General features: G+C 36.2%; 3 protein-coding genes across 5 annotated transcripts in view; 2 read left to right on the top strand and 1 right to left on the bottom strand.

Annotated features, from left to right (window-relative positions):
- Positions 1 to 85,825: 85,825 nt before the first annotated feature.
- MCU (mitochondrial calcium uniporter) lies at positions 85,826 to 213,944 on the top strand (the record flags this gene model as incomplete). The annotated part of the gene is made up of 8 exons (XM_084245275.1): positions 85,826 to 85,960; positions 188,677 to 188,746; positions 197,544 to 197,714; positions 198,836 to 198,940; positions 202,989 to 203,149; positions 203,953 to 204,156; positions 212,750 to 212,866; positions 213,867 to 213,944. 8 exons carry the CDS (start codon positions 85,826 to 85,828, stop codon positions 213,942 to 213,944), a joined length of 1,041 nt encoding a protein of 346 aa, XP_084101401.1.
- Positions 213,945 to 220,485: 6,541 nt separating this feature from the next.
- OIT3 (oncoprotein induced transcript 3) lies at positions 220,486 to 245,446 on the top strand (the record flags this gene model as incomplete). Its single annotated transcript, XM_084244675.1, has 9 exons — positions 220,486 to 220,546; positions 225,228 to 225,602; positions 226,381 to 226,488; positions 231,315 to 231,437; positions 235,676 to 235,798; positions 237,475 to 237,635; positions 239,691 to 240,106; positions 243,681 to 243,780; positions 245,211 to 245,446. 9 exons carry the CDS (start codon positions 220,486 to 220,488, stop codon positions 245,382 to 245,384), a joined length of 1,641 nt encoding a protein of 546 aa, XP_084100801.1. The 3' UTR covers positions 245,385 to 245,446.
- Positions 245,447 to 247,420: 1,974 nt separating this feature from the next.
- The window catches only part of PLA2G12B (phospholipase A2 group XIIB), a gene marked incomplete at both ends in the record, with an annotated part of 20,170 nt that continues 11,638 nt past the window's right edge, over positions 247,421 to 255,952 (bottom strand). For 2 of the 3 annotated variants that reach the window (XM_084244423.1, XM_084244425.1), the window contains 2 exons: positions 247,421 to 247,542; positions 253,382 to 253,547. In XM_084244423.1, the coding sequence (XP_084100549.1) occupies positions 247,421 to 247,542; positions 253,382 to 253,547 (288 nt within the window). The remainder of the gene's footprint in view (positions 247,543 to 253,381; positions 253,548 to 255,952) is intronic. The other variant, XM_084244424.1, reaches the window with a different exon arrangement.

The raw sequence follows: 255,952 nt of genomic DNA, 5'->3' as shown, positions 1-255,952 counted from the left end.
CTGTTAGTCTTTTTTTGTTCCTGTACTTTCCCAGGAGAAGATCATTTCATTATCCTACGAGTATCTCTCTACTAAATAGTTGAGCTCATCCTCCCCTCATTGAGTAAAATAAGAGAATTGCCTAAATGAGCTTTAGAGTTTCTTATATCACTTTAATGCTCTCATATCTCTGTTGAAAAATAATATGGCAAAATTTTAACTATTACTTGGGAGGAGGAACTATGGTCACATTGCATATATGAGATTTACTAGTTTTAAAATCCATTTTTGCATACCATAGCTCTAGAAGATTTTAAACTTTAGAAGTTGTTTTACTAATACTCTCCTTACATTTTGATGTTGTAATTCAAATGTTACTGTCTGTTTCTCATTTCATCACTAGTTTGAATCTCATTTCCTACAGTACACATCAAAAGCTTCAACTATTCCTCTTTAGTGCAATTTTTATAGATACCAAGTAAACACAAATAAAAAAAACTGAGAACAGGCTCTATTATAATTTAATATTTAGTTTTTTAAAAGATTTATTTATTTATGCTTACAAGAGCTGGGGTACAGGCCAGAGGTGTGTGTGTGGGGGGGGGTGAGAGGATTCACCAGAGACAGAGTATGCAACAGATCAGGCAGATTAACTGAAATACACTGCTGAGGGGAGTAGAGAGTGAGACAGAAAAGGTCTGCTGCACCACTGGGTCACCTCTCTGGCCAGGGATTGAACTTGTGCTGCAGTAACTGCAGATTGCTTCATAATGCTGACATTTAACCCCTTGCACCACCAGGGAGGCCCCCAAATAGAACAAATATTGATGAAATTCATGTGGAGCCACAAAAAACCCTTGAATAGCCAAAGCTCTCCTTACTAAAAAGAAGGGGAATGGAGGTATCACACGCCTAGATTTCAAACTATACTAGAAAGCCATAATAATTAAAACAGTATGGTACTGTAACAAAAACAGACACACAGACCAATGGGATTGAATAGAAAACCCAGAAATAAAGCCGCACATACATGGACAACTAATCTTTGACAAAGGAGCAAAGAATATACAATAGGACAAGGACAGTTTGTTCAATAAATGGTGCTGAGAAAATTGGACTGCTACATGCAAAAAAATGAAGCTAGACTACTACCTCATACCATGCATAAAACCAACTCAAATGGATTAAAGAATAAGACATAAAAAACATAGAAGAAACTATAGGCAAAACACTACATGACATACATCTCAGTAGCATCTTTAAAGACATAACACCTAAAGCAAAGATAGTGATGGAAAAGATGAACAGCTGGGACTACATCAAATTAAAGAGCTTCTGCACAGCAAAGGAGACATTAACCAAAACAAAGAGACACCCTACCAACTGGGAGAAAATTTTTGCACTCCATACAAGTGATGAGGTTGATCACAAAGATACACAAAGAGCTGATGAAATGCAATAAAAACAAAGTAAACAATCCAGTCAAAAAATGGGCGGAAGAGCTAAAAAGACACTTCTCCACAGAGGAAATGCAAATGGCAAACAGGCATAGGGAAAAATGTAAAACATCACTTGTAATCAGGGAAATGCAAATCAAAATCACAATGAGATACCACCTTACACCAGTGAGAATGGCACATATTAAAAAAACTAGCAACAACAAATGTTGGCGCGGATGCGGAGAAGAAGGAACTCTCCTACAGTGCTGGTGGGAATGCAAACTGGTCCAACTACTATGGAGAGCCGTGTGGAGGTTCCTCAAACTACTAAAGATGGAGCTTGCATATAATCCAGAAATTCCACACCTAGGTATCTACCCAAAGGAAACAAAAATATGAATTCAAAAGGACACCTGCACTGCTATGTTTATTGCAGCACTATATACAATAGGTAAGCTATGGAAACAACACAAATGCCCCAAAATATATGACTGGATCAAGAAGAAGTAGCATATATACACAATGGAATATTACTCAACAATAAAAAAGATAAACTCATACCATTCACAGCAACATGGATGGAGCTGGAAGGGATTATGCTCAGTGAAATAAGCCAGAAAGAAAAAGAAAAATATCGGATGGTTTCACTTTTAGAAGGAATGTATAGGAAATAAATAAGGGATGGGGGGAAGTAATTATAATAAATTAAAATCAAAATCAACAGGCAACTATAAATTAGAGACATTCTGCAGGGGAGGAGGAAGGAGAAGGAACAAAATAGAGGTGGGAAGAGCACAAGGGACTATGGTAATGGGACACAGGTGACTTGGTGGTGGGAATTTCATGGGGACTACATCTGAAAGGAGAAAGAATGCATTATACAAAAATGAAGAATGATGTGAAATATATATAAAACAGAAATACATATAAATAAATAAATGAAAATAAGCCTTTAAAAAATAAACCATTTTAAAAAAAAGTTTGGCTGAATGCATTATTTTAGAAGACTGTCATTTTATTACTTTGTGTTTTAATCTAAAGAATAGGATAAGTTATTGGAAAGAATTACTGCAAAACCATGGTACTTGTAAAAATGCAACAATGCCAATCATGCCAAGTACATTTTAAAGTGTCTCCATATATCTTTTATATGAAAACTAATCAGACTGAAAGTTTTGCACTGAAAACAGGATGACTGCCAAAATACAGCAGAAATTAACATTCACATCTAGAAAAAAATGCATTTCCATAGCTCAAAAGTGGCATAACAGACATTATGACAGAATAAATACAGAAGAGCTTACACTTCGGCTAACTCTCTTCTAAGAAGTATTCTCCAACAGATGAGAGCAAGTTATTTTAAATTATCTGGGTGAGAATGTGAAGTTAATTTAAGTGATGCAAGTGTCTAACAGTATAAAATTGTAACTGTAAGACCAAGAATCATCTTACAGAAATGTTAGGCTTGATACACAGTTTTTTTTGATACACGATTTTTGTGCATATTCCTGCCAAAGGGAGATGCTACTGAAAAGCAAATCAATATCTGATTAGCATTCAACTTTCTGTCAAACATTCCTTCATCTATCAAGAACCTCATGGCTACCTTTCTTAACACACACACACCCCATAAATCCTTTACTACAATAATAAAATCTAAAATTTTATCTATGGTGATGGAAGGAGAAGAGAATGGTGGCAATTTTCCTTCCCACATAAGTGCGTATACACATACACAAGTGTGGAAAAGGAAAAGAAAAATCAACCAAAGGAACAGTTTGCTTAAAACAAAATTAATCACCTTACAGAACTTACAGAAATAATGACAAATTTTCTAAAACCTCTAGCGTATGTTAATGTGTTGAGATCATGAGTAAGCTTTTAATATTTTAAATTTCCAGAAAACATGTCCAACTTAATTTTCAATTCAAATCTTGGAAATTAGTGTAAAGGTTTAATCGTTAATAAATACTTTTAATGGACTTAAGACTCATTAGAAAACCACAGGATGAAAAATAACAGCTATCAGTAGGTAACATTTAATGAACACTGCCCCATAAAGAATATATATAGTGTTTTTTATCTATATAAAATTTAAAAAAAAGGTAAAACTGATGTGTCTAGTGAAACACATAATTATGCTTATCACCAAAATTCTGGATAGTTCATCTGCTGAGAAGAGGTCTGTGATCAGGAAGAGGAAAACTGGGGACTTCTCCCCTAGGTGATGGTTACCTACATGGCACACTTTTCTAATTATTTTTAAAAGCATATAATGTGGCATTTAGTCATCTCTGTATGTATTACATTTATATATGATCTATTATATATATATATATATATGATGTACACACACACACTATAACTCTTTAATGACACCAAACCATTAAAAAAACTGTTATTAGGCTGAGTTAATCTAGACACTAAAAAAAAAACCCTAAATGCCTTATGTGTAAAACAAACTTGTAATTTGTTAATCAAGTAATTCATTGCCATGGCTATTTGCTTTTTCCATAAAGCTCTAGCACTGGGATATACAGCAAAAGTTTTGGTTGACTAAGCATAACTATAAAAGTCTGAGAAGACCCTAGGAAAAGTATTTTTTTAATAGGGAAAATATAAAATATTACTCCACAATAGTACATTATATATACCATAGAACACAGAATATTTTATGGGCTTCCATTTTAAATTAAAAGCTTCAAATCCTACTATGATACAGAAATGATATATGAAGACAGAATGAAGGAATCAATATTTAATAAGAATGTCACCTTGCATTGTAGAATACTCTGTATTTTATAAATGCGCCAATGAACACTTTCATTTACATTATATTCAATTCCCAGACATGGAAAATAGAAAACCTGTGTGAAAATGCAATAACAGTTCCATGCAGAACTCAAATGTGAGTCCATGACATGTTTACTCAGTCTCATTCAACAGGAAAAATTGATTAGCACTCTGGGCCAATCTGTAAGAATAATACAAATTTCTGCCAACAGAAGTTTCTTTCTATATAAATAACAGTATCAGTGGAATTATTTTTAGCATTCACAACAGACATCTTTATAGATACTTTTATAACAATCTGTCTATATTTATGTTCTCTCTAGAAACAAACCTGTTAGGTTGATAGTAATATTACATATTTCACAGGGTATTTTTCCTGCTTCTTCTACCTCTATTTCATCTCCTTTTTACCCAGGTGCTGAAATATTTTTTCCCCTTGTTTAGTTTAAGATATTATGTTAAACTTTAGGATTTAAAGAAAGGTTCAAATATCTCAGTTTTACTAAACATGCAGATAATTTTGTACTGTTATTGTATATTTTGTTTTGTTCTTTTTTTTTAAAAAAAAGATTTATTTATTTATTTATACAAGCACTGGGTACAGTCAGAAGGGCGGGAGGGTGAGAGAATCCACCAGAGCCAGAGCAAGGAGCAGAGCAGGCAGAAGGACCAAAGTACACTGGTGAGGGGAGCAGTGGGCGGCAGGAGAGGTCTGTGCGCCATGTGGGACCCTCCTCCGGTAGCCGGGGAGCAGTGGGGGATCGAACCGGTGCCGCTGAGGCTGCGGGCAGCTTCGCAACCCAGCACTCAACCGCTGTGACACCGGGGAGGCCCTGTTCTGTTTGTTTTTAGTAACCTGGTAACCAAAAAGTTAACTGTCATATTCAAGGTAAGGTAATAATCCTAATTAATTAATTCTAGATACAAGACTAACTTGACTTCCTACTGGCCATTAAATTTATTTATTTATTTTATTTTTATATTCCCCATGCAATTGCAACCCCCTTATTTTGACTCCAATCCCTTCTTTCCATGCCCCCCACCCCCATAGTGTGTCTCTGGTTCATAGTTGTTTGTTGATTTTGATTTTTTCCTTTTTATAGTTATTCTTTTTCCTGGTCCCTTTTTTAGGTTTTCTAGATTCCTGCTATGAGTGACACCATCCGGTATTTTTCTTTTTCTTTCTGGCTTATTTCGCTGAGCATGATCCCTTCCAGCTCCATCCATGTTGCTGCAAATTGCATGTGTTTATCTTTTTGATTACTGAGTAATATTCCATGGTGTATATGGACCACATCTTCTTGATCCAGTCATCTATTTTTGGGCATTTGGGTTGTTTCCAAAGCTTAGCTATTGTAAATAGTGCTGCTATAAACATAGGTGTGCAGGTGCTCTTTGAAATTAATGTTTCTGTGTCCTTTGGGTAAATACCTAGGAGTGGAATTGCTGGATCATATGGAAGCTCTATCTTTAGTAGGTTGAGGAATCTCCACACAGCTTTCCATAGTGGTTGGACCAGTTTGCACTCCCACCAGCAGTGCAGGAGAGTTCCTTTTTCTCCACATCCTTGCCAACATTTGTTGTTGCTAGTTTTTTTAATATGTACCACTCTCACTGGTGTAAGATGGTATCTCATTGTAATTTTGATTTGCATTTCCCTGATTGCAAGTAATGTTGAACATTTTTTCACATGCCTGTTGGCCATTTGTATTTCCTCTTTGGGGAAGTTTCTTTTTAGCTCTTCTGCCCATTTTTTGACTGGATTATTTTCTTTGTTTTTTGTTGAGTCTCATCAGCTCTTTGTAGATTTTTGTGATCAGTTCTTTATCATTAGTGTTGTGTGCAAAAATTTTCTCCCAGTCTTTGGGGTTTCTCTTTGTTTTGGTTATTGTCTCTTTTGCTATGCAGAAGCTCTTTAATTTGATGTAGTCCCAACTGTTTATCTTTGGCCGGCCACTAATTTTAAAGTCAGTCAGACTTGTGTTTAATTTCTGACTTGAAAACTTTGTGTGTCCATAAAACAGAGATAATAATACTTACTACAAATAACAGAGATAATAATACTTACTACAAATAACTATTAGTAGAATCAAGTGAGAAAAATGCTTGTAAAAACCTAAGCACAATGCCTAATGCAGTAAACTGCAAATAAATGTTTGCTATATGGGTAATATAGGAGGATGCTAGTGATAATTCAAACTATATAAATTTTACTAAAATGTTACATAAATATATGACATCAAAATACCTTCTTTTTAAAGCTCACATTTAATTTAAATGTAAAGACTAATAATAGATTTATCTATTATCTATCCTCACTATTCTAATCAAGAAAGTAGACATTTTTTGTTGATTTTCTTCTAATATATGATTTCAAATCCATGGAATAACTTTGCTATCTCTAAAAAACCTTGTATTTTGACTCAAAAAATATTTAGTACAACAAGGAAAAAAGCAAACAACCCGATTCAAAAATGGCAAAGAACTTGAATAGGCATTTTTCTCCAAGGATGATACACAAATGACCCATAAACACATGAAAAGATGGTGAAAATTTTTAGCCACTATTAGACATTAGCCTTGAGGTCAATGCAAATGAAAGTTCCAATGAGATATCATTTCACACCCATTAGATTAGCTATTTTAACAGAAAACAATTGTTGGAGAAAACGTGGAGAAATTGGAACCCTGTTTGTGGCTAATGGAAATGTAAGATAGTGCAGTAGTTGCTATGGAAAAAGAGTTCAGCAATTCATCAAAAAGTAAAACACATAATTACCACATGACCTAGCAATTCCACTCCAAGGTATATATCCAAAAAAAATCAAAAGCAGGCACTCAAAGAGATACTTGTACACCAATATTCATAGCAGCATTCTTCACAGCAGCCAAAAGGTAAAAACAGTCCAAATATCATCAACAGGAAAATGGATAAACAAAATCTAGTGTGTACATACAATGGAATATTATTCAGTCTTTACAAGAAGGAAGTGAAATGCTAAAAAAAATAAGTCAGTCACAAAAAAGGGAGAGTATATGATTTGTTCAGTATGAACTGCATAGAATTAGTCAAAATCACAGACAGAAAGTTGACTGCAGTTGCCGGGAGCTGGGAAAAGTAGGTAATTATTATTTAATAGATGTACAGTTTCACTTTACAAGATAAAAATAGTTGGTGAAGCTTTCACAAGAATCTGAAAGTACATAACACCACTGGTTATGATGGCAAATCTTATGTATATTATGCCACAATTGAAAAATAAATTGGTGGGGAAAAAAGGAAATTTTGATACATCCCACAACATAGATGAACCTTAAAGAAAGTATGTTAATATCAAAGACATCTTTACAGACACATCACCCAAAGCAGTGATAGTGAAGGCAAAGATAAACAGCTGGGACTACATCAAATTAAAGAGCTTCTGCACAGCAAAAGAGACAAAAACAAAAACAAAGAGAAACCCCACCAACTGGGAGAACATTTTTGCACACAACACTAATGATAAAGGACTGATCACAAAAATCTGCAAAGAGCTGATGAGACTCAGCAACAACAAAGAAAATAATCCAGTCAAAAAATGGGCAGAAGAGCTAAAAAGAAACTTCTCTGAAGAGGAAATGCAAATGGCCAACAGGCATATGAAAAAATGTTCAACATCACTTGTCATCAGGGAAATGCAAATCAAAACTACCATGAGATACCATCTTACACCAGTGAGAATGGTACATATTAAAAAAAACTAGCAACAGCAAATGTTGGCGAGGTTGTGGAGAAAAAGGAACTCTTCTACACTGTTGGTGGGAGTGCAAACTGGTCCAACCACTATGGAGAGCTGTGTGGAGATTTCTGGACCTACTAAACATAGAGCTTCCATATGATCCAGCAATTCCACTCCTAGGTATTTACCCAAAGGACACAGAAACATCAATTCCAAAGAGCACCTGCACCCCTATGTTTATAGCAGCACTATTTACAATAGCTAAGCTTTGGAAACAACCCAAATGCCCAAAAACAGATGACTGGATCAAGAAGATGTGATACATATATACCATGGAATATTACTCAGCCTTCAAAAAAGATAAACACATGCAATTTGCAGCAACATGGATGGCACTGGAAGGGATCAGGCTCAGCGAAATAAGCCAAAAAGAAAAAGAAAAATACCGGATGGTCTCACTCATAGCAGGAATCTAGAAAACTTAAATAAGGGACCAGGAAAATGAATAGCTATAAGAAAGTGAAAATCAAAATCAACAAAAAACTATGAACCAGAGACACTTTTTGGGGGGTGGGGGGCGGGAGGGGAGGGATTGGGGTCAGAAGGGGGGTTTGCAATTGTATGGGGGAATATAAAAATAAAATTTATTATTTAAAAAAAAAAAGAGGGCCTCCCCGGTGGCGCAGCGGTTGAGCGCTGGGTTGCGAAGCTGTCCGCAGCCTCCGCAGCACTGGTTCGATCCCCGGCTGCTCCCCGGCTACCGGAGGAGGGTCCCACATGGCGCGCAGACCTCTCCTGCAGCCCCCTGCTCCCCTCAGCAGTGTACTTCGGTCCTTCTGCCTGCTCTGCTCCCCACTCTGGCTCTGGTGAATTCTCTCACCCTCCCGCGCTTCTGGCTGTACCCAGTGCTTGTGTAAATAAATAAATAAATCTTTAAAAAAAAAAAAAGAAATTCTAAAAAAAAAAAAAGAAAGTATGTTAAGTGAAATAAGACACAAATTTGGTGGAAATTCCCCTTGATCTAACAGCAATATCAATGCTTAAGTGTCTCTTATTCTACCATACAAATGATTATTTCAGAGCCAGCTGGTAGATTCACTGGCTTCTTCAGGCAAATGTGGCTTTAATGTACCAAGTGTTCTTGGAATTTAATCATCTGGAAGGAATGCTAATGAAGAAAAATGTCGCATTTTTAATTGAAGTTTTCATCGTTGCTATATTTTGTGGCCAATCCACTCATCTGAATATTCTGCCAAATGTATCAGGCTGTGGAAAAAGCAAACAATTGCTAACACCTTGAAATTCACTTTTAGAGCCTTGACTGCACCCAATTCCTAATCTTTCACTATGGCTGGAGATTCAATTGAAATCCATTTTCTTATGCAAAGTCCACCAAATCTTCAAATAAAAATTTATAAAGCATTAAAATGTGCTGTTCTGTTTTTAGTAATTAATGCATAAGCAGATAAATTCTAGAATTTTAGGGTCCAATAAGGGTATAAATTACACATAGTTGACAAAAAAAAATTGCGAGAATTTTGAAAGTACCATCCATTACCCACAATGAAGCATGTATTAGGTTTTTCTGTTAGATTTAATGGTGAATATTAGTTTATCTTCATCAACAAAGTCCTAATCAAGAACAGTTCACTATTTGATGTGTTTTGTAACACTGGAGGAACCCCAATATCAAGTGTCTTTGGTGAAGAAGCATTTTTTTTTTGGTTGAGTTTATTGAATTCTTTTTATTCTCTGATGAGAGGCATTTTTTGAAGGTAAGCATGGTGCTATGTAATGAAGATAGAAGTTGTGAGCAATTTAATAATTTCCCTGGGGAAGATTATTGTATTTTTCACCTGTATTTTCACTTTTTTCATCTTTCAGAATTCAACATTTGGGATTCTGATCTTTTGTAGATTGCTATTTCCAGGTTTTAGACTTTAGGGATTTAGAATTTAGACTTTAGGGATGTTCATGTTTTCAACATTCATGATGATGGCATTTGTGATTGTGTCTTCTGGGACTGTGATTGGCACTGCTTTACATGAAGAGCTGTTAACATGTTTTCCACTTCTTTTAGTATGGGGGAAAAAGCTATTTTTATCTCTGCAACAACCCTGAATATTATTCTAATTTTTCAGGTAGCTTTTCTTCTGGTCTCAGGTAGTTTTCCCACACATAGGCACTAATTAGTTTTCAGCTGAATCCTTGTGAAAGATGCTCTGCGGATCTCTGAAATTCTTCTTCCCTCCTCTGTAGATGGGAAACTCTCCAAAGCAGCAAGCCAGAGCATCATACAGGTCCCCTCATTTGTCTCCCACATCCCAGGGATCATTCTCCTTTGCTGCACAGTATCCAAAATCTAGAAAACCATTGTTCTTTTTTTTTTTTTAAGCTATTTTGGATACGAGGCTAAATTTGGTCCCTGTTATTACTTCTTCACCAGAAATGGAAGTTTAAACCAATCTGTCTGTCCCCTTTATTCCTCCTGGAGAATTATCATACAGCAGCTTTTAGAAATCCCATTATTTCATTTCTATATATTTTAGTATGCCATTCCAAAAATATGGATTTTATTTCTACATAATCATTTCACCACTATACTTAAATTTAACAATAACTCCTTTGTATGATCCCATTCCATATTCCAATTTCCCCAACTTCTTCGAAAATTTTTTTTCATTGAACCAACTGGTTGTTCAAATTCTCTTTATTGCTAGCATTTAATGAACACTACTCTGTTCAGGCTAGTGGATATCAGGTTAATCCATTATCTTATTTTATCCTCAACAACCCTAAAAGGACTATTATTACTTCTATCTTACTGAGGACACCAAAGATCAAAGATTTTAAGAAAGTTGCAGAAGCTCATAACCAGAAGATGATTTTTCTGATCCCAAAATCATTGCTTGTAACCATTATGTTTCATTATTGTCTCAGGAATTATTAGGATAGAAAGTTAGAAGTCGATGCTTTAGTTGAAAATAAAATTCTGAAACTAATTTACCTGCTATCATAGGTTAAAGACTTTTGAGAAAATTGGCAGTGGTGCTTTATTTGAGGTTATAATAGAACACACTTGGTATGGGAGGTTTGGTAGAAGTGAGTGAAATATGTACACATATGGAGGAGCAAAAATGTAATCCCCAAATTATATAGACACGCTAACAACTGACAAATTAAAAAAAATCCATTTGATAACTTAAAATGTATGTAATTTCCAAATCCAGAAACAAGTTTTACTTGAACAAGGAAGTTACATGGCAGTAGGGTAAGGTAAAAGTATCAGGCTTTTCTGCCCTCCTGCCATTAGGATAGATGATGAAACCCTGTGGTCCTGCATGCATGCCTGATGGCGGCCACCTGGAATAAGGGGTGGGCATATGTAGATGAGATTCACCTGATCTGAGACTGGGCTTTTAAGGGCAGCGTCACAGGGACGCCAGCAGAAGCAGAAGCAGATACCCTAGCCCGGGTTTGATGGCTTGAAACTGCTCCGGGGCAGCATGTTGCGCAGTGGCTGCACAGACACTTGCTCCACGCAGGGCAAAAGACAATGTGGGCCACTGTGCGTGCCTGGGGTCTACCTGTAACTTTAGAGGAGTTTCAGACTGTTTGTGAACAATGTGTAGTGTGTTCCAGGACTTACCCCCAGAGACCCTTTGCATCTACAGTCCAGGTGTTGCGGGGACAGGTACCTCTGACACGCTGGCAGATTGATATCATCGGACCACTACCTCATTCCGATGGACAACAGTATGCGGTCACCTGTGTGGACACTGCTACCGGGTTATTGACAGGATACCCTGTTCCACACGCGGACCAAAAGGCAGTTTTGGTGGCACTGGCATGCTTATGTGCTGCATATGGACGTTCGCTGGTAGTGGAGAGCGACCGAGGGACTCATTTTACATAAGCCCGGGTGCAGCAGTGGGCCAAGAGCATGGGTGTTGAATGGAAGTGTCACACTCTCTATAATCCCAAAGCTGCAGGGATTATAGAACGCTATAATGGATTGCTAAAGCAAGGACTGAGAGCTACTGTACCCACTCAGACGCTGGTCGGGTGGAGCTGACGTCTGTGGGACGTGCTAAGAACATTAAATGAGAGGAGCAGGAAAGGCGGCCTGGCTCCAGTGGAGGTGCTGCTGCATCGTGCCGCTGCTCCCATCCAATTACAGATAGAAACTTCAGACATTTTGTTAAAGCCTGGATCTGGACAGCAGGGCAACATTTTGTTGCCAGCCCCAAATGGAGTGGACCCACGGCAAACTATGGACGGGGAATGGCCCTGGACTGTGATGGCTCCCTACATGCGCTTGGTGGCCCTGACAGTCCCTTGGGGTCGTGGCCTGGAGGCCGATTTACAAATAACACCATGGTGACTGCAGTGGCCACCACGGGTGCGTTACCCACCTGGGGGTGGCAGATCAGCAGGCAATCCTAAAGGGGACATTTGTAATGACTCTGGCCTATTATGAGTTCTCCACTCTTGCTGCATGTAGAGCCCTCTGATGTCTCTTCGCTGGCAAAGCGAGTGTGGTATTCATGACCTGGAAGGCCACTGATGCCAGCGACAATATTGTCTTCAGATGCAAAATTAGCGTGTATATTGCCAGATGGGAGGGATCTCCCATTGCTGGTACCAATAACCTCTATCTTTCCACCCCCTAGGAAAATTGAATTTATTTTGTTATGTATTTCATTTGCTTTTGTGGGCCATGGCTGCACTGTTCATATTCACCAAGAGAAACGTGTGTATAACTTGTACAGATTGTCTGGCAGGAAACCCTGAGGGGGTGGATTGTAGGGTAAGGTAAAAGTATCAGGCTTTTCTGCCCTCCCACCATTAGGATAGATGAAGGAACCCTGTGGTCCCGAATGCGTGCCTGATGGCGGACACCTGGAGTAAGGTGTGGGGCATGCGTAGGTGGGTACACCTGGGCTGAGAGACTGGGTTTATAAGGGTGGCGCAGCAGAGTGCAGTGTGGTGGTGCGGTGTCGAGGATGGAGGAGTGCAGTGGAGCATACGGGGGAGAGAGGTGGCGACTACAGAAGGTGGAGAGCATGAAGACAACAGGCCTGCTAGAACCGTTAATTAACCTACCCGGTATGGGTTGGTTGCATTACAAAACCTAAAATAAAAATTAATTATCTAAAACTAGAAAATGTAGATTTCGAGTATATTTATAATGTTCTACAACAGTTCTGTCAAATAGACAGCATTGCAATGATAGCCAACACTTTATGTCTACAATGCTCAATACAATAATCACCAGTCATATGTGGCCATTTAGCATTTGTAATGTGGTTAGTGAAACTGATAAACTGAATTTTAAATTTTAACTAGTTTAAATTTAAGTTGTAATCACCATTCATCTGTATCCACCACTGGACTATGAGCTCCCTGACAAATGGAATGTTTTTTGGGAATTTCTCCAGTGCCTTGGTATTCGATGTTTGGTAGAATGTGTCATGGAATTTTCCAGATGTGTCCAGGTAAGTGTTCTAAATGTAGCAACTAATAAGTATAACAGAGTGCAGGTTTAATCTATTGATTACATCTTATTTTTGATTTTTCAAGCACATGAAATTATTCACCAAATATGTGCTAGGTTCATATATATGACAGGCACTCTTGGGTGCTGAAGATATGATGATGAATAAGACTTGTTTTGGGGATCAAGACTGATTCAGGGCCTCCTGGGTGGCGCAAGGGGTTAAGACACAACCTATGAAGCTATCCGCAGCCACTGCAGCATGCGTTGGATCCCTGGCCAGGGAGCAACCCACATGGCACAGCAGACCTCTCCTGTCTCCCCGCTGCTCCCCTCAGCAGTGTATTTCAGTAGATCCGCCTGTTCTGCTCCCCACTCTTATCTCTGGTGAATCCTCTCACCCCCCTACACCTCTGGCCTGTACCCAGTTCTTGTATGCATAAAGACTGATTCAGCCTCAGAAAATTCATACAAATTTCCACAAAATAAGAATATTTTAAAAGGTAAAAATAATTATAGAAATCACAAAGGAAAAGAACCATCTGGGGGTGGGAAGAAGTTTTACAAATTGAAGAACAAAATAATCTAATTTAAAGATGACTAGTTGCTCACCAATAGGAAGATGACAGGATGGTGGAGAGGCATTTCAAGCATAACAGTCAATATAAAGGCATAAAGACACAAAAAGGCATGGTTTGTAGAGGGGAGCAAAAAGTAGTTCACTGTGAGTAGAGCATGGGGGAAGGAATAGAAAGGAAGGTGGAGATGTATGAACTAAAATAGGAAGATACATTAAAGTTAGACTCTAATGCCCATTATGTACAGTGTTACAGAAGGTTCACTTAACCCTACTAAAATAGTAGACAAATTACTGATATTTGTTGTTTAAAAAGGAGAAACATCATAATGATTTAATTGTAATCCTCAATAAACAAATTTTAAAAAACAAAAATTAGAAGTGTTTATAAATAGATACCAAGTAACTATCCAACTCTGAACAAGTAAGGTTATTAGAATAGGAACTTCAAGTTTTAAATGACCAACATTAAATTACTTAGAAGAGAAATGGAAATATTATTTTTATACCTCACATGAATAATGAGGATATAGTTCTCAAAGTTTACACTGTTGTTTCAATTTTGTCCTAGTTAGTAAAACTCACCTTGAACTCAATATTAGCTAGTCTAGGAAATATCTACAATTTGCATAAAAATGATCACTGTTAGTTTTTGGGGGGGAGAAGTCTAATTCATTAATCACTATTTCTCTTCTCAGAAACAGGACTAATATACCTCTCCTCCCAATGCAGCAATATAGAACTTCCCAATTCCAAGTCATTAATTATATTTAATATTAATTACTTCTCACAGTTGTTCAATTCCATTGTTGCATTTTTGGGTTTTTCAAGTAACATTCTAAAATGTTATTTCTTCCACCTGCAGGTGTCGAGCATATCATGTTCTCAAAGAATTATTTCTTCACAGAAGTATTACCCTGAATTTATCCTTAAAAATAAAAACAAATCCATTTTTATCACTTCTGCCTATTATCAAAATTCGTCATAAATTCTGAATTTCCAAGGTATTCAATGCCTTGTATAGTAAAGGAACATGCTATCTTCCATTTAACATTAAACTTTACTGATCTACTGTTTGTATAAAACTCTCTCAATACTGTCCCCTAGGTTGATAATCATAGTTGATTTAGGCAATCCTTAAATACACGGACACTTCACTAATAATTATGTAGTTCAAACAAAGTGTTCTAGTTTAGGGCCTCCCGGGTGGCGCAGCGGTTGTGCACTGGGTTGCAAAGCTGCCCGCGGCCTCTGCAGCGCCGGTTCGTTCGTTCCCCGGTTGCTCCCCGGCCACCGGAGGAGGGTCCCACATGGTGCGCAGACCTCTCCTGCCGCCCACTGCTCCCCTCAGCAGTGTACTTCGGTCCTTCTGCCTGCTCTGCTCCCTGCTCTGGCTCTGGTGAATTCTCTCACCCTCCCGCGATTCTGACCCAGTGCATGTATAAACAAACAAACAAACAAATAAATAAAAAACATGACTATTAAAAAAAATCTTTAAAAAAATTTTTTTTCTAGTTTATTGTCATATATACAACAGGGAATTTTAAAACCTGCAAAAATCAAGACAAACTGAACAATCTAGTTAATCCTTCACAAGACCCTATGAGGTAGGAATTATCATTTCTATTTTGCAAATGGAATAAACTCAGTTTCAGAGATTAAACAATTTGCTCAACATCAAGAAATGATGGAATGGTGGTTTTTAGAATATAAATATCTGTTTTAACTAAAGCCTATGCCACCAATGTTAGCAATTAAAGTTCAAATGCCCACTGAATTGAGTCACTAACATTCTTTCTAATTGAAAACAAAAGAGTGCAATAAACCATATGTTGCTTCAATTACATTTTCTCTGAATATGTAATGATCAGAATGGTCTATAAAGATACAAAACCAGACATTAATGCTAATTACATTTTTTAAATTAACACCCAGTGACATCAATTAATGACAATTATACTTACTTTTCATATAAAGCTCAAAATGAAGAGATTTCTACACAGATTTTTAAATATGGAACTTAAAGATTCAAACATGTAATCATTTTGAATACATATATCTAAATATTTTTTTTAAAGATTTATTTATTTTTATATAAGAATTGGAGTACAGGCCAGAGATGCAGGGGGTGAGAGGACCCACCAGAGACAGAGTGGGGAACAGAACAGGCAGATGGACCAAAGTACATTGCTGAGGGGAGCAGCGGGCAAGACAGGAGAGGTCTGTCCTGCCATGTGGGTTTCTCCCTGGATGGCCGGGAATCGAACTCGTGCTGCAATGGGCTGCGGATTTCTTCATAGGTTGTGTCTTAACCCCTGCGCCACCAGGGAGGCCCCCATATATCTAAATATTTAAAACATTTTTATTTAGGCCTTCCCAGTGGCGCAGCGGGTTGAGCGCAATGCTGTGACGCTGTCCATAGCCTCTGCAGCAAGGGTTCGATTCCCGGCCGGCCAGGGAGATTCCCAAATGGCGCGGCAGACCTCTCCTGTTGCGCTTGCTGCTCCCGTCAGCAGTGCTTTCATCCATCTGCCTGTTCAGCTCCCCACTCTATCTCTGGTGTATCCTCTCACCCTCCCGCACCTCTGGCCTGTACCCCAGCTATTATATAAATAAAAAACAAATCTTAAAAAAAATTTTATATACTATTTGTAAGCTGGATTTTGTCAATCAAGTCTTCAGTTATAGCAATATTTATCAACAATCAATTTTAACAAATATGTATTTGTAGTTAGAAAATCTGAATACCTACTCCAGAAGTGTATGATACATATAATAAAAAGACAAGAAACATGTTTTGAAAGAGATTAAATTTCAGTAACATTAGTTAATAAGATAGCCATAAAAAGGAAAAAGACTGTAAAATACCATTAATTTATACTGAGGAAAGCAAGTTCTTAATTAAAAAAATTAACACATGTAAAATTATTTTAATAAAAAGCTATTTTTCCTCCTGTCCATCAACCTTCCCCCTTCTCCAGGAAATGACAGCTTAATTTTCTTTTAAGAGCTATACATCGCCTGCTCTTGATTCACATGACTTGAAACCATATTCCTCTCTGCCCATTCCAGGATGGTAACATGACCCAATCCTGGCCACACAAAATATTCCATCACTCTAGCCAGAGATGCGTCTACAATGGACAATGACTTAAGTCTGACTACTGATACTCACATAAAGTAATTTGCTGGAATACCAGAGAAAGGAAAGTTTTTTCTCTTCTGCTAGTACCATCTTTCCCAAAGATGGTCTGACTCCAGACTCCTAACTACCTTTCCACACCCACACTGATCCTCAGATATGCAATGGGAGCCAGTAGTTACCTGGTGGTAGGGGACAAGATACATTAGGACTTTGTTTTTTAATGTTATATTTTCTGTGTCCATTTTCCAAAAATAAGAACAATTTACTTTTATAGTAGGAAATACAAAACATTTAAAAAATACTATCCCTGTATTTTTTTGTACTCAAAATGCTGTTTTTCACTTTCTGACTTATTTCACTTAGCATGATCACCTTGATAATTAATATGGTCTCAAAAGTTACTATGCCATCTTTTCTAATAACTAAGTAGTATTCCATTAAGAATATATATTCCACAATTTCTTTTTTAAAGTAAACAGCATTTTTTATAATTACTTTTAATGGAGATAATTTTGGGGTACCCCCATCAGATATTACCATCATAGTGCATCCACCACCATCTACAACATCTTAATGTAGCAATCTATCAACAGACATTTAGGTTAATACCATGCCTTGGGCACCGTGGATAATAATGCTAATAAACATAGGAAGTACATAAATCTTTTCCTGTTACTGTTTTCATATTCTCTGGATAAATACCTAGGAGTGGTAGAGCTGGATCATATACCACTGCTTTATTCTTAAATACAGTATAGGAAATTCAATCTAAGAGGAACCCCTTGGGGATGTACAAAGTCTACTGCATATAGCAAATGTTCTATAGATTATAAAGGAAGATAACAAATCATGATTTTGTTCACTTGCTTTTACTAGCTGCTGTAAGTCTCTCACTTTTTCTTTTTCCCTAAGCAAAGATCACACTTCTGAATCTTCTTTTTTGTTAGTATCCCACTGTATTTTATAACTCTCAGTAAGAACACTTTGAGGTGTCAATGACACTTTCTTGACACAATTAGATAGTCAGAATGATATCCTTAAATGCAAGGCATAATTAGGGACCTATCAAGTGGCCGTAGACCAGAGCTACCTTCTAACCGACAAGTGACGCTAGGTTCTAAGACATTTTGAGGATAAGGTGGTATTCAACAAGTTAATATCTTGTTCGCACCAGAAAGACAGCAGGTTGGTAATCCTGGCAAACTCCCAACTATATTTCAAATGTTGACATTAATTTGTTAAGTGGTTCAATGTAACCTGAACTCTTCTCCAGCTATCCCCCTATTTTACCTTATCTGGAAACTCATGTATTGCTACATTATTTTCACAATGGTTCCAACATGATGCTTTAAAATAAACACAGGTATATTCCAACCTCCCCCCCCCCCAAAAAAAAAAAAACCCGAAAGAGATACATCTATTTACAAAATAAAAAGAAAATGGATCTTTCTGGCTAGACAGGGAGTATACAATACTTTGCTCTAGTCTCTTAGCAATAAAACGGTTATTTACTTATATTAACAAACACCTAAACTATCTTTTAGGCATCTAAAAGAGAAGGTAAAGAAACCATAAATCATAAGACTACAAAGACAGCAACTTTTTTTTTAAGCTTTTTTTTTTTTAAAGATTTTATTTATTTATTTATGCAAGCACTGGGTACAGTCAGAAGCGCGGGAGGGCGAGAGAATTCACCAGAGCCAGAGCAGGTACCAGAACAGGCAGACTGACGAAGTACAGTGCTGAGGGGAGCAGCGGGCAGCAGGAGATGTCTGCGCGCTATGTGGGACCCACACCCGGCGGCCGGGGATCGAACCGGCGCTGCAGAGGCTGCGAGCAGCCTCACAGCCCAGCGCTCAACCGCTGCGCCACCAGGGAGGCCCAAGACAGCAACTTATTTAAAAAAAAAAAAAAAAAAAAAAAAAAAAAAGGCCTTTTTAAACTCTTCTCCTAACATTCACTTGGAGTTAACTCCCGGCATTCGCGAAACATGGTCCAGTGGGACAGAGGGGGGCGGTAAGAAGAAAATCTGAGCGCTCCTAAGAACCCGACCGTACTGAAAAAGATAAAAGCCGAACAGTCCAAGAAGTGTGCACTCTGTTTTTGCTCTTTCGGCTCTCCACTGATTTTCCGCTTCTTTTCGTCGTTTCAACTATTAATTCTCTTCCCCGTTAGAGATCCAACGCTAAACCCTCCCACCCGGCTCCCCAAATCCCAGCGAAGACGGCTCTACCTGTGCCCCTACCGCCCGCGAGGAGCCCGCCCAAGTGGACCCCGCGGTTGGGAACCCAGTGCTGGGAAAAGTTCTCCCGGGACGGCCGCGGGGAGCCAGCGGGGCCGGGGCTCGTCTCAGGCCCCTGGGCTGGGCGCGCCAGCCACGCAGAGATGCGCCGAGCCGGAGAAGTCGCCGGATCCCGGGGCGGACAAACAGAGGGCCCGGCGGCCAGATCCTAAAGCCGTTTCGCCCTCACCTCCCTTTCCCGTTCCCTAGCTGTCCGTGTCTGCACACCCGTCAGAGCTCAGAACTCACCCGTTCGCGATCAAGCTCCTGCGCCCCGTTCAAAACCGCCCACTTCTGACAACCATCGAGACGGATTACACAGCCGAGACAAACCTCCACCTCCACCGCCCACCCTCACGTGACTCTCCTAGCCGCTGGGCCTGTCGGGATCGTGGCGAAATGTATGTGGGAGGGGCAGAGAGTGGGGCTGGGCCACCCGCCCAGGAAGCAACCCGCCCAGGCCTCGGGCCACGCCCAGGCTCCAGGCCACGCCCCCTGGTGTTTAGGCGGGAAAGCTGCTGTTCCCAGAAGCTCCCGCGTTTTCCGCTGGTGTTTTACACACACACAGACACGCATGTACACGCGCAGGCGCACGCGCACACACGGAGGGGCTTAGGAGTCTGTGAGAGATTTATTGTGCCATCTCGTTGATGCCTGCTTACCTTGTTGGCTAGGTAAAAAGTCAGTGAAAAGAAAACTGAACCAGTGAGTTGTGAATTGTTTCTTTCGAACTGCGTTTAGCTTCTGGCTTCTGGTAAATTTTACCTATTTCCTCACTTTGAAGCGTCTCTGAATTTAGAAAACTCACCACTTCCTCCACTTTTGGGTTTTTAGGTTTATCTTTGCAAGCTAGTGGTATTGGGGAAATTAAGCTACTGATAATACGTTCCCTGAATGTTGATTTCTGAAGGGATGATTAGGACAAATTCTCTCTCCCGCTCTGAATATAGAATGAAAATGTTTTGATTATGACACTAGAGCACATTCAAATAAATATTTCCTCTTCAAGAATTTTCTTACTGAAGCTGTAGAAAGGCTAGGATCATGGAAACATTAAAAGGCCGACAGAACTATTTCTGGGTTAAATTGTGAAGTAAGGAAAACAGTTGTTTTCGCCTCAGACGACCCACTCTCTTCAATAACCTAAGGACAACAAATTGTTGTGTTTGTGGCACTGTGCTAGCACTTTCCATAGGACCCAGTGCTTGTTTACAAACACCCTGTGGGATGGATACTGATTTTATTCCACCTCTTCTGAGGAAGCAGGCTAGGCCTCCTAGGGAATGTAGGAAATGCTGTAGCAGGGACACAGACCTGACCTAAAGGACACCAACTTCGCTCTGGATCTACCTGCAGAAGCGTGAGGGATCGTTGCTGATTTGCTTCTCAAGTGTCAAAATGTGCTCTTTTTCTGTCTCTTTTTCCCTTTAGTACCTGTTCTCTGTTAAATGAAAAATCTGATTAAAAAAAAAATTCCTTCCTATTTATTAGTAGGCCCTTGGCATGGTATTCTTTCTAGACAATAATATATGTCCCTTAACTCTGATGACTAGAATTTCAAGTTGTATCACAGATTGCTATGTGCAAAGCTTTTTTTATTGGGGGGGAGGGGCACATGTAACCTGAAGTAGTAGTTAAGTGAACTTTCTCAGAACAAAGTAAAAAAAAAAAAAAAAAGTTAAATCATCAATACATATATATGGAACAAATACCGTATTTTTAAGATTTGGTGAATTAAGCCCCAGTTTTAATCATTATTTGTTTATAAAAAAATAACCAGCTGAGCTAATTATTAAATAAGGTACAAAAACACAAATCACTGGTTCTCAAACTTTTTGGTCTTAGGACCATTAACACTCTTAAAATTTTTTCTTCTCTTAAAAAAATTTTTTTTATGTAAGTACTTTTTTTCCTTACATCGTTGTTAAATTTTGGACAGTAGTTAATTTCTCTCCTGTAGTTTTCCCACCACAACAGCACCCTGATCCATCACTGTCCCATAGCTCTTCCTTCCTCTGTTTTTACCCCTCTCCCAAAAACCTCCATCCCTTGTCTGCCTCAGATCTACGGTTAGCTTGCAAGCTTGTTTTTTTCCTGACCCTTTGTTTGGTTTTACCTATATTCGTATATAATGGAAATCATCTGTTTTTTATCTTTTTTTCTTCTGACTTATTTCATTTAGCATTACCCCTTCCAGCTCCATCCATGTTGCCATAAATGGCATGAGTTTATCTTCTTTGATAACTGAGTAGTATTCCGCTGTGTATATATTCCACATCTTTTTGATCCACTCATCTGTTTGGGGGCATTTAGATTGTTTCCATATCTTAGCTATTGTAAATTGTGCTGCATTAAACCTAGAAGTGTAGTTTTCCTTTCAAATTAGTGTTTTTGTGTCCTTTGAGTAGATTTGTACGAATGGTAGATCCACTTTTAGTGTTTTGAGGAACCTCCAAACAGTTTTCCATAGTGGCTAGACCATTTTACATTCCCACCTGCATACACTCTTAAAAACTAATGAGGAGTCCAAACAACTTTTGTTCATGTGTGTTATCCCTATCAATACTTGCATTAGAAAAAAAATTTAATATTTAGTCATTAAAAATAAGAAACCCATTATATGTTGACATAAATAACATTTTATGAATAATAGCTATCTATTTTCCCATGAAAATAGAAGAGCAGTGTGGTTTTATATTCTTATAAATTTTTTTACTGTCTATCTTAATAGGAGGCAGCTCAGTCTCATCATTTTCCTTCCTTAATCTGTCTCAAAATCACCCATCAAGTAATCTCAAAACTCAGCTGTCCACTCACAAGAGAATCAGAGTGATAAAGGCAAATAATGACATTAGTAGGAGTAGTAGTAGTATTAAGGGAAAAAAATCTTATGAATCAACACGAAGTATTTCAGAAGCCCCAGGAGTCCTTGGACCATACTTTGAAAATCACTGTGTTAAACTCTACAAATATTAGCTACCGTTGTATTTTTGTGTAAGTATTTTGACTTCAACAGAATGTTAAGTGGAAACAGGAACAAGACAGAGACAGTTTATAGAATTGACCAGTCTTGCAATTGTGAGTATTTCCTCATTTTTTAGGAGCAAAGTAGAATTGAACGCTACTGCATTCTGTATTAGAAATCTGTCCTCCAATTCAATAGTCATTCAAACTATTGTGCAAAGTGGTTCCCCTTACGTGAGAATATATTATCACTACAATAGGTTTATATCCACCAAACTAATATTAAGATTCTTCTGGTGACCAATAAAATTTAAAGTCAAAATTATTTTTCAGTAGTATGTATTGAATGCCTCCTACGATATGCACAGCTCTTAACGGGTGCTGGTATTACAAAATTTTATGAGCACAGTTCCTGACCTTGGGCAACTTATATCTAGAGAGAGAGAATGACAAAACTAATACAACAAAGTTAAAAATTGTGAAATTATATAAATGACATTGAAAAGTTCTCTGTACATAGTTTAATAATTTTTCTGTAAGTTTAAATTGTTTTTAGAAGGAAAAAAGTTAAGACCTGTCCAATATATTTTTCTTGGACTTCATTCCAAAATGGGCTAGAATATCCAACAGGAACTTCTAAATTATATTTAGTCATTTTATATCCAATATTATTATTATTCAGGAAATATTTATCTTGTGTAATTTTACTGGATGATATACTGCTGATTAGAAGAAAAACTGCTGAGTTTGCAAAAGACAGAAAGTTTCTTAATTCCTACAGCAGGAACTTTATTTATTTGCAACTAAAATTCTATTCTAGATATTTTTAGAAATTGACTAATTGGGCCAATTATTCAGATAAGTCAAGGTTAAGCAAGGAGAAAAAAATAAAATTATATATACACTTGTTGTGGTTCCCTTAAATTATTTTAGTTTCTAACTTCCTGTGGTATTAAGCAAAAGGAGAAGTTATTCAACCTTTCAACCTTTCAACAGATATATCACTATATGCTATCAATGTCTCTCGTATTATTGACACAATCTTTATAAGGCCGTCCAATTCCTTCCCAGTATTTTTTGTTTCCTTGTTTTTTCCCTGTTCCACCCGTATTTACCAAGTCCACTCTCACATGGCCCTCAGAGTGATGCTTTTAAAATGTCAACCAATCATTTAACTCCTACAGTGGATCTCCATTTCCCTCCAAGAAAAGCTAGCTATTGCAGTGATCTATAAGATCTTATATATATATATATTTTAATTAATTAATTTATTTATACAAGCACTGGGTATAGTCAGAAGCGCTGAAGGGTGAGAGACTTCACCAGAGCCAGAGCCGGAAACAGAAAAGGCAGACTGACGAAATACACTGCTGAGGGGAGGAGCGAACGCGGCAGGACCCTCGCAGGTCTGCGGGGGATGGAACCGCCGGCACTGCAGAGGCTGCAAGCAGCTTCGCAGCCCAGCGCTCAACCGCTGCACCATCGAGGAGGCCCAGACCTTATATTTTTTTCAAATTAGGTAACATTGGTTTACAACACTGTATATGATTCAGCGGTATAGAATCACACCTCTTCAGACGTATGTCACCATACTATAGCCACTGCCAAAGCACCCATAGTTCTCCACCATAATTCACTGGGCCCCCTCCATAGTTTGCTCTCTACCCTTCCCCTGCCTTTCTGTATTAATTCTGTTCCCCTTATGGACAGATTTGGGTTTGTTAATTGGTTTGGTTTTATTATTATTTAATATATTTTATATAATTCTTACATAATTTTTCATTTTTTGCACAATGTATGCATTTTCATTTTGGTTATATTCCCAACACAATTGCACCCCCCTTATTTTGACCCTAATCCCTCCTCTCCTCCCCTCTCACCCCCGTAGTGTGTCTCTGGTTTATAGTTGCTTGTTGATTTTGATTTTTTCTTTATTATAATTAGTCTTTTTCCTGGTCCCTTATTTAGGTTTTCTAAATTCCTGCTATGAGTGAGACCATCCGGTATTTTTCTTTTTCTTTCTGTCTTATGTCGCTGAGCATGATCCCTTCCAGCTCCATCCATGATGCTGAAAATTGCATGAGTTTATTTTTTTTGATTGCTGAGTAATATTCCATTGTGTATATGTACCACATCTTCTTGATCCAGTCATCTCTTTTTGGGCATTTGGGTTGTTTCCATAGTTTAGCTATTGTAAATAGTGCTGCTATAAACATAGGAGTGCAGGTGCCTTTTTGAATTACTGTTTCTGTGTCCTTTGGGTAAATACCTAGGAGTGGAATTGCTGGATCATATGGAAGCTCTATCTTTAGTAGCTTGAGGAATCTCCATACAGGTTGCCATAGTAGTTGGACCATTTTGCACTCCTACCAGCAGTGCAGGAGGGTTCCTTTTTCTCCACATTCTTGCCTACATTTGTTGTTGCTAGTTTTTTTAATATGTGCCATTCTCACTCGTATAAGGTGGTATCGCATTGTAGTTTTGATTTGCATTTCCCTGATTACAAGTGATATTGAACATTTTTTCACATGCCTGTTGGCCATTTGCATTTCCTCTTCAGAGAAGTTTCTTTTTAGTTCTTCTGCCCATTTTTTGACTGGATTATTTTCTTTGTTTTTGTTGAGTTTCATCAGCTCTTTGTAGATTTTTGTCATCAGTCCTTTATCATTAGTGTTGTGTGCAAAATTTTTCTCCCAATTAGTGGGGTTTCTCTTTGTTTTTGTTATTGTCTCTTTTGCTGTGCAGAAGCTCTTTAATTTGATGTAGTCCCAGCTGTTTATCTTTGCCTTCACTATCATTGCTTTGGGTGATGTGTCTGTAAAGACGTTTTTGAGGTGCATGTCATTTAGTGTTTTGCCTATATTTCCTTCTACGTATTTTATGGTTTCAGGTCTTATGTCTAGTTCTTTAATCCGTTTTGAGTTGGTTTTGTGCATGGTGTGAGGTAGTAGTCAAGCTTCATTCTTTTGCATGTAGCGACCCAGTTTTCCCAGCACCATTTACTGAACAAACTTTCTTTGCTCCATTGCATATTCTTTTTTTTTTTTAATTTTTTTTATAGAGGCATTTATTTATTTATTTGTTTGTTTGTTTGTTTGTTTGTTTGTTTATGCATGCACTGGGTACAGTCAGAAGCGAGGGAGGGTGAGAGAATTCACCAGAGCCAGAGTGGGGAGCAGAGCAGGCAGAAGGACCGAGGTACACTGCTGAGGGGAGCAGCGGGTGGCAGGAGAGGTCTGCGCGCCATGTGGGACCCTCCTCCGGTGGCTGGGGATCGAACCGGCGCCGCAGAGGCCGCGGGCAGCTTTGCAACCCAGCACTCAACCGATGCGCCACCGGGGAGGCCCTCCATTGCATATTCTTTGCTCCTTTGTCAAAGATTAGTTGACTGTAAATCTGTGGGTTTATTTCTGGGTTTTTCTATTCAGTTCCATTGGTCCGTGTGTCTGTTCTGATTCCAATACCATGCAGTTTTGATTATTATGGCTTTGTAGTATAGTTTGAAATCTGGGAGTGTGATGCCTCCGTTCCCTTCTTTTTTTTTCAGGGGAGCTTTGGCTATTGGGGGTTTTGGGTGGCTCCTATGAATTTCATCAATATTTGTTCTATTTCTTTGAAGAATGTCATTGAAATTTTTATTGGAATAGTATTGAATCTGTAAATTGCTTTTGGTAGGATGGCCATTTTAATAATGTTAATTCTTCCAATCCATTAGCAGGGGATGTCTTTCCATTTCTTTGTGTCTTCTATTTCTTTTAACAGTGTTTTATAGTTTTGTTTGCGTAGGTCCTTTACCTCTTTTGTTAGGTTTATTCCCAAGTATTTGATTTTTTTTGTTTCAATAATAAAAGGGATGGTTTTCTTGATTTCTTCTTCAGATTTATTGTTTGCGTATAGGAAGGCTACTGATTTTTGTGTGTTGATTTTGTATCCTGCCACTTTACTAAAATGATTGATTAGTTGAATTAGTTTTTCTGTGGAGTTTTTGGGGTTCTCTATGTATATTATCATATCGTCTGCAAATAGTGATAGTTTGACTTCTTCCTTGCCTATTTGGATTCCTTGTATGTCTTTCTTTTGTCTTATTGCTCTGGTTAGGACTTCCAGTATTATATTGAAAAGCAGTGGTGAGAGTGGACATCCTTGTCTTGTTCCAGATCTTAATGGAATTGCTTTCAGCTTTTCACCATTGAGAATGATACTGGCTGTTGGCTTGTCATAGATGGCCTTTATGATGTTGAGGTATGTTCCTTGTATCCCAAGAATTTCGAGGGCTTTTATCATGAATGGTGTTGTACTTTGTCGCAAGCTTTCTCAGCATCTATTGATATTATCATATGGTTTTTATATTTCTTTTTGTTGGTTTGTTGGATTACATTGATTGATTTTCGGATGTTGAACCATCCTTGTGTCCCTGGAATAAATCCTACCTGACCGTGGTGAATTATCTTATGGATACATGTTGGATTCTAATAGCTAAAATTTTATTGAGGATTTTTGCATCAGTGTTCATTAGAGAGATTGGCCTGTAGTTTTCTTTTTTTGTGTTTTCCTTGTTTGGTTTTGGTATTGGTGTAATGTTGGCTTCATAGTACATGTTCGGTATTATCCCTTCCTTCTCAATTTTTGAAAGAGTTTGTGAAGGATAGGCACTAATTTGTTTCTCAATGTTTGGTAGAATTCATTTGTAAATCCATCTGGTCCTGGGCTTTTGTTTTGGGGAGATTTTTGATTACCAGTTGAATTTCACTGCTTGTAATTGGTCTGTTTAGGTGTTCTTGTTCTTCTTTATCTAGCTTTGGGTGATTGTAGGAATTTGTCCATCTCTTCTAGATTGTTGAGCTTGTTTGCATATAACTGTTCATAGTAGTTTCTGATTATTCTTTTGATTTCTTCTGTGTCTTTTGTGATTTCTCCTCTTTCATTTGTGACCCTATTTATTTGTGCTTTCTCCTGTTTTTCCTTTGTGAGCCTGGCTAGGGGGTTGTCTATTTTATTTTATTTTTTGAAGAACCAACTTTTGGTTTCATTGATCTTTTGGATTTTTTTAGCTTCAATTTCATTTATTTCTGCTTTGATTTTTATTATTTCTTTTCTTCTACTGGTTTTAAGGTTTTTTTGTTGTTCTTTTTCTAGTTCTTTGAGCTGTGAGATAAGGTTGTTCTTTGAGTTCTCTCTTATTTCTTGATGTGAGCCTGTATTATTACTGCTTCTGCTGCATCCAATACATTTAGGAAATTGGTGTCCTCCTTGTCATTCAACTCAAAGTATTTTTTAATTTCTTCTTTGAAATCATTAGTCCAGTGGTCTTCCAGTAGTGTGGGTTTCAATCTCCATGAGTTAGGAGAGTTCCTTGCCTTCTTTTTATGGTTTATTTCTAGTTTGATGCCTTCATGGTCAGAGAAGATGGTTGGTATGATTTCAATCTTGGTGTATCTGTTGATGTTTGTCTTGTGTTCCAGTATGTTATCGATCCTGGAGAATGATCCATGTGTGCTTGAGAAAAATGTGTACTCAGATTTTTTTGGGTTTAGTGTTCTATAGATATCTGTTAAGCCCATGAGCTTTAGATCCTTATTTAGAGCTTTAGTGTCCTTACTTATTTTTTGTCTCATTGATCTATCCATTGTTGATAATGGTGTGTTGAAGTCTCCTACTACATATGTGTTTTCTCTGATGTCTGTTTTCAGAGATGATAATAATTAACTTATATATTTTGGTGCTCCTTCATTTGGTGAGTATATGTTAATGAGTGTTATTTCTTCTTGAAGTATTGACCCCTTGATCATAATGTAGTGACTGTTGGGGGTCTCTTTTTATCTTTTTGAGTTTGAAATCTGTTTTATCGGATATAAGTATAGCTGTTCCTGCCTTCTTTTTTGGTCCATTTACTTGTAGGATTGTTTTCCATCCTTTAACTTTGAGTCTATTTTTATCTTTTGTAGTTAAATGTGTTTCCTGGAGACAGCAAAAGGTTGGGTTTTGTTTCTTAATCCAGCCTGCAGCTCTTTGTCTTTTTATTGAAGAGTTTAGTCCATTTACATTTAGAGTTAATATTGATATGTTAGTGTCTGTATTTGCCATTATGTTTGTCTTTCCTCTGATTTTATTTATTTATTCTTTTAATAACTTTTTTTTGGCCTTGTTTCGTTGTTATTCATCCCTTGGTTGGTTCTGGCTTTAGGACTCCTTGTAGTATTTTTTGGAGTGGGGGTTTAGTCATAATGAAATTCCAGGGTTTCTGTTTGTCTGGGAAGGTCCTTATTCTTTCTTCATAGAGGAAGGAAAGCTGTGCCGGGTAGAGTATTTTTTTTTTTTAAGATTTGTTTATTTATTTATACAAGCACTGGGTACAGTCAGAAGTGCGGGAGGGTGAGAGAATTCACCAGAGCCAGAGCAGGGAGCAGAACAGGCAGAAGGACTGAAGTACGCTGCTGAGGGGAACAGCGGGCAGCAGGAGAGGTCTGCGTGCCATGTGGGACCCTCCTCTGGTGTCCGGGGAGCAGCCGGGGATCGAACCGGAGCTGCAGAGGCTGCAACCCAGCGCTCAACTGTTGCGCCACCGGGGAGGCCCCATGGGATAGAGTATTCTTGGTTGGCATTTGTTGTCATGGAGTCTGTTGACTATGTCCCTCCATTCTCTCCTTGCCCATAGTGTTTCTTCGGAGAAGTGTAATGTCAGCCTGATTGGTTTTCCTTTGTATGTTATCTGTTTCTTCCCTCTTGTCATCTTCATTTTTTCCTTGTCTTGGATTTTTGGGAGCTTTACTATTGTGTGACTTGCTGTATTTTTCCTTTCATCTTGGAAATTTGGTGTTCTTGCTTCTTGTATGTCTATTTTCAGTTCTTCCTTCATGTTTGGGAAGTTCTCTTCAATTATTTCCTTGAAAATTTTCTCTGTTCCTAGGTCTCTGTCCTTTCCTTCTGGTATTCCTATAACTTATATTTCCTTTCCTCATGGAGTCAGATAGTTCCCGAAGTCTTTCTTCATTCTTTTTCATTCATACTTCTCTTTCCTTTTCTGTTTTGGTTCTTTTTATTTCTGTGTCTTCGAGAGTACTTATTCATTCTTCCATTTCATTTATTCTGCTATCACTGCTTTTCCCAGAGTTCTTTAGCTCCTCCATTAATCCTTTGATCTCCTGCATATCTTTCACTACCCTCTTTAAGGACTCAATTTCATTCTTCTGATCGTTGACTATTTTTCCTTACCATTGTTTTCCTTTATGATTTTTGTCAGTTTTTTTATTTAAATTTTATTTTTATATTCCCCATACAATTACAACCCCCTAATTTTGATCCCAAGCCCTCCTTTCCCCACCCCCCTCCCACATAGAGTGTCTCTGGTTCATAGTTGTTTGTTGATTTTGATTTTTTCCTTCTTATAGTTATTCTTATTTCCTGGTCCCTTTTTTAGGTTTTCTAGATTCCTGCTATGAGTGACACCATCCGGTATTTTTCTCTATCTTTCTGTCTTATTTCGCTGAGCATGATCCCTTTCAGCTCGATCCATGTTGCTGCAAATTGCATGTTTATCTTTTTTGAATGCTGAGTAGTATTCCATTGTGCATATGTACCACATCTTCTTGATCCAGTCATCTATTTTTGGGCATTTGGGTTGTTTCCAAAGCTTAGCTATTGTAAATAGTGCTGCTGTAAATATAGGCATGCAGATGCCCTTTGGAATTACTGTTTCTGTGTCATTTGGGTAAATACCTAGGAGTGGAATTGCTGGATCATATGGAAGCTCTATGTTTGGTAGGTCAAGAAATCTCCACACAGCTCTCCATAGTGGTTGGACCAGTTTTCACTCCACCAGCAGTGCAGGAGAGTTCCTTTTTCTCCACAACCTCACCAACTTTTGTTTGTAGTTGTGATTTGCATTTCCCTGATTACAAGTGATGTTGAACATTTTTTCATATGCCTTTGGCCATTTGCATTTCCTCTTCAGAGAAGTTTCTTTTTAGCTCTTCTGCCCATTTTTTTTTTTTTTTTTATAGAGGCATGCTTTATTTATTTGTTTGCTGGTTTGTTTGTTTGTTTTGTTTATACATGCACTGGGTACAGTCAGAAGCGCGGGAGGGTGAGAGAATTCACCAGAGCCAGAGCGGGGAGCAGAGCAGGCAGAAGGACCGAAGTACACTGCTGAGGGGAGCAGCGGGCGGCAGGAGAGGTCTGCACGCCATGTGGGACCCTCCTCTGGTGGCCGGGGAGCAGCCGCGGATCGAACCGGCGCCGCAGAGGCCACGCGCAGTTTCGCAACCCAGCGCTCAACCGCTGCGCCACCGGGGAGGCCCCCTCTTCTGCCCATTTTTTGAGTGGGTTATTTTCTTTGTTGTTGTTGAGTCTCATCAGCTCTTTGTAGATTTTTGTCATCGGTCCTTTATCATTAGTGTTGTGCGCAAAAATTTTCTCCCAGTCGTTGGGGTTTCTCTTTGTTTTGGTTATTGTCTCTTTTGCTGTACAGAAGCTCTTTAATTTGATGTAGTCCCAGCTGTTCATCTTTGTCTTCACTATCACTGCTTTGGGTGATGTGTCTGTAAAGATGTCTTTGATGTGCATATCACGTAGTGTTTCGCCTAAATTTCCTTCTATGTATTTTATGGTTTCAGGTCTTATAGCTAGTTCTTCAATCCATTTTGAGTTGGTTTTTGTGCGTGGTGATTTTTGTCAGTTTTTTAATCATGGCAATTTTAAATTCTCTTTCTGGAAGGCTCAGAAGTTCTTCCAAGTCACTGATGTTGCAATCTCGTGGGTGATTTTCATTTTGTGGTGTGTCTTTTCCCTGAGGACTTGCTTGGTTGTATGTAGTTCTTCTTCTCCCTGCTGCTTGTTTTCTAATTTGTCCTATACGTTGGGACACTGTGTCTCTGGTACTGGCCGACATCTTTTTGGTGCGCTCTTTCTGGGTTGTCGGAAACTGGTGGTCCAATCGAGTCAAATACTGTTATGCCAGAAGTCCAGTAGGGTAGTGGTACTATGAATATGTTAATGGTCACTGTCACAGAATATCTCCTCCTTCTGTATTTGTTTAATTCCAAAGGTGTGTCTTTAAGTCCCACAGATTGCCATGGAGGTGGGGTGGCTATATTGCTCGCTGGACTCCAAATCACTGGATCCCCCTCTGGGCTTCAACTCCCTGCCAAGCAGGGTCTGGCTTGAGGGGGCTTCCCAGTTCACCTCTGGCTACGGGGGCAGCCCTCTCCCAGTTCTAAGCAGTCTTGGTTGAAGCAAAGGTCCCTAGTCTCTGGTTTGGTTTTAACTGACACTTTCTTCTGGTTCTTTGTATTCCACATGGAAGTGAAACCATGTGATATTTGTCTTCTATTTCTGACTTACTGTACTTACCATGACCCCCTCCAGTTCCATCCATGTTGTCACAAATGTCGAGTTCATCTTTTTTTTTTTATTACTCAAAAGTGTTCCATTGTGTATATACACAACATCATCTTAATCCACTCATCTATACCTGGACACTTAGATTTTTTCTATAACTTGGATACTGTAAATAGTGCTGCAATGGTTTTTCCCTTTGAATTAGTGCTTTTTCATTCCGTGGGCAGATACCTAGGCGTGGAATTGCTCAATCATAAGGTAGAACTATTTTTAATATTTTGACAACCTTCCATACTGTTTTCCATAAGAACTGGACCAGTCTACATTCTCACCAGCAGTTTTAGAGGGTTCCTTTTTTCTCCACATGCTTGTACAAGGCTCTATTTAACACATCCTCCACCCTGTACCTCTGTGACCTCATTTTGTACTGCTTTTGCAACAATCCCTCTCACATTTCTCCCCCAGTGCCAGGTCCCTCTGCCTGGAAAGTTTTTTTTTTGCCAGATAGGCATGTGACTAATTCCAAAACTAATTCTTACTTTGGCAGGAGTGGTTATAACTATTACATTAAATTCCTCTTCAGATATAACTCTGCACTTTTAATGGATTGAGACTTCTCTTGGAGTTTTTTGTTTCTGCATTTATGATGTTTTTCTGTCTCTTCATTTTTAGTTTTTATTAGTTGTAATAGGGAGTTTCCTTCTCTTATCTTAGTAAATTGGCTTTCTATCCCTCTTACAGGAAGCTGGTTATAATCTTAGATTTTTTTACCTAGGATGTCTAAGTGTTTTTTTATTTCACACACTAATGTCCTGTATCTATTCAGGTGGCAAGAGAGCTGGTGCTGGCAAGGGGTAATATGTAGAAAGGACCAGGGGAATAGGGGACATACAGGTTGCCTCTAGTGAGCATCAAGGATTTAAGATTCCTGCAGTACTCTGGGTTTCAGGTTTGTGTGGTGGGGACACAAAGAGATTCCCCCTCCCTTAAATTCCTATTTATTAGACATAAGTTGTGCAATAATACAGAAAAAACATATTAAGGATTAACTCATATCAATAGAATCCTTCATCAAAAGGTAAGATTATGGCCAATAGATACACGAAAACATGCTCAGTATCACTAAGCATGAGGGAAATGCAAATCAAAGCGAAAATGAGATAATCTCACACTTGTTAGGATGACTATTATCAAAAAGTCAAGAAATAACAAATTTGGCAAGGATGCAGAGAAAAGGAAATGTTCGTGCACTCGTAGGAATGTTAAATTGATGTTCCCACTATAGAAAACAGTATGGAGTTTCCTCAAAAAAATTAAAAATAAAACTACCACATGATCCGAAGTGGAACTGCTTGAATTGAAGAAAACATGTTCTTTGCATTTAAATATATTCACTAAATAATAGAAAATTAACACTATACACACACACTAACCAGCATTATCTCCGGAAAATCCCTAATTTTCTACCTTAAAAACATTTTAAATAATTTAGATCAAATATTTACATTTTTGGGTCACATTTACTTTTCTGTCAACCTGGAGTCAATTCACAATTAGTCTGGAGAAAATGGAGCTATTTTGCTACATTACAAAAGTATCATTTTTGAAATTTTAGCATGTTAATATCATTTTGATATTGTTGGCAATTTAATGTAGATAGATTTTATTTTAAGTGCTGGATATTTTCCCAAGTAAGGGACTTAAAAGTAAGCCATGAAAATATAATGATACCACTTCTCTCCCCCCCCAAATCAAAATCCTTTAATTGTTGTTGATGAGCATCATGTGATTTTGCCCAAAGTCAAGTGACTTTTATTTTATTTTGTCTTTTAGGAAATCAGAACAAAAGCATACAAGAATCTACAGCTTTCTCAGCCTGGTATAGAATGACATTTAAGACACAAGGTAGGTAAATTAGGTCTAGTATCAGTTGGCTTTGGGGATGCCCAGGGTTTTTTTTTTTTTTTTTTCTGTTAAATCTTTATTTTGCACTAGAAAGAAAGCACACCTAATTTACACTAGAAAGAAAGTACACCAAATTTAGTATTGAAGTTGGTAGGTGAAAATATTGCTTCCTTCTTTTACATTCTGTTTCTTCTTCTTCTGATATGTTTTACTTAATAGCACCTATAAACTTTGGTTCTTAATATCTCATAGCCACACTTAACTGGAAAAGTAGAATTAGAATTTTGAATTGCTTTTACTAAAAAGTTCATAAGGAGTTTTAAAAGACAATTTTTCCTGTATATAATTACACAATACCAAAACTAGAGAATGGCACTTTCTTTTTTTTTTTTTAAGATTTATTTTTATTTATTCAAGAACTGGGATACAGGTCAGAGGTGTGGGAGGGTGAAACAATTCACCAGACACAGAGCGGGGAGCAGAACAGGCAGATAGACAGAAGATGCTGCTGAGGGGAGCAGCGGGCGAGGTAGGCGAGGTCTGCCGTGCCATGGGGGCATCTCCCTGGCCACCGGGAATTGATCCTGCGCTGCAGAGGCTGCGGACAGCTTCACAGTGCTGTGCTCAACCTGCTGCGAGAATGGCACTTTCTTAGTGGAGAAATAGTCTTTCTATAATCAAAACCTGTAGGAATATTCTAATTGCTGATTAAGATAGTAAAACCATTCAGTAACTTTACATGTAAAATTGTATTTATATTATTTTAAAATTAAAATATATATTCTAATCTTAAGCATCTATTGCTCCTATATAATTTTCCAAGAACGTGTTTATGTTTGTAAAAAAAAAACAGTTGAGAATTTAACTTAGTAGTCTAAACTCTTACCAGGTTGAATCTGTCAAGCAGCAGACACCAAGATGAGACTAGGTATACAAAGGATTTATTGTAACGAAAGCATATGAAAGATAAAGGGAAAAAGAACAGTAGTAAACAGGGAGAGTGATGCAGGTCTAATACCTGTGACAGGGGAGAAGGAAGGGAGGATTGGGTGGGAGTCTCAGACCATGGACCAATTCTGAGAAAATCTTACCCAGTCAATGCAAAGTGCCTGAATTTAAGTTGCCAATTAAAGGACTCCTGCTTTGTGCAGAAATGAACAGGTTCTTGTACCCTGTGGTGCCTAATCATTGACAAGGAACAAGCCATTGAGGGGAAATGTGAACTGACATGAATGCATTAGAGTCAAACATTTGTCAGCTGTCAGTCAGCTATGCTCCCTGCAGCACAATCTTCTGAAGGTAAATCTCAACGAGGTACCTCCACAGCTACCACAACTCACCCTTTGTTCTGATGGGATAAGTTCTTCCTTGTATGTTTGGGAAGCAGATTTGCCATGATTCCTCTGGACTTCTTTTCCTAGGGGAAACTTAAGAAAAGAGGAAGATTAATAGGATGGACTACAACTACTGTCTCCCTTAACTGCAGTTAGTTTCAAGTCACAATTGTTACTCACTATTCCCTTCTTTCTCTGTTCATTCTAAGTTTTCTCCCTCTCAGCTTCCACTTCCACAAGACATTAACATTAATCAGGTAAGTCTAGCATATTCAATTGCATTTATGCTCCAAGTTTAGGGATGTACTTTATGGTAATATGTTCATGAGATGGACAATGTGAAAAGTTCCTTCAGGACTAGCCAAGGACCCCATACATGTCTGTTTAAAAAAAAAAAAAATGAATCACCGCCCCTTAATTTAATTTTATTTTTTTAACTTTTTTTAATTATTTTTATTATTAAGGCTACATTCATTTACAACACTATATGATTTAGAGGTATAAAATCACACCCCTCAGTTATATGTTACCACCCCCACCACCTCCAAGGTACCAATATTCCTCCACCATAGCCCACTGAACATACTGCCCACTTTGCTCTTTCCTCTTTTGTTCCCCCTCTGGTAGCCTCAAATCTATAGTCAGAATTCTAAGATTTGTTATTGGTTTGGTTTTATTTGAGCTTTATGTTTGTTCATTTTTCTAAAAATATATAAAATGAAAAAAAAAAACCAATACAAAAAAATATATATCAAAATAGATCTACCATATGGTCCAGCAATTCCACTCTTAGGTATCTACCCCAAAAAATGCAAAACCTCCCCTTAATTTTAAACAGTTGTTGTTGTGTTGATATTTGTGAGCAAAAGAAACAAAGTAGGTAGTGAATCATGGGGAATATTTTTAGTAGATCCCAGAAACCACTGTTTTATAAGAAACAGTTTTTGACAGGTTACTACATATTTGTATGGTTTCTCTTTGGTTCTAATAGTGTTATTTTTTATTATTAGAAAATTAACTTTTTTTTCTATACAAGTAGATTTTATCTGGGAGGAGGAAAAAAATCTGACATGCCAAACCTTTGTATACCTTTGAGAGTTTATATTCTTTTATATTTTTATTACTAATTCTCTTTAATAAGCCTGTGTATAAAATTACTGAATTCCCTCAGGCCGATTCCTTTAATTTTTTGAGTCTCAGTTCCTTGTAAACTATCATGATACTTATTACTACATCATGCAAATACTATTTAACTAAATTTCAAAAAATCTATGAGGACTAATTGTTACCAACAGTTAAGTACCTGGCATTTTTTAGCTTAAAGCAACTAGACTCTTCTTTTTAAGCAACGTAACAATTAACATTTCAACATGTTTTTAAGCAGTCTGCTTAAGTGGCAGAAATTATTTAGCAGAAGATCAAAGCCACAGCTTTTGATCAGCATCATAAACATTTTCATTGTACATTTGTATAAATAAAAATTAAAAGTAATTGGAATTTCTCACACGTATAAGTATTATAATCATTAACATTTAGAACCATTAAAGTCTATGCAAACTAAATTGTACAGTTATTTCAAAGTAACCAAGTAGTTGAAAGTTCTTTTTTATAGGGGGATTCTGGTTAATAATTGCAGAAGAAATCATCAAAATCTTTTAAATCACAATTTTGCAACTTCTAAGGACAGGGTGGGCCATTAAGAGAAATGGGGAATAGAAACCTTTAAAATGGATTGATCTGCTACTTAAAAACACTTGAACCCACTGGTCACAACATCATTCAAAGTGAGACAGTCTTGGTATTCTAGTTGGGATCCTAGAACAGAAAAAGAACACTAGGAGAAAGCTAAGGAAATCTGAATAAGCTATGAACTTCAGTTAATAATAAGGGGTCAATATTGGTTCATTAATTGTAATAAAAGTATTGCAATAATGTAAGATGTTAGCAATAGGAGAAGCTGTGGTGTTGAAGGTGGGATAAATACAGGAATTCTGTGCTATCTGCTCAACTTTTCTGTAAATCTAAAACAGTTCTAAAAACAATGTCTATTAAAAAAAAGTGAAGAAACAGCTATTCTGTTCTTTCTGAAATAATTAAATAGGAAGTACACAGAACCACCTACAAAGTATTCCTGCCAAAAAGATTGAACCTGGAATCTAATCAAGCATCTAGATCAAATTAGTAACTTATAGGAAATGTGGTGGATAGATGACTATGTCAGGGATACAAGCAACCAAATCTGTAATATAGGATCTTTATAAATGGTTCTGTTTCTTAAAGAAATAAATGGAATACAAAAATTGGGAAAGGAAGAATTTTACTTGACTAAAGACAAGTGTCGACCAAATACAATGTGCTAAACTTGTTTGAATCCCGATTTGAAGACATCAGCTGTAAAAGATGTTTGGAAAAATTTGAACATGGATGAGAGATAAAATAATATTAAGGAATTATTGTTAATTTGTTAGGTATGATAATAGCATTGTGGCTATTTTTTAAAGTCTATTAGATACATATCTGAAATATTTCAGTTTAATGTGAAAAGAATGGAAATGTTTCATATTTTTCTACATGGAAAAAGATAAAATTGGATCCCTACCTTACAGCATTAATAAAAATAAGTTCCAACTGGATTAAAGAGCTAAAAGTAAAAACTTCATCCTGCAAAAGTCATTATAAACTACATGAAAAGTCAAGCCATTTCTATGTAGATTCCCTAGAGAAAACTGAGTACATATGCATTGTAGCATTTTTTGTAACAGAAAGAACTGGAAACAGCGAGTATCCACCAGTAGGAGAATATAGTCACTATGATTTATTCATACAATAGAAATCCAACACTAAATATAACAAAATAAATAAATCTCTAAAATTTAATGTGTTTTTAAAAGTAAATTTCAAAAGACATAAAATATGCCAGTTGTATAAAAATCTAAAAACAAAAACTACTATTTTTCATTCCTATTAATGGATACACCTAATTCATAGCTCCATTCTGAAAGCTGGTAGGAAATTTAGGTTGTAGTCTATTTGTGCCCTCCCATGTTAGGCCCTTATTAGCTGCCTTTATTGATCGCCTTACTTTCCTGTTATACTTCCTCATTTCCCTACTAGCCCAAATAAACTACATATATTTCAGTTTTCCTGGGTGTGCTTTACAGGGAATCCAAATGAAGGCAATAAAACACTAGGGCATCCTCAACTCAACTCAACCCCTTTATTTGTAAATGAAAGAGTTGTTTCATCATGATGTATTCAAATGCCATACTTGCGGCATGTAAACTTCTTTAACCTCCTTCCATGCAGTTCTTTACTCTATTTTTTTTAAGATTGATTTATTTATGCATACAAGAACTGGCCAGAGGTGCAGGGGGTGAGAGGATTCACCAGATACAGAGTGGGAGCAGAACATGCAGATCTACTAAAATACACTGCTCATGGGAACTGTGGGTGAGACAGAAGAGGTCTGCTGCACCATGTGGGTCACCTCCCTGGCTGGGATCAAACTTGTGCTGCAGTGACTGTGGATAGCTTCATAGTGCTGCGTCTTAACCCCTTGCACCACCAGGGAGGCCCCAGTTCTTTACTCTAAAATAAGACTGGTTTAACTTCTTTAACAGTAATTCATTTAATAGCACTAAAATTTTGATAACATGTTTTCAAGAATGTAAATAGTACAAATGCATGTAAGAATATACATCAACAAGATATTATAATAATGACTCATGGGTTAAATGTGATCCTAGATCCGTGATACATCTTATGAGTGTGTTATACTTCACTAGGCTTAATCTTCTATCCAGATGCTTGGGATATCTACTTAACTGGAGAGCTGTGTGCTAGCCAGAATATTTCAGAAAGAAGATTCATGAAAATGAAAGAAATAACAAACATTAGGCCCTCTGAGACCTTCTAGTTAGATAGAGGGTTCTCCTTCCAATCCAGCAAGTGGTTTGGCTCCCTTCACCACACCTTTTATTTCTAGGTTGCTCTCTCAATTCAAATGAATTTGGATTCATGGGGATGGGCTAGTATTAGTATCACTATATATCATTATGTGTTCTTTTTGAACTCAATAGAAAACTATTAAATACTAAGTATAAGATTCTGTAGTAGAATTCTAGTCTCTCCAAAATCTAATTTCTTACTACGCTAAAGCATTTAGTTTATACTGTGTACTTGCATGTCATTCCTCCATAAGTGCATTAACTATTCCTCTTTCAAAGGACTATTTATTACCTTGGTGATTTCCAAGGGCTGGCAAATCACCACCTTTAAGAGTATCATGCTCTAGCAGCTGAGCTAGTTGGACCAAATCACCTCCTTTAATTTCCATCCCTATCCTCCTCCACTTCTTACCATTATCCTTGAGGTAGGAAGTGTCCAGTTACTTTAGTTTCTCAGTTAGTAATAATGAACACAACTCTGAAGCCCAGATAAGGCTTTATTCTAGTAGCAATTAAAGTACAGCCACATTCCCTGAGAAGCTGCCTTCCTATTTACTGAATCAGTTTAAGAATAGAGAATTGGAGTTCAACATACTTGCTTTTAGCTGAGTCACATGTAAAAAAGAGTACTATGATATGTTTTACTTTTTTAATTATAAGACTAATTTTGCACATGAATGAAAATTTTTGAACAATACTGCAAGGTATGAAATAAAAAGTAAAGATATCTCAATTCTTTCAATAATGTATATTGATTACTAATTATGAAAGATAAAATTTAATATTCTTACTTCTCACTTTTCTTTGCCTCCTCTTCCTTTCAGTTTTGTTGTTATACCCTTTTCACTGTAAATTATATACTTAGGTCTTTCTTAATCTATCAGTGTTAAATTTTACAAAATTAAAGTGCAGTTATCAATCTCTAGAATAAGACAGCTGCATTATCTACTGCATTTAAAAATAACCAATAATTTTTATGGCGTTGAAAACTATTAGGATTCTTTAATTTATGGGGCATTTAGTATTGAACTAATAAAAAGTTAACATTAGATTTATATAGCATTTCTAGATTTTAAGGAAATTATATTTTGAATCTTTTTATAAACTCAGACTGTGAAATATGAAATCTCATTTATATGAAATGAATAGAAAAATATTTATCTAAGACTTTATGACCTTTCTCATCTCTCTTTAACAACTCACTTTTATTAGAGAAGGACTAAAATTTTTGTGGTCAATCTAGAAGATTATGTCCTTCTATAAATAGTTCTTATATGTTCAAAATAAGAACTTACAGTGAAAATATCAACAACCTTAATCATGAAGCATACACAGTCTAGCTTATTGCATATTAGAGTACATTTGCTAAGCCTTTATCATGTGCTAACCATAGTAAGTACCAATTTAGATCCTATGAAATAACATTTAATTTAAGACTAAGCAATGGAAATACAAAGTTATTATATAAGAAAGGTCCCCAACCATTTCTTTTTCTATTATCTACAGGAGGAAAAAAAAATCTTCCAAGAGAGTTAGAACAGGAAGATTATCCCAAAAGAAAATGAAAATACTGAACTTACTACATAGATAAAAATGCAAAACAGATGTACTATGTGTTGTCAATTATTACACCTTTGCTATAGGTAAAAAAAAACTTTTTAAGTGAGATTAGATTAAAGGAGAAAAATGTGGAAAATAACTACCAGGCAATATTTAGTATATTTGTTAGAAATAATATTCTAGAAAGAAATTATTTTTAACTGATATGGAGTACTTAGTATAACTTTAAATTTATGTTTGCTTAGACCTGTATTTAGGAGAAAAGAGAATAACCATATCTCAAATTTTATAAATATATACAGTCCTAAGACTATATCCTGAAAATTTCAGATCTCCTGTGGTTCCTCATAAAAGCTATATAATGCCACCAACTGTTAGTTTTCCAAAAATAAAGTTTGACCTTTCATCCTGCAAGGATTTTATATATTAGTGTTAGCTGGAGACTGAAGAGCCCACCTGAATCCTGCCAAAATTGTTGGTAGGCAGTGTGCCAATGTGAAAGGCATTCTCAGTTGGGATTTGAAGAGCTAGATTATTATTTCAGCTAGTTTTTAACCTCTCTGAGCCTTAGTTTCCTCATCTGTTAATGGAGATATGTTTTCTTTACCCCTACTTCCCTGAGCAATTTTTAGTGTCCAAATGAGATAATGTATCTGAAAATGTTTTTTAATCTACAAAACACTTCACACATACTTATTATTATTTCAACATATATTCATGGAGAACCTGACACACGAACAACATACTAAGTAATATGAAAGCAGATGACAAGAAATGGATTCTACCTTTAAGAACAAAGGGATATCCTGCTGCAACAATAAACAGCTAGGAGCACAGGGATAAGGAGGGAGAAAGGAAGTTTAAGACAGAGGAGAGACATTAACCAACATAATTCATCCATTTGCTTAGAGCTATGATATTTGACAACATCTTTTGGTCTTCAATATACCATTCCACAGAGTGAGCTAGGAAAATAAAAGAGTTACTTCTCAACTTTTCAATATTCCACTTATCATGGTAATAAATTCCATCTACTTATCATGGTAATAAAAGTTAATTTTTTAGATTAAGTGTATAGGTATCTTTTTAAGTTCTCATAAAACCTTGGGAGGCAGGTATTATTAATCTTTTACAGATGAAAATGAATAGAAAAATATTTATCTAAGTTTTTATGACCTTTCTCATAAGTTCAGGAAATTTAGAGTTACTCACCCCAAGACTCAGACACTAAATGTCTGACCCAGATTTCTGACTCCAGATCTAGTGCTTAGAATTTCCATTTACTAAAGCAGTTGCTTCTACCATCTCTTGGTCAGCCAGAAAAATATTATTCCTACTCCTATCTTGAAATTGACAGCTGTGTAATAGCCAAAACTGAAACACAACCCGAGTGTCCATCAGTACAGAATAGACAAATTGAGGTGTAATCATATGAGAAAAAGTATTTAGCAATAAAAAAGAAAGAACAACATAGGTGAATCTCAGAATAGTTATCCGGAGTGGAAAAAATGCAGGCAAGAGAGAATATATACTGTTTGATTCAATTATATATAAAATTCTGAAAAATGCAAACTGATCTCTAGTGACAGAAGGTAGATTAGTGGTTGCCTGGAGATATGAGTAGAGGGAGGAAAGAATTACAAAGAAGTAAAAAAGGAACTTTTTGGAGTGGATAGAAATTTTTTTTTTTTAAGATTTATTTATGCATACAGGAACTGGGATACAGGCCAGAAGCTCAGGAGGTGAGAGGATTCACCAGAGACAGAGTGGGGAGCAGAACAGGCAGACAGACTGAAAACACTGCTGAGGGGAGCAGCAGGCGAGACAGGAGAGGTCTGCCGCGCCATGTGGCTGTCTCCCTCAACGACTGGGATTTGAACCCGCATTGCAGAGGTTGTGGACAGCTTCACAGTGCTGCACTCAACCCACTGCGCCACCGGGGAAGCCCTGGAAAAGTTATTTTGACTGTGGTGATGCGTATATATGTTAAAATTGATCCAATTGTACACTTTAAATATTTGCAGTTTAGTATACCAATAAAGCGATAAAATAGGGGGTTAGCAATGAAAGAAAAAAATATTGTTCTAATATCCTGTAGAATAGTCTGATTCTTTAAAAGAGTAGCCTATGTTTTCCATAATTCAAGAGAGTTCATTTAATTAGGTCAGTTTTATAATTTCTCAATTTTGACAGTAAGTGGTTTTCACAACACTGACACCTTTATTTTTAAATCTGGACATGTTTTGAAAAGTTGAAGAGTGTTAGGATTCTTTCTCAGTAAGTGGCATATCTGTCTCAAATGTCTTTGTTTGCAAGAATTTCTAAGAGGAATAAACTACTCTCATTGCACCCAGGATTTTATGTGGTTTTGGAATTGTAAAAAAAAAAAAAAAAAAAAAAAACAAAGAATTACTCCTAGATTACTTTATTTTGGTGGTTTTTTTTTTTTTTTTTTTTTTACAGATTTATTTATTTATGCATACAAGAGCTGGAGTGCAAGCCAGAGATGCGGGGAAAGAGGAGGTGCGGGGGTGTGCATGTGTGAGAGGATTCACCAGAGACAGAGTGGGGAGCAGAACAGGCAGATCAATACACTGCTAAGGGAAGCAGCAGGCAAGACAGGAGAGGTCAGCTGCAACATGTGGTTTCACTCCCTGGCTGGGGATTGAACTCATGCTGCAGTGGCTGTGGATAGCTTCATAATCCTGCATCTTAACCCCTTGCGCTACCAGGGAGGCCCCAACTCTTAGATTACTTTAAAGGGAGAGAATCTATTGCAAAGCTACACTGACAAAATTTGAAACTGCATTTTAAACTGGAATGTCCATTAGGATTAGAGACATCTCTAAGAATTAGCTACCTTTCAATCTTTCTTCTGGGTCCATTTTTTCTCTTTTAGATCACCCTTTTCTTATATATGTCTCTTCTGTTTTACTTCCTCTACTCATTGTTTTATTCTTTCTTTTTATCTTGTTATACCTAAAATGTCTTCAGTTTGTCCCTACAGATCCACTCTTATCCTTCTCCACAGTGTTCTTTCCTGTGTAAATTATACCAACAAAATGAGGTCAATGTGTTTATTCTCATCTCCTTGCAAGATCACTGTAGGCAGACTATATCCCTAAATATTACTGCCCCTGTCATTGTGATTTGCTCTACACAACTTTCCCTTCTTCTTTCCCTTGTCCCTTCAGGTCTAGGGGTGATAATAGCTCTCTTGTTATCTCAATTGGGCTCCTCCATTCCCTGGTTATCTTACACCCAGACATTTGTAATTACTTCCTTTGTACATAAAATCTTCGATTTATCCTTATTTGTACATGCCATCTGTTTCTTGTTAGGGCCCTGAATTTCATACCTTTTCATCTTTTACCTCAGTTTCTGCTTCAGTTCACCATAATCCAGTATGACTCCAATTCTTATCTGACATTCTCTGTATTTGCCAATTTTAGTATCTGAGTAGAGAATCTCAGGCAATTGGCTCAATTTGTTTTTTCATGCCAGGCTATGTAGGAGGTCACAGACTAGCTTATGGACTGGAAACTCTTAGAACAGGTGCTTCTCCCTGGGCCACACACCCTGAAAGGTGAAATTGGAAAGATGAAACAAACGGTAGATTGCCCTGTCTTCAGCAACTGTGAGTGAGAGGATTTCTCTTAGAAAGAAATTTAAGTATGGAAGGTACAATAATTGACATGAAAAAATTTTTGAATGAATAAAATATTTTAATTTATATTAACCATGCTAATAATTGGGAATGTACTACTATCTAACCTCCTATGACCTTCCCACTAATCTTCTTCGTCTTTATCACCTATCATGACCCAGAATAATCCAAGACTTGAGAATGACTAAAATCGTGTTCTCTACAGGGTAGCATAAACAGCTGAAGTGTCAGAAGTAACACAGATAAACACCCTAAAACTGTAACTTATTTGCTTTATTACTCAAACTTCCAATTCCTCATATGTAAATATATTTACACTAACCTTATAGAGTTGTTATACAGCTTAATAAGAATATTATCCAAAGCATAAAACATAGTAATACTCAGTAAATGCTAGTTGTTATGATGACATAGGCTTATTTTAAGTAAGCATTCACAGCAAACACTTTTTGGCTTAATTTAGAAAAATTAAAAGGGAGGGTTAAAAAAGGAAAGCAGGTTATTACTCCTTCTCCTATTTACCCTACTTAGCTGCAGGGACCTAAAATCTTATGCTGTGAGTGCAATCATACCAAATTTCTGCATCAGTCCACACCATACCTAGTAATATATTAGAAATACAACTTCTCTCAGCAGATGAGTTTGAAATCACTTCAAATAAACATATCCTACAAACCTACTATATGCCTACCCCTCAAGTCTCATTATTTTGAGCAGACTGTGGAATTTTTATTTTGATTGCTGATTTGCATTATTTTTCTGCCTCAGTACCAGAATCATAACTTGAACCCTATCTTGGCTGCCTTGGACCCAAAAACATTCTGCTTAGTCTAGCACTTGGCATTTTCTTCTCCCTGGAACTCATCCAAACTCTGTGTATCCAGCTGATGGCTAGGCACCTACTTCAAACTGGAAAAACCCTATTAGCCCTACTCTCATCCTTATTTGACTAGAGACAGTTTGGTAAATAGATTTCACTTCAGGTAACAATTTACTGGTAGTTGCTGTTTGGAACACTGTGTTGAGAATTGTAGGACCTTTTCTGGGTGAAGTAGAAAAGAGATCCATAAATGATAATGAAAGTCTACTTTGCAAGCCAGATTGGGGGATGTGGAAGGGAATGGTGATGGAATGTGTGCCCCACATTCAGCAACACTGACTCGCAAATTCCTACTGCCTGATACCCATACTAGATTAGATTCCTTGTACATTAATGCCAGCAATTTAAGTTTGAGTTTTTCCACATGCTTTTGAACATTGTGATTTAGACTGAGGTTACTCTCATGGGGTTGGTCATTCCATCAGTCAATGGCTAATGATCATTGTTCTTCTCAAGGCAGGCGGGCTGTTCTACATAACCTTTCCCTCTAGACCTAGATTGGTGATAACAGTTTCTTACTGTAATAAGCCCCTGGTTACTTCTTTATCATTTGTGGTTCCCCTACACTCCACCTACACCTTTATAAATTGTCTCTTCTCAAATTATCCTATTTTGAGTGTGCCATCTGTTTCCTTTTGGTACCCTGACTAATACAAGTACTATGTACCAGGCACTGATAATACAACAGTAAACAAAAGATATAAATTCCTTCTTTCTGGAGATTACATTTTAGCAAGTTTCAAAATGCCTTACAGTCAGGTCTTCATAAGTTATAGTCTTGTCCGTCTGAAATTTATATGCCTGTTTTGTCATAGTCACAATTAAAGAAATGACACATGTTCCTGCAAGTATATTTTTGGATAAATCCCTGTAATTAGGACTTCAGAAAATCCTAAGGGCATAAACTCAGATTTCCTCAAACCTATTGTGTGTTGCCTTTATTTATTAAACAAATATTATTAAAAGTTTCAGTGCTCAATACATGTTAGAACAGGGTAAACTAGCCTGTTACTACATCTAGGTATCAGGTAAGGGAAGTAGGAAAAGGAAAATTCAAAGATGAATAGGACAAGTTTTGTGAGAAATAGACTCATAAGCAATCACCATATATTATAAAAAGTCTATAATAAAGGCTTGTGAGAAGTACTATGAGAATACAAAGGAGAGAATGACTAATTTATATGAGGGGTTGAGAAAAGCTTCTCGAAAGAGATGTTTGAGCTGAACTTGGGTGGATGAGTATTACTTTGCCAGAAAGAGAAAAAGAGGAGGATATTTAGGAAGAGGAAAGAAGTTACATCAGAAAAAAACAATAGTTTGTTTTGTAATATAGGACACTTCTTTGGGAATAGTGGCAAGGAATGAGCCTGGAGAAGTATGCAAGATTCAGATTTTGAAGGGGATTGTACATGAAGAGTCCAGAAATTACCCTAGTAACAGGGAACATTTCAATAAATTTTAAATAGAGAAGTGGAAAAATCAGACTTACGTTTTAGAAAGAAAATTTGGGGAACAGTGGAAAATGAAAAGATCAAAAACTCAGAACACATAGACTTTATTGCATCCATGTAGAAATTCTCAGCACCTAAATTAAAACAATGACAGTGGAAATGAAGATGGGGCTGAATTACACTGATATCTAGGAGGTGAAATCAATAGGTTCTGAAGACTTCTTTTTCTCTGATTCCATGCTCACCTAGCAACCTTACAATTATAATTTGTCTTCCCATATAAAGTTCTTAAAGGAAAAGAAAGGACACAATCTTGAAGGCACAAGTATTAATCCTCTTGGCAGTTATACTTTTCATTGTAAAATAAACAATCCAACATTCTTATTTTATATATTAGTCAACACTTTGAGAGTTCTGGCACTACTTTTTGGTTGACATACCAGGCTTCTGAGTGTACAAGACAGTATGGCCTGATCTTAACCTGTGAATTCACCCAGGTGGTACCCATCTCATAGGGATCAGTTAGACAACTTTGCCTTGGCAATACCCTGACTTCTATATATACTCTCTTCTTTGAAATTCTTCACCAACGTGTGAAGAGATATTAATCACGTGACACAGGACACAGTAGTCGTCTTAGAACAAAAATATTCTAGTCTCTTATTTTTCCAATTCTGCTATTAAATCAGGGAGATGATAAAAAATAAAAATCTGTTGTGTTCTCATAAATGTAATAATCTGACATGTTGAGAATCAATGTCTACTTACATCCATGTAGGTTGAGATTTTGAACTCCATAAATATTGGCAATGGTGCTAGGGACAATTCACTGTCCATTACATCTGGGCAGGATAAATCACTAATAGAATTGCAATTTCTTCTAAAGATCACTAACACAAAGAGAGATAGGTTCATGAGATAGGAAGAGGCAAGAAAATTGCTATTACCTGCTTGCCTTCTTTAGATTCCAGGCCTTGTCATTTAGGAGTGTAATATATGGGTTAATAGCATTAGCAACACTTGGAAACGTATTAGGAATGTGGAATCTCAAGCCCCATACCAGTCTCACTGAATTTGACTTTGATAACATCTGTGGGTGATTCAAATGTACTGTAAAGTTTGAGAAGCACTGATCCAGGATATGATTTACAAGCTGCAGTTACAGCCTAATAGTGGGTCATGAAATCACTTTATTGGCTTTGCGAGCATTAAAAAAAAAGTGGAACAGAAAAGTCACAGTATATTGCATGTAAAGAGTAAATATTTGTTTTCTGAAACTCTTGTTTTAGTTTTAAATATGTTTCTGTTTACTGAGTCTTGATGGAAAATGTGGGTCCAAGTTTTAAATGTTTCCAAATTTCTGATTAGGGCACTATTTCTCAAAACGTTGTCTGCATTGGAATCCAAAAAGTATTTAAAAATCAGGCCCATCCAATCTCCCTAATGAACACTGATGCAAAAATCCTCAATAAAATCCTAGCCAACAGAATCCAGCAGTGCATCAAAAAGATAATACACCATGATCAAGTGGGATTTATTCCAGGTGCACAAGGATGGTTCAGTGTTCAAAAATAAATTAATGTAATCCAACACATCAACAGAAAGAAAAATAAAAACCATGTGATCGTATCAATAGAGGCTAAGAAAGCATTTGACAAAGTTGAGCATCCATTTATGATGAAGGCCCTTGAAATTTTCGGGATAGAAGGAACATACCTTAACGTGATAAAAGCCATATATAACAAACCCACAGGCAATATTATTCTCAATGGTGACAAGCTGAAAGCCTTTCCTTTAAGATCAGGAACAAGAGGAGGATGTCCTCTCTCATCACTACTCTTCAATATAATATTGGAAATCCTAGCCAGAGCAATAAAACAAGAGAAAGACATACAAGGAATCCAAATAGGGAAAGAAGAAGTAAAATTGTCACTATTTGCAGATGATATGATAATATACATAGAGAACCCTAAAAACTCCACAGAAAAACTAATCAAAACAATCAACCAGTTTAGTAGCAAGATAAAAAATCAACACACAAAAATCAGTAGCCTTCCTGTATACAAATAACCAATCTGAAGAAGTCAAGAAATCCATCCCATTTACAACTGAAACAAACAAAAAAAAATATCAAATACTTGGGAATACACCTAACAAAAGAGGTGAAGAACCTTTGCAAAGAAAACTATAAAACATTGTCAGAAGACACAAAAAAATGGAAAGACATCCCCTGTTCATGGATGGGAAGACTCAATATCATCAAAATGGCCATCCTACAAAAAGCAATTTACAGATTCAATGCTATTCCAATAAAATTTCAATGACATTCTTCAAATAGAACAAATACTGATGAAATTCATATGGAGCTACAAAAAAAAAAAAAAACTCAAATAGCCAAACCTCTCCTGACTAAAACAAAAGAGAATGGAGGTACCACACACCCAGACTTCAAACTATACTACCAAGCCATAATAATTAAAACAAAAACAGACACAGACCAATGGAACTGAATAGAAAGCCCAGAAATAAATTCAAACATATACAGACAACTAATTTTTGACAAAGGGGCAAAGAATAAGCAATAGAACAAGGACTGCTTGTTCAATAAATGGTGCTGGGAAAACTGGACCACCATAAATAAAAGAATGAAACTAGACCACTACCTCACACCATACACAAAAATCAACTCAAAATGGGTAAAAGAACTGAACATAAGCTCTGAAACCATAAAAATATATATATGTATATGAAAATATAGGTAAAATGCTACATGATATACATCTCAGCAACATCTTTAAAGATTCATTCCTGATAGCAAAGAAAGTGAAGGAAAAAATAAACAGCTGGCATTACATCAAACTAAAAAGCTCTGTACAGCAAAAAAGACATTAACCAAACCAAAGAGATACCCTGCCAATTGGGAGAAAATTTTTGCACTCCATAGAACTGATAAGGGACTGATCACAAAGATACCCAAAGAACTAGCAACAACAAATGTTGGTGAGGATGTGGTGAAAAAGAAACTCTCCTACACTGCTGGTGGGAATGCAAACTGGTCCAACCACTTGGAAAGCTGTGTGGAGGACCCACAGACTACTAAAAATGGAGCTACCATATGACCCAGCAATTTCACTTCTAGGGATCTACTCAAAGGACACAAAAAATTCATTCAAAAGGATACTTGCACCCCTATGTTTATTGCAGCATCATTTATAATAGGTAAGACGTAGAAACAACCCAAATGCCCAAAAATAGATGACTGGATCAAGGAGATGTGGTATATATACAGAATGGAATACTATACAGCAATCAAAAGAGATAAACTAATGCCATTCACAGCAACATGGATGGAGCTAGAAGGGATTATGCTCAGTGAAATAAGTCAGAAGGAAAAAGAAAAATATCTGATGGTTTCACTTATAGGAGGAATATAGGGGGACCAAATAAGGGACCAAGGGAAAAAATAATAACAATAATAAATACAATAAAATAAAACAACCATAAGAGAAAACTATAAATCAGAGACATTCTGCAGGGGAGGGAGAGAGATCAAAGCGAGGGCGGGAAGAACACAAGTGGATATGACCTCAGAGTATCTATTCCAGTAAGGATTTCATTTCCAACAAATTCCTAGGTGATGTTGCTGATCTAGCGAACACTGGTCCAGGACCATCAAATTATAACTGCAAAGGAATTAGGATATTTGCTTCAAGCTGTTTTATTTTTCAACACAACAAACACTTCCATTATTTCTGTACACATAACCCCAGCATCATCATGTAGAAGAGGGGCCTTTTTAAATTGTTTCAGGGAGAACCTTTATTGACTACTGATAGCTTTTTATTCTTCTAAGAATCGTGTTAACATACAGTCAAAAGATATACAACTTTTACCACTTTCTACTTTTTAGAGTTTGTGAATATTTTTCTTTTCAGATACTTTTAGATCAGTGCTACTGAACATATGCCTTAGATAGGCAGCTTTTCTCTCACCTAAGTGATTATCTGCTTTAAGAAACACTCCAGGTAGTTCTTATGCACATAAAGTATGAGAAGCACTGCACTAGATCATTTGTAGTTGCTAGGGATCTCAAACTGTAATAGCCCTGTGTTATCACACTTAGATTCATCTGTGCTGCTGGGGGACCTAGCAGCAATATCAACATTGGGGGAGTTACCCAGGATTTTCTGACACCACTGCCCACACATGATATACAGGCTGTAACTATTAGTCCAAACTTTCTTATATTAATTGGAAATGTTCATGTATGCGTACTTCAACAGGTTGGCAAAGCAAGTTATAAATCTGCATATTTCTGTTTCCTGAAGTTTATTACCAGAATTTCTCTTCCTCCTTTCCTGATAAAGTGATTTTTTTTTAACTTGCAATATATGGGAGTTAAATGTCATGGAAATATGTTGAATTAAAGGTTTTGGGTGGTAAATCTTAAAATAGAAATAGGTATTAAAATTCAGAGATTGACTGGAGACTTTTATTAGATGTATGTAGGCTGTTCAAAGCATATGGAATTGTTTATATCATGGGCCAAAAAGCTATCCTCAGCAACTCTTGATCCATAACCAATGAAGTCAGTTCATTCCATTTGGTGCAATATAAAGGAATTGGATTTCATTTAAAAAAAAATTACTTCCCTATCACATTGGCTGAAGCTGCAACTTCAATACAGCATATTACTATCTACATTAAGTTAATGTCCAAGATGGGGCCTCCCTGGTGGCGCAAGGGGTTAAGCACAACACTATGAAGCAATCCACAGCCACTGCAGCATGAGTTCAATCTCCGGCTGGCCTGAGAGAAACCCACATGGAGAGGCAGACCTCTCCTGTCTAGCCCCCTGCTCCCCTCAGCAATGTATTTCGGTCAGTCTGCCTGTTCTGTTCCCCATTCTGTCTCTGGTGAGTCCTTTCACCCCCCCGCCTCTCTGGCCTGTACCCCAGCTCTTGTGTGTGTACTTACTACTTTTCTATACAAAGGGAAAACAAACCTTTTTTAAGCCTATATGATTCTTCTTTTTTTTTTTTTTTTCATTTTAAAGAGCAGCAATTAGTCCTAGCAGTGTTCTTTCTTATAATTAGGTACCACAAAATATATTTTGGGCCTTGTTTTCTGCTTCATATTTGTACACAACTAGAGCTGGAATCTCTAACTTTGTACAGCAGTTGCAGATTACTTACAGTATATCTGTAACAGATATATTGCAAAAGGCTCAAAGTAGTTGAAAGGGGTAGCGGTCTCAAAAAATACTGTAAACTCCTCTAAGCCAATGGTTGTAGCTATATAATCTTTATTTGTAAATTAGGACAGTGAATTGTGTTAAGAACATGAAGTCAGACTTGTCTAAGTTTCAAATCAAAGCCTGATAAGCTGATAAGGTAAGCTGTATTACCTTAAGCAAGTTACATATAAATTCTCAGAACTTTATTATTCTCATCTGGAAGATGGGAATAATATTAAATGGGGTTCTTGCAAGACTTAAATGAGAAAATGCATCTAACAGTAATAGTGTCTGGCATAAAATAAGTGGGCAGTAATTGTTAACTATTATTGCCTTTATAAGTAATTATATTATTATTTTGCAAGCCACAGTGATTTATTCATGGAGTGAACTGGACTAGATGATTATATATCTCAAAGTGAAAATATGTCTGCCCCTAATTATAGAATTACTTTATTCTGGGTGATTCTCCTTTTTCTCTTTAGATTGTATTTTTCTTCTTGTGAGCAAATTCACACTTCATAATATTTACAATTATATGGTAATATTTGGTATATTATAATTGACCAATATCAGATTCCTTGTTTAAAGGAAACTTGTGCTATGGATGGCTTGCTCTCTTAGAACCTGTTAACTCTGAGCCTTCATACCCTGCTGTCATTTTCCTATTGATGTTGATTTTAATTAAAAGTATTTCTCTTTTGTCTTTTGGTGTTAAGTGGTGTACTACTGATTAGAAATTATTATGGTGCTTCTGTAAGAGAGGTAAATGTACATGTTTTTTAACTTTAAATGTGTGTAACTAGTTCAATAGTATTGTAATGTTCAACTTCCCAGGAAGGATCTAGCAATGGCTAGTCTCAGAGTTGGCCACCAACATGGGTTTTAACTAGGTACTATGCTACTATGCTTAAAAATGGGGGAAATGGCAGGAATTGTCCAGAGGAAAGTATCTGCTTGTCTTTAATTGATATGTTGTCTTTCCTTTATCTACAAAATACCTGATTTGGAAATTGTATAGTAGCTTAAGATCAAGCTACGCTGCTGGACTCTGGGTGGAATTTAATATACCAAAAGTAACAGAACTTAACAAAATATTCCAAAGACATATAAAGAGTCTTAAATTAGAATGTCATAATTAAAGTTATAGTGCCTCTGAATCATTCTTATCTAGGACCTAATGAACTAGAGGCATTATATCCTTTCATTCAATATAGAGAAGATTGAAAATTATACTGTGGCAGATGGATAGCTTACTACATGACTCATTGAAAGCACAATAGGTCAGGAATGTTGATGTTTGACTAATAACAACTTAAGCTTCAACACAATTTTTTTTTTTACAAAGTGAATTAAGTGAAGGACAGATTGGTGTGTATTTTTGTAGCTATTTTTAAAAGATTGAACTTTACTTAAGAATCTTAGGATGAGTGCTCGCTTCGGCAGCACATATACTAAAAAAAGAATCTTAGGATGACTAATTTATATGTGCTACCCTTATTAATACTGCAATACTTGAATGAAAGTATGAATTCTATTTCTGTATCCTTAGTACCACACAGTATCATTAAATCCTTGTTTAATAAATGAATGAATCCTTGTTTAACTGAATGAATGGAAGGGAAAGAATAATAGGGAAATAAAAGGAAGGAAGATAGATGGATGAATGGATGTGGATCAATCATTTATCTCTTTTTTAAAGGTAGATAAGTGATAAGAGTGAAAGAAATTCACTGTCTACAGCATTAAAATTACTAGTAAAAAAATAACCAAATGTTCTAAACGAAAAAAAAAAAAACCTTTCCCCCCTCTAATGGATATGTCTTATTCGCTAGGTAATTCTCAACCCTAGCTGCATATTAAAGTCACCTACAGTGTTTTTTGCAGGATATCAATGCCCATCCTCATCTTCTATCCTGATATGAGTTTTTAAAGATAATTTTACTGTATAATCAAAAGGAGAATCATTGCATTAAGGAATTATAATTGCTATGCTTTTCAAGGTTTTTTTTTTTAAGGAGAAATGTAAAGATACATTTTTCAAAAGTTGCATTTATTCTTCCTCCAGAACTAGTGTTTTTGCTAAACCAAGGATATTATTTTAGTCCACTTGGTCTGCTATAGTAGAACTCCATACACAGGGTGGTTTAAACAACAGAAAATTTTTTCTCACAGTTCTAGAGGTTGATAGTCAAAGATGAAGACACCAACAAACTCAGTATCTGGTGAGAGCCACTTCCTACTTCATTGACAGTCATCTTTTCTCTGTGTACTCATATGGCAGAAGGGGTCAGAGGTTTCTATAGGGTCTCTTTTATAAGGACATTAATCTCACTCACAGGAGCTCCACCCTCATGACCTAATCACCTTCCAAAGGCCCCACCTTGAAATACCATCACAGTGGGGATTAGATTTCAATGTGTGAAGGTGGGGCATAAACATTCAGTCTATAAAACACACAAAATGAGTGCCTTGATCTAAGTACTGTAACATGTTGACCTACAAAAGGAAGATTAGTCATTGCTATTTGGAGTCAACTGTAAAAACATTTTTTAACTTGAAATTACATATGTACCACAAGATTGGTTTGCCTGGTGTCCCTGTAAGGTCAGGTTAGAGAACACAGAAGTTAAACCTCACAGATGCTATAGAACAAGTTGGATTATGTCTGGGAAATGCAATTTTCCACTAATACCAAGGCATGAAAGCCAGTACTATTCTTACTTGTAAATCTCATGACTCATCTCAGTTTGGTTTCTTTCAAGAATGAAATCTTCCTGTAGTGTTCATAGACAGGGTAAAGAGAATAATTACATGAAAGTCAAATAGTATTTTCTTTTATCTCAACTACTATAATAAAATTTTCAGCCAGAAGTTAATTCATACTCATTTTTTAGAATTGTTGGTGATGTCTGAAAATGTAAATTGCATATTTTACTAGTTTGGTTTATAATTGCTCATTCCAGTAGGTTATAGGCTACTGAGCACATAATAGATATTTGATGATTATTGAATGAACAAGTATTGTGCCGTAGGTATTGTTTTTTTTTTTTTTTACATTTGTTTTATTTATTTATTTAAGTTTATACAAGCACTGGGTACAGTCAGAAACGCAGGAGGGTGAGAGAATTCACCAGAGCCAGAGCGGGGAGCAGAGCAGGCAGAAGGACCGAGGTACACTGCTGAGGGAAGCAGCGGGCAGCAGGAGAGGTCTCCGTGCCATGTGGGACTCTCCTCTGGTGGCCGGGGAGCAGCCGGGGATCGAACCGATGCTGCAGAGGCTGCAGGCAGCTTCGCAACCCAGCGCTCAACCGCTGTACCACCGGGGAGGCCCCTGTGCCGTAGGTATTGAATGGTGATTTCTAGTTACCAAAACCAGAAAATCTCTGAATTAATTTCTTTAAGAATTTTTAAGTTATATTGAGAATCTAACATGAATAGTATAAGAACGTCTGTAACTTTAGTCTCTTCAGCATCCCATCATCTTCTTTCCTATTGGGACCAACTCAATATAGATTTCCTTTTCCCCCTGGTCAAATGTGGTGCAATGTGAACAAAACCTTTCTCATAGGAAAATTACATCCCCTATCTGCCCTCACTTACTCCCCTGTACATTTTGGTTCCTAACCCAAGTGAAAACTGTCAGTCTGTCCTTTGACTTTTCTGCATTGATTCTATCTGCTGGAGTTGATTGTGGATACAGTTTTGGAATCTGGAGTCAGTAGCAATAATCTTTCCTGCTTAGGTACTAGATTTTGTATGTAGCAGTAAGCCAATTAAAAGCAAGCAGAATTGAAAGATGGGGAGAAAGAGAGAGAGAGCATGCACCAGTTTTCTTGTTACAAATAGCTCATATATACTCTTAAAATTAGAGAAATCCTTTTTTTCTGAATATGAAAGTAATCCCTATAAGGGGGTTGCAATTGTATGGGGAATATAAAAATAAAATTTATTTAAAAAAAGAAAAAAAAAAGAAAGTAATCCCCATTTTAAGAAATTAATAAAATATAAAATGTATGAAGAAAATTAGTTATATTTTAAAAACTTTTTTAAAGATTTATTTATTTATGCATACAAGAACTGGGGTACAGGCCAGAGTTGCAGGGATTTACCAGAGACAGAGTGGGGAGCAAAACAGGCAGATTGACAGAAATACACTGCTGAGAGGAGCAGTGGGTGAGTCAGGAGAGATCTACTGCACCATGTGGGTAGCTCCTGGCCGGCTGGAGGGTTGAATTCATGCTGCAGAGGTTACGGATAGCTTCATAGTGCTGTGCTTAACCCTTTGTGCCACAAAAAATCAGAGTTATATTGAGTTTAATACCCAAAACTATCTTTTTGACATGTTTTCCTCTGCATACATATATGCATATATTTTTCTTTAAACAAAAGTGAAATTATGCTTTCATCATTTTATGTATCATAAAACCTCTCCATGTCAATAAAATTTTAGCTATCAGAATCCAACAATGTATTCATAAGGTAATTCACCACAACCAAGTAGGATTCATTCCAGGAACACAAGGATGGTTCAACATCCGAAAATCAATCAACATCATCCAACACATCAACAAAAAGAAATATAAAAACCATATGATAATATCAATAGATGCTGAGAAAGCTTTTGACAAATTACAACACCCATTCATGATAAAAGCCCTCAAAATTCTTGGGATACAAGGAACATACCTCAACATCATAAAGGCCATATATGACAAGCCAACAACCAATATCATTCTCAATGGCAAAAAGCTGAAAGCATTTCCATTAAGATCTGGAACAAGACAAGGATGTCCACTCCTACCACTGCTTTTCAATATAATAATAGAAGTCCTAGCCAAAGCAATAAGACAAGAAAAAGACATACAAGGAATCCAAATAGGAAAAGAAGAAGTTAAACTATCACTATTTGCAGATATGATAATATACAAAGAGAACCCCAAGAACTCCACAGAAAAACTAATTCAACTAATCAATCAGTTTAGTAAAGTGGCAGGATACAAAATCAACATACAAAAATTAGTAGCCTTCCTAAACACAATCAATCTGAAGAAGAAGAAATTAAAAAAAAATCCCTTTTATTATTGAAACAAAAAAAAATCAAATACTTGGGAATAAATCTAACAAAAAGAGGAAAAGGACCTATACAAAGAAAACTATAAAACACTGTTAAAAGAAACAGAAGAAGACACAAAGAAATGGAAAGACATCCCCTGCTCATGGATTGGAAGAATTAACATTATTAAAATGGCCATCCTACCAAAAGCAATATACAGATTCAATGCTATGCCAATCAGAATTTCAATGACATTCTTCAAAGAAATAGATCAATTACTGATGAAATTCATATGGAATCACCAAAAACCCTGAATAGCCAAAGCTCTTCTGAAAAAAAGGAAGGGAACTGAGGCATCACACTCCCAGACTTCAAACTAAACTACAAAGCCATAATCATCAAAACTTCATGGTATTGGAACAAGAACAGACACAGACCAATGGAATCAAATAGAAAATCCAGAAATAAACCCACAGATTTATGGTCAACTAATATTTGGCAAAGGAGCAAAGAATATGCACTGGAGCAAAGAAAGTTTGTTCAATAAATGGTGCTGGGAAAACTGGGTCGCTACATACAAAAGAATGAAGCTTGACCACTACCTCACACCATACAGAAAAACCAACTCAAAATGGATTAAAGAACTAGACATAACCATAAAATACATAGAAGAAAATATAGGCAAAACACTACATGACATGCACATCAAAGACATCTTTACAGACACATCACCCAAAGCAATGATAGTGAAGGCAAAGATAAACAGCTGGGACTACATCAAATTAAAGAGCTTCTGCACAGCAAAAGAGACAATAACCAAAACAAAGAGAAACCCCAAACTGGGAGAAAATTTTTGCACACAACACTAATGATAAAGGACTGATGACAAAAATCTACAAAGAGCTGATGAGACTCAACAAAAACAAAGAAAATAACCCACTGAAAAAATGGGCAGAAGAGCTAAAAAGAAACTTCTCTGAAGAGGAAATGCAAATGGCCAACAGGCATATGAAAAAATGTTCAACATCACTTGTCATCAGGGAAATGCAAATCAAAACTACCATGAGATACCATCTTACACCAGTGAGAATGGCACATATTAAAAAAACTAGCCACAATAAATGTTGCGAGGATGTGGAGAAAAAGGAACTCTCCTGCACTGTTGGTGGGAGTGCAAACTGGTCCAACCACTATGGAGAGCTGTGTGGAGATTTCTGGACCTACTAAACATAGAGCTTCCATATGATCCAGCAATTCCACTCCTAGGTATTTACCCAAGTGACACAGAAACAGTAATTCCAAAGGGCACCTGCATGCCTATGTTTATAGCAGCACTATTTACAATAGCTAAGCTATGGAATCAACCCAAATGCCCAAAAATAGATGACTGGATCAAGAAGATGTGGTACATATGCACAATGGAATACTACTCAGCAATCAAAAAAGATAAACACATGCAGTTTGCAGCAACATGGATGGAGCTGGAAGGGATCATGCTCAGCGAAATAAGCCAGAAAGAAAAAGAAAAATACTGGATGGTCTCACTCATAGCAGGAATTTAGAAAACCTAAATAAGAGACCAGGAAAAAGACTAATCAAAATCAACAAGCAACTATAAACCAGAGACACACTATGGGTGGGGGGAGAAGGAAGGGCAGGGAAAGGAAGAGTCAAAATAAGGGGGGGGTGCAATTGTATGGGGAATATAACCAAAATGAAAATGCATACATTGTGCAAAGATGAAAAAAAGATGTAAGAATTATATAAAATAAGATATTTAAATTAAAAAAACCTCTCCATGGCAATAAAGACAATGACATCATTTTAACTTTTATATAATATCCTACTCTGTAAATTACTTATAGTTTACTTAATCACTCTGTTGCCTGTAGTTCTTCAAAACTTCTTTTTATGAATATTTTATTTACTAATTTTTTTTAAAATGACATGCCATTATTTTACATCCTTCCTGTTTTTTCACAGTATTGGATTTCTTTCCTCAGGTGTGGTCACTACAGTTACCCCACCACCAAAGTACCCATAAATCTCCACTATAGTCCATTGTGCTCTCCATTCCCCCTGCTTTCTGCTCTCCTCCTCTCGGTTCTCTTCCCCTCTTGGATGCCTCAGGTTTGTGGTGAGCTTTCAACTCTTGATTGTTTTGTAAAAATCTCTAATTCTTACATTAACTGACTTTGTATCATCTTCCTCTAAGAATCCTCTTATTGTAAGTTTTCTTGGCATAATAATTCAAATAGTAATTGATGGGAATGGGGGACAGAAAGCAGATTTTTTGAGCTGTTTTTTGAGCATGAAAGTAGTACTTTTGTAACCATGAGACCTTTCTTGCCAAACTTTAAGCTTATTAATTTTATAAAGATGAAGAGTATGGATGTCCTTAGTGTTAATGAATCTCTAACCTACTTTCCACAATTATTCAAATATTACCCCTCTGGCGTAATCACCTCTGGCATAATATTTTGGAGTTGGCTGTGCCACTTTCTGATGACTACCAAATCTCTTGTTGCAAGGGTGTGGTTATTCAATGGCATGAGTAAACGCAATTCCACAGCAGACACCATTTATGCTTTATTATTATAATAAAATAAGACTTGACAACCAGAAATTAGTAATTATAAAAATCTAAAAAAAATTAATTATAAGAAACATGATAAATCAAAGGCAGAATATGTGCTTAATAAACAAGAGTTAATAAAAACAAGACAAGAGAATGAAATCATATCTCAATGACTTTATAAATGACAAAAGGGAATATATAAATTAATAACTCTAGGGCACTCTTGGCTTTCTCTTCCAGATGACCTATTTCTTTTGAAATGGAAGCTGACTATAATGGAAAGTAATTTTATAATGAAATATCTATGAAAGAATTATTTTGAAAAATAGATAGGGCACATGATTGTGCTCTTTGTGAGTTTCCACTCACACCTATGTTTCCCATTTTAAAGAGTAGTTATGTTACTTTGGGCAAGTCCAGTTTCTTGTTACTGTTGAAGAGCTAATTCCTTTGTCATATAATAAAGAATCTAAACACTTCTGGGAACAACTGTGAATAAGATTCTAAAACATTGTCATAGAATCCTAGGAAAATGCTTCAAATTGAGTTCTTCAAATTGTTTTCATCTAAGTTATATAGTATTAAAGAGAAATGACATAACAGAACCCTGAAGAGACCCATCTAAAAACATGGAAAGTTTAGTAGTTCATGTTAGGACAATGGAATTTATTTTCACACACCCCCCGCCCCAATTCTACTGGGGGTATAATCAACAATTTCAAAATTGTATATATTTAAGGATAAATTTGATGCTTTGATATTTGTATACATTATGAAATAATCACAATCAAAGTAATTAACATATTCATCACCTAATTGCCTTTTTTCCTGTGATGACAATACTTAGGAGATACATTTAAGATCTTAGCAAATTTCAAATATACAAAACTATTGCTAAGTATAGTTGCATGTTGTACATTAGATCTTCAGAACATATTCATCTTGCATGACTGAAACTTTGTGGTTTTCCAATTTTTCTAATTTTTTGACTGAAAATGTGTACTTTTTTACCAACATCTCCCCATTTGCTCCTCCTTCTTGCTCTAGCTAACTACTTACTGTTCTATGAATTTGACTATTTAAGATTCCACATAAAAGTGAAATCACACAGTATTTGTTTTTCTGCCTTTGGCTTTTTTCATTTTAGCATAATGTCCTCCAGATTCATCCAGGTTGTTGCAAATAGCAATATTTCCTTTTATTTTAAGGCTGAGTAATATTTCATTGTGTAGATATACACTGCATTTTCTTTTATCCATCCAATTCATTCATTGATGAACATTTAGGTTGTTTCCATATTTTGGCTATTGTGAATAATGCTAAAATGAACATGAGGATGCAATTTATACTCTTTTAAGTACCAAGAAATATTTACCATACTTAGACTTATAAGACTCTCTCAATTTCTATATGGGTTCTGTGAATTGTATAATTTTATAGAAAAAATTAAACCCAAAAAATATTTTCTTTTAGGAGCCACTGATATGGTACTTAGGCAAATCAATGTATGTGGGAAATAACTTGAATTAGGACAATGAGTACAAATGACTTTATTTTAAATTGTTCACGGTGCTTAGTTTTTTTTTTTTTAGAGGCATATATTTTTATTTATTTGTTTGTTTATTTATTTGTTTGTTTGTTTATACAAGCACTGGGTACAGTCAGAAGCGTGGGAGGGTGAGAGAATTCACCAGAGCCAGAGCGGGGAGCAGAGCAGGCAGAAGGACCGAAGTACACTGCTGAGGGGAGCAGCAGGCGGCAGGAGAGGTCTGCGCACCATGTGGGACCCTCCTCGGGTGGCCGGGGAGCAGCCGGGGATGGATCCGGCGTTGCAGAGGCCATGAGGAGCTTCGCAACCCAGCGTTCAACCGCTGCGCCACCAGGGAGGCCCCACGGTACTTAGTTTTAAATTTTAGGAGCATTGTGAAAGCTTTTTTGCAAGATACATAATATATTAAAAGGCATGTAAATTTATATTTTCAATCACTTTGAGTTTTGTATTTTTGTATCTATTTGCTTCAAAGAAAAATTTTCTTCTTCCAAATCATAAAGTAGTTTCCTAGGGAGAACTTTGTGTAGATGTTTTTATCACTTTTAAGTCTTCTTTTTTTAAAAAAAATTTTTTTATTTATACAAGAACCAGGGTACAGGCCAGATATGCGGGGAGGAGGGTGTGTGGGGGGGAGGATTCACCAGAGACAGAGTGGGGAACAAAACAGGCAGACTGACCAAAATACACTGCTGAGGGGAGCAGTGGGCAAGACAGAAGAGGTCTGCCTCGCCATGTGGGTCTCTCCACAGCTGGCGGGGATTGAACCCTCACTGCAGAGGCTGCGGACAGCTACACAGCGCTGCGCTCAACCACCTGTGCCATCAGGGAGGCCATCAATTTTAAGTCTTAAAAATTCCTTTTCCCGGCCCTCCCCTGGTGGCACAGTGGTTGAGCGCTGGCCTGCGAAGCTGCCCTCAGCCTCTGCAGTGTCGGTTCGATCCCCGGCCACCGGCAAGGGTCCCATATGGCACGCAGACCTCTCTTGCCATGCCCGCTGCTCCCCTCAGCAGTGTATTTTGTCAGTCTGCCTGTTCTGTTCCCCGCTCTGGCTGTGGTGAATTCTCTTACCCTCCCGCGCTTCTGACTACCCAGTGCTTGTATAAATAAATAAATAAATAAATCTTTAAAAAAAAAAAATCTTTTTCCCTCAGATTTCTGGAACATAGAGAAGTGTTTCACTTAATAATGCTCTAGAATTCAATAGCATGAGTTAGCTTTAAATATGCTATTTTCCTCTTTTCTTATTTCATTCCCCCCTTATTTTAATCCAACGCATAATTGTTAATATAATTAGTAATATTGGAGAAATAACTATTGCCTTATCAAAGAACAAGGCGCTGTTGTTACTCTCACAGTGCTTGTAACAGGTACAATAATTCTAAAACTGGATCTGTGGATAACACCACAAGTAAGGAAGAGTAACACTTTTAATTTTTTTTAATTATGAGAAAGTACTCAACCAATTAAATATAATAATATACAAAACTATTACATTAAATAGAGAAGTACAAGTAAAAAAATAGCCTACTGCAGAAATAGTTCCACTACATATAAGAACTTAATATGTGATACAGAGAATTTCATAAATCAATAGACAAAGGACTATTGCACAATGGTTATCAAATTTAGAAAAAAATAGTTTAGATTATCCTCTCATATTACACATCAAAATAAATTCCAAGTTAACTAAAGAGTAGGTATAAAATATTAAACAATGGGAAATTTAGATAAAAATATACTCTGGAAGGTGATTATTTTTTCTACTTAGCAGCAATTTTAAAAAAATCAAAGGAAGATTTGAACATACTTTTCTTAAAGTAAAGTTAATAGGCAGCAACAGACTGGAAAATATCTACAAAAAAACTGCTAAATATGAACAACTGTTATCTTTCTTATATAAAGAGCTCATACAAATTCATGAAAGTATACTAGACTTCCAATAAATGGATAACGAATAACGTAAGTAATGAATATAGGAGAAAATCTGTTTCACTAGTAATCAAAGAAACATTAACTAAAACAGTAACAAAGTATCTGTTTTCACATTGAAACTTAGTAAATATTTTAAAATAATCATATCAATAAGCAAGGGCATTATGAACAGGTACTTTTATGTATAATTAAAGTCTTTATAAACTCATAGCTATCAAAATGTCCCTCTCTTTGACTCAATAAGTCCACGTTTCCATATCCACAGATACGTCTGAGGAAATAAAGCTACTGTTCAAACAAGTGATTTTGTTAAATATGATGTTTAATTGAACTTTGGAAAACATAACTAAAAATATTAAAGTTTTGAATAAAAAGTTAGTGGGGGAGAGTGGGAGATGGAGAAAGAATATGTATATTTGTCATTTAATATTTTATTTAAAAATTTGAATGATTTATATACTTAATTTTTTAAAAAATTTAAAAATAGAGAAAAATGCCCCACCTTCCCCCGTCATTCAGCCACCCATTTCCCATTCTTCCTTACAGCCCTAACTTTTTTTTTATAAAGATTTATTTATGCATGCAAGAGCTTGGGTGTATGCCAGAGGTAGGGTGGGCATGTGTAGTGTGTGTGAGAGAGGATTCACCAGAGACAGACTGGGGAGCCAAACAACCAGAGTGACAGAAATACACGGCTGAGGGGAGCAGCGGGTGAGGCAGGGGAGGTTTGCTGTGCCATTGGGTTAGCTCCCTGGTGGCCGAGATCAAACCAGTGCTGCAGTGGCTGGCAATAACTTGATAGCCCTGAGACTTAACCCCTTGCACCACCAGGGAGGCCCCCTAATTTTTTTGAAGATTTATTTTTATTTATATATACATACAAGAACTGGGGTGTAGACCAGAGGTTCAGGAGGTGAGAGGATTTACCAAAGTGGGGAGCAGAACAGGCAGATCTACTGAGATACACTGCTGAGGGGAGCAGCAGGTGAGATAGGAAAGGTCTGCTGCGCCATGTGGGTTAGTTTAGCTTCCTGACCAGGGATGGAACTCGGTCGCAGTGGCTGGTGACAGCTTGATAGGACTGAGACTTTAGCTGCTGCACACCAGGGAGGGCCCTTACAGTCCTAATTTTATTAGTTTCTGTGTATCCTTGCATTTCTTTGTGAAAATACAGTTTAGAATGAATACATTTTTTTTAAAAAATGGAAAAGACAATTTGGGAAACATCTAGAATCAGTTAAAGTGGAAAAATTGGGGAAAATTTTGGGTTCAGACATGTATTCACTGTGCTATTTTTTCATAATTTTTTGTTGTTTTAACTGCAATATTTTATATTAATATACATCCTTTTTCCTGCTTCTCTTGAAAAAAGAATCACTAAATTCTATGGTTTTTCATTGTTAGCTATCATATATATGTATATGTTTTCATATGCATATGTGTATATTTATCCTCAACAACTCATTTATATTCCTTGGATTCCAGCTTCTTTCTTTGTGGAACAAAAACAATACAACTTAACTTTTGTTATTCTAGCTATTGCACAGAAATAATTAGGCAGTGTCTTTAGCATCCTTAATGTTTCTTTTATATAGGGCCTAAGATAATATAAGAGTCTTAATATTACAGTCTCAAATAATCCACTACTCTTCATGGCATTGACTAGTCCCCAGTTTCTCTATATTTTCCTAGAATCTCAGATATACTGATAAACAGCCCAAAGCTTTTAATCTTTTCTGTTAACAGTTTGTAACTTTTCCGGGTTAGATTTTATTAAGACATTAACTGAACATACATGCTACTGTCTTTGGCCAATAATTAAGGACTTTCTTTCCATATGTGGAATTCCTTGTATCTATCTCCTTCCACAATTTCCTTAAACACCAACCCTCCCTTACCCAGTCATGGAAGACCTCCTGTATAGCTATACTATAATACTCTGTGTGCAGTTCTTCTGCTTGTGTATACTTACAAAATATATGGCAGTTTGTTCATCCCCTATTATTGTCTTCAGAGCTGGCACCACTAAACTTCCACTTATAGATTTAACAGTCCCTGAGCAAAGCAGGGTGGAGGAGGTGGAAGAAGAGTGGGGGTGAGGGAGGAGGGAGCATTCATTTTAAGCTTTTGCTAATTTTTGTATTGTAATTACTTACATCTTGGCGAATTTAAAGCTCCCAACATAATGTTACTGAGCACAGAGGTGGGAAGAGATGTAGAGCAGCACACATTTCTGTCATACAGATACGGTAAACATAAATGCCCTCACGAGCACAGATAATAGTATGTAGTAAGATGAGTAGGGAATGATGAGTTTTAAGTATTCTTACCTTTGTTTTTAATTAACACCTGAATAACAACATCCTGAAAACTTAGCAATTGGCTATTGTTAGCTAGTACAAATTAGTTCTAGCACACCAATGGTTTTAGCTTTGCCCCAGAGTCAGAACCATGTCCTACTTTAGCAGTTCCAATGAGTCAATTTTGTATCTATAACAACTCTATCTCAAATACACAGAACCTAGATTCAGTTTAGATTATAAGTAGTCACTGAAAGTACTATGTGTCTGGCATTGGCTAGGCCATAAGGATGCAAAGAGGCTTAAATTTCCTTCCATAATCTTCCCTATGGTCATGAACAGCATCTCCATTTTCAGTTTCAGGCCAAAAATCTTGGTGGCATCTTTGACTTCATTCTTTCTCACATATCTCATTTCAAGTCCGTTAGTAATTACTGATGACTCTACCTTCAAAATATATCCACATGCAAACACTTCTCATCCCTCCACCACACCAGCCTCTCAGAGCTACCATTCTTTCTTATCTGGATTTTTGAAAATGTCCTAAATGGTCTGGCATCCATTTTTGTCTCCTTATGGTATAGTCCGACTATAATGGTCAGGCTGATCCTTTTATGCTATAAGTCATATGATTTTCCTTTCCTCAATACCCTCTGATATTAATAGTTTCTCATCTCATGGAAATGATCTTTAAGATCTAACGTAATTAATTTCTCTTTCCGTAACTTTCTGACATCACCTACTACTTTTCACCCTATTTCATTCTTCTTCAACTATGCCGGCTTTATTTTTTCATGCTGAGTAAAATCCTGCTTCAAGATTTTTGCATTTACTGTGCTCTGCCTCCTCTTCCATGGATATCTGCAGGACTCTCTCCATCCCTCTTGTCTTGTCCAAGTCTTTACTTATAAATTTTCTTCTCAGTGAAGCCTTCTCTATCATCCTTTTAAAAATTGCTTCCTGACCCCAGAACCCCCCACTTAAATTTTCTTCACAGACTTATTTCTGTTGATGTATTATATATTTTACTAATTTATCTGTGTATTGCCTTCCCATTCCTCCACTAAACTATAATCTGCACAAGGTCAGTGAACTCTGTTTTGTTCACTGCTAATTCCCCAGTGTCTGGCACAGATAGGTGCTTAATATTTACTGGATTAATAAAGAACTGTTCTCAATGAGCTGATAGGTTTTCTATGTGTATCTTTTGTAACCAAAGTAACTGGATTTCCTGTCTTGGACTTCAGTTTCCTAGTGACTAATTCTCAGTTCTTGTTGCCAGGAATCTACAGTTCTGACTTGCTTGAAAGAATCTCTGTCAGTTACCAAACCAATCCTATATTTTGAATCTTCCTTGGCAGAAATTTTTGGTACTTTAGTCCTTTTACCTCATAAATTGATCTTTGAATTAATACCATTTCATGTCATTGTTGGAGAATTTTTTCCTTCTCTCTCTCGGCTTTGGATCTGATAATATTCTAATAAGACAAAGAGATTATGTAACAAGACTTTGGAATGGCCCAGGGAGCTGAGCCCTGCATTCTCCCTAGCCATTGGCTCTGGGGGCAGACAGTGTGGTTTCCTCAGCTGGATGACTCCATCCACTGACATTCAGACACCATCCAGAGGAAAAAACCTGCCCCAGCTGTTTTGCTGAATTCTACCGCTGACATCGTAAGCAAGGGGGCTGCTGGGAAGAGGGAGGAGCTGAGCATCCGTTTTAGGAAACTACTAGGAAGCAAAGTAAGTGGGCTCTCTTTCCGTCAAAGATGCAGCAGAGAGCAGTTGTGTTCAGATGGGTGGCAGCCCTTCACCCCTACCCAGAGTGGAATGGGGAAAGTCCCCAACCTTAGCTGCTGAAGGTCTCTGTTGTATCCTGCTGCCCTGGTGATGGCTGGATTTGGTAAGACTTTGCCTGGGGTGCCACAGGCCTGGGCTCCAGATGCAGCAGACCTTGCTGCACTTTGTTAGCTCCTGTATCAGCAGTTCCATTTTATACCATGGCTGTAACTGTACCATCTCTTTCTCCCTCTATCTCTAGTTATTCCTCTACCCTGTTGGCTAGGTTTTGTTTTTTTCGCCCCTGCACCAAAGGCCTTTTTGTTTGAATTTGTGATAGCAGTTGGCCAGACCCAGAACTGGTGAGAGAGGTTCTGACCTGATGATAGTTTTTAAACCCTTTTCCTGGTAACAGAGATAGGTCATTGCAACAGTCTTTGAAGTTAAAGTTGGCATTGTAAGAATAATTCTTTTAGCAATTAGATATGGTAGCACTTATTATCTGTCAGCCTTCCTATTATCTACATGAAATAGTTGAATATCTTATGTTTGACACTCACAAAAAACTAAACATATTAATCACTTTCAACTATTGTTAGATTTTAAGATCTCTCACACCTACACACTTTTTCTCAGGCACTTTACAAAATTTCTGGAATAGGTAGGATCAACTGAGTGGTATCTTCATTTGTTAGCTGATATTTGCTACCTAGACAACATGTGATAGACAGCTCTGAATTAATAAGCTGTCTCTCAAATTAATAAAATGGGTGACAATGTGAAATAGAAGTATTTTTAACTGCTGGCAATCGCAAATTTTGTGGAATGATTTTGTTTTCTTAAAAAAATTCTCTGTAGACTATTTCATTTCTACAATGGTTCTGCAAGAATGACAGTATAAATAGTAATTTTCCCAAATAGAATTGATATAATTCAAAGTCAGGGAGCATTAAGAGCCTAAAAATGCCAGTAGAATTAATAAAAAGGACATCTCTTTTTATGTAACGACAGTATATAGAAATGAAAAATCTTTTATAGCATCAATAGTATTTCTATTACTGCATTTCTATGAGAGAACTGGGGAGAAAGAAGGACAAATAATTTAAAAGAAACTGAGGTATCATATGCCAGTTTCTTGTCTGAGACCACAGTGCTACATCAATTGCAGAAATAGAACTCGGTAGCTTCTTAGTTGTTAGCTTATAGGATGGTTTTTCCAGATCATTCTGCATTGCTAATATAATTGAGATTTCAAATAATAATAGAAGACAGTCAGGGCAAAGTAATGGTAATGAGCCAATGCTAGAACAGAAAATAGAGTCCAAGTCTTCTAACTCCCTGTCCATTAAACTGCAGGACTAAATCACCGAATATCATCAAAAAGTGGCAGCCTAATATTATTAGAGAATGAACAGCATTAGTTCAGTTAACTTTTCATTATTGCTGGGCATATGATTCATATTTTGGCTTATCTAAGGGAAAGAAATCTCAAATTGCAATTCTTTCTGGACATCATTTCTTTTGTCGTTTAAGTATTTACTTGTGTGATATAAGAAGGATCTTGGTTGATTGAAGTTCATTAGGAGTAAAAATTACAAGTCAAAATAAGCATCTCTTTGTTTAAATGAAAGTGTGAATCCACAAGCTGGATAGTTCATTTTTTCCCACTGGGTTTGTTGGTCCATTATATTCATCAAAGGGTAATGTGGTTCCTGCTCAGAATAGGCCAGGGAGGAGAGGAGAAAATAGGACATCTGTTGCTTAACCTTGTAAATTCAGTTGAATTTGACCAGTCATAAATCAGAACTCAAGAAAATTACCGCCAAATTGAAAAGAGTGTAAGTCATGAACATAGTGAGTTAAGTTCTTATTATATAGGTTGACACTTATTACCCTTCTCATGAATTTTCAAAGACATGAACATTTTCCCCTTGGAAGGTATATAAAGCGCACATCGAACTCCTTAACAGTGAAACTCTCCACTTAGAACTCCAGAAAGATAGGGGCCAAATGAACAAAGACCTTATTTCCTCATAAATCTTTTCTTAGTTATTCACATGTTTATAGATGAAGAAACATCTTTAACATAACATTTCTGGTTTTAATTGACATTTTTATGGTGCCACCTGCTTTATGTATGTTATTCTTTTTTTTTTAAAGTTTACAACAACCTAGATAGGAAAGTATTATTTTGTAGATGAGAAGCAGAGGTTAAGCATTATAACCAAGGAGATACAGATTGCAAAATAGTTAAACCTGGGCCTCCCCAGTGGCGCAGCGGTTGAGTGCTGGGTTGCGAAGCTGCCCGCGGCCTCTGCGGCGCCGGTTCGATCCCCGGCTGCTCCCCGGCCACCAGAGGAGGGTCCCACATGGCGCGCAGACCTCTCCTGCCGCCCTCTGCTACCCTCGGTCCTTTTGCCTGCCGCCCTCTGCTACCTTCGGTCCTTTTGCCTGCTCTGCTCCCCGCTCTGGCTCTGGTGAATTCTCTCGCCCTCCTGCGCTTCTGACTATACCCAGTGCATGTATAAACAAAAGGAACAAACAAACAAACAAACAAACAAACAAATAAATAAATAAATAAAACATGCCTCTATTTAAAAAAAAAAAAAATAGTTAAACCTGAGTTTACAATGTAGGGCTCCAAAAGCACTTCCAGTACCCTTTCTTTGATGTTATAGAAGGCAATGGCAATACTTCAATATATTCCTTTGTGGCACTTTCTATATTTTTTTATATGCTTTATGAATGTGTGTGTCATCCTCATGCAGAGGCCATGTTTATCTTATCTGTATCCTTCCAGTTTTAGTATATGTGCTGCTGAAGCAAACACTGAACACTTTCAGGTAAGATTTTAGTTACTTGATGACTTTTTAAGAAATGAATGCAAGACTATCTGTTTTGCACCTCTATTTTTCTTGTATTTTTTCAGTAAACTATATGCAGTAGACATCAGATTGTAATCTTATTGTTGCAATAAAGAAATGCATATCCTCAGATGTGTCTTGACACTATATCCCTGTTTATTTTGTGTTCACCAAGGGTGATATGTTGAAATTGATGGTTGCAGGCAGAGTCCTAAAGTGAGAACCATGAGTTGTCTTGCTAAAAATAAAGGATTTCCTATACTTCCTAAAACACGGTAGAGGACACTAGTAAATAAGTTGAACCAAAAACTTGCAATTAGACATTAGAGAGTCTATAAATTTAAGAGAAGAAAAATTGTTAGTTTCAATTCACTTGCTCCCTGAAAGGTTATAATACTTGTTTATTTGCTGACTAACACCAATTCACAAGTTGTTATACAAAACATAGATACTAACTCAACCTTTACCCAGTTATTACTGTCCTAGTAATTTGGTAATGACATTATCAGAATAATTAATGTTTAATTTAAATGGGACTACACAGGGAAAACTTTTTTTTTCATGTTTTGTTTATTTATTTATTTATTTGTTTGTTTGTTTGTTTTGTTTATACATGCACTGGGTACAGTCAGAAGCGCAGCAGGGTGAGAGAATTCACCAGAGCCAGAGCGGGGAGCAGAGCAGGCAGAAGGACTGAAGTACACTGCTGAGGGGAGCAGTGGGCAGCAGGAGGGGTCTGCGAGCCATGTGGGACCCTCCTCCAGTGGCCGGGGAGCAGCCGGGGATCGAACTGGCGCCGCAGAGGCCGCGGGCAGCTTCGCAACCCAGCGCTCAACCACTGCGCCACCAGGGAGGCCCTACACAGGGAAAACTTTAGGTAAAATCTCTGCCTTCTCTAATCAATCATTCAATAAATATTTGAGTGTCTCCATTATGCACCAAAGTACTGTAGTACCTTCTCCATAGTAAAAGTTCAAAATCATTCATTAATGATTCAATAATGACTAAGGAGTTAAGAAAAAAAGGCAGACATGGCATTTACCCAAAAGTACTTGATGACTGGCTAGTATACTGAAATTTACCAAAGAAATTAATGTATCAAAGAAATTAATTAAAAAATCACAAAATTTTCTTTCTGATTCTGTGTCCATCATGACCCTACCTGCCATGGGCTCAGAATGATTTCTTTTGAGCTAATAGCCTAGAGTTCTGCAGGGTTACTCTGAGATCTTCATTGTGTCCTAAAGTATTCCAGACCATGGAGGTAGTACAGACTACTAAATTAATTGTGTGGACTCTGCTTTCAGATATCTTGTACTCATTATGACCCTACTGTTTATCAGCTAGGAGATCTTTAGTAAGTTACAGCTCATTGTTACATTTTTCTCATCTGAAAAATAGTGGCTAATGAAGTAATTCTCTTTTTTTTTTTCTTTAGATTTATTTATTTATTTATACAAGCATTGAGTACAGTCAGAAGCGCGGGAGGGTGAGAGAACTCACCAGAGCCAGAACAGAACAGGAAGACCAACGAAATACACTGCTGAGGGGAGCAGTGGGCTTGGCAGGAGAGGTCTGTCGCCCCATGTGGGACCCTCGCCAGTGGCCGGGGATCGAACCGGTGCTGCAGAGGCTGCAGGCAGCTTTGCAGCCCAGCGCTCAACCACTGCGCCACCAGAGGAGGCCCTAGTGAAGTAATTCTTATATAGTACTCAGTAAAATACCTTGCTAATGGCTAGTGCTCAGTATTATCACTAATGTTATTTCTTTCAGATTTTAGGAAAACACTTTTAAATCTAGTGTTAATTAACCTCCTTATGACCTTGTGAAAGGGTCTGTTTCCATATGGTGCCTGCCAGATGGTCCACTTACAAATGCCTGTGTGCTTACCTGTGATAAATTAGAACATTGAAGGTCAATGCAACATAGTAGAGAATAGGATTGACATTACTGAACATTTACAACTACACAAACTCTAGGAAGCAATTGTCTATGAAGGGGTGTGGTATTGTGAGACCAAGATAAGCATGAGTCAGAAAAACCTCAATTTGACTCAGCTGTGCACACAGTCCTTAGCCTGTTTGAATGATTTCTTATGGAAATTACTTAAACTCTTGGGGCTATTATTTTTCATTTCTTTTTAAAAAGATTTATTTATTTATACAAGAACCGGGGTACAGGCCAGATGTACAGGAGGGTGAGAGGATTCACCAAAGACAGAGTGGGGAACAGAAGAGGCAGACTGACTGAAATACACTGCTGAGGGGAGCAGCAGGCGAGACAGGAGAGGTCTGCGCACTATGTGGGTATCTCCACGGGCAGCGGGGAGCAAACCGGCACTGCAGAAGCTGCGGACAGTTTCACAGTGCTGCTGTCAACCGCCTGCGCCACCAGGGAGCCCCCATTATTTTTCTCATCTGTAAAGTTAGAAAAATAAGATCTATCTCACTGAAGGCCTGAATTTGTGTGTGTGTGTGTGTGTGTGTGTGTGTGTGTGTGTGTGTGTAAGGCAGTGACTGCAGAGGGAAGAGGATCAGTAAATTAATTGAGAGCCGTGCCCAGGCACTGAAATGTTAGTTGCTGTTTTTTTTTTTTTTTCCTGTGATTATCTAGGTAAAAGAGTAGCAACAGGGATGATGGACAGGGAGTTCCTTAGCAACATTATGCTGTATGTGATTTACACAAATCTGTCACAAGTGGTTTTTGAGTATATAAGGTAGTGGTTAGTGGTAGAGATCTATTGTGTCCTCTGTTCTCACAGATGTGAAGAATGGTCCTCTTTTTCTAAATCAAATGTGCTATTCTCCATCCCCATTTTTGTGTCATTTCCTAACTTTCAATTCCTTCCCACCTTCCCCAGGTGCTCAGTGACTTCACAGGGCCATGACTTGTCACCGTAGCTCCCACTATAACTTACGTCATACCTCTCATGTCATCCTATACCATTCACTCCTGTCATGAAAATCCTAATTTCTCTAGTCTTGTTCTTTTACTATTCTTCTAAGAGATGACTACTAATTGCATGAACTAATTCTAGCTACAGAATCAATAAGACATTCCTCTATTTATACTGTCCATTGGCATCTTAACAAAGATTTTCAGTGTTTTAGCTCAAAGGAACAATGTGAATGGTTGAAGTTATCAAGGCAAAGTTAATGTAGACAAGCTGTTTGAAAACAGAGGAAAATTTTCAGCACAGCACATAGTAACCCTGCTAATGTGTAGAACTGGAGGGGACATTTTATATAGACCAGGAAGTAGAAGTTGTGTACATTTAATGATCAAGCCTGCCTGTCCCACATCAGCCCATCCATTTAGAGTCAACAAGAACTTTGGACCCAATACCAATACCCACTGTAAAAGAAGAAAATGTGGGAGGGGCAGATTTTGTGATAAAGTGAAAAGGGAAATTTACCTTGAGAATTAGAAAACTTGGACTATGTATAGTTATGCCTCCACCACTAAGTACAATATTTTTCTGGATGTGGGAAAGACAGTTCTATGCTTTGATCTCAATGACTTCGCGTGGATGGAGAAACTAAATTAAAGAAATTGTGAAGTCTTTTTCAGGTCTAACCTTCTTTGTTGCTTTTTGCAAAATGAATTGCTTGGGGTGGGGCTGATGGGGGAATGTTGCTGAATATTAGGTTAAAAAGTACTATATTGAACTGTATATCGAGAGTACTGGCTTCCAGTGGGGCAGATTACATTATTAGTTAAGAGTGTAGGTGCTGGAGTCCTTCATTCTGGGGTTTGGTTATTGAATTTCCACAAATTCTTAGCTTCAATTTCCTCATCTATAAAAGAGCAATATTGATACCTATGCCATAATACTAGTGAGAGGATTAAATGGACTAATATCTATAAAAGTACTCAGCACAGTGCCAGATAATCCTCAGTACTTGCTAACAGTGTTACTCATCATAGCTCTGTTACTAAATTAATTCTTTTTCGATTAAGTCATTCAAGTCAGACCCTCTTTGGGTTGGCTTAAAATTTTTTTATTGTCTAATCAAACTAGATTATTTCCAATGTGCTTTCTATCTCTTTTAATCTCTATCCTTTTATATAAGAGAAAGGTTTATCTTAGAATTCTGGCCAGTAGTACACAGAGAAGTTTCTCAGAAAGATATCCAAGTCTGACCTACTCCCTTCATGCTCAGGAAAATCATTACTGGCTCTCAGAATATAAGAGTTATAAAATTTTAATCTTAAAGCCCTTGGTGTTGTACCTCCACTTACACTGACATGAGACCCTGCAACTTTAGATATTTACATGATGGTCCTTGAAGACATCATTAGCACAATATTAATAAAGTGCAGCACCCACTTGGGCCCCCAGACACTTGTCTCAATAAGCAATTAATCACATTCACCCACAGATGATGATTTGTTTAAAACTGAATATACTGCTTACCATGGAACACTGGCAAAGTTTCTTATTAGCAAGGAGTTCTGCGTGTATTAAAGCCCAAAGACTTGATAAAAACAATCCTTAAATCCCACATTTGAGGATCTATTTCACCCAGTTCTGTGTCAGCCAGGAGACCAAAAAAAAAAAAAAAAAATCTAGTTACTGAACAGAGATAATTTAATATAAATAATTATAAACAATTTATTAAAGATGTTAACTAAGTAAGTGAAAGAGTGAAAAAGAAAGATTGAATGAATTATGGAATAGCAATTGCAGGAAGCACTATAATCCCTCTGTCTGAGAAAGCAAAGGGAAACAATTAGAATTATTGTAATTTAGAAATGGGGCCTTTGTTAACAATTCTCTGTACTCAATTATTTGTGTTCAAATAACTGCTGTGGTTTCTGTCTTCTGACAGTACTATAACTGATATAAAAGTTGTACCAATTTACATTCCCATCAGCAATATATGAGAATTGAGATCGAACCATATCCTTGCCAAAAGTTGGTATTTTTCATTGTAACTATTCTGATGGCCTTGAAGTACTATTTATTTATGACTTTTAATTTGTATTTCCTTGATGGATAATGAAGTCAAGCACCTTTTCATTTGTTTACTCTTTATTTTGATATTCTCTTTTGTGAAACATCTATTCAAATCTTTTGCCCATTTTTCTATTGTGTTGCTGCCTTTTCTTATTATTGATTTGTACATTTTGGACATGAGTTCTTTGTTAGATATATCACCCAGCTCTGTCAAAATGCTCAAGCAGCCTTACTAGTTTAGATGTGTTTCTTTTGAATAAATGGTCATAAGAACTGAATTATTATATTGTCGTTATTGTAGTACCTCAACATCCATAAGAGTAATGGAGTGGAGAGGAGACACTATATTGTTCCCTATTGTGAGAAAACAGGGATATATATTTTATTCGTGCATTTATCCTTTCATTCTATAAATCTCTTTGAACATGTTTATTGAACATTAATTTTTTGCATATAAATTTTAAAATAGCATATAGTTTGTAATTAAAATTATAAATATATAAAAATAGATGTGGGAGTCATATACATATACTTTGTAAGTTTCAGACTCATACTGATGAATCTTGTTGCTTGGATGTCTCAGGGTACCTGACATACAACATTTTCAAAACAGAATTCATCATCCTGCAACAAATCTTTTTTTTCTGTATTTCCTCTTTCAGTGTATGGGATCAGCATCTACCCAGATGCCTAAGGAAGACATTCAGAAATCTCTGTAACTTATTCTCCTTAATCCCAACCCACTTCATATCCTATCAGTCATAAGTACCTTTTAATTTAAATTTTTATATAGTGGCTTTCTCAATTTTTCCCCCCATGATCAGGATCACTAGCATTTTTTGCCCTGATTTCCCAATTCATTACTTCCAAAATACAAGCAACAGTGTAAGCCAACATTACTTCAATAAAAGAATTTTTAAAAAGAGTATTGACATGAAAAAAGTTCATTTCCCTGTCTTTATTCTTTTTAGTATCCAGTTTATTATCACTTTCGTTTCTAAATCTTCAGGACTACACTTTGCTTACTGGGTAATGTCCAAATTCCTTAATATGGTCTATGGATTCTATGTAAAATGTTCCTGTTGCTTCACATCTGCTGTCACATCTCAGTATTCTCCTCTGGCATTTACTCTTACTAATCTTTCTGATTTCACCAAATATTATTCCCTCCTGAGATTCTTTCCCAGATCATTAAAATTGAGTTACATATCCTTCTACTACTTTTCTCCTTCCCTTATCTCCTTTTTTTAATTTTTTTTTTTTTTTTACTGAGGAAACAATGTTTTACAAAACTCTGTTATTCAGAGGTATGTCACCACACCCACCACCAAGATACCCACAGTCCTCCACCAAAGTCCACTTTGACCCTCCCCAATGTTATCCCCCTCTCCCTCTTGTAACCTCAATTGTGTGGTCAGATTTCTAGGGTTTGTTATTGGTTTGGTTTTGTCTGACCCTTTGTTTTGTTTCTCTACATTGCACATATAAGTGACACCATCCAATACTTGTTTTACTCTCTCTGATTTATTTTTGCTTAGCATTTCCCATCCAGGTCCATCCATGTTATTGTAAATGGCAAGAGTTAATGTTCAATAAACATAAATAAATATAAACAAATGGGACTACACCAAACTAAAAGGCTTCTGTACAGCAAAAGAAACTATCACTAAAACAAAAAGACACCCAACTGAATGGGAGAAAATATTTGCACACAGTAAATCTGACAAAGGGCTGATATTCCATATACATAGAGAACTCATAAACTCAACTAAAAGAAAACAAGCCAATTAAAAATAAAAAGGACAGAGGAGCTAAAAAACACATCTCTAAGAAGACAGACAGCTGATGAACAGGCACAAGAAAAAGTGTTTATCATCACTTATTACCAAGGAAATGTAACTCAAAACCATGTTGAGATACCATCTCACACCTGTGAAACTGACCCATCTCAGTAAGGCCAGAAACAAGTTTTGGCAAGGATGTGGAGAAAAAGGAACCTTTATACACTGTTAGTAGGAATGTAGGACTGGTAGGAATGTAAGATGCAATATAAGAGGGATGTTTCTCAAAATATTAAAAATAGATCTACTGTGTGATTCCACTGCTAAGTATCTATCTGAAGAATGCAAAAACACTAATTTGAAGGGGCATATGTACTCCTATCCAGACATCATTGAAGCCAAATATGTTGCAAACGTGTTTTCTTTTATGTATTTTATGGTTTTGTACCTTGTATCTATGGTATCTATGTCTTTAATCTATTTTCAGTTAATTTTTGTACAAATTTTGTACAAACCCTAGAAATCTGATCATAGAATTGAGGTTACACGAGGGAGAAGAGGAAAACATTGGGGAGAGTAAAAAATGGACTTTGGTGAAGTCTGGGGGTATCTTGGTGGTAAGTGTGGTGACATGGTTAGATGGTGACCTAGTTTCATTCTTTTGCATGTGACTGTCCAGTGTTTCCAATACTATTATTGAAGAGACTCTCCCTTCTCTAGTGCATACGCTTGTCTCCCATTAAATGTTCATAAATGTGTGGGTTTATTTCTGAGTTCTCACTTTTATCCCATTGGTCTGTATGTATCTGTTGTAGTAGCATACTATTTTGATTACTATAGCTTTATAATATAAGCTTGAAGTTTGGGAGCGTACCACCACTCTTCCTCCTTTTTGTCAGGATTGTTTTGACTACCCAGGCTTCCCTTATCTCTTATAATTATGTGGTAAACTCTGTGAGGCCGGAGGCTTTATTTTGTTAGCTATAGCAATTCAACCATCAAATCAAATCACATTATTTATTAAATAAATTTCTTAGAACTCAAGGACAGCCATTACATCAGTTATAGAAGAAACTCCTATTAGATTTAAGAAACTATTTCAAATGGACATTTGATGGTTGGTATGGTATAATAACTATGAGAAACTATACACCTGAAACCTATATAGTAATTTTACCTCAATTTTTAAAAGAGAAATATTTTGATCCTTTAATACTGGTCAATATCTGGGCATAATGTAATTACAACAGACACACTAGGAATTTTGTGTAAACTAAAGTCTGTCTTATTTGTTGAAATGATTTTAGTGAGCTATTGTTTTTCATGAACATGTGTTAAAATTTTATTTGCCAAGATTGAACAAAGCTTGAGGATTACTAAACAATGCATATCAGAAGTGAGGAACTAGGATTTCACATTTCAAAATTGGTCTGCTTACTATTAGCCTATATGTAAATTTTGATTTAACAAGATTCATTTGTTTTCTACAACAATTTCTGGGAGAAGTATCCATGTTGGTAAAGAGGAAGTTATTTGGCTATGTTTATGTGTTCAACTTCCAAAACACAGATTTTTCTTTTTTTTATTGAGATAACATTGGTTTACAACACTATATATGATTTAGGAATAGGTTCACAATTCCTGAGATATATGTTACCACATCACCCCCACCATCAAAGCACCCAAAGTCCTTTACCCTGGGTAATGGACAGTTCCCCCCGTTTGTCCCTACCCCCAACCTCCCTCCTTCTCTAATAGTCTTAATTCTGCAGTCAAAACACAAAATTGTTAAGAAAACAACAAAGGCCAATTTTACAAGATCATCAAATCTTTACAATCTTTTCAACTCATCTTCAGTGGGTTCTATACCATGAAAAGGCATAATGGTATTTCCAAATTAACTCAGGATTCTGAGTTAGGACCCTTTCACATGCTGCTCTGAGTTTGTAATTTCCCCTTCTTGATAATAAACATGTTTTGATTGAATAGTTAATAATTCCAATTGCTTCAGGGTCTTAAGAGTAATAGCATTTATTTATGCTATAAATCTTGCTTAATTTTTACAGTCAATTAAATGAGTTATTCTCTTTGGCACTGGATACGACAAAGGACCTTGTTCAATCTATTAACATCATAGCAAAGCAAGGCATGAAGAACATCTTTTTATAACTGTCTGAAACAGATATTTTGTTTATACTCTGGGCAGTAAAATAGAAATTTAAATAGAATTGTACCCTATTACACATTGACAGCAGAAAACTACAACTTCTTCATTGATTTTCTTAGTAATATTGTTAGGTGGAAGTATTTTTTAAACTTAAAATATGGGAAGTATATTTTAAATTTATGTTGTATTGATGCTTCAAGGTAGCCCAAGTGATCTTTCAGCAATTCTTTTGAGTGATATACAAATGTTGAACTGTAAATTTATGGGAAGAACTGATGCCATTTCAAGGTCAGTGTTAGGATGAGAATTTCAGAAAAACAAAAACATGATACAGAAAATCTGACTTTTGGAAAATTTCCCCTAGCATCTATCATCTGGTGTGCAATAGGCATTCCATATACTTTTTTTCACTGAATGAATGTATGAATAAATAAATTAGACTCATCCAGGGTTTGTCCCCTACTCTTATCCCAACTCTCAGTTTATAGTAATTATTTTGAACCTCCACCCAAATTTTAGATACTTTTGCTTCTAAGTTTTGGCAGCTGAATGGCTTTTCAAGTGCCTTATTAAGAATTATTTGTTAAAGATTATTATCTCTGTGAATAATTTCCTTTCCCCTTTCACCCTTTTAAATTGTCTTTACACTTTCCAAGTCTCAAGCTGTTTTTTGTTCCTTAGGCTAGTTTTTATTAAGTAAAGAAAAAAGGACTATTTTTCTCTTTGCCCTTTAATAAATGTTACCCTTTCTGTCATCCTTTCCAAATCAGCAGTGGTTGCCAGAAGTGACGGCTGAGCGACAAGATGCCAAATGCAATGGCTAAATTTAAAGAGCAGTATTTCCACCTGTTGTTAACTGGCAATGACCACTCTCACGCCCACGTTGCCTCCACCCTCCCTCCCACCAAATGCAACCCTTAGCCCAGACTCATGTGTTCACTATAAATAAGTACTGATGAAGGTTATATACATTGTATCAAAATTGAGAAGGTAGGAATTGACACTGTGTTAGTTTAGTTTTAGAGTAGCTAATAATTAGGCAATACCAGCAGGATATAAAACTGTATTTCATCTTGAAGTAGGCAGACTAATGTGGCTAGGTATTTGATGAATTTTTGTAGACATTAAGGGACTATCTCAACCTAAAATAATTTTTCAAGCCTGCCATACTTTGTGAAATTCTTTTTGTTACTAGCAGTGGAGATTCCCATAAATGTAAATGTTGTGTGAAAGAGACAATATTAAGTGTACTGTCATTATTTAAAGAGTTAGCTTAAATAAATTTGGCAGATTGGCAACTCTAACCTGGAAGGGCTCTGCAGGAGAAAGGTTGCAACATAAATAATTTTGGTACAAAATACACTTAGAATGGTGAGTAAAGGGGACTTTGGCCCAGCCAGTCAGGTTAGTCTAATCGTATAGATCTGATAATAAGGGTGTGACAGTCCTTACTCTCAGATCAGCTCATATCAAGTGCAACCAATTGTGAGATTTTAATTTTACCTGGACAGCGGCTCTCATAGGAGGTTGAGCTGATATTGAAAAGAGTTGAACCAGAGACTTATAGGGATAGGGGGAGCAAAGAGTTGAAGGTTGAAAGGTCAGAGTATGTTTGGAGTGTGGAGAGAACACTTTACCAGTAGGGAATTGAGTTATAATTTAGCTTTGTCAGAGAAAGTTCTTAAGATTTTTTTTGGCACTTTTGAATACTCTGGAATGGATGGTGTTGAGTTCTTAAGAATGTGCATCGGTCCTTCTGCCTGCTCTGCTCCCCGCTCTGGCTCTGGTGAATTCTCTCGCCCTCCCGCGCTTCTGACTGTATCCAGTGCTTGTATAAACAAATAAACAAACAAATAAATAAATAAATCTTTAAAAAAAAAAAAAAAAAAAAAAAAAAAAAAAAGAATGTGCATTGAATTCCTGCGTACCCTTAGGAGGTGTGGTTTATTTGACTGCAAAATTAATGATCTGCCCTTTGAATCACTTCAGAAAGAGACAAAAGACTTCCTGGCTCCAAAGGTCTAGTAAATAGCAAAGGCTTAGGAGGCCACAAGACAATTCAACACAAAAAGGAGAGCATTAAAGTTTGCTGCCAATCTCTCCTATCCTAAGAAACATGAACAAAGATAGTTCAATTTCAACTATCCCTGTCTTTTCAACCCAATGTTTTCCTGGTGTTCTGCTTTGACAAAACAAACTAACAAGAAAACAAAAACACCCACAACAAAAACCCAAAATCCAACAATTTGCAGACTGTATTTTTCTGATCTGAAAGAATGTTAGATTATAGGGGCACTGACATCAAATGAATATAGAGTCAGAAACCCTTTTTTAGGCCAGGCCCTGAGACTCCTGCCACACAAAATCTACCTGTATAAATTATGTACATAGAGTATATAAATGATCCAGTGTGTGATTTCAATCCTGAAAAACAAACAGAAAAAGGACTTAAAAGATCATAAAACTAGGAAGTCATGGGAAAGTGAGTGGTAGTGATGGAGAGATGGCTGCCAATGCGTAGGTGTAAAAAGATGGGAATTATGACATCTGGAATAATAATGAAGTGAAATAGCCAGAAAACAGATCATGTCTATTTGAAGGCTTTCTTCTTGTTCACCGTCATAATACTTTTTCAGATTTTTAAAAACTATTGATCTTATTTGAATAATAATTCACATTTTCAGCAGACCATGAAACAAAGCCCCCAGATCTCCTAGCAGGTCCCTTTCATGTTTTCTTCATGTCAGTGAGCTCTGTGCATCACCTCCCCTGACTGCTCTGGAATGCATAGGCAAATACTCCACTGAGCTGAGTCATATTTAGGAGCTAACATGCTCCAGGAAATGCTCTGATTAGTTTTAGCTAAAAACAAAGCAAAATAACCTGTTTCAAGGATTGACACAGGTAACAATTTATCTGAACACTGAAACTGTGTAGGTTTCAGTGATCATGTTTCTATAAGTATAAAAATAACATGTAGGTGGAAAAAAGACCATTCAAAAGGATAACAATTCCTTCGACACCCCCCTCCCAAGGCAACATGTTTTCTTGATTATTCTTCCAGAACTGTCTAAGCTCTATATATCAACTTTGTTACTAAAACTATATAATTTTATATAACTATTATATATATAAAACGTTAAAAGAATCTATTAACAGGCATCCAGAGGAGGAGGGGAAGGAAGGGGGTAAGAACAAACTGGGGAGGGGGTACAATGGACTATGGTGGTGCTGGTGGGAGCACTATGGTAACAACACCTGAGGGCGGGGAGAAGCCTTACTTCCAAAATACAAGCAACAGTGTAAGCCAACATTACTTCAATAAAAGAATTTTTAAAAAGAGTATTGATATGAAAAAAGTTGAAGAAACTTCTCTGTAACCATTAAACCATTGCTACATAGAAAAATAAGTATTTACGAATAGAAATACATAATTTAGAGTATTTGATCCCTGAAAATCATCTATGCTATATTACTTTTTAAAATGGTTGAATGATATATATATTTTTAAAGATTTATTTATTTATTTATACAAGCACTGGGTACAGTCAGAAGCGCGGGAGGGTGAGAGAATTCACCAGAGCCAGAACGGGGAACAGAACAGGCAGACTGACGAAATACACTGCTGAGGGGAGCAGCGAGCGTGGCAGGAGAGGTCTGTCGCGCCATGTGGGACCCTCGCTGGTGGCCAGGGATAGAACTGATGCTACAGAAGCTGCGGGCAGCTTCGCAGCCCAGTGCTCAACAGCTGCGCCACCAGGGGAGGCCTGGTTGAATAATATTTTAATTGTGTTAGTCTCTAATTTATTTAACCAATTCCCTGTTGAAAGACATAGAGGTTCTCCTCAATTTTTTTCTCAAAAGATATAATGTTTTGGGGCCTCCCTGGTGGTGCAAGGGGTTAAGACACAGCACTGTGAAGCTGTCTGCAACCTCTGCAGCACGAGTTCGATCCCTGGCCAGGGAGGTGACCCACATGGTGCAGCAGACCTCTCCTGTCTCACCTGCTGCTCCCCTCAGCAGTGTATTTCAGTCAGTCTGCCTGTTCTATTCCCCTCTCTGTCTCTGGTGAACCCTCTCACTCCCACACCTCTGGCCTGTACCCCAGTTCTTGTATGCATAAATAAAAATATTTTATTTTATTTTTTAAAGATTAATTTTTTTTTAATTTATATAAGCACTGGGTACAGTCAGAAGCTCGGGAGGGTGAGAGAATTCACCAGAGCCAGAGCTGGGAGCAGAACAGACTGACGGAATACACTGCTGAGGGGAGCAGCGGGCGGCAGGAGAGGTCTGCGCACCACGTGGGACTCTCGCCCGGCAGCCGTGGATCGAACCAGTGCTGCAGAGTCTGCGGGCACCTTCGCAACCCAGTGTTCAACTGCTGCGCCACCGGGGAGGCCCTTTAAATAAAAATATTTTTAAAAATATTTTTTAAAAAGTTATGTTTGTAAGTTTTTTTTGTGGTTGACAGGCTAATAAGTGTAATATCTCCAGAGGGATCAACACAGTGTTTATAGTACATACTAAATGGTATATTAATTCCCTTATCCTTTGTCTATTTTGTCATGTATATTTGCCATATGTGTATTTATATACGTATGTATGTATATATGTATATACATATATCTATGATGACTTTTTGTTGCCCTGTATATACTCTATTCTTATAGACCCTAGTAGCCAGCTAATCTGAGATGTGTCATTTGCAGTTATGGAAAAATTTGTGTGAAGTTAATTGATACTTGTTTAGCCCTGGATTATTAGAATTTAGTTTATTCTGTGGATCCTAAAATTATCCAGCCTACCTGTAGTGCATCAGAACTTTCCTCTTAGTGAATAAAAGCTTACACATTGATAAATAGATAAGAAGAAATTTTTTTGGTAATCCCCCCATTTTCTGGCGTATGCGTTTAAAATTATTTGTTGTAATTCACTTGTAAATGCCCGAAACTAAATCTTAGTCTGTAGAGCCCATTGGCCACCAGGGCAGCGGGCTAGTTAACCTCAACTCCTGGCCACTGACTGGGTTGCGGGGCACCTAGGAGGCGCTGCAAAATAGGGCAAATAAAAGAAAAATAGGGGAAAGGCAATTCCAGTAGAACTTCTCCAAGTGTAAGATGGAGAGGGAGGACATAATCCTGATTCATAGCCAGGTTTGTTGAAGGCACAGAAAATAAGAACAAAAGTAAAATCCATCATAATCCTAGTAAAAAGATGTGGAGGGACAGAAAGAAGGGGAAATGACATGGCATAGGCAGATATAGAAAATGTGATGGGACAAAAATAGATGGGCGGGAAATGATTGTAAGTGAAGTTGCTCCAGGAATATCACAGCTTTTCAACAAGAGAGATTAGTTTGTGCAGCTGTTTAACAGGGGACTCATCTCATTCCTGAGCTCTTAGTTTCCACTGTTGGGCAATAAATGCCTTTTGGGTGACAAGCATGATAGACTCACCTGGAGAAGTCAATCATGCTACTGTTCTGGGGTGGGGTAGAAAGATTAAACAACCCAAAGCCCCGCTTTATTCATTTGCCTATTCCTGTCCTCAAAACTACTATTTGGGTCAAATTTTAAAGAATATTACAAGAAATGACACAATAAAATTGGGTTTTTGTTAGTTTCAACTTTATTATCAAAGGCTACACTACCAAGATGTTTTCCAAAAGTTAGAATAATACTTTTCCCCCCACTTACTGAACTTCTAAGTATTAACCAACTCATACTAATAGACAGCAAAGAATCCTCTTCTAAGGAAATTCAGAAACTCCAAGTCTCCTTTCCTACAGGATCTTCAATAAGCTCTTAATATGAGCTTGCTTCTTGTGGAAAGAAGAATTTTTTCAAGAGAAAGTGATCAAGAGTTAGTCTAAAGTGTATCTATTGTCTCACTTAGCTAAATTATAAAAATTCATTAAGTAGCAACTTTCACATTACATTACCGACATGTTTCCATCGTTTATTTATTTATTTTTATTTTTTATTTTAAAGATTTATCCATTTTTATACAAGAGCTGCGGTACGGGCCAGAGGCATGGGCGGGTGAGAGGACTCACCCGAGACAGAGCGGGGAGCAGAACAGGCAGACGGACCAAAATGCAATTCTGAGGGGAGCAGCAGGTGTGACAGGAGAGGTCTACCCCGCGCCACGTGGGATTCCCGCCGGGATCGAACCCGCACTGCAGAGGCTGCGGACAGCCTCACAGCCCTGTGCTCAACCCGGGAGGGCCTATTTATTTATTTATGCATACGAGAGTAGGGGTACAGGCCAGAGGCATGGGGGGTGGGGGGCGAGAGGATTCACCAGAGACAGAGCAGGGAACAAAACAGGTAGATTGTCTGAAATATACTGGTGAGGGGAGCAGCGAACAAGACAGGAGAGGTCTGCTGCGCCATGTGGGTTGCTCCCTGGCCGGTCAGGGATCGAACTTGTGCTGCAGAGACTGCAGACAGCTTCATAGGTTGCATCTTAACCCCTTGTGCCACCAGGGAGGCCCTGTTTCCATAGTTTAAATAACTGTACATAAGATCAAAGATAGCATGTAAGAATATCGGTGTAAGGGTTCTGTAAATATGAATTGAGTATTTGAATATGTATAGAGGTCCGTTAAATCACTCTGATGGCATATACTTATCCTGGGACTTTGTTATTTATAGTCATTCTCACTCCAAATACCATCAGTTATGAATGGCAGTTCTGGGCGTGCCACTGAGAGTTCCAGCAAACCTAGTTAATGATTTATTAATTTGATGCCTACTTTGTCCAATTAGAACACTTACGAAGTACAAAGCTTTGCATGAGAATCTGTTTTCCCAGTTATACTTATCATCGCTTTATCCTGGTGAAGACTATCCGAGTCGGACATGCCAATTGCTGCTATCAGAGGGGCTCGGGTGCCGATTACCGGTTGTCTGGAATTGGCCCCTAATTCAGTACGGCCCACCCTGGTAACCCCATGTACCTACGGCACTAGACAGGCCGCCCGGAGTGTGGTTCTCCCGCCTATCGATTGGGCCTCTTAGGAAGCCCCGCCTCAGGGCCACAGCGAAGGGCGGTAGTTGGTTCTGCGCCAGTGAGTGGCGGCTCTTAGCTCCGCCCCAGCCGTGCCACCCGGGCCTGGCTGCCGCTGTTTCCAGTTGAGAGATGGCGGCCGGCGCAGGTAGATCGCTGCTGCTGCTTCTCTGCTCCCGGGGCGGCGGCAGCTGCGGGGCGCTGACTGCCGGCTGCTTCCCCGGGCTGGGCGTTAGCCGCCCCCGGCAGCAGCACCACCACCGGACGGTGAGCGGGCGCGCCCGGCGGCTCCGGGAGGGCGGGGCGGTGCTGCTGTGTGGGCGCCGCGAACCGAAAGGCCGCCGGGGCAGCGGCTAGTGGAGCTCCAGTCCCGGCCGCTGGCGAGGTTGCGGGGCACCGAGGAGCCGCCTTGCCCTTCAGGCGCCTGCGGCGGCGACCGGGAGGGAGGCGGGCGGAGGAAACCGAGAGGAGGAGGAGGAGGAGGAGGAGGGGCGACGGCGGGGATGTGCCCGCAGGACCGGCACACCAGGGCGGGGAGGGCTCGGGGCTCGAACCTTTCACTGACCCGCCCCCGATCTTGGTTTCCTCCCTCATTCTTTCTTAACAGCTCTGCCCCTTCGCTCCTGCGCTGAGCCCCGGGCAAGTTGTTACCCCTCCCTCCTCCTCCGGGCCGGCTGGGGTGTCCTGAGTCCGTGGCTACCTTGTGTGCGTGTGTGTCAAAGCCACGCTGCAGGGAACTGTCCCCCGAGAGCAGCCCAGGCCCCCAGCGGGGCCGCTTCCTCGTCCTGTCTCGGCCTCCTTGGGAACGAGCATGAAGGAAAATCAAACTTTATCCCCCTCTGTGACTTCTGCGTGCGTGGGCACGGGGAACAGCTTCCTTGCGATGGATGCTGCATTGCTTCAGGAGGCAAGTTCCATATCCTCGGATCCTTAAAGGTCCTCGGTGGTCCTTCTTTGGAGGACTGGCTTGTCAGCTTGTTCAGCGTGCCTGAAGAAAGAAGGGTGGCAGCAGGCACTGGGGAGCGAATATGACAAGTTGCTCACAGAGGCAGGGATTTGGTGGTTGTATTAACCAGTTATTGCTGGATTTCATTGGCTGGCAACGCACGGGAGTTTCTATTTCAACAGCGTTGGGGTGTGTGGTTTCTTTTTTTTTTTTCCAACTGCAAGGAATCAACTTGGCATGGAGTTCTTGACCTAAGAAGTTAGCCTGTTCTCTTTCCTTGGACTTTCTAGAGCCATACGTGTTGGTCTTTGAGCAGCTCTGATAGAGTGTGGGTTTTATTCCTATGGCTAAGTTGTATGGTGTGGTAATGAGAGAATCACTGCAGACAGTTGGATCTCAGAACCTAGTACCTTCAGCTCGCAACAAATACATCGCTGTCTTGTGTAGCTCACTTTGCTCGTGAGAGAAAACTGAACTGAAGGTTTTCAGAGAGGATAACCAATACTGATGACAGCATACAATTAAGTATCTAAAGCTATGGAAAGAACTAATGCTCTGTAAAAGCAAGATGGTGTTGTTATTAATAGTCATAGGTATGGACCCTATCCTCATTCTGTGAGAAAATTGTATGGCACACTGACATATTGCTTTGCTGAAGCTTTTGGGTGAGAGCCTAGCTTTTCCACAGTTCAGTTTAGATTTGCATGTTTCATAGCCTCCAGCTAAATGTTTTGTTCGCTTTAAAAACCTTTAAAAAACATAAAGCTACCCAAGAATCTGATTGCATTCCCCTCTCTCTCAATTTACAGACTTCCCAAGTTGTCTTTATCTTTATAATTTGATAATATATTTTCTCACTTTGCACAGTTTGTTTATACGATTATTTGGGTGTGGTGTTCATTTAGCATTTTAAAATTTGTGCCTTGTGTATTTTCCACTATGAGAACTGTCAAGCTGTGAGTGTCTTCCCTGTGTGGGTACTTTATGAAAGTGTTCTGTGCTATTCTGGGGTGGGTAAAAGTGGTGTGCTGAATTTGTAACTGAAAACACAATTAAAATGAAGTGTTATTTCTGAAGGGCAGAAGTGTTATCATGGGAATGTTAACTTGTAAATGAAATTAGGATTGTAAGATATTGAAAAAAGTTGTACCTAATTATTTAAAATATGTAAACAGGTCTTTTTCTGTGGTTGCTCTGAATCCATAATGTATAGCTGTAAGCTATTCCCATCCTCACAAGACTCAATGTGAAAGGTATCGCTTAGAGATTTGCTTAATTATTGACATTTTGTGCCTGAAAGTGAGGCCCACATTATACAGCTAATATGCAGTGGTTCTGGGATTCCCATTCACTACAAATATTCTGATTCTCTTTTTGTGTTCTTTTTATTATCAGGTACAATTGCTTCTTCACATCTCTCTTCCCTTATAAAATATTAGGAAAGTATTGACATATTAAACCATATGAATGATAATTGTCCTATATGCGAATGTTGATTTGAGACACATTTAATAGGCAATAAGAGAACAAACAACTTTCTCTTATAAAGGTCCCTGGGAGACACTGAGATTGAATCTTGCATAGGAGACATCCTGTGTATGTGCAGCAGATGGCACTCTGCATTGAAAACTTCACAAGTCCAGCTTGTGCCACTTTTGTTCTGTTATCATAGTTATGGTGAATTAGAGCCAGGGGAGTATAAACAGTATTAGTGCTGGTTAATTTTTGCTCTAGAGGTATGTTTTTTGAAATCCAGTTTTTCCAAGTTTGCAGTATGAGTCCAAAGCAATACAGTAGTTCAGCTAATCAGTAAATGTGGTTGTGTAGACATAAACATAACTCTCTCCCACCCCCACTTTCAGTTAAAGCATCATTCAACAAAGTATCTAGAAATAAAGGTGCAGGGGCTTATTCATTATTTTTAGCACAATATAGTGTAATTTTCCCTTCCTGTGTGAAGAGTCTATTATTGCTCCCCAGCTAGGGACTGTAGCTAAGATTCATATAAGGTATTGCATTCCTTTTGTGTAGTTAGTGAAGATGGATGCTGTTTTCTAGGCTGATTCTTTGAGATGGTACTGCCTTCCATTGTGACCTGTGTAATTTTATTTTATTTTATTTTATTTTTGTTAAATTAAACTGTCTCATCCATGATTACCACAGCCTGACTGCTGGTATTTCCTAGCAGTTAACTGAGTTACTAAATCTGAGTTACTAAATCTCTTACTTAAGTTTGCCATTGTACTGTTAGTGTGTGGCAGTCCCTTTTTACACATTGTAGGTTTTTGGCAATGATATAGTTTCTTTTTAACCTGAAAGTTTTAACAGGTTACAATGCTTGACACAAAGGCCAGTTCCAGTTCTTTAATTGGGTTTTTCATGGTCTGGTTCAGAATCACTTTGCCAGATCACTCCAGCACAAACACTTCACTGTACTTGAATCAATGTCCCCATGTAGCCATACTAAACATTTATGTAGTTCTTAAAGACAAGTTTCCGTCTTAATCACTCTTCTGACCGCTGAGGTCTGTTGCAGGTCCTGACCTATAAGTCACTTCTGAATTGAACATCCTCACTTCACAGATGAGGAAACAGACTTCTAGGTTGTGGTTGTATTTGTGGTTAATTACATTTGGGATTAAAATTTTTAAATGGGAGTGGGTTTAAGGAGAAATCCCAGTATGAATTTTAATTCGTGGTGATTCTTGGCTCTTAATTCCTTTCCATTCTTATATTGTGTCCTTTCTGAATTTCGGTAGGATTTATTATTTTTAGGACACAAGTTGACACTGACTTGTTTTGTTCTCTAAATATTTCTTGTGGGTCCCTAATCTTACTGAGGAGATGAAGCAATGTTATGTGTATCTTATTACCTCTGTGACTCTTAGACTGCAGTATAGTGCTAGATACAAAGATGATATATTCAGATAAGCATTGATTGGCTGTGCATCCATTTGTTTCATTGTCAATGAAAAGATATGCTCTACCTCCTCCTCCCCCCACTCTTTTGCGCCTCTTGTTTGACTTTTTTAATTGCCTATTGCTTAGGTAGCCCCATTTGGATAATTGCTTTAAGGTTTGTATTGCCAGTGCTGACTTTGGTTACATATATACTTCTTTACAGTAGTATATATATATTTCTATGGTGGTACTAAGCTTTCTGTCCAAAGCCAGCAAAAATATGATAAATAACCAGATTATTAGAAATATATTGAATTGAATCAGATTCTAGATTTGTTACTGTCATAGTCTACTATAATTAGATTTGAGGGTTCTGAATAAATATCATTAGAGTAGATTGCTTTTAAGAAAGCAGCTACTCTTTTACTTATTAAAATCTTGTTTATGTTGAAATGATAAAATATTTGAAGGAGTAAATTTATATTTCCTCAAAACATTTTGATTATTTGAACTTTTTATAAATCCCAGGAGGCTCTATTTTATGCTTTGTGGAACTCTATTCTGAGAAGAAATCTAAATAGACAATGCAGGTTCAAGAATGGTATTTATCAAAGATAATAAACTGAATGTGAGTCATTTTTTTGTTTGTTTGGGAGCTGCCTCATGTTTGAAATTGAAATCAAGGAGTGATCTTGGTCTTCTGCAACAACTTTTCAACTGGTATCATTGGCAGAATAACCACTGAGGTGTTGTTTTAATTTCCTTTTATATTCTAGCTTTGTGCCTTGGTGTGTTTTCTTAAAAATTACTGTTTGTCTTTCTGTGTTTAAGGACAAGATTAAAGATTACTCCTTAAGATTTCAAGATAGCCACTCAGTACAGGGGAAGCCTCCATTATTTATTTGACTGATTAATACCATACCGTGGCCCATGGATATATTAGAATTACTGGAATAACATGTTATTAGGAAAACTAAGATCTTACCATGGAAGACATGTACTTCAAAGAATCCTAGAATATAGAGCTCAAAAAAAAAAAAATCCCCTTAGATCAAGGAAATACATGCAAGAGCACTGAAGTGGCTGTTTCCTTAGTAGCCTTACAAGTTCTTGTAGAGCTGAAAATGGCTTCCATATCTGCTGATTTTCCCATTCAGCTCTTTTCTTACAAAACCACACAGTTCTGTTCTGTGTTTTATTTTTAAAAAGTTAAGGTTAGACTGGTTTTCAGAAGTGAGTTGGGATCAAATTCTTCCAGCAAGTACCTAAACTCAAACTTAGTCTTAGCTGATGATACCTGTCCAAAAAAACCAAAAAAACCCTGTCCTCTGTAGGTTGAACAAAGGGAAACAATCTATTTATTTATTTCACTACACTTTATTACATTCTTGCAGTGAAACAGCCTATATGAAAATAAAAGTTGATATCAAGCAAAATAATTTTAACAAATATAGTGAATTATTGACCCATAAACTGTATGCAGGCTTGAATTTTTTATATTGATAAAAGTGTAACTTGGTAAATTGTATCACTAGCATATAAACCAGCATGCTAAAACTGAACTTCTTCTAATGCAGTTCTGAAATGATTGGATAATATGACTTTGCATTTTAACATCTCTCACATAAAAATAAGAGCCTTAGGAGTGGATAAAATGAGCAAAAGGTGTCAATTGTATGGTCATTGATGGAAAGTAGACTTTCAGTGATATTTAAGTCTATATACCTGAAACCTATATAATGTCATAAGCCAGTATTACTTTAGTTTTTTAAAAAAGAGCCTTTCCCAAAAGTTCTTGAATGACATTAGTAGCTTTTATTGATCTAGAAGAGGGGGTGTTTACTTTTTATGCCTTGCTACTAAAGTTTTCAGTTTATACATAATTTTTTTTTTTTTTTTTTTTTTTTAGTATTGTCCACTTTGGTGTTTGGGGAGCATTTGTAATAATCACCAGAAAATTGCTTAAGTGCCCCTTAGGTGTATGAGTCTCTCTTAAATATACAGTCCTGAATTGTATTGCCTTATGTGTTAACTTCTTTTTTGTCTTTTAAGGCAGGTCTTCTTTGTACTTTTTACTTATCTGTAGTAAGTGGTGCTGTAGAATGTTTGAGCATTAATGTCTGCTTCAAGTTGATTTAGAGAAAGTTAATTTAGCAACTGATTATTTTGTCAAATAACAAGTGAGCAAATGGTTAGCTTGAACTACCTGACCTCTATGCATATAGAAGAAAGTTTCTAAAATCTGAGGGCACTGTGTTACTTTGTTTCATTCTTTCCATAACTTATGAGAGATATTATTACCCCAGTTTTATAATGAGGAAATTGAGGATGAGATAGGTTCACTTGTTCTTAAGTGTCCTAAACTGTTTTAATGCTACGGATACAAAGGTGGTCGGGACCGATGTTTTGGAACTGGGATTTAAGTCTAGGTCTGGTTAGAATTAAAGCTGTACCCAGCTGGACACCAGTGTGGGTCCTCCTGTTTAGTGTTCTCGTTCAGCCATGTTCCTTTCTCAAATCTCTACTGTGGTTTTCTTCCAAGAGATCTCACCATCTTTCCCCTAGGCTATGTTTCTTAAATCTCTTTCTCCACCCTCCCCTTCAGGTGTTAGATGGTAAGGGTCTCAGTTATTCCTCTTTAGATTCTAAAAAGTTCCACCTAGTAAACATGGTAATTATTATGCATTGCTTCTCTATCAGGCCCTTTTCTATCATTGTCTAGTATACTCTACATTAATTTTTGAGGCAAAATACTGCCGTGATGTACTATGAAAAGCAAGAAGTCTTAGAAAGGTTAAATAACCTAGAGTTATTAAAAAAATATCTGTTGAACTCTTACTCCTTGTGAGGCTCTGTGCTGGGAAAGAGATGTCTCTGGGGTGGCCCTAAGAGTTAGCAATCTGACCAGGAGACATCAACAAAAAAGACTAACTTGCTGTGCTTTGTTACTTTTTTTCTTCTGAAGGTCTAGTGAGAACACCTAGACCAACCTGAGAGAGTTGGGAAGGCTTCACAAGGGAGGCCTTACTTGAGCTGAAAATATGAGAAATTTAATGTTGAGAGACTGGAAAGGTGTGAACCTTCTTTGTAGCTCCAGGATCAGACATGGCAGATGAGGGAGTAAGAGGTTTTTGGGAAACAGCCTGTAGTTTGTTACAATGGGAGTATGGGCAAGAAAAGCCAGAGATTAGGTGAGTAATAGTTGTGATACCAATAATAATTAATATTTATGAAGTGTACCAAGTGTCAAGTATTTTATATAGATACTCTTACTTAGTTCTTGTGATACCCTATGAGTAGTAACTTTTACCCTCCTTTTATGGATGATGAAATTGAGTTAGCTCAGATAGATTAAGTGATTTGCCCAGGGTCACAGTTGGTGACACACAGCTAGTAAATGACTTACCCAGGATTACAGAGCTGGCAAGGGCATACTTGGCATATAAATACAAGCATTCTGACTCTAGAGCCTATCTCTTGATGACTGTGCTGTGATGAGGGATGAGATTGTAAAGGACTTGTGAAAGAGTTAAAATTTTATATGTAGATCAGTGGATTGTTTTGGAATTCAACCATAGTGGAAAAATATGTTTTAAAATCATGATCCAGCACAAGCATGTGTCTGTAAAATTAAGAAAAGTTTCATGAGACTGTGGTTTTACTATGTAAAGGGCATATGTAGTTTTTATTCTGTTTTGTTAAAGAAATACTGTTGGTTGGGGCACAAATTGATTTTCTAATTTAAACCACAGTTTGGGAAAATACTAGATAATAGGTGAATTTCTGAAGAATTTCAAGTTGGGAAATCACATGATAAGGTTTGTGTTTTTAGGTAGGTCACAGGGGCAGCAAGTAATTTGAAGGCTGGATTGGAGAGGATGGGACCAGGAAGGCAGAGAGATCAATAGGGGCATCTTCATGAACCAAACAAGAGCTATTTGGACTGGGAGAGTAGCATTGTTGATAGAGAAAAGGGAATAATGGTAATGGAGATTTAGGAAGTAAAATTGGTAGAATTTGGTGATTGGATGTAGACCATGAACTAATAACAGATAGAAATGCAGTTTAGTTAAAAGACCATTTGCCTGGATTACTTGGGCACTGAAACTTTATTTCTTGACCTTGTATTCCTGTTTTATAGTGTTAAATGTTTCTTTGTTGTTTTCTGTGCCTCTACTTTTGTATTTGAAAGCGTACTGATCTGGTTTATTTTTAAATATAGCGAGATGCCCCATATTCCTGCTTTCCTCCCCTTCCGGATACCATCCGAACCTGGAAGGTTTGCATAACATTGTGAAAAAGTTCACATAATGAGCACCCAGTAAATCTTTGTTGAATGAGTGTGTTCTCTGTATTATACTCTTCCAAAGTTTATGTTCATTAATTAGAGACTCTTAAGAGTACTTTTCTTTTACTTCATTCTTTGAATGACTTCAATCATTATTTGATTCCCTTTAGGGAATATTGAGCATTGTATGATGATCTTTTTTTTTTTAAACTGACCACTCTTGAATATGAAACCTTTCCTTAGTAAAATTTTTGCAACCTTCTTTTCCACTTTAGAAATGGGAATAAATGAGATTTCTACTGCTTTGGCCACCCAAGTGTGTCAAGAAAGAACTACAAAATAAAAACATGTCATTGAGAATAAGTTATTTGTTGTGATTTTCCAGCAATTTAATTGACTAAGGTACCTTACCGATTGCTTTATTCAGAAGGCACGTATTCTTTAGTATTGTAGGTATTACAATGCAAAGATAAATAACTATTTCATAACTATGACAATTTTTTTAACTATTTATGTATACAAGAAACTGGGTGTAAGCCAGAGGTGTGGGGGGTGAGAGGATTCACCAGAGAGAGAGAGGGGAGCAGAACAGGCAGATCTATTGAAATACACTGCTGAGGGGAGCAGCGGACGAGGCAGGAGAGGTCTGCTGCGCCATGTGGGTTGCTTCCTGGCCAGCCAGAAATTGAACTCGTGCTGCAGTGGCTGGCAATAGCTTGATAGTGCTGTCTGTACCCCCTGCGCCACCAGGGAGGCCCTATGACGATTTTTAGAGACATTACAGTATCAACTCTACGAGAAGAGATTGTATTTGCAATATAATTGATAAGCATTTTGAAATTTATGAAAGCAAAGGATTGCTATAATATCACAGATCGTTTTTCTTAGTTAAATGAAGAGATGGAAGTGGAGTGTGTGTGTGTGTGTTTGTGTGTGTGTGTGTTCCAGTCACCAAAATAAAAATAAGAAATTGAATAAGGATGGTTGATTAGGTGAGTCTAAAGGGCTTCTATAAATCTAACATACGTATTACTTTTATATAACACCTTACAAGTGTTATTGCCTTGGAATGGCTTGTATAAAATCTCAATTCTAGGTATAATATATTCGCTTATTCTCACAGTGTTCAAGGGGCTTGATATAAAGAAAAATAACCTTTCTAATTCCTTTTCAGGACAGTTTGCATAGTTACTTCTGACATCTTGATGAACAGTTTACCCTGCATTTCCTTTAAATGTCCATTATGCCTTTAGTCCCATCTTTAGCCTTTGTCTTCTTTTCTCCAAAGTGCTGAGGGAATGGGGAAAAGTGGGAAAGCCTGTCAACCTGAAACAGAAAACGTTCTGTTTCCTTTGTAATTATCAGTACATCAAGGGGTCCTGAGTGTGAAAACTTAGCTGCCCATGATAGTTTATTCTCCCAAACTCTGTGAACTGAGCTTAGTACAATGTCAAGAAAATAAGCATGCAGTCAGTGTTGTATAAATGAAAGTGAGTTAAAAGGCCTTAGAGGACATTGTCTAAATCCTTCAACCTGGGGGATAGTGCAATTACATATCATCTAGTTTTCTGTGCCTAGAGACTACAGTGATAAAAATCATAGATATCAAGAAGGAATTATTTTTCTTTAATTTAGGCAGTAACTAATAATTTTAAGATTCCATAGATTGTACTGAAACAGGCAGGACAATACAAATTGCTAAGTAAAAGAATGGGAAAAGATTATAGTTCTGTTATAAGTAATTTAAGAAGTTGACACAATGATATCTACCTGGTAAGTATTTGAAACTAGTAGGGGAGAAGAGGGAAGGATGGAGAGCTGGGCACTGTAGAAGAACAAGGGAACTATTTAAAGGAGGTACTGCTAGCCCTAGATTCCTTTTATGTATCTCCAAAGACCACAGATATGTGGAAGTGTTTATTTTGAAATTAATCTTCTGTATTTCCATTCTGTCTTTACTGTATCCTGTATCTTACACTGCCAGAATTCTGCTAGCTTCCATGGAGCAGGGATGTGGCAAGTGGCCAAGTATGATAAAAGCCTATTTTTTATTTTAAAACGGAGAATAGATGTCATAATACTTTAAAGAAATGTTTGAAGATAGATTGAATGTAGAAGTAGTAGAAACCTAATGAGAAGATTGAAATTTTTTTTATTTGCTTTTAACAGAATTACAATTTTTTTTTGTAAGCAGGAGAATACTAGTTTATGTCTGTACAGAAGAAATACTAGCTTTTGTCTGTCTGTATCAATTTCTCTCTTTCCCTAATCCTAATCTTTGAGTACTGGTGTTAGAAGCAGGAAAAATGAGTTTTCTGGTCACTAAGAGGTGATGGTGATTTGTTTTTTTATTTTTAAGGGAATCCCAAGTTTGTGTAAATACCATGTTATATATTATGTGTGCATGTTAGTAATTGGGTTTTATTTCTTTATTTTTTTCCTTGTTTTAACCCCAAAGACAATGAAATCTTTTATTTTTTATTTCCAGCTCTGACTTATGCTTCAAAATAAAATGTGGTCTAACCACAGTTGACATGATACAAGCAGATTTGTAGTATAACTTATTACAGAATTTTGGAATATTAATTAATTAATGGAGAACTGAATTCTAGTCAGTACTTTCTCTAATTTTAATCTCATTCTGCATTGGTGTTTGATTCAGAATGAAATCAAGTTCATAGTTTGGCCAAGTGCCTCAAAGTCGGGTAAGCTTTAAATATGTAATGGTTTTCTTTTTAATGATTGTTAGAGCTTTTATCAGTAAAGGGGAAGGGGAATGAAAGGGAACTATAATAGATTTCTTGCCTAAAACAAGTGTTCTTGTTAGGGGGAAAAGGACCCACAGCCAGGCAACCCATTCAATATCCGGGCTGCCCTATAACATTCTCAGTAAGATTAAAAGTAGAGGCAGCTGAAGCCCTGAGTTATGGATCTGAATGTCACACTTACCACAACCAGCATCAGAAAGTAGCAGCACTAGTGGAAGAAAAGACAGAAGATAACTACTGATGAGCAAGTTCTCAAAGAAGCTCACTTAGAAAGGCCTTTCTATCACCAGAGGTTTTTGTTTTTGATTTTTCCAGCTGGGTGGGTGGGTTGAAGAATGTCCTCATAAGTAAATTACATTGTGTTCAGTCAAAGGTACAAATGGAAAAGGCTTTTCTTTTTAAATTATGAAGTATGCCATGTCTATAAAAGCAAGTAGAGCAATGTATTTCCTTTAGCTTGAGAAGCAACCTTGCTTGAGAAGCAATACTTGCTGCTGCAAATATCCTTGCTCAGTCCTATTTCTTGTCTTTTCCCCCCAAGAGTTATAACCTCTCCAGTTTGGTGTTTACTGTTTCCATGCATGTGTTTATATTTTTGCAAAGTATTACAAAAGTACTATATAGCAACGTATTACACTGTGTGTATCCTTATGCAATTTGTTCTTTTTGTTTAACACTAAAAATTTTATGTAGTTGGGCCTCCCCGGTGGCGCAGCGGTTGAGCGCTGGGTTGCGAAGCTGCCCGCAGCCTCTGCAGCGCCGGTTCAATTCCCGGCTGCTCCCCGGCCACCAGAGGAGGGTCCCACATGGTGCGCAGACCTCTCCTGCCGCCCGCTGCTCCCCTCAGCAGTGTACTTCGGTCCTTCTGCCTGCTCTGCTCCCTGCTCTGGCTCTGGTGAATTCTCTCACCCTCCCGCGCTTCTGACTGTACCCAGTGCATGTATAAACGAAACAGACGAACAAACAAATAAATAAATAAAACATGCCTCTATAAAAGAAAAAAAAATTTTTATGTAGTTGATAAATGTGGTTCTGGACCATTTGTTTTTAACTACTTTGTGGTCTGTTGTTCTCTAGTCCACGTGTTTAAACATTCTGTTGACTGAAAGCCTTTTTGGCTGAATACTTTAGGGGGAGAGGGAAGAGGAATATACTATGTTATTTTTAAAGTTAGGTTAGGAATGTTGTTTTGACTTTCAAAAAACAGTTTCCTTTTTTGGTGTGGAATGTCCTCGTTTATCATATTCCTGGGAAAACCCTTTGTACTTCCTGAGAGAGGGCAGAGAAGAGCAATGTTTCATCACACAGATGATCATGTCTTATGCAAAATGCAGAACAGCGTCTGCTATAATTCAGCTAGCTCCTGAGGGATTGTGCTGCTGCAGCAAAAAGCTTGGTTTGCGCTAGTAAAATTCTCAGATCTTTAAAGTGCAGATAAGTTATGGATGGAAATTTGTTGGCATTAGTCTTTTTTTTTTTTTTCCTGTGTGTTGGAATAATTTGCAGTTGGGGACTATCTGCTTTATTTGGTAAAGGGATGGTACCTAATATGGTAAAAAGACTTCTTAAATTATATCTTGGTTTTGTGGCGCAAAGAAAAAAATGAGGTCTATAAATAAGGGGAAGTACTTCTTTTTGAGGCAGGTTGTTAGTATGAAATAAATATTTGTGTTAATAAAAACATGTATACATATATATAAAACTTTGTAGTCATTGATTTTAAAAGGTGATCACTGATAATTTTTTTTTTCAAATTTTTTTTTGCCCCACAGTCTTCTCAATTTTATGCAGTTGTCTTTAATTTGCAGCATCTTTGGTAACGGTTTGAATATTTTTGCAGAATGTACAATACAGAGCTTCATTCAGATGGTCCCTGTAAATGATTTGCTATAGTGCATTAACCATAAATGCTGAGGCAGCAAGGGAAACACTAATAAATGGGATGCTTTTCAGGACTACAGCTAAAGCAAGGCAAACACAAGCCAAAATTAAGAAGAAAATGTTAGCCACCCAAGATGTAGTCTGGCTAGATATGCTATTAACAATGCATATTCCATTCAAATTAAATCAATCAAGATCTGGGGAATGTGAATCACCAGACTTTAAAAGGTAGCCCAACTTTAAGCATATTAGAATTAGGAGATAATGCAAGAACAGTCTTCTGGCTAAAACTTATTTAGAATGAAAACTTAAACTTTCTTTTTCTTATTGGTAGATTCACAGGCTTCAAGAATGATAAAACTACTGCCTGTTTGTTTCTTTCATTGCGGTTCTTAGAGGAAGGATGCTGAATGAACCTGCAAGAAAAAGAAGGGATTTTTTTTTTCATAGGAATTATTAGATGGAAGGAGAAAAGAGTATTGTTAATTAAGAATGATTTTTGTTTTTTCACGTTTCTGTTTTTCTTGCAAGTCACAGTTTTTTTCCCCCCACAAATTACTTTTCCATGAATAATGTAGGTGTGGAGAGAGGAGTAGTATGTGAACAGATTTTTAAATTTGTTCTTGTTTTTTAATGATCTCTAATTTAGTTTGCCAAGAGTTGGGCATTTTGAAACCAAACTCCTAAACCAGAGAGTTGTGTGGGTAGGCAAATGAATTGTGTTTTTTCTTTTTAGTCAACTAAGATTTCTAAGTTTTATAAACTTGTTTCTGAATCTAGTGAAATTTCCTGAATGAACTTGGATAGCCTGAGATGTCTATTACCAAGGTCCCCTAATTCTTAAAAAGTATTTATTTCTTCATTGTTTATTAGCATTATTTATTTTTTAAAAGTGCTGTAAGCATAGACATGGGGTGAAAAAAAATTTCCTTCTTTAAAGTTTCTTGTAAAAGTATTTGTTATGACTTGTTTCTCCAGGTACTCTATCTTTTACATCTCTGTGAGCTCACCATGTGGTTATCAAGACTCCATACTTTCTTTCTTTGAAATATATATTTCAGAGTTTCTCAAAATCAATCTGTATTTATCTAGGTATGACTATATTCTTTTAAAGGTGCTCTCTTTTCCTAAATGTCACTATAATTAGCAGTTCTGAATGACCTAAACAAAGACTTTTTTGACTTTTTCTTTTCTTTTCTGGCATTTATGCTGAGATGACCATGTCAGCAGGCTCAGAAGAGCCTTTACCTTTGACATTGACTTTACTTTTTTTCTATTCTTTTAGGTCTTTCACTACCATTCCTACAGTGACTGGCAAGATATTGTTTCCACTTCACTCTCCATGTACCATGCCAGTGACATCTTAGCTGCTAGAGTGTGGAGCTGGCCTGTGGGAGTCAAGTAAGTGCCTTTTTTACTATTTAGCATGGTTTTTGCCTACTTTGCAAAAGCCATGTGGAGTAACTTCTTAAGATTAGTTTTTAAAAAGGCACTTGCTTGATCTTTGTGGGGTAGCTCTTTGCTCCAGCCTGCTATTGAATATCTGGTAGCCAACGTGGGGCTGAATTTAGTGAGGTGATGATCACAAAATGGATTATTTTTACTGGGGTAGACCCTAAGGAATGTTAGATTTGATATTGACCTGACTAGATTATTTATATTGGGGAGCAATCCCTGTCCCATTGCAGAATAAATGAGAACTTCTATGTTAGCTCAAACAGTTACTCTGCTCTCCTAGCAGGATATAGATGACCGGAGATCTGCTGGGTTGCATGGAAAGAAAACAGCACTCCCAGGAAAGCCAATCACCTTGACATTGATCTGAATTAATTTAGCTTAATATGTGGAAGAAGTGGTGGTTGATGTTAATGAAGCTTAGGTTTCTGATTTATTGCTAAGTTGCTAAAACATGGTATTTTACTTTTACAGGTCACCTTTAAGTTTTGCCTATATAAATTAACACATCCCCTCTTATGTCATAACAATCATGTAAGGGAGAGTGTTTTCCTGCTCTGTCTTAGGTATTGGTGATGTGTCCTGTTCACGCAGGGGAAACTTGAACATTCTCAGGTATGTGAAGATCATGATTCATAAGCATTTTCTCCCTGCAAACAAAACACATTTTATTTTAGTATGAACTCAGAATACGCTCTTGCAAAATCTATTTTTTTATTGTTCCTGGTAACACACAACAGGGACTGACAAACTATAGCTGAGATTGCTGCATATTTTTATAAATAAAGTTTTATTAATTTATATATTGTCATGGATATTTTTGCACTGCAAGAGTTGAGTTGTGATAGAGAAAACGTGGCCCACAAAATCTAAAATACTATCTGTATCTTTAAGAAAAAGTCTGCCAACTTCTACTGTAGAAGAATCAAATTTCAAATTGTGTTTAGACATAAACTTGCTAGAACCACAGCTGATTTCAAATAGTCTTTGAAAGAGAAAGCCAAGATCTAGAAAGCCAAGATCTATGTCATAATGCTCGCTAACAAGTAAATATTTGCTATATAGAGAGAGTGGTGGGACTGCTAATATAAGATTGATGAAATGGGAGGATATGATGGCAGTCCAACTTCTTTAGTTTTTCTCTCACTCATTATATTCTGTGTCCCTCCCAGTAGATCTATTTAGGGCTGGTTATTTAGGCTGCCCTAGCTGTAAGTCAGGCTCAGTGTATTCTTTTCCTTTATTTCCCTGGAAATAAAAACAAAGACTTAATGATTTATACTATAACGATATGATTTATTGGAGAATTTGGAGCTTGTATACTTTCATTACTTGACAATAACTAGGTGATTGTTTCATAGTTGTTATGTGCTTAAGGGTAAATTAGTTGTAATAAAACAGGAAGTCTGAGCCTTGTTCATAATTTTGTAGCTAGGAGCAAAGCCAAAATTGGTATAGACAGAATGCTTCTCTTATATTTGTGTCTTAGTCCACAGATTGAAAGAGTGTGTGTGTTGTGTTATTTGTGTCTAACAGTTTAAAGTATAATTTGGATTACTTTCTGTCTTGTACCTCTGTATAACAATCTGCAAATTATGTTTCAGTTTTAAATGGATTTTTAAAAATAAATTTTAAGACAATTTGGAATTTACAGGACAATGGCAAAGATAGGACACAGAAGTCCCATATGTACCTCTTCCCCATTTCACTATTATTGACCTAGTAGTGTTAGGGGACGTAGTATTAGACATTTGTTACAATCAGTGAACCAATATTGATATATTATTATTAACTGAAGTTCATACTTTTTTTCAGATTGTCCAAATTTTCCCAATGTATTTTTTCTGTTCCAGGATTAAATGAATTTTTTTATTAGCGTGTTCACTGAGGTAGAAGGCATTAATATTACCACCTGAAAGTTACAGTAGTTCATAGTGTGATGAAATAAGTAAAGGCTTAACTGCTGCAGAATTCTGACATGTTCACATTTATATTCTGTAACATGTTGAGAAAATAGTTACTCTACCATAATGATAGTAATGTTCTTCAATTGTTTCTAAATTTTTGCACTTCAATTCCAGAAAGGCCAAGGCAGCTTGGTTACTCCTAACTATTGTGGCATGCTAAATTGCTGGTGTTACTATTCTGAAGTAAATTGTCTTCTTTGGAAACTATGTGTATCTATCCTTCTTTGTTTACCTTCCTAAAATTAGGTATTGAAGTTAGCACCTGCTAATGAATCATTAATCATTTAATTTCCCCTATATAGACCTTTAAACATTTCTTGTAAGTTGAATATAGTGGGTGGTGTTAATGGCTGCTTTTTATTGTGACCAGAGTTTTGGGATTCTTTTGAGATGAACATCTTACCTTTATGGTCTGATTTAAGTAGCATCACCAATTGTACTACAGTCTTCCATTCTTTTATTACATTAGGCTGATAAACTTTGGGTATATTAATTCTGACTTCAGTATTTTAGTGTGTGCCTGTTCTTTCCACTATCTTTGTTAGATCTGTGAGTTAGCTTTAGTCTTGTACCTCTGCATTTCACATGTTCTTTTGCCTTTCAAAGGAATCAATTTTAATCCTAATCAAAATATGGCATTCTCTTCCAAATAGGAGTGCCTTTTAGTAACTTCATTTTTTTTTCTTAATTATGGTAACTGGCTTTTCCAGTTACTTGAATTAAAATTAATTTTGGACTCTTCCCTTTTTATTTCTCCTGCCCTCTCTCCCCCTTTTTTTGGTAACCCTTTCTACCTTTAAAAAAATTATGGTAAAATACATTTAACAAAATTTACCATTTTCGTAACTTCTTGTGTATACTTCAATAGTCCACCCTTTTGTTCAGTAACAAATTCCTAGTTGGAGTGTACCTAATCCTAATTGGATATATACACATGGTATTTCTTAAATTCCTTCATTCTAAATCTACATACAGAACTCAGCACTTTTGAAGAGTTGTATAAGGTGTGAAAATAGAGAGCTCCCTATAAATGTTGCTGAAATATTAGTCCGAAAAATACCTGTCAACAATTATGTTGATGGAGGTTAGATTAGGGTCATTCCTTCTTCTTAGGGAAAAAGCAAATTTTAGCTAAACATATGGAAGAATTTTCTTTGATATCAACTTTTTAAGATAGTGGTTTATTTTCCTGTCATTATATCAACTTTAATGTGGAGTGGACATCCTTATGGCTATATAGTTCTTTGTTATTATATCTGGTGTCTTTTATATTTTCCTATTGTTTCCCTTTTTTTATTTTTTATTTTTATTTTTTGTGGGACCCTTGCTGGTGGCCTGGGAACGAACTGGCACTGCAGAGGCTGCGGGCAAAAGCTAAACCGCTGCGCCACCAGGGGAGGCCCCCTATTGTTTCCTTTTATATTTTCATATTGTTTTTATTTAAAAAATACTTATTTCTGGGTCTTGAGATACTGATTTTTATATAACTGTGAATTTATATTGTGTCTTCCTTTCCTATGTGTCTTTCCTTTTCCTTCTTTTCTCCCCATTTTGCTCCAAGGTAAACATTTTGTGTATATCCTTCCATAATTTTCCTCATATTTGAATGATCATCCTATTTTTTGTCTATCAACATACACACACTCCCCTAGGTACACAAAAATACACAAGTATTTTTGCTTTGTTTAAAGAAATTGGATCCTATTAATGCATTCTTTTCTTCATCTTGTTTTCCTCAGTTGTAATTAGTAGAACTTCTAAGTTAGCTAGCCAATTAGTATAGTTCAAATCATTAGTTTACTAGCTATATAAAATATGCCATTATGTATGAGATTATTCCTTGTGTGGCTGTACTTTTATTTAGCTAATTCTTTATTGATGGATAAACACTTTGTTTCCTTACCCTCTTTTTTTTTTTTTTTTGTCTTTGGGAACATTATAGTTATCATCTTGTGATGACACATTTATTCTATGATATAAAAAATTAGGAGTGGGGCCTCCCCTGTGGTGCAGTGGTTGAGCACTGGGCTGCAAAGCTGCCTGCAGCCTATGCAGCACTGGTTTGATCCCCGACCACCAGGCGAGGGTCCCACCTGGCGCGCAGAGCTCTCCTGCCGCCCGCTGCTCCCCTCAGCAGTGTACTTCGTCAGTCTGCCTGCTCTGCTCTCCACTCTGGCTCTTGTGAATTCTCTCACCCTCCCATGCTTCTGACTATACCCAGTGCTTGTGTAAATAAATAAATATATCTTTAAAAAAAAAAAAAAAAGACTCAGGAGTGGGATTGCTGGTTCAAAAGATGTGTACATATGAAATGTATATTTAAAACTATTTGATAATTATTGTCAGTTTTTTTTTAAAGATTTATTTATTTATGCTTACAGGAACTGGGGTGCAGGCCAGAGGTGTGGGGGGGGGTGAGAGGATTCACCAGAAACAGAGTGGGGAGCAGAACTGGTGAATCTACTGAAATACACTGCTGAAGGGAGCAGCGGGGGAGTCAGGATAAGTCTGCTGCGCCATGTGGATCACCTCTCTGGCCAGGGATTGAACTCGTGCTTCAGTGGCTGCGGATAACTTCATAGTACTGCATTTTAACACCTTGCACCACCAGGAGACCCTATTGTCAGATTATTTTCTGAAAGCAGTACATAAGAGTCTTTCTAAGTTCCCTTCTGATTTATGTAAGACCTTAAAGTGTAATTATATGGTCTTTTTATAATTTTTATAGGATTTTATAGATTATTAATATTATTAGATTATTATTATTTTATATTATTAATATTATTATTATTATTATAGGATTTTCTAGATAACTCTGAAGACTTATCTTTCAGGTAAAATTGATTTTCTGTGTTTTGAGTGACCGTGTTTTTAAAAACAAAGTAAAACAGTTCTTTCCTCATAATTCCAATTCATATACCTAGTATCGGTGTAATATTCTAGTAACTAGAGGGTAAATGGAATTGAGAAAAATTTTACAACTTAAGTTTGGGGTTGGGGTTGAAAAATAAAAGCCATTTTGATAATAGATTTTTATCTTTAAATTGGATATTCGTTTGGCTACAGGAGGATTAATTATAAGAATCTCTTTCTGTAGTAGTCTCTCAGCTTGAAAAGATAAATATAGAGCACCAATGTTCACAGAGGGAATGCTGTAGGAAATGTGTGGGTAGCAGTTGTAGTTTTACATAGCAGATAACATTCTAGAATAAGGAATAGATGAAAATACTCATTGAAAATTAGTGTTCTTGAAACATCATCAAATACACATTCCCTAAGCCTAATACTCAGACCCATTCATAATCTTGCCATCTTGCATATCTAATATATCTCCCACCAAGCCCAACATACTTTTCCTTAGTTCCATTTTTCCATTTTTACCATACTCAATCCCTGTGTCATTCATTTTTTTCTCATCTTTTAGAAAACAAATATCACCTCTTCTGCATGCCTGTAAAAAGGTCTGTCTTTTCTAATATTCAAATGCCATCTCCTTCATAAAGCCTCTCTGACTTCTCCATTCTATTCTGATCTTTTTAGCTCTTGACTCCTATTTGAACTATATTTTTAATTTCTTGCAACTGGTTCCTCAGTATATATTTATGTAGCAGTAGAGAGTTGTTTTGAGTTTTTATTGAGTGCCTCTTATATATGCAAAACTATTCTAAATATTGGGTATATCAAGATGAACAAGATAGACAATATCCCTGTCTTTGTGGGGTTTGTATTCTTATAGTGAGAAACAGTCATTCAATAAAATAATTAACAAGAAAATATCAGGTAGCAAGAATCTGATGAAAACATTTATGAAGAATGAAATATACTTTAGTTGCAAATGGTTAAACCCACTTTAGTTAAAGCAAAAAAGAAAAAAAGTATTTTTAAAGGATTTTAGGTAGCTCACAGAATCTTTGAGGCAGAGAATCAGAATCAGACTCAGAACATACTTAGCCAGGAACAATGTTCAAATTATAGTACTAGGCTACATTGGAACCTCTACTGCTTTTGCCACTGAGACCAAATATTTAAATTTGCCCTGTTTTGTCTAGGACCTTGCCCATTTCTGCTTCTGAAAGAAAGCTGGTATATTTTTGAGATGTTCTTTAGAATGGATTCCACATGGTGCTTCCCATTCTATCATTTGCTTCTTATCATGTTGAATGTTTGGTTTGGCAGAACCTAGGACACATGTATGCTTCCTGTTTGTGGGAGAAGCTGGGGAAGTGAATTTCTGACTTTTGTGGAAGCAGGACTTAATGAGATGAGAAATTCTCCAAATGAGGAACACTGTTTAAAGGTGCTAAACAGTAAGAAACCATGGGAAATTTCACATGGAAGAGAATGATTGCCGAGTTAATTTATATTTGAGTAGTCAAAGAAGGCTCTCTGAGGTCCAGATATTTAAACTGGGACCTAAATGAGAAGAAAAAAAATCCATGTAATGAGTGAAGAACATTTCAGTAGCAGGGACAAGTGAGAAGACCCTGATTTGGGGTTGGGATGGGGCTTGGGCCACACGTTCGTGAATGAACATGGTTATTGGAGGAACAGCAGCATAGCTGAAGTTGCTGGATATGGGAATTGGAGTGTAGTAAGATTTCAAAGGAGAGAAGATTTTTGTTTTATTTTAACAGAAGTTTGAAGACATATCCTGTTTCCTTTTTCTTTCCCTGAGATATCCTATTGAGAGTAGGGATGTAATTATAGGTATGGAAAAAAGAAAGATATTTATGTGTTATTAAACCCTATAAACTGTTGGATATCATGGAGTGACTAAAATTATTTGTATACTGTTTAGGAGGAGAACTGTGTGAGGTTTCAAGAAAAGATAACAAATACTGGAAAGTTTATATGTATAGTGAGTATGGAAGAAGCCCATTGTCATTTCAGTGCCCTAATCTAGTGGGCCTTAAAATAAATTACTTCAGTGCCTCCCCCGTGGCGCAGCGGTTGAGCGCTGGGTTGCGAAGCTGCCCGCGGCCTCTGCGGCGCCGGTTCAATCCCCTGCTGCTCCCTGGCCACCGGAGGAGGGTCCCACATGGTGCGCAGACCTCTCCTGCCGCCCGCTGCTCCCCTCAGCAGTGTACTTTGGTCCCTCTGCCTGCTCTGCTCCCCGCTCTGGCTCTGGTGAATTCTCTCACCCTCCCGTGCTTCTGACTGTACCCAGTGCATGTATAAACAAAACAAACAAACAAATAAATAAATAAATAAAACATGCCTCTATTTAAAAAAAAATAAATAAATTACTTCAATTTCTCTTACTTTGAAATGTAAGAATAATGTTTTGTGGTTACAATTGCTTGTATTACACTAACTCTAGTGACTGCTTGAGAAGAGCAAAAGACTTCACTCCCAGATGTACACCAATAGGTCTTTCCTATTAAATAATTGTATGATATAGTAAAATGGTAGAAACTGCTTTTTAGACTTCTTTATAAAAAGAAATCAGCCCCACAAGCAAGGTAAATTTGCCTTTGGAATACAAAACAGTTATCACTCTAAATAAAGTGGACTGTTTTGTTCACTCTGTTTTCTGTTTTCCCAGTTCAAATGAAGACAGTCCAGATGCATCCAATATTTGGATTTTAGCTGGAATAATAAAAGTATAGGTGGTAATACTCTTACCTCAGAGTTTCTCAGTGTTGCTGCTACTTATGTTTTGTACCAGATAATTCTTTATGATTGGGAGACTTTCTGTGCATTTTAAGATATTACAAGCTGGGGATGTTACACTTTCCCCAGCTGTAATAAACAAAAAATGTCTTTAGACATTGCCAAATGTCACTGCTGGTTGAGAACCACTGCTCTATGTCTTCTCTGTTTCTTTTGACATTTAGTGTCCTCTTTATCCTTTTTAATAATATCTGATAGCCTTTAACTGTTAAGTACTTTGCAGAGAATGTATCCATGTAAACAGTTTTTAAATATGATCTCTTTATTCTAAACATGCAGAAAATTTTAACATAGTTTCCAAGTGAGATGACAAAAACCTCTTTTCTTTTCTTTTTCTTTTTTCTTTTTCTTTTCTTTTTTCTTTTTTTCAGTATTACTTTTGTACAATCATATAACATGATGTGGGTGCAAAAGTGCACTGTGGGTGATGTTAATGGATGTAATGGTTGACTCCTCAATAATTACTTCGCCCATTCCCCATTGTGCAGCAGCAGTATAGTTTCTGAATTTGACCTTAACTCACTGGTGAGCTCTAATTAGCCTAAGCTAGTGGTTTTGAAACTGCCAGACATGACTTATTACAGGGCCATAAAATCAGTTTAGTAGAGTTACTGCCAACTTAAAAAAAAATAAATGTAGCTTGAAAAATGCCAGTGTTTTGTGCATAGTAAAGGCAAATATTTCATAGACTGATTCACTTGTCTGTGGATGTGTACTGAGTCTTAACATAAAATATATTTCTTATTGTGGCTTGTGGTTGAAAAACTTAAACAGCCACTGGTCTAAGCCAATCATTGATAATTTCATTCCTCTGCCAGTGATTGATTTATTAACCTAGGTCTAAGCCAGTCTGTACATGGAATTATAGTGTGGGCATATGGTCGAGCTTGGCCCAGTCAACCTGAATAAAAAGACTTTGAATAAGGAAAACTTTAGTCTTCTACCTCATTATAGAGAAGCTTGCAAATCCAGTTTCTACTGGCTTCATATTAAAACCACAGGAAAAACCAGCAGTTAAAGTTTAAGATGAACACAGCCTGGGTTCTTAGAAACATTGTGGAACTATTGGATTAGTGGGCCTTATAGCCTACTCTCCCTATTGATCTGCCATGATGGACAATCTCTTTCCACAGTGTTTTAAACTACTTTGAGTGTGTCTTGCTCTATTAGTAGCTGAATGAATACTTACTGATGGGTGTAGATGATGGTAGTGCTATTTTGGAATAATTGATGGAAATTTATCTTATTTTCTTTTTAGAATCTGGATGAAAATCTGGGTGAATCCCTTTTCTCATCCAGGAAGTAGAATTGGGACTGACTGACTTCAGTCTTATATAGAACAGATAGTTTTATTTGAATGTAATATTTAATATTTCTAGATGCCACTTTATGAATATGTAAATATTACACATACAACATTTCATTTTAATGGCTCCATTATCTATTCAGTTTTTTGGTTTTTCTTTTCATTTATAGATTTTAAAGTTTATTTCTAAAACTTTATTCTTAGGGTTTTTTTTTTTTTTTTTAGTTCAGAAAACAGGTATGATTTTCTTTCACTGGTGTATTTGGTTACATTTATTCTCTTTAGAGTATTCAAAAGAAAAAATCTTTTGTCTGATAATTTTTAAGTATCCCCCTGTCCAAAATTAAGGATATGAAGACAAGCCTGTAAGAAAATAAAATTAATAACTCATCTGGACTTAGAGTGTTTTAGTCTAGGTATTCTTGTATTAAGCACTCACAGAATGAATACTGGAAGGCTATGACTGTCGTAATGTCACTGTCAAATGATAGGAGTTTCTATTTTTAATAGTAACTTTATTGAGATATAATGTACACACTGTAACATTCACCCTGTAAATAATTCAGTGGTTTTAAGTATATTCACAGAGTTCCACAATATTTTATTTTAGAACATTTTCATCACTGTATAAATCCTTATACATAGTAACAATCATTTATTTTCCCCCACCCCCTCCTGTTTACTCATCCTTTGGCAATTACTAATTTACTTTATTATATTTATGGATTTTTCTAAGCTGAACAATTCACTTAAATGGAGTCATACAATACATGGTCTTTTGTGATTGGTTTATTAACATAATGTTTTAAGTTTTATCCTTATAGCATGTTTTAGTATTTCATTCCTTTCTATTACATAATTAAATCCTTAATATTTTATTGTTTGGATACACATTTTACTTATACATTCAGTAGTTGATAGATGTTTGGTTTGTTTCCATTTTTGCTAGTATGAATAATGCTGCTTTGAAGATTCTTGTACAGCTTTTTTTTCTGTAGAAATGTTTTCATTTCTCTTGAGCATTTATCTAGGGGTAGAATTGCAGGGTCATAAAACAATTCCATATTTGAACCTTTTGAGGAATTGCCAAAGGAACCACACCATTTTATAGTCCCACTAGCAGTGGATGAGGGTTTCTATTTCCCCTATATCCTCACCAGCACTTGTTTTTTGTCTTTAATTTTAGTCACCCTGATGGATATGAAGTAGTATCTCATGTGGTTTTTTTTTTTTTTAAAGGTTTATTTATTTTATTTATACAAGCACTGGGTACAGTCAGAAGCACGGGAGGGTGAGAGAATTCACCAGAGCCAGAGCAGGGAGCAGAACAGGCAGAAGGACCCAAGTATACTGCTGAGGGTAGCGGCAGGCGGTAAGAGTGGTCTGCGCGCCATGTGGGACCCTCCTCCGGTGGCCGGGGAACAGCCAGGGATCAAACTGGCGCTGCAGAGGCTGCGGGCAGCTTTGCAACCCAGCGCTCAACCTCTGCGCCACCGGGGAGGCCCTCATGTGGTTTTGATCTGCACTTCTTTTTTTTTTTTTTGTATATAAAGAGGCACGTATTTTATTTATTTATTTATTTGTTTGTTTGTTTATACATGCACTGGGTACAGTCAGAAGCGCGGGAGGGTGAGAGAATTCACCAGAGCCAGAGTGGGGAGCAGAGCAGGCAGAAGGACCGAAGTACACTGCTGAGGGGAGCAGCAGGCGGCAGGAGAGGTCTACGCGCCATGTGGGACCCTCCTCCAGTGGCTGGGGAGCAGCCGGGGATCGAACCGGTGCCGCAGAGGCCGCAGGGAGCTTTACAACCCAGCGCTCAACCGCTGCGCCACCGGGGAGGCCCTCAACCATATATTCTTGATTTCCAGAACATTCTGGGAGCACAATCCCTCATGAGGAATATAAGAAAGATTTATTTTTTTGCAAGGTTTTGCACTTGACATTTTAATAATGTATTTTTTTCACCCTCCCTCATCGGGAACTTAGGCATTCAAATAATTCATAACTGGTTTAACTGGATCATGGTAATGATTTAAATAGCTATCATATGTACCATTTTTTATAGTAGCAAATAGCGGCTATTAAAATATATTTTTACCTTGATTAAATTTCAGGAGAGAACATCCATGTGATGAAAATTGTCCTTCTGATTTTTTTCTACATTTATTGTACTTACAATGAGAATATTCTTTCAGTAAGAGCATTTTGCTTAATTAAAATTAAAAGGAAAATTAAGTGCAATATCTATAAGGAGTACTGACGAAAGCCAGAAATAGTGGAAATAGCACAAGATTAAGTATGTAAATTCTGATAATTTAATTTCATAAAAGGTAGATAAAGCAAACCAGTATATACTGGTTTTTTCCTTAACAAATAATCTTTTCACTATAATGGTAAAATAGACCTATTGAAGAAAATTTGGAAAATTGTTTTAAAGTTAGACTTCATAAAAGTCAGAAGAAGACAGGCAGGAATCTGTGAACAGAGGCTTTAGATGGGAATGTGTTCCAAGAAGGAAAAAAAAATCTCTAAAAAGTAAATAGTAATAATCCTTATGAGTGAAAATTATGAATGAGATCTGGAGGGGGATTCTTTAAAGACTGACACATATTGTAAAAGAAATTCCTTGCTTTACTCATATCTAAAACAGGCATTTATAAAAGACCATTGGGGAAGATATACAATCAAGAGTGACTTAAGAATAGGAAGGACCAGGGTCAAAATAAGGGGGGGTGCAATTGTATGGGGAATATAACCAAAATGAAAATGCATACATTGTGCAAAAATGAAAAATGATGTAAGAATTATATAAAATAAAATATTTAAAAAAATGAAAGTCAAACCCTAAAAAAAAAAAAGAGTGACTTTAGAGTATTATCTGAATGGGCTCAAAATGAGATGAGGCTCCTACAGTAAGACAATAAAAATATTTTTAAGAACTATGGAATAATTGGAATAGTGATAGACTTATTATTTATACTCAGTGTCCAATTATATATGCTATATACCCGAACTCTATGCAATGTTATAAATGTGTTACTTCATTAAAAATTAAGGAAAAAAATAAAAATTAAGGAAAAAGGTTATATTCCCATACAATTGCACCTCCCCCCTTATTTTGACTCTAGTCTTTCCTTTCCCCACCTCTCCCTCCCCCTTCCCCCCCCCATGTGTCTCTGGTTTATAGTTGCTTGTTGATTTTGATTTTTACTTTGTATTGCTTAGCAATTGTATGGGGAATATAACCAAAACGAAAATGCAAACATTGTGCAAAGATGAAAAAAGATGTAAGAATTATATAAAATAAAATATTAAAAAAAAAATTTCAACAAGAAAAAAAAAAATTAAGGAAAAAGGGCCTCCCCTGGTGGCGCAGCGGTTGAGTGCTAGGCTGAGAGGCTGGCAGCCTCTGCAGTGCTGGTTTGTTCCCCTGCCGCCAGCGGCGAGGGTCCCACCAAAAAAATAAATAAATAAATAAGGAAAAAAAATTGGCAATGAAAACATAATTCCTTATCTCTTATTCACATTTCTGATAAAGAACCTCTTTTAATTTGAGGGCTGAAAATGATACTAATTAGAATAGTCCAACTTTGGGTAGATCCTATACGGGAACATAAGAGTTATCCCAGAAAAACAAAAGCAAAAGCATATGGCACTCAGAACTTCTTGAGATTGTCTGTGGTATTGTTACAGGGCAGGGAGAGGGGCCCCCCAGAATCCCTAAACCTGTCTGTTCTAAATAGGTTTTGCCATCTGCCACATCAAGTCAAAACATAAAGATCTTTAATGGAAAAGAACTTTAATACAATTAGTGTGTGATACAGAAAAGACAAAGAATATAGTTTCCAAATCAGTCACACAAAGTTACCCATCCCCTCGTGGGTAAAAGTCCACCCAAACAGGATTGGCCTAAAGCAAGGCCCGAAAGCCTGCCACGAGTCTAAAGCGCCTTCTGGTGGGGACCCATAGAAAAGGGTCGGAAACAGATAAGTCTGGGAGGAAAAACCAAAAACCAGGAGGACCAAAAAACCAAGTGCAACTTCTTCACATGTCTTGCTCCGTGTGCCTCATTTTCCCTCTCCTCTCCTCTCCCCTCCTCTCCCCTTCCATCCCCTCCCCTCCCCTCCCCTCCTCAAGATTGGACAGTTGGAAATGGCAGTCCCATTAACTTGATATCCAAGGAGGGTAAGTTGGTAAACATGTCAATTTTGAGCAAAATAGCATTATGCGTGGAGAGGACAGAGAATCTCTAAGTCAGTTCCCCATACTTTACCATGTGCATCTCTTCTATCTGGCTGTTGATTCCAGTCCTTTAATGTCTGTGATCCGGTGAGTAAATAGGTTTCCTGAGTTTTGTGTTTCAGCAAATTAATCAAACTTGGGGAGGGTGTCCAGGAACCTCTGATTTATAGTTAATTGACCGGAAGCATAGATAATAATCTGGGTTTGTATATGGGGACCAGAAATCTGAGGAGTTGTGGGAACCCCTGTCTGTTGCTAGCTGGACAGAAGTATATAGATAACTGCCTTGAGCTTGTGACTGGCATCTGAAGTGGAGGGTTGTCTTGGGAGACTGAGTCTTTAATCTGTGGAATCTAATGCTGTCTCTCGGTAGATTGTGTCAGAATTGAGTTGATTTCTTGGATACCCTGTTGGTGTCTGAGAATTGCTTGTTGGTATGAGGAAGCCTATCAATACCCCTGCTGGAAATTGGGGTGCAGGACACCACCAACTAACCTCTACTTTTTATTTTTCTCTATGAAATTTGACCATACTAGGTACCTCATATAAGTATTATTGCACAATATTTGTCCTCTGTCAGACTTATTCAATAAGCATAATGTTCTCATGGTCTATCCATGTTACAGCATTTATCAGAATTTGTCTTTTTTTGTTTTACAGTTGAGTAGTATTTCAGCATTTACCATTTTTATGTATAACATGGATGAAATATTGATGACCTGCTCTGCAAATCCATGTGTGACCTGAAACTGGCAATGATAAATAGTATAATTAATGTGTTGTGGGTTTTTTTTTTAATAGAGTAAGAATTATTATAAGACTAAAAAGGTGAACTGTAGTGATCAAGTTATATTTAACACTGATAGGTGTAAAATTCCACATATGATCCCAAAAAATAAATTTTACCATAGGTGCATATGATGTGGCTTAACAGATAACATGAAAACATATATGGGGGATTTCATTTGGGATAACATTTAATGTAAGTCTACAGTGTTATTTGGGCTCTGTTAATGGAAGCATAGTGTTCAGAATAAGAACTGCAGTTGTTACAGAACTTTGTGTTCATTCTTAGGTGTTTTATTGATACATATTTTATTGATTCATCACTCATTGCATAATTCTATAATTTGGGGATAATAGCGTCACACCTTGCCTTATGCACATGCGTCACTAACCACCATCAAAGTTCTTTGCTGCTAAATTATCGCATACTGGATACTTATTTTAAAACAGAGACATACTCAAGCGAGAAACCTGGATCATCTGGCAGAAAGATTTTAGAATAAAAGCTTTTGTAAGATGCAGTAGATTGCCTTTGGAAGTAATCAGGTCCCTTCCAAAGAATTTGTTCTTGGCAGGTACACTCTAAAAAGTATTTAGTATCTCTAGTTTGGCATGTAGGGATGGAAAAGGTGCTCCATTATACTTGTTACCTTTGTGGATCTTCAACTTTGAGATTTTGTAACTAGAACATTATAGAATCCTGGGGTAAGCAGTTAATAATGGTTATCTCTGGGAGCAGGATTGTAGGAACTGTCACTTTACGTGTTGTATATTTCTATAATAATGTTTATGAGTGCATAGCTCTCTTTCTTTAAAAAAGCAAATAAAATCATGAATAAATACTCTTGTTTTGCAGATCAACAGACTTTAATACTTTAAAAATTTTCCAAAACAATAGTAAATTATATAATCACTTTCAGTGTTTAAAACCCTATGTAGGGCCTCCCCTGGTGGCGCAGGAGGTTGAGCATCTGGCTGTGAAGCTGTCGGCAGCCTTCTCAGCCTGGGTTTGATTCCAGCCGGCGAGAATCCCACATGGCAAAGCAGACCTCTCCTGACTCACCCACTGCTCCCCTCAGCAGTGTATTTCGACAGTCTGCCTGTTCTGTCTCCACTCTCTCTCTGGTGAATCCTCTTACCCTCCCGCGCATCTGGCCTGTACCCTGGTTCTTGTATAAATAAATAAATCTTAAAAAAATAAAATCCTGTGTATATACATGGAGGTTAGCTATATAAGTGTTTTACTTGGAAAATTGCTTTGCTTTAAGTTTGGCTTTATTCCTTTCAGTAGTTCTCTGCATGGTGACAATGAAAGTTGATTGGTTTTGTCAGATCAAATTTGCCTTCAGGCAAGGAACTTTCCTACCTCATGGAGATTAAAAACCACACTACTGGAAGACCACTGGACTAATGAGGAGATCAAAGAAGAAATTAAAAAATTTTTTGAATTGAACGACAAGGAGGACACCAATATCCTAAATGTATGGGATGCAGCAAAAGCAGTAATAAGAGGAAAATATATAGCAATAGAAGCTCACATCAAGAAACAAGAAAGAACTCAAAGAAACAACCTAATCTCGAAGCTCAAAGATCTAGAAAAAGAACAACAAAAAAACCCCAAAACCAGTAGAAGAAAAGAAATAATAAAAACCAAAGCAGAAATAAATGAAATTGAAACTAAAAAAACAATCCAAAAGATCAATGAAACCAAGAGCTGGTTCTTTGAAAAAATCAATAAAATAGACAAACCCCTAGACAGGCTCACAAAGGAAAAAAGGGAGAAAGCACAAATAAACAGGATCATCAATGGAAGAGGAGAAATCACAACGGACACAGCAGAAATCAAAAGAATAATCAGTAACTACTATGAACAGTTATATGGAAACAAGTTTAACAATCTAGAGGAGATGGACAAATTCCTACAACTTTACAATCACCCAAAGCTAGATAAAGAAGAAATAGAACACCTAAACAGACCAATTACAATTAGCGAAATTGAAATGGTAATCAAAAACCTCCCCAAAAACAAAAGCCCAGGACCTGATGGATTTACAAATGAATTCTACCAAACATTCAGAGACGAATTAGTGCCTATCCTTCACAAACTCTTCCAAAAAATTGAGAAGGAAGGGACAATACCAAACACGTTCTATGAAGCCAACATTACACTAATACCAAAACCGAACAAGGACAACACAAAAAAGGAAAACTACAGGCCAATCTCCCTAATGAACACTGATGCAAAAATCCTCAATAAAATTTTAGCCATCAGAATCCAACAATGTATCCATAAGATAATTCACCACGACCAAGTAGGATTCATTCCAGGGACACAAGGATGGTTTAACATCCGAAAATCAATCAACGTTATCCAACACATCAACAAAAAGAAATATAAAAACCATATGATAATATCAATAGATGCTGAGAAAGCTTTCGACAAAGTGCAACACCCATTCATGATAAAAGCCCTTGAAATTCTTGGGATACAAGTAACATACCTCAACATCATAAAGGCCATCTATGACAAGCCAACAGCCAGTATCATTCTCAATGGTGAAAAGCTGAAAGCAATTCCATTAAGATCTGGAACAAGACAAGGATGTCCACTCTCACCACTGCTTTTCAATATAATACTGGAAGTCCTAGCCAGGGCAATAAGACAAGAGAAAGACATCCAAGGAATCCAAATAGGAAAAGAAGAAGTCAAACTATCACTATTTGCAGACGATATGATATTATATATAGAGAACCCCAAAAACTCCACAGAAAAGCTAATTCAACTCATCAGTTCAGTAAAGTGGCAGGATACAAAATCAACACGCAAAAGTCAGTAGCCTTCCTATACACAAACAATAAATCTGAAGAAGAAGAAATCAAAAAAACCATCCCTTTTGTTATTGAAACAAAAAAAATCAAATATTTGGGAATAAATCTAACAAAAGAGGTAAAGGACCTATACAAAGAAAACTATAAAACACTGTTAAAAGAAATAGAAGAAGACACAAAGAAATGGAGAGACATCCCCTGCTCATGGATTGGAAGAATAAACATTATTAAAATGGCCATCCTTCCAAAAGCAATATACAGATTCAGTGCTATTCCAATCAAAATTTCAATGTCATTCTTCAAAGAAATAGAACAATTATTGATGAAATTCATATGGAATCACAAAAAACCCCAAATAACCAAAGCTCTCCTGAAAAAAAAAGAAGGGAATGGAGGCATCACACTCCCAGACTTCAAACTATACTACAAAGCCATAATCATCAAAACTGCATGGTATTGGAACAAGAACAGACATACAGACCAATGGAATCGAACAGAAAATCCAGAAATAAACCCACAGATTTATGGTCAACTAATCTTTGACAAAGGAGCAAAGACTATGCATTGGAGCAAAGAAAGTTTGTTCAATAAATGGTGCTGGGAAAACTGGGTTGCTACATGCAAAAGAATGAAGCTTGACCACTACCTCACACCATACACAAAAATCAACTCAAAATGGATTAAAGAACTAGACATAAGACCTGAAACCATAAAATATATAGAAGGAAATATAGGCGAAACACTACGTGATATGCACATCAAAGACATCTTTACAGACACATCACCCAAAGCAGTGATAGTGAAGGCAAAGATAAACAGCTGGGACTACATCAAATTAAAGAGCTTTTGCACAGCAAAAGAGACAATAACAAAAACAAAGAGAAACCCCACCAACTGGGAGAACATTTTTGCACCCAACACTAATGATAAAGGACTGATCACAAAAATCTGCAAAGAGCTGATGAGACTCAACAACAACAAAGAAAATAATCCAGTCAAAAAATGGGCAGAAGAGCTAAAAAGAAACTTCTCTGAAGAGGAAATGCAAATGGCCAACAGGCATATGAAAAAATGTTCAACATCACTTGTCATCAGGGAAATGCAAATCAAAACTACCATGAGATACCATCTTACACCAGTGAGAATGGCACATATTAAAAAAACTAGCAACAACAAATGTTGGCGAGGGTGTGGAGAAAAAGGAACTCTTCTGCACTGTTGGTGGGAGTGCAAACTGGTCCAACCACTGTGGAAAGCTGTGTGGAGATTTCTGGACCTACTAAACATAGAGCTTCCATATGATCCAGCAATTGCACTCCTAGGTATTTACCCAAAGGACACAGAAACATCAATTCCAAAGAACACCTGCACCCCTATGTTTATAGCAGCACTGTTTACAATAGCTAAGCTTTGGAAACAACCCAAATGCCCAAAAATAGATGACTGGATCAAGAAGATGTGGTACATATATACCATGGAATATTACTCAGCATTCAAAAAAGATAAACACATGCAATTTGCAGCAACATGGATGGCGCTGGAAGGGATCATGCTCAGCGAAATAAGCCAAAAAGAAAAAGAAAAATACCAGTGGTCTCACTCATAGCAGGAATCTAGAAAACTTAAATAAGGGACCAGGAAAATGAATAACTATAAGAAAGTGAAAATCAAAATCAACAAAAAACTATGAACCAGAGACACTTTTAGGGGGGCGGGGGCGGGAGGGGAGGGATTGGGGTCAGAATGGGGGGGCTGCAATTGTATGGGGAATATAACAATAAAATTTATTATCTAATAAAAAAATATATAAATAAAAAAATAAAAAGGTAAAAAAAAAGACTAAAAAAAAAAAATTTGCCTTCAGCCCGTATGTGAATTATTAGATAACTAAATAGTAAGAACCTGAGTAATTTCTGTGATTCATTTTCTCCCCCTTGATTGCTGTCCTTTGTGATTCTGTATTTTTTAAAGGCTATTCTAAAAGGAAGTGAAAGGGGGGGGGGTGGGAAGTGTTGCAGTCTCTTAGGAAAAGATTTCCTTCTAACCCAGACATCTTTTATTTTGTTTTTCCTCACATTCTTCCATTTTATTCCTCTTCTCCTGCCTTCCTCTCCTTCACCCCATCAAGGCTTAGCTCTTCATGTTGTTGGGAAAGAAGAATTATGACCAGTGCTTGCCTCCTGGAGATGTTCAGGAGAAATGTTGCTAAGCTGCCCTAGTAAATAGGTTGTAAACAAAAACTGTGAGCCACACCTACACCCCCATTATTATCTTTGTCAGTAAATATTAACTTGGGGTTTTAGAGGTTTAAATGGTGCAGTTTTCTCTGTACTTTAAAAATCTATAACATTTGTTATGAAGAGTTATTATTATGCTTCCTTTGCTTTAGTTTTATAGTGTCTGGATGATTTTTAGGCCTAGTATTTAGCAATCTAAATGATGGGCTGTCTTGGAAATTGTTGTTTGATGTCGGCATGGAGCTGTTCCATGTTTGGGAAAATATAGAGGAAATGTTATTATTTGTTTATAATTTATTACAATGTCCCCCAAAGCTGCTTAGTTTTGTTAGTAAAACATGTAGGGTATATGACTTGTGGCTTAAACTGTAAATTATCACAGACATTTTCTTGAAAGTAACTCTTAGCTTGCTTTCTTCAGTTCTTTAGTTGGTACTATAATGTACCCTATGTGCTGGATTTAGCCTTCAGATTGAACATAGAAAGCTACTTTTTCTTCTAGTTTGTACTGTGTGCTTTAGATAAAATAGGACAGAAAGCCTTTCTACAATAGAAAGTTTATGCTTAACGAGGAAATGTGGATTCTTAATTGTCTTGGTAAAGGAAATGTTAGGTACTGATCCCCATGACATTGACAATCTTAGCCTCATATTTCGACAGGTAAGGGTTATACATACAGAACCTAAGGAAATATTATGTGAAACTTACAATTAACTTTTGGAAATTCTGTATTTGGCATGGTGTTTATAATGGTCACCCTTCTATTAGATTCCTTTGCTGCCTATTGCCTGAAGAATAAAACTTAAAATCTGTGAGCTATAGTCTTAAAAGTCTTTCATGTTTTGAATCTGGTCTAGGTTCAAAAAAGACCTTTCTAGGTCTTTTTTCTCCTGTCCCTTTTGCTATCTGGGCTTTTTCTGATTCTTGAGATATGTCTTGTGGTTCTTCATAGCTTCTTTTGGTATGGAATATCCTCCTGATCCTTCTCTACTTGTCAGAATACTATTTTTTTTCTTGAAAGCCCCAGCTCTTTTGTTTATACTGTTATTAGAGTCATCGTCTCATTATTGTATTCAGCTAGAGTCAAAATTATGTATTAGAAGGCAAGTACTACATGCACTTAGGCCTAAGTGTTGGGCCACACTGACATGCTACACATAATAGGTGCATGAAAAAAATTTTTGAAAGGTTTATTTATTTATGTATACAAGAACTGGGGTACAGGCCAGAGAACTGGGGTACAGGCCAGAGGAGTGGGGGGGGTGAGGGGATTCACAAGAGACAGAATAGGGAACAGAACAGGCAGACTGACTAAAATACACTGCTGTGGGGAGCAGCAGGCAAGACAGGAGAGGTCTGCTGTGCCATGTGGGTAGCTCCCTGGCTGGCCAGGGATAGAACTGGTGTTGTAGAGGCTTGGGATAGCTTCACAGTGCTGTGCTTATTAACCCCTTGCACCACCAGGGAGGCCCGATGCATGAAAATTTTTAATTGAATTACTGAAGTAGTAACTATGAATTGGAGTGTCTAGGTATAATTTAACTTAAACATTTTTAAAATAGTATTTTTTAAAGTAACATTGGTTTACAACACTGTGTATGATTTTATATGTTTTTTTAGTGGTATAAGCTGATACCTCTTCATATATGTTACCACGCTATGTCTACCACCAAAATACCTATAATGCTCCATAGTCCATTGGGTCACATTCCCCCTACTTTAAGCATATTTTTACTATTAGTGATTACTTGAAAGACTGGAATGACCAATGTACATTGCAGTAAACGTCATATATTCAGACATTAGGTAGACCATACCCTTTCATATACTTTAAAAAAATCTAGACATCTAGGACTTTAAGCAAATAATGATTGGAAATGAATGTGATTCTTACAGTTACAATCCACTGCTCTGTGTTTTCATTTTGGATTGTGCTTAGCATAATTTGAATCTATTAAATTGTGTGGTATCAGTAGGATTTTATTTTTTTAATATTTATTTTTATTTATGCATACAAGAACTGGGGTTTAGGCCAAAGATGCAGGGAGATGAGAGGATTCACCAAAGAGAGTGGGGAGCAGAACAGGCGGATCAACTGAAATACACTGCTGAGGTTAGCATTGGGCGAGACAGAAGAGAGGTCTGCTATGCCATGTGGGTTAGCTCCCTATCCAGGGATCAAACTCATGCCACAGTGGCTGGTGATAGCTTGATAGCACTGAGACTTTTAACACTTGCACCACCAGGGATGCCCCTCAGTAGGATTTTAAAAGATCTTAAATGTTGAAAATAGGTAAAGGTGGTAAAATCAAACTGTAGATATACTTTTATTCTCCTTTGAATTGTAGCTTAAGAAAGTGTTCATTCACATCTGGGTGAATTCAGCTTTGTAATAGCCTCCCTAGTAATGGTCCTCAGGCTTTCCTGTTTCTGAAAAAGAAATAAACTCCACTTTAAAGAGAGCCAATTTCTTATGCTTGTATCGTCTGGCTTTTTGTACAATTTTGAGGGGTCTGTGATTATTCAGACCTTTCCTCTTAATATAGCTGGGTATATGATATTAACCAGTAAAGAAAATTAAGTTTTTTTGTTGTTGTTCTGTTTTCCTCCTGTTTATTGGTGTCTTTTCACCTTTCTAAATATTGCATAATGATAGCTTGCTTGCAGTTTTATGACCAGCTGGAAAAGAGTGCTCTCACCATGACCATTTCCCTTCTTGTGTGAAGTTTTCACTTCATTACCCTAAAATAAGAAGCCCCATAGCTCATGTCTGATCATAACAGTGAAATGACAAAAAATCCTTTTAGAAACAGCTTTCCCAAATTAAAAAAAAAAAACAAAAAACAAAAAAACCTCTCAGTTTTGCTGGAATTTCTTGAACAGCCTAGCTTTATAATTGTGATTTTTAGGTCTCTACTTTGTGACTTCTATATCTCCCACATGTAACTTGTTTTCTTGATTTCTAACTTTGATTCCAGTGAGATCATAAAAGCTAGTGTAGTACAAGGGTGAATTCAAACTAGCGCATACCATGAGTCATTTGTTCCCTTGTGGAGACAGCTAGTACGCTGCTGTTAGGTGTGGTTTTATCTCTAAGTGAACTGTGAGGACTGATCCTTTAATCCAATTGTGACAGTAAGATGAAGAAAATATGGTCTGAGAGAGAAGGATTTGTAGCTCTAATAGACAAAGATTTGTTGGATATGTAAAAATATATTAGTTGTAATTGGTATAAAGTAGGCTTCTCTAGCATATTTTAGTGGTTGTTAATGAAAAAACAATGCATTTATCATAGATTTAAATGTAAACACAGTGTAAACAATTTACAGTACTTCCCCTCTCAGATAAAACAGTTTATGAATTTAATAATTGAGCTCTTGAGAGAGTAGTATTTAGCTGACCATGACTAAATACAGGTTTCAACAGCATAATAGGAAAATTATGTCCCAAAATATATCCCTATGATTTTAGACATTTACTAAGAAGAATAAACATACAGAAACAGGCTTCTTTTGAAATTGAAAGGTATTTTCATACTAGGTGGGATGAAAAGCATCTGTACTATGAGGAGAGATTCCGTGTTCCCTGTGGTCAGTGGTCACCACTGTTTACTTTTCCTTTGCCTTGCTTTCAATTAACTGTACTTTGTGGATCATTTGTATCTTCTGTTTCACTAGTAGTCTTGTTTCTATTTGTTCCTATTTTTTCCCCCATGCACTCTGTCCATCTTTGTTGTGGTAGGGATTTCTTCAGAATTGGAATTCTATTTCATTTATATTCTGTTGGATTATTATTTCCACCACCTCCAAGAGGTTCTCAGCATTTTTATTTACATTTCAGCCATTTTTTAGACATCTAGAACTTTTATTTAGTAAATAATGACTGGAAATGGATACAGTTCTTATAATTACAACCTACTGGTTTGTTTTCATTTATAAATTAATAATTGTGGTTTTCATGTGTTTATTATTTCCTGTTCATTGATTAGAATGACTGTATGAAATGGATACCTAGTAGGGTTCATGTATGACACAGTGAAAGATAGCAGACATATGTCTTGCCCAACAACTTTGATCACCACCTTGTATTTATGGCATTGCCCGGTAATTAGCTGTCCAGAGAATGATTTTTAGAGCCCCTTTTGTGTAAGTATCCTTATGAGTGGGAGATGGCAAACTTAACTATAATTCATTCTCTTATTCATCAGCAAGTATTAATACTCAGTACCTACTATTAGGCATTGTTCTAGTCATTGGAAGCATTTTTTTCTGTACTTGTTCATTTAAGGTGACATATAAGTCATCTTTTTTACTTCTAGAAGCTAGAAGCTTATAATATAAGCTTTATTATATAATTAGTATTCCATGAACTTAGAGGCAAATGAAAGAAATTTTAGGAAATAAACCTTCATTTTGTTTTTTTACTTAGAAGTTTAGATGTTCTTATTAAAAGAGTGACTATGAAAAAATCAGGAAATATTTGGTAGATGCATGATGGAATTTGATACTAGCTAATTAGATTTGAAAATAGCCCTGTTCTGTGTAGTGGCTTTACTTCTACTTGAAGTTCTCTTGTGCTTCATGGCAGCTGGTTCTGAGACATTAAACAAGGTACTGTGCTATAGTAAAGTTCAGCACTGCATATTTCTAATAATCCGGCTGTTTGGTTTTTGCAGGTTATGTTGTACCTTATCATTTTCACTTCTCTCCCTTTACAGTTGTTTGTTTTGTTTCATTATTTGAAAATTATTTTAACCCAACTTCTTTTTAATACACCCTTAATAAAGGAAGTATATTCTCTAGATTCTGTAAATTTTCTATACATTATGGAATAACTGTATAGTTGATTTGTTTTGGCTTCATTTTTTCTATCTTAGTTCCAAAACAGTTATTTTTAGAAAAAAAAAAAAGATTTTAGTATGGTTAATATTAGCAATAATATGGTGTTCCCTCCTAGTGACAGATTAAGTGTAGACTTCGTTAATGAACTGACTTCATTTTGCCAACTAGCTTCTTAACTGTAGAAAAGTTTGGTAAGAAGTAGAAAATGCTAGAATTTTTGACAGACTACTGAGTTGCAGCTTTGGGACACAACATGAAACAGTAAAGCTGGTGGTTATTCAAAGTGGTAGGCCCATACTCCCGTCTTAAAAGCACCTGGTTCATGTTTTTATTTTTTTGGAGAGTATTACAGAATTGTTCAGATCATCAGATAGCCCCAAATCACCCCTTAACATTTCATATATGTTTTAAATCCTGGGATGTTTACTATAAGTGGAATTTTTTTCTTTAATGCACTCTGCCCCTCTTCTTTTGACTTTCTTTTGAATTTGTGTAACATGGTCTGCAAATGAATATTTCATATTAACATTATAAAATTGCTTAGTCTGCATGAGTTAAAAAAACTTTTTAATGTTGAAGGACTTACAAACAACATGATGAAAAGAGTTTGTATTTTTTTTTTAAGCAAACAGGTTTATTTCTAACGGCTCATATTCTTTGCTTACCTAAAGTTTTAGTTAGTTTTTCTTCCAGAGGAGTATGATAGTTACTACAGTAAGCTACTTTTCTCACATGGACTTGGCAAACACAAATATTTTGTCAAACAGAATGTTGTCACACTACAACTTCTCAGAGCAAGGCCTTTTTTGCTTAAAGTTTTTATTTAACTTTATTTTGCATGTCCAGAATTTTTCATAATACCCTCAGTGTCTGCTTGTGGAAGTCTACAGTCACACTTTGGCTCAGTAACTCTTTAGAAGTTATTTTTGTAGCAAAATATACATAATATAAAATTTACCCTTTTACCCATTTTTAAGGGTACAGTTCAATGACATTAAGTATATTCACATTGTTGTGAACTACCACCACTGTTGATCTCTAGAACTTTTTTATGATTCCAATTGATCAGTTATTTTTAGTATTTCTAGGGGAAGGGCATCTGCCTTGTTCTGCCTACATTTTGTTTCCTTGCAATGGGTTTTTTTGTTTGTTTTTAATTAAACTTTTTTATTTTCTTATATTATTGTTTATTTTTGTACAATATTTGATCTCTCCACTTTTGTGTAGTCCCAATAAATCTCCCACCACCACATCACCTGTGAATTATCACCATAGTCCTTTGTGCTCTGGTTGCATTGAGTTTTTTATTGCATTCTGGCATTAGTGTGTGTATTTCCCTTCTCATTTATTTTTACAACAAATATTTATTGAGTGCCCTCTGTGTGCATAGTAGAACATTGAGCCTAGTAGAATAACTGTTAGCTACAATATTCAAATGCAGGACTATTTGATACTAGCCACAGTAGCTTTGATGTAGTTTTCAAAAACATAAAAGAAAAAGCCTCTATAAAAATATTTGAATTATGTCAGATTTAAAAGAAAAACAAAACTTGAGCAGATGTCCAGCTCATATCATCTACCTGGAGAACCCATAAGATATTTTATGGTTGTAAATATAGCTTTTGTATAATGTTCTTGGATTTTTGGTTAATTTTAAGTGTCAAAGAGGCATGAATTCCATCTGTATCTATATAAATTTTACCTCTCTTTTAAATTGGATAAACCTGGCTCTGAAGGGAAATATTTGAATCTGTGTCTGTCCTAAATAGTAAGTCTGAAGTAAGTTATTTTTCTGTCTCCTATTAATTCTATGGTATGGAATAAGATTTCAGTGTTTGAAATATCTGAAATTATCTCCATTCAGAAACCATACCAGCACTATACCAGTGTTTCCTTTTAATTGTGCAGTTACTGTTTTTAAATTCTATAATAGATTAAGTTTATAAAACAGTTAAAAAAATAACACTTTTTCCCTAATTGCTACTTGAAAGCAATCTACCAGATTTTAAGACCATGGTATCAGTATAAGAAACCAATATCCACAGGGAAATGTAGCATCCACAGGATGATGAAGTAAAACCTAGACATTTTTTTTTCTAATTTTGTTGCAAGGCCTGATCACATATTTGATTTTTATAGTTCAGTATGCCCTTATTTTAGCTTTTTTAAAACCATTTTTGAGAGAGATGTCATAGTGTTCATTTGGATGGCTGTCTAATTGCACGATCTGCCAGGCTTTCATATTTTTGGGGAAGTGGGAATATGATATATAATGCCTGTATCTTAGACTGTGGAAGACATACTGTATTTTTTGCAGACTTTTTTTTTTTTTTAAAGTTTATATGGTAAAAGTGACTTTTTGGTGTACATTTCTATAATTTTTAATACCTATGTAAATTTGTGTAACCACCTTAACAATCAGTCTATAGAAGAGTTCTGGCGCCTTAAAATTCTGTCGTGTTATGCTTCTACCCTCCTCTCATCTCTAACCCGTCAACCTTTGATTTGTTCTTTGTTCCTATATGTTTGCCTTTTGCAGATTGTCATATGAATGAAGTCAAATAGTTTGTAACATTTTGAGATTGACTTCTTTCACTCAGCACAATGCTTTTGAGATTCATTGGTAGTGTTTCATGTATCATGGTTGTTCTTTTATTACAGCTGAATAGTATTCCATTACATGGAAGTATCAGCTTTTTATTTTTCACCAGATTTGTTTTCAGTCAGTTTTTTCCAGTCCCTCCCCATCCCCTGCCGCCATATGCTGTCTCTCTCCTCTCTGAAGGCATGGATGTTATGCCTTTTGGTTTTGTGACATAAATTCCTAAGACTCTGACCTGGACAACTCTGTTATTCATCTTTCAGCGTCATTGATGAGCAAGCAACTTTTGAATACTTGTTATATGTTTTTCTGTTGATAATCATGAAGCTCATTTCCAATTTTTCTGTAATAAAAATGTTACCGTGAACATTCGTGTGCTAGTCTCCTGTGGTTTTCTACATGTTTTTTGCCTATGAGTCGGATTACTAGGGCTTACTTTTTTTTCTTTATTGATGCTACCCAAAGTGGGCGTACAAATTTACTTTTCACCAGTAGTATGTAAGAGTTTATATTGTTCCATATCTTTTTCAACACTTGGTATTGCCAGTTTTTTAATTTTTTAATCCATGTTAGTGGGTTGAAATGGACTTTTAAGGTTTTTTTATTTTTTTATTTTATTTATTTATTTTTGAAAGATTTATTTATTTATTTATACAAGCACTGGGTACAGTCAGAAGCGTGGGAGGGTGAGAGAATTCACCAGAGCCAGAGCGGGGAGCAGAGCAGGCAGAAGGACTGAGGTACACTGCTGAGGGGAGCAGCGGGCGGCAGGAGAGGGCTGCGTGCCATGTGGGACCCTCCTCCTGTGGCCGGGGAGCAGCTGGGATCGAACTGGCGCCGCAGAGGCTGCAGGCAGCTTCGCAACCCAGCGCTCAACCACTGCGCCACCGGGGAGGCCCTCTTATGGTTTTTTTAAATCATCTTCTGAGCAAGGCTAAACATTTTGAAAATACTTACTAGCTATTTATGTTTCTTCTACTAGGAGTTGCCCATATTATCTTTAATCTACTTTTTTCCTATTTCAAATCAGCTCTTAGGACCAATTTAAAATATTTTCTGTTACTATACTATTGATACATTTGCCCTGTTTATCAGAAGACCCTTGTAATAACCTCTGATATGAAATTGATTAGTTTATCTTTTCAGATCCTCTGCTTCAGAAATCATTGCTAATTTTCTGCCTTCTGAAAGTTTGTGTTGAGTTTTGATGTACTTTATGAACTTAAGTAGTTCTCTCTATAAATTCAAATTGGTGATATATTACAGGAGCTGAAACGTTTAGTATTTTAAGACTGAATCAGTATTTTTTAAACTGTAAACCTCATGTCTAAATAAGTCGTCATTTTTAACTTGTGGCATACCATACCAACACTATTATACGCTGTCAAACAAATATTGTATCAGCAACCACATGTTTATACATTACATAGCACACAAGTATTTAACTTTGGAAATATAATTCTCCTACTACTCTTGTTTTGCTGACTGGTTCCAGGTCATCTCTTGAAGCCAGTTGAGGTGGTTATTTATTTCTTCATGTATGCTTTATTTGAGAGATGTGTTCTACTGTGCTTTAGTAACTTAATTCATATTAAATAAAGAGATACAAGGGTGGTGGGAATTGTATAGGGACTGTAACTAAGATGAAAATGCATATATTGTTCAAAAATGAAAAATGATGTAAGAAATATATAGAATTAAAAAATGCAAAACAAAAAAAAGTAAATACAATGCAGATCTGTTAGAAAAAAATAATCATTCACCAGAAGAATAAATCATGAAAAAAGACAATTCCTGTAAATGTAGCAAATGCGCATTAGCAATAGCTGTTAAGTATTAGACTGATTTTGGCAGCCCTGTTCATTTGCATGGTCATGATATAGGAAGCCTTGTCTTTGACACATTATTTTGTCAGATTTCCAGTGTTTCCTTTCCAAATGGAGTGGCTTGAGTCATAGGAGTCTGGCCTTGATTTTAATGGAGGTCAGTTTATATATAGTTTGTAGAGCTGCCAAGTAGAAACCAAAAATTTCATGAAGTAACTCCCTTGGAATGCCTTATGGGACAAACTTTTTTGCTTCATGTGCTCTGTTCAATTTTCTTAGACAGTGAAGAAGTCTGGGGAAAGGGACAGGGAAGTTATTTTGTTTTTGTTTTCTCCAGTTTAGAGTTTTCTCCTGTCCCAAGGAAGGCAGTGCCTTCTAGGGAAAAGAACAAGGAACTTAGCCTATTTATTGTTCCAGTTCTGGTTTCACTTATTTATTTCATATGTTTAGGTGATTGCCAGACTTTCCTCATTCATTAAGTAGAAGTAATACTATTTATCTTATGTGCCCTTGAGGGATGTGATGATAGGCAGATTTGAGGCTTTACTTTTATTGCCCTTGTCGGAGTACCTCGTGTGGCATAAAATGCTATTAAATAAACTAAGAGAAAACAATAGGTGTTGTAAAACAGATAATATTCCTGAGGAAGTTAATTACCAACTGTTAATATTTATGCTTCCAGAGGTTTCCAAGTTATGGTTATCTTTTGATTGAGACATTTTTATAATAGGATTCCAAAGAACTAAAAGGTGATATAATTCATAAGGAGCTGCATTTATAGAATATTTCTGTTATTGAAAAACACTTCCATTACATTTCCTTTCTAGTACTTGGAAATATCTAAAATAGGGGGTTTTATTTACTATATATGACTGTTACTAGAAAAATTCTTTTCATGTGTATAGCACTTTTTAATGAAAATTTTTTGTATATTATTTTAGAGGAGACCTACTGAGATTAAATATAAATTATAATATTTCCTATTGAGAAGCTATACTTTAAAAAGAAGCTTTAGTATCTCTGAGGTTATTCTTTTCCTTTAAAAAAAAAAGGTTAGCTTAAACCTGATAGGTTTTTTTTTTCTGTTTTTTGGTTTTTGCTGGATACCTCTTAGATTTATACCCCTTAGATTTATATTGTTTACAGAGCTCTCTAATGAGATAATTTTCCTCTCACAGTTTAAAATGATCCATGAGCGTGGTTATGCTCCCAAAAGTAAATATCCCAAACATGAAAGTATGATGTAAAAATTATAAATGAACCATCAATACTAAGAGCTATAATGTCATTTAACTTTCATTGTGCATTTTACTAGGTGATAGGTACCAAGAATATTTTGTATTTGTTAATTCTTTATGTAAAGTTATAAATAAGCAAGTAATAGTTTATAAAATGCTTTCTCATGATCACAGTTCAACATTCATGGAAATGTCTTGTTAAATAGGAAATGATCTCATTTTAACAGATGTGAGGCCTGAGGCTCAAGGATGTTATGATAGTTACAATTTATGAGAATTAAATATAATAATTAAATATATACATGATGGTTACAATTTATTGAGCACATAGTAAGTGCCAGACACTGAACTAGACACTACTTCTACCATTTTACGTATTTCTCAAAACTGCACTAGGAGGCAAGGACCATTTTCAAATCTATTTCCCAAATGAGGAATCTGGATTAAAAGTGGTAATGTAACTTGCCCAAGATTACATAGTAGTACTGAGTAGAGCAGGCAGAGTCACTTCTAAGTTATGAAAAAGAAAAAGGTAGCCACAGTGGTGAAACAATCAAATAACCAAAACTACTTCTGGGCTGCCATAACACACTAGTAGAAACTTGGTGGTCTAGTTAGGTGCTGCTGCTTCTAGCACATGTAGCTGCCATTCTAGAGCGGATGTCTTGGTGAGCTTAACATGGGCAGAATTTCAGCCCCATTTGCTTTCTTTTCCAGATGCCTTGTACTTAGCACAAAACTTCCCACTCCACATATTGGTCTTTGTTTTTTCTTTTGAAAAGCTATTTATTTTTGAAAAATATTTGACATACAACATTATATAATTTTAAGGTATATAACATGTTTGATACATTTATATATTGTAATATAATTGCCATTGTACAGTTTCAGTTCAGATCTGATTCCAGAATATATACACTTTTAAAAGTATACTGCCAATTAATGACAAAGTTAGGACTTCAACATAAATTTTCTGAGAATTAACACTCTGCTCTTTCTGTTATGTATCATGCAGGTCGGTTGAATTACAGATTACACTGAAGCTTCATATTATACCATGCCTTTTACTCATTTCCATAGGCTTTGTTTACTGATGATGGTTAAGACTTTTAAGGGCTTTAAGGGGAAGATCTAAAGAGTTATAGTTTCATAACTAACTGTGCTCTTGGTTAAATATAGTTTAAGTGTTATATTTAATTCTTGTATTTCCCTTTCTCATTAGGTGAATCACCTTGATTTCATAGTCCATGAATTCAAGTTTAAGTTTTTTTGACTTGAAGAACTATATTAAAAGCACAAACATGAAAAATCTAATTAGCATTTCGGAAAGCAGTAAAATGATAAATTACTAAGTAAGTGGTTTTATTGATCACAATCTCACTAGAAAAACAGAAAACATCTCAGGTATTTATAACTGAAGGAATTTGAAATAGGAAAAATACAACAAAGATAGTAAAGGAATTAAGCCAAATAGAGATCAGCAGGTAACCTTGACATTAACAGCAAAAAAGTCACTACAACCACAATCACCCTTCCAACTGAAGAAACATAGGTGGTGCAATACTGTTGGACAGAGTACAAGTGAAATTGTTTCAGAAAAAAATAGAATATTTAACTTGCATAAGTAAGGACAAGTACAATGTGATCTACCTTCCTCTTTCTTTTCCCCACCCCCAACACACAAAAAGCTCCATAAAAGTAGGTATTTGGGGATATAAACCTTCTCACTTTTCTAGAAGGTGCCAGTCTGCACGTCAATGCCAAAGAATAAAAGTAGTTGTTTTTTAAAAGTTATGAAAATTGGAATAATATCAGTTAGTCTTACATTTTTTTTTAATCTCTAAAAAGAAGAAAGGAAATTAACACCTAGCCAAAGTGGTCTGTGGAGTAGTACCTACCAAATATAAGCCAGTGTTTTTCTCCTACTGAAGAATTCTCTCTCCCCTCTACTCCATAAATATGAAGCAAATATCCATGTTTTATTATATCTACGGATATTGTTTTATGTATTTAGTACCCAAAGAGATGATGTATAAAATCTCTGCCACCCAGAGAAAGTGATAAAGTTATTAAAGCAATCTGTTCTCTTTTCTGAAAACATGAATAAGCAACTTGCAGTTACTAAAAATAGTTATCTAATTTCAACTTACTGTGGGCTCATTGATGACTGTTGCTCAAGAAATGTCAATGGTTTTATTGAATGTATAGTTTTCTGGATTTCCCTAAAAGCAGAATTAAAATACCATAAGGCTAATTAAACCTTGATTTTTATGGGCTTCATGTATTTTATTTTCTTGGCTTTGAGATCTTCAGTCATTTAAAAAAATTCCCTTAATATTATTTAAGTTTCTATTGAGATATACAAGGCAAATGTAAGAAGTAATGTGAGAGAGGACAATGATAATCCATTTAGAAATAGAGGTTTGAAACATGCAATATTGTTTAATGGATTGAGCTTCAAAGTTCCAAGCTTCTAAATCTATTGGTAGTTCTGTCCCTATTACTAGTGTCAAAAAGATTTGTTGCTTAACTTTCCCATGTCAGTTCCTCAAGTATTTATGTAGGCTAACTACTTCTATACATCTTAAAAACTTGGCATGAGCTTTGCATGAGATCTGTAGAATTTGCCTTAAAATAAAACTCTTAAAAATTGCTTTAAAAAACCTCTCAGTACAAAAACTAATAATCTTTGTTATGGACTGAATATTTGTGTGTTCTCCCCCCATTTATGTTTAAGTCTTAATCTCCAATATGACTATATTTGGAGATAGGACCTGTGGGGAGGTAATAAAGATTGAATGAAGCTGTAAGGGTGGTACCCTAATCCAAAAGGGTTGGCATCCTTCTAAAAAGAAGAAGAAACACCAGAGCTTCTAGAATGTAAGCTGCCATCTGTAAGCCAGAAGAGAGCTCTTATAGTAGCCAACCCTGTTGAATTTCATCCGTGATTTCTATTCTCCTGTGAAAAAATAGATTCACCACCAAGTCTATGGCATTTTGTTTTGACAGCCTGAGTAACTTAAGTTACTTTTGATACCACATTATCTTTAAATCCTATAAAACTTTCAAATCTTGATTCAAGAAATGACCCCTTGAAAAACCTGATTATAATATTTTAAATTTATACTTTAAGAGAAAGGTATATTTCATGAGTAATTTCATACCACCAAGCATGATTTTAGATGCATTAGAAATGTGTTTAATAATTTAATCCCCAAAGAAGGCATAGGTGATAGATATTTTTGTTCTCATTTTACAGACAAGGCAACTAAGACTTGTCCAAGATTGTCTAGTTAGTATGTAATAAGACGGAATTCAGACAGGCTGTTAGAAACTTTTAAATTATGTTCTAATTCTTTCTGTATTTTTATTAGCTGTCCTGAGCTCAGTAGAGTGCCAGGTAGAGTACAGAGTTTAATGCCATTCTAGAATGTTAGAATTAGAAAAATATTCTAGACTTCATCTATTCCAACTTTCTCTTTTTATGGATGAGAGAACCATAGTTAAGTGATTTAAGATTGTGGAGATAATTAGTGAAGAGTGAAGATGAATATTTTATGAATATTTATGAATATTTATGAATGTTTTAACCATTCATATTAAACCTGTGTAAATGTTAACAGTAATGAGAGGCATTAGAAGATGTTGAATAAGAGGTTTGCATGTGGAACAACTCTTCAACCAAAAAAATGAACCTGAAATTTAAAATCTATCTACTTTATATTCCCCAAAGAATGGAAGTTAACAGTTGATAAGAAAGATGCATAGTACTGATATATGAATTACACATCTGTCTTCATCTTAGAAAATAGACTCCACAAAGAAAATGAAGTTATTGTATGATTAGAGTACCTTTTTTCACCTTACCACATTATGGTGCTTTTGGGCACTTTATGACTGTCACTGCCATACCTTTTGAGTATCTGTTACTCTGAAAACTGTCAAATGTTTAGGTTCACTTTTCTCAAATTCAATTTTGATTGGTAGAGTAAGTTATTTAAATGTTGATTTAAGAAATTTACTTAACTCTTTCATTGACTTTGGGTTTGAATTCCCAACTCCACTGCTTTTGAGTAATTAATCTTGGGCAAGATAATTCCTCTAAAGCTCTCCATCTGCATTCAATGGGGATTATATATAAAGTCATCTTAATAGAGTCATAAAGATTAAGAATGATTGTCAAACAATTCCTGCAGAGATGGGCACATATTTAGCTTCTCTATGGACAGGAATTGTGGTAGGTCAGGGAATACAGAGTTTTTAAGTAAGATAGAATGCTCACACTTGAGCAGATACAGTAATAGTATAGTATCATAAAACTGACCCTGAGTGTGTTAGTTTTTACACTGTCTCAACAAATTACCATAAAATTAGTGCTTAATTAAAAGAACATAAATTTATTATTTTGCAGTTTTGTAGGTCAGAAGTTTAACATGGATCTTACTGGGCTAAAATCCGGATGTCAGAGACACTTAGCAAGAGAACTGGTTTCCTTGCCTTTTCCAGTTTCAATAACCCATCCTATTCTTTGACTGACAGTTCTTTCTAACATCTTCAAAGCCAGCTAGCACTACATCCAGTCATTCTTAGACTGCTGTCTCCCTGTAGTCTCTGAAACTTTTAAAGATTGTGATGTCTAGGCCCCTGTGATTAGATTGAACCCACCTGGATAATACTGGATGATGATTTTAAATCCTCATTTCATAATTATTAACCATATCTTTATGGTCCCCTTGGCCATACAGTACCATATTCACGGGGAATTTTGAAACAAAGTATGGGCATATTTGGGAGCTGTTATTTTGCCTACCATGCCAAGGAGCTATAGAAGAGTAAAAGTTGGGGGTTCAGGAAAAAATTCCAGAAGATCAGCTGAATCTTGAATTGGGTGAAGGAGAAATACAGAGATGTGGTTGCTGGTAGCAAAATCAGTAAGGGAAAAGCTATATGAATATATATGGAAGTGTGAAATAGCATGGCTTATTTTTATTCATTTCTAAAGACACCACAAATTCAAGTTGTGTGGTATGACATAGTGCAATGGGGAGAGATAGGTATAGAGAAATAGATTTGATTATTGTGGAGTTTTGCATACTGTGTTTCAGAACTTGGGTTTATTCTTTAGGCAGTGACATGATATTGGAGGATTTGATACTGGCAAGTGACATGATCAGATTTCACTTTGATAGACCAGTTTCAGCTGCCTGGTGGGAGAATGAGTGGAAGTCAAAACGATGAAAAAGCTGTTATTTTTTTCAGGCATATTTATATATGATTCAGTTGATAAAGTTTATGACCTAGATGACTGGATACAGGAGAATACAGAAAGAATGGTTTTAAAGATGTAAACTAATAATTATGCTCTCCTCTCCTCCCCCACCTCAAACTCACAGACACGGAAAAGAACAACTTTGTAGAGAGTGAACCTATGTTCTTAATTTCTTTCTCTAAAAAGCCATTTATCATAAGTAAGCAAAAATAATTTAGTTTGAACTGTTAGATTCTCTCTTCTTAAGAGCAGGTTTCCTTCCCTCTGGCATCCACCCCACATTTACATAATGTTGACTGGCCACATATTTTGCCTTTCCCTGCCCTTTAGCTTTCACTTCCCTTAAGTGATGTAAGGAATCAGGGCACTGTAAAAGTCTATTCCAGTTTCCTTTTCCTTCCTTATGCTATAGTGATTGAGCCAGTTTCTGACCTGCCAACTAGTCGATTATTCAATTTAATGGACAATATAATCTTAGTGCAGAAAGAACTTGTTACTTCAAGATATCAAGAAAAAAATCAGGAAAGATGGTTGTTGATTGGGAGTGAACTTTACATATACCATGGTATTTTTTCCTTGGGGTTATGCAGTAACTTAATATATTACACAACTAGGAATTACAGTCATCCCCATTGGCGAGAGGACCATTGCAGACAGGAGAAAGAAACTTGTTTTAATATGGAAACTCCTGAAATCCTAAACCAAAATAATCCGTTAAAATAGTCTGGTATGAAAGGTCATATATCTTCCTGTAGTACATGTTCCCAAATGTTTTTTGTCTACCATCTGTACTACTTAACCCATAAACCACTTAAGTGATGGTTTTACCTTTTCATTATAGAAAAAGTATGCAGTAGGGAATAATTAGAATTGATTTTAAATGATTTTATTCTTATAAACAGATCTGAGGTTATATTTTTAATATTCATAATTGAAAAATGGGACTTAGTCTACTCAGAGTAACTGATTGTCATGAATAATGCCATGAATTCCTAAATTGATTTTTATAGTATTTTTGCAATATGAAGAAAATGAACTTTACCAGGTGATGTTATGAATATCTATATAGCACAAGTTCTCTATAAATACTTTGGTTAGCCGGCACGATATAGATTTATTGATGACCACAAATTTTGTAGAATAGGTTAAAAAAGAGACTTAAAGTGATGTGATTTTTGTCTTTATGAAGAATTTGACATTAGGTCATAGAGAACAAAGGTCTTAATGAAAATATTGTGCTTTGCTCAATAAACTCAATCTGTAAAAGAAGTCCGTTGTTGATAGAACAATCTAAGTGATTGTTTAGAAATGTATTAGTTAAAACAATTTTGTCTATAAAATGTTGTATAACCTGCAAATGGTTTCATTAGAGGTACTGTAAAAGATGGGGGCTGATGGGAGAAGATCAGTGGGAAGGAGGGGAAAGTTTGCCAACCTTTTGTTTTGCTTTATGTTAACTTCTCCTGGAAAGTTATTATTTCCTGGGATATATCTTATGTGTCAAAGATTATTATTTTAATAATATGGAGGGCTTTCTGTTATAAATATCAGAGGCAAATAACCTCAAAAATAGGGAATTCCATTTGAAAGTTGCTAAGAGAGTAAATTTTAAAAGTTCTGATTACAAGAAAAAAATTTCTATGTATAGACATGTTGATTAGATTTGTGGTGATCATTTTACAATATATAAATATTGAGCCATTATGTTGAACACCTGAAACTAGTACATTACTTTTCAGTTATACTCAATTAAAAAAGAATAAGGAATCCCTTTTCTTACCAGTGAGTTACAGAACCTCTAAAAGTTATCAGAATAAAAACAACTCAAACTATTTCTTTTTATTTCTTGAAGTTTATATCCTTTGGAATAAAATTTATAGAAGGTTGGAAATTCAGAGCACCTTTTATGTAACATTTCCTTTCCTTTATTTTGTTATTCAATAGGAAAAATATGACAAGACTAGATTTTCTTGGATGTCAGATAAAACCCAGCCTCAATCATTAATTAGCATTACTAATTTATGGCAAAATCAAGGCTTGCCATAATCTCTGCAGTTCAAATATGAGCTTTTTCTTTTCTTTTTTGATGGCCTTTATAGTTCTAATACAAATAGGATCTGCATTTATTCATTATAATTGAAGTCATAACTTAGCAATCTATAGCTTAGGGCTGCTTGGACTCCTAAAACCCTTGAGTACTTTTCAAACTTATCATTAACTAATGTTAAAAAATAATTCTCTCTTCTCAAATGTGTTTTTGGGAGATTGCAGAATATTAAAGTTTTTTAGAATTATAGTTCATTTCCCAGTACTTCTGTTTCTCTCTGTAAACTTGATGGTGTACTACCGCATAGCCTTTTGGGCCTATATTTCTGATATTTATCAATCAATTATTATTAAAAATTAAATTGTTTTACAGTGTGTGGGTCTTCAAATAAGCGTGTATGTTAGCAACTCTTACTTCTGATTTAAATATACTCACACATTTTTCCAAAGTCCAGTAGATGTGAAAGTGACAGAAAAGATTGTTTCTGTGGAAAAATCTCTCTTACTGGGTCTGTCCTTAATTATGTGTCTTTCTTTCTACATTAACTGTTAACCTATGTTAAGTGTACAATTAATGAGTTTTGATACATCCATGTAACCACCACTGCAATCACATGCATAGAATATTTTAATCACTCCGAATGTTTCCTTTTGTGCTTTGGAGTCAGTATCTTCCTTTTCTACCTCTGCCTTGAGGTTATAGTTGATCTGCTTCTGTCATTACAAATTAGTTTTAGATTCTCTGTGTAAAAATGTATAATTTATGTCAAACTAGGATTATTTTATGTCTTGTTACTATTTTAATGGGTTATTTTGGTTTAGGACATTAGGGGTTTCCAAATTAAAACAAGTTTCTTTCTCCTACAACTTGCAGATAAGAAAACTGAGACAGATGTTACAGAGGCTCAGAGACTCTATAGGGCCATGTGAATTCTTGTTTGTTGAAAAAGGAGCTCAGAATGAAAATATTGATTTTTGACTTGACTTAATTTGTTGGTTATAGTATCACATTGGTTCATTTCTCCTTTTTTGTCTATGGAATATTAGGTAGCATGAATTTTTATTATTTTTTTCTTTTAGAATATTTATTGTCCTTGAAAATGAAATGCCATTCTGCTGTGTAAACTGGGCTAACCTGGTCTTTTCTATTTTTTTTCAATGTCTTTTAAAATTTTTTTAAGTTTTTAATTTTTTTTAAATTTTTTACATCATTGTTCATTTTTAAACAATATTTGCTTACCCCCACCCCCTCAGGTGTAGTCCCCATAGAGTTTCCTTCACCAATGCACCCGAGCACCATCACCTCAGTCCTCTGTGCTCCTCCCTCCCTCCCTCTCCCCTCCTCCTCCTCTGCAGTATGTCTCTGATTTATAATTGTCTGTTTTTTCCTTTGTTGTGTTTTGTACTGTTATTATTTTTTCACACTGATGTCTTATTTGGTCCCCCATATTCCTGTTGTAAGTGAAACCATCTGATATTTTTCTTTTTCCTTCTGGCTTATATCACTGAGCATAATTCCTTCTGGTTCCATCCACATTGCTGCTAATGGCATGAGTTTATCTTTTTTGATTGCTGAATAATATTCCATTGTGTTTATATGCCACATCTTCTTGATCTAGTCATCTATTTTTGGGCATTTGTGTTGTTTCCAGGTTTCACCTATTACAGAAGTGCTGCAATAAACATAGGGGTACAGGTGTTCTTTTGAATCAATGCTTTTGTGTCATTTGGGTAGATCCCTAGGAGTGGAATTGCTGGGTCATATGGTAGCTCCATTTTTAGTAGACTGAGGAACCTCCAGGCAGCTTTCCATAGTGTTTGGACCAGTTTGCACTCCCACCAGCAATGTGGGAGAGTTCCTTTTTTCACCACATCCTCTCCAACATTTGTTGTTGTTTGTGTTTTTGGTATGTGCCATTCTTACTGGTGTAAGGTGGTATCTCAATGTGGTTTTAATTTGCATTTCCCTGATTATAAAGGATGTTGATCATTTTTTCATATGCCTGTTGGCCATTTGCATTTCCTCTTTGGAGAAATGTCTTTTAAGTTCTTCTGCCCATTTCTTGAACGGATTGTTTATTTTGTTTTTGTTGAGTCCTATGAGTTCTTTGTATATCTTTGTTAACAGTCCCCTATCAGTTGTATGGAGTGCAATCAGTGGGGTGTCTCTCTGTTTTGGTTAATGTCTCTTGCTGTGCAGAAGCTTTTCAGTTTGATGTAATCCCAGGTGTTTATCTTTTCCTTGACTTTCTTTGCTTTGGGTGATGAGTCTTAAAGATGTTACTGTGATGTATGTCTTGTACTGTTTTACCTATATTTCCTTCTATGTATTTTATGCTTTCAAGTTTTATGTCCAGTTCTTTTATCCATTTTGAGTTGATTTTCGTGCATGGTGAGAGTAGTGTTCTAGTTTCATTTTTTTGCATGTGGTGGTCCAATTTTCCTAGCACCATTTATTGAACAAACTGTCCATGTTCCATGGTAGCATGAATTTTTAAAGGATGAAAAGTAAGGGTTTAGGAATTATGTTTGACTGCTGAACCTGTCCCCACCCCTCTTCTGACTTTCATCAAGTCACTTAAGTTTTTGAAGTTTAGTTTTCTTATCTGTAAAATGAAAATAAAAATTCAGAGTTGTTATAGGAGTGTATGAGATGGACAGAAGCCTGTTTCATTTTGGGAGAGCGTGTACTGATTGTCTCATCTTCATCTTGTTAGATTCTTGACTTTTATTTTAGGCACATGTTGGATGATCAGTCAACTTAAAAAACAACCTCCAAGGGAACATAGAAAATGTCAAGATTCTTAAAATGGCTTGTACTATTTATTAGAGTGAAAAGTTCCAAGAAGAAAAAAGAGGATTGGGAAATAAAAAGTAGTCAATTTTTGATGTAGCAAAGAAAGTAAGAAAAAAGCTATAATCACAATTCATTTTAAAAAATTGCATAAAATAAAATCACCACAGGGCCTCCCTGGTGGTGCAGGGAGTTAAGTCTCAGCACTATGGAGCTTTCAGAAGCCACTGCAACATGAGTTCCATCCCAGAGTTCACTCCCTGCCAGGGAGCTGACCCACATAGTGCAGCAGACCTCTCCTATCTTTCCCGCTGCTCCCCACAGCAGTGTATTTCAGTAGATATACCTGTTCTGCCCCCCACTCTGTGTCTGGTGAATCCTCTCACCCCCTCTCCCGCACCTCTGGCCTACACCCCCCTCTTGTATGCATAAATAAATAAATCTAAAAGAAAATTAAAATAAAATCACCACAGATTCTTATATAAATTCTATCTCTGGAATCCTGGAATATTCTTAGGTGAAATTATTTGCCTGTGAAATCATTTTTGTATTTTAGTAATTACCCTCTCTTGTCCAGGTTGCAAGACGAACATGTCTTGCATGATTATATTATTTATGATCAATAATAATACAGTTCTGAAGAACTTCTTTACAAAGGATTCTGGTAATTCATTTCTTGATTTAAAATCCTTGGATAATGTCAATGAATTTAGGATTTAATGTACGTGTTAGAATTCCAGTAAGTTATTATTAGGCAAATAATAATAACTCTTTGCATTATAGGTCTGAGTTAGCAATATGATAATTTCCGCCTCTTAAATGATGATTTTAGTCCACTCATATTGGTTGTTATTAATATACCATATTTCGTTGTCTCTAAGATGCCATCAGTTGTTAATACACAGCTTTATTTTATATAGCATTTAAAAAAGATATGATTAAATAGTGACAGTGCTTTATCATGCAAAATTTTTATTTATGCTTGTTAAAAAACTTTGGATACTTTAAAACAGTTATATATCACTCTTAGACACACACATAAAATAATGTGATTTAAATCGCCTTAGGCAACTTTTTTTTAAAGATTTATTTATGCATACAAGAACTGGGGTACAGGCCAGAAGTGGGGGGTATGAGAGGAGTCACCAGAGACAGAGTGGGGAACAGAACAGGCAGATTAACTGAAGTACACTGCTGAGGGGAGCAGCAGGGCAAGTCAGGAGAGGTCTGCTGCGCCATATGCGTTGCTCCCTGGTTAGCTGGGAATTGAACTTGTGCTGCAGTGGCTGAGGTTAGCTTCATAGGTTGTGTCTTTACCCTTGCACCACCAGGGAGGCCCTCCCTAGGCATCTGTTAAAACTTCTTCACATTCAGAGTCCAAGTGTTGTGAATCATATTTTCAACCACTATTATTTCTGGAGTTTTCTCCCAAACTACTGATATATGTTCTATATACTTTCTTGATCTGACAGTAAATGGGATGTCTGAATAGCAAAAGAACCATTTATCTTCCTAAAATGAACATTTAGTGGTTGAAGGAAATGAAGAGGTTGCAGGTGACCCAATACTCCATGAAAAGAAAATCCAAGTGCCTACTAGTATAGGCAATGACAACTATGCCACAACTACTGCCTTGCTGTCAGAGAGACCATCGAAGATAGATGCATTTTGATTTCAAAATGAGGCAGGAAAAAGTTTTAGTATTGATGACAAATTCTGCCTATATTGAATGATTAATTGGAGTCTGTTCATTTTAACAGCTTTATTTGTGTTATTTAAACCACACAATTCACACACTTAAAGTACACAATTCAGTGATTTTAGTATATTCAGTAGTAGAGGTATAACCACAATCAATTTTAGAACATTTTCATCCACTCCAAAGAGAAACCCTCTACCTATTTTCAGTCATTTCGTATTTTCCCTCAGTTCTCTCAGTTCTTGATAACCAGTAACCTACTTCGTTTTTGTGTGGGTATACCTACTCTGGAACATTGCTTAAGGTGGTAGAAAGTTACTGATTTGAGATCTTTTTAATGTAGGCATTTACAATTATAAATTTCCATTCAAAGACCAATTTTGCTTCACCTCATGCATTTTATGTTGTATCTTCATTTTAATTTATCTCAAAGAATTTTCTAATTTCTCTTGTGATTTCTTCTTTGTCCCATTTGGGAGTGTGAATCATATTTGTATATTTCCCACATTTCCTTCCCTTATTGATTTCTAACTTTCTATTATGGGCAGAAAGCATACTTTCTATGGTTTTGAATCTTGCAAATTTGTTGAAGCTAATTTTATGGCCTGACATGTTATGTATTATGTTTTGCCCCTCTATTCTTTATTATTTTCTTTTGCATTTTTAAATACTTCTAGTGTTACATTTTTAATCCCTCTGATGATTTCGCTCACTAATTTTTAAAAATTACTTTCTTACTGCATGCTCTCAGCCTTACCATGGATACCTTAACTTACCAGAATCTACTTCAGATTTATCCTAATTTAATTCCAGGGAAATATCAAAATGTTGATCCGATTTAGCTCTATTTCCTCTTCCCTTTTGTGTTATTACATGTTATATCTATGGTTTTTTTTTAAAGATTCATTTTTATCTATCTATCTATCTATCTATCTATCTATCTATCTATCTATCTATCTATTTATTTATTGGTGGGACCCTCGTTGGTGGCCGGGGATCGAACTGGCGCTGCAGAGGCTGCGGGCAGCCTCACAACCCAGTGCTCAACCGCTGCACCACCAGGGGAGGCCCTATCTATATGTTTTTTAAACCTAAAGGTTTCATAACTATTGCTTTATATAAAGCAATGCATTTTAAAGCAATGCATTTTATGCATTTTAAAGAAGATAAGAGAAGAATGGAGAGCAAGCATATTTTTATGAAATTTCTTACATTAAACCTTATTTATCATTTGTAGTCTTCATCTGTTTCTCTGATACTTTTGGTTTCATTTCCTTTCTTCAGCACAACTTTGCTTCTACTCACTTTATGCTGTTATTGTGAAATATATTACTAAATGTTTTGGGCTCAATAAAACAAGTATATACAAATTGTTTTATACAATTGCTTTTTAAATAGTTGAGAGGTGGAGAAATATGCATTTATACTGTATTTTATAACTACATAATTATATTTACTGAAGCTCTTGCTTTCATCTATAGGCAAAGATTTTTTTTATTTTCTGAGTTATCTTGACATAAAGAAATGTTGATGCTATGTATGTGCAAAGGAGGGCAAATGCTGGAGTTTAATCACTTCCCTGATTTCTAAAGAATATACCCTGGAGACAATGCTAGGTACCCCTTGTTAAAATAGTCTTTATTTGGCTGCTTGATCTTTAATGTGGGTTGAAAGGCTGATTTACCTTCAGGAAACAAATTTCTGCATAGGTCACAGGCTGGAGCCTATATAAATGGCTTTGTTCTCTTGCCTGCTAGACTAGAGAGAGGTGTTCATAGTTGTCTCTTTCCCTGGTACTCCCTGGTAAAATACTAGCTCTTCTATGGCTTCATTTATTACTCTCATAGAACTACCAATCTCTAATTAATTACCCTGTTGTTTTCTATATTGCCCTCAGGCTTGAGCTTCCCTACTCTTGTGTTCTTCATAGGGGAAACCTCAGAGTTCTCATTTCTTATGGCATGCCTCTACCTCTAAGCTAAATCTGTGCAATTGTCCCGGAACTAGGAGTGAGAATAGTGGCCTTTTCACTTGATATGACACATCTATTTGTCTGTGTAGTTTTTTTCTACTGTGGAAACTTCAGCCTATGAGTAATCTTTATGTATATTGTGGTAAAATATTATGTACATAAAATACAATGTCTATAAAATTTTATGGATGTGTAAAATATACGTAACAAAATTTACCACTTTTAGCATTTTTAAGTAGTTCAGTGGCATTAAATACTTTCGCATTGTTCACATAGCCATCATCACCAGAACTTTTCATAACCCCAAATGGGAGCGCTATACTATTAAAAAAAAACTTCCAGTTACCCTTGTGCCAGACCCTGTTACAACTGTTTTATCTCTATGAATTTGACTATTTTATGTACCTCATATGAGCTGATTCATATATTTCACTTATTAGTTTTCCTAAGGTTCATCTGTATTGTAAAATATATCATAATTTCCTTCCTTTTTAAGGCTGATAATATTCCATTACATGTATATATCATGTTTTGTCTATTCACTGAATACTTGGGTTGTTTGTTCCTTTTAGTCATAGTGAATAATGCTGCAATGAGCGTTGGTGTACAGTTTGTTGAGTCTCTGATTTCACTTTTTTTTGGATGTATACCTAGAAATGTGATTGCTGGGTCATATGATAATTTTTATTTTTAAATTTTTGAGGGAACACCATACTGTTTTCCACAGTGGCTGTACCACCTTATAGTCCCACCAGCAATCCACAAGGGTTCCAATTATTCCATATCCTTGCCAACACTTGTTATTTTTTGCTTCCCCTCAGTAACTGCCATTCTATTCTGATGGCTGTCATGTGGTATCTCATTGTGGTTTTGATTTGCATTTTCCTAGTGATTACTGATGTTTGGCATTATTTCACAACTTTCCAGCCATTTGTGTATGTTCTTTGGAAAAATGCCTACTCAAGTCCTTTCCCCACTTTTAAAATTGGAGCTTGGGAGAATGGTATTAACCAGTGAACTCTGTTTACTTATTAGCCAAACTTTAGCATATGAACATTTTGCCAGTCTTGTTTTACCTTCCTCCTGCCCCACAGCCTCCCTTCCCAGAATTACTTTAAAGCAAATCCTTAGACATCAGATTATTCTAGTAACAAATTCTTGTGACTGTGTTTTAAATGAAGGTAGAGAAGATGTTGTCTTGGGAGTAGGCAATTGGTAAAGTGGAATCTTAAAGGCAGTTTACTAACTTTTTTTTTTTTTTTAAATAGAGGCATGTTTTATTTATTTATTTGTTTGTTTGTTTGTTTTGTTTATACATGCACTGGGTACAGTCAGAAGCGTGGGAGGGTGAGAGAATTCACCAGAGCCAGAGCGGGGAGCAGAGCAGGCAGAAGGACCGAAGTACACTGCTGAGCGCAGCAGCGGGTGGCAGGAGAGGTCTGCGCGCCATGCGGGACCCTCCTCCAGTGGCTGGAGAGCAGCTGGGGATCGAACCGGCGCAGCAGATCTGCGGGCAGCTTCGCAACCCAGCGCTCAACCGCTGCGCCACCAGGGAGGCCCAGTTTACTAACTTTTAGAAATAATTTTAATTTTAGCATTGGCTTTAATCATAGCCTGACCCTGTTTTTCCTTTTTCTCTTGGCATTTTTCTAATCCATATCTTTTTTTGGCCCTTTTCCCGAGTACACATTCATGACACTCTTAGAAATATGTTACTGCTTTTGTTACTCCCCTTACATATTTGGAATTTTTAAAATACTTAAAGCTAATGATACGGTCTTAAGCAAGAGGGTAGACTGAAAAGATTAGCATTTTAGAAAAATAATTTAGGTGGTGTTTTGGAGGATAGATAGGAAGCAGAAAAATAGAATTTTTACTTTCCAGACTTGGAGATATAGAAGCAGATGGATTTAACAGCTATTTAAAAGCTAGAACCCATAGTCTTTGGTAACTGAATGAAGGTGGGAAGAAGGGATTAAAGAACAATCATCACATTTGTAATTTTGGTAACTAAGTGATTGTGCAGTTTTCTGAGAGAAGGAATACAAGGGACATGGCAGATTTGTGGGGAAATATTCTTCCATATGATACCCTAACTTGGTGAGTGGCATGGGGGAAAAACTTTCTCAAGTCTCAACATGGTGTTCTAGTGGGACAAGAATTGTTTACTTGAGGAGTACTATGATTTCATTCATACCTTTAACCTAGTATATGAGAAGAAAATCTTTTGAGTCTACTTATACTCCCAGTTCTTCATGGCTGCAAGTTTTTGTATAGTCATTATCCAAACCAGGACTTGTAACCTGACACTTGCATACCAGAAGTGGTAGACAAGATGCCTTGAGGGAAATAATAAATGTTGGACACATGCTGTAAAGTAGTCCTCCAATCCCCCATCCACTCTCTACCTAATTGTCTTTAAGAGGCTACTGTTAAAATTTACTTTAGTGATAGAAACCCAAGTCTTGAATGAAAATGACCCCAGATTTTCCTTACCCCATGTACCCTATGTATATTTCTTAGAAAAAATATTATTCCACCATGGAATAGTCCATCGTGGTAAAGGGTCAATGAGTAGTAAAAGTATTAAGAAGCTTTCTAAAGTAATATAACTAAGATTTCATTCATTCACTAGTTAAAATGGATTTTTGGAGAGAAGTTAATTTTTTACACTAAAAGGTAACTTTTATACAAATTACATGTTAATTAAAATCTTTTTGTATTTTGTTTAAATGAAGTAACATTGCCTTGTGTCACTATAATATTTTAGGAGTGCTGGTTCACACTTCAAATGTTTGTTACCATACCATTCCCACCACCTGAACCAATACACTCTAACAATCCATTTGACCCCCTCCATTCATTGCTCCCACACCCTTTCCTCAGTTCTGCAGTCAAAATTCAAGGGTTTGGTTTTGTATGTTTTTTTGCTTGCTTTCTTTATATTTCACAGAGATAAGTCTAGTCACCTGGTGTTTGTCTTTCTTCTTCTGATTTACTTCCACTTAGCATAATCTCAGGTTCCAAAGGGGAAAATCTATTTTCTAAGTATAATTATGTAAATTCACCTGCTTTGTAGCACTTTTTTTTAGTAGATCTTTGATATTTATACTTGTACATCTTCACTTATTTCTGTATATTTTCAAAAAAAGAAAATTTCAATCCTGGTTTCTGCTTCAGGTTTTATTTATTAGCTTTACCTAAAATAGTTGGAGCCAACTCATTCTCATCATTTGCATTAGTTAAGTAGTTTTATAGGGCTAGTACATAAAGCTGAGTGCAGTTTCATTAAGTTTCTATGACAGAAAGATCCTGAGAGCTATAAATTATTTACCAATTCAGGGTAAATAAGCTAGAGTTAGTGTCATCTGGGAGGTTGTGTCTCCCTTGTGAATAATTCTTGGCTTTTCTAGGGTCCCAAAGCTCCAAAATTGCATGGTTATAATATACATATTTGCCATCAAATTGTATTTTTATACCAGCTATACTAAAATTCACATAAACAATAATTCAGAGGTGGCAATTCTCCCAGATAAGGTTCAGAGACTTTAGAAGGTCTCAGTGATTTCAAACTTAAAATTTTTAGTGTTTGTTTCTCCATTGATTTTTGTCACTCTTCTAGAAGGTCAAATCCAAGAGTCTCCAAAAGTGGCTTTTTTTTTTAATCTCTGTGTTTTAAAACCTGTTATCAGAGAGAAAATAAATAGAAAATGACAAAATAATACAAGTCCTCTTTCAAAACTGCCACGATATTTTAAACTTCAAAATGATAAATGTTTAGCTTCTTATTTCTGAGAAGGACCAACTCAAACAGTCCTTTAAGCTGTGCATTGCATGACTCCAGGGAGTGCACATCCTGGGATATAGCAGAACCATTGAGGCTGGGAGTAGAAAGAAAGCCAAGGGCCCACCAGTGACCTCAGTAGAGACCCAAACAGCCCTACCTCCCAAAAAGGAGTCCAAGGGTTGGGGCTAAATAGATTGTCTTTATGTAATTTAAGACAATAAGGAAATGGTACCCAGTGTAAAACATTTAGAAAAATAACTTATATATTGGTGTCACTTGCTCCTCCTTAAGTTTACTCCATATCTTCCCACATCTATTACTGTTATTGTTGGGGGGGAAAAGGTCACAAAACCTTCAAGTTCAACTTTTGACTACCCTTGGCCATCAGCGCTTAATGAGTCAGAATTCTTACTTTTTTCCTTCTTGGCTAGAGGAACAGTATAATAAATACTGTATTTTCTTTAATATTACTCTCTATAATAGGCAGCAATGTTGGGCCTCTCTGGTGGTGCAAATGGTTAAGCACCGTATTATGAAGCCATCAACAACCTCTGCAACATGAGTTCGATCCCCAGCCATTTAGGGAGAAACCCACATGGTGCAGCAGACCTCTCCTGTCTCGCCCGCTGCTCCCCCTAGCAGTATATTTCAGTCAGTCTGCCTGTTCTGTCCCTTGTTCTGTCTCTGATGAGTCCTCTCACCCCCTGCATCTCTGGCCTGTACTCCAGCTCTTGTACGCATAATTAAATAAATCTTTACAAAAAAATAATAGGCAGCAATGTTATTGCTTCTGTTATGGCTGGAATTCTATGGTTTGATCTGCCCGTGGATCTTACTGTTGGATTTCAAATATGATATAAACAATGTGGATACCTCCACTTAAGTTGGTGGATTGAACATACAGATTTACCTTTACTCCTTCCAAAATTACACTTAAATCACAATAGGATTTCCTGAAAGACTATAATACAAGGGGAACAAAAAACAAAGGAAAGGAGAGGGAAATGGAAGGGAGTAGACATTTTAGATTTTGGAATTTGAAGGGAGGAAGGTTGAGCACTTCCTTAAGAAAGTTGAATCCTAAGGCAGTAATGGTGTGAACTGTGAAAACACCTGGCTTATCCTGAAACATCCTGTAATACTTTTAATAACAATGGAGAAATTAGTTGAAGTGTTCATTGAAAACTTCTTTTCATGGTACTTAGTCCTCCATGTCCCCTTCCACTATACTGAAAGAAAACTGAAAATTTACTTCCTAAAAATAAACAAACAGAAGTTCTCTTGAATGAGGCAGTCTAGACACCTCACAGTTGGGGGGCACTCTATTGAAAGAGGGGAGATTAAATGGAAACTGATACATCGAGTATTGATATTTCTAGCCTTCTTCCCTATTTGGTTCTGAGAACATTGGCAGACAAGCTTTTACCCTCTGAGTGAGGAATTGGTATTGTCAGGAGAACCTGAGATAATCTAAAAAAAAAAAAAAAAAAAAGATCTAAAGATACTGATTATTGGGACTTTCCCAGGGATATAGGCTAGCCAGATGACTTTGCAGGGAGTGCATTTGCATAAAACTTCCAATAATGTTAACATTGCTCAACTTTTTTTTTTCCTTATTGAAATACCAGTGTTTTACATTCCTGTTACTGTTTTCTTTTCTTTTTTTTTAAAGATTTATTCATACAAGAACTGGGGTACAGGCCAGAGATGTTGGGGGTGAGAAGATTCACCAGAGACAGAGACAGAGAACAGAACAGGCGAATTGACTGAAATACACTGCTGAGGGAAGCTGCGGGCTAATCAGGAGAGGTCTGCTGCGCCATGTGGGTCACCTCCCTGGTGGGGGATTGAACTCATGCTGCAGTGGCTGCAGATAGCTTCTTAACCCCTTGCGCCACCAGGGAGACCCCCTGTTACTGTTTTCACAGTATAGGGGTTTCCCCCTGAGCTTATGAAGAAATCACCATAGCACTCTTATCAACAAGCACCCATAGTCCTCCACCATAGTCTGTTGTGTTCTCTCTTGCCCTTTTCTTACCTCTCTCCTTCCCCCTCATGATAGCTCAGCTTTGTGGTCAGCTTTCAAGGTTGGTTTTATTTTTTGTCTTTGTCTGACTCTTTGTTTGGCTTTTCTATATTCCATATATAAGTGATAGCATCTGGTATTTATCTGTCTCCTTCTCCTTCTGACTTATTTCACTTAGCATAATTTCTACCAGCTCTCTCTGTATTGCTTCAAATGGCATGAATTTATCATGTTTGATCATTAAATTGTATTCCATTGTGTATATACCAATCTGAAAGAATAAATTCGTATCTGAACACACATATAAAATACAATGAGGACCAGGGGTGTTAACATAACTAGTCATAAATAAACTTTAACTGTATCTTTGTTCAAAATAATTATGGAATTAATAAACAAAATACAGGACTTATATACTGAAAATATAAAACAGTTTGAAGAAAGATAAAGGAAAAGGTAAAGAAGATAAAGCCTAAAAATGGAAACATATCTCATGTTCATGGATCAGAAGACTTAGTAGTGTTAAGATGGCAGTACTCTCAAATTGATCTCATTTGATCAACACAGTCTGTCTTAACTTCTTTGGTTATTTTTTTTCCAACATAAATTGATAGTCTGAACCTAAAATCCATGTGGGAATCCAGGGAGCCCAGAATAGCTCAGAGAATCTTGAAAAAAGATACAAAGTTGGAGAATTCACACTTCCCTATTTAAATACTTACTACAAAGCAGCAGTGACAGAAATAATGTACTGGCATAAGGATACAAAATTGAATACATTGAGAATCCAGAAATAAATCCTTACATTTATATTTAATCGATTATTTATAAGGATGCCAAGGCAATTCAGTGGTCCATTCAACAAATGATGCTAGGGTAAATTGGATAGATACACAAATGAATGATGTCGGACCCTGCCCTCACACTATAGACATAAATTAATTCAAAATGGGTCAGAGGCCTAAATTTAAGAGCTAAAGCAATAAAAGTTAGAAGAAAAGAGGTAAATCTTCCTGGTCTCGTTTTACGCAAATTGTATTTAAGATAGGACTCCAGAAGCACAAATGACAAAAAAAAAAAAAAAAAAAAATCAAAATTTAAAACATATGTGCTACAAAATGACAATACCAAAAAAAAAAAAATGTAAAAAAGAAACTCACAAAATGGGAGGAAATATTTGCAATATATTAAAAAGGACGTGACTCCAGAACACATATAATTTAAAGACTTATTTTATTTATGCATACAAGAACTGGGGTTTAGGCCAGAGGTTTGGGGGTGTGTGTGTGACAGGATTCACCAAAGACAGAGTGGGGAGCAAAACAGGCAGATCTACTGAGATACACTGCTGAGGGGAGCAGAGGGCGTCACAGGAGAGGTCTGCTGCAACATGTGGGTCACCTCCCTAGCAGTGGATCAAACTCATGCCTCAGTGGCTGGTGATATCTTTCTGGCTCTGAGGCTTTAACCCCTGTACCACCAGGGAGGCGTCAGAATATATTTTTAATAAACTTTTTAAGCTCACTATTTATAAATAGACAAAGAATTTGAATAGATATTTCTCTAAAGAATGTGTATGAATGACCTGTAAACACATGACAATATGCTCAACTTCACTAGTTATTAGGGAAAAGCAAATTAAAATCCATTTGAGATACCCTCTTATACACATTATGGTAGTAATAATATAAAGACATAGAATAATAAGTGTTGTGAAGACATTGTACAGTTGGAACTGTAATATATTGCTAGTGGGATTGCAAAATGGTGCAGCCACTTTGGAACATAGTTGGCAGTCCCTGAGAATGTTTAATATAAATTTCCCATATGTCTCAACAGTTCTACTTCTGAGTATATAGTCAAGAGAAACAAAAGCTTATTTTCACAAAAACATATACAATGTTCATAGCAGCATATTCATAAAAGTAAAAAGTAGAAATAACCCAAATATCTATCTATCAGTGATGAGCGAATAAAGATAAAGTAGTATATCCACACGTGGAATTTCTTTGACAACAAAAAGGAACAAATTACTGATACATGCTATATGTAACATGGATGAAACTTGAATATTCATTGCTAAATGAAAGAAGCCAGTAACACAAAGTCGTGTATTGTGTGATTCCATTTGTATAAAAAGTCCAGAATAGGTAATCCATGAAAGATAGAAAGTTGATTAGTGGTTGTCAGGGAGGGGGAATGGGGCAAGATGCCTAATGGATATAGTATTTCTTCTTGGAGGTATAAAAATGTTCTACAATAGTCATGATGACTGCCTAAATATGTTAATATACTAAAGACCAATGAATTGTACACTTTTGAAAGGATAGATTTTATGGTATGGAAATTGTATCTCAAATATACTTAAAAATAACCATGGAAGAAGGAATTAGAAAATAGTCTGCCAGTACTTTTAGTCTTTCAGAGTTTTAAGATATTGCTTTGCTAATGTTTCTCTCTCTCTCTCTCTCTCTCTCTCTCTCTCTCTCTCTCTCTCTCTTCCCCCTCCTTCCCTCCCTCCCCTTCCTTCCTTCCTTCCCTTTCTTCCTCCCCCACCCTCTTCCCAAAAGGGGAAATTCCTATTCACTTTCATTACTGTTTGGGGACACTTTCATGAGAGAAACCAGTGAGTGCTGTGAGAACTGCAGACTATTCTCTACAGTCCCTCAATCATGATTCTTCCCACTCTGTCTTAGAACCCTCTTCCACCATTGCTGATTCCACAATAAATACCTTAAACATACATTTGGGTGGGAGGAATCCACGAATTGGCATTATAAAAGAATGTCATATCCCTTTTCAGTGTGACCTAAATCTCCTTCAAGAAACGTTTGTAGAGGTATAGCAATTTTTATTGCCTTAAGTATTGTGTGGTATATTCTTACCTCCTTGCATATGTATTCCTTCACTGTCTCTTCCAAATGCTTTATTTTTTTTTATTTTATTTTTATAGTCCCCATACAATTGCAACCCCCTTATTTTGACCCCAATCCCTCCTTTCCCCGCCCCCATCCCCACCGTGTGTCTCTGGTTCATAGTTGTTTGTTGATTTTGATTTTTTCTTTCTTATAGTTATTCTTTTTCCTGGTCCCTTATTTAGGTTTTCTAGATAACTGCAATGAGTGAGACCATCCGGTATTTTTCTTTTTCTTTCTGGCTTATTTCGCTGAGCATGATCCCTTCCAGCGCCATCCATGTTGCTGCAAATTGCATGTGTTTAATCTTTTTTGAATGCTGAGTAATATTCCATGGTATATATGTACCACAACTTTTTGACCCAGTCATCTATTTTTGGGCATTTTCCAAATGCTTTATTGGTCTGCGCAGTAGACCTCTCCTGTCTTGCCCACTGCTCCCATCAGCAGTGTATTTCAGTAGATCTGCCTGTTCTGCTCCCCACTCTGTCTCTGGTGAATACTTTCACACACACCCCTCCCCCTCTCATCTCTGGCCTACACCCCAGTTCATAAATGAATTAATATATATATTTAAAAAAATTAATATATATATATTTATGCTCTTTCACTTTGTCCAACTTCTACCTGTTTTTTAAAGTCCAGCTAAATTTTTAATTCTTCTGAGGAACCCACTTTAATTTTTATTTTCTTATTTAACTTTACAAGGATATGTGTCTAGTTTCCTTCATTATTTTGTTAAGTTCCTTGCAAATAGGGCTTGTGCATTCTTTGTATCTTGACTGGTAGTTAGCAAGGCCAGGAATAGCAGAAGTTATTTTAATTCATGAGCCAGCATCCTACAGTAGCATACAAGTGACTCTCCCTTGAACTTTAAAAGAAACCAGTTAAATGATCAAGAATCCAGGGGATTTAGAAACATTTGTGACTGATGGTGTCTGTCACTGGACCTGTCTAATCTAAGACAACACGAGCAATTTGTAGCGTAGCGTTTTACAGGGGAGTTCGAAGGGAGTTCCCAGCCATGAAAAAGGAAACATCTCAAATGGTTTGAAGTTTTTGCTGAATGTACTTTAAGTATAATCAATATCCACTCTGAGTAATTCATTGAATATTTCAGATGAAACCACTGCATTGCTCAGGTTCTACCTTGGCTGAGAATGCCAGTGTGAAGATTGTTTTCAAATTGGATTTAACATCTAGCATAGGTTTACCATCTGAGTGCATTCTCAGTAAAGCCTCCAAATATTTTGAAGGATTAGATTATGGTTTTTAATTCTTTCCTATTCCTTTGTCCCTGGCCCTATATCCAAAACAAATGTGATGTTGTTCATTTTAGAATATTATTTTGGGTAACAGGTATAGTAAAAACAAACTAATGGCTCCTTGAAGGGATATGATTTAAATTGAGATACAGAATATGCCACTCATTTCAGTCTGTTTTTGGCATCTGTCTTTGTTTGACTTCTGAGAGGCTTTGCATATACTGTGTGAACTCATTTTTTTAATGGAAGAGCTTGTTTACGGGGACAGCCCTTTTTCTTCTGAGGGAAAAACATGTCAAATTAAACATTGCAGGATCAAGAGAGGCTTGAGGAGAGAGCTGTTGGACCCAAAATAGTATTATAGAGAAGATACTGTTCATTTCATCAAAGGAAGAAAAGATCAGAGATTATGACAAGGAAAAAAATGTAGAGTAAGATGGTGAAGAAAATATAAAAAACCCTTAGTGTTAGATGTATGTGGGGAAGATTTTCCTCATGATTAACTCCAAATTTTTTTTAAGTAATAGTTTTCTTAAATTTCTTTTCATTATATCTTCAACTCTTTAGCTTCAAAAGCAGAGAAAGAAGCCATTTTGAAGTCAAGAGCCAGGCAGTATTGAAATTTTCCAGTTTCCAAAAGTCAATATTTAATTACTGTACCTTTTTGGCTGTACCACACAATTAACCATGCTGCTTGATCTAGAGGGAAGCCAAGGGAAGACCAAGATGGTGAAGTTTCTTGCTTAACCCTTCCTGATGTATTGCAAGATTGAAGAATGCATTTACCTGGATTTGTGAGGGATTGGGATTTTCCAAGAGAAGATTTTATTGTGTTTTCTCTTGAGGATCATTATAAAGAGTATGTGTAATTCAGAGAAAGAGAGAGAGAGAGAGAGAGAGAGAGAGAGTGTGCTTTGTGTTTGATTAAAAAGAAAAGTACAGTATGCTTTTGTTACCTTTTGATTTTTCAGATCCTATCAAATTAGTGTGTCACATTTGGGAAAATGTTGCTCTGTTCCCTTAATGGATCTCTTAGATGCATATCTCTTATGCATATAAATTGTGGTTTTTAAAGTTAATGTTTTAAATTTGCTTGAAATCAAGCCGCGTTGTAGCCTTGCATAATTTCTCTTAGCATTTTCTTGAAGATAAGTACAAATTTTAATTGGCCATATTTAGTTGTAGTAGAGTTTAAAGAATAATTTAAGTGAGCTTGCTGCTTACTGGCATATCTAAGGACAAAACGTTCTGCAAAGCAGTTGATGGGAATTAAATATCTGATGTCCTTGTCTGTCAGGAAAAGCCCTCTGTGCATCTGCTAGCTCCCTTGAATGGTTAATGTGGCACTGTACAAGGAGGCAAGAGAGTCATCTTCTCATTTTAGTGCAAGCTGCTGGGGAAAGCTTATCCCTTGGTATTGATAGGTATGCACGTGTGTTTGTATGTGTGTGTTTGTGTGCGCGTGCAGATGCGTGCGCATATGTGTGTACTGCTGAGCAGTCCTTTCCAGCTTAAGTATGTTGCAGAGCAGCTTTGCCTTTTCGTGGCTTGGGTTTGTAGAATCCCTCCCACCTAGTGAATTTGAGGAAATGCTTAAAAGCTAGTGTGGGAATCCCTCCTACCCTGTGAATTTGGGGAAATTCCTAAATGCAAATGCATATCCAGCCCTGGGATTAGAATACCCTTGCACTAGGTGAGGAACAGGAAATAATTTTAAAACACAAATCAACCAATTTCTAGTGTGTATCTTTTACTTGCTTGATAGTGCTTGATATCTTGGTAATGTCAAGGGAATTGGGATTCCACAAAGTACAGGGATTGCCCTTCTTATCATTTGCCTAGGGCTCCTCCTGCCTCTAGATATTTACTGTGTAGATGCAGTTTTCTGATCAGCAGGAGAATCTCCCCCAATTTCCACATATATCACACAGTCAACGAAGCAAACAGAAGTGGTGGCGGCTCCAGACAAACCTGGCAGTATTGCTGCCAGCAATTTTCTAATAACCTTGGCCTCTCTGCAGCAAGGTTAGTGGTTGTATACTTACTAAAACTACAATTTTTATTCTGTCCACCCCCTACCGCATAGATTTATAAATTTTCTTGTTTTACTCAGGGAGTAGATATATATTTTAAAATATATATGAGTCTAAAAAGATGTGCATAATGAAAGTATATCTCAATGCCCAAAACATTGTCATGGTTCGTGGCAGATTTGGTAAACAAAGTAAAAAATAGTCAAATATATTTTAGGAAGTCATTCTGTTGAATAGGCATTTATCTAAAAGATTGATATGATCTTCTTTTGTGTGTTGCCATATAGTCCACAATTGTAATTTTATTTATTTTTTAGTGTTTATATAAAATTCCCTTATTGCCTCATTTTATGTAAAATAGGGCTCACTTTATTTTTGACTCTTGTCTGTCATAAGAACTTACTAGGACAGCAGTTTTCACTGTGGTTTAATTTGAATAAAAAACATTATCATGTACATGTAGCCACTTATTTTAACTTAATGTTAGATGTTTAATAATAGAAATGGAAGGAAGAATCCTTTTGGAAAGATTTTTGTAGAAATCAATAAAGTGTTGCTCAGCAACTCTTAATTAAAAAGTATTTAGTAGCTGTACCGGGGTAATATATCCTTGTCTGCATATATGAAAGCTGTCCATGGAACAGTGAGTGAACAAGATTGTATTAAGTAAGGTATTAAGCTATACTGTGAAAGCTCAAGAATAGGATGATACATAATAGACTGATTTACCAAAGAGATCATTTCATTAGATGTAAATTTGGTGTTTAGAGATGTCACCCAGGTTAGTGAAGTTCTGGATAGCCGTTTGTGAAATTCTTACTAGTTGTATTTTTTAATAGTCTCATCCTGTCTTATGTTGTGTTTGAACACGTCAACATTGAGTAAGCAACCACTGTTTTTGCTACCTAAAAGTGAGTCAAATACAGTTGAAAAAGATGCGTTTTAGAACCAGTTAAAACTGGTTTCAAATACTAGCTGTACTGATTATTAGCCTTTTCTGAGTTTTAGTAATGTCCTTGGTAGGATTAGAATAATAGTTATAGTTAGTAGATTTGTTGAGATTAAATTATTTAAAAACACATAAGCATTGGTTCCCCAGTTTTCTGGCAAATTTGGTCCTTCTGGAAACATGCCATCACTGATAAAATATTTATTAGTTTAAATATTTTCTATGGCACCTGTTTTTGTGCAAACTAACAAATTGGTACTTTCCTACCCTTCCTTATAAATCTGTACATATTGAATTTCAAATAGCAAAAAAGCAGGAAAAATTTTATATGGAAAGGAGAGATTTTTTAAGGACAGTATTTTATTCTCAAGCTTAAAGAATAAACTTTCTATCAGCTTTGATAATGTAATATAAAATTATTTTAATTTAAGCTAAACAAAACATAATTCTGAAGACAAACCTGATGCCCTTTGTACCCCATAAAATAGCATATCCTTCTAGACTCAGTTGAGGCCCGACCTCCAAAGTCTCTTCTGGTCACTCCTGCCCACAATAATTGGCTCATTGAAAATTCATTTTCTCTGGGTTATTTAAATTTCATTGACAACTCCAAGAGCAAGGGAAACAAAAGCAAATATAAACATGGGGCTACATCAAACTAAAAAGTTTCTGCACAGTGAAAGACACTATCATTAAAAAAGAAGACAGCCTACTGAATGAGAGAAAACATTTGCATATCATACATCCAACAAGGAGTTAATAAGCACTCATTGAACTGAGCAACAATGACAAAAAAAACAAATAACCCAACCAAAAATTGGGCATAAGGTAACAGATAGAAATCCAAAGGAGGATAGGTCCAAAGAAGAAATACAGATAGATATCCAACAAAGATATATAGATACAGTAGGCACATGAAAAATTATGTTCATCATCACTTATTACCATGAAAATGCAAATCAAAACCAAAAGGAGATAATCACCTCACTCTTGTGAGAATGGACTATTCTATAGTCCACTATATTAAAGAAATGAGAAACAAGTATTGGCATGGGTGTGGTGAAAAAGGAATCCTCACACATTGGTGGTAATGTAGACATCTCCAAACCCTACAGAAAACAGTGTGGATTATTTTCAAAATATTAAAAATAGAAATATCATATAATCCAGCAAGTCTACACCTAGATATCTATTTGAAGAATATGAAAACATTAATTAAAAATGATATATGCATAGAGCACTGCAGTCCTGACATTAGCATTTTGGTCATTATATCCATTTCATGTTGCAAAATTCAGCAAGGGAGATGGGGGGAAAGAGACAGTCCCTGGATCTGTAGCAGTCAATGTTGGCTTTTTCTATAGAAAGAGAAGTGAAATAACTTTTAGGCTGATCCAGACTTTTCTGTTTTCGGTGTTTTCTATCTTCCTCCTGTCCCCAGTTAGAGGGAAAATGCTACATTGGGAAGTTATATATGTTATATAGCTCCCAGAAACCTAAACAAATGTGAAAGAGTTGTTTAACTGAATGAAACCTAAAACGAATTTTATTATCACTATTTACTCTTAGAAATTGTGACAATAAAAAGACATCTGCAATGTAATTTTGATGTCTTTGATTTATTTTGGAATCTGTTATTTTGTATATTAGGTATAGAGCTGATGATATGTACATCTCCTTTTAAATTGAATCTCTTGTTGCTTGGTGAAAAAACCTTGGGTGTTCTTGGGATTCCTTGGTGCTTATTTATTTATAGGTTTGTATCTCAGGAAGGCTGCAGCTACATAATAAAAGCTACTAGGCATACTGTATGCCACTATAATCAGAAAGCTTTGATTGCAGAAGTACTTTTGTGAATAATAGCACTTCAGTTGAAATGTAATCTCTTAGGAACTAAAGTCCAGTATATATTTTAAAACATAATAGTGCCTTTCATTTTGATTATAGAGAAATAAACACAGAACTATATTGTGGTCTAACAAAGATAGATCAGCTATTTTGGAGGCATTTCAAAAATCTTAAAAACCTTGCTCTTGATTTATTCTTAGTGGATATTCTTCAGTTATTGATTCTCCCCAGAAGGAACAGTGTTCAGATGATAGAGTCTCGATAGTCTTTGGAGGTAGGGTAGAGAGTTTGCGAGAATATACTAAGATTTTCTTTTTTTTTTTAAGATTTATTTATTTATGCATACTAGAGCTGGAGTACAGGCCAGAGATGCGGGGGGTGGGGGTGTATGAGAGGACTCATCACAGACTGAGTGGGGAATAGAACAGGCAGACTGACTGAAACACACTGCTGAGGGAAGCAGTGGGCGAGACAGGAGAAGTCTGCTTCACCATGTGGGTTGCTCCCTGGCCTGCTGGGGATTGAACTTGTGCTGCGGAGGCTGGAATCGAACTTGTGCTGAGAGGCTGCGATTGTGTCATAGTGCGGTGCTCAACCCCTTGAGCCACCAGGGAGGCCCCAGAATATACTAAGATTTTAAATGAAATGAACCTTTTCTTGAAAGGTAAGCAGTGACCCTTTTTGTTTTTGTTGCTCTACCCTGTTCTCAACATTTTCAAATTAGTATGGGTTGTCCATCATTTGCATTGCTTTATTCTACGACATGACTATGTTTTAAAATCAAATTTAAGCCTCTAAAGCTCAGACTGCTGACTCGCTATCTCTTAAACTACCCCCAAAATTGTACAAAATGGATAAGAGAATTTTATTGCAATGTCATAAATGGATTGCAAACTGTAAGCATTAGTATTTATTATTTTCATTCTTTTCTGTTTTAGTACTCTTTTTACCATTCCCAGATATAATCCTAATCCAGGAGACAGCTGTAAGAATTTTTTATACTAATCCTTAGTGTATTCTCTTTATACAATGTTTTTCTCTTTAAAAATAATACTGGAAAAACTTCTCTGTCTTTTAAGTTTCTGCTTAATTATATTCCTATTTAGATACAGGAGAAATTATTTTAATTATTTTTATTTTTTATTTTATTTAAGTCAGTGTGGTTTCCCAACTTGAAATGCCTCAATCACTAAATGCTGCTAATCTCAATAATTAGAATTTGAGTGTAATCATATTGGTTGCAAGATAATTATGCACATTTATATAAGAATCTGAAATTATATAAACTTATTTTTGTTTTACCCTTCTGAATGTCCTCCTTTATGTGAATTCTTTCTAAATGCCAAAAAAACAATAAACATTTTACTGACTTTACTCAGAAGAGATTGATATCTTAATCTCTTTTATCAAAAGGAGTTAAATGTGCTGTAAAGTTACTGGGAACTTTGAAGTGAAATTTGAATCCTGATTCTTCCACATCCTAGCTGTGTGACCTTGAGCAAAGTCATTAATTATCTCTATGTGAATACGAGCATAATAATACCTCCTCAGCAGGTTTTTTTTTTTTAAGATTAAATGACAATCACTGCCTGTAAAATATAGTACCATACCTGGTTAATGCCCAATAGATGTTGGCGGTAATGCCAATTATGCTGCTTTTAAAGGCTTAACTGCAATAATATAACTAGAAACCCAGAAATATGTATCTGCCTCCGCATACTTCTGAAGCAGTGTGAACATAAACTCCTAAATTATATACATTGTAAACCAATGTCATCTCAATAAAAAAATAATATAAAAATTTTAACGTTATAAATAATTTTAAATGATTTTCAGCTCCAAAAAAAAAAGCCCTCGGGCCTCCCCTGGTGGGGCAGCAGTTGAGCGCTGGGCTGCGAAGCTGCCTGCAACCTCTGAGGCGCCGGTTTGATCCCTGGCCGCCGGGGCGAGGGTCCCACATGGCACGCAGACCTCTCCTGCCGCCCGCTGCTCCCCTCAGCAGTGTACTTCGTCAGTCTGCCTGTTCTGTTCCCTGCTCTGGCTCTGGTGAATTCTCTCACCCTCCCGCGCTTCTGACTGTACCCAGTGCTTGTGTTAATAAATAAATAAATCTTTAAAAAAAAAAAAGCCCTCTTACCCAATAGCATTCATTCCTCATTCCTACTCACTTCTTTATCACATCCATAGCAACCGGTAATCTACATACTATCTCTATGGGTTTACCTTTTCTGACTCTTTCCATAAATAATACATGTAGCCTTTTGTGACTGGATACTTTCACTGAGCATGACAATTCCAACTTTCATCCATGTTGTGGAGTATCACAATTCCCACCCCTACCCTCCACCCCTCCCCCCACCCCCGCAGTGTGCTCTGGTTTATAGTTGTGTTACAGGGCCGTATTGTTAAAAGGAGAGTGTCTGTGAGGCATGCCTTTATTATCTTTGGGTAGCTTTTTTTTTTTTCTTTCTGTTTGAATGGGTCTATAAAGCACTACCTTAAATCTTTATGATGTATTAATGAACAATCTTAAAGCGTCATTCTGTATTTGATGTTTGCCCAGCACCCATTTCTTAATTTGAGAATAGTTTACCTTTTGTAGAGACAGGGAATGAGAAAAAGTTTTATTTTAAAACTCAACAAATCCGGGCCTCCCCGGTAGTGCAGCGGGTTGAGCGCACTGGGTTGAGCACAGTGCTGAGAAGCAGTCTGCAGCCTCTACAGCGTGGGTTCGATTCCTGGCCAGCCAGGGCGATACCCACGTGTCGCGGCAGACCTTTCCTGTCTCGCCTGCTGCTCCCCTCAGCAGTGTTTTTGGTCATCTGCCTGTTCTGCTCCCTGCTCTGTCTCTGGTGAATTCTCTTACCCTCCCGTGCCTCTGGCCTGTACCCCAGTTCTTGTATAAATAAAAATAAATCTTTAAAAAAAAAAATAAACTCAACAAAATGTAACCTATTTCTGTTTCCTCTAAATTTTCCTCAAAAATGAGTGTTTTTTAAAAAGTGTGTCTCTTCTACTTGTATTTTACTTTAGACAGAAACAGGGAGCACCTTAAAGCTCTGTAACCAAATCTCTTTAGTTAGAGCATCAAAGTCATTGGGTACATTTCCTACTTCCCACATTACCATAAGTTACAGTATTGCCAAAATTTCCGTCATTGAATATATTTCTTTTAACTTTCAATTAAATTGACCTCATTTTCCTTTAAACTCTGCTCAATAGCATCCTTGAGACCTACTCTACCTCCTCCTGTCAACCCATCTCTGAGTCAGTGCCTCATGTTTTAGGTTTTTGATATGGCAGTACCCACCTTCCAGGAGTATTACTCTGGATATTCAGTATGCTTTAAGTAAAATAGGTAAATTTTAGAAATCATTCCATTAAAACTGATAAAAATTAAAAATGCATATATGATAGTTGTGATTACTTTTTAAAATAATTTATTTTCTTTTGGAGATATTGAAATATTAGTGTGTATCATGTTATAATGTTGGGGACTTGCTTCAGATTAATAAATTAGTGAGGGAAAGGGACAGATAACATAAGATCAATCATAGTGGATAATTATTGAATCTGGTTAATGGATATTTGGGGATTCATTTTACAGTATGTTTGTATGTGTTTAAAATTTTCCACATTAAAAAGTTAAACTGTTTTGGGAATTACACAGAGGAAAGAAAATCAAAACTTAAGAAGAATACAGACTTCCAAGACTGAATCAGGAAGAGATTAAAAACCTGAGCAGACCAATTACAAGCAAGGAAATTGAAACAGTAATCACAAGTCTCCCAAAACATATTAGTTCAGGACCAGAGGGTACTACTAATGAGTTCTACCAACCCTTCAAAGACAGATTAATTCTTATTCTTCTCAAACTCTTCCAAAAAACTGAGGAAGAAGGAATGCTCCCACACACATTTTATGAGACCAGCATTACACTAATACCAAAAGCAAACAAGAACATCACAAAAGAGGACAACTATAGACTGATATCCCTGATGAGCATAGATGCAAAAATTCTCAACAAAATTTTAGCAATCCAAATTCAGCAATACATTAAAATGATCATACACCATGACCAACTGAGATTTATTCCTGGGATGCAAGAATGGTTCAACATATGCAAATCAATCACCATACCAACAAAAGGAAATAAAAAAATCATATGATCATATCAATAGATACAGAGTAGGCATTTGAGAAGATTCTGCACTCATTATAAAAACTCTTAGTAAAATGGGGATAGAAGATACATATGTCAACATAATAAAGGTCATATATGACAAATTACAGCTAGCATCATGCTCGATAGGAATCTGAAAGCTTTTCCTCTAAGAGCAAGTACATGACAAAGATGTCCATTCTCACCTCTGCTGTTCAACATAATATTGGAAGTTTTTGCTAAAGCAGTTAGGCAAGAGAAAGCTACAACAGAAATGTAAATGGGGGGAAGTAAAATTATCACTATTTGTAGCTGACATTATACTATACATCGAAAACCCTAAATAGTCCACTAGAAATCTATTGGAAACAATAAATGAGTACAGTAAAGTGGCAGGCTACAAAATATACATTAAAAAGTCCATTGCATTCCTATATGCAGATAATGAATGAGAAGAGAAATCTATTAGACAATTCCATTTACAGTAGCATCAAAAGTATTAAATACCTAGGAATAAATCTAACAAAGGAAGTGAAAGACCTATGCATTGAAAACTCTAAGGCATTGTTAAAAGAAATAGAAGATATAAAGAAACGCAAATACAGCCCATGCTCATGATTGGAAGAATTAATAATGTAAAAATATCCATCTTAAAGCAATGTAGAGACTAAATGCAATCCCTTTTAAAGTTTCAAAGAAAGTGAACAAACATGCAACAGTCCTTCTGCCCACCTGTGCCTATGCAGGTGCTCCTTTTTGCCAACTCTGTCCTTTTGCAGGGCTGCAGCCTTCCTGCCTGCCCGTGGCCAAGGAAAGTCTCTTAAGCAATTGGCATTGAAAAACTGGATAGCAATATACAGAAAATTGAAACTAGGCCACTCTCTCACACCATACACAAAAATTAACCCAAAATGGATTAAATAGTTACATGTCAAATCAGAAACTGTAAAATGTATAGAAGAAAAGATAGGCAAAATACTCTATGACATTGCCTTCAAGGATGCTTTAGGGATTCAATTCCGATGACAATAAAAACAATAGTAAATAAACCAGTGGGACTACATCAAGTTAAAAAGTTTCTGTATAAGATAGTAACCAAAACAAAGAGACACCCCACCAACTGGGAGAAAAATTTTGCACACAACACTAATGATAAAGGACTGATCACAAAAATCTACAAAGAGCTGAAGAGACTCAACAAAAACAAAGTAATCCAGTCAAAAAATGGGCAGAAGAGCTAAAAAGGAACTTCTCCAAAGGGGAAATGCAAATAAATGACCAACAGGCATATGAAAAAATGTTCAGCATCATTTGTAATCAGGGAAATGCAAATCAAAACTACCATGAGATACCATCTTACACCAGTGAGAATGGCACATATTAAAAAAGCTAGCAACAACAAATGTTGGCGAGGTTGTGGAGAAAAAGGAACTCTCCTGCACTGTTGGTGGGAGTGTAAACTGGTCCAACCACTATGGAAAGCTGTGTGGAGATTCCTCAACCTGCTGGATCAGATGGAGCTTCCATATGAAGTGAAAATCAAAATCAACAAGCAACTGTAAACCAGAAACACACTGTGGGGTGGGGGAAGGAGGGATTAGGGTCAAAATAAGGGGGGTGGGAATTGTATGGGGAATATAACCAAGATGAAAATGCATATATTGTGCCAAAATGAAAAATGATGTAAAAAATATATAAAATAAATAAAAATTAAAATTAAAAATATTTATAGAGAAAGAAACTATCATAAAAAAAACTTAAAAGAAAATTTTTCTACTTTAAAGATTAAGCTTTATGTTTCATGGAAAACTCTCATGGAACACTGAGTTTTCTGACACTGGCAAGCAAATGAGACATATGTTATTTTTGGTCATTAACAATTGTACACTAAAAGTTTTGTTCTGATTTTTTTTTTTTACTTTATGATTACTTTGTTTATGCACAAAATATGTGTTTATTCAAATACGGAACCTCATGTTCTACTTTACTGGATGCCACTTGGCATCATTACCAAAAACAGTCACTACACTAGGTGATTTTTAATCTTTCTCCTAAATTGCTTCTGACTGTAGAGACTGAGAAGTATACACCATCAGGTTCCTAGGGAGGTCCTTAACAAATGAGTAATTTCTTTGAAATCCCAGTCACAAGTTCTCATCTACCTACTTCCCTTTTAAGAAACTGGGACAGACTGTTCCACAGACATCTTAGAAGATTATTTTGGGTAATTCTTTGCCAACTTGTTTTCTTGAAAATTGATACGTTATTGTAAAAGTAGAAAATAGGAAACATCTTGTTTTCTGTGGGTTCTAGGTAGCTAATTCAGTAACTCTTAAGTATGTTTTCCATAATCATGTAAGACTGACTTTAATGCTATGTGTATTAATCCCCTATGTGTCTGTGTCTTTGAGGAATTGTGATAACTTGTTCAACTCAAAAATGGAAACTTCCACATTTGGAATGTTGGCTTATTTTATCCTGAAGCCATGAGCCATTTCCTGATGATCTGCTAGGTTTAAGTTGTATGTTTTCAGGAAGCAAATGGTTCTATAGGTAGGCTTTTGGTATATGCTGAGGCTTTTCCTTGCTCCTTTGAGAAAGTCATCTCTCCTTGCTTTAATAACTTAAGCATTTTCAGTGAATCTAGTGTAGGAATAAAAAATGAACAAGATAAAGCATTTTACATCCATTTCCATTTAAAATTAGAAATGTATTTAATTGCCCTATTTATGCATTATAAATTGACACTTATTATTTATTATATGTGTATTTAATCAGTGTATATGTGAATGTGTATTTCTATTTATCTAGAAAATATTCAGCCTTCACTTTTAAAAGTAAAGAGAACATTGATTTCTTTGTATAATTCCTAACGCTTCATTTTCTGTTTTATGCCCTTTTTAGACATTAAAATATTTATTTTTCCTTATTCTAGAAATGCCCATGAAAAGTGTTCTGATAAATCTGTTCCATCCTTTACAAAAACATCACTCAAATTATTTTGAAATATTTATATCTCATGAGTAATGGTGTTGTAGCTTTTCACTATAGCTTAATCAACTGTAGTTTCATTCTCTGTACAACCTTTTAAGTCCTATACCAAAGGAATTGTATCTTATTTCATTGTATTATTCATGACTCATTATTTCTATATTTCTCTAAGAATGATATCTCTCTCCTGCCCCTTCTTCATTTTGGCTTTTATTGTCAGAAAAGATAGAGTGAATGAAGAATAGTTTTCAAGAACAAAATTAGATGGGCTTTTCCATCTGGGTAAACTGTCTTGCTTATATTATTGTGGAAGAAAATATAGCTCTTGGAGGAGATGGTTTGTTATTTTTTTCCTTCTTATGTATTTGTTTTAGAAGCCACTTTTTCACAAAATCAGCAGCAGTTCTATTACTTGTTTATTTTTTATTTTTTTAAATTCTCAGCCTTCAACTCTCATTTCTCCCTACCTTCTGCTTGCTTGATGTGATATTCAGCCCTATGGAAGCTACAAAACTTTATTTATAATTCAGTAATGTAAAAAAATGAACAAATAGTTGCCATAAGAAAAAAGATCGAAACTTATAAATCTGGGTTGTTTAGTCTGTTCATTAATAGCATTCTCTGTGACTAATTTATCTTTACAAGTTGAAAACTCTGAGAAAAGGACATGTGTTAGAGTTTTCTTAGTGAATCCCAAACTCTTTAAAATTCTTACCCTTCAATTTTCTATTATAATATAGAATTTTAAACTTCCACTTTACATTCTTAATAATTTATTTAAAAATTGAAAACTTTTATAAAGTTGGAAGAATAGTTTAAAGTATCCATACCTAACTTTTAAAATGTATTATTTTGGCTATCTAGGTGAATTGAAAAACCTGACATTGTCATAAATAAATATTGTTATAGAATGATTCATCTTTATGAGGGGGAGACTTTTTGGCAATAGTTTAATAATTCCTCATGAGCGGCAGAGTCATATAAAGTAAAACCCAAATGAGAATCTCGAGGAATATATTACCTAATGTTAATAACATTTTAATGGCTTCTAACTGAGCCAAATCGGCTTCTTCTGCTACCTTTAGAAAAAAATCACTAGGTGCTTTTCCTTTGAGCTTGTGACTTTTAATGCAGTCTGAACCAATAAGACTAATGAAAGTTGCTCAAGTTCAATGAGTTCTTTTTTGTTACTTTCGCTAGAAAAGGAAACTAGTCATCATGATATAATTGAAGGTCAGATTTTAGTTCTCAAGTAATTCTGTTCTAAACTATTTATTGGAACAAAGAATCTAATAATCTAACGGTGAATCTTTGCCTTTTTCCCCTGCCTCCTCATACTCCTCTGATTATGATCCTTTCTGTCTCTCTCTCTCCCCCCACCTCCTCTTATACTTTGCTCAAAAATATAGACCCAATATTGGACTTGTTGCTTAAGTATTGACTATGCCAAGGAATGACTAACAGAAGATAGGGCACAGAGAATCTTTTCTCTTTTCTCACCTAGGAATATGTATTATTCATAAAATAACATTCTGTTAATGTGTCTTTATGAATTATTAGCAGGATAAACTGATGAAATAGGGAAAAAAATCTTTAAAAGAAAATTATTGATTTTAGTCCAGTTTCTGTTTACTTAAACATCTAATTACTTTTCCAAATAGAAATACTCACTTAGATTCAATGTAGTCAATAAGCAGTATGAAATAGGAAACTTTATAATATTCATTTGACACACATTTTACTTGATTGCAGATAGATGATTTCTGAAAGAAATACTTAGGGAAAGAATAACATGAATTTAAGTAGCAGTCATGTTTTACAATGCCATGTTCTCACCACTAATGGAGATTATGTTTCTTTCGTCATTATATTGAGCAATTGGCTTACCTTTTCTTCCACCTGCTGTCTCTGAAACAGGGCCAGATTCTCTCGTCCTTGGCGGCCGATGCTCAATACTAGCCAAATGAGAACGATTCAAGTAAATGTCTACCTGAGTTACATGAGTAGACTCTAGAAAATTTGTGAAGCAGTAGCAGTCATAGGGGTCTGAAATACTAATTTCAAAAGTCTTGCAGAATCCCAAAGATAATGTTACAATTTTGATTCAAGATAGAAGTTTCAAAAAAAGTCATTAAATTTTCAGATGAACTCTTTATATTCATGGTATAGAGAGCTCCTAGATAAAGGAAGTAAGAAAAAAAAACTCTAATATACATCTTCAAGGTCATATTTTGAAGGTAGTATCCTTCCAGTACATTGAGAGAGATTTGGGATTAGCTTATTTTATGGACATCCTTGAAAATCATAAGACATTTTGGTTTTATCCTTTAAACAAAGAGAAGCCAGCAAATGTGTTTTGAAGAGAGAATGGTATCATCCTATCTTTAGGAGGATGAATGTGGTGCATTCTGGAGGATATATTAGAAGAACAAAAGATTGGACTCTATGGCAGTGGTAGTTAAAAATAGCAAATTGTTTTGTTTTGTTTTTGTTTTTGATTGTCAATGCTCTGTGTACATTAGTCCTTTGATACCTCACAACATCTGAATTTATAGGTTCAGAGACTAAGACTAAAGTAGTTAAGGAGCTTACTCAAAATCACAAAGCATGTTAAATGGAGGAAGTGGTATTCAATTCCATTTGTGACATCAGGGTCTCTGCTCTTAACCACTGAATTATAGCAATGTTGGTAGAAGAATTAAAAAGGAGTGAAGAACACTAGAAAGGTTATGATGAATTTGATAAGATTGAATTGGTTAGGATTAGGAAATGATAGCTATGAGGCTTGAAGTTTGAGAGACTTAGCAGACATTGGTGTTATAATTAATTAAAAAAATCAAAATAGAAACATCGGAGTGGAACTGGTTGACTTAATTCAAGAAAACATGGGTATATTTGATAGAGATGTCTGGAAGTTGGAAATTTGAATCTGAAAATCAATTCAGAAAGGACTCAAGATATTTCATTGAGATAATAACTTGAAGTTCTAAAATGGCTTGAGTTCTCCAGCAGAATGAAGTGTGAAAACGCAAGGTAAGGGACAAACATTAGGGAGTATTTTGAGGACAGCTGAATGAGCAAAAGTTAATGAAGGAAACATAGGAATAGTCAAAGAAAGAGTGGGGCAGTTGTATTCAGGACACTACTTAGAATGTCCTATAATTCAAAGAAGTCAATTTCAAGAGAGGGGAGGTAGTCCTCATTATCAAGTGTTTCCAAAAGATATTAATGATATGAGAAAAAGACAGTGAAAACTACTTTAGATGTATTAAAAAAACAAAATTTTAAAATTTAGACATCAAATTGACTTTATTAATGATTTATGATTCATTTAGCATCCAATTTAGATATTGCAAGGACTTACACAAAATGGAGGGTCCTTATAGACAGAAAGAAAATGGGACAATGTATTTAGCTAAAGAAAAGATTATTTTAGGTAAAGCCACTTTACCTCAGGGGAAAGCAGAGGAGTCTTCTTATGCAAATTAACTCACTGGTGCTGATTAGGAAACTCCAGATCGATTTAGATGACACCTTTGGGAGAGGTTGAAATGGCAATAAATAGTAAGTCTAGATGGGGGCCTGGCATCCAGGGCCTGTTTTTTTGTTTTTAACGGGTAGAAAGTAGGACTAGTGAAGGTTGAGTTTGTGAGGTGGGTGGATGGGTCATAGTATAGAAATAGACATGTTTAAGGTCAGGGAAAAGAGCCATTGAAATTGAAGGCATTGAAGGTATAAGAGAGAAGAACTAATTGACCAACTAAAAGGTTTAGCCTTGTAAAGGAGTAGGGATGCATCATCCTTTCATGCAGAATAAAAGTAGAAGAAAATAAAAATTGAGAGAAACTCTTCAGTGGAAAAGAGAGAAATTGTAGGAATGAATTTCAGAAGACCTTCACCTCAGTAAAATAGAAAGTGAGGTCATCTGTTGAAAGGCAGGAAGTAATTTTCAAAAGCTGCTTAGGGAAAAAATATGAAGATCTACTAGAAATTTGATAAAGGATTTAGTGAGAAAACCTCATCATATAGCTAAAATTTGATAACATGAATTTTTTTTGTGGCATAGGTTAAGATAATTATACTGTCTTTTTTTTTTTCATGGACCTTCCCTCATCCTGTGGTAGGAGTTGATGAAATGGATTTACTAGATTTACTAGGATTGGCAAAATGGGGCTAGGTCAAGGAAACTGAGATTTTAAAGATAATGATTAAAATAAGTCTATACTGAGTAGGGAAAGGGATAAAACAAGGAGGATAGGTCTGGTTATATTGTAGGAGAATACTGAAAAGACTTGGTAACTTCTTTTGGTTACACCAAGTAAACCTCTGAGATGTTCACATGCTTTTTAATAACATCTGTCAGTGTACACTTTATTACTTTACCCATTGAAGTCATATTTTGAACCAAAATAGTTGAAACTCAGATCTGTTTTGTTTCTTAAAACAAAAATGCATGATTTATAAAGTAGGAAAGACAGGCTATAAAATAGTAGATAAGGTGTAAGTTCAGACTGCTTTTTCAGTTTCATTGTGGTGGTTATTGTTTGAAAACAGGTTATTGATGTTCAAGGAATAACAATAAGCCAAAATAACATTTGTTGAGATCTTGTGGGCGTGCTCATGTATTTGTTTTGCTGAGATGAATTTGCATTTTTATGAGATAAGTGTTTTCTTGGGCATGTTGTAGTTATTTGAGTAGAACAGATTTAATATAACCAGTAAACTTGATCTGTTACTGTAAGATCAGTGGAACACATTCAGGTTATTCCTAAAATTGAATTTTCTGTTCTTGACTAAGCAGCCACCCAATCCTTCTTTGCTTTTAAAACTTCAACAAATGCATTGGAATTTCAGAGCAGAAGGAAAGCAATCTTTCAAATTCAGCTTTGTGGAAAATTAAGATCTATAAATTATCTTTGAGTTTATCATTTAGTGATATCTTTCTATTGCTGTTATCAGAGACTGAATAATGACAGTATTTTAAATTTATGAAAAATAACTATATTACTCAATTTACTTTTGTTTTTTGTTTTTTAGATTTATTTGTTTATATGAGCATTGGGTACAGTCAGAAGCGCGGGAGGGTGAGAGAATTCACCAGAGCCAGAGCAGGGAACAGAACAGGCAGACTGACAGAATACAATGCTGAGGGGAGCAGCGGGCACAGCAGGAGAGGTCTGTCGTGCCATGTGGGACCCTCGCCGGTGGCCAGGGATCGAACCGGCACTGCAGAAGTTGCAGGCAGCTTCACAGCCCAGCGCTTGCGCAACCAGGGGAGGCCCTCAATTTACTTTTGAAGACAAATTGTAATTTCTCAAGATAACATAAATGTTTTCTGAAAAGAATTTTACCAAAAGATCCTACTGGCTTTTTTAAAATTTTCTCTTGGGGCTATAGAATTCTAAATGATATCTCTTCCTTCATCACAGATACAACCCAAAAGACTCCCTGTGTATTTCTTACCTTTCAGGAGAAAAATTAATTTCACTTAGCCAAGTCTATGTTCCTTGTCATTTATGTACTAGATACTCTTGAATGCAGTTTCCTATATAGACTATAAGCTAGATAATGATATTATTAATCTGTTCAGTGGGTGTATATCATGATTTTTTTAATATGAAAAATATAATGTTTTTAATTTGTAATTCCAAAGTTTCATATTCTCGATTATCAGTATTGAAGTGGAGACAGTAGACAGAGCAAATGACAAAAGGAAAAGGAAGTAGAGGGACCCCTAATCTTGTGACCAGAGAGAACAGAATCTTATAAGGAGATTTAGTGGTTGTGCAGGATTCAAAGAGGCAAAGCAATGTCAGAGATGGTCTCTAGTGAGTAATCTTTATTTTAGAGGGTTGTCAGATATCATCCTTTTGTTCAGTTTCATCTCATTACAACACTGATGAGAAAATAAAAATTGAATCCTGGCTAAAGCCATTGTCTGTGTGGAGTTTGAACAGTATCCCATGTTTCTCATATCCCAATTTTCTCTCATATCCCAAAGACATGCATTTTAGGTTAGTTGGCATTTCTTAATTGTCCCAATCTGAGTGAGTGGGTGTATGTGTGAGCACACCTTGCTGTAGAAAGGCATCTCCAGCGTTGGTACCAGATTTGTATCTGAGCAGCTTGTATTGACCCTGGCTTCTTTCTACCCTTAACTAGAATAAATGGGTTGGAAAATAAATTAATGAATAAAAAGTATTATTTAATATTAGCATGTTTTGGATCTTTATTTAGAAGTTTGGTGATGTTTTTGTGGCCAGAAATATGTTGTAGGAACATAATTCTTACTTTTATCAACTAGCCTCACATAAAAATTATTTTATTACACGTTATTTTATTTAAAGTCACACTTTCTAAAAACATACTGATGATGTTAAATGAGTGCTTAACCTTATTCATTATTAAAGATATGCTTTAAAATAGTATTAAAAAGAGACTGTTTCCTGATAAAACATGAACATTATATTCATTCCAATTTGAAGCAAAGTGTTGCAAAGCAATGTAAAGAAGTTTGCTTCCCATTACTGCTTTATATCATGTTTTATCAAATACTTAGGTTTTAAATATTGTCTGTGTATTAATGTCCTCTGCGAGATTGGTGGAGTGGGTTATCCAGTCCATACATCCAATAAATACAATATCTGCAGTTTGATGATTTAGTCATCTCTGTGGCTGGGAGGCTCAAGAAGTGCTTTAGGTGTCACATCTGATTTCAGGATCACTCTCATCAATGTAATTTCTAAATATTAAATGGTATGAGGACTCACTGCTGTCAGCATTTGGAACACAGTCTAGTTCTTAGCTCAGTGTCCCAACCCAAATTCTGTGGTTTTTTTTAATATATTGAGAGTGACTCATGACAGGAGTCCAAACAGATTTCCAATAGGAAACTGAAATGAGACAGTTCTCAGCAAGAGGAATAGAACCCACTGGAACACAAATTCTAGTCTACATAGTCAACCAAGGACTGCTAGTGAGAACAACTGACCAGCCAACAAGGTAATTAACATTAAGAGACAGTATCTTTTTTTAAATCTTTTTTTTAATTATTTTTTGCATCATTGTTATTGTTCTTTTTTTTTTTTTTTTTTTTTTTTGTGGGACCCTCGCCAGTGGCCGGGGATCAAACTGGCGCTGCAGAGGCTGTGGGCAGCCTTGCAGCCCAGTGCTCGACCACTGCGCCACCAGGGGAGGCCCCATCATTGTTCATTTTTAAACAATATTTGCTTCCCCCTCCACCCCCTCAGGTGTAGTCCCTATAGAGTTTCTTTCACCAATGCACCCGTGCACCCGCCTCAGTCCCCTGTGTTCCTCCCTCCCTCCTTCTGATCCCTCTCTCTCCTCCTCCCCTGCAGTATGAGAGACAGTATCTTTTTATGAGTTCAGTGATCATCCACAATGTGATGAAGAGTTGTAGACAACCCTGAAGATTGCAGAAACCCAAATCCTTAGTTATTGAAGGTGACTTTAAAAATCAGACAAAATTTGGAAGAGAAGTATATTAATTTAAATGTTAATTTAAGTATGTTAATTTAAATACCATATCTCTTAATATCTGCACTAAGGGCAGCATATTTTTGTGATTTATTTTTCTGTTTTGAAATACTACTTTAATTCCATAAGTAAATTGTAAATTATAAGACATAATCACCTACAAGTATTTAGCACATGTTCTTCTAGTCTGTACAGAGATATTTTAATTCAGGTATTTTGATTCAGCTTCATACTATAGAATGTATTATCACTAAGAGCATGATATCTTAATACCTAGACCCAAAGAATATTGAACCTTAAAAATAATTTAACCTAAAATTGGAGGCGATGTTGGAAGAGTGGCTGATGATAGAAAAGGAAAAGTAATTATTTATGTCAACAAATGGAGGCCAAATTAGATGGAAGGAACTTTAGCAACAGTTAAGTAAAACTACTAATTCTAATCCTAAACCATTTAGTTATAAATACGCTATGGAAGTCTCTTATAGTACAGCATTCTGCAGCTACTTTTAATCCAAGTGATACAACTGATTTGGCATGATTGCACGAACAGATCTCCAAACAAATGTTATTCCTGGCACAGGCTTCCTTTAGGCAATTCTTTCACACTGCTGATGTTTTGGTTTTGTTTTTTCTTTGTAATCTTTCATTCCCTGTTACATTAAAACCTATCAAACCTATAATTTGTTGTTTTAAAGATTAGCTCATCTTAAAATATAATGTGAGAGGAAGAGACTTTAGTTCAAAGTAGCAGAGTGAAGAAATTTTTACTCTTCCCTTCTTTGAAACTCACTAAAAACAAGGAAATTTGAAAAAGTCTATCATTAGTGAAAGTAGGAGCAATGCCTCATTACCCAAATGCAAACAATGAAGCATAACTTGCTAAATACTGAAAAATCTAGACTATAAGTGGGAGGATGCTTGAGCTCTTCCTGGGAAACCCAAGCAATATACTCATTTCTCTAAAAGTTAGTATAATATTACTTAAAATCAGTGAGCTCTTAATGGAGCTCACAAATGCAATTTTTCGTAGACTCAAGGATATGATATGTTACAGAAAATTCAGTGACAATTTTTGAAAACCTAACATAAGTATTAGGAAGAGACATTAGGACAACATAAGGAATTGAAAATCAGTGGAAATACCTCAGGAAAAAAGAATAACAGAAAAAGAAAAGCATTGAAGAAATGAAAATCACATCAGAAATGCTATAAAGTAAATGTAATCAGAGATATGACTGAGAAACTTGAGGAAGTTAATGCAACATTAAATAAGTATAAAAACTATAGAGAAGAAAGGAAAACAGTGACCTAATAGGTGCATAGGGTCAGTTTGTTTGTTGTTGTTTTTTAATAAAGCACTAGATAGTAAATTTAGCTTGCAGGCAATACATTTTCTGTTGCAACTATTCAGCTCTGCCTCTTATAGTGCAGAAGCAGCCATAGACACTATGAATAACTGTTCCAGTAAATCTGTATATATAGAAACAGGTGGTGGTCTGAATTTTGCCTGCTTATAAGTTTGCCAACCTTTATTCTTGATAAAAAGCAACAAATGAGATTGAAAAATCATTTAGAGCTATAATGGAAGAAAACTTTTTTGAGAAATAATTAAAACCTCAAATCAAAATGACTATGCTATAAACTGGGAGTGGTTGATATTGAAGAACTTATATTAAGGCATATCTTGGTCAAATTACTGAATGTGAAAAATAAAAGAAGGGATTGTGTGGACCTCTAACTAGTGGGGTGGGGAACAGAACATGGAATTACTTTCTAACTTTTCCCCTCAAAACAAACATAAGAAAACAGTGAAGGAAGAACTCCTGTGGCCTAAGGTAAACACAGAATATTTTTTAACCAAGTACTTTAAGTATCAATAAGACACATGGATATATTCTAGCGTTGAAAAGGTCAAAAAACATAGTACTCACAAGATATATACCTAATCAAAAGATGAATCAAAATAAAGAATTCAGAAATAAGCCATCATAAAATAGTGTGATAAGAAATAAAATTCATTTAGTTATAGAACTCTTATGCCTCAGCAGAAGTTTATACCCTTAGAGTAGATTATTACAAAAGTATATAAACTTTTATTAAGTATATAACAAGTTAAGTGGGGAAGGGGATAAAAGGATGTGCAAATTTGTGCTCCTGTCTTCATCTTTCATAACAAAGAATCAATATTCCTTGAAGTTTTACATGGCAAAAAATTGCTCCAGCCTCTCAATATTTTTCATAATATTTTCCTTAATTATAGGGGGAGCTTTTAGGAACAGGTTAAGTCATTTGATGCAGTGCTCATTAGCAAGTCTTTCATTTTATTTTTTTTTAAGATTTATTTATTTATGCATACAAGAGCTGGGGTGCAGGCCAGAAATATGGAGGGTGAGAGGATCCACGAGAGACAGAGCGGGGAACAGAACAGAGAGATGTACTGAAATACACTGCTAAGGGGAGCAGCAGGCGAGGCAGGAAAGGTCTGCTGCACCATGTGAGTCACCTCCCTGGTTGGGGATCGAACTCTTGCTGCAGTGGCTGCGGATAACTTCATAGTGCTGCATCTTAACCCCTTGCGCCACCAGGGAGGGCCCAAGTCTTTCATTTTATATCAGATTCTTTTTCTTCAGATAACTCAACAAATTTTTAAATATTCTAAGATTAATGTGCACTAATGTAGAAAGAAGAGATTTATTTGGTTATAAATAGAACTTTCAGTAGTCATTTAGGTAAAAGGAAACCTCCATTGATGTCTGAAAATTGCTCTCTTTTGATCTGTTTTTTTTTTTTTTAATCTGTGCTATTAAGTAACTAATACAAGATGGCTAAAACTAAGACATAACCTGGTGAAGTTACTGAACTTAATTGTAAAAAATCTGGGGAACCAAGTCCTTATAAATGGGATGAGGAATGCTAGCATACTATCATTATTTAAATAGTTGCATTTAACAACTTGATTGACTACTGCAAATTTATTGCCAATCCTTTTTTCTTTTTCTTTTCAATACTTGTGAATTTATGATTACTTACTGGAGGTAGTTTCCTTCATATTCTTCCCCGACACAAACCCTATAATCAGTTTAATCCAGAAGAATCTAGAAATAGTGTTTGATTAGTTCTCTCCTTTCAACTTATGTTATTCTTCCAGAATTGCTATGGCAACAAATGTAAGGCCTCTATTGCAGAGCAAACACCCTGTACATATACATCCCAAGTATTGTAATTATGGTGACTGAACCTTTATTTTGGAGGTTAGACTCATTTCAGATATTTTTTTTTTATCCTTCCATCTGGTACCATTTATATAATACAGTAGTAGGATCCATTTGTACTACCCAGTTACATATTATCACACTGGCAGAGTGCCAGTATTGTTTGGTTTTAGTGACCTTGTTCCTTAATGATTGCATCAGGTACACCTTTTTGCTATTATATGATAAAAGGAAATCTGTTATTTTCAATTAAGTATTTGATTTTGTTCTTTAGGTGTTGCAATAGCCACTGGTCTTAAATATAAGACCAGTTACTATTGTCTTTAACATGACAGTCATTAAGAGGGAACTATACATAAACATTAAGAGAAAGCATGACACTTTTGCTCTATTCAAAGAGCTGCAGTCTAGTTGGATAAGTATTATAAATATCAGTAAAAACTGAAATTATCTTATTTTGTATTAGTAAAGTGATAAAGAAAAGACCTTAATGAACTTTAATGACCCAGAGGGCTCTGAAATTTTCTCCCAAAGGAAATTAACATTTCTTGAGTGCCTTGCATTTACTGGTGTTAACGAAATTCAATCAAGTACTAATTCTAACATCTAAGCATGGATAATATTTTGACTTGCTTTATTCTTCTAGAATTTTGTAAAACAGAAATAGCTGTTTGAAAATAGGTAATATTGACAGTATTCAAAAGATTCCTCTTGGTAATCCTAGTCCTCTTCTCTTGACTTTTCAGATTTTCATGTGCTTCATATGTGGAATGATTTGTGGAAGGGGTAGGCTAAGCATGGGTAAACCATGATTTTTCTGTTGATAATAATTTTTACAATATTTTGCCAACTTTATGAAAATGAAACAAATGCTGTTCTGAGAAACCATGGAAGTTTTCCTTTTACCTTTGTGACTCCTATGGTCATTTCCACACATCGTGATTGTAGAATTGACTAGCTTCTATTTATTGCATTTGTTGCTAAATATCAGTTACTGAATTATTTAGTAGCATTGACTCCAAAGAAGGAGAACGTGATAGTCTGGTTACTCTCACAGAACTTATCAAGACACACAAAAATATTATTGACTCATCATTTTAATGGTGCTATTCAGTGGCATTAAATATATTGTCATTGAGTGTATAAGTGGAAATAAAAGTCACTTCTAACTTGTAATGCTCTTAATCTTCTTTTTATAGAAACATTTATTCACTGTAAAAACATGCTAGTTTGACTCTGTGGTGTCTCTAATACTTGCTTCTGCTGGACAAGGCAGAAAAGAATTTAAGACTTTTTGTTGGATGCCATTTGAAAATTTTGTAGAAGACTATGGAGTGCTGTCTGGATCCCATCAAGCATCCCAAAAAATCAATAGCAGAGAGGGATTTAGGTCAAAAAAATTTTTTTTTGTTTTGACAAAGTGGAGTAAGCCAGGAAAGGCCTTGTTGCTTACAAGTTACACATAGTTCAACCGAAAAGCAACTTTGAGGAAGTAGCTTTCATGTAAGTCTGACATTTTGGTGAGAAGAAAGAGTAGAAATAGAGAAAAGAGGCAAGAAAAACATTTCTATTAGGCATACACAAAACCTCAGTCTCTTTTTATATTTGAAACTTATAACATCTTTTTGTATGTTTATTTGCTAAAAGGAAGCTCTTAGGGGTTGTAGGGGATGAAAACATTCCCCTTACACTTGTGCTCAAAAAATACTTCCTCTGTACTGCATGTGTATAATTTATATTTACACACTCTATATTTTTGTTACTATTGTTAGATTTGATCCTTAATTATTTTTCTCATTCTCCTAATTAAACAGCCTATACATATGAAATGCCTGATTTCATTATTAGGAGAAGATAAATTTTTTTTATATATCTCAGGTGTACTTTTGATTTCATTAGTGTATTAGTTGGAGGGCAAATGTGTAGGTGATTATTGTAATTACTCAGGCTTTGCTCTGAAAGAGCCTAACAAGGGATTGCTCTGAAAGAGCCTAACAAGGGATTGATATTTTACTGCCAAAATGATCAAGTAGATCAGTGTTTTGGCCAATAGTTATTTCCTGCCACATCCTGTACATGTTCCCTGTCTGGTTTTTGTTTTATTTTGTTTCACATAGTGACTTGAGATTAAAGCCCCCACAATCCTCTGTCCTTTAACAACTCAGTATTGAGATCAGGACTTGCACTTTCTACATCCAATTCTATTCCTTGATTCAGTGCCCCAACTGAAATTGATTTTCGCTTTATCTCTAAAGCATTGTCCTGTTTTTTGTTAACTTTTTGACATTCTTGTGATCATTACTCCTGTCTGGGAGATGCAATAGTTCTCTATATTGTAGGAAACAGACTAGAAAGGGAACAAGATTTATGATGAAAATCAAAGAACCAAAGGTTTGATCTCCAAAACCTGCATTAAATGTAAGGATTGCTATTTACCCAGTAAAGTGTTCCCTTCATGTAAAATGTAATAAGTAGTCAGCTAATTTTAAACTTCATCTGGTGTTTACGTATTATGAATATGATATGATAAGCTTTTTGAAGAATGTATATTCTTTCTAGAAAGTTGGTTTACAAACCAATTAGGTTATGTAACTCCAGAGAATAGAAATGAGCCGGTCCAACCTTTTTTCTCAGTCTAAGTAAGATTAATATACATGAAATTGAGTTTCTCATCAGAAGGAAATAAACAGATGCTCATTTCTGCTGGACTTTAACGCCATGGTGTTTAAGGTTACAGTAGCATATTCTCTTTGGAAAGTTCCTCACAACAATTTCTTGAAGATTTTTATCTTGTCAGGGTAGAATAATGCTTCAGTCAGCAAGAAACAAAGTTAAGCCCTTTAATTGTCATTGTCACCAAAAAATGTCAGTTTTTAACTCAGCTGGTATTAAAAGCCCTTGGCAACACCACATCTTATAAATATGGAATACTTGATTATTTGCAAATGCATGTGGAACATTTTCCAGAATCTTCCATAAGCTAAGTCTTAAAGTAATTCTTAATATTAATAAATTTCAAAAGATTGAAGTCATACAAAGTATGCTCTCTAACCACAGTGGAATGAAGCTAGAACTCATATGTATCTGAGAAGAAATAACCAGAATTAATAGATAAAGGAGAAAAATAGACATAATTTATCAATATTAGGAATTAAAAGGAGTATCACTACAGACCCTACAGTCATTAAGTTAAGAGGGTATTCTGAGTACTTTATGCAAAAAATTAAAAAATTTACATGAAATGGAAAATTCCTAGAATAATTTAACTTACCAAAACCAATACAAAATTCAATAATAAAAAGCTAAGTAAACCAAATTTTAAAATGGTCCAGGGATCTAAATAAACATTTCCAACAAAAATATAAAGATAGCCAGTAAATGCACAAAAAGGTGTCCAACATCATTAATCACCTAAGAAATAGAAAACAAAACTGTAATGAATGCCAGTTAACATCCACTCAGATGGCTATAATAAAAAAGATGGATATTAAGTGTTGGTGGGATGTGGAAAAAATAGAACCCTTATACATTGATGGTAGGAATGTTAAGTGATACAGCCACTTTATAAAAACAGTTTGGCCATTCCTCAAAATGTCAAATAGAGTACCCATACGATACTGCAATTCTGCTCTGTGTAACTACCCAAAGGAAATCACATGTCACCAAAAGAATTTGTATGCAAATGTTCATGTCAGCATTATTCATAAGAGCCAAAAAAAAGTGGTAACAACCACCACAAAAAAAGTGTGCTTATGCATCAACTGACAAATGGATAAACTAGATGTCAAATATTTATACTGTTGAGTGCTATTTGGCAGCAAGAGGTAATGGAGTATCAATACATACTAAAACATAGATGAAACTTGAAAACATTATTTTAAGTGAAAGAAGCTAGTCACGAAATAGCACATACTATATTTTCTGGAAATATGCAAATCCATAGAGACAGAAAGTAGATTAGATAAGTGTTTGTCAGGGGTTGGAAGTAGGGAGGAACAGGCAATGAATGTTAATGGGTATGAAGTTTTGGTGGGGATAAAAAGGTTTTAAAACTGATTGTGCTTATGGTTGCATAACTGTGTGTATTCTAAAAGTCATTTAATTGTATACTTTAAATAGATGAATTATATGATCTGTGACCCCCCCCACCTAAGAAATTTAATTTATAATTAAATTCTTCCCACATAGAAAATTAAAGTCCAGATATGGCTTTGGTGATGAATTGGAAGACTAAACATTTTTTATCAGTTCTCCATAAATTGATAAATATATTCAAAATAATTGTAGTTCTAAACCCCAGAGAAAAATTATTTTTAAAATTACTGCTGTTTTGTGATACCTGTTTTGTTCTAGTTACCATATGTTCTTTATAGAACAGGCCAATAACAAATAAAATCATTTGAAAAATTGGGCCCTGTGCACCCTTAAGAAAATGAAAAGGATGGTAGTGATATTGGTAGTAGGTGTCTCCATATGTACAAATAAGATTCTGCCATATTCTCACACTGTAAAGTTACGTCCAGAATTGTTTTTTATGAGATTGGTGTTCATGTTATCCCTAAGCCAACAGAGAGATCAGCTGGAGTCAGGTAGGATGGGTTGGGGAATTTCAAAAATTTCAGTTTTGAATTATATACGAAAACCATCTTCATTATCTTATTTGATCTTACCCTTTATACTGCACTGTGGCCCTTAATCATTGTTATTCTTTTGTATTAATTTTAAATGGTGGTTCATTATCTGAAATTACACCCTGGAATGACTTTGTTAAAGATATTTTTAAAGCTCAAGCAAATTAAAATATATCTCCTCACTAAAGGTAGATAAAAGGATGAAAAGTTATCCAAATCTGTGTATTTTTATGAGGCCAGATTATTAAAGATAAGTTAAAGATAAGTAAGACCAATTAATGATTTAAAATCTCTGGTTAATTGAAGGCAGATTTGTTGTTTTTTTGGTTTTCCTGTTGGGTAGTCAGGAAAGACTGAAGGAACACTATCAGTCAGATAGTAATTGATCTATTACTTATATTCTGGATGGAGATTTAAAGTTAAGCAGCACAGTTATGTTGGAAATGCAGGCAGCATATTTATTTTGTTTTTAATTAAGTGAAATAACTTAAATGGGGAAGGAATTCTGAGACATACCCAGCTACTTTGCTATTCTTTTTATTTTTTTTGGCTTCACATGATAAAAGTCTGTTGCACTTACCCAACACATGGGAGGATGGAGAGTAATTTTTATAGCAGCTGTTGTGTCCCTCTCATTGCAGGGAAATAAAAAAGGCCTGTAGTTATTTATATTTGTGAGTGGCAACTATAGCCTTTTAAATTATTAGCTGAAACCAGAGCAAAATGAAAATCACACAAGGCTTACTTTTGGTCTGAAATTGTTTATTTCATTAATACAAGAAAGATGTGAGGCAACTTCCCACCCCTTCTTCCTTCCCTCCTTTTATCTTTTAAGAAAAAATTTTAAATAAAAGACACAGTAAGGAAGCAACATGGGAGTGTAAGTGACGAGAATCTTCTTTGTTCTGATTTTTTTCCTTCTATCCTAGCTTTTCTGATGCATAGTTTACAGAAAAATAAATGTATGCAACAGGGTGTATACAACAGGGAATTTTAGAGTCAATTTTAGACTTATGTTACTTATTTTTCTGTCTCAACTTTTTATGGGGAAAAAATTTCAAACCTACAAAAAAATTGCAAAAACAATCCAATGATCAGTCTATACCTATAACCTAGGTCTCCTGGTTATTAAATTTTGCCATACTTATTTCTCTTTCCACAAACATGTATATATGTACAATGCATATTCTTCTTCATTATTTCCTGATTCATTTGATATCATGTCAAACATCATAATCGCATACTTCTAAATGCTTCAGCCATGTTTTTCCTAAGAACAATAGTATTCTCCTGCATTTATACAAAATGCAAAATCCAAGTTTACTTTTTCCTTAATCCTCTGTTACCTGTGTTTCATCAGCATCCAAGAACAAAGGAAGCAGTAAGGGGAATTATTAATAGCAGCCACCTACTTCTAAGTTATTCACCACTATGCATCTTACAGAAACCAAGTGTAAAAATGAAAGCTAGAGGTTGGTTTTCAAACCAAAATAAAGTAATTGATAGATAAGTCCCCAATGTAATCCTACATTAATGCAGTTTTTTAGATATCACATATAGTTGAACTTTTTTCCCTTGGCTACTTATTCCGTCTTATGTTGTCTCAACAAAGAATATATTGGTATTTATTTTATGTAAATTCATAGACTTTCAGAGTTGGGAGGATCTTACAATGTATGTTGTATAACTCACTTAATTTATAGATAAGAAGAACTAAGATTTAAGGTCTTATGACTAGAAATAAGACTAGAATCTAGTTTTCAAATTCTCACTGAATTTTTTTTTTGTATTATGTCAGGCCACCTCCTCACAAGTCCTAGTTGCTTATACTGGGGTTCTCAATAAATAAGAAGGGTGAATTTGTGAGAGTACTATACCTAACTATGTTCTCTCTTTTCATAAGCAACTTTGTATTTGTGCAATTTTCTATCCCCACAAAAGCATCTTTTATTTATGTTGAGGGTAATTTGTAAAATCATTAAGGACAGAAGACTTCCTGTTTTAAAATGGCCTTGTAGATATGTACTAAAATATTTTCAGGTAAAAAAATATGATTATGATTGTTGGAATGTTATTTATGGTGTGCTTTGGGAAAAAATTGAGTGGATATATGAACCAAAGTTAAAAAGTATTAGTATATATAAAAACAAGTGATGGGCATATGGAAGAAGTTGATTGCACTGTTTTTATCTGTGCTGCAAATGTTCACAGTGAAAGGTTACTACATAAATAATAGCCTAGTAAAGGGAGCAGTATCTCTCTTCTCTTGAATCATCTTAGAATAGGAAGGAGAATAAGAAACAGAAATACAAGAGATTTTTGTAATCCTAAAACATAATATGTGAGGAAAGGCTCCCTGATTCAGTGAAGATCATATAAGTGTGTGAGTGGACCCTAAGTGTCACCTGTGGTTGCATATCCCCAACAAAGCGAGACCAGGCTTTTCCAAAGCATCATTCAATATTAGCACTACTTATGAGGTCCTCTGGGAAAGATTAATTTAGGGTTGTTGTACCAATCCAAATTGGATTCAATATAAAAGCAAACACACATTTTTAACATGCCAAGTTTCAGGGAATTTAGCTCTCATGAATCCTACTATCACAAGATATTAAGTCAACCAAGAAATGAAAGGAGAACCTACAGTTCAGGTATTGGAAGTGAGAGTAGAGTTCACCCAGAAAGTGAAATTTGAGTAAAGATCTGAAGGAAATGATCTGTACTCAGTAATCATCTGGAGAAATGGTATTCTTTCTTTCTTTCTTTCTTTCTTTTTTTTTTAAAGATCTATCTCTGCATACAAGAGCTGGAATACAGGCCAGAGATGCGGGGGGTGAGAGGATCCACCAGAGACAGAGTGGGGAACAGAAAATGCAGATTGACTGAAATACACTGCTGAGGGGAGCAGCGGGCTAGTGTGCCTCACCATGTGGGTTTCTCCCTGGCTGGCTGGGGATCGAACTTGTGCTGCAGAGGCTGTTGATTGCTTCATAGTGCAGTGCTTAACCCCTGCACCACCAGGGAGGCCCTGGAGAAATGGTATTCTAAGCTGAGGTAATTAACTATTGTAAAGATCTTGAAGCAAGAGTATTGGAACAAGAATGGGGAAAAGATTCTGGGGGGCCTAAAGCAGAGTGATTGAAAGGGAGAGTCATAGGAGATAAAGTCAGAGAGATAAAGAGCATTTGATAATATTGCCTCAAAGGAAGTTAAAAGGACTTTGACTTTTGGGCCACCCCTGGTGGCGCAGGTGGTTGAGTGCAGTGCTTTGAAACTTCCACAGCCTCTGCAGTGCTGGTTAGATGCCGGCTGGGGGGCAAAGATCACATATGGTGCGGCAGATCTCTCCTGTCACGCCGGCTTCTCCCCTCAGTAGTGTATTTCGTCAGTCTGCCTGTTCTGTTCCCCACTCTGTCTCTGGTGAATCCTCTTACCTTCCCTCCTCCCGCATATCTGGCCTGTACCCCAGTTCTTGTATAAATAAATAAATCTTAAAAAAAAAAGGACTTTGACTTTTACCAAGAAATAACTACTAGAACAAAATATTAAGCCTTCTATATTATCAGAAAGACATGGATAACTAAAAACAGATCATTTAGTAACTGTTTTTTAAAAGAGCAGCAGTAGGGCCTCCCCGGTGGCGCAGCGGTTCAGCGCTGGGTTATGAAGCTGCCTGCAGCCTCTGCAGCGCCGGTTCAATCCCTGGCTGCTCCCCGGAGGAGGGTCCCACATGGCGCGCAGATCTCTCCTGCCGCCCGCTGCTCCCCTCAGCAGTGTACTTCAGTCCCTCTGCCTGCTCTGCTCCCCGCTCTGGCTCTGGTGAATTCTCTCACCCTCCCGCGCTTCTGACTGTACCCAGTGCTTGTATCAACCAGTCAATCAAGCAATCTTGTATAAATAAATAAATAAATAAATCTTAAAAAAAAAAAAAATAAAAGAGCAGCAGTAAAAACTGCATAAAGTTTTTCTAACATGATATTTGATAACTAAAAGGAGATATAAGTTATATTAATAAATATAAATACAGTAAACTTCCATTTTAATAAATTTAAACACAATAAACTTATTAAAAGAGTTTCAGGTCATGAAGAAACTCAGGAAGGATCCCAAAATCAAAGAACAATCATGTGCAAACTCAAAATAATACAGGGGTCATGATCTTAATATTAGAGAAGACAGTACAAAAAGCATCACATTATGGTTCATAGGTGATGTGGTGGTGGAATATTTACAGGGACTGCATCTGAGGGGAGAAATCAAATACTGTAAAAATATGAACAACAATGTAAAAATAATTTTTAAATTAATGAAAAAAGAAATGAATAGGGAATATGCTCAAGGAGCATTTTGATTTCTAATTAAGATTTTAAAAAGCATCATATTAGGAAAAAAGGAATTAATGTCATCTCAGTTTCAAAACAAACAAAAATCTAGATAACATTTACTGAGCACCCATTCTATGCCATGTTCTGTTCTAAGTACTACTCATTTAGCCCTCTCAGCAACTTTATATGGTAGGTATTTGTATTAGTCTTTGTCCATTTCTCAGTGAAGAATCCAAGGCACAAAGAGGCTAATAAACTTGCACAAGGTTGCAGTTAGAGTACATTACTGCATCAGAATCCTAACACAGACAGAATGATTACAGATTCTATGCTTGTAACCATGGTGTATTTTGTTTTTGACACTAACAGGTGTGTGTGTGTGTGTGCGTGTGTGTGTAGATGAAAGACTCTAATGTTTATATGGAGAAACAAATAAGCAAAAAAAAAAATAGCCAGGAAAAATGTTAAAGGAGAGTAATAAAGGAAATTAGCCCATACTTCCAGATGCTAAAATGGAAAGCTAGAATGTTAGAAACAATGTAGTTCCTCAGACATGAGCAAGCATCATTTGAGCTGAATAAAAGTTTAAAAAATTCGAATTCATATAGGTATATAGAAAATTATAAAGGTAGCATTTCAAATAAGAGGGAAAAGTTAATTATTTATATACGGAACAGCTATATTATCATTAGAAGGGTATTCGTTGGATTTCTACTTCTTAACTTTAAAGAATTAATTCACTAAGATTAATTCTTAGTGAATCAAAAACTTAAAACTGGGGCCTCCCCAGTGGCGCAGTGGTTTGAGCACAGTGCTGTGGAGCTGTCCACAGCCTCTGCAGTGCCAGTTCGATTCCCGGACAGCCAGGGATTCCCACATGGTGAGGCAGACCTCTCCTGTCTCACCCACTGCTCCCCTCAGCAGTGTACTTCGGTCTTTCTGCCTGTTCTGCTCCCTGCTCTGTCTCTGGTGAATTCGCTCACCCTCCCGTGCCTATGACCTGTATCCCAGTGCTTGTATAAATAAATAAATCTTTAAAAAAATTTTTTTAAACTGAAAAACTAAACTAGAAGAAGCCATGGAAAAATTATATAATATTCTCAAAGTAGAGAATGCCATTAATATACATGATGCAGGCCCCTTAAACCTCAAGGGGAATTTATCAGTGATAAACTTGACATGGAACAAAAATTGAATGCCTACAAAAATACCATAAACAAAGTAAAAAAAATTCCAATATTTTGTTGATAAAGGGCTAATTTTCTTAATATTTCAGGAAGTTCTACAAAATAATATTCAAAGATCAATAAATAAATTGAAAATTATCACAAAGGATATGAATACTCTTTTCCTAGAAAAGCAAAACTAACACTTAAACAGATAAATATATTTTTATTCTCACTTTTAATGCAAAAAATGCATATTACAACTATGATAAAATACTATTTACCTAAGATATTGGCAGGTCAAAAAGCTTAATGATACATTGTTTAGGAGGACATTTGTTATCAAATACTCATCTAGTGACTAAGAGTGTTCTTGTTGGCTATGTGAATTTGTATGACCTCCAGCAAGAGCAATTTGACAATAGCTTTCACCTTAACTCTCTTGAAGTGTTTTATTCTCAGACATCTGTGCTCACATGCAAGATGTTCACTCTAGTATCATGCATAATAATAATAATATAATCAATAAACAGTTGTAAAACTGTGTCACAAAATTTATGTAACCAATGTAAATGTAATTCCATTTAGTCACCAAAAACAATGAGTTAAGGAAAAGAAAAACTGCATGAACAGAGGGACTATAGCATGTTACTTACATTTTAAAAAAATTCCACAAATACATGCATAGAGTCACAAGCTTATATATATATATATACTTCATATATATATGCCAGCTTTGTCCTTCATGGGATACCTGGATTTAACCAGTTATCTCTTGAGAAAACTGAGTATCTGGGCCTCTGGGATAATAATAATATAATCAATATTATATTATTGAAAGATCAATATTAAGTGGAAAAGACTTGTTATTTTACTTAATTTGGGTACTTTTGACTTATGTATTTTCTTTACTTATTCAAAAGAAATAAGATAGCCCCTTTTGCACAGAAGATGGAGAGCAATATTGAGACCAGACTAATCCTGATTCTGACTAATATATAACGCTTAGCAAGTTACTTTCCTTCTGTGAGTTTCAGCTTTCTCATTTGTAGAATAAGGAATAGGTCTAATCTTTCTTTGCCTTCCAGCATTAGTTTTCAAACTATTTCATGGAACCCGAGGATTTTTTGGGTCCCCTTATGGGCTCAAGCAGAACATTGAGATTGTAGGATTTCCCAGCACACCCATCTTTAAACAAGAGCATCCCTGGATCTCTGAGTATGATTGTTTTCAAGTTTAAAAAAAAATTACAGTCTGAAATTGACAGTTCATAGTAAAGTCATTGTATATATTAAAGATTCTCAACAGTGTCAAAACACATTACTGTGTCATGATCAGTTACAAAGTAAGCCTCAAGTAATTTTAAGTGATTATTTCCATTTTTTAATAATTGTCAGCCGCACTCAGATTTCTATGTACTCCCGAGTTAGAAAGGAGGTGGAAATTTGTGTGGGGAAGGATAGAATTGAACTCAGTGGTGAGCTTAATGTAGTATATGCACATGTGAATTTTCAATGTCATACACCTGACAGGTATATAATGTTATAATGCAAAGCAATGTTACTTAAGTTAAAAGGAAAAAAAAAACCACTCTGGGGGAAAAAAAAAGGATGTTGATTAATGATATTCACAGAAGGGATCTAAAGTCTGTTGCATATCATAGTTGTGTTAAGGTATACATTATAGTAGAGTCTTAAGTGATTTTTCTTAGGATTAATGGAGTGGGATATAGTAAGTCCTCACTTAATGTTAGCAATATGTTCTTGGAAACCATGACTAACAAAATAACATATAACAAAATCATATACTTGGTTTAGTTTAACTACATGGGTTAGGATTTTTTTTTTTTAATCATCAATGATACAGCAAAATGCAAATTCAGGTCCTGGTGTATAATACATAGCTCTGAGGCTAATACATACATTTTTTTTTAAGTTACTACCATCCTTTCTTCTTTTTTTAAATGCTTTTTGGGGGCAAGTAAAATAAGTTGGCCAGTCAAAAACATGTCAGTATTCTCTCTGAAATTTAATTGTAAGAACCTAAATTCCAGGCCTACATCTACAATGACTTTCTGAGAAATTAATAAAAGCAAATACCAGTTTGAGTTATTTCCTTCTAACAATCAGAAGAGGCAGTGATTTGAACTCAAGAAATCTGGTATGAAGTTGAAAACAGAGACAAGAGGAAGTGAGAATAAAGACCAGAAAAGAGTAAATTTTTGATACAACTGCTTAGTAACTGTCTTATACCTAGTAAAAGATATATAGAGGATGTGCAGGTCTGAAAACCAGCAGGAGGAAGAAACAAAAAAGTTTAGTTTAGATTTAGTGGCACTGTAAGCTAATATTAAATGATGAAAAGACAATCTGTTTGATATGTGCGTATGTAAATGTGTTTGTATGAAATCTTAAACACAAACCAAAATGCTTAATCACCATTATCTTAGGATAGTGGGAGTATGTGAGGCTTTTATTTTCTTTTATTTGTAATTTTAAACTTTTCTACAAATGTTAAGTAATCAAAAACATTATTATATACATATATATGCACATAACATTTGTTGCTCTGTTCTGACAGTAGATGTGTTATTTTTGTACTTTCTAGGTGCACCAGAGGCTGTCTTCTTGGCAGAATTTGGGAGTTGTTTATTGCAGCACTGTTGTGCCCTCTGATGGTGAGTTTTAGCAAATCCAGTAATATCTATTATGAGCTCCCCTCCGCTCCCTACCTTAATTCAGTGTTTCCCATTCTCTAACCAGCATATAAATTTATATACCATACTCTTTCATTTAAGATGGACTTAGAGAAAGAATGGAAGGCTAAAGAAGAGAAATAAAATTTGAACGAGGATTTAGTGAAATTAGAGGACATATCAGTGAAAAAAACTAATAGACCCCTCAAGTTTTCATAGACCATGGAATATTATTTTCACTTATGTTTGAAAACTAGGGACATATTTACTATGAAAGCCATAGAGACACTATCTTTGGTATTTCCTAGTCCTTGGGTCTTCCTATTATGGATAATAATCAAACACTCCAGCTCCTTCATGCCACTCAATCTTAGAAGCAATTCAAAGTCTGAGACCTCCTGCTCTTGTTTTTTTTCTTCCCATAGACTCAGGACTATAAAACTCTTTTTTGATATGGGAAAAGATGAACAGCCACTTGGGAACTGTATCTAGTCTTTGTAAATGTATGAGATGTTGCCAACTGGCAATGGTATCTAAATTTTAGTTTTTATAGTAGTAGAGGAGATATATTTATAATTCTTGTCAGTATACCACATATACACTTTAGATCATTTGCTTGGAGTTCACAAATATTCTTTTGTGTAAAGTTTAGTTTGAGAGAACTAATTTCAACCTTATAAACATTAATTCATAGGTAGTGTCTTCAAAAGAGCATCGTGCAAATTTATAAGGACTCTTGAAAATGAAAAAACCCCAAATGAATTATAAAAGCCCTAGGAAACCATTTATTTAACACTAGATATTTGCAGTATTATATAAGACTCCCCTCCCCGCAAAGCTGTTTAATTATCTGACTTTATAGAGATGCTTGTATTTGCTAACTCTTTTAAACTTGCAGGAAATATTTGTTTCTGATTATCCATTTGTAATATGGAAAGGTTGAAAAATAACCACAGTGAAAACAAGGAAAAACCTAGCTTTCTTTTTCCTCTCTTAGAAATATAGCAAACTGATAAAGTAATATCAATACATTAATTAAAAGGCAATGCCAAGGAGCACTTTGTTACAACTGAGGAAACAGGTAGGTTTTGTTGCTCTTAGCCAATATGTATGCAGTTGTTATGTATTCAGTGTCAGTGTATATCCATATATATTTAGTAAGTTATATAGAGAGTATCCTTCCTTGGGGAATGGAAAGTTACTTCATTGGTGCTACCCAGGAAATTCCTTACTGACCAGTTAAGAATACATTCCTGGGGGTGGTTGAAACCATGCTGACGCTAGATATTGAATCATGGTGAGCTTAACACAACTGTCTCTATTTAGGGACTGTCGTTTTCTTTTTAACACTATATAGCAAATTACATCAATACTTAGTTGTTTAAATGAATAGCAATTCTTTATTAGCTCACATTTTTGTGCATTAGATATTCAGGACCATTTTATTTAATTTTTCAATTTTTCAAAAAATTATTTATTTTTCTTACATTGTTATTCATTTTTTGCAAATCATGAATAAATCCCCATAAATCTCTCATCACCCATGAAATATCTTCATAGTCTCTTGTGCTCTTCCCTCCCCTGTTTTAACCCCTCTCCCTCCCCCTCCCCTGCTGTATGTCTTAGGTCTTCAGTTTGCCTGCAAGTTTTCTTTTTTGGGGGACCATCTTTCTCTCTCCCTGTATTCCTACTATGAGTGAAACCATCTGATATTTTTCTTTTCCCTTATGACTTATTTTACCGAGCATAGTCTCTTCTAACTCCATACATGTTGCTGCAAATGGCATGAGCATGAGTTCATCTTTTTTAATTGCTGAACAGTACTCCATTGTATATATTCTTGAGCCATTCATCTGGTTTTGAGCTCTTAGGTTGTTTTCATATCTTAGCTATTGTGAATAGTGCTGCAACAAACATAGGAGTGCAGGTTTCCTTTTGAATTAATGTTTTTGTGTCTTTCATGTATATTCCTAGGAGTGGAATTGCTAGGTGATATGGTGAATCCATTTTTGTAATTTGAGGAATCTCCACACATTTTTCCATAGTGGCTGGACCATTTTGCATTCCCACCAGCAGTGTAAGAGGGTTCCTTTTTCTTCCCATCTTCACCAGCGTTTGTTGTTGCCAGAATTTTTAATATGGGCGGTTCTTACTGGTGTGAGATGATATCTCATTGTGGTTTTGATTTGCAGTTTCCTAATTATAAATGATGTTGGCCATTTGCATTTGTATAGTGCCACAAAAGACCCCAAATAGTCAAAGTATCCAGAGAGAAAAGAAGAAAAATAGAGATATTCTAATAGATATTCTATTTCCTGCCTTTAAACTATACTACACAGCAACATGGTGTTAGAACAAAAATAGAAACACAGACCAATGGAATAGAATAGAGAGTCCAGAAATAAACCCATTTAAATATGGATGGCTAATCTTTGACAAAGGAGCCATAAGCATACAGCGGTGAAAAGAAAGCTTCTTTAACAGATGGTGTTGGGAAACATACATAGCTACATGCAAAACAATGAAACTAGATCCATACTTATCCCCATACACAAAAATTAATTCAAGATTGATTAAAGATTTAGATATATGACCTGAAAACATAAAATACTTAAAATATAGGGGATACACTACAGGGCATTAACCACAAAAATGTGTATTTGGGGTCACAAACCCAATGGCAAGGGAAACAAAAGCAAAAATAATTAAATGGGACTATATTAAAGTAAAATGCTTTTGTACGTCTAAAGAAACCATCACAGAAACAAAACAGCAACCTAGAGACTGGGAGAAGATATTTTCCCATCACACAGAAAAGGGGAAGAAAAGAAATACACCATGGCAAGATGATAAGCCACCGGAATCATTAATCACATAAAGTTCAGCTTTAAGTAGCTCTGAGAAAGCACTATATATATATATATATGTTTCCTTTTTGTACTAGTTACCTTTCATAATGAGTCCTTAAGAAATACAATCATGTTCATAAGATGATATTTTTAGAGATCTTATCCATTATTTTAAACACCTACCAAATTTCCTACTATAAATTTTTTTTTAAGATTTATTTTTTCTTTATACAATAGCTGGGGTACAGGCCAGAGGCATGGGAGGGTGAGAGGATTCACCAGAGACAGAGTGGGAAGCAAAACAGGCAGGCAGACTAAAAGCACTGCTGAGGGGAGCAGCGGGCGAGCCAGGAGAGGTCTGACACGCCAATGTGGGAACCTCCCTGGCCAGCCGGGAATTGAACCCGCGCTGCAGAGGCTGCGGACAGCTTCACAGCGCTGTACTCAAAGCACTGTGCTCAACCCACTGCGCCAACTACTATGAATTTTTATAAGCAATTTTTTAAGAATTCGCTAAATAAAAGATTTGTACTTTATTATTTTTTGCCTACTTGATGCCTCAAAGACTTTTAAAAAATTTTCCTTCCTCACCCCCAGTTATCTATTGTACTTGCATTTCTCTTCTTGGTCTGGAAAAGTCCCTATGTTTTGTTTTAACACTTAAATCTGTTGTGTTTTGTCTCTCAGTATTCATATTGGATCTCCCATAATTTCTTAAGTTTCTTTCAACACAATGCTGCAGAATATAGATTATTTTATTGAGAGCCTGCTCAAAGCAAAAGATGTTAAAAACCATCCAAAGAGCTTCTTGATGCAATTTACACTTAAAAATTATATTTATCTCTAGAGAATAGTAGCTGACAACTGTCATTAGCTTATAAATGCCCATTGTGACTTTAGTGCAACCAGTAGAAATTTTATATAATGTTAAAGTTGAAGAATTTTGGTAATGGGTCTTCTTTGCTTGCAAACCAATAAATCTAACATTTACATTACAATCTAGTGTATGGGAAAGATGGAGAACTGGGAATTTATTTCAATAGCAATATTATAATAAAGGTTTGCCAGTTCTGAAGTGTGCTATTCCATGCAGAGTTTCTAAAAGCTTTCATATTTCATTCCTTTGAAAGGCTTCATGATGTGTAAAGGAAAAGTTAAATGGGTAAGAAAGATCTTGATTTTCTTTTGACTTTGTCGTATTTTGAAACCAACCCCCAAGTACTTACTTGTGAGGATTTAGTGAAATCTTCCATAATTTTTATATTTAGGATTCGCAAACTCCTATCTTTTATTTAAATTCGGTTTTCCCTACTTCTTGAAAGCTGTGCTTGAATAATTTTTCAAAGTTAGAAAAGGGTAGTGTAGGGGTCTACCACAAACAACTTAATCACCTAATTTTATTGCCCGTTGACATTAGTGTGTATAGAAAAAATAGGAACATTCATGTTAATGCCTCTGACTTTAAGGAAACATAGGTTTGCTAAGGATTTTTTTAGAAATAAGGAAAAATGATAATTTTCAAATATCAGCTATTTCAAATGGGTAATGCATTGTATGTATTAAGTTCATATTATAATTTTTGGCCTCTCCTTAGGAAACATAGACTACCTTTTTGGAAGGAATAAGTAAATAGAGATTTCTGACTTTGCTTCTTTTTTATGTAAAAATTTATATTGTATATCCATGAAGGATTAATTGGTATGGGAATTAGTGCCTTGTCACCAACTAGAATGCCAGCCATAATACATGAAACTACTGTTCTTAGACATTGGACAGGACAGTACTGTGATTTTTGAGGGAAGAGAAATAAATGAGTTAAACCTTATAACTCAGCTCACAGTCTGAGAATTTAATTCTAAACCTTAAGACCAGGCTAAGACATCTTCAAAGAATATAGCAATTGCCAGGAGCTGTAAAATAAATAGCGGTATCTTAAATCTCAGTATCAAACAAGACCAGATCATTTGACTTTCCTCCATCCATAGAGGAGAAAGATTACTAAATATGAATAGTTAGTAGAAACTTCTTCAAAAACCATGCTTTAGAAGTACACCCAAGCTGATCCTAGGTGAAGAATTTTCTAGACTTGGTATAAAAATCATTTTTGAAGATTTGAAAGATTCAAACTAATATGCAGGTATCTTTACTATATAAGAACCAGCACTTGACAATGTAAAATTCATACCTAATCTCCAATCAAAGATTGTTAGGCAAGCTGGTATAACCCCTGTGTAAAAAGGTATAGTGATACCTCAAGAAAATAAAAATGCAAATTCTCTTTGACCCAACAATCTTGCTATTATTTATCCAAATAACATGAAAAATCTAATATAAAAAGATCTATCTACACCTATGCACGTAGTAGCACTTAAACCCAAATGCCCTGCAACACATGAATGGATAAACTGAAGTATGCGGTCATTGGAATATTATACAGTTGTGAAGAAAGATTAAATGGTGGCACTTGGGCCAAAATGGATAGATCTTGAGGTGATTATGTTGAGTGAAAGCAGTCAAAAAGTGAAACACGGGGCCTCCCTGGTGGCATAGAGGGTTAAGTCTCAGCACTATGAAGCTATCCATAGCCACTGCAGTACGAGTTCAATCCCCAGTCAGGAAACAAACCCACATGGCACAGCAGACCTCTTCTGTCTCGCCTGCTACTCCCCTCAGCAGTGTATTTCAGTCAATTTGCCTGTTCTTCTCCCACTGTCTCTGGTGAAGCCTCTCATGCCCCTGCACCTCTGGCCTACACCCCAGCTCTTGTATGCATAAATAAATAAATCTTAAAAAAAAAGAAAGATTTTGGATGGTCTCAGAAAAAAGAAGATAATATTTAGGGGAAAGAGTGAAGGGAATGGTGGAGGGAGGCAAATAGGGTATGGACATGGGTAGTTTGGTGGAGGATATATGTATATATATTTTTATATATATATATATATATATATATATAAAACAAAAATGGATAGGTGACTTTAATAGGCATTTCTCCAACAAAGATAAATAAAAGGCCAGTAAATACATAAAAGGATACTCCATAGTATTTGTCAAAACCACAAGATACCACTTCTTACCCATTAGGATGACTACTATTAAAGAAGTGGGAAAAAAGTATTGGCAAGGATGGTTCAGCAAATCTACTTTTAAATATAAAACCAAAAGAATTAAAAGCAGGGATTCAGATATCTGTACACCAATGGTCATAGCAACATTATTTGCAGTAGCCAAAAGTTGAAGTCAACCCATTGTTCATCAATTGATGAAAGGATAAACAAAATGTGTTCTATACGTATAGCCTTACAAGAGAAAGAAATTCTGATACATGCGACGATAAGAATGACCCTTGAAGAAGAAAAATTTGCTGTTTGAAATGAATAGTGGCATAGGTGGAGTTAAAAAGAAGACTATAAAAAGAACTTTATAATGAAGTTGTTTAAAACGAATGTAAATAAAAAATATTAAAAGCAGCCAGAGGGAAAAAGAGATGTTATACACAAAGAAACAAAAATAAGAAACTTCTAGGTAAAAAAAGGTAAGAAACTTTGCTAGGTATACAGCTGGGTGTGTGTGTGTGTGTGTGTGTGTGTGTGTAGTAAATGTGTGGTGTATACTTATCATATATACAAACTTAGCATATTATATACAAATCAGAAGACATAAGTTTTTTAGAATGCTGAAAGAGGTGAAATTTGTCAACCTCAAATTTTTTACAAAACAAAAGTCTTTCAAAAATGAAGGTGAAATAAAGACTTTCTCAGACTTAGCAAAGGATGACTACTGTTAAAGTCAGTACATTTGTATAATAATAAATGTTTAAAGGAAACTCTTGAAGCAATTGGAAAATGACACCAAATGAAAATTCAGATTTATTCTAAAGGAATGAGGAACACTAGAGGGTAAATGTGTGTGTAAGTGTAAAATATTTTTCTCATTTTAAAATTTCTTTAAATTCTAATCTGTTGTCTAATCAATAACAAGAATAAATGTATTGTGTGGTTTATAACACATAGATATAAAATGTATGAGAATGATAGCACAACACAGAGGGAAAGGGATTGTACTATTATTTTCTCTTCACTATACCTAAAGTGATACGATATTAAGGTTAACTGCAATAAATTAAAGATACATATTGTAAAAGCAGGGTTCAGCAGACCCAACCAGCCTGCTACTTACTGTAATAACAAACAGTATGGTTGGAGTACAACACTGACTACTTTTTCATGTATGACCTATGGTTGTTTTGCACCACAGTGCAGGATCTATGTTTGCAATAGCTATCTTATGCCCCACAAAGACTAAACTATTTAATATCTAGCCCTTTACAATGAAGATTAGACAAACCTCCTATAGAATAACCCCTATAAATGAAAGGAATGATAATTAATAAGAGATTTAAAATAATGTAGAGATTAAATGTAATCATAAAAGATATTCTGTTAATCTAAAAGATGGCCAAAATAGAGGGAAAAAGTAGAAGAAAGAACAGTTAGGTTGGGAAAGTAAGTTACAAAATGGTAGATTTACACATAAGTACTTTTAAAATGTATTAAAAGCAAACAATAGAGTACATATTTGAATTAAAAGGTACAGATTGACACATTGGAGAAAATAATGAAACCAATTATATGCTGTTTATAAGAAGCCCACTTTAAATATAAAAACATGGATAGGTTAAAAATAAAAGGAGGAAAGGTATATCAAAAGGCATATGTCCATACAAAGACTTGTAAATGAATAATGATAAAACCTTTATTCATAATAGCCAAAGACTCAAAAAAATCTAAGTAACAATCATCAGCTGAATTATGGTATATTCATACAGGGAAATACTACGTAGCAATAAAAAAGAATGAACTAATAAATACAACAATGTGGATGAATCTAAAAATCATTTTGCGGAGAGAAAGAAACCAACACAGAAGAGTATTGCTATATTATTTCAGTTATATAAATTCTAGGAAAAAAATATAATCTGTGGTTATATTATAACCACAGTCAAATCAGTGGTTCAGTGGGATGAGGGATGAGGTTCAATGGAGTTGGGATGAGGTCTGATGGAATTTTGGGGGTAATGAAAATGTTATTCATCTTGATTATTGTGCTAAAATTCATCAGATGTCCATTTAAAATAGTTACTTCTTAAATTTAAGTCATAAAAGAATTTAGTGTGAAGTTCTTTATGCATTATAGGTCTTATAAATTGTTGCATTAGGCAAAGAGATAATAAGTAAATTACTGCAACTATGGAAAATTTGATTACTTGAGAATCTCTAGTACATTAATCTACATATATTTCCTCTTCAATTTTGAGACATGTGAATCTTTAGAAAATTCATGGAATATACTTGTTGATTCTTTTTTTAAAAGCTATTAAAGAAACATTGCTTACATATCAAGCAATGTGCTAAGTATTTAAATGGTTTATTTATTCCTCACAGCAACTCTTACTAGTTAGGGATTAAGCCCATATTATATGTGGACAAAGTGAGACTCAGAGAAGTTTTATAAAATGCCCAAAGTTTTAGAGTCAAAATTTCACTCCAGATTTGACTCCAAAATCTGTTTTCCTTCTTCAGTATAACTTATGATTAGATGTTTGTTTGCTTGCTTAAAAAAAAAAACTACTTCAAAATTTATTTAAAAAAAATATTTATTTGAAAATTTCTTTGAAAGTTATTTTGACATGTTTTTTTGATTAAAGCTCTGTAAATCAAGACTATTGAGGAAAATGATAAGGAATTGTATGTCATACCATTGTATAAAATCCTTTCAGCTGTATAACTTATTATATTTCCCTTAATAACCTAAACTTTCTTTGAAAATATTTTAATAACAACAACAATAGACACCATTACTATAAAAATAGTGATAATGTGGCTTTAACTTGCAATGAAATTTAATTATATGATTGGATCTTTTTCATTCAGATGTGACAGTGGTCTACCAGAATGGTTTACCTGTGATATCTGTGAGGCTACCATCTCGGCGTGAACGCTGCCAATTCACACTCAAACCTATCTCAGACTCTGTTGGTGTGTTTTTACGACAACTGCAAGAAGAGGATCGGGGAATTGACAGAGTTGCTATCTATTCACCAGGTACAGTTAACCTTATTATTTATTCCCCTCTCTGCTTTCCCCCAATCCACTTATACACATGTTGTTTCAGAAGAAGCCCATATGCTTAACTTTAGAAAATACTTTTTTTGGCTACACAAATGTCAGGAGAGAAAGTGATTTCTCTTCCAGTGGTTCTCAGAATATAATTGTTCAATTTTAGCAAATGTACATACACAAAGAATCTCATTCAAAAACACCTCACATATAATGCTGTGGGCAAAAATGAACACTCAATCACATGTTTCATTATTCAGATCTTTTATCATTACCTTAGGCATAGAATTTTTTTTTTCATTAATTGAACCTTTATCTCTAGAGATATTAAGTATTAGGACTTCTTTTAAGATCTTCTTAAGTCTTTTACATAAAAGTTTACCAAACTAAAGACGTATGTGATTTGAAAAGAATATATTAAAAATATATATATAAAGTAAGTCACTAAGAAATCCCTATTTGATTTGACATCCATTTCATTTAAGTGCTTTATATTTCTCCCATTTTTACCTTGAAAAATGTTAAGAAACATAGATTAGTATAGTAAGTATCCATTTACCCTTCATTTAGATTTAACATCTGTAAATTTATCATTTTTCTATGCTTTAAGTATTTCAAATATACTTAACCTCAACTCATCTAGTAATATAATTAATAGACAGGCTTGGTGTACTTTGCTAACCCTACCCTACTGAATTATTGGCAACTGATTTGTGGCTATAAGGAAAAGTACCGTATTAGAAAACATTGGGTTTTTTTCCCCACTCACACAACTTCCTTTTTAGACAAATATAAAACCCATGCAACTCTCCCAGTGACCCTAGATTTCCAACTGACACCTGCAAGCTATGTAATTATTTCATTTGTTCATAAAGTTTTGCCAGAAAATACATATTCTTAAATCACAAATTGAAGGCTATGAAAACAAGGTGTCTCGGATAATATAAGCTTTGTTTAACATAGACTTGGGGATGAGGCTAAAAGTTAACTGAAATTTAGCAGATATAATTTTTTAAATCTGTTTTGAAGATTGCTTTTTTTGTGACCATTCTTGAATAATTATGGGCATATGCAAGTTTCAATTTTCACATTAAAATTTTTCACAGATGGAGTTCGAGTTGCTGCCTCAACAGGGATAGACCTTCTCCTCCTTGATGACTTTAAGCTCGTCATTAATGACTTAACATATCACGTACGACCACCAAAGAGAGGTAAAAGAAAGCTTGATGTGATCAGAAAAATGTACGAAGAGCATTAAAAAGAACTAAATATTCCCCTGGATAACCTTGAGAAACAAATAATATTCAAAGAACTCTGAAAGGTTTACATACAGATCAACTCATTTCAATTGAAGAGTGGATTGAATACCTGGCACTTCATTAGTGTATTGAACCAGAACTTAGATTCTACCTAAATACCAGAATGCTTTATTACATGATATTGTTGTTGGGTTTCACATAAATGAATGTTCTCCATAACTTAAGTTCCTTCCCTATATACAGGCTAAAAGTCAAATTACTTGAATTGTAGGGGAACCTTTATACAAACTTTAGAATTCCCTGTAATTTTAAATATTTGCAATGGGAATTTATACTTTTCCCCCTTTTGGTGTCTCAAGGCCAGCAGACTGAAAGTCAGTTGTGTAATAATAGTCCATAGGAACTTCTGACATGATATGCTTTTGGAAAAAAAAAAGTGAGGTACTTGTCTAGGGTGCAGATTTTAGAGTGTACCCAAAAACTCATTAATCAAAAGTTAAGTAATGTTTTATGCACTATTTTTTAAAGCCAAAGTAAATACCAAAAATCCACAATGAACAAAATATCAAAATTTTAAATAGTATTACTGATGTTTCTTTTCACCCCAGGATCTGCACAGTACTGTTGCTAACTATCCCCCTAAAATACCATTTGAATTGTCTTTTTTGGTCACTTTTCTCTCTTTACCCATGATTATCTCTGTCAATGCTATTGTTAAGGCTCCTTCGTTTATTACTGCCCCCTCCACCAGCTCCTCAGACATCCTCTCTTTTCTTTGACAATTGTATTTAATGTAGAAATGTTTTGAGTGAAAGCCCAAGTATTGAAGGCTTCCAAAATCTGATCGACATCTACCTTTTAAAGTTTTGTCTTTCCCTTTGACAAGTTACCTGCTTTTTACCCTGTATTCCTTTGTTGTGTCCTGAACTATGCCCCATTCTCTGCCGTGTCTGTTTGCTCACCTTTTCTCCACCTAAGTAACCTCACTCCTTGCTTTTTAACCTCCTATTTCCTTACATCAGAATCAACATCAACTCCTTCATGAAGTTTTGAATGATCCTAATCTCCCAGCCAAGAAGAAGTGATTAATATCTGAATTCTCATTCCTTTGCAGATGCTCTAAGGGAAGACCTCTGTTCATTTACCCCATTGACTCAGAGGGTCATTCTACTCAGAGGGTCTTCTATAATGAGTTAACATGGGAACATTGATTCTCTTCTGTCTTCAAGCTAGTTAAGACAGAACTGGCTTTGAAAAAGGAGGTTAAAATCTAGTAAATAGAGTAAGAATGGAAAAACTATCCTTAAGTTAGTGAGAATCTGCTGATTCAGATTTTATTAAGTTGGAATAATTCAACAATGTACACCAGGGATTGTTAGCTATGTATTAGCTATGCTAACTTGTTTTCTTCTTAACTCCCACATTCTTTTTTTAAAATTTATTTACTTTATTATTTGAATTTTGGGATTACATTGTTATTCTTCCATATGTGCATATGGTCCACTCAACCCCACCAACCACTCATGCCAATATTCCCTATTCCCTTCTCCCATCCCTGCCCCCCATTCCCTCTGGTAATCAGAATTTTTTCTTTGGTGGTAGGCACACAATGGCACCAGTACCTGAAGTGGGGAGTCCCACATTTAACATCAGCACTGTTCAATATATACACATACATAGTGCAAGCTACTTATGTAATTTAAAATTTCTAGTAACTATTTTAAAAGTTATAAAGAGCGCAGGGAACTGTGGTGATGGTGCACAGGTGCCTTGGGGAAGGAAATTCTATAGGGACTCAACCTGATGGGGTAGGGAGAAGCAAATATTGTTTAAAAAATAAAAAAGTAAAATAAAATAAAATAAAGAAATAAAAGTTATAAAGAAAAAAATTTTGAAACCAACACCCATCATCATATTTTTGGAAGTCAGAATGCTACAAATGAGGCTATAGGTAAGGTAAACATTAAGAAAAATAATGCAATTAAGAAATAAGCAACATAAATGCTTCATTTGGAGCAACATGTTAAAAACTAGTAGCGAGATTTAGAACTCACCTGATTATCACGCTTATAAAAATGCTAATCTATAATTCATCTGTGGTCTTACCATTTTAATCAGTGGTATTTTTTCCTTTACTAACATTAAGAAAAAATGTATGTGCTTTCATATTTGCAAATACAATAGTATAAATAAAAATACCATTATCCTAATAATCATCGTCCCCATATAGGTTCCCCCATACCAACGTTTATTTATTTGTGTTGGGCCTCAGTATCATGCTCTGTAGGGCATGAAGTTATGAGAATGAATGAAACAATAAAAGTTTAAATTATTTTATTTAATATCCTCTTCTGTGAGTAGCATGTGTTTACAGAAATTTAAAAATTATGTTTTGAGGATTTAATAAAAAAATAAGTTGAAATCAGCTGTCAAAGAATTTTTTTTTAGGCCAGAGGCTTGGGTTGTGGGAGGATCCACCAGAGACAGAGTGCAACAGAACAGGCAGATTGACCAAAGTACACTGCTGAGGGGTGCAGCAGGTGAGTCAGGAGAAGTCTGCTGTGCCATGTGGGTTGCTTCCTGGCCCAGGTATTGAACTCGTGCTGCAGTGGCTGCGAATTGCTTCATAGGTCGCATCTTAACCCCTTGAGCCACCAGGGAGGCCCTGTCAAAGAATTTTTTAAAGAAAGCACCAGAAATAAAACTTTTGTTTTAGAATCTCTTTAGCCTTAAATGTGATATTTTGTTCAACACAGAGTAAGGTCAGCCTTTTTCTAAATGAAAGTAAACCATAGTCAGAATTAGTCATGTGTATCAAATATTCTTCAAGGATGTCCTTTAGTGCTGTTATCACAGAAATTCAATGAATAAAAAAATTCAAAGTAGGGCAACAAATTGTATTAGAGGAGAGTTGATATAGCATCGTCCATAATTGCTAAGCCATGGAACCAACCTATGTGCCTAGCAATAGACAAATGATTAAAAAAAATATACTCAATGGAATATTACATAACTATTTAAAAAAAGATGAAATTGTGGCTTTTGGAACAAAATGGATAGACCTTGATGTGATTATATTAAGTGACATAAGTCATAAGGTGAAAAACAAATATTGGATGCTTTCCCTCACCTGCGAAATATGAACAGATAAAAAACACTGGCAAAAATACAGCAAACACAAATCTTGTAAAAACAAATATTGTATTTACAAATTTGAAAGCACATACATATTTTTTCTTCATGTTAGTAAAGGAAAAAATACCACTGATTAAAATGGTAAGACCACAGATAAATTATAGATTAGCAATATCATAAGCATGATAATCAGGTGAGGTCTAAATCTCGCTACTAGTTTTAATATGTTGCTCCAAATGAAGATTTCTTAATTGCTTATTTCTTAATTGCTTTATTTTTCTTAATATTTACCTTAACTATAGCCTCATTTGTAGCATTCTGACTTCAAAAGTACGATGATGGATGTAGGTTTTCAAGATTTTTTTCTTTATATTTTTTATATAGTTACCAGAAAATTTAAATTACATAATAGCTCACACTATGTGTATGTATATATTGAACAATGCTGATGTTAAGTGTAGGGCTCCCTAACTTCAGGCATTGTTACCATTGTGTGCCCACCACCAAAGAATCCAGATTCTACCACATAGACCTTTTGACTCCCTTCTTTGTTCTCATCCCTCTCCTTCTGTCTCCCCCTGTCCTCTGTGCCCCATTCCACAGTCAACTTTCAAGGGTTAGTTCTTTAGTTTGGTTTATCTGATCTTTTGTTTTCTTTAGATGTGTACTTGCCAGTTATATGTGCTTCAAAATTTTCAAGTTGCCCAAATAAGAATTTACTTTCCAGTTTAACACTGACTGTGGGGTCCCTAAAGTGGATGACTCTGCCTTGTTTTTTTTCTTTTTTTTATTGTCTAATATACCCACAAATAGCAACTCTTCATTTAAGTCATGCATTTAAAAAAATGTAACCCTTTTCTTTCAGACCTCTTAAGCCATGAAAACGCAGCAACACTGAATGATGTAAAGACCCTGGTGCAGCAACTGTACACCACACTGTGCATTGAGCAGCACCAACTAAACAAGGAAAGGGAACTTATTGAGAGATTAGAGGATCTTAAAGAGCAACTGGCGCCCCTGGAGAAGGTGCATATTCAAATTTCAGGCTTTTCTCTTCACCATTATTTTTGTCATAGCATTTTTCCTCCACATTTTTTGTAATTGAGTATACTAATCAACTAGTCCACTAAGTTTGAGGACTTAACTTAAAAAATTACAATCAAAGCAAAAAAAGATTGGAGCCTTGAAAATGTACTTAGAATTTTAGAGTCTAAATGTACTGCTTTAACCAGATTTCCCACCTGTACAACAAAGAATAGAATAATTGCTTATCATAAAGGTTCAGGTGTGGTGGATAATGATTTTAGCCAATTTAAGAATTAATATTATATGGAATTTTATGCAGCTGTTAAAATGATTGTGTATGTCTAATATGCTATACAAAACCACTCATGGTATTTCATGAAAGTAAATTATAAAAAGAGTGCATATTAATGCCACTATGATCCAGTTTTTAATTGTATTATAGCTGTGTGTATGTATAAACAAAAAAATCAAAAGGAATATATTCTAAATGCTAATAAAGTAGTAGGATTATTACTGATTTTTCTTCTTTACACTTTTCTCAATGGTTTGCAATAAACACATCTCCTTATTTTTAATAGGATGATTTTTCCATTTTAAGAAATAAATTCTACTAGTACTACAAAATATTTTATTCTTTGAAAAATAGGTACTATTTAAGAAGATAAGCTATGTTTACTAGAATTGAGACTAATTTATATCTTCTTGTTTCCTATTTTTCTTGGTGAACATAGAACAGTTTGAATATGAGTTTGAAATTGGATCTCTGTCAAATGCCTTACATTTTGATCATGTGTGCTCCATAGGTACGAATTGAGATTAGCAGAAAAGCTGAGAAGAGGACCACTTTGGTGCTATGGGGTGGACTTGCCTACATGGCAACACAGTTTGGCATTTTGGCCCGGCTTACCTGGTGGGAATATTCCTGGGACATCATGGAGCCAGTCACCTATTTTATCACTTATGGGAGTGCTATGGCAATGTATGCATATTTTGTAATGACACGCCAGGTAAGCATTCCCTTTTAGTACCTCTTTGTGACATAGTAATGAAGTTTTGGTTGTCAATAAATTCTCTTTTCTCATATTCTTTCTAAAGTCCGTTCCCTTTAAGTGCTCATTTATCCTTTAACACACACACTTACTTGTTTATATACATGTGTATTTGCATGCCAGTTATTTAGCAAGTACTATCTAGGTGCTAAAGATAAGAGATAAAGATATAACTTATACCTTCATAGAGCTCAAAGGTTATTGAGAACTGTAAGAATCATTAAAATAATAAAAATGTATTAAAGTACATTATAGTATAAGAGGGTAAAGGAGAATAGCCCAAGAGGGCAAAGAAAAAGAGTAGTCAGCTGTAGAGTAACTTGTTCAGCTAAGTTGACTTGGCTTTTTATCTACTATGTAATTAATTTAATAGTTGATTGGGGGTAGTTCCAAGCTTTCCATTTTTATTGAATTCTTAGAAGGGAAAATTGATAATAACTCATCAAATAGTTAAATTAAACTCTGGGCTACTTCCAAAGTATGTTAAGAGTATAGATGTTTTTGTTGTTATTGCTTTCACTTCATGGAAGAGAGTTGACAATTAGATACATAATCGTTTTATACTCTTGGCCCATTCTTTATCGGCCTAGGCTCATTTATTAAATATCAGTATGTATAACTAATTTATCTTGCCAGTACTATTTTTTTAGTAGCTTGGAAATCGATGGTGTCGGGTTATAAAGTATGAGGGATTTATTACCACATATGTGCTGTACCATTGCCGATCCAGCCAAATATGCCCTTGAATAAAAAAACCACTGAGATAGCTAAGAAGTATGAGACATTATTCTGTTTTTCTTTTTTTATTACTGTTTTTGAGGGAAGTTTTTTTTTTTTGCTTTCTTTTTTTTAAAGATTTTATTTATATTTGCATAGAAAAACTGGGGTGTAGACCAGAGGTGCGGGGGTTGAGAGGATTCACCAGAGACAGAGTGGGGAGCAGAGCAGGCAGATTTACTGAAATACACTGCTGAGGGGAGCAGCAGATGAGGCAGGAGAGGTCTGCTGTACCATGTGAGTTAGCTCCCTAGCTGGGAATTAAACTCGGACCTTCATGGTGATATCTCTGAGACTGAGCCACTAGGCCACCAGGGCGGCTCCTATGCTATTTTTCTTGAGTAATATAAGAAAACTGAGTTACTTATTTTATGTTTTTAATATGACTATTATTGAACATTGGCATTTTTTATTAATTCGTGTTTTTATTTTCTCACATTGTTCATTTTTGTACAATATTTGATTTCTCCACTCAGGTGTAGTTCTGTAACTCTCCTACCGCCACAGCACCTGTGAACCATCACCATAGTCCCTTGTGCTCTTCCCTCCCCTGTTTTGGCCTCTCTCTCTTCTCCTCCCCTGCTGTATGCCTCAGATCTATGGTTTGCATGCAAGTTTTATCTTTTTCCTGATAAAATTAGGCATTTTTGCTTCTGTTATAGTTTTGTCAGTGGTCAAGACCTTGTGTGGGAAAATTAAAGCCCAAGAATGTTCTTAAGCCTTTCTGGGCCTTCCAAGCTCTGTAGTAAGAAGAGACAGTAAACTGTTCATGTCCTTCCTGTGTTTACCCAGAGTCTCCAACACTTAGTACCATGTCTGGTTTCTACTAGCCAGAGCAGTCATGTCTAATCATGGTTCTGGACATGGATTGCTTATATTCTTCGTCTTTGTTTTTTTCCCTCTCTCTCTTCTCTCCCTCATAGACATACTCCTTTAGAGCATTCTTTCTAGCTATTGCTTGAATTCCAAACCCCTTAGCCTAATGTTCATAACTGGTTGCTCTCTGTCTTTTCCAGCCTCTGTATCTATATACTCCTTACCTCACATCATTCTATCAACTGGAAAAGTTCTCCCTGTTGAACTCTACCTGTCAGATGTCAGGGATTGTTTAACTGTTTATATCCATGAAACTTTGGCCAATTTCCTGCAGTCAAATTTGATCTTTCCCTCTTCTGAATTCCTATAGTAGATTGTAGCTCTTATTTCACTTATCCTGTGCTATCCTATTTGTAATTTTTTTTATGTACAATGTCTTTTCCGTCCTACTAGCCTAGGTGAGGCATTGCATTTTTTCAATTTTTATTTCTCTGCCATCCTTGAGCAGTGCTTTTTATCTTGAAAACTATCTGTTCTGCTAGATCAGTGCTCTACTTCTTTGATCCCAAGTATTCTTGCTGCCCCCAAGTGACAAGTCACAAAATAGCAGTTGTAAGAAATAATTTACTAAATGAAATGTAGTTTTTCATGTAAATATTCTTTTCCACATCACTATCCATAATTAGCATCTGTGAAGCGAAATGCCTGTTCGACACATTTAAAGTCTTCCAAACTGGTATTACAAAGAGATTTATTTCCTAGCAACCTAAATATAGCTAAACAATATAATTCCAAAGAATCTTTGTAAAATAACAAGTTCCTTGAAATCATAAAATCAAGTGTGCTATTGAATTACACTGATTAATATTTCAGTTAAATCTGGATGCCAATTTTTATTATGCAGAAAAAGAGCCTACAATAAAGAATTGCCGTTTAGAGTTCCTTCAGCATGTGTGTGGACCATCCATGCAGAACGCTAGCAATGGAGGGGAGGTCACCCTCAAGAGGGTGAAAACTGGGGAAATATACTACATAAACATATACATAGTATATCTTAGGAAAGTATATACATAGTATATCTTAGGAAATATACTACATAAACATATAATACAGCATATCTTCCTTGGGCAGGAGGGGCAATAAATAAATGCTTAAAAGGTCTTATTAGGTTTACAATAATGAAAAAAAAAGGTTAAGAAACACTGACTGACCTAGCCTTTAATGCCTTTTGTCATCTCAGTCCAATAACAAACGTTTATATTCTACTCCAAATCACTTCCAGTACCTTCCTCCCTAAACTGACCTACTTATCATATAAATTAGTATGCTAATACCTGACCATAGTTTCTTTTCTTTCTAGCCCTTTTATTCACTCACTTTCTCTGTTCACCTCATCATGACTTTTAGACTCCAGCTGCCTCCCTCTTAACTTTTTATTATCATTTTCCTCGTGTTGCCTTTTCAATCCCACCTTATACCATATTGTCATTTTTAGTATCCTACAGTCCATGCCCCTTTTTCTTTTCACCATATGTACTTTATTAATGCTTAACCTTGGATGAATCTAGCAATTTATCTTATATCCCAGCTGCTGCACATTGTTAGAGAAAAATAATGTAACTGTGTAGAATGGGCCTCTGATGGTGTTTCTAATTGGATTTCCTTCCTCCATACCCCCACAATAGTTATTCTAAGACTTCACAGGATGCTCCCCATCCCACACTTGATCTTGCCTCCTATTTCTCCTAGGAAATTAAAGCTAACAAATACAAGCTTTCTAATTCCTAATTTCTGTGACTTTAACACTACTTTCATACTATTTCTTTTAATCTCAAGTAAGAGGTGGCATTTTTTATCAGGAGCTAGCTCCTCCATTCATTTTTTTTTTAAAGATTTATTTATTTATGCGTACAAGAACTGGAGGTATAGGCCAGAGATAGGTGTAGGCGGTGAGAGGATTCACCAGTGACAGAATGGGGAGCAGAACAGGTGGATCTGCTGAAATACACTGCTGAGGGGAGCAGTGGGCCACATCAAACTCATGTTGCAGTGGCTGGTGATACCTTCATAACACTGTGTCTTTAACACCAAGGAGGCACCTTCTCCACCTGTTCTTAACCCCATAACCTTTCCAGTATCTTACCCCACCTGTTTTTCATTTTATTTTTATATTTTCCATACAATTGCAACCCCCTTATTTTGACCCCTATCCCTCCTTTCCCCGCCCCTCACCCCCCATAGTGTGTCTCTGGTTCATAGTTGTTTGTTGATTTTGATTTTTTTCTTTCTTATAGTTATTCTTTTTCCTGGTCCCTTATTTAGGTTTTCTAGATTCCTGCAATGAGTGAGACCATCTGGTATTTTTCTTTTTCTTTCTGGCTTATTTCACTGAGCGTGATCCCTTCCAGCTCCATCCATGTTGCTGCAAATTGCATGTGTTTATCTTTTCTGAATGCTAAATAATATTCCATGGTGTATATGGACCACATCTTCTTGATCCAGTCATCTATTTTTGGGCATTTGGGTTGTTTCCAAAGCTTAGCTATTGTAAATAGTGCTGCTATAAACATAGGGGTGCAGGTGCCCTCTGGAATTGATGTTTCTGTGTCCTTTGGGTAAATACCTAGGAGTGGAATTGCTGGGTCATATGGAAGCTCTATCTTTAGTAGGTTGAGGAATCTCCACACAGCTTTCCATAGTGGTTGGACCAGTTTGCACTTCCACCAGCAGTGCAGGAGAGTTCCTTTTTCTCCACATCCTCGCCAACATTTGTTGTTGCTAGTTTTTTTAATATGTGCCATTCTCACTGGTGTAAGATGGTATCTCATTGTAGTTTTGATTGGCATTTCCCTGATTACAAATGATGTTGAACATTTTTTCATATGCCTGTTGGCCATTTGCATTTCCTCTTCAGAGAAGTTTCTTTTTAGCTCTTCTGCCCATTTTTTGACTGGATTATCTTCTTTGTTTTTGTTGAGTCTCATCAGCTCTTTGTAGATTTTTGTGATCAGTCCTTTATCATTAGTGTTGTGTGCAAAAATTTTCTCCCAGTCGGTGGGGTTTCTCTTTGTTTTGGTTGTTGTCTCTTATGCTGTGCAGAAGCTCTTTAATTTGATGTAGTCCTAATTGTTTATCTTTGCCTTCACTATCACTGCTTTGGGTGATGCGTCTGTAAAGATGTCTTTGAGGTGCATGTCATGTAGTGTTTCGCCTGTATTTCCTTCTATATATTTTAAGGTTTCAGGTCTTATGTCTAGTTCTTTAATCCATTTTGAGTTAGTTTTTGTGCATGGTGTGAGGTAGTAGTCAAGTTTCATTCTTTTGCATGTAGCAACCCAGGTTTCCCAGCACCATTTATTGAACAAACTTTCTTTGCTCCAGTGTATATTTTTTGCTCCTTTGTCAAAGATTAGTTGACCATAAATTTGTGGGTTTATTTCTGGGTTTTCTATTTGGTTCCATTGGTCTGTGTGTCTGTTCTGGTTCCAATACCATGCAGTTTTGATTATTATGGCTTTGTAGTATAGTTTGAAATCTGGGCAAGTGATGCCTCCATTCCCTTCTTTTTTTTTTCAGGAGAGCTTTGGCTATTCGGGGTTTTTTTGTGGCTCCATATGAATTTCATCAATATTTTTTCTATTTCTTTGAAGAATGACATTGAAATTTTAATTGGAATAGCATTGAATCTGTAGATTGCTTTTGGTAGGATGGCCATTTTGATAATGTTAATTCTTCTGATCCATGAGCAGGGGATGTTTTCCATTTCTTTGTGTCTACTTCTGTTTCTTTTAACAGTGTTTTAAGTTTTCTTTGTATAGGTCCTTTACTTCTTTTGTTAGGTTTATTCCCAAGTATTGGATTTTTTTTGTTTCAATAATAAAAGGAATGGTTTTCTTGATTTCTTCTTCTTCAGATTTATTGTTTGTGTATAGGAAGGCTGCTGATTTTTGTGTGTTCATTTTGTATCCTATCACTTTACTAAACTGACTGATTAGTTGAATTAGTTTTTCTGTGGAGTTTTTGGGGTTCTCTGTGTACATTATCATATCATCTGCAAATAGTGATAGTTTGACTTCTTCCTTGCCTATTTGGATTCCTTGTATGTCTTTCTCTTGTCTTATTGCTCTGGCTAGGACTTCCAGTAATATGTTGAAAAGCAGTGGTGAGAGTGGACATCCTTGTCTTGTTCCAGATCTTAATGGGATGTTGAGGTATGTTCTTGTATCCCGAGAATTTCAAAGGCCTTTATCATAAATGGGTGTTGTACTTTGTCGAATGCTTTCTCAGCATCTATGGATGTTATATGGTTTTTATATTTCTTTTTGTTGATGTGTTGGATTACATTGATTGATTTTCGGATGTTGAACCATCCTTGTGTCCCTGGAATAAATCCTACTTGGTCATAGTGAATTATCTTATGGATGCATTGTTGGATTCTGTTGGCAAGGATTTTGTTGAGGATTTTTGCATCAGTGTTCATTAGGGAGATTGGCCTGTAATTTTCTTTTTTTGTGCCGTCTATTTGTTGGGTTTTGGTATTAGTGTAATGTTGGCTTCATAGAACGTATTTGGTAGTATTCCTTCTTTTTCAGTTTTTTGAAAGAGTTTGTGTGTAGGATAGGCACTAATTCACAGCTGAACGTTTGGTAGAATTCATTTGTGAAGCCGCCTGGGCCTGGGCTTTTTTTTGAGGGGGGAGTGCTTTGATTACTGCTTCAATTTCACTGCTTGTAATTGGTCTGTTTAGTTGTTCTATTTCTTCTTTGTCCAGCTTTGGATGATTTTATTGTTCTAGGAATTTGTCCATCTCTTCTAGGTTGTTAAATTTGTTTGTGTGTAAGTGTTCATAGTAATCTCTTATTATTCTTTTGATTTCTACTGAGTCTGTTGTGATTTCTCTACTTTCATTTATAATCCTATTTATATGTGTTTTCTCCCGTTTTTTCTTTGTGAGCCTTGCTAGAAGTTTGTCTATTTTGTTTAATTTTTCAAAGAACCAACTTTTGGTTTCATTGATCTTTTGGATTGTTTTTTTGATTTCTAATTCATTTATTTCTGCTTTGATTTTTATTATTTCCTTTCTTCTACTGGCTTTAGGGTTTTTTGTTGTTCTAGTTCTTTGAAATGTGAGATTAGGTTGTTTCTTTGAGTTCTTTCTTGTTTGTTGATGTGAGCCTGTATTGCTATATATTTTCCTCTTACTACTGCTTTTGCTGCATCCCATACCCCACCTGTTCTTAATCCCATACCCTTCCCAGTGTCTTACCCCAGTATATATTTTGTGTTTCCTCTGTTTTCAGTCTCTCCTCTCTTTCCTTTATAACCAAGCTTTCTACATCTCTTTTTACTTATTACCAGTCACCAAATATCTAAATTAAAGTCTAGCACATAGTTCCTTAGTAAATGCCAGTTGTCCAAAAGGGAAATCATAAAATAGATTTGAATAAATTTAATTAGTGTGTACATTAATCCTAACAAAGATAGCTAAGTAGCCTAGTAGCAACAATTTAGATGAAAGTGGAGACTTTTCCTCATGTTTTTAATCCAACAGTTATCCCTTTGGTCAATGTTACTTGATTCAGCCCTCCTCAATTCTATTTTTAAGAGGTTTTCACAGTTCCTTTAAATACTGTTCCTCTATTACCTATCATTAATAATTACAAATATTTACTTATACTTCTAGTATGGCATATTAAGTAATCAGACCAACCCTCCCATTAGACAAAATTAGAATAATTAGTCAAAACATAAAACACATCTGCCTGTAGACACTTGGGATCTTAAGATAGTAAAAATTACCAGGCAAGGATCAGATGAAGAGGAGTCCCAGAAAGATGAACCTGAGGTTTAGGTATGCTCCTTCCTCTGGGGATTTACTTTGATTAGGAAGGATAGGACTGAAAAAATTCAAAAACACTAATTTGAAAGGAAACTTGCATTCCATGTTTATTACAGCACTACAGCTAAATTATGGAAGCAACTGCAGTGCCCAGAACAGATGAGTGGATCAAGAGAGTGTGGTATATGTGTGTGTGTGTGTGTGTGTGTGTATATTCACTCACTTATACACACACACACACACACACACACACAATGGAGTATTACCGAGCAATCAAAAAAAAATGCTCAGGCCTCCCTGGTGGCGCAAGTGGTTAATCAGGTCTGTGAAGCTATTGAGCCTCTGCAGCGCAGATTCAATCCCCACTGCCCAGGGAGATATCCACATGGCACGGCAGACATCTCTTGTCTTGCCTGCTGCTCCCTTCAGCAGTGTATTTCAGTCAGTCTGCCTGTTCTGTTCCCTACTCTGTCTCTGGCGAATCCTCTCACCCTCCCGCACATCTGGCCTGTACCCCAGTTTTTGTATAAATAAATAAACCTTTAAAAAAATGATAAACTCATGCCATTTGTGGCAACATGGATGGAGCTTGAAGGAGAAAGATGGTGTCACTAATGTGTGGAATATAAAGTAACTAAATTAATAGTGATATAAAGACCAGCTTAAAAAGTAACCCTTGATAGCTGACTACAGAACTAAAGCACCAAGGTGGGGAGGGGTGACTGAGTGGTCAGAACAAAGAGGGAAGGAAGGACAATGGTCTATGTGGTGGAATATAAGTGAGTTGGTGGTAGGTGCACTACTGTGGTAATACTTGATAGGGGTACCATAACATAAATAAATAAAATTTTTTAAAAACAAGAAGGGTAAGACTGAGAGGCCAAGAAGTCGAGCCATACTGGATAACCTGGAAGTGCTGTGTTTTTTTCTTTTCAACAGGGTAATGATTAGCATGTTCATGATGGGTGATTCCTTACATGTGTGTTTCACAATAAAATATGTTTAAGAAAGTGCTTAACACAGCACATCAGTATATTGTTGTATAGAATAACAATTAGGTGCTTGTTTTGTGAAGATAGAATGCCAAGGAGCCAATTAATTTCTTCTTTATTTTTGTAGGAATATGTTTATCCAGAAGCCAGAGACAGACAATACTTATTATTTTTCCATAAAGGAGCCAAAAAATCACGGTTTGACCTAGAGAAATACAATCAACTCAAGGATGCAATTGCTCAGGTAAGTTCCAAAAATAAATCTCAGACCCAACTTGATGACATCATCTTCCATAGCCACAGCAATTCAATGGATAAACTCTTTCAGTGATCCAACCCTCTTCTTCCTATGTAAGTTATTTATAAATTGATAAAAATGACTATTTTAGCATGGACACCTCTCCAGAACATTTTATAACACAAGCAGGTGAACAGAGGATCGGTCCTATCTGTCTTAACATACTGAAATTTTTAGACATGTTTTTACTCATGTTGTTTCCAAGGTTGTCTATTTTTACTTTCCTCTCTTTTTAAAATCTTTTTCTATAATAATTCACCCAAATACTTCTCATGTAAAATATATGGTAGCAATGGGGCAAAAATTAAGCCCAGATGAAAGAGAGAAACTACTAAAAATCTCTCCCCAATACAGGTGAGAAATTATTGAACTAGAAGATGATTTTTTAAAAGATTCATTTTTTTTTTCCATAATAGTTACCTCTTTGAATTGAGTGTGCTTCCTTCAAAATGATATTTTATTTTAGTGAACAAATCCTCCTCCCTCTTCTCCATAGTCCTTTATGACTTTAGAGATTTTTCAAAAAGCGCTAGAAGCTCCTTCACCCACTTTAATATGGTGATTGATGGGATTGTAGTTTGAGTAGACTTTGAGTAGACTCCATCTTCCTGTCTTGGTCTAAGTGGAGTCACATCTTCTGTTGCTATGGATAGTGGTTCTGAAGTGAAGGGAATACATCAGAATCGTCTCTGGAGCTAACACAGATGCTTCAGCTCCACCCTACACCTATTAACCAGACTCCTCAAAGGTGAGGTCCAAGCATGTCCCTTTGTTGTCCTGGACCTTTAAAGCCCATTGCCTCTGAGACACTCATCTTTTGATAGTAATTGAGATGATTTCTCTTATTCATAGTGATGGAGGAATGACAATTTACTTTTTTCAGGAGACAGCAATATCATTGAAAGATTCTCTAGACAGCTTCTCTCACCTTTTGTTTCTATTTTAGGCAGAAATGGACCTTAAGAGACTGAGAGACCCATTACAAGTACATCTGCCCCTCCGACAAATTGGTGAAAAAGATTGATCTTCAATGAACCTCTGAATCCCAACTGAAAGAACACCTGTTTATAACTATTGCCTTTTTAATTAAAGCAGTACAGGTGAAAGCTGGGAGCCATGTCAGGGTAGAGGGTTTTTACCTTTCATTAAAAATCAAAAACAAAAGGGATTTAGGGGGAAAGGAATGATAAAATCTGAGGATCACACTTTGTGGAATATAAGCTCAAAGGGCTTAGCGAATATTGTCTTAATCAAGCATCTCAGTTTCTGGATGAAAATGATGCAGTCGTATAGATGAGAGATTCATAAAGAGAAAATTATGCTGGGGGGCGGGAAGTGTTCATTTCTTGCATCTTCTTTGCAGGGTCAGCAGAACAATAACACACCAGCACCCAGTCAGCTCCAATGTGTTTTTTAATTTGACTTTCTTATTTTTGACGTAGGCATATATACCAGAAAAGCAAATCCTCAAGATATATGGGTGGCAAACAGAATCTGAGTCCACTAGCATTTATTTTAGATTGGGCCCAGTCTCTGCAAAGTTACCTGGAATCTCTCTTACCTGTACCCCTTTTCTGACCACCCATACCTGTTGCTTACACTAATTTTATCCATATGATAATTGGAACCAATATATGACTCTTTGATAATTAGCCCTTTGGATTATCCCTAAGACCTTCTTATATGTCTATATATTTCAGTGCTCTGGATCAGTGTCTAGAAATCATTGGCAACACTGCATGAGTTTTTTGCTTTGTTTTGTTTTTACTAATAAGTTTTTAATAGAATAAAAAATATCCCTCCTTTATTTACCTATCCCACTGATATTCCTCTGTCCCTCCACAGCTCAAATCAGAGGGGGAGTGTTCAGCTGTATTACCAAATCAGGAAGACGTAAGGTTTACAAATTGGCTAAAAATCATGGCTCTATAGCCATTTTCAAACCAAAATAATTTAATTGCTGTTAATCTGCTTGTGTGACAGCATTCTAGGCCACCAGGATAGCACTACCTGGTCTGGAGGCTTTGTTCATCTCAAAGGACACACACTCCACACTGTTTGTGAGCCGACACACACTGCACACTGTCTGTGAGCCAACACACACTCCATACTGTTTGTGAGCCCTCCCCCGCTCCACAACTTCAATTGCTAAAAATCAAGTGTGTATATCTCAAAGGGTGCAACTTCTCTTTATACAGGAATACATTTCTATGGCTTCCTTCAGCCTATGCTCTTCACCCTGTTTTTTCTTATCTTAAAATGAGAGAAATAAGAATTAATCTTATACTCTATCTATCAAAATGTTTTCTACCATATTTCCAGATGACATCTGCATTTGAAAAGTCAAAGGAATCTGTGTCTAATATCCTGTTTTTAAATATTGTGGGGGCAGGATGGAAAGGATGATGGGGCTTGCCACACAGCTGATTGGCTTCTTTCTTTCACATGATTCATCTCTCCCTATAATGGCAAGGGATTTCTCTTTTTCCTCCTCCTTGGGGATCATTGTATATGGAAAGAAAAACTTTAAATGACAAACCCAGACTCCAGGTGCCTTGCAGAGGTTGAAGGCCAACCAGGATTGCTGCTGCTGCTGCTGCTGCTGCTGCTGTTCCTGCACCCCTTTCACTGGCATGATGAAATGAAAGGATGCATGTTTCCACTTCCCAACCCCTCCTCCCACTTCCTTCCCTCACCGGCCCCACAGTCATTCAACCCCTTCCCTCATTTATTTTTGTTAAGTTGTGTGAATTATTTTTAAACATTTATCCTGTTTGTGTAGGGTTTTAATAAGAAACAGCACAGTGCAATGAGCAAATCCTTTTGGGGTGTGTGGGAGGCAAGGGAGGGTGAAAAGTCCTTTAAACAAATAACAAAATACTGAACATGTGTAAAATCCTGTATCATTTATGAAATATGTAAAAAAAGCAATGTACCTTCTGGAACAATAAATACTTATTCAATTTTTGAACTATGGAATCTCATTTTTTAAACCAAACCAAAAATTTATTTTCCTGTGATTTTAGGTAGTGAGCTTTTACTTCTAAAGTTATTTTTTAACATCAGTATGACATTACAATGGTACTGGGAAAATTGGACAGCCACATGGAAAAAAATGAAGCTAGACTACTACCTCACACCATATACAAAAATTAACTCAAAATGGATTAAAGACTTTGATGTAAGACCAAAAACCACAAAATACAGAGAAGAAAACTGGCAAAACACTCCACAACATTGGCTTTTGTGATGTTTTTGTAGATTTTCTCCAACAAAAGAAACCAAAAAAATGGAACTACATCAAATTAAAAGACTTCTGCACAGTGAAAGAAACTATCAGATACTCTGCTAAATGGAAGAAAATATTTGCACACCATTCATCTGACAAGGGTTTCCAGAACTACCTGAGGCTGAGTGAACTCTACAATCATATTAAAGCCGCTGGCAGCACTGAGACTAATATCCTGATCTCCTGATTAACAGGGGGAAAAAAATCTCCATTATATCAGACCACCTTGATTGTCCAGGACAGTCTCCTGGACTCCAGAAAGTCATTCAAGAATGAGCCAAGATGCTGCCACTTTTTTTAAAGTTTGTATCATATTTATAATGATGACAAAACAGGAAAATATCACATGCTCCCTGATCTACCAAAGACATACCAAAAAACACATATTGAATGTGGAGTTGGGAGATATTAAAAAGAGTCTCTGTAGCTATCGTCTTGCCTCCTGGCAGCAGCCTAACAAAGACACCCTTGAGACATTTATAAGGTATTAGAAGATCAGGATGAAATGATAAGCTACTGTTGGCATTCAACAAATATTATCTACATGTTCCACAACATTGTTAGTCTTTAGTAAAATTTCAGTAGAAACAGATAATAGAATGTAGTAAGTCCTTTGGTGAATTTAGGTAATACAGTTTTGCTGAGGGACTTTGAAAAATGGAAAAAGTAAAAGCGTTCTCTCAGAGAATGATCCCTGGAGCAACAATGTGACATGTCCGTCTTTATTAGAAATGCAAGTTGCCTGAGCTCTACTAAATCAGAAACTAGGATTGGGGCCAACAACCTATTTTTAACAAACTTTCCTGGTGATTCTGATGAGAACCATTGATCTAGTAAGTCATCACTTTAAGAGAAGGAAAATGAGGCACAGGGAGAACTACGTCACAAATCATCAGTGAATCTTATGATCAAATGGTCAACCTGAGTGATTGGAGGATTGATGAGAAGGGTAAGAAACATGAGAAATGAAAAGGGATGGTATTACATGTACTATTGTATCTTACCACAGTGTAGTAATCACATGATATATGTTTCAAAAATACAAATAGGTCAGATTGTGTGTGTGTGAAAATATTTCACAGAAAAGTAGAACTTCCTAGATTTTGGAACTTTCACCAAAACTATTAAGGATTGTAATTTCTTTTTATCACTGCCGACAATAATTCATAGCTCTCCCAAATAACTCTAAACTTACTGGATTCCAAGACATACTTCTTGGTTATTTCCTTAGGATAAATGTGTAGGTTAATTTTCATGAATTCTATGGAATATACAATGACCCACTTTATAAATGTTCATTTATGAATGCTTTAAAATGCATTATCCAGGGCCTCCCCGGTGGCGCAGCGGTTGAGCGCTGGGTTGCGAAGCTGCCCGCGGCCTCTGCGGCGCCGGTTCGATCCCCGGCTGCTCCCAGGCCACTGGAGGAGGGTCCCACATGGCGCGCAGACCTCTCCTGCTGCCCGCTGCTCCCCTCAGCAGTGTACTTCGGTCCTTCTGTCTGCTCTGCTCCTCGCTCTGGCTCTGGTGAATTCTCTCACCCTCCCGCGCTTCTGACTGTACCCAGTGCATGTATAAACAAAACAAACAAACAAACCAGCAAACAAATAAAGCATGCCTCTATAAAAATAAATAAATAAATAAATAAATAAATAAAAATAATAATAATAAAAAAAAAATAAAATGCATTATCCACTGAACAATCTCTCCGTGAAACTGTCTTTGGCTCTTATGACTTAAATCTTGCATGTGAATCTCTACTTCTTCTCTGTCACAATGTCCTCTTCCTCTGACTGCATCTTTGATATTAGGTTTCTCCAAGTTGCCATCTTGGTCCCCATTTTCCACTGGGTGATCTTACGTTCTATCCCATTTCAGTGACCATTTACATGCCGGTAGCTCTAAAATTGTTTTTCTAGGTCAAATTTCTCCTGAACAGCAGACTGCTTTATCCACCTGCTAACTAATCTATGTCCAAGGCTCCCCACTGAGCATTAAATTATTAAATTCCTGCAGTGCCACCAGAGTATTTGTTTCAAAATTCTAATAGCATATAGTTTAGGAAAAAATACATATGAACCAGAGTTAATGTTAAATATGGGAGAAGGGAGTGTAAACAACACAACAAGAAGCAGTCAAATCCAGAATGTGAGACATTCTACAGGATAAAATGACTAGTTATTCTTCCACAAATGACATAGAAGATGGGGTAGGAGGGAAAGCTGGAGAATATTACAGATTTTAAAAGTTTAGATATAACATTTGCAATATTTGGCTCTTATTTGAATTCTGACTTAAACCAGTAATACAAAGACATTTTTTAAGGAAATTTAAGTATAGAGTGGATAATAGATGATAACAAGGAGTTATTTCTAGTTTACATAGTTTAATAATTGCTTTATAATTATGTTAAAAGAACCATATGTTAGAAATGCATACTGGTATATAATGATACAAGATTAACAAAAAGTTATTGCACCTGAGTGTTCATTTTTGTTTTTTCTAATTTTTCATATAATTGAGATTTTTTTTAAATTAATATGAAAAGGCAGGTCAATTAAAAAGGGGGGGAAATGAAATAAGAAAAAGAAATTCTACCATCCTAGGAATGCTTGTTTACAGAACCAAAGGGCTATCTGGGGAAAGTCCTTGACTCTGACAATCAATCTTGGCAGCAAATCTGGGTTTATCTTACACACACATCCTCTGTTTCTCTGCAACACATATGAAGCACTCAGATGACTTCTCAGGGACAGGAAGTCGTAGAATTTTGTTATTTCTGTAAAGAGCACTGACACTTAGCAGTACTATCCTGCAACAAGGCAGTTCCTCAGTCCCAGAGTCATTCATTGCTGCCATCAAATTGCAACTTAATACTAGTGGCCAAAGGCCTATGTTCCACTAGCATTAGTAATAAAGTAGGTAGCCACAACTTTTGATTATGAAACCATTTTGCTGGACAATAAACTTGATGCTTTCAGGGGCCACTTTTTCCTAGTCACTGTTGAAAACCAGTGACTAGCATGGCACCTGGTCCCTCATAAGCATGAAGATTTAATTGAACTGAAACCCTAGCAGAAAGGGGCCACAATAATTTGAATGCCACTTCAGCATAGTGAAAAATTGTGCTGACAGATTATGACGATAAGTTTAGGACTACTTTCTCAAGACTAATCCTTTTCCAGTCACTAGAAATTTGGTAATTAGGAAAAGAAACAGATGAGAGGAAGTACAGGGTTAGTAGAATCCCAAAGCATCAAGTCAAGGTTACATTAGGAAAGAAGAGTTTTTATTTTACTCAGCTCCATGTTTAATATAACATTAAAAAATAAACAAAAACAAACCTTTTCCCTGCCCTTTTTATCCTTACCCTTCACATATCCATATGCCTCAAAATGTGAGGAAGCTAACTAACAAGCTCCAAATCTGTAATTACTAAGGTTATATCTGGTAACATGTAATATACAGGTCCCTATGTTTTCCCTCCTTTGCCTAGAAATGAAACTAGTAAACAATGTCACTTACATGTCCGTGTTATTAATTTAATGAGTAATTCCTAATTTGAAGCCCCTACCCCTTGGTATGAGAATTAATAAGATAAAAAATACCAAACCATTTTAAAGTTCTGGAAAGAAAGGCACTATGAAAACATGAGGTATCATTGCTTGAATTGGTAAAAATACAATTTAAACCTTAATTCTTTAGTAATTTTTAGGACCAAGATCATAATAAAAGTCTCAGGGGTTTCAAGAGAAGGTCATCCTGATTTTCTGTCCTCACTACTCTTTTCAGTGCTATTGTAAGCTCCTTGACTGTCTAACCAAGACATTTCCTAATCACCAGTTACATTTTGACTTTGCCTCATCTTTATTTAGTACACAATTCCATGACTGTAACATCATGAAATCAATTCCTAGAAGTCACAAAACAAGATTTTTGACGTGAGGGGATGTCTCTTCTTGATAAGATATTGGCGTTCTCATCGCAGAGATTTCTTGAGTGAAAACAATAGGAGGATGAAGGATGGTGAGATTTTTTTTTTTCCCTAAAGAAAAATATCAATAAAACAACCCTGTTGACTCTTTGGGGTCAAGGCCAGAGAAATGGACACCTTATCCCATTCATCCTCTTCCTCTGATAAAGCCCCAACCCATACTGAAAAGTGTCCATAAAAGTCAAGAGGACTTTTTTTTTTAGTGCTTGAAAAAGAAGAGGACAAAGGAAAACTGGTATTAAGAGAATTTTCCAGTCTGTTCCTGGTGCCTGGCCCAGAAGGATGCCCCAGTTCCTGCTTCTCATTTGCCTCTTCATCACAATCATGCCTGTGTCACCAATGGGTGAGTCTGTGTCAAGTATTTGGCACAATATACTTTTTGGATTAGGAATTTGTATTATATATCTATTATTAAGAGGCTGGATTCCAGCATCTTAAATACTTTGAATAGCATAAGATATATTTTCAGAGAATTTGTTTCATATTGCACTTAGCCTCTTTTCTGGGCAAACAAAATTTCCATGGTTCTAACATATCCAACAAACTTCCCGCTGACTAAAATACATCTTGACATAGCTGAAAGGAATTTAACCTCTTTATTTTCTAGGCACTTTTATAGTTCCAACTTTAAGAGAAAAAAAAGACTTTTAAAGTTGAGGATAGTTTTTTCCTTAATGAACACAAGGGATTGAATGTTCTGTCCCTAATAAAAGGCACAGATCTGGCTAAATCAAACCTCTCCAGTCTTGACATCTGAAAAAAAGACTTTATACAACACAGACCAAGTAAATCATAAATTGTCTCCTTCCTTATCTTGGCACAAAACTGGTCAACCAGGCAAAGAAAAATTTCAGTTGCAGTTAATAACAAATTTTTCTTTCCTTTTTCCAATAATTTAATTGGAAGAGATGGTAAGAGGAAGTTGAGATGGAGAGAAACATTTTTCTTAGCACTTTTGAGCAGCTAAATATTTAACTGACCTACTTATTTCTTCAGGGTAACTCTGGCCTTTAAGAACACACGTTAAAAACGGGCTCAAGATCCTAAAGAGACATGAAAAACTAAATGTAATATCCTATAGTGGATGTGATCCTGGAACAAAGAAACACAAAAGATAAAAACTAAGGAAATCTGAATAAACTATGGGCTTGAGTTAATAATAATGTATCAACACTGGTTCATTGTATGATAGTACCACACTGATGTACATACTCAATAATAGGGGAAACCAGGGCCTCCCTGGTGGCACAAGGAGTTAATATGCAGCCTATGAAGCTGTCTGCAGCCACTGCAGCAGGAGTTCGATCCCTGGCCAGGGAGCTACCCACATGGCTCAGTAGACCTCTCCTGACTCGCCCACTGCTCCCCTCAGCAGTGTATTTCAGTCAATCTGCCTGTTCTCCACTCTGTCTCTGGTGAATCCTCTCACCCCCTACACCTCTGGCCTGTACCCCAGTTCTTGTATGCATAAATAAATAAATCTTAAAAAAAATAATAGGGGAAACTGGGTTCAAGGTATATGGCAACTCTGTACTGTCTTCACAAGTGTTCTTTAAATATAAATATAAAACTGTTCAAGAAAATAGTGTTTAAAATGGCCTAAGTTGGGCCTCCCCAGTGGCGCAGCAGTTGAGCACTGGGCTGCAAAGCTGCCCGCAGCCTCTGCAGCTCAGGTTCGATCCCTGGCCACGGCCACGGGTGAGGGTCCCACAGGGCGCGCAGACCTCTCCTGCTGTGCCTGCTGTTCTCAGCAATGTACTTAGGTCCTTCTGCCTGCTCTGCTCCCTGTTCTGGCTCTGGTGAATTCTCTCACCTCCCGCGCTTCTGACTGTACCCAGTGCTTGTATAAATAAATAAATTAATTAAATTAAAACTTTAAAAAAAATTGGCCTGAGTTAAGTTTAACCACCATGTATCTGCTGCCAAGACCTAAGGGTAGCTCAAGCTAGGTCCTCTTTCCCCCACCCCCCCATCAATTCCCACTTCCTTTCTTCCCACTCTTCTTGCTTACTCTCCCTATAGTACTTCCTCCATCCTCCCACACACCTTCTCCCTCCCCAGATCTTCCTCCACCCCTCCCCTTCTAGGAAGTTTTACTCAAAGCCAGAAGCCAGATAAAGGAAGAATCTGGGAACTGGGGGTTGGGCAGGGACTTGGGAGAGGAGTAGCTTGCCTGGGGAGGCTAGGGGATGTGAGAGAAAAGCAGGTGGAAGGAGGGGTGAGAAAGGAGAGGATGCAGGGAAGTGGGGTGGAAGAGAGTGGGTGAGTAAGCAAGGGGGTCTGGAGGTTAGGAGAGGGGAAGAAGGAGGAGAGCATTCAGATCCAGTCGGTGGATGCAGAGACAAGTGGGGACAATCAGCAGCAGCAAGTCAGCCAGCATTTGCAGGGTTGGGGACTTGGAGCTGAGGACTGTCTGCAGACCCTGGGAAGGACTGGGAGGGTGATGTTACTTCTCTGCCTAACAGCCATGAGGCACCGACTCTGGATGCACGGGGGTGGGAAGCAGTAGGGTAAAGGGAAGTCTGGCATCCTAGTAAAGGCTAAGGAGTTTTCTGGAAGGCAGAGGACCCCTTCCTGGAATGTTGAAGGGAACTCACAAAACTATTTTTTTTTCACTACATACCAAATATTTATTTTTTTATATATTTTTTACATTATTGTTCATTTTTAAACAATCATTGATTCAAAAAAACAACTGTAGACCTATGTTTATTGCAGCACTATTTACAATAGGTAAAACCTAGAAAAAACTCAAATGCCCAAAAATAGATGACTGGATCAAGATGTGCCATGTATACACAATGGAATATTATTCAGCAATCAAAAAAGATAAACTCATGCCATTCGCAGCAACATGGATGGAACTAGAAGGAATTATGCTCAGTGAAATAAGCCAGAAGGAAAAAGAAAAATATCGGATGGTTTCACTTACAGCAGGAATATAAGAGAACCAAATAAAAAAACTGTTCTTTTTGAAATTTTCCATTTGAAGAGTGTATGTCAGCAATGTGGTGTGCAATATGCATAATACCAGTTTAAGGGTCCCACATTGAGAATGAAAACAGGAATTAACCTCACTATTTGGATTATTAAAAGAAGTGAATTACTGCCTTTAAAGGAGGGCAGAGTGAAATAGATTTAATAAAATATTGAGTGGGTAACTATTTTTTATTATAGCAAAGATAGTCAGCAATTATCTCTTGTTTTTATCTCCTCTACAATAGGAAAGGAAGTGAACTTTTGAGAAATAACATTTAAATTTAAGGAAAAACTTTATAAATCATAAAATAGTTATTGAGGGAAGTTTAGGAACTTCTGTAAAAGTCATTAGAAGTTGAGTACCTAACCATTCCTTATAAAAGTAGAGTCAAGGAGATAAACCAAATATTTCTATGAATTTATAATCACTTGTGAAATTGCCCTAGAAGATTTGCTTCCTAAAAAAACCACAGCTAGGAGCCAGTGAGGAAATTTTTCCCTTTTGAGTAGGGAGGGAGTCTGTATAACATTTTTTTCCCCTTTGATATCAAACTATGGTTGAGAGCTCAATGGGAATGCCTCCAGGACATTTTAAAGGAGAGGATTGCTCCTGCCCTGTGCAACTTTGCAAATGCATAATTTCCAGAAAAAGCAATATCATACTTATTTCCTATCCCAAACTATCATATTCTTCTTGATATCATTAGCACTAGAATATACCCTCTTCTACATGTGACTGAAGTTTAGAGTAAACTTGAGTTTGAAATATAGATTAGAAAAATCCAAAATATTTTCTAGACAATTTAGATTTTATGATGGTGGACCATCTATATTTAATTATTATTCAGTATTCTGTCCACCAAATATATCTGCCTTAAAGTGAATTCCCCATTTACATTGTCCATTAAATCAACCTCACATGCATTAAGAAAAATAGTTCTCTCTGATCAGTACTGTTGCCTAGAGTTTTTTAGTTTTGTAGATTCTTTGCCTATATTAATTCAATGTTTCCCTGGAATTGAGGAAGGCAATGAGAATATTGGGGATATGGGTGTCTTTAGTCATTAAAATGTTTTGATGAGTTATCTGCCCATACAATTTAAGTACTAAAAACATATGCTTGAGGAATTTTGTTCTATTATAACTACAGATGCCCTGGCTAATCATGAATATACAAAGTTAATGATATTTTCAGTTAGCTGATGGAATATATACTAAAATTCACCGTGAGAATCTTTGGTAACTACTTGCCAGTGTACTGTGGATTTCAAATCACCTGACGTATCTTGAGTCTTTTTCCTTTTCCATGAAATGAGCTTTATGCATTCATTATCAAGTCAAACATCCCGCGAGTGCAAAATTCCCCTATAATTTTGCTTGCGAATGACTGTCCAAATTCTTCTAGAAAATGTTCAGGGTTGGGAAGCTTACCACACTGTGATAAGCATCTCCATTACAGGTTGGCTGAGTTCAGATGTGCTTCCCCTTAAAATTTGTTCTTGTACCTATAGCAGAATACTTAGTTCCTCTTCCACAAACCTGTTCCAGATTTTTAAAAACTGATGTATGTATACTTCAACCTTCTTTTCTCCAAATTATAGTTCTCAGCTTCTTCCTCAGTAAAAAAATCTCAGGCTCCCTTCTAAGTCCTGTCAATTTCTTCGTAAAACCAAGTTTATCAATTAATTTTGCCAAATATAACCTCCATGGTGAAACAATACTCAAAGTATTATCTGACAAGTGCATTGTTCAATGAGACTATAATGCTAACCTCCCTAAATAACCTATCAAACTGAGTACTTATCAATTGATCACTCTGGATAAAAGGTTCAGTCTAATGCTCACACTAAGCCTTGAGTAGATTTGAAAAGTTATTTAAGTCTATTTGAGGAATCTTAAAAAGCTACTTTTTGGAACTTTAGATCATTTCTTCCTTTAAATGCAAAAAAAAAAAAAAAATGCATGACCAGGTAGTTTGATTCAGGCTGTTGCCACTGTGACCTAAAACATCCCAAGGTACCTCTGAGATGTCTTTTTTATTCCAGCTCTAGATCCTTGTTCTGCTTACATCAGCCTGAATGAGCCCTGGAGGAACACTGACCACCAATTAGATGAGTCTAACAGTCCACCTCTGTGTGACAACCATGTGGATGGGGAGTGGTACCGCTTCACAGGCATGGCAGGGGATGCAATGCCCACCTTCTGCATACCTGAAAACCACTGTGGAACCCACGCACCTGTCTGGCTCAATGGCAGCCATCCTCTAGAAGGTGATGGCATTGTGCAACGCCAGGCCTGTGCAAGCTTCAACGGGAACTGTTGCCTCTGGAACACCACAGTGGAAGTCAAAGCTTGCCCTGGAGGCTACTATGTATATCGTCTGACCAAGCCCAGTGTCTGCTTTCATGTCTACTGTGGTCGTGAGTACCTTCCTTCTGCTCTCTTTTCTCCCTACCACAAGGCTTCAAGTGGAGTCAAAGAGAAAAGGGTTGTATGAAATTCAGTTAGTGTGATAGTGGTGGCTCAGAATCTGAATACCATTGACTTAGGACCATTTATACCTGCAGATTGTGATTTCTGAGACCTGTTCTTAGATTTCTGAAAAATTCCTAAATTAATAGAAAGCACAAGGAGTTATAACTTTGATCAGATCTATTTCATTTTGTCATCATTCCACTCTAACGAAAGATTAGAAAATGCAATGTTGAATCACGAATCTCCACCATATTTTTAGTCTTGGAGAACCACTTTTTAAGATATATAAGACAACCTGATGGTAACATTGTATCCACAGATTTTTTAAAATTACATATAATGGGAAGAAGTTACTTGAGATCAGTAATACTTAAATGAATTTCTGTGTTATTAATCCTATCAAAATCTGAATACATTTTAAAAATAAAATACTTAGAAGAGTAGAACATAATGCATATTTAGTCTAAAGTTGATGTCTAGTGACATTTTAGATTTGCAGAAATGCTATGACCACCCAAGGATCTGTGGAGCTGGAGTTGGTAATCATTGATGTAAATGAAAGCTGTTCCTGGACAGACTCTCTCACTCCTGGATTATGTAAACCCTGAACAATGAGAACCCCCTTGATGTTAGGTAGGAACTTAAACTCCATGATTGAACTCATGAGTGAGAATGTACTCCGTTCCCTGCCTTTCATAAAAGGTCACCTTTATCCTTCCATAGATTTTTATGACATCTGCGACGAGGACTGCCATGGTAGCTGCTTGGGTACCAGTGAGTGCACCTGCTCTCCAGGAACTGTGCTAGGCCCTGACAGGCAGACATGCCTTGGTAAGAGACTAATCTTCAAGTACAGATGGTACTACTAGGGTTAAGGGACAAATCTAAAACTCTTCCTGACTCAGAGCTCCATCATTTTTCCAGTTTGTGTCTTTGAGCACTTGGAATGGTGTTTGTCTTTTCAGTTCACAACTAAAGCATCAAACCAAATTTATGTCATGTTTTGGCTAGTCTAGAATTGTGCTGTCCAATATAATAGCCATGCATGGTTATAGAAGATTGAAATGTAACTAGAGTAGGGCCTCCCCGGTGGCGCAGTGGTTGAGCGCTGGGTTGCGAAGCTGCCAGGGACCTCTGCGGCGCCGGTTCGATCCCCGGCTGCTCCCCGGCCACCTGAGGAGGGTCCCACGTGGCGCGCAGACCTCTCTTGCCCGCTGCTCCCCTCAGCAGAGCAGCCACCTGAGGAGGGTCCCACGTGGCGCGCAGACCTCTCCTGCCCGCTGCTCCCCTCAGCAGTGTGCTTCGGTCTTTCTGCCTGCTCTGCTCCCCGCTCTGGCTCTGGTGAATTCTCTCACCCTCCCGCGCTTCTGACTGTACCCAGTGCATGTATAAACAAAACAAACAAACAAATAAATAAATAAAACATGCCTCTAAAAAAAAAAAAAGAAAGAAATGTAACTAGAGTAACTGAAAACTCAATTTTCATTTCACTGAATAATAAAAAATTGATGCTTGCTTCAGTCACTGGAAAACTAAAAATGTTTGAGACAACTTGAGTAAGCAAAAGTAAATTTTATGACTCTGGTATATGATCTATATACAGATCATATAAAAATTTAGCTTTCAAAGTGAGACATGCTACAAATACTTGAAGACAAGTAAAAAAAGTATTTTAAAAATCTCAATAATTTCAATATTAATTATATATTGAAATAAAATATTTTGGCATATTAGATTAAATGAAATAAATATTTTAAATTAATTTTAATTTTAATAAGTTTCTCATTCATTTAATATTTTTTAAGATTTTGGCTTAACACATTTTTAATATGATTACTAGAAAATTTAAACATTTATTTGTGGCCTGCTTTTTATTTATTTATATTGGATAGGTTTGGTCCAGAATTGGCTCAGGATATATACTTCTCCAGCTTCACAAATATAATTTTGGTTTCTCAGTAGCAAGAAAGGGAAGTCAGATTATTTGTAGAAAATCCAGAGTTGTCTACTTAAATGCACGTTTTGTTGCTCTAACTGAAAGAAAATAGATTTGAAAAACCTAAGATTGAAGATCTTTTCTCTCTCCTTTGATAATATGATGCTTTTGGTATTCAGGCTCAAATAGATTTTAAACAAATCTAGACAGGGAATGACTGCCCCCATGCCTGCTGCCGCAAGAACAGTAATAAGGTCAGAATGGGACAATGGCTTAGGGTAAAAGGGATATAAACAGCTTATTTTAGAAAAGCTTTATGTTCTTTAGTCTCCTTAATGAACCCCACTGAGTGTCTTTAGGCACTAATGAACCCCACTGAGTGTCTTTACACCCTCCCCTAAGTGCTATTAGGGCTCTGACATCATCAATCTTGATTGTGTGATTTAATGCTGAAAGGTTTAGAGCATGGGAGACTATGGTTCCTATCATCTCCCCCACATTTCTCACCTACACACATACACATGAGTCTGTTGGAAAAATATTTTACTTCATTTTAAGGTACGATATGTTCAGTCATTTCTTTGTTTTTGTTTTACTATAACTTCTGAAAGGCAGTTAGTTTACAACCGTAAGTGGAAAGTATATTTTTCCTATAATAATAGGAAGTTATGTAAACAGTTATAGGCTCAACACTGTCATTCAAAAATCTCTGCAGCTTTAAAAGAAGGCTCTCAATAATGCAGGTATGCTTATTTTCAATAAATCTATAATGAAAAGATAAAAATAATAATATAACTTCTGAAAAGGTAATGTAGTATGTAGTTCCCAAATTAAACAGTGTGAAAGGTATACAGTGAGATGTTTAACTCACTTTCCCCCATTTGTTCCTGCTTTTCTAACCCCATCTCAAGCAAACTCTTGTGTTATTTTCTTATGTATGCTTCCAGGGTTTCTTTAGGCAGACATAAAAATTCAAATATGTATGTGTATTTACGGCCCCCTTTTTTCACACCAAATGTCACATATGGTACACACCATGTACATCTCTTGCTTAAAGATTTATCTTGGACATCTTTATTAATACATAGGGAATAGTTCCCCCATTCCTACCTAGGGCGTGTATTGGTTACACAGAGATCATTAATTTCCTGAAATTAGAGACAATGTGTTTATGTACATGTGCCAATTTTCATTTAGCTTTCACTTTAAAAGTGACATGAATTTAATTATTTAAAATTTAATTTTAATTATTTTAAATTACGTAATTTTTTTCTTGTAAAGAGAAGCATATAGGAAAATAATATAACTGACACATATGTACCCAGATTTAACTACAGTTCAATTTTTCTTCACTTTTTTAGAATAAAACTTTGAAGATACAAGTAAAACTACCTCATTCCATCTCACTTCCCTTGCTTACTCTCTCGGGGTGATCACTGCTTTAAAGTTAGTGTGTATTCTTCTGATCCCTGCTTTTATTATTTATGTATGTACCATAACAATATAGATTTTGTGTGTTCTTAAAATTAACATGAAAATAACTTATGACCCCAAATGTGGTATTTTCTCTAGAGTATATCCTTTAAAGTGGAATTGCTGAGGCATCGGTTATCTAGGTTAGGCTGTAAAAGAACAATAAACCCAAAATAACAATGACTTAAGTAGTATTTAAAAAAAAAAAATGATGACAAGGTAAGCAGTTCAGGCTTGGAAAGGGTCTGGACACAGGCTGTGTTGTGGCCACTTCCAGGAAGGCGGCTAGAGTCTGACCATCTGCTTTCCAGGCAATGCAGTGAGGGCAGGGGAGCAAGAGGCCCTGATAGATTCAAATCTTCCTTGCTACATTTTTCATTTATACAATCTTATATGTCTTTTCTTGTTTTCAGTTCTGTGTTGTCTTTTTACACACTTCTGTCATTTTGGTTACTATCCTTAAACTTTTTAAAAATCCTTGATTGTGGCTTTTTCTGGATTGTTCCATTATTTTCAATTCAAAGCCTCCTGTTTGTTATCTTGCAGCTCTTTCTCTCATAGTGGATTATTTCTTCATGTGTAGTATTTAATTGCAAACATCTGTAGTACTTGTTTCCTGTGGGATTCCACTCTTATCACTTGTTTGTGGATGTTTTACTACAGAGCTGTTTCTCAAATGCTTGGAACAGGCACACAGACGGTTCACCAGTTCATGCCAAATTTTCAGCTACAAGATCCCCACACTGTATGAAAAGTATAAGTTCAAATTTCAGCCATAGCAGGGAGCAACTTAGGGCTTCTACATTTATGAAAGCTTTTCTCTCTCCTAGAACCTCAGGCAGAGAGCTTCTCTGGTCATTCTGCTGCTTCTCTGGGCCTTGGAGCAAAGATCTTCTACTCCCCATTTCATTGTGGTGACATCTTTTCTGAGGTCCTGGATTTAAGCAGATTTCTCTTTTAGTTCATCTCTTCTAGACCCAAGACCATGCTTCCTGTCATTTTTTGGATGTTTAAACCCTGATCCCTGGCATATATCCTGTATCCAAGGGCATGACAAATTTAGTTACTAAGTTTTCCCCTTTTTTTTGGAAACTGTGCAATTTTTTTTATAGCAAGGGTCTATTATCTTTCATCAGAGTCTTAAAAAGGTTAACAATTATTGCTTAAGTGCAGTGTGTGAATATTCTAATATTTCAAATAGATTTTGATGGCAATTATTCATGTTATAACAAAAGATTGCCTCACAAATTTTCATCAGGTATTTCCTTCTACAATGTAAGTTCTTTTAATGCATTTAAACTACAGTTGATTTATGAGCTTGTATTTAGTTAGCAAATCTTTAGGAACTTAACTGGAGAAAGTGAGATTCACCAAAGTAAACAAATAGGTGAACAAACCCAGTTAACAAAAAAATGCATTTCAATCAAAATCAACAAGCACAACATAGGGGAACCAATTAAGACATCAGAATAAAAAAAATAACAGTACAAAACACAACAAAGCAAAACCAGACAATTATAAATCAGAGACATACGGCAGAGAAGAAGGAGGGAGAAGGATCAGAGGGAGGGAGGAGCACAGAGGACTGTGGTGATGGTGCACGGGTGCCTTGGGGAAGGAAATTCTATAGGGATCAACCTGAGGGGGGGGGGGAAGCAAATGTTGTTTAAAAATAAAAAAAAAATAAAAAAATTTAAAAAATTAAAATTAAAAAATAAAAAAAAGACTTTCAATCTAAAAAAAAAAAATCAACAATCAACTATAAACCAGAGACACACTGGGGGGAGTGGTGGGAGTAGGATCAAAACAAGGGGGATGGGAGTTGTATGGGGACTATACCCAAGATGAAAATACATTGCGCAAAAATGACAAATTATGTAAAAAGTGTATAAAATAAAAAAGACATTAAAAAATCTAACATTTCTTAAGACATTTTATCTTAAAAATATTTATGCTTTTTAAATAAATCTTTAAAAATAAATAAATAAATAAAACTGCATTTCCCCATAGCTTTGCCCTTTAAAAGGACTAGCAAGCAATTAGGTGCCGTCCACTCCAGCAGGGGGCAGATGGACAAATAACTTGGTTGAGGAGAGCAGGTTGATAGAAATAATTTTACTAGATAGAAAGGAGGGTATTGGATTGTGGAAAGTGTCTCAACAAGCTCTGAAGATTCTTATAAGGGGCTGGGGAAAAATATTGTGCTGTCAGTAGTAAGTAAGTAAGTAATATGGTTTCTCTTCTACAGATGAAAATGAATGTGAGCAAAACAATGGCGGCTGCAGTGAGATCTGTGTAAACCTCAAAAATTCACATCGCTGTGAGTGTGGGGTTGGCCGTGTGCTAAGAAGTGATGGCAAGACTTGTGAAGGTGAGAAGGAATAAAAAAGGGATTCACATCAGAGCTGAGCTGAGCCTCTGGCTTATTCTTTAACATTCATGAAACTGCCCAACATTAAAAGAGACTAACAAGTTAGTTGTGTGAAGAAATTATAAAAGGGGTTCATCATCATTGAGGAGACACATGTTGCAAATGGAATTCAATATTGATTTTTTTTTCTCTTAAGATTTAAGGGAGGGAGCTGTTTTGGATTTTGCAAGAAGCAATAAGTCACATTTTAATTTGGGAAATAAAATATTCTGTGTTCTCAAACTTTAATGTGCCCATGAATAATCTGGGAACCTGTTAAAATGAAGGTTCTGATTCAGTAGGTCTGGGGTCAGGCCAAGCTCTGCATTTCTAAATAACATCTTGGTGATTCTGTGCTTCAGAACCCAGGAGCACAGCAGAGTAGCAAGTTAAGAGAGGTCCAAAGCATATAGCATACACCATCAGCTGCAGTGTTTTGCAAACTTCCTGGCTGAGGAGAATCACCTGGGTGTTTTTATAGAGGGCCCTTCCCAGGCCTCTCTCTTTTAGACTAGTTTAATGGAGTGGGATCAACCCTAGAGTCTGTGTTTTTACTAAGCACTGTAGATGAGTCTTACCATCTTGGAAGTTTCTGAAACTGGCTTTCATGAAGTCAGTTTTCACAGTATGCCTTGCGTTTGTTGGAGATTAATACATTGTTTGGAGATAAAGAAAATGACCTGTTTTTAATAGCAGAAATGCTGTTTACATTTTAGATGATTTAAATAATAAAATGAACTTAATGCATGTCAAATAATTAAAATGGAAATTGTCTACTATTATGAGACTTAGATAATGTTTCTTCTCTAAGGTACATTTGCATTTGCAAATTAAAAAATCATTGCAGATTATGTGAAGAGAGAAATGACATTACTATTTGTAGAGGTCATATGATTTGCCTCCCAGGATAATCAAATATGTGGCATATTAGACCTATAATACTACTTACAAGAGTTTATTTTAGGGCCTCCCTGGTGGCCTAGGGGTTAAGTCTCAGCGCTATCACCACATGGCCTGAGTTCAATCCCCAGCCAAGGAGCTAACCCACATATGGTGCAGCAGACCTCTCCTGTTTCACATGCTGCACCCCTCAGCAGTGTATTTCAGTAGATCTGCCTGTTCTGCTCCCCACTGCTTCTGGTGAATCCTCTCACCACCACTCTCCCCTCCCCTCACCCCACTCCCTGTAATGCCAGGAAGGCATAGAGCAGGTTCTCTATGATCCAGGCAGATGGTAAAGGAGAGTCCTGGAGTCCTCAGTGGTTTTCACTGAGCATTTTACACCACTTACAGTGCCGGCCTCCCAGCCTGGCCAGTTTTCACTCTTTTTGGGCTCTCTAGCGTTCTCTCGCGGGCTCTTCTCTGCTGCTGCTGCCATTGCTGGTACTGTTTCTACTCCTGCTGGTTCTGCTGCTCTCCTGGCATCCCCGTGACAGCACCCTTATAGGCCCAGCCTTCTTATCCCAGGTGTGCCCACCTATGCATGCCCACACCCTATTTCAGGTGCCCACCATCAGGCACGCATATAGGACCTCAGAGGCCCATTATCAATGCTAATGGCGGGAGAGCGGAAAATCCAGATAAATTTCATGTACCCTATACCCCGCCCTCTCCCGCCCCTCAGGTCTGGCCTACATTCCAGTTCTTCTACAAAAAAGAGCTCACTTTATTCTAGTTATGGTCAAAATAATAAAATACTACCACAAAAGGCAAAATTATGGTTAGTGCTCACAATTCATTCCATGCAACAAAGTTTGCATTATTAACCTTGTAACTATAAACCAGAATATTAAACTACTGTCCCTTATGAAAAGACTAAATGAACTTTAAATTTTATTGAATACCGGTAATGTCTTGAATCCTCCTTAAATCTTAATTATTTTATACAATTAAGGTTGCCTATTTAAATATTAATGAAATAATCCATGAGGAACATTTGTAATTATTCATGAGAATTTTATTGAAAATATTATAGTTAATACTCATATAATTTTAAAACCTAATAATCATAACTGAAAAATATTTTAGCAGAAGACAAAACTGATATATGAGTTATATTTTAGGATTAAAATTTATGTTTATAACCCTAAATTTTATTGATCTGATATATTGGCCCAAATATATTTGTTTCTTAAGCTAATCTATCACAGAATTATATTTTCTTTTTTAAAATAAGAGTCCTGGGCCTCCCCGGTGGTGCAGCAGTTGAGCGTTGGGTTGCGAAGCTGCCCGCGGCCTCTGCGGCGCTGGTTCGATCCCCGGCTGCTCCCCGGCCACCAGAGGAGGGTCCCACATGGCGCGCAGACCTCTCCTGCCACCCGCTGCTCCCCTCAGCAGTGTACTTCGGTCCTTCTGCCTGCTCTGCTTCCCGCTCTGGCTCTGGTGAATTCTCTCACCCTCCCTTGCTTCTGACTGTACCCAGTGCATGTATAAACAAAAACAAACAAACAAACAAATAAATAAATAAATAAAGCATGCCTCTATAATAAAAAAAAACTTAAAAAAAATAAAATAAGAGTCCTTTTAATTTTATTTTTATTGTTTTGTTTTATTATGAAAGTATTTTGTTCATAAAAGAAAATGCAGAGAATGAAAGGAAAAGGATTTAAATGATCTACTGTCTTACTGGTCATATATAGTCATTCATTCTAAACATTTTGGTATATATTCCTAAGAGACTTAAATCCTATAAGCTAACTGTTTTATATAGTGTTTTAGCTATTCCAAAAAATCCATGGGAGTATTTTTATTCTAATTGTACAAATCTTAAAAAGTGGTAGCGTAACCTCTCAAATTTTGCAAAGAATAACTCATTGCAAATTTATGCATTTTACAAAAATGAATTCAACCCAAGTTAATTTATTGACATTCCAAAGAACAAATTTTTTTACTGAGTATTACAGCTTTAAGTGGAAATCAGATTATATCATTCCTTTAACATCTCATATGATTTAAAAGCATTCCTTTTCATTATCTTACCCTTAGAACAGGCATCAGCAAACTTTTTCTGTGTAGGCAAAATAATAAATATTTTAGGTTTTGTGGGCCACACATAATGGGTTGAAATTACTCAGCTCTGGCCTCCCCTGTGGCGCAGTGGTTGAGCACTGGGTTGCGAAGCTGCCTGCAGCCTCTGCAGCGCCAGTTCTATCCCCGGCTGCTCCCCAGCCACCAGAGGAGGGTCCCACATGGCGCACAGAACTCTCCTGTCGCCCACTGCTCCCCTCAGCAGTGTACTTTGGTCCTTCTGCCTGCTCTGCTCCCTGCTCTGGCTCTGGTGAATTCTCTCACCCTCCCACGCTTCTAACTGTGCCCAGTACTTGTATAAATTAAATAAATAAATAATCTTAAAAATAAAATAAAATACAATAGCTTTAAAAAAAAAAAAGAAATTACTCAGCTCTGCCCTTGTATTGAGAATGCAGCCTTATACAATAAGTGAATGAATGAGCATGGTTCCCAATAAAACTTTATTTACAACAACAATTTAACAGCACACCAGAATTTGATGACCCCTGACCTACAAAATAATGTACAGAGCCCACAAACGTCATTAGCTTCCTCTGTTAACTATGAAATCATAGGGTTATTCAGTTTTCAATTGAAAATTTTTCCTGTTGTCCATTTGATTGTTATTTGAAAATGCACAACTTTAAAAAAGGAAACTTAAAAACAGCCTCATTTGAGGAATGTCACAAAAGTTCAGTTGAGTAGACTGTTAGTTTGTTATCCCAGACTTCATTTTTATTGTGTGCTGTCAGCTCAAAATACATACCCCCAGTGCTCCTGTTCCTAGAAATTTGGGAGGAGAGTTGGGTGATCTAACAACTAAAAAATAACTAAGATCCATTTGACTGATGAATCCAGTTGAATTTATACTTTTGGGTCTTCCTCCTAAAACCCATAACTTTGGTCTAACCATGAGAAAAACACTAAACAAATCCAGATTAAAGAACATTCTACCAAATGCTCGACCAGCTTAAGTGGTCAGAGCTGCGGATTTTGTAAAATATTTCTTTGTAACATTTAATTAACATTTTTGTGTGTGGGTTCCCTGCATGTCTCAGTGACTGTTTTGGGCCCAGTAGTACTGTGATGAGTCAAGTATAATCCATGATGCAAAGCTCACACCAAGGACCAGAATTCTTGGGGAAGAGGATTATAAAATCATTATCCCCCCCCTTTTTTTTTTATTGCAGACATTGAAGGATGTCACAATAACAATGGTGGCTGTAGCCATTCTTGCCTCGCATCTGAGAAGAGTTATCAGTGTGAATGTCCCCGGGGCTTGGTGCTGTCAGAGGATAACCATACTTGCCAAGGTAGTACCTGAACAGGCTGTGCTCTGATTTATACTTCCTCCATGCTTGAATCTCTCTGCCATCCTTACCCAAGATTATCTCTTAGAACACCTGTTCTCTGGGCAGTGTGCATCCCTACATCTCTACTCTGGAATCATTTAAAGAACATTTTTGAGAAAAGATTACCAAAAAGCTAATTTTCTTTTGCTTTAAAAAAAGTGTGGTGTAAATAAAATGATGAATTTATCATCTTAACCATTTTAAGTGGTTTGTATTCTTGATACTAATACTTGATACCGCTTGTATATATTCAAATTGGTGTATAACAGATCTCCAGAACATTTTCATCTTGTAAAACCCAAACTTTGTAGACATTAAAAACAATTCCCCATGCTCCCGTACCCCTGCCTTGGCAACCGCCAGTCTACTTTCTATTTCTATAAAATTGACTAGATAACCTTGTAACATTTATCTTTTTGTGATTGACTGATTTCGCTTAGAGTAATATCCGTAAGATTTATCCATGATGTACCATCTGTCAGAATCTCTTTTCCTTAACAGTCCACTGTATGTATATACCACATTTTGTTTATCAGTTTACCTTTTGAGGGTTGCTTTTTCCTCTTGACTATTATGAGCAATGCTGCTAGTAATGTGGGTGTGCAAATATCTCTTTGTGACATTACTTTTAATCCTTTTGGATATATGTACACAGAAATGGGATTGCTGGATCAGATGGTTTCCTTTGCATTGTCTTTTTGCTTTTTCCTCTGATTTCTATTATTAGTTATATAACTAATATCAGTGTAGAGGCCTAAGATATTGGTATAGTCCTTTTCTTTTTTAACAGATAGTTAGAATATAAAATTAAGTTGAAAGATTTAGGGAACTGATTTTTCTCCCTGTATTCACAATATGAGCATCAACAAAACTTGGAGAACTATTTTCAAAAAAATCTAAATTATTTAAATCTAGACCATTATTTTATTCATCCTACAAATATTTAATGAACATCTATCTCTGATTTTTTAATACCATTGTTATATGTCCTTACATATTTGTATTGTCCTCACATATTTATGACCGTAATCTTAAGTATTTATTTTAGAGTATTATACAGTCTGGAGAAGTATTCATGCAAACACTAAGGAAAAGCTATCTTTCTTACATTAAGTTAAAGTGGAATTTATTATCAGCATTTATGGTTTACTGGGCAATGCAAGGACAATTTAGAATTCTTCCTCAAGTGCACTACCACTGTTCTTATTATCTTTTTTATGGGACAGTAATTAACAGTAAAGCAAAAGCAGTAGCATTATATAATTTAAGCCTATATCAAAGCAATGTTTTTTCTGTATTGCCAATAAATTATGTTTGTTCTAAAAGTTAATCCTTTAGCTATTTCAGTTCATGGAGTTATGTTAGATACTTTGAAATAAATGCTTGCTGAATTGAAACTTAAACACATATTTCCTGACTTGGAGAGCAATATATTTGAGGAGCATTATTTGACCACAACCTTGCGAGTTATAAGTCCTAGTTTTATTCACCAATTTGTTTTGTGTCTCATAGATTTCCTTGAGGATAGTACTAAAAGCTCACATTGTGGGAGGGGGAAATCTTTTCTCCTGGAAGCCTTCTTACCCTTCTCCCAATTCTGGTTGCCCAGTTCTAACAATAGCCCCTTTGTACCACAGTCCCTGTCTTGTGCAAGTCGGACACCATTGAAGTGAACATTCCCAAGGACCTGGTCGGTGGTCTGGAGCTCTTCCTGACCAATACCTCCTGCCGAGGAATATCCAATGGCACACATGTCAACATCCTCTTCTCTCTCAAGACCTGTGGCACAGTGGTTGATGTAGGTTCCCCTGGAGGACATTTGGGGAAATGACAAAAAGCCAGTTATTTGGGCTGTAGTTGCAGAGGTATGAGGTGTGGCTTGTGTCACAGAAGACACAAAGAAGAGTGGAACTCAAAAAATTGCATGTCATTCAATTAACAAACATGGTATTGAGCATCTGCCATGATGCTGGCACTGTGAGGATAAGGAGTTAACAAGAATGCTGCAATTTCTGTATTTAAACATTCCCATTCTGCCAATATATGCAGACATATTCCTGAGTGCAACAGCACCAGTGGTAGAGGGAGGCTGACTGCATTTCCTCTGACCAATTCTTTTACTTGAAGAAAGCAACTGATAAAAGATGATGGTTCATTTATGAGGTAGCAAATGACTTCAAGTATTGAACCTGATGGAGGTAAAATGTTCATATTTTTTTTTTTGACAGTTGTAAAAGCATCCTAGTTTCTTGTATTATCCACAGCTAGTAAAGTCACACTGATACTAGGCTCTTATCATTCAGTGATAACGTTGTAGTCTTTAGTATAAAGACCAAAAAGGTTAAATTTTACCATAAACTTATTGAAAAAATAGAATAATTAATCTCTTTGTTCCATGTTGGAACATTTGCCTTCATGTGTTTATGGGCATGTTTGATTTCCACTTAAAGAAAATACTTTCATTCAAGAATCTGTGTGCAGTCCTGTTCTGGGGAATCAGAAAGATATATGAAATAAGATCCTGACTTTTTGGAACATGCAGTAGTTTTGGCATGACAACACATATAAAATAGAAATAAGAGGTATACAGATGAGAGGTACTATAGGAGTCTAGAAAGGGACTGGATCTGTCAAGACAAGTGGGACTTGAGTTGGGTTGGAAGAATATGTGTGGTTTGTAAAGGCTGAGAAGGCATATTTTTTAATATATTTTTTAAGATTTATTTATTTATTTATACAAGCAATGGGTACAGTCAGAAGCGCGGGAGGGTGAGAGAATTCACCAGAGCCAGAGTGGAGAACAGAACAGGCAGACTGACGAAATACACTGCTGAGGGGAGCAGCGGGCGGCAGGAGAGGTCTGCGCGCCATGTGGGACACTCGCTGGTGGCTAGGGGATCGAACCAGCGCTGCAGAGGCTGCGGGCAGCTTCGCAGCCCAGAGCTCAACCACTGTGCCACCAGGGGAGGCCCAACAAGGCATTTTAGACAGAAATAAGTGAGCAAGGCTCAGAGATTGGCAATACTTAACATTTTTTTCTGAGGTAAAATGGGCAGTGCAGCCTCACTGGTAAGGAATTTATTTTGGAAAAGGAAACAGGAAAAGTATGTGGGGGTAGACTGCTTCTAAAGATCTGCCTTGTATTCTAGGGGAAGTCCTTTGGACTTCATCCCATAGAGATGGGGTTAAGCAGACATAGTTGCTGTGAAACCAGAAGTATACCGATAAATAGAAAAAGAGAGGACCAGTTTACAGGAGATCAGTGCAGAGAAACCTGTGATCATTTGATTAAACAAATATTTATTGAATTCAACTAAAAGAAAATTAAACCTGGGGGGATACATGGGAAATTTGAGGAGGTGGCCCCACCTCAGGCAAGTTTTTATTGTATGTGTAGATAATCAAGTGGAAATGCCCCATGGTGAGTTGGTGTTTCTGATAGTCAAAGAAAGCAAGTTAGGCTGGAGATAAAAAACTGAAAGTCATCGGCATTAAGTGTTGTAGCTGAAGTCTGCATGTGGATGAGTTCAGCACAAGGTCATGCTGCAGCAGGATCACCCAGTCTAGAATTCCAGAAAAAGACAAACAGAAGCTCTTTTTTCTAAAACAGAGCTTTGAAGTTGCTGACTCTGCATAGCTCAGGTTTTATGAGTAATACTTTACTAGTAAGGGCATTTTGCTAAAAAGAGGAGAAACGATGAAAAAAGAAAATGGCCTCGGATTTAGGCAACCAAATCTCTAAAGTGTTTTGCCGTAAATAGAAATTTAGAGAATGTTAAGGTTAAGGAGGGAAGAAGGGACTGTAGAAATAAATATAAAATATTTTTCCTCTCCTCACCCTGGCCTGGCTCAGGTGGTGAATGACAAGATTGTGGCTAGCAACCTTGTGACAGGTCTACCCAAGCAGACCCCAGGGAGCAGTGGGGACATCATCATCCGAACCAGCAAACTGCTGATCCCAGTGACCTGTGAGTTTCCGCGCCTGTACACCATTTCTGAAGGCTATGTTCCCAACCTTCGAAATGCCCCACTGGAAATCATGAGCCGCAGTCATGGAATCTTCCCATTTACTTTGGAGATCTTCAAGGACAATGAGTTTGAAGAACCTTACCGGGAAGCTCTGCCCACTCTCAAGCTTCGCGACTCCCTGTACTTTGGCATTGAGCCCTTGGTGCATGTGAAAGGCTTAGAAAGTCTGGTGGAAAGCTGCTTTGCCACCCCCACTTCCAAGATCGATGAAATCCTGAAGTACTACCTTATCCGGGATGGGTAACTATGCTGCTTCTACAATTTTTCATTCTTAGTTCACCTCCAGCCTTTAAGTTCACAAGCATACTCAGTCATTTCCTAAAACCCCACAGCATTCTTGCAAACTCTTAATTAGTTCAGGAATCATTTACTGACAATAACAAGGTAAAAACTGCTTAGAGAAAGGGAAATCAAAAAGACTCCAAGGGGTGGAGCTTGGATGACTGGCTACTTACCATTAGTCGAGATGAAAGGACACAGGTAGAAAAGCAAACTTTGAAGTGAAAATAGTGACTATGATAATTCCAAAAAATAACACTGAATTTATTGTTAATGCCTGCAGCATACATAGGAAGAGAAGTTCAGTGGGCAGTTGGAAATGCGTGTCGAGTAGACCTCTCAACAAGGTTAGGTCTAGAGATAAAGGAAAGAGAATCATCCAATTTATAGCTGAAATTAAGATGAATGAACTTGCTCTGAGAGAGGGGAGATCATGAGCGCTTGGTGGGGCTGAAAAGCGCAAGGGCATGAGGAAGTAGAAGCAGCAAATGTGGACTCCTCTCCAAGGGAGCTGGTTAGTGAAGGAGAGAGAAATACTTGGCAAATTTTAGGAGAGGAAAGATCACATGAAGTTTATTTTTCCAGGCTTGTTTTATAACAAAGGAGATTTCCATATTTCCTAAGAGTTGCTGATTAAGAACTGTAGGTGTCTCAAGGTATTATGGGAAGTCTAGCAGTTAGCACACCCATTGCTTACACCTCAGGAAAATGCAACTGACACTCCAAACTCATAGAATCTCATCAGTGTCTTCCTTTTTCTCATTGTCTGGTGGGACATAGTTCATGTAGAGAGAAATGGTCTAAGGACATCACAAGTGTGCCTTGAGTCCATGCCCTTTGCTAACTGGACTTATACAGGCTCTGAAATTTCTGCTTTGTTTTTAAAGCTCAGACTCTCAAAACAGGAATCTGTGTGTGTGTGTGTGTGTGTGTGTGTGTGTGTGTACACCATACATACATACACATACATACTCAACCCTGCTGAAAACCTTTTAATGGCTTTTGATTTCCTTGGGGTAGTAAATTTTTAACTGGTTCCTGGCCAGAGTACTTCTAGCCTCAGATTCCTGTTTTCAGAATATGACAAATTATAACCCATTTTCTGGGAAAACATGTGACCTGCAGTCTCAATAAAAATTAGGAAGTGTATTTATATATTTGTTATTCAAACCCTCATTTAATAACTATTTATATTTTGTTTTAGACAATTCCAAGCAGGTATGCTGTTTAATTTCTAGACCTTTACATATACAAAATAGCAAAAAAAAAATAGATACTTGAAAAATGCTTAAATATCCTAGACAAGAATTCAGAAACATATCAGTCTGCTGTGTAATTCACAGGCAAATAGTCCCATCAAATACAAAATGCATAGTATATTAATGGTGCATGTGAGATAACCCCTCAAGGTAAAATCCAACTCTCAGCTTGACTCACTGTGCCTCACCCTCTGACCTCTGCCTTCTCTAATGCCTGCTCTTGCTTAAGGAAACTACGGGAAATTCCTACACTCCATTATTCCTTATTCCCTCCAGGGTCTGCACCTGTTGCTTCCTCAGCTTGAAAAAAAAATTTTTCCCTTGATTGATTCTTAATGGACCCTGAAGATTCAGCAGGTTTATTTCTTCCATAAACCCTTCCCTCATTCCTGCCAACCTGAACTAGAAACCTTCCTTTTTCTCCCTCAGTGACTAACCTATAGTTAAGATCATAAAATATTTGTCAAATGAATTATTAAATGAGAATTTATCATAATAAGTTTGGGGCTAGTCCAGAGCCCTAAAATAAACATAGTTCAGTTTACTTATATTTATAAATTGTTTGATTATTCACTGACCTCAGCTTCAACTTAATTCAGGCTGGTTTCCTCTGATATTTAACACATCTGTTTTACCTGCTCCAGTTTTAGTTGGCACATGCTCCTAGAATACAAAACAATTTAATATAAGCCTAAGCAAAGTAGACTTAGAAATCTAATCTTCAGAAAAAGAAACTTATTGAATTTCAAAATTGAATATAGCACAAGTTTTAGATAATCAACTACTTTGGGTTCTGTTATACTACTACTTCATTGCTTCCTCTTAGCTCATAAACTTGGAGTTGACAGAACAAGCATTGTCTAATTACAGCAAACACCAAATTGAGAGTCAGAATTTCTTTTGGGTTCTAGTCTGTAATGTATCGCCCTAACAATTCTGTCTACTTCATTTTCTCTTTTAGAGAAAAAGAATAGTATTTTTGGGTAAAGATATGTTGAAAATGCTTAGACACCTAGGTGGAAAGTACCATTTTAATATAGTGTTACTATTATCATAGATACTGAGCTATAAAATCTTTGCCATCATAGACCATATTAATCATCTTTATAGCCTCTGTGGTACCCAGCAGAGTACCCTATGCAGATTATATATGCAATAAATATTTACTATAGAACATAATTGGAAGATGGTATATATTAATTTTATGTCTTGAAAAAGAAAATGAGTACATAAATACAAGAAACAACAGAAACCAAATTACATGTTTGGATCCTGTTCAGAAGGAAAAGTACCAGTAGTAATGCAAGTCAGGATGCCTTTTTTAAAAATAGTTTTATTGGATTTTTCAACTTCACTGAAACAGCAATTAGCAATGAGCTAGAAAGTGATCTGTAAGTGTGTGAAGCAAGTATCCAGTCTCATAGACTTTTATATTTAGTTCCCCCCTTTTCCTGGCTTTGTAGACAGGAACTATTAGGAATCCATAAAAAGGAAATTATACCCAGAAAAAAAGTGCTTTAGAATTCAGAATGGAAAAGATAATACAAGCTCAACCCTTGACCTTGAAGGAGAAAAGACTTAATCTTCACCTCAACCTGGAGAGTAAGTAACACTGTTTTTCTCCCAGCTAAACCCTGAGGTGACTCTTGGAGTTTTACTTCAAGCAATAGACCTGAGATTACAACCCCAAACCCTATCAAAATACAGTTTAGCATTAAATTTGGGAAGAGGAACTAAAATAATTGCAAAGATTTTCTCCCAAAAGAACCAGTTATTCTCTAAGAAACTTAGATCTTAACACAGCTTTTTGATGCATGAATTAGGGTTGCTCACCTTTGAATACCCTCAAAAATTAGTGTCCATTAACTAATTATAAATTTTATAGTCTTCTAAAACCAATAGTAAAGCACATTAATTCAGAATTTCATGAAATGAAATACATGAAATGCATTTCAGTAAATGAAAATACAGATCCTCTAAGAAAAGGTATCTTTGAATTACATTTTCTGTTGATAATACTTCATTACATTGATTTAGTAAGAGGTCCTTGTGCCCAGTTTTGTGGTATAGCCGTTGACATGGGACAGACATTGTTAATGAGCAGGGCTGAGTCTGAAGATGCCTTCCCAGGAAAAGAATTACACACTCCCTTCATTCTCAGCATGCTTGAGTGCAGCCCAGCTTTCTCCACCCAGTTTGCTTCTCCTTGGACTGGATTGTTTTTCCACCTCTGTTTAAATAATCAAGTCTTATGCGCTGCCCTGTCCTACTTTCAGCTGTGTTTCAGATGACTCAGTAAAGCAGTACACGTCGCGGGATCATCTAGCAAAGCACTTCCAGGTCCCAGTCTTCAAGTTTGTGGGGAAAGACCACAAGGTGAGCAGAACACCTTTACCTTGTAACTCACCTCCACCTGAACCTTCCTTAGTGTCCCAATTTACTGACATTCTACAAACTCATAGTCAGAATCTGCATTATCTCTGAAAAATATTGTAAAACTAGTCATCTAGCAGCTTAACACTTTCAAGAATGTCACAATTACCTGCTCCCTCCTCCAATAAAATAGCTGTTCCTGTTCAAAGAAAATACTATATGATTACAATTTAAAATCCTGTAGCAAAGCATGTTTGAAAAAGCTGGTATGGTGGCCACACAGCACGTGATAAGGACAAAAAATTCACAGAAATGACAAATAGTGAAATATTCAGTAAAAACAGTGCTTAAAATGCAATTAAAACAATTATAAGACATTTATGAATATTAGGTTTACAGAAGGTATAAATCATAGCTTTGCAAGTTTATAAAAGGAAATAAACAGAAGTATACAGACATCTTTATGGAAAATTGCAAGAATATGAAATAATAACCATAAAATCATTTTGTTCTTTTATCTAAGAGTTTCAGTTCTGACAGCTTCTCAAAAACAAGCAACAAAAAAGAAAAACAAGATTTATTGGATGTTTTTATAGAGCATTGTTTTAGGGGGCAGAAAAGAACACAAACAATATGTTAATTAATGCAATGTTAAGCAGTTATTAAACTAATAAACAGAAAAAAGATCTATGAAAAAATTGTAACAATTTACATGCATATTCAATATGCAACTTTTTAAAATGTATGTACAAAGATAGAAGTTATGAGATTGTGTAGAAAAGGGGCTATATATATATATATATATACACTATGCTAACATGGAAATATTTTTGTTTGGCACATTTATTGAAACGTTTAACAAGAGGAAGTTTTAAGAGACCATCAATCTTTCCACACTGTATTGAGTGAATTCATGTCCCTTCCAGCTACATCTCAGTTCCAGGACAATTGCTAACCATAGTGGATAATCATGATCTCCCTTCTCAGCTAAGCAGCATGTTTTAGGAAGTTACTCTGAAGAATCTTGGAGAAATAACTTGTTATTTTACACAGAAATGTGGGGGAGCCAATGTTGTTCCCAGAGCTTGATGTGAAGATGTTTCCACTATTACCTGTTGCCTTCACAAAGGTATCTCCTGTGCTTGTTCAAAGGCAGAGGTTATGGATGTAGAGTTTTTAATTTTACACCCATGGGACTCAGTGTGTTTGCCACATCATTACTAAATGTGTGATTTTAGGCAAGTTCCTTATCCTCTGTAAGGCACAATTTCCTCACCTGTAAAATGCGGATAAGAATCTTTACCTCAAAGATTGCTGTTTACATAAAATCAGATAATATATGTAAAATATTGGTATGGTATCTGGCTTTCAGTCAGGTCTCACAAGTGGCAGCTGTTAGCATTGTTTTGTTAATTTTCATTACATCTTTCCAGGAAGTGTTTTTGCACTGCCGGGTCCTTGTCTGTGGAATGCTGGATGAGCGTTCCCGCTGTGCCCAGGGCTGCCACCAGAGAATGCGTCGGGAGGCAGTAGAAGGAGAGGACACAGCTGGTGCACACAGCCAGATGCTGATAGGTGGCCCAATCAGCATCGACTGGGAAGAGTAGGACGACCCAACACCTGAGTCCTGGTTTCGTGCTGCTCACCTCTTTGGAACTTCTCCCCAAGCCCTTTGAGAACATTAGTTGATACCCTAGAACACTGAGCTTCTTTAAACCTCATACTGTGGTTCTCCATAAACTCCTAGAACTGACTCGATCAGCTTAATGGCTGAGTCAGGAAAGGTCACCTCATGGCTGACCAACCTGACCCAGGAGGGGCTTCATCCTCCTAGGTCAAAAGCTATATTCATGCAGGAAACAGCTGCCCCATTTCTTTCCTGTGACAAAATATATATAGGATGCAGTAGGACCACTGAAATCAGAAATCGTGTATAATATTTCAAATTAAGAACTTAAAAAAATGAAATAGTTGTTTGAAAGTATCACTTAAATACCCAATGATTCCTTAAACATGTAAGTAATTGAAATTTCAATTCAAACACAGAATAGTTATAGGGATTTGGAAATTTATCAGTACAAGTGTGTACTAAAAAATACTGTTTGGTTTTTCTCTTTCATAGTATTACCTTTTGATGTTTTTATATTGTCTTAAGTGACAAATTTTCCGTTAAATTCATTAAAATCAGTTGAAGAGTTCAATGGCTGAACTGTAGGCAAAATTAAAATTTGGTATCATATTCCCTGTTTTGGTATTTTTATCCCCTCAGACTAACACAATAGAAAAAGGCATAAAATTATATACCATGCTCTATTTTGTAAGTGTTTAGTAAATTTTATGGAAATAAATATCATAAACCCTTAGATATATTCTAGCTATAGTTAAATCCAATTTCTTATAATGCCATTTAATTTTATAGGTCTACATAGAAAACAGTTTTTCTTTATCTTTTTAGATATATCTATGACCAACAGTTCTTAATTGAATCAGTAGAATTAGTAAAAAAAGAAGTGAAAAGAGAAAATGATCTAGATTGGGGATGGCTGGCTTTTTCTGTAAAGGGCCAAATGGTAAATATTTTAGTCTTTCTGGGTCGTATGGTTGTCAGAACTACTCAGTTTAGCTCAAAGCAAAGGAACAGCCATAGACAAATGTGTTCCAATAAGTTTATGAAAACAGGTGTGGGATTTTGTCAATCCCTGACCTTAGCGTGCCTCAGCCTTCACAGTTCATCAGAATCACTCCAGGAGTGCTTATAAAATACCAATATGTAGATACTACCCCCAGAGTCTTTGTGGTTGTTTTTTTGTTGTTGTTTTAATGCTCCTCAGGTGATTCTAATCCACAATCAGGGCTGAGAACCACTATTTGTAGTCTGACCACTGTCTTTCACTCCCTCAGATTTCATGAACTTTTCCTAGCTGTCTTCAGTGGCAATTTTTACAAAGTACTTCTTAGGTTTTAACATGATACTAACATCATTAAGTAATTAGGATCATCAACAGAAATAGTTCACAGAAGGGAAAAATTGTATCTCAGAGGCCTAATTCCATCTGACTTCTCTTTCCATTGGCCTTAATCAGGTAAGTCTTTGACTTTGACCACCTGTGTTTATCTATTTATAGCACCAGTGAAAATCTTTATCATTGATAGAACTTACCAGATTGGGTTCTGTTTTCTTCTAAGTGAAATGGAAGCATATTGGTGATAATGGAATTCATTCATCTCTTTTCAAATTTTCTAAAAAGTGTACTTTATTAAATGTGAGATGCTTACTAGAAACTGAACTATGAACCAGAGGAAAGTCATTGCCTCCCAAATGACTGGACATTTCAGTAGTTCACATACGAATATAATTATCAAGTCCAGGAATCCCAGTATTTTAGTCTTTAAGAATTGGATTTCCAGGCAAATGTGTTTTGCTTGGAGACATCATTGTTAAAGGTTAGAGACACGCCATGTCTTTTTTCCAATTCTCCTCAGAGGACAGGATTCACCTTTCAGCTGTATAACAATTTTTCCTTTCTCCTGCTTTGTGGTGTCCAAACTTTTGCAGGAAAGGATGAGATACAACTGCAACACCACCATCCCCAAGATAGACAGCTGTGGTATCACTGAAAACCAGGAGGGAGTCACCTCTTCCTCATAACTCTTCTTTCTCCTCTTCTGCACAGATACAGGCTGCCCGTTGACTGTTCATAAATGGTCGGCAGCCCAAAGTCCATACAGTATTGAACACGGTGTCAGCCAGAGAATCACAGGCTACTTGAAAAAGATGAAAAGAAATAAAAAGGTTAATATTCAAGACTACCCTAAGTAGTATGAGTAATTTTGAAGAGGAAATGTACTTCCCAGCATGATACCCAGAGAAAAGTAGAGGCAGCAATCTAAATACAAAATTAAAAGGAAAACATATTTAAGAGATGCTTTTTCAGAGAAATTCCCACCCAAGCCAGTAAAGCAGAATATACTTTGGCATGCCCTTTATGGGTCTCTGGGTCAAAACCATGTTTTGCAAACGTAATTTCCTTTACCATGTGCTCACTACATGAGAAATCTACAGGTTTTGCAAAATACCTCATCAGATAACATTACTATGTTTCCTATAGCTTTCCCTGTTCAAGTGTGGTATGAATAACCATCTATTCACTGAAAAACACGTGTGTGTGCATTACATATGTTGATCGACCACCCTCTTAGGTATCAGGGTTACAGAGACAAAAAGAGAATCCAACTCAAGGATTCACAGTTTGGACAAAGAAGTGGACAGGATGACCAGGTAAACTGATAATTATACCGTGATGGAAGTGATCCCAAGGTGGTATGGAAACCCCAGAAATGGTCTCTGTCCCTTGGGGTAAAAATTATTAGGGACAGTATCTCTCAAAGGAGTTAATTTAAGTTTAAATTTCTAAAATGGCCAGGGAAATGAAGCATTGATACATGCTACAACATGAATGTGTCTTGCAAACACACAGAAGGTAACATATTAAATGATTCTGTTTATATGAAATCTCCAGAATAAAGAAAACCACAGTAACAGAAAGTAAATTAGTGGTTGGAGGAGTTGTGGGTAGTAGGGAATTGAGGACTTACTGTTAATGCGTATGGAGTTTCTAATGAAAATGTTTTGAAATTAGATTGTGGTATTGGTTGCAAAACTGTGAATATATGAAAAAACCACTGAATTGCCTACTTTTAAAGGGTGAATGTTGTAATATGTGAATATTAGAGCAATAAACAAGCCTTGTTAGTTGAAAAGACCAACAAAAATAACTATGCTAATCAAGAAAAAATGATTCAAATTACTAAATTCAAGAATAAAGGCAGGACATTACTACTGAATGTACAGAAATGAAAAGTATTATTAGGGAATACGATCAGTAACTACATGTCAAAAATTAGACAACTTGGATGGGCTAAACAAAGCCTTAAAAGGGAATAAAAGATATAAAGAAGAACTAGAAAATATGAATAGATTGCTAGAATATACAACTTCTAGTCCAAGTGCTGGAATTGGTAATTTAAAACTTGCCCCAAAGAAAATCCAGTTTCACGTGGATTCACTGGTGAATTTTAACATTTAGGAAAACTTAATAACAATCCTTTCCAAACGCTTCCAAAAATTAGGAAAGGATGATTGACCAACCCATTTTATTAAATATTATTCTGATACCAGAACCAGGCAAAGATATCACAAGAAAAACCATAGACCAAATTCTCAACAAGATGCTACTAAACTGAATCCAGCAACATATTGAAAGGGGAACATTGTGCACAAGAGGGATTTATTCTAAGAATACAAGGTTGATTCAACATGCAAAAATCAATATTAATAGAATGAAGGACAAAAGCCACAAGATTATCTCAATATATGAAGCAAAAAACACTTTTTCATTATAAAAACACTTAAACTAGGACTAGAACTTTCACAGCCTCATAAAGATCATTTGCAAAAAAGCAATAGCTGAGGGCCTCCCCGGTGGCGCAGAGGTTGAGCGCTAGGTTGCAAAGCTGCTTGTCAGCTTCTGCAGCACCGGTTCCATCCCCGGCTGCTCCCTGGCCACCAGAGGAGGGTCCCACGTGGCGCGCAGACCTCTCCTGCTGCCCGCTGCTCCCCTCAGCAGTGTACTTGGGTTCTTCTGCCTGCTCTGCTCCCCGCTCTGGCTCTGGTGAATTCTCTCACCCTCCTGCGCTTCTGACTGTACCCAGTGCTTGTATAAATAAATAAATAAATCTTAAAAAAAAAAAAAGCAATAGCTGATAGCCATGCTTAGTGGTTAAAGTTGAAATGTTTGGGGCCTCCCCAGTGGCGCAGCGGTTGAGCGCTGGGTTGCGAAGCTGCCCGCGGCCTCTGCGACGCTGGTTCGATCCCCGGCTGCTCCCCGGCCGCTCCCCGGCCACCGGAGGAGGATCCCACATGGTGCGCAGACCTCTCCTGCCACCCGCTGCTCCCCTCAGCAGTGTACTTCAGTCCTTCTGCCTGCTCTGCTCCCCACTCTGGCTCTGGTGAATTCTCTCACCCTCCCGCGCTTCTGACTGTACCCAGTGCATGTATAAACAAAACAAACATAATAAATAAATAAATAAATAAAAACATGCCTCTATAAAAAAAATAAATAAATAAAGTTGAAATGTTTTCCCTAAATTCAGAAACAAGACAACAATAATGTCTGTTCTTTTACCACTTCTACTCAACATTTCACTTGAAGTTCTAGCCAGGGCCATAAACAAAGAAAAAAATAAAAGGCATTCAAATTAGAAAGGAAAATGTTACACAGATGACATTATCTTATATACAGAAAAGCCTAAAGAATCCAGTAATAAAAATCTATTAGAAAGAATAAGTGGTTCATCAAGATTGCAGGGTGAAAGATCAACATACAAAAATCAACTGTATATCTATTCATTAGCAATGTATGATCTGAAAATAAAATTAAGAAAACAATTTCACTTATAATAGCACCAAGGAAGTACTCTGAAATGGTAAAATCTTATTAAAAGAAATAAAGAAGACCTATATAGATAAAAAGAATACGTGTTTATGGATCAGAAAACATGATCTTAAGATGTTAATACTTTTCAAATTGATCTACAAATTCAACAAAAGCCCTAACAAAATCCAACTGCATTTATTGAAGAATTTGATAAGTTGAACCGAAAATTCATGTGGAAATACAAGGGATTGAATATCAACACAAACTTGAAAAAGAGGGCCTCCCTGGTGGCGCAGCAGGTTGAGCACAGCACTGTGAAGCTGACCACGGCTTCTGCAGCACCGGTTTGATTCCTGGCCAGCCAGGGAGATTCCCACATGGCGCAGCAGACCTCTCCTGTCTCGCCCGCTGCTCCCCTCAGCAGTGTATTTCGGTCATCTGCCTGTTCTGCTCCCTGCTCTGTCTCTGGTGAATTCTCTCACCCTCCTGTGCCTCTGGCTTGTACCCCAGTGCTTGTATAAATAAATAAATCTTAAAAAAAAAAACCCAAAACTTAAAAAAGAACAAAGTTGAAGGACACTTCCTGATTTAAAATTTGCTACAAAACTATAGTAATAATGATAGTGTGGTCCTAGCATAGAACAATAGAATTAAAGTCTGGAAATAAACCCTGCATTTATGGCCAACTGATTTTTGACAAGGGTGTGGAGATAATTTACTGCAGGAAAGACTAGTCTTTTCTACAAATGGTGCAGTAACAAGTATATATTCACAAAAAAAGATTAACTAAAAGTGGATCATGGACATAAATGTAAACACTAAAACAAAATTCCTGGAGGAACATATAGAACTTTATAACCTTGGGGCAGGTAAAATCTTCTTTTACATAACACTAAAAGAACAAGCAACAAAAGAAATCAATGATAAATTAGACTTAATCAAAATGTAAAACTGTGCTGCAAACAACCTCATCAATTAAATATAGGAACAACCCATAAAATAAGAGAAAATATTTCAAAGTCTTATCTCTGATAAAGAACTTACATCTAAAATTTATAAAGAACTCAATAATAAAATGACAGAAAATCCAATTTAAAGAGTGGCAAAGGATTTGAGTAGACATTTCTCCAAAGCAGATGTACAATGGCCAATAAGCACATTAAAAATTAAAAATTTTGCAACATCATTAGCAACCAGGGAAACACAAATCAAAATCACAATGAGTTACTATTTTATACCCACTAAGGTCTATAATCAAAAAGTTGGATACGTTGGATAGGATAAAGTTGGATAGGAATGAGTATATGGAGAAACTGGAAACTCAATAAATTGTGGTAAAGGGTGTAATGGTTCTGGAAAATGGTGGCAATTACCTAAAAAAACAAAAGCTAGTTTGAGTGATTCTTAAATACAGAATAACTATATAACCCAAAATTTTCCCTCCTAGACATATCAAGAGAAATGAAAGCATGTCTCTATAAAAACTTATAGATATATGTTCATAGCACCATTATTAATAGTACTCAAAAGTTGAAACAACCCAAACGTCCATCAGTTGGTGAATGGATAAGGAAAATATGTTCTATCCATAGCAGAATGCTACTCAGCAATAAACAAGAATGTGATACTGATACATGCTACAATATGGATAAGTCTTGCTGAGTGAAAGAAACCCTCATAGAAGGTCACATATTGTATGATCCATTCATATAAATGTCCAGAATAGGCAATTCTATAGAGGTAGAAGGGAGATTAGTGGTTGTTAAAAGCTGGGCAGGGGAAGGATGGAATGGGACAGCTAATGGCTATTGGGTTTCTTTTTGGGGTGAATGACAATGTTCTAAAATTGATTGTGGGGCTGATTGCATAATTTGTGAACATATTTTAAAAGCATTAAGATGGTTGAATTGTATAAAACATGGCTTATATTTCTATAAAGTTGTTTCAACAACAACAAAAAAATGAATTAGAGTGTTCTAAGTAGAGGGCACTGTAGGGACAGAAAGATGGGGGTCATCAGCCCAAGTAGTTTGGAATGACAGGTTGGAAAAGAAAAGGGTATAAGTTATATCAAAGAAGTAAGATAAGAATAAATCAGAAATGGCTATGATTGTGACACTGAGGAATTGGGACGTAATCCCAATAATAGGAAGGATTTACACAGAGGGTGGGAGAAGATCAGATTTGTGGTATGAAAATATATGTGTTTCTGGTGGGGAGAAAAGATTGGATGGGACCTAGAGATTGGGTTAATCTTCAGTAACCAGGAAAATGCTGTATCAAAGAAGTATTTGGAGAAAGAATCAAAAGGACGTTGCTTGGAGGAAGTAACTTGACCTGACCCTGTATTAACAGCAGGTACTTTTTCACCCTTCGTAGGTACAGATAGGATAATATTCCCTTTTATAGAATCTAAGTAATTATTCATATTTTCAAGCCCTCGCACATTCACTTTAGGACTAGGCTCTACACATGGATCTATGAAAAGTTCCAAGAGCTTTCCACTGCTGATTTTCTCAGTGGCATATGGCCCATTCCTTATAAGCCTGAATTTCAAATGCTACCATCTAAAACTACCTAATGGTAATACCTGTATGTAATGTTCAGGCTTAAGAAACTAAAAGATTAAAACTTATCCTAATGTGACTTAGGAAAAAGAACTTAGGCTATCAGTGCTAGAAATTGAGTAGCTAACCAGTTGTTTAAAAATAATTATTCAAGTATATACACCATTACACAAAGAAGATAGATTTTCAAAATATTTTTTTCTGAACTGAGAATAAAATTAGAAGAAAAGGGGCTAAGGCCAAAACAAGTAGTCCTATATGAAATAACTTCTGATATGGAAAATTATTTAATAGAGGAATGAATAACCAAAGCCAGTAGGGCAACTCTCCATTTCTTAAAGGATGGATTTTTATATCCCTGGGAAGCCTTTGGTGGGGCCTCACCCATCAGGAAAGGTGCCAGCAGCTCTTGGGCAAGAGAGCAAGAACTGTAGTGAAGTGCCCAGAATCTTCCTTTGCTCTTTTTCTGTATTGGTCAGTTTTCTACAAGGAAAGTTGAATGAGTTCTAATGGTCTTTTTGAATAAAGAGACTGACTAAATTTCTGGGTGAAAGCAGGAATAAAATTCCTGCTCACAAACAAATGCCTTTAAGCACCTACCTTCCACGTTGGAGACAAAACCCAGACTCCGCTTTAGGTCAGAGCAGATAGAGTGGAGACACCATCGGAATTTTGCATCGCAGCGATACTTGTTGGCACCACAAGTGTCATAGCAGACATCCAGCTGGTTGCAGCACTTGGTCATTGCTGGAATGCCCAAGTCCATCTGGAGGAAAGCAAAGGAAAAAAGAAAAGGAAGAAAATGCCACGTTTAGACTAAGGACCTCAGGCAACCTTACCCACCTTGTCATTCACTTGCTAGTTCTCAAATTCTGGTAACATCTTCAGATCAATTCAGAAACACCAATGATTCATTATATAATAGAATACATCATACAGCAAGTTAATAGTCATAGGAGGTGAAAGTTTCAAACATAAATGGTTATTAGTTTAATAATTCTGAATGTTCCATTCTTTTTAATATAGATTTCAGTAATTTTCAAATTCACAGGCTACTACACTAATGAAAATAAAAGCAGATTAATCAAAAGGACAGAGCTATAGGACTTCTAAATTCAACTTAAAAACTATGTTATATGAGAAAACTATGTTATATGTTTGCACAAAGGATTCCAAAGCTAAGAAGTATGAAAAATTAAGTCTCAGTTCATCAAGAGACCACGGTATTTAACAGGAATGCATCCACACAGCTCAGTTTTAAGCCTATGTCAGTTTATAAGTCAGAACTCCTGACCACATAGGTCCTAACCACAAGGGGACTGTGGTCAGATGACAATGTCTCACGCAGATGCACACACACATTTATTAAGCATCTTATAAATAATTACAAATGTTGTGGCATAAACTAAGTTCATAGTATGCCACAGAGTTATCAAAGAGGATTTTTTTTTAGAGGATTTTAGAAAATGGAGATATTAGTAGAGATAAGGGCAGACTTAGACAATAGAAGGTAAAGAAAGGAAATAATGAGTAAATCATTTGTCAGCAAGTCAATTCATTTATTTAGTCTTTCAAGGGCCGTAGCTGAGAAATATCATGTATGTATGTATATATACATTTTTAATGAAGGAAAATGGCAAGCTGATGGAGGGCCTTGACTTCCAAAATAACTAGTTAGATTTGATAAAAACTCTTGGGCAAGGAAGGAACATGATACAACAAATGATAAAAAATAGTTCTATGGTATATAACAGGGTGGATCTAAATAAAAATCTTTTGCAGTTTTGAGAAGATGGATTTGGATGGAAGTTGTAAAAATCTAATTTCAGGTTATGGGTAGGGATTGATACATCAGCTATTATAGATCCCTTTACTTGGGTCTCCTTAAGTATTCTCTTATTTGGACTTTTATTCCAATGCCATCTAAAGAAAAATGTTAATTTTGACAGTTTAAAATGCAGTTTTAAGGAAAAAAAAACTGTATTAGAGATAATTTAAGTCATTGGACTAGACAAAAGAATGCACTCTGCAAATCTGGATTAATTCCCATCATCTGATACCTGAAGAAAGCTACTTTGCTTCTACCTCTCCCCTAAAATTAAAAATACATCTTAACAGAGATAACTGAGAATTAGATGAGTATAGTGACTATCTTTCAATTCAACTAAATTGAAAATTGTTGAACTAGTTCTAATTGATATTTGCACCAGCAAACAAAACATTATTTCTAAAATAGAGTGAATGCCACTTCTTTGGCTAATAAACTGCTGTCAAGCCAAAAAATATATAATTCTCTAGGATAACTCTATATTTGATGTTTCTTCTGTGTTCAACCCCTTCTTGATTCTGGACACACAACTGTGGAGGTCATGTAATGCACCTTTCCACAGACACCATGGACTTATATATCTATTAAGAAAAATATATAAAGCTCAAAAACTAACCCTTGAAAGCTGGCTGCAGAACTGAGCATCCAGAGAGGGGAGTGAGAAAGAAGGAGGAAGAGCAAAGAGGTAAGGAAGCAGTGGACTATGGTGGGGGGGACTATGGGTGATTTGGTCATGGGTGCTCTATGGTGGCAATACCTGATGGGGGTATCCTAATATTACCTCAATTAAAAATAAAGTAATTAATTCAAAAAGAGAGTAAAAGAAAAATGTCCAGCCAGTAGCACTCAGGTTTCCTTTTCTAACAAAATGAATATTTTCAGATAGATTTCTAATTAATGAAAGAAATCTACTTAGAGGAAAGAGGATCTTTTCACAATTTGCACAAAAATGCTACGTGGGTGAGCAGTGTTTTTGTGGAAGAATTAATATTATGCTGCTTAGGAACTTATTACAAAATAAATTTTTTTAAAAGATTTATTTATACATACAAAAATTGGGACAGGCCAGAATTGTGGTGGGTGAGAGGATTCACCAGAGACAGACAGGGGAACAGAACAGGGAGATGTACTGAAATACACTGCTGAGGGGAGCAGGAGGCGAGTCAAGAAAGGTCTGCTGTGCCATGTGGGTAGCTCCTTGGCCGGGGAATTGAACTCGTGCTGCAGTGGCTGTGGCTAGCTTCATAGGTTGCGTCTTAATCCCTTGCACCACCAGGGAGGCCCCAAAATAAAATATTTTGAATCAGCAGAAAAATGAAGATTACTCTTTGAATTAAGACACA

Source organism: Talpa europaea (assembly GCF_964194135.1).
Source record: "Talpa europaea genome assembly, chromosome: 10".
In the NCBI taxonomy this organism is placed as follows: domain Eukaryota; kingdom Metazoa; phylum Chordata; class Mammalia; order Eulipotyphla; family Talpidae; genus Talpa; species Talpa europaea.
The sequence above is the reverse complement of the archived record's forward strand: the minus strand, read 5'-3'. Positions and strand labels throughout refer to the sequence as shown.